Source organism: Lepisosteus oculatus, chromosome 3 (genome assembly GCF_040954835.1).
Source record: "Lepisosteus oculatus isolate fLepOcu1 chromosome 3, fLepOcu1.hap2, whole genome shotgun sequence".
Lineage (NCBI taxonomy): Eukaryota > Metazoa > Chordata > Actinopteri > Semionotiformes > Lepisosteidae > Lepisosteus > Lepisosteus oculatus.
Genome location: NC_090698.1, coordinates 48915966 through 49204323, shown reverse-complemented (window position 1 = coordinate 49204323; position 288358 = coordinate 48915966). Strand labels below are relative to the sequence as shown.

At 36.1% G+C, this 288358-nt stretch overlaps 6 protein-coding genes and 2 long non-coding RNA genes across 10 annotated transcripts in view; 5 read left to right on the top strand and 3 right to left on the bottom strand.

The window, feature by feature from the left end:
* Window positions 1–2206, bottom strand: part of rimoc1 (rab7a interacting mon1-ccz1 complex subunit 1) — a 7559-nt gene extending 5353 nt beyond the window's left edge. Inside the window, exons 1-2 of the mRNA XM_006626824.3 lie at window positions 2084–2206; window positions 36–145 (exon numbers count right to left, since the gene is read on the bottom strand). Of these exons, the coding sequence (XP_006626887.1) occupies window positions 36–145; window positions 2084–2177 (204 nt within the window). The 5' untranslated portion in view covers window positions 2178–2206. The remainder of the gene's footprint in view (window positions 1–35; window positions 146–2083) is intronic.
* A 3567-nt stretch (window positions 2207–5773) lies between these two features.
* Window positions 5774–87918, top strand: oxct1a (3-oxoacid CoA transferase 1a). Its single transcript, XM_006626823.3, has 17 exons — window positions 5774–5962; window positions 10368–10476; window positions 11265–11355; window positions 19499–19634; window positions 19996–20145; window positions 22386–22492; window positions 24176–24236; window positions 50206–50313; window positions 52159–52273; window positions 52661–52755; window positions 53442–53490; window positions 54392–54464; window positions 61739–61814; window positions 75024–75113; window positions 79604–79684; window positions 85124–85225; window positions 87135–87918. The coding sequence occupies exons 1-17, from the start codon at window positions 5858–5860 to the stop codon at window positions 87168–87170; spliced, it is 1584 nt and encodes a 527-aa protein (XP_006626886.1). The 5' UTR covers window positions 5774–5857; the 3' UTR covers window positions 87171–87918.
* A 14074-nt stretch (window positions 87919–101992) lies between these two features.
* On the top strand, window positions 101993–136904 carry plcxd3 (phosphatidylinositol-specific phospholipase C, X domain containing 3). The gene is made up of 3 exons (XM_006626822.3): window positions 101993–102620; window positions 128301–129009; window positions 132279–136904. The coding sequence occupies exons 1-3, from the start codon at window positions 102518–102520 to the stop codon at window positions 132433–132435; spliced, it is 969 nt and encodes a 322-aa protein (XP_006626885.1). The 5' UTR covers window positions 101993–102517; the 3' UTR covers window positions 132436–136904.
* Window positions 136905–148341: 11437 nt separating this feature from the next.
* On the top strand, window positions 148342–159479 carry c7a (complement component 7a). Its single transcript, XM_006626914.3, has 18 exons — window positions 148342–148480; window positions 148798–148856; window positions 149376–149451; window positions 149602–149743; window positions 150250–150391; window positions 151074–151212; window positions 151332–151469; window positions 152187–152430; window positions 152825–152938; window positions 153081–153247; window positions 153925–154153; window positions 155169–155340; window positions 155709–155796; window positions 156802–156934; window positions 157534–157722; window positions 158188–158284; window positions 158528–158712; window positions 159147–159479. The coding sequence occupies exons 1-18, from the start codon at window positions 148475–148477 to the stop codon at window positions 159323–159325; spliced, it is 2499 nt and encodes an 832-aa protein (XP_006626977.2). The 5' UTR covers window positions 148342–148474; the 3' UTR covers window positions 159326–159479.
* A 3090-nt stretch (window positions 159480–162569) lies between these two features.
* c6.2 (complement component 6, duplicate 2) lies at window positions 162570–227592 on the bottom strand. Of its 2 annotated transcripts, XM_069187207.1 has the most exons (23): window positions 226897–227592; window positions 225732–225898; window positions 197667–197797; window positions 196668–196815; window positions 195812–195816; window positions 187286–187307; window positions 186598–186690; window positions 183258–183414; window positions 182676–182820; window positions 180525–180666; window positions 179977–180112; window positions 179301–179504; window positions 178225–178465; window positions 174746–174868; window positions 173054–173220; window positions 171888–172113; window positions 171516–171684; window positions 171096–171207; window positions 169285–169417; window positions 166853–167044; window positions 166126–166216; window positions 165107–165348; window positions 162570–163265 (listed from the first exon to the last, which is right to left on the bottom strand). In XM_069187207.1, the coding sequence occupies exons 1-23, from the start codon at window positions 227044–227046 to the stop codon at window positions 163096–163098; spliced, it is 3366 nt and encodes a 1121-aa protein (XP_069043308.1). In that variant the 5' UTR covers window positions 227047–227592; the 3' UTR covers window positions 162570–163095. The 2 variants fall into 2 exon arrangements, with proteins under 2 accessions (XP_069043308.1, XP_015223664.2); XM_015368178.2 differs by lacking the exons at window positions 187286–187307; window positions 195812–195816; window positions 196668–196815; ... (1 more) ...; window positions 225732–225898; window positions 226897–227592 and adding an exon at window positions 187691–187794 and having other exon boundaries at window positions 186598–186784.
* Window positions 227593–244348: 16756 nt separating this feature from the next.
* LOC138216048 (uncharacterized) lies at window positions 244349–245821 on the top strand. Its single transcript, XR_011189082.1, has 3 exons — window positions 244349–244566; window positions 245133–245280; window positions 245742–245821. It is a non-coding gene; the product is annotated as an uncharacterized lncRNA (long non-coding RNA).
* On the top strand, window positions 245820–248858 carry LOC102692060 (uncharacterized). The gene is made up of 3 exons (XR_011189083.1): window positions 245820–245907; window positions 247839–247986; window positions 248762–248858. It is a non-coding gene; the product is annotated as an uncharacterized lncRNA (long non-coding RNA).
* An 808-nt stretch (window positions 248859–249666) lies between these two features.
* rnf180a (ring finger protein 180a) lies at window positions 249667–287873 on the bottom strand. Of its 2 annotated transcripts, XM_015366279.2 has the most exons (8): window positions 287786–287870; window positions 284666–284768; window positions 283627–283722; window positions 282673–282765; window positions 277976–278950; window positions 261293–261521; window positions 256577–256702; window positions 249667–252551 (listed from the first exon to the last, which is right to left on the bottom strand). In XM_015366279.2, the coding sequence occupies exons 3-8, from the start codon at window positions 283702–283704 to the stop codon at window positions 252349–252351; spliced, it is 1704 nt and encodes a 567-aa protein (XP_015221765.2). In that variant the 5' UTR covers window positions 283705–283722; window positions 284666–284768; window positions 287786–287870; the 3' UTR covers window positions 249667–252348. The 2 variants fall into 2 exon arrangements, with proteins under 2 accessions (XP_015221765.2, XP_006626974.2); XM_006626911.3 differs by lacking the exon at window positions 284666–284768 and having other exon boundaries at window positions 287786–287873.
* Window positions 287874–288358: the final 485 nt, after the last annotated feature.

Below are 288358 nucleotides of genomic sequence, written 5' to 3'. Positions count from 1 at the left end.
CAGCCTTTTCATTTTCATTTGATTAACTGCAATACCTGTGTGTAATCCTGAAGCAGTTTTGGGAGACTGTTACTTTCTCCCCCTTGTCTGTAATAGTTTTTCAACTTGTCTAGTATGGCAGATGCATTCTGTAAATAGTCATCATCTAGGAAAAAATACAGTATATTATTACTTGTTCACGGGAGCATACCTTGTATAAATAAAAGACTATTACGTTCCACTAGTATTACCATCAAAGAACTAAAAACTTAAAAAATGATTACCACATTGAAGTTTACAGTTTCACAGCCCTCTGCATTGACCGCATTTTAGTTAATATAATTACATTTAAAAATCATATGGTAATTGGTCATATTTTACAAGTACCTGAAATCTATTTAAATAAAACCTGTATGGCATCTAAAATATTTGTATCAAATACGGTTTTTAAAAACGTTTGCTGGATGAAATGTATAAAGGTAGTGTGAACAAAACAAGCATGTCAATGAAACTATAACCATGAAAACTGAAACCATGAGGAAGGGACACAATACAGAAAATGTAATGTTATCTGTTATCTTGACACCTGTGTTCAGATTCACAAATACCTAGAGAAACGATACAGAAGGTATTAGGATAACAGTGATTCCATATAATCCGTTTAACTATTACCAGTATTGTCATACATGCTGAGCAGTTTAGTATGACCATTTAAATGAGATTTCATGAAAATTCCCATGACTATTTCTTGATTGAAATTCAAAACAGGTATATGTTTAAAATATAGGATATCTATCATTTGTTCACAATGGGAATTCAGTTAATATAATGAATAATTTACAGTCCAAAACAATTGTTCAGTACACTGGGGTAGGAGGTGAGGTACATTGCATGCAGGTAGGAAAACCATAAAATACCAAAAATAACATGGGAAATCCCAAGTCCCAAGAGGCTCGAAGAAAAACAAAAAAGCTGCTTATGTGGACATCATTTTAATCTCCCAGGTAATATGGAGAAGTAATAAACATGGCAAAGAAAATGCTTGGATGTATGTTTCAAAGGGTGCAATTAAAATTAAGGGATGGTATAATGCAATTGCAATTTGGTTACCACATCGCACCAAACATACTGTTGCTCTAGAATCAGTCTATGGAAGAGCCAGCAGATACACTCTGGGCATCAAAGACATTTCTCACATTCACAGGCTAAAAAAATAATGTTATATACTTTTAAACAGAGAAGACCACGAGAGAATCTGACTCATTCCTCTGTATTCCTCAGAGGGAAGGACTACATTACAATTTGTGCATTAAAGGGACAAATATCCATTGCGTGTCATTAAGAGGAAAATAGTTTTTGTATTTATAATAAAATTCCATTTAATCTGTTAAGAAATACAAGTGCCTTCTCCCAAGAAGAAACACTGTAGAGCATCACAGTAACCGGATAAACGTGCACAGGACAAACGTTATTTCTGCAGTACATGCAGGGTCTTTTGACAATACAAATGAATTTGAAGACACTAAGGAACCTTAGCAACTACGTTTCTCTATTAAAACCCTTGTTTTAAATCCGGACAAGGTTGTCAATTTTCAAAATTCCACCTCGTTCTTTACCGACATACGCCATAGTAATAAGTAACTTTTTCACGCCGAGAGAAAATCAATTTATTGCAAATATTATCACCCACGGCCTTTCCTCGATGAAATACCAAGGTGAAAGTTGCAACCAAATAACACGATAAACGAAACAAAAACGGTGACTGATATTGCAGCTGAAAAGAAAATAATTGCAGGGTTGTTCAGCTGCTGACATAGTTCAAAGAAAACGTCAAGATCAGAATATTTAACTTTTGCGCCAAACGGAAAAACTATCCGAATATATTTATCGCGTAATAAACGCCCATGGGGGAAATCTTAACTTCAGTCGACAAAGCCAAATCGAAGACCTTCACACATGTCGCATTTTACAGATGATGGTTATAATCCTACGCAACGATTTATTTTTTGAAAATAAAGTCCATAACAAAAGCTGAATATCGGCTTGTTAACGACACATCACATCCACACATGCCGTACTTTATCATGTATCAAGTGTACATTACCTTGTTTTTCCAGTCTAAGACTGGAGCACTTGCTGTCCAGCTCAAAAATTCTCCTTTCCAGCTCCAGCCCAGGCCTCCTGCAGCCGTCAGCCATGATGGAAACCAAGTCACGTGAACCAACGGCTGAACACGTGGAACGAATTGGTGTCACGTGACCTTCCGCCGTCCACGCCAGGGTCTGACGTCATTGTAGGAAAAAAAGCAACCTGCCTACTGGAGGCCGAGGTACTACAGTATATACGTGTACAAAATTAGACAATTTTCATTTTCTTTTTTAAGCATTTATAACAACAACGAATACAATACAAACAAGAGTGCATATAACATTTCAAGACAAAAGATTCTTCAGGGGTAAATACTGCAAAAATGTAAAAGTTATGAAAAAAGTTTAAACAAATTATATGAAGTCCGCATCGCTTTCATATTTTTACAATTTGAAATAGTCTTCAGAAACTCCTTTACATCCATTATAAAATGTTCATACACTTTTCATTTTCTGGGTTTCTGTTTTTCCTGTTATACTCAGAACACACTATTGTAGGGATATTTCCTCTATTGCTTGACATATCTGTCAAAGATCTGCAGTAAAAAAATATCGCTTTTTTTAACGAATTGCCCAAAAGCACTTAAAATCTGTAAAGATGTATTTAAATGATGAACAATTTTAATATAGTCATAAAAATACCTTTAAAGTTATTTAAACATCAAGAGACACATGGGGGGCAAAGAATAATGAACATGTAATGTATTTTTAAAACTGAAATTACGTTTTGTTAAGAATTTTTAATAAGGGCAAGGATCAGAAACTACAACAGGAGATATATATTCAGTTTTCTGAAATCCACCAGCAATGATGCTCCACTTCCAAGACATAACACCCTGCAACTCACAACTGGCAACCCACTGAAACCAAGCAGATAAGAGCCTGCTTAGTACCTGGGTGGGAGACCTCCTGGGAAAAACTAAGGTTGCTGCTGGAAGAGGTGTTAGTGGGGCCAGCAGGGGATGCTCACTCTGCGGTCCATGTGGATCCTAATGCCCCAATATAGTGACGGGGACACTATATTGTATACAGGCGCTGTCCTGTGGGTGAGATGTAAAACTGAGGTCCTGACTCTCTGTAGTCATTAAAAATCCCAGGGCAGATTTTTAAAAGAATAGGGGTATAACCGTGGTGTCCTGGCCAAATTTCCCATTTGCCCTTACCAATCATGGCCTCCTAATAATCCCCATCTATGAATTGGCTACATCTCCTCCCCACTGATAGCTAATGTGTGGTGAGCGTTCTAGTGCACCATGGCTGCCGTCGCATCATCCAAGTGGATGCTGCACATTGGTGGTTTACATTACCTGTAAAGCCAGAAAAGCGCTATATAAGTGTAAGCAATTATTATTATATGTGATCACTTGCTCAGGCAATCTCAAACCAATAGCCAATAAATAAAGACAATTGTTTTTATATCACTTTAATGATTGGAATTCAAGTAAACTAAAACTAAAAATAAAAGTGTTTTATTTTTTAGGTTGTTTTTTTCAATAGAGGTTCAGTTATGGATGTGGGAACTTATCCGCCGTGAAATAAATTAAACATTTGTCTCTTGGGGATCATTTTTGGGTAACTCTACATCTCCATTATACTTGGTACAGACTTTCACCAAAACTGGTGAAAGGTTTTTGGAGTAAAGGTTGAACACGATGTATTTCGATGGTGTACTGATTTAATTTTTTACTTAACCTTAAAATCCAAACGCTGTGTCAATACTCTGGCAAGAGCTCTGGAATGAAGTTAAACACGGACTGTTGTATAAACAGTAGAGCTGGGACACTCTGTGGGTTCATGACAGAGTACCTGTCTCTTGCTTTTGTTTGTTTCACAATAAGAAAACATACAGTAGCTTTCAACTGCTATTTTTTGAAGTAGAACACGTTATTTGTTTTGTATGCATATAATTATCATCGACATAAATACGTTATTATTTTTCATTAAATAAAAATCCACGCATCAGTATAATTGTTAATTTATGGTATTTCAGGACAGGTACTGTACCATAACCCTTTACCCTTGTGAGGAGTCAAGCACTGTTCCAGTTGCTTGCTGGAGTATCGGGGCTGCGATGAAGCGCGGTTTCCTCTGCCTGAGGAAAGGCGCCGTGAGCCCACAGCTGCCCGTTGGCGCCTCAGCTGTGAGCGAAACCAGGCAGCGACAGGGCTGTCCTGGTCACGCTAGCGCTTCTAAGACATTAAAATACGTCGCTTATATTGTACCACAGGTGTCCAGTCCTGATGCTAGATATCTGTTGGGTCCACAGATTTTCATTTTGATTTGGCTCCGTAACCACCTAATTCAGCACATGGATTAGTTTAAATGGGTACTGTTACTTAGAAACCTAGAATACATGCAGACAGATTGAGCTCCGATGATTGAGCTCCACATTAAATCCTCTACTGTACGCATGTTCAAAACTTTTAAAACACCCTAAATCAAAGGACCTGTTAGGTGCATTAAGTCCCTCTGTTTCTGACAACCTTAGAGTGCTGCATTCAAACATTAGATTTCAACCTGTTTTCACACCTACTACGTTTTTCATCAAAAAGGAGAAGTTAGTCTCAAAATTATAAAATAGCTAAGCTAAATGAAGACTGAAGAGCACGTAATTAGTCTGGGAATATATATGACGTGTGCAGCAATATTATCCCCCGGGCACCCGGGCAGTTCACGCGCGCTCGGGGCTGTCCGGGGTCAGGTACTCAAAGATTGAAGAAATATTGTGTAAAAAACATAATCTATTCTTTTTCAGTAAAACTATACAACGTTTCTAGCATACAGCGTCCATTATTTCACGGCTTCCTTTATTGCCTGCCTTGTCTTTCATTTGAGATTTTTTACAGTACATTCTCTCTCACACACTGTGTGAACAAGATTGGCGATTGTAGTTTCCAGAACGTTCCTGGAAGACTGTCACTATTAGAAAGTACAAGGACGTATTTTACTTCTTTCGATCTGCAGTTTTTCTTGTTTTTTTAATTAAAAAAAATCTTTCGATCAGACGAGGATATCTCGCATATGCTGAATAGAGAACAAGTCAGCCTATAGGTAAAACTTAGGTGCGCAGAAATGATGTTTGTACGTATACTTGATGTAATAAAAAGACACCCGCTGTGATTCAGATACAGCTGTCTATTCCCATGACTAGCACATGATAAAATATGATACGTCTCTGAGCTCCATTCAACATTATGTCGGATATGTTCACTTAATGCTTGCAAAAGCGGGGATCAGAAAAACAATTAGCTAGTTCAGATTAGCACTTATAAAATTACAATAATTTGGAACCACAACTGAGACAACAGCGTCCAATCGTCATTATTATTATTTACAGTTCAGGACAGTTGTGACTGTAAGAGGAACAAAGACTCCTAATGTTGATTTTCAAGACGACCTTCAAATATTCAGACACATGAAAAATGCAAAATACGTACAGGTAGCAAGCATACAACTAACTGCTTCTTTAGTCCGTTGTTAATTATTATAAATCAATTTAAATATCTTAAAAAAGAGTGAAAAAAATCATTTTTCTCGATTGTTACTCTCTTCTGGGTGCGAGCGTGCAGGCAGTGAAACGGTTAAATTATAATGAGCTTGACGAGCCCCCATCACTCCCTCCTTCGGCCGGCCTTTTCTGTTTTATGTCATCTGCTACTAAGAGCTGATCACGATTCACGCACCAGCTCAACACATCAATAGCAAAATTGAAAATCGGCACACTTGCAAAGATGGCGGCTTTCAAAGCGTTATTTAGAGCGGAAAAAGTATTCTACAAAAATTTGTTAGCAGTCTCCAATACTAACCTTAGGGCAGCCACGAATGCACTGAGCAAGGTCTGTACTGGAATTAAATATCTGCATTTATGCTGTTTGTATTTATTGCTGCTACGACATATCAGAGCTGTTGAGTACATCCTTTTTTGTCAGACGTATAATTGTTCACGTTTTATTTCCTTGCTAGAAAACGTCAGTAGCATATTGCATGTGATTTTCATGTCTGTTTTATTCTGGGGCATTGTGTGATGGACTTGTCTGCTTTTGAAGTTAGCTGTCACTTTGCTAGTGTCCGCCGGTCCGTGTCTTTGTTCTCTGAGGCCGCCGATGACTGTCGTTTCATTTATAATAGATTTAACTTGTGATTAAAAGAAATCCCATTGCCCTATCTATAAATGCAGGTGTATGCTCTGTTCTTGGATGTTGAAAGCAGAGAAAGTGGTAACCATGATACTGAAGACTTAGTGTCAGGTAAACAATGGCTCATGAGCGACCTTGGAAGAAAGGTGGCAAGGATTCTGTCATTATTATTATTATTATTATTATTATTATTATTATTATTATTATTATTATTATTATTTTATTAAACAAGTACATCAGGAAATGACAATAGAAAAAAAAACATAATAATATAATAAGGTAACAACAAGGATGAATGAGTTTTATTTGCAGACTTATTTATTGCATTAAACTATTATGTATTGTACAATGTTCTCTTCCAGTCTGGAAGTATTTCACTTTGCAGACTAAAGAGCTGAAGTGCAGGGTTGTGCAAGAAATCTGTTCTGTATACTTTAACTGCCTCTGTATTTAAGTGTAAAGGATAGAGCATGTGCACATCTTTGCATTATATTTAGTGGCTAATTTAAAGCTAAATGAGACTAAAATATTATCCAGATCTTTATTCTGTTAGAGAATTCCCATTTACCTGCATATGAGCAAGGCAAGATTGTGTCATTTTGTGAAAGTTGTTAGTTTCTTTGCAGAGTATCACAACGCTGCCTGTGGGCAGGGCCTGAGTTTAACCTTGTGCAGAGCCAGTTGGTTGATGTGGCAAGTCACTGGTATTCCCACAAGTGTGACATTGTGGCAGGGCTCCAGGTTTAGAATGGGGATTGACAGATCTCCAGCTACTTTTGTCCTGTCTGATATGCCTTGATTGCATATAATAATAATAAAAAAATAATTTCTTATGCTTATATAGCGCTTTTCTAGACACTCCACTCAAAGTGCTTTACAGTAAATGAGGACTCCCCTTCACCACCACCAATGTGCAACATTCACCTGCATGATGTTACATGGTCATCTTGTTTGGGTGAAATCCATTTTTTGGCAGGAAGAAACTCAGTCTGCCATTTTCAGCAGTCTGATCCCCATTCCACATGCAGTTTCTGGGTGAATGATTTTGACCTAGAAATAAGCCATTGTGTTAGCAATGATTGTGGACACTTTATTTTACAATAAAAGGTTGAAATCAGTCAATTTTCATCATGTCTTTGTCCATACATTGTGCTTTTTGAACAAAGGTGTGGTTGTACTTCTGACCCCAGAGAGGAGCAGTTGAAAATACAGTATTCTGTACAACAAGTGCTTTGCTTTCTTTTTTATTGCTCAGATTTGTGAATCATAAAAGCTGTAATGATGACCTGTGATGCCAGAGGGAACAAAAAAAATCAACATAATCTTATTTCTTTAATAACATTTCTTCTCAAGGGGTCAGCAGTATCTTCTGTCCAAAAGCCAATGTTGAAAAGGAGTGAGAAGTGAGGGTTCAGTTTTTAGAAAAAGGATAGCACTGCAAGTGGGGTATTGTACTGTACTTCAATATCTGTTGAGACATGCTGCAGTCTGATAGTTTTCAGATCTGGATTGAAAATCTGCAAACTATGAACCTGTTCATAGTTCATATTAACATCTTTAGTAATATTGGTAATTTAAGTGGGGATAAATGCATTGTAAATTAAAGATAAAACTTGATTTCAATCCATGCTGACTAATTTACTATCACAACTTGGACAAATTGTTTAATTATATTTTGGTCAACATAGAATTTTCTGTCATATAAATTATTTTCAGTGTATTTATAGCAGTGTACATAAATCTGGTGATATAGGGACTGTCAATGTTAAGGTTTTTCTAAAACAACATTTTAGTCAAGTTTCCCTTTCAAATTCTGATTCAGGTTGTCACCTGCACACAAACACCACGTGTCCAGAGCAAAGTGAAAGCAATTGTTCAGGTACTGGCAGGATCTGGGTGTTCAGACGCTGGAGCGATCTGGATCGGAGAAACCCACACTACGGAAAAGAATTTGGAAGGACTTTTTAACAGACAGATATTTTCCAGAAGGCTTCATTCACATTAGTGCAGAAGATATTATTAGCTGCAGTGGATGAAGTTTAATGGCTGCTTTTCCATGAGCATGAGGAATGTGATCCTGGCAGGTTTCCCAGCCTCTTACAAGCAAGGCCTTCTTTCAGTGAAACACAGGTTCCTTTAGCCGTATAGAGTTAACATGATCCTGTCTGTTTAATTAGAGTGTGGCAAACTTTTCTTCCCTCTTACAGCCATTATTGCATTATTATGATGTTGAAGTGAATGTATGGGGGATCAGAATAACTACATTCTGTTTATATATAGTGTTCAGTTTTGCTTTTTGGAAATTGGCAAAGGTCTGCACGTCTTTGCATGACCTTTTCAAGGCTTCACTTTAATGTCTTCAAAACAATGTTGGAGGATAAACGAATATCATAACATTGATGAACTGATCAAGCGGTGTGTAGAATGAAGAAAGATTATTTGACTTGTAGAGCACATTAGCACCTACCCAGATATGAAGTTGACACTAGATTGTAAATCCCTGTTTTTATGTGCTTTCCATGCACATCTATGCTCATGGTATAAAGATCACTATCAATATTATACTACAATGCATTTTACTGATATGGAGTACTGTGCGCAGAGCTAATTTACACCCCCTACAACAACATTTACAGTAACATCAATCCCTCAATAATAAGAAAATCAAACTGCAAAATTCACTATAATAAGCTAATAAGTTATAGGCCAAATCATGACATAGAATTAACTTCATTTAAAATAAAATAGTCTGACACTGAATGAAAACAATATTTACCCTCCTGAATTTTATTAACCTTACTATAATACAAAGTGCAATAAGAATGAAAACAGTTAAACCTGCACGTCTACAATTACGAAGTGAAAAAAAAATGCTATTGTATGCATTGTGTGGTGTATTGTCATTATTACCAATATGTTTTTATATATGTCATATGTCATCTTTATCCTCTATTATCTCTTCTTCAGCAATAGACCAGTTCGGGAGATGTGCTGTTTAGCTAATCAAAAACTGTGTTATCAGGTTTTGCCACACCTTGGGGTTGCTTTTTGAGGAATGAGATGCCCAGATCAAATCAGTGTCTGAAATGTAGGGTACAATCTTTTCCCTGAGCATTTGCCTAGCTACCTAATCGCCTAAGACATTTAGGAGCATCTATTAAAGTATTTTGAGGTAGGAAATGTAGGCCTGTGGGTTATTGCAAAGTACGATATTCCATAGCTGGAGAGCAGGAGAGCAGTGGTTAGCATTGCTGCTTCACAATGCTGGGGCCCTTGGTTCAACCCTGGACCTGGAGTACTGTCTGTGTGGAGTTTGCATGTTCTCCTGTGGTCACGTGGGTTTTCCTCTAGGTGCCCTGGTTTCCTCCCACAATCCAAAGACATACTGGTAGATTAATTGCTTCTGGGAAAGTTGACCCTAGGTATGAGTACGTATGGTATGTCTGTTTCTGCCCTGCAATGGACTGGCATCCCTGTTAGAGGTGTACCCTGCCTTTGACCCATTGCTTGCTGGGATAGTCTGTGGCTCCCCCGTGACCTTCAGTTGGAAGAAGTGATTAGAAAATACATATCTTATTGCTCATATAAATCTTTAAACATTTCTAATGCATTTTTATTTTTCTTACATAGCTCAATACCTAGCTTTATTGTAGCACTGTGCTCTATAAGATGTTCAACAGTGTCAGCCATTCAGACATTCTCTCCTTATTGTATTCAGTGATAAAACAATGGGCTCCACATGTAGCTGAATGCAGATGAATGACCTCTATTACAGGTAAATATCTGCAGGGAAACTTTGTCAATGCTATGACCTGCTCAGAGACACAATCTATTGAAGTATAGTACCTCCCTGAAGAAAAAGTTAGCTATCCACTATCCTTACATCATTTCAGAGATGGAACTGTATGATTCCTTCTCCTCCTGTTCCTAGATAAGCATGTGTTTAATACGGTCTGGTTATACTTGTGCCATTTTCTCTGTCTGGCTCTGTGATGTCAAGCTTAACCTGTGACTTATTTGATGATTTGCTACTCTGAGCTCAGCCGGTCCCTTTATTGGGGAGAAGCTGTTCAAATAGTAAATATTCTTTTTTTTATTATTCCAGAGCTGTGGCTGCTATTTTTCAACATCCAGCAGTAGGAAAGCAAAATTCTATGAAGATGCAACAGAAGCAATTAAAGATATTCCAAATGGGGCCACAGTGCTTGTTGGAGGTGAGAAAGCAATAAGACTTTTCTAAATAAGGGTATATTCTTTTACCTTAAATCTTTGTACTTTTTGTTGTATTTTTGTGTATTTGTTTTGTTTTTTTAACCAAATCATTATATTAGTATGATTGACATCTTTGAGAGTATACCTTTGATCCTATCTAATTCAATATTTTTTCAGTTATTAATATTAGTGAAACATTCACTGCTGAATCAATTTCATGGCTAGAAGCTGTGCAAAGCTACTTTTTAATTAATTGAACCAGTAGTCTACATTTAAAGACTAATGGCTTAGCTGGTTTTGATATTTGCTGACAGCAGCTCTTTCAGCTTTGCTCCTGGGTGACTGGAAAAAGTCCAATTATGACCCTCTATAACTCACTTCCAGGTTATTTTTCTTTGCAAAACAAAGCACAGATTTGGACAGCCATATTTGGCTAACAAATTGATTTGATCTTTTGATCTTGACAAAATAGAACATTTGTACTAATTTCTTCAGTATTTTATATACATTTTAATATATATATTATTTTCTTTGTAGTGCATCATATTCCACTTTCTCTACGCTGCAACACTGCTTGAGTACAAAGTTAAAATATTTCTGTAATGTGTGTAATGATCCAGATATGTTTCGCTCTTTGTGTTAGTGGAGTAAGATTCTCTATCGTTTATTGGAGTTCAGTTTTGCAAAATATGACTGACTGAGATCTTGAGTTGTGCACCAGATAGATGATTTATTTTTTTAACATAATCTCCCATTTCCTCCTCATTATTTGTTTAATTCTAATTTTCAGGATTTGGTTTGTGTGGCATCCCAGAGAGCTTAATAAAAGGTTTACTGAAGACTGGAGTAAAAGGCCTGACAGCTGTCAGTAACAATGCTGGGTAAGGACCAGAGAGATCATTATTGGCTGTCAGCAAAAAAGAGTAAAATGTTTCAGTTCATTATATCCCTTGATGTGACATTTGCTTATCTTTTGTGTTTAAATGCCAAAGTGTTGGAGGGAGGAATGAAGAGCAATATTCTAAGACATGACCTTTATGCGGGCTATATAACTCCATCTGAGGAAAGAGGTGATATGCTTGTAAAATAACTGTAGCAATCAATAAAAATGTTTGAAGACATGCATACGTATTATAAATAGTAATCTATGAAAGTTAAATTTCCCTGGTATTCTGTCTTCTGCATTAGCTTCTTACAAAGAGCCCAGAACGCGCTATAGGAATGCTTAAATGCAGCACTGTGAATCATCCTTGGGTTTTTACATTGGAAAACAAAATTGCCATAAAGACTAATGATTGGACTGTAGGAAGATATACTGTACATGGAAGGGATCTGGGTGTTAATGTAGTTTCTTCTGTTCTATATATAATATAAGAAGCGAATAGAATGGGTATATAGCAAATAGTGTGGAATTCAGATAAAGGGGAGTTCTTCCTAAGAATTATAATGCTGTTGTTTAGATATCAGTTAAAATACTGTGCTCCAGTTTGGTCACCATAGCTTATTAAACATAATACGTGCTTAGAAAGTGTTCCAAGCCTAGTAAAAACAACTGCAACTTCATATGTTATTAGTTTGTAAAGGGCGAGACTAATTAAATCAATAGTTTTTTTAAAATATACTGAGATGTTACAAACATAAAATATTATTGTTTCTTTTTAGTTGACTTTTCTTTTTCAATTGACTATTTACAGTCTTCATTCTCCTTTTTGCATAATTATTTTTACATACTACAAGTTACGGGTTTTTTGAGTATTTGAAAATGAAAGGGGCATCTATTGTGTGTCCTGGTAAAATGCCTTTATCTTGCAACATCAATAAAGTAAAGTAAATCCACCCACTGTGTACAGCATGTCTTATCCCCAACGTTTTCTGTCTTTGTTCTGGTGCTTTGACCCAGATAGACCACAATAGCTGAGAGGCCACTCTCTCTTAAGACAATACAATTTAGGTTATGCTGTGTTTTTTTACAATAGGATACAACAGGACTTTATTTTCTTTACATTGGTATTGGATAAGGTATTGTGTTGTATCAAAGATCAGATGAATACTGCTGATGGAGGAAGTACTTTTTACATACATTTAAATAAATACAATAAACAAAAGTATATAGTATGTAAATTATAACCCCCAACCCACACATTTTCTCTTTTTTCCTAATTTGTCCTGCTGTGGGATTTCAGGCATTGTTTAGTCATATTTCTAGAGAAATGTAGGTTTAGTGGTGTAAAAATAGGAAAAGGCTGCAGTAAACTCCTACAGGCTTCATGCATTTTTTTCTGAACATTGGACAAATTTCATCTCCCTCTGCTTAGAAAGCAAACTGTCCTGGGTTGTAATTTGACGCTTAGACTTCTTTTTATAGTTCTGTTACGTTGGCAGAGGTCCTGTTTGGCTCTCTTGGCTTCCTAGGAATAGCGATCTTAATTACACTCTGCTGAAATCTGCATGCCCTCATGGTTCAAACAATTAATGTCAATTAAAATGAAGGAGAAAAGGAAATTGTTTTTAAAGGATGCCGTTGAAAAGGGAACAAGAATGCAATATGAGCTCCAGTCGGGTCCAACTTTAGAACAAAGTGAAACTCAAAGCCTGGGAGCAGTTTAAGCCCCATTTCTAATACATAAAGAGAGATATTCACAGTTTGGTATTAGGTTCACATCGAGCCAAAACTGGCCTGAAAGAAATTAAGATGGAATGTCAGAGGCAATATTGTAATTCTGTGCATAGTACGGCCCAAGAATTTAGAACTACTGAATGATATCAGAATGACCTGGGTGTGGATTTAATGGCTTACAGTACATTTCATATGTGGCTTGCCAAATGTTTTGAAATTCCTGAAGTGAGGATTGTTTTTAATAATACACTATGATGAAGAGGTCTGTCCACGTCTACAACAGATGTAGTATGAATCATACATTGGAAATTATATCTCTTTTTAAACTAGATTTAAAATAGAGCAGTTCCTTTCTGTGCATGTCAGACATTGGAAGGCATAAATGGTGTGTTTGGGGTGAAAATTATGCAGTGTCACATGCTTTGGCAGCTGTTGGCAATATTGTTCACCTCAGTGATAAGTTTGTAGCAGCCAATGGCATCTATAATGCTGTGCGGCATTCTATTGTAAACCAGCATGAAGCCAAAGAACACCCCTTCTGTCAGTTACAATTCATGAACTTAGTACACAACAGTGGAGATTCGAGCCTCTGAAAAGCAAAAATCACTGTTTGACTCCTTCAGTTACAATGTTATATTCTTTTTTTACAGAATGTTGAGTTTGTATTTTCTTTTTTTAGTTGTTATGTTTATTGTGCAAAACCTTTGTGTGGAAACTTCAGTTAAAGAGAAATTGTTTCTAGAGCAGTACAAAGTTATAGTTAATGAGTTCAGGTTGTATGAAGATGTTTTGACACTAATGCATCACCATATGGAGGACTAAATTAATCAACTTGGAAAAATAGGTTTCTGTGTAAACAAGAAAGGTGGTTTATCAATAGAGTTCCTAAGTGTTAAAGAGTCTGGTGTCATAGTCCTTGCCAGTTTCTTAAGCCATGTGAAAACCAACTGTCAATGTTGTCGAAATGATATTCCTAAGGTTTTTGATATTCCTAGGGACAATAATTTTACTCATTTAACACTAATTTAGTAGTAATACAAGGTATCAGAACTTACTGTATGTCTATGTCCTCAGCTCCACTGGAGTATAAATCCATGCTTAAAAGTGTTTTAATTTTAAACAGTAGCATATTAGGAAGTGGGGTAAGGGTTAGGGTTTGTCTTAGGCTTCAATGAACGTTACAGTAAGGTTTATATGACATGACATATGTTTTTTTGTGATTTACGTTCAACTTTTATGTCAGGCCAGAGTTGCAGATGGAGTTTGCTTTAGAATTAAGCATTACCAACAGCTACTATTCAAGTCCAATTGATGTAAAACTTTCAAGCTAAGCCTAATTCATACCTCACACCATATTAAGCCCTATGAAATGCGGCTGTTACCCTGAATGAAATCAATGTTTTATTGTGTATCTAACCCTAAAAAAAGAACTATTCTCAACAGTAGACTTTGGTTCTAGGTATTAGTACCAATCCAAATGGCACCTTGCCATAATACTAGAAAAGTAATCACAATTTTAAACAGTCAAACACATATCTACTTCCTCCTGTTCCACCAGATATTAAGTCGACCTGCTTAATAATACAAGCAAGATAAAATATTAGTGATGGTCTCATTTATTTAGAAGAACTATAATTGTGAGGCAGGCTTCAGACGTTGAAAGTTATATCTGTAGACACGCAAACACTGTGAAACCATTATTTGTAAGCAGTCAAAGTTCAATAAAAATGACTTCATCATCACCAAATTTAACATCCAAAGCACACATGACCCCTGGTGCACTAAACACACATTGTGACACACAGCTGCAGACACTACATTTTTCACCTTTACTCTACTATCCTCAATTCTTCAAAAAAAGTTTTCAGTTTTAGTAAAAGCAGAGAAGGATATTTTTATTTGTTCTGTGGTTTTAAGTGATGAATGCAGAATATAAGTAGGTGGGTCATTTCATAACAGACCATGTCTTTCCAAATAAAGTTCTGTCTCGTGGTTTACTTAGGATCAGTGCCTGTAGTGTTTTCTGTTGTTAGCTTAATTACACTGCATCAAAGTTTTAACATTTACCTCCACTTTGCTAAGGCTTGTTTTGGTGTAATTAACCTCAAGGTACTTATTAACATTTCTGTGATTCACAAACTCATAAAATTATAATTCTCAAAAAAATAGTACGTCTGAAAAAAAATCTCAAGAATAAACTCTTCCAAACTCAAGAAGAAAAAGCTTATTTATTTATTTGTGTCACAAATATATTTTATTTTTTATTCAAAATGAATGAAATTATGGTTGCTATGGTAGATTTTTCTAATTAAAACAACTAAAAACAGTTGTAAAGACAGGTGATGTTTCTTTAAAATGTGAGTCTGTGGTAATATGGTTAAATGTAACTGTCGTGACTATGCTGAAAAACCGAGGTAATTCAAGGTAAATCCCTGAAAACAAAAAACAGTTTTTTGGGGGAAACAATGGGTTTGCTTACTGTGATAAAACAAGAAATGTTAAGAACAAATAGAAGAAAGCAGATAGTCATATGCTTTGCGCCAGGGGAAATATTGCTGTATAAGTAGGCTAATTGATGTTAAAATGTGCTGTGGCTTGAAGGACAGATATACAGGACATTTTTTTTCCCACTGATAAGAATTGCAACGTATGTTTTATTTGTTTATTATTGCATGATGATATTTTAACATTTTGCAAGTAAATTGCTGGAAATGAAGTTTAATTCAGCACAATATGAGGCACATTTAACTAGCAGGTTTGAATGACAAAAATTACATAACATGAATTACATCTTTTTGTGTTAAGTTTTGTACAAAGTGGGAAATCTACCACGTTGCTTGTAAAAGAATTCAGAATTTGCTTAAAATCAGCTCATGGCTTTTCACACTGTACTGATTTTCCACCTACCTCTGATGATCTTCCTCTAGTTTTAACAAAGGTGAAAATACTGTAAAGTTAAATTGTAATCTGAGATTGTTTTAAAACATAACCTACATTAGATAATGATTGATAGTAGGAATGATTTCTTACATAGGGCTCAGCATATGTAACCTTGCACTTTTTATGTTGAAGCAAATAAGACACCGATAAGTAGAAAACTAAACCACTTTGTAACAGTGACTACTGAAAACTTATTTTGTCTGGAGAACTCAGTTTTAAACTATAGGCTTTGCAACCCTTTGTCCTTGAGCACCACAATAGACATTTTCTTAATGAGTACCACAACAGATCATCTGATTCATGCGGCCGTTAAAACCACAAGCACAAAAATGCAACCAGTTCCCAGAACTCTTCTCAATGTTTGTTTTTTCTTTATTAAGGTCAATAGATAATGTTTGAAATGTGCCATCCAAACCTGTATATATATTTTAGTTCATTTCTTTCATTGAAATAGTATACTCTCATGACACACAAATAAAAGAAAAAATGCAATGTTCCTTTAAATTTAGCATCTAAATAAAATGTGTTACATTTTTAATTTGCTTATTTAAAATGTGGGACTTCAGTGGAAAAAAATATTGTATATTCCTGAAGGGATAATATATAATTTTTCAAATATGAGAGTTTTGAGTATGGTCATACCTTAGCAACAGCATTGTTTACTCGATATGAAATGAAAATGATGCTGGTTTGTTTCCACTTGAACTTGGTAGACCTGCTTAATGACTTATTTTTAGATCCTTTCACTCAGATGAGCCCGACAACGTCTTGCATTGAAGTGGCATGGTACTCTGTGTGAATTGCTTACTAGGGGCGTCGCTGTGTAGTGTCAGTGCTCTGAGCCCCTTCAGGTATCACAAGTGACCATGTGACTGGCTGATTCTGAATATAGTAGGTGTGGTTTGAAGAGCATCCCACATTAGCCCATACATGCTCATTTCTTTCTAAACTTAAATGTGCGAAAGCAACAGTGCAATGGTAGGATTAATCAATAATGGAGTTGACAAGAAGTGCAAGAGTAATACACGGTGCATAGATTGTAGCAAATAATTGGTTCTGCAAGTGATGGCATGCGTTTTACCAAAACCATAACAAGAGCTCTAAATATAATACAGAGTAAGAGTACCTCTGTCCCCCTGAATGGAACATCATGGCTCAGTAACAACATAAGAACATAAAAGGCCTGTTTTGCTCACTTGATTGTTTACTATCTAAGTGATGCTAAAATTCAGCCTTGATTGTTTACTATCTACAGTAAGTGATGCTAAAATTCAGCCCGGATGCTTCTTAAAGGATCCCAGAGTTTGAGCCTTTCCCACCTGCAGAGGAAGCTTGACCCAAACCCCCCAGCTCTTTGTGTAAAAAAGGTTTACTTATTGTCCATTCTAATTGGATTCTGCCTTGATTTCCAGATCTGACGCAACATGCTCTTTTTTCTCTTTTTCATCTGTTTCCCCTACGATTTTATACATTTGGATCAAATCTCTCAGTCTATGCATGTGACAGTCCCCTGACACCAGGAGACACTTGCTGATTAAACTCATCCTATGGGGACCAAAGCTGAACACAATAGTCTGAATGAGGTCTTACCTACTGAGTTAAATTCCAAATATTTTGCCATTTACCTAAGCATACTGTTTGCTTTACTGCTTCCCCACATTCTCTTTGAAGAGGAGTTTGATGGATTTACATAAAAACTCAAATCTCTTCATGTGTAGATTCACACAACTCAGAACTACCAGAGTGATATTCATGGTGTATGTTTCAGTTTCCTTTTTACACTTGTCACGGGTTACACTTGTAAAGGGTTTAAGACAAATGAGAACAATGAAAGGTAAATTTGCAGAAGTGAAAAGCTGATAGTGTTTTTTTATAACTCTGAAGTGGTATATAGCCTCTTTCACATAGATGTGCTCAAAGTCTGTTCATTTTCTTTCATAGTTTTACAGCTTTGATCAACTCACTGTACTTAAATGTATGGGCAGCATAGTGACACAGTTTTGGGACCCTGGGTTCAATTCCTTACCTGGGGTCCTTTCTACATTTGTATGTTCTCCCCATCTTTGTGTGGGTTTCCTCCAGGTGCTCCAGTTTCCTCCCACTGTCCAAAATTAATACTGACAGATTAATAGGCTTCTGGGAAAACTGGCCCAGATGTACAGTATTTGTGTGTGTCTGTGTTCTGTGTTTGGGTCTGGCTGGCCTGTGACAGACTGGTGTCCTGTTGCTTTCTGGGATAGACTTCGGCTCCCCCATTACCCTGAATTGAACTTGAACTTGAACTTTATTGCCATATGTAACCGGTACTGGTACAATGGAATTCTTACTTACAGAAAGTCTCTCGATTGTATAACAAGTGTAAAAAACAAAACAAAGTGCAAACAGTGCATCAAGACAATATACAAACAGTAGACAATGTACAAGTAAACATGTAGACAGTTTGAATGTAAACAATACAGACGTGTAAACAATGACTGGAGATGTGTAATAGATAAGAAATCATAATGAGGTAGATGGTGATGGTGTAGGTGTGGTCCGAGGGGAATGGCTAAATGTGTTCGCCAATCTCACTGCTTGTGGATAGAAGCTATTGAAGAATCTAGTGGTAAGTGTCCGTATGCTCTTATATCTCTTGCCTGAGGGCAGTGGGGTGAAGAGCTCATGCCCGGGGTGGTGACTGTCCTCTGTGATGGCCAGAATTCTACCACGGCAGCGGTCCTCATAGAGCTGTTTAATCTCGGTGAGACCGCAGCTGATGATCTTCTGGGCCATATTGACCATTCTCTGCAGTGCCTTTCTTTTTTTGCGAAGAGTTGTTGCCATACCACACGGTGATCCCGTTGGTGAGGATGCTCTCGATGGTGCAGCGGTAGAAGTTCACCAACACATGTATTGGCATCCCCCATTGCTTGAGGCACCTCAAGAAATAAAGGCGCTGCTGAGCCTTCTTCATGATAGAGTCAGTGTTCACAGTCCAGGTTAGATCTTTAGAGATCTGAATTCCCAAAAACCTAAAGCTGGTGACTGTTTCCACTTCCGTTCCATCAATACTGAGTGGGCTGTGAGTGTGTGGCCTGTGTCTCCGAAAGTCCACTATTAGCTCTTTCGTTTTCTTTACGTTCAAGAATTGGAAGTATCTGTTAGATAATGAATGGGTGAATGTTTTTGGTTTTGGTATTAAATGTGTTTATTTACACATATTTCCACTCCCAACTTGCATCTTTGCAAAAAGTGAGGATAAGTAATCGTGGGTTTTTCTAATGCAGCACAAAATCCTTTACTGTGACTGTGCTTCCAGTGAATTATTAATATCTCTGGTGCCTTGATAGGATATTACACATGGAGCAGGCTTCTGTACCTGTTCTTGCTGGAGGTGTTGACCTTTCACAGGAGCTGTGAGCATGCCTGAGTCAGCACAAGGACAGCCTTGCACAGCAAACATGTCTTTTCTGATTATTTCCATGCAGGGTTGATAACTTTGGGCTTGGATTGCTCCTTCAGACCAAGCAGATAAAGCGCATGATTTCGTCCTATGTGGGAGAGAACGTAGAATTTGAACGGCAGTACCTGTCTGGAGAATTGGAGGTGGAGCTCACACCTCAGGTAGGACACACTGGCTTTCCTTCCAGTTTTGGAGAGAGTTGAAATGCGCATTTAGTCCTATGAGACAAGAGCTGCTGAAGATACTCCTTGTTTGTTTTGTCCATCGTTTTCTTTTAGTGCTCATGTCTTGATGTTTCCAACAAACTGTCTTAAGTCGAATTCTATCAAGTCCGCTCATTTTGTTTTCTAAAAATTCAGAGAGCCATCATGAAACCTTTATCAAACTTTTATAGCGGCTAATGAATTTTTATATAGTATTTGTTTCTCATGCCTTGTGTGTGAAGACACACCACAAGGAGAAATGGGCTGAGATGCCCACTCCTGTGTCTTTCCTCACTGTGTTTGGCTCACACTGTTGCAGGGCACGCTGGCAGAGCGGATTCGTGCTGGCGGGGCAGGGGTGCCAGCCTTCTTCACTGCCACAGGCTACGGCACCCTCATCCAAGAAGGAGGCTCTCCCATTAAGTATAACAAGGACGGCACCATAGCCATTGCTAGTGAGAAAAGAGAGGTGAGTTTTTTCTTACAACACTACATTACTGTGGCCATTTGCAGTAGGTGGTGTCCCTCACAATTTGTGTGATAGAGAATTCTCTGTACTAGTTTTGTGAAAATTAGTTTAGTACTTTTTTGAGTTATGGACTCTAAGCAAGTTTATTTGCTGTCAGGTAACTGGCAGCATTAAATGCCAGCAAAGTGAAAATGTTACATTATTTTGGCAGGACTCAGTGACTACTAGCACATATATTGGGACCCCAAAAAATATGAAGCCCCTAATTAACATTTTTTGCCATGCACGGATAGTACATTTCCTTATTAACCTCGAAGTTATATTGCGGTATTTTGTACACAGCAAATAAAATTAATTAATTAAAGTGTATCATTATGCACACATCAGCTGTATACATTATGTCCAGGGCTTTATTTTCCAGTATCCTTCTGATGTTGTTAAGCTTGATTTTATTGATTAAGAAATATATAAATAAGTCAAGTAGGTAGCTGCGTCAGTATGCTTAGGCTGCAAAGGAGTAAGTAAAGGCTTATTCCATGCTGAAAAAACCAAGTGACACAACGTTACGACTGCGGAGCCTTCCTTAGGTGCAAAAAAGTCAAAATGCCTTGTTGTAGTTGAATTAGATAATACTATAAAAACTAAAACAGACACATTCTAGTCAAAGGCCCGTATACATTGTTTCTCCACATAAACAAAAGGGCATGTCATAGAGTTCCACACATGAGGTTTGCTTTCCCTAATCTTCTAGTAAGACGGTAATTGTGACAGAACTCATAATTGACAGTGCCGGCTCTTGCTTTGGAAGTTTGGAACTTGTCTTCTGGTGCACTGTGATTGCGCGTCCTACCATGGTGCTCTGGCTGGGGTCAAGGGATGGCAGTCTGGTGCTGGAGCTTCTGCGGAGTTTAGAGTGTGTGAGTGTGTTACAGGGACATCACACCCTTCCTTCGTGGTTTAGAGAGCACCAATCCCCCTTGACACTGGACAGTTCTTCCAGTAGAGCAGGTTTACTGGTTGTTTGGTTTGTGTGTAGTGTGCCAGGTGCCCGTGATTGAAGTTCAAATTCTGTTGCCAGCCATGTACTTCACACGGTCATATTGAAGAAACCTTCCCTACAGATGGTGTGCTAAAGATGAAAACAGTCTCTTGTTTTTTTTTACACCTGCCAGATATTTTCGACCCATCATTAAGCCATCTTTTCTTGACAGGTGTGGCTTCTCCCTCGTTTCTCTGTTTTTTCCTCTCATTTTCTTTTTTCCACCATACAGTAGCACTGCTAAGGACTCACGGGGGTAGAATGAGGAGACAGAATTTAAACTCGCTGTTATATGCTAAGGCTGTCTGTTATATAGCTCCACCTAGTGGCAATTATGTAGAAAGCAACTATGAATCCCACCGAGGCCTTTAAGAAGCTGTTCTGAAGCACTGCACCTGTTTTATGAGCTGGAAACCTGTCTGAAATGGCCCGGTAGTGTCGAGTGACCTACTAGGTTGTAATAATATTTATGAAATTCTAGGCTATATTTTGCACAAATAATTTGTCTTTGCAGCTACAACCCTCGATGAAAAACAGATAATATTGGGTATTATTTGCAAGAAATTACAAAAACGGGCAGAAGTTTGTCTCTGAGATTCCTCAGCAACTGCATCTCTTAAAATTGTTCCATTTTACCAACAGTATTTTAAACTGCGATATACTGCCTTCGGTCCATGGCTCTTGTAATTGCAGCAGGAGGGAGACCGTCTTCAGCAATTACAAGTGAATTGTAGGATGGCAAAAGAAAGGGTGTTGTTATCTAAGCTACCCTCTTTCAATTATCTGGAGACTAAATTAACAGAACAGTGATATTCTTTCAGAACACTACCTGCATGACAGCACACAGGCTGGAGTAGTGTAATAGGTGACACTCAGTACACCAGTCAAGCACGTCATTGTCATGCCCTCTGCAGCTAGAGGGCTCTCTGTCATCTGCTGTACTGTGTATGTCTTGAGAGAGAAACAAATATCTAAGAAATGTACATGTACATACTGTATGGCGATAAACTCCTCTACTCTCTAACTGAATCAGCTTGATATTGGCTGAACTGGACCTCTTCAGTTATTCAGGTCCCACTTCTTTAAAGAAACATTGAACACCTGCACACTGAAAACATTGACACACTGGCCCTCCAGACTCAGGATTGAGGACTTCTGTCCTAATGCCTAATTAATACTGGAAAATCATTTCTGGCTGCAGGTTCGTGAGTTCAATGGAAGGCACTACGTGATGGAGAAGGCAATCACTGGGGATTTTGCACTAGTTAAGGCCTGGAAAGCAGACCGAGCTGGAAACATAGTGTTCAGGTAGGAATCCTGTCTGATGTTCAGGTGACCATCCTGAAATCCATCAGAATTTGTGATTGCTAGATTTGATATTTAGATTGTTCTTATTTTTTCATGCCTTACAATGGGCTGAAAGCTCTGATTGTGTTTGCTACACACATAAAGAATAACTCTTCTGATTTAATAGTTTTCTGCTTTTGGAATGTAAGAGAAAAAAAAGTTGTCTAAAAGTTGTCCTTGTTGATATTTTACTGTCTTGCAGTAAATATTTGTTATCTGTCTGTATTGTAACTTAAAAGACACCACTGTTAAATCAAATAAGGAACAAAAGTTAGGATAAAAAAAAACATGAATTACTTGCTTATTGTAGAAAGTAAGTTGTGCAATAAATAAAATCAACTGCTTTGCATTAATGAGTTTTGAGGAGGGTTAGTCTCCTTAGTATAATGGTAAGAATATAAACTAATATTTTTTAATTAAGGGGTTTAAACCTTTCACTATTGCTCATGGGAATATAATTTAAATAGAATAACTATAGATTCCTTCATCACACACCTCTGAGAAAAAGCTAGGTAAACAAGGACTTTGTATTTTCCCATACAACATAAAGATGCCCTATGATGAACATACAGTATCTAAGCAACCCAGTTGAGTAGACAAGGAGTTAAAAACTGAAGATGTCTATAATTTCCTCCTCTCTCTTGTATAACATTTGGCTGCCACACTTAACCATGATTATAACCCCAGGCAGCAAACAGAATCTTGTTTAAGCACATTTGCATATAAAAAGTGCTGTTAAGACCTTTACAGACTGTAGTTTTTGAGTGCCACTTTGCTTTTTTCAGGTGACAAATTCAACATTTTTATAGCATTCTGAAACACAGGATTATGCAAGCATTTACATTCCAGCTGTACAAAAGGAGGAAAGTAGTGTGATAATAAGTGTGTGTATTCATTTTTTTTCCTGTACAAGATTATAAAATCTCCAGCTACTGTATGTCATCAGAAAGCTGGAAATACAGTACACTTGTGTTTACCATCTACCGCATGTACATCTTCTTTAAGTTAACATAACTCAATTCAGTTCACCACAATGCAATAGCCTACATTGAATATTATACAATGTCTTTGACATTTCTCAGCATTTATAATGGTCTTTCAGAAAATGTTTCAGTTGTAGACCATTGTCACATAGCTGTAGATGTACCTGAGGTAGAAGACAAGTAAATTAATCTTCTAACCAGAATATATGCAGCTTTATTCAAACATCTTGTTATTAAAGTGTCATAGTACCTCTTTAATGTGAGTAGCTTAAAAACTGAAGATATCCCTCTCTACTATCCCATATATGACAGTTTTTGGCAACATTAAGCTAGGATTCCAGGTATATTCCACAGAAACAAACATCATTTTAATATGAGATATTAATAATAATAGTAATAATTATTACTGTTGTTATTATTATATACTTTTTTGTATTTTTTATTTTTGTATTTACATTAATGTTTCAGTTATTGTATTTATTAATGTAATGCTTCAGTTTTGCCACAAGAGTTCAGTATTTATCTCAACTAAAAAAAAAATAACTTCAAGGAAGGAGCATTGATGTAGATTTGCTCCTTGGTTTTTCATTCTTCAAACTCCCATGCTCACCAAATTACTTTTCTGATCTTGTTTGTTTTCCATTTATTTAATTGCATTCAGGAAAACAGCAAGAAACTTTAACCAGCCCATGTGCAAGGCAGCCAAAGTCACAGTCGTAGAGGTATGTCAAGTTCTCTTTGTATCTTTTAGGTTTCTCTTTTACATTTCAGTGAGTACTGTATAGTTGTTTCACTGCTCTGCAATATGTTGTTGGTGGGAATTGTATTTTCTGAATCCCAATCCTTCTCTGTTCCTGCTGCTGAGATACCACGGCTCAGTGATGTTGAATGGAAAATACTAAAATTACAATTGGGTCAACTGTTGTTTAACTGTTGGGTCAGCTGTTGTTTAAGGAATCTTTACTTGAGTCTTTTGTCTGTCTTTGTCATTTTACTTTTCCACTTACAGGCACTGCACTATTTAAGGTTTATTTTTATACTTATATTGTATCGTGAGTCACAACATTTTCTAAAGCCAGAGATTTTCCCTTTAGAATTTCATGTTCTTTTATAGTAGTAGACATTTCATTCCAGCAATTGAGCCACGAATGGCCTATTGAAAGGCATTGTTCCTTATTTTCTTTAGCAGCACTTTCCTGATAAAAAGCAATATTGAGTCAGTATCATTTCTACACTATAATATAAATTGAATAATAGAGACACAAGCATGAGATGTTCACATTACCAACCCCCAAACCCTGAAGTATATATTCTAGTGATTTGAAGACTGATGATTTCTTGTTATCCCGTTTCAGTCATTTAGAGATTATTGTTGTATGTTCCGTATGTAGTAGAAAAGGAAGATACATTGTAGAAATCACCAGCACCATGTCTATTTACTGCCTTCTCAGATATTATTATTTGCTTTCCAGGACAACTTACATTATACATATATACAAGAGTTACTGTGCTTCTGAAGAAGAATCACACTGATACAAAAGGAAAAGATAAAATGAAACAAGAAGGCTGGTACAAACTGGAAAAACAACAAAACTGCCATGCAGTCACAATGAAACAGTAATAGTTACAATAACAGGCGGTGTCCATACAAAGCAGTAATATAAATGCCCAGTTGGTACATATTCCAGGTTCACAGTGAGATAAAAGCGAGTTATTGAACGATTAAGTCGAGGGCTGAGACATCACAGGTGGTGTATAAAAAGATGAACCTTGAGTGGCTCCTGACAGGTATATTTCATGAAAGGTGTCCGAATGACATCTGTTATGCCATAAGGCCTCCAGACGTGGGCTAATTACACAATCTTGACAACACAGGGGATTATTACCACCATAACAGGGCCATTATACTGAAAGAACAGTCTGTTGTCCCCCCTCTTAATCTCCTACAGCAGAATTAATACCACCAATTACTGGATCAGAGATAAATCAGCCCTGTACAACATGTGGTTGGACCCAGGGCTAAAGTCACTGTCTTGGGCACAAGTGACAAGTCTAAGACAGATGCACCAAACGTAATGAAGCCTTGGAAGTAAACAGCAGAAAACCTTGTCTTCAGCTTTTATTTCTTGCTGTTTGCAAAGTGACCTCCTCCATCCTCCTTCCCGAGTTTTGAACATTACAGCTACAGTTTATTAGCAGTGTATAAAACAGGTTTAAATGCTACTCTGACTGCTTATGGTTTCTTTATAATGGTTCATTATGGTGGAATTAACTTTCCCCAAACAATCATTGGACAGGGACAATGATAATTAAATTAGATGCTGATCTCATGAAAAGACAAACTAGGCCCAAACAATCAATGTTGTAATAATCCTATAATGAAATAATGAAATAATCCTACCATTTACAATTATAATTTATCATAACACCTATCAACACTCTCTGAATTCAGCTCACAAATGAGAACAACAGAAGAAGACATTTTATATAAAAATAAAACCTACACTACTGTACCTACTTTTTAATTGTAATGTGAAGATGCATTTTTAAAATGTGGTTTTGTTCTTAATACATGATTTCTATTTAGTCATGACATATGAGAGATCAGAAACCAAGAAAGTTTGAACCTTTAAGTGAATTATTGTTTCCAGGCTTATACACGCTATAAACAAAAATGTGCCCAAGTAAAATTTCCTTGCATAGAAAATAATAGAATAACAAAATCTAGACAAGCAAGCAATGTTTATGGACAACTATACAAAAGAAAGTGCCTATTTGATGTAAGTCTTTGAAGCTTTTTTTTTCAGAATTTCCAAAATGCCTTTGTTTTAAGACTAATGTGCATTTGAATAAAAGCTTTCAAATATTGATTTTTTTTGTTTTAAAACATAGACGAGAAGACAAAAGACACATCTGAAGACATGAAAAGATGTCCCAAACACCTGCATTCTATAAATTAATACATTCTCCAGAAACCATCTGTTTTTTTATAGTTTCTGACTCATTGTATACTGAGAGGCTTCTCACCTTGAAAAGCACTCTGTGTTGGAAGGCATTGGTCACCATTTGGTTCTTCTTATTCATCTAATTGAAATTGTCTTATTTAGGTAGCAATTTGAAAAAGCTGCTTCCTAAAGGATATTGTCCTGTATGGTCACATTATAGAGCATAAGGAAGAGTATATCATGAAAAAGTCTGAATCTTTTTGACCCAACCAGTTTCCTCTGGATGTTTCAGCTCTAGCCTTGGCCTTATTATTTTCAAAACTCCCAAGAGATTACTTTGCTGATAAAGAGTTTCAAATCTTTTCTTTTTTTCAGTCTATCAATTTTATTGCAGGAATTTCAGATTGCTTTCTATTTCTTGTAGCTCTGTGAGGGCTTACTATGTTTTGGAGTGCCGCGATAAAAAAGAAATTATAAGGGTTTGGCATTATTGCTTTTGGTGCTGCCAAATGCAGATTCTCTCCCTCCTTTTCCTGTTTATTTCTTATGTGACACATTTTCAAATGTCTACCATTTATGTGATTTAGAAATAGCAATCTGTGGAGGTACAGCACTGAAAGTCCCTGCCCTCCCAGTTTGTGTGTATTCCTCTACAAAACTGTAATGTCTTTAATTCCTCCTGGTTTTAGTTAAAAATTAATCTGGGGTGTGTTATCTTGTCAGAGGTTCCCTGGAAATTGAGATAATTTTGTGAGATCTGTAGGTTAAATCATATTTTGGCACATGTGGTATAAATTAGACAGCTTTATGCAATGTGTAATGAGGTAACTACAGTATGTAAGAGTTAATTCTAAATCTTCCTAAGGTAGTCAACTGGTACAGGAGTAAGTGACAAATCTGCCACATAGAGATTCTTACATAACACACTCTTGGCTAAATTGCTTGGTTTTTTTGTATTCTATTTTTGAACTAGGTTACCTGCCATCTCTAAATTGCTCCCTATAAGCATGTGTGACTCTATGTGCACCCTGCGATGGACTGGTGTAATTTCCAGGGTGCAATCCTGGCCCGTTCCTGCTGGGTTGGGCTCCAGGTTTATCACTGTCCACTAACAATAAAATGGTTTTAGAAAATGGATGAAATGAATTGAGGGAAGTGGACTTACAGTATTCTTCTTATAGGCCATACAGATTCAATAAATATTTAAAGAATCTTCCAAGGATGCTACATTATGCGACTCCAGTTGTAATGTATAATAAATAAAAAGCATTTCAGGTGGAAGAAGAAAGAAAATACAACGTTTTGTCTCCACAGCTGAAACGTTGTGTTTTCTTTCTTCTCTTTTCAGCATGGAATAAACCCATTACTTGTTCCTAAATAAAAAGTATGTTTTGTTCATTGTGATATTTAGCTAAAAAGCTAATGTTTAGAAAACACCTTTATGGATCAAAATGGCATGTCCTTCTCAGTCTGGTCTGTACTTTAAACTTTAGAGTCATGCTAACGTCGAGCTTTCTCTCTGAAAAGTCTCCAGCTTTTGGCCCTTTTTGAAAATATTTACTTCCAATACAAAACAGACAGTTACAGCAAACCCTTGGTTTAATGGACTTCGCTTTACTGGACTTTGGACTTTATGGACAGAATCTGCTAAAGGGGAATTTTGTCGATGAAATCAGAAATATCAGACTTTCCCCACCGTTACAAGGAAAAGCACATATGACAAAGTTAAAAATAAATTCTGTATTGGTTTAAAAATTCAGGAATATCAATGATGCCCTATAGGGGAAGGCCAGTTGTTACGATGAGTATTTACTTGGGTTGTGTATGCTTTAGCAAGTTTTATACAGTATATTTCCGACTCATGAAATAAAGAGCTTGTATATTTATGATGAAAAAATTACGGGAGCAATTTTTATTGACTCTGTTGTTTGTAATTATGAAATAATAAGTCAGAGATCCAGAAAGCATACTTTATATATAGTGTCAATATTTTTTATATATAGTTCAGGTGGGTAGCTGCGTCAGCATGCATAGGCTGCAAAGGAACAAGTAATAGGTTTATTCCATGCTGAAAAAAAGAAGAAAGAGAACACAACGTTTCGGCCGTGGAGCCTTCTTCAGGTGTGAGAGAGACAGGGGAGTAGGCAAAGGTAAAGTAGCGGGAGAACAAAGGTTGAGAGGGAGGAGGAGTGAGAGGCGGGAGCAGGGGACAGAAAGAGAGGCCAATCAAGAGGTGTGAAGTCAGAATGGGTGCAGAGAGGTGTGAAATGAAACTTCCAATGAATGGAGAAAATTTAAAAGAACAGTAATCTGTCGTTAAGGGAAGGGAGAATGTGTGATCCTAGCTGCAGAATAATTTTAGTTTCGGTGGTCTTTCTGATGTATGAGTTCGGAAAACCGTTTTGGAAAACCTATTACTTGATATTTTATATATATTATATTATGGTGTGTTTTGGGGATAGAAAAATGCCATTCTATTAATGGACATTTGAGAACAAATGGACATGTATTTTCTCCCATTGAACTGAGGGTTTACTGTATTTCATTATTTTAAATCAGACATCAAACACCTATTGTAAAAAAAACGCTTATCATTCTAAAAGTAATAATATACAAATAAATACTGTCAGATTTGAAATATGATTAGGATTTCACGTAGGTATTAAATTACCGGGAAGTTTTAATGTACTGTTCTTAAGGATCAGTTGCTTTTATTTTCTCACAAGTCCTGTGCACAGTGTTTATTCCAATGGTTTCATAGATCAGTTCTGTATTCTTAAAATGTCTTCATTGAAGAGGATGTCAGTCATAATGTTTGATGGAGAAAGAAATTGTAAGGACATAATAGTTACTTGAACTGGTAAAAATGTCTACAATTACCAGTCAGATTTCGTCCTGTTCCCTTTCAGAGGAAAGAGGCCTTTTAGTCATATACTGTTCAAGTGAATGTTGTATGGTAATGCTTTTTGATTTGACAAGCAAGAGCACATAGAATTATTTAAAGTCTAATGCCAGTACTGTACCTTAACAAAGGTCTTTGTTAGTTACTGTATGCTTGTGAAACAGTCTAAATTATGAACATGGGAAAGTGCTTCACAAAAAAAGCCATAATTAGCATTCAAAAAGACAGTTTAGATAACAAAATGTTAAAATTAGTATAGTAGTTGTTGGTGTTCCTAGGCAACAAGACTCTGTACTTACATTTGCGATTCCTGTTATCTCAGATATAATGCTTGCCAGAATGCATTCTGGGACAGAACAGATTGATTTGCAGTTATTTGGATCATTGTTAATACAGAGTGGAGCTGTTCTTTGCTGTATTGTTAAGATGGCATGTAAATGAAATGGTTTCCAGGCATTTTTAATTGAGTATTGATGAAGTCTGTCTTCAAAGGTCTTTTTTTCTGTTCAATTTTAAAACGCAGGTTACTCATCATTGGGTTTGACAGGACATTATGCACACAGATTTCCATAGCAATGCATAGCAGAGACCTTATGATAGTAATTGAAACACAGGGCTGCCACAATGTTTTCACACTGGAATTAAAACAAAAAACTCCACTTAACCGTTTGAGCCCAATGGATTCTTCCTGATGACAGATCAGATTGTTAATTTTCTTTTGCTAACCTTGCTGCTTAAGAATCAAAGAGCTGCAATGAAATGTGATGATCACTGATACATGTCCTCTCTGTTAAAGTTTGTGCATGTGTGTATGTGTTGTCTGTGATATGGATGATATTTTGGGCTAGTCTTTTTCTTGTGGGAAAAATGGGTTTCGTAGGATAGTTATAGCATTTGTGTGATAAAAGAGTGGATAGTGATAATAGAATTTGTCATAACATACTGTATGTCTGACTTTGCTTTCAGCCGTTTTACATTACTGAATGAAATTATTCTCCCTCTTGAGTGGTTTTAGTCGTGCTCTTTGGATTCAAACCTTCCACTTTTCTTTCTCCATTTGTTGTGTTATTTTCTGTTAGTCACCCAGATTGGTTTTGACTTAATTAACTGCTAAGGAGGAACAGTAAATTGGATTGAAAATACCTCGAGGCTGGAAGCTACCTATATTTGCATTACTCAAAGCTAAAAACTAATTTTAAAGCCTGCTGGCAACTCATCACACATCCCAGTGTGTTTCTAAAAATATCCTTGTTTTTGTTTTGCAGGCCAATCCTTATTGACTGTTTTTATAATTTAATGTGATGTAAACTTGTTCAGAGCAACCTTGTTCAAATGACAAGAGACATTAAATTTGTTAAAGACTACAGAATAATTAGGGTTTTGGATGGAGACATTGCACTAATTGTTCAGGAATAATTAGTAAAAATATTCATAATAAATTAAGGATGTATTACAGTATATGTCATCTTTGTCCCTGTCTCTCTGGTTATTGTATCACCTTTTAAGAGCTTCAGTCAGCTTAAAAAACACAGCTTTCTGTGGCAAGTGTGCAACGTATTTTTAGAATATCCAATATTCATCATTCATAAGGGCAACAGTAGTCTAAACTTTGAAATCTTTACCTGTTTTGTGATCAGCAAGCTGTGTATCGTGCATTTGGCTCAAGTACATGAACAACAACAGCCACCAAAATGTTACGTTAAGTTCAATTTTACGTTAACAAAGGGATAAAATTGTGCTGTACCATGAGCAGAAAGTCTTATACTGGATCTCATAACTTCTGCATTACCATCTTACAATATGTTGTGGATGCATGCCTTGACTGAAAAAGAGTGCTTTAAAGCTCGGAAAATGGGAGAATTAAATTAAACAAAACATGTAATTAGGGACTATGTGGAACCAACCGATTAGAAAGCTGACATTTCAGTGCCTCTCATTTTATGAATGTTTGAAAATGTCAGACTATATCAGTGTTCGGAGTGTTTTTTCTGAGGTACACCGTCTAATGGGTCAAGCCTGGGAACCAGAGCCATATAAAAAAAAACTCAGCTGCGATGTAACTAAATAAGGTCTCTTTTCCTTTCTCCTGCGGTGCCAAAGGATTTTTTCTCTTAAGCCTGACTTTTCTGACTTCCATACACATTAACAAGTGAGATGCCTCGTTTACCCAATGTCCTCTACTATAAGGGAGGGTAGTATTATCATACTGTGATGTTCATTTTGGTTTCAAAGGATTGGAAAAATTAAAACAATTAGGAATATATTATTTAAATCTTCTGTTGGCTAAATGAGAAATATACTGCCATAAATATTGACCTTACAATGTGTATTCGTGAAGCTAGTCTCGTAATAGGAGAGGATTCTGAGAAAATAGTTGTTTTAAGCGCTTAATGTACTTTGAGAAAGTTTGAGGTCTGAACTTATATTAGTGTTCTGCCTGTAACGATGAGATACTTACTGTAGTTAAACTCTTTTTTGACCCACATTCACTCAAGTGTATAAGCATATAATTTTGTATATTTAGGTCACCAGCCATCACTTATGAAAGCTTTGCAAATAGTAAGATAGAAATTTCAGAGGAGATGGCCTTGATCTTCTGCTTTAGTTTAAGGCCAACACAACTTTATATTAAAAAAAATGTATATATATTATAATGTTCCTTCTCACCTCAAAGTAAAACACATTTTGTAAAAGGTAATGCGTAATACATTGAACACTATCATGTATTTACCTAGGTAAGATACAGTTTTAACTCCTCTTTAATTAAGAGTGTTTAACAAGTAGAATGAGTTTTGTTTAAGTATTTTAATTAATTCCAGTTTGCATCTGTAAGAAAACATGAAGGTACAAGTGGAATATCACTTTTCCTATGTTTTAAATTAATAATAATACTAATTGCTTACATTTATGTTGCTCTTTTCTTGACACTCAACTCAAAGCACTTTACAGGTAATGGGGACTCCCCTCCACTACTACCAATGTGCAGCCCTACCTATCCCACTAAATACTGTATGGTAGGCCCTAGAACACAGCAAATGTCTGCATTTTGAGGGAAAGCCAATATGAAACCTTGTCACTTAAACTTAAAATGGGGTTCAGTGAATCACATTTTTAGACTGAAACTGTTAAATGCCAGCCTAAAGGTTTATTTTATTTGTGAGTTTGGAACATGATTTTGAAATGATCTTCTGAATCAAAAGCTCTTTCAGGCTGAACTGGGGTTAGGGTTAGAAGAACCAGTAAATGTTGGTTGCACTTATCATTATGTACAGTATATTAAACACCAAAAGTAAGATCGTTTTACAGGTAGCAAGCAAGGTTTTTTACCAAGCATTTCAATTAATTCCAATTTAGTATTCTTTAACCAAGAAACATAATACAATGTATAAATCCTTTTGCATTGGAGAAAAATGTTGAGAGAAATTGCACAATATCACCTTTGCTACATTTCAAATACATTTCAAATACAACGGTAATACAACTGTGCCTTCAACAAATACCTGCAGTTTGTGGGAAAGCTAACCCTAACCCTAGTTCAGCTTTATCCTCTGCCTTTCTTGAATGCAAATATTTAACCTTCTTCTCACTTGAGTTTAAAATGTGGCTCAGAGAAACAACAGAATGCCAATTTAAAAGTACATTGCATTTATCTACTGTAATGATATTGAAAGTTTTAGTTTCATTTATTTGAAACACATTGTAGAAATTATGTATCTAATGAATGAACATATCTTTCAGAATGAGATAAGGTTAGGGTTGAAGAACCAGTTAATTTGAGCTTTACTTACAGTATCTTGTTTTTTTTAATTAAATGCCTCATTGAGTCCTCGTGTTGAAATGGTCCTATGAATCAGCATGCTTTTCAGGCTTACCTAACATTAGAGTTAGAATAATCAGTAAATTTTAGCTTCAGTCATATTTGTGGTGTGGCTTATATATGCTAAGAATATGAGTTGTAGGATTATTTTTTTTCACAAAAAAAATTTTTTTTGCTTTGAGTTCAGTTCAGACTCTCTCATCCTAGCGTTAATCCTGCATCAGAAGGGTCCGATTGTTGGCACGCCCGTCTCCATTTGGTGGTTTGAACCAAATCTTTGAGCTAACGTTGCCATTAAATGCAACCATGAATACTCCAACCGGCGCGTCGGAGGAGAACAAAGTAATGTAGCCAATTCATAGAGGGGGATTATTAGGAGGCATAGGAAATTTGGCCAGGACGCTGGGGTTACACCCCTACTCTTTTCGAGAAATACCCTGGGATTTTTTAATGACGACAGAGAGTCAGGACCTCGGTTTTACGTCTCATCTGAAAGACAGTGCTTGTTTACAGTATAGTGTCCCCGTCACTATACTGGGGCATTAGGACCCACATGGACCACATGGACCACTAACACCTCTTCCAGCAGCAACCTTAGTTTTTCCCAGGAGGTCTCCCATCCAGGTACTGACCAGGCTCACACCTGCTTAGCTTCAGTGGGCTGCCAGCTGTGAGTTGCAGAGTGATATGGCTGCTGGCGAGTTCAGTTCAGACCATAATTACTATAAAAAGTAACACAAAGTAAATAGCCTTATCCATCCAAACAAAAAATTACCTTTCATACATTTAAAACATATCCTAAAACACCACCATGCCATCAACAAATGTCTGTTTTTAGAACAGCTAACCCTAACCATAGGTCACACTTATTGCAAGTGAATCTTAAATTATCCAGTCATTGGAGTTGAAAATGTGTATCAATGAATCAACACATTGATCTTAAACAAATAAATGCCTGCTTAAAATGACATTTGGGGAGCCTAACTAATATTTATCCAGTTTTTAATGTATTCAGCTCAATATATTGGTTTCGTATTCATGAGAATTCACATTTTTGCATTTGTTTTATCAAAATGGAGCTTTACTAAGATATCTGATTTTAATATGAAGAGGTAGCATTAAGTGAAGAAAAAACTCCAGATTAGTTAATTGGAGTTGATGACGGATCTAAGGGCAGGTAAATTGAAATGAGTGTAAACACTGAAAATGAAAAGTGGTAGTCTTTTTAAGTAAGCGTCAGGCAATATCTTTCTGAATTATGAGGACAAGCTTTGGCTTGAATGAAATAATTTTGTCTGGTAGCCCTGTTTCCACAGGGCACTGTCTAAATAGTGCTATTACAATCTTGAACACCCCTTTACCATCTGGACATACAAGGAGAACCGCTATATCTTTTTCATGATAACAGTAGGTTTTTTGCAAGATACAATTAGCTACAGTATGAATCCACAACATACTGTAGCTAATTAGATCTTACAGCTGCAAAGTATGACAGAAAAGACTGAAACTGTGAAACTGCAAGATAAAAAGCTTTTCAGCTGAATTTCAGCTGTTCTTAACAGTGTCTGTCACACCCCTGCAGTTCACTGCACACATTATATTGGAGATTTATGGGTTATCACTTTGAGACGTATAAACATCCATTGGTGGGAATGTCAAAATAAAAATACTGACATGAACTGATTTTAAAAGTGAATGCCATAACTGATTAGTATTCAATGGCCGTACCTTTTAAAGTTCATGACAAAGTACACAGTGACATTAATTTTATTCCCTGAGCACATGGATTTCCTGTCTGCACAGCAATTACTGTAACCTCCAGCATGTTTAATGGAGAAAGGATCTGCATATATTTACTGGCACCCTCAGATGAAAGCATGGTACTAAGCCATGGTAGAGGTAGAGTGCTGTAGACTATAGGTGAATTCATTATTCCGGGTTTTGGATTTCTACACATTGCTTGTGAAGCATTGCAGAAGACCAAAATCCATATTTATGTGTTATAGTTGATATCATAGGGATTATTAAAACTAACTATGAAATAGAAATAATACCTTTCATTCATGTGTGTTTTCATTTACTTACAAATGATGGGAAGATATTCATGTTTCTCTTACGTTTTTCTATAATTCCAGTTTATGGACATATAGATAAGACATGTCTATATCCCTTAATGGTAAAAATAAGTAAAGGCAGGATTGTATATAAAAGTAACAATTGAAAATCAAGATTATTACACATATATATACTGTTTTTTAAGGTAGGAGAGAGTATAACAAAAATTCCATTCTTCCTAGCACTCAATCAGTAAGAACCAATTGATTTCATTGAAGCTGTAACTACCCATATTGATCTAGTCTTGGACTAAATTGGATTGCTCTATACTGAAGGTATAAAGTTAACCCTCCCTATTTTTCACTGCACCAAATTGCATCTGTAGAGAGCAGCACTGAGGGCTCAGATGCAGAAATGTATTTTATTATGTATACACAAAAGAGACTATGGGGTTTTAATAACCTGGCTTAATATCATTACACTGTATTCAGCTTCCTTAGTTCCATAATACTTGTAAAACTTTCACTAAAAACACCCACAGAAGTTGTTTTCCTACAGTAGTGATGAAGGATTTAGATCCAATCTCAAATGTAAAGTGTTTTTTAGGAGATGTATATTATACAAGAAAAAGTAGTCCAAGATTTACTTTTACCAATAGACAGTTAAACCATACTTTTTTACGTATACTGTATTTCAGCTATTTGTCTCACATTCTAATACTTGTGCACTAAAAACTAAAATAAGGAGGGAAGGGAATTGATTGTTTTATTCAATCTACAGTATCATACCCCCAAGCAGATATAATTAGAACCCGTGACAGTGCTTTTAATGTGACTACTTTACAATTCTTTCTGGGTAAATCTTACAATTTACAAATGGGCTTTCAGTAAAGTACATTTTATTTTTTAACATTTTGGCCTCTACAGTCTACAACTCTTTTCATTCCTTTGTGCAAGAAGTAAAAAAACAGAAATGTATTTCAATACACTACAGTGGATACTCAGATGACACACTCCGAACGATTTATACAAGAAACAATGCTTTTCATAATTCTGAAGTCATTTTAATGATGAACCAGATGGTTCTCTTATTTGAAGGCCTTCTTTGTTAAAATGTACAGAGTAGGAGTAGTTATAATTTAGCAGACATGGCCTTAGCAGAACTTTCGACAGGTGCTGTGGTTCACTTTCTATGCATGTACAAGCTCGACTAGCTCTGACCTTTTCAGTTATAAATCAGTTTGAGAATAAAAAATGACATGTGAGAATTTAAGCGTAGGGCAAAATAGATACTAGTTCTTTCTACATTAAATTCCTTGTGGTCATAAAGTCTTGTAGAAATCATTTTGAAAGGCACCAGATCACATTTTAGATGATACATATCCATAAATGTGAGTACTGAGATTTAAACATTATGGGTACTTAGGACACAAAACAATTATCTGTTAGGCTCTCAAATTTAAAAAAAGAAGTCATGTGAATCTCTCCAAGATTAAAAGTAAAATGTATGACTGTCTATGACTATCTTTTAAGATGCCATAGTATGTACAAAAAATAGAAAAAGGTGCTTTTTCTCTTCCTGCTTTGTTTACAATGGGATTTCATAGATGCACTTTCCTATTTGCTGTCAATATTATATATTAATCAGACTCACATTCTGATTAAATTGAAACTCTGAGTCAATTCATACGCTTCCATCCATCTGTTTTCTAACTGCTTCATCCAGTTTAGGGTTGTGGGGGAGATGGAGCCTGTCAGATCACGTAATGAACACAAGGCAGGATACAGCCTGGATGGGATGCCAGTCTATTACAGGGCACACACAGACTCAAACATGCACCTTAATCACACCAGGACCTATTTTGCCAGGAGCTATTTAACCTTTGGACTAGTAAATGGACTGTGAGAGGAAACCATGTGGGGAGAACATACAAACTCCACACAGATAGCACCCCATGTTTAGAATTGGACCCAGAGCCCCAGCTCTCCATGCTAACACAAGAGCCACCATGCTGATACTATTATACACTTTGAAAAGGGCTCAGCATTCCAGGCAAAATATATGTACTGCTACACCCTGACACGATTCTGGCAGGCGATTTCAGGGTGTATTAGGCCCATCCAGGTTCTATCCTGCTTCGGGCCCCTTATTTGCAGGGATAAGTACTGGCTCCCCTGCAAACCTGGATTGGATTTTGGGGTGAATATCTTTTTTAATCCATGTACAATCATTCATGTACAAAAAATCATCAATTTTGAAATTTAGCATGAACATGATCCACACAAATGTCCTGGTAGACATACTGATTTTGAATTGCATATACAGTAACAAACAGTGACAGATGACTCATGGTTCTATGGGTTGTATAACCCCCATACCTTCCCTATCCGAAATGACAATGATGTGCCACTACTGCACTTATTTAGGTCTATTTTAGTATAAGTGTACTGTACAGTTTATTTAAATTAACTACCAAAGCACTATTATTTTCTTTCAACTCATTGTTACACATTTACTGTACATACTGTACACTTAATCACTATATAAAGGCCACTATACATTATCCCTATGAGATAACCAAGGACTAAAGGATGAAAAACAGAGATTAACATTATGAATGCATAATATTGCTGCCCTCTAGTGATTTGCTTGAGATATCATTTGCAAGATCTCTCTACTCATTTTGGAAGCTGCACTGAGAAGACTGATTTTTAAGATTGGGTATATGCCATTAAATAGATGTTTTGGAACATATAATTATTAGACAAATAACCAGATGTGTTATTAACTTTGGTTTGAGTGGTCTGTTTTTTTCCCACTGGATTTTCCATTTAATCTGAGTACTTAAAATGTTCAAATTAGTATTTACTACATCCTGGGGGGATGTACTGTGGGGAAACTTGGACAATATCCCTGAAGGAAATGTTTCTGTAATCATCCTGAAGTATCCTGGTACAGAGCTGTCGAAGGTGATTCCCATCTCTAAACAGAATTTCAGCCATTGGTTAACAGTCAAGCCTGTTCTATGAAATAGAAGCGTAGTAGTGAGAAAATAGGCAGCTAGCAGTTCAGCCTGACACTGGACATCAAGGCACTCAAGCACTGCATGTGACTTGTGCTTTGCCCTTTGCTTTTTTCTATGGTATTGCATAGACCTGTCTGTTTATTAGTTCTGAGGAAAAATGAAATGTTCTAACCTCTGGACATTTACGGATAGTTCACTCAGTGGCAGGGTGGCCATTAGTACTGCTGCCTCACAGCTCAAGGGTCTTGGTTTTTAAGCCAGTCTCCGGCAGAAGTTTGAGCAGGACTCCCATGTTCAGTATGTGTCAGTTTTTGTTGAGCTTTTAGGTTTCCTCTCACCTCCCTAACACAACCTAGCTTAGTTTGATTATGTATTCAAAATCATCTCTTCCACCATGGCTCTGCAATTGTCTGACATCCCATCTAGGGAGAAGCAATTGTGTATTCTCAGTCCTGCCTGTCACCTGGATAGGTTCAGGTTTCTGCAGTGCTCTCGTGAATTAAGTGACTCATTAATGACAGATGGATTATTCTTTACTGTTAACATGTTTACACTAATGAAATGCCACTTTTTGTGTTTGGGTGCTTTTACTTGAAATAGCAATATTTTTGATTACAGCATTTAGCATTCAGCAACAAATTATGCTGTGAATGTAAAGCATGCACTAACATGATTGCCTGTCAGACTTATCTGTCTTTATTTTGCTATGGTTGCTTAACAAAAGAAAGAGGCCAGTGTTATTTCCAGGAATTACAGTATGTGTGTGATGGAACATACTGTGTTTTGTGTTTTGCGCAATTGATATTAAAATATGTATTCTGACATAATTTGAGTCAACTTTAACATTGGTACTGTGACTCCCTCCATCCATTTTCTAACCTCAGCAGTGGGGCTGGAGCCTGTCCTGGCAAGCAGAGGGTTGTAAGGCAGGGTACACCCTGGGCAAGACGCACACACACAAGACGCACTCACACAAGGCCCAGAAGACACTTAACCTAGTAGTAAGTCTTGGGACTGTAGGAGGAAACTAGAGTACTTAGCAAAAATCATACAAGCACCGGAAGAACATACAAACTCCACACAGATAGCCCCCCAGGAATTGAATGGAAGGCCCCAGTGCTGTAAGGCAGCAATGCTAACCACTGCTCCATCACTGAACCTTGGTGCTGCAGCTATGGATATTATTTTTACTGTGCATGATTCAGTACAAAGATCCTAACTCAGTCCTACCTGTTCTAAATCCTAAATATTTTGGATATTGGGGAACATTTTAATACAGTCTTACATATAAGACTTTTCTAAGTGTATAGGAAATACAGTTGATAACAATAAAAAAATATTTAGAAATAATACATGTTAATAATTGTGAAATTAATAATTAGTAAGGGTCACTTACAATGTTATTGGAACCGTATTAATGTTCTGTTCATGTTAAGGGCTGGCAAAGGTTTGTCCATGAAGTTTCTGTACCTTTACTGAAGTGTAGCAGGATTTTTAAACTGTCACTATTGGGAGGAATTGGAGGTTTATTTACAAACTGGAGAACTGTAAATATAATATTGCTTATTAGAAAAGAGAGACAAAACTGAGCCAGGAAACTACTAGTTTTAAGTCTGTTATGGAGACAAACAGCATGGATCTAGAAAAGGGAGATCTTTGTTTAGCATTTTTTTAACAATTCCTTGAAAAAGGAAACAGTTGATGCTGGTAATATATATATCACTATATATTTATATTTCCAGAAAGTCACTCATAACAGTTTAATTCTATAAGTAGAGGCTAAAGAAATCCAAAGTAATACATATACTTTATATGGCTAGCAAAAAGCAAACAGCAAGTCATTATAAGGGGTATAACCTCAATTAGGGCAGATATAAACAGTGATGTACCACACGGATCCATTTTAGGCCCATCTCTCCTCCTAATCTTTTTTAAAAAATTACATGGTGGTAGTTAGCAAACTATTTCAGTTTCATACACATTTAGAGTGAGTGACAACATAAAAACACTTTAAATCACGTTTTAGGCAGATACTTAGCAAATTAGTTTAAAAATTGAACAGAATAAGATCCATGTACAAGTACAAACAGGAAGTAGGAACATAAGCTGAGAACATCACATGAGAGATTCTCAGGTGATGGAAGCCAAGTATGAAAGGGGATCTGTGTTTTTGTGTAGGTTCTTCTGTGTCCTCATAAAGATAGTGTGGGAGAATAAAACATGTAAATGTCTGAAGTAACAGGTAATTATTAATTTCACACTGAAAAATAGAAAGGAACAACACAACATTTTGGCTGTTTGTAGCCTTCTACAAACTTCATGAAGACTCTGTTGTGTTAATGTTATTGCTTTCTATTTTTAGTATGCAATTAATCTTTACTTGTTCCTTTGCAGCCAATGCACACTGAAGCAGCTCTCCACTTGAACATGTATGGCAAAAAGTGTGAAAGCTCCATCAAGGGAAATGATAAATTATTCAATCATCAAGCTTTACAATGTATAAGTAAGACATTGTTTAGCATATAATGTGTTCAGTGATGGTCACCGTACTGCAGACTCTATATTATGGCCTTAGAACAATCACACATGGGAAACAAGAATGATTCCTGCTCTTGGGTGCTTGTGCTATGCCGTAAGGATAAAAGATCCTACATCTCTTCTACCTAAAACTGTGAGACTGCACGGGCTGGATACATCGCTGCAGCAGGTGACAGGTCGAGACCCAAGTGCAGGGCTCTAGGAGATCCAGGGGAGATGAGGAGATGGAGAACAACAAAGGATAAATAAAGTACGAAACAATCAAGGGGACCAGTAAAGATAAGGGTTGTAGCAAGTGCTCTGAAGGTAATTGGAAAGCAGAGAATTCGCCTTGAATAATTCAGATAGTAAATATCTGTTTAGGAGAAAAGAAACACATCAGCAGTAGCTAACATGGTAGCTCTAATGTCGGAACGCCGGCTAAGGACACAGTCCTGCCTTCAATATTCTCCTTGATTGGATGATTGCCCGGTGGATTGGCTGCCTGATTGGAATAATTTGGGCCTAATAGAGAAGTGGGAACTCATGCAAGCTAGTTTGACCTAATTCACGCAAGGTTTGTGACCGGCAGCATCTGTGGGCGAATGTGTCACTAGCAACAGTAGGACGCAAGCTGCTCCCAGCGTAAGGCATGACAAAAACTAAGTAAATTACAGGGAAATAAGTTTGAATTCTAAATAAAATCCTCAGGGCTATAGTTAGAGTCAACCCATAAGAAAACGTTACTGAAACAAGGTCCCTATTGGAATCAAAGAGGGAATGTTTGTAAGATAGAGAAGTGGAAACCCTTCTTTAGAGAAAGAGCTTTGGCTTTCTGGAACAGCCATTCCCACCAGGTGACTGAGGAAGAAATGGGCGGAAGAAATTTTAGGATCGCTCGGTTCCTAAACAACAAAGTAAGCAAGATGGGTCAAATGACCCCTCTCATTTTTCGCTTATATGATATATTTGATATAGCTGCTTGGTGGTTAGGGAGACAGGCATGAAACAACATAAGATCAGAGGGTACAAGTGAGCGGAGCTTATTTGTCTGCTAGAAACTAGGTGATCCAAGGATCTCAAAAGAAGCTTTGATAACATTGCAGAGCAGCTTTCTCCAGATTCCCACAATCCTGTCGAAAAGTGCCTCTTGTTTTCACTTCTAAATCCAGTCTGCAGCTTCACAATCCAAACATTGGCTCAGCCACTAACATAGTGTGTTTTGCTCTGTGCATGTTTGATTAGAAAGGTATCATAGGGAGAAGTAATAAATTAACTGCTGAATGTTTTAAACTGCGATATTCCACTTCTCAAATAAAGAAGTCAGACCTACAGTATGAACTGATAAAAATAGTGAATCATCACTTCTTTATTTTCTTCCTTCCTTTCCTTATCTTACTCATTTTACAATGTTTTTAATTAGATGATTTGTCATGTTAACATACTTTCCAGCTATAACTAGTTTTTGAAGTTATTTCTCAAAGCTAATGAGAGGAAACGATTTAGGATGTACTGTATATAAGTTGATGTCATAGTGTCATGACCTCTGTGCTATGTTCATTAGTCCAGTTTTATAATTAGACTTTCTGCATGTTAGCTTTAGTAGAAACCTTTAGCTTCCAGGGTGGAACTTTAAATTGAATAATTTGATTAAACTTGTGATCCTTCTGCTGTATCCTTTTGCTGTATAATGTCTTGACAGTACACAGGTGCTAAAATATACTAGTACTAACTGGTGCATACTGGTCGGAAAATTAGAAATGCATAATATAAAAAAATATTTAGATCGCTCAACAACAAACTATACAAGGTCATTAATGCATTCATTGAGCTACAGAAGACAGACTCTTCTGCTGGCATGAAATTAAATGGAAAAGAAAATGGAGTCCTTGATAAATTCTGGAAAATGTGGCTTCCAGATGAATGAAGAGAAACGATCAGATTTTAGTACATGTTGAACAATGCCGTTTGGAGTATTGTAATGTATTGTTTGGCATACCAACGCTTTCCACCCACACCAATTCATCTATCCCCTGACTCCTCATTGTTGCATTCGCCCCGTTCAAAATCTTTGTCACAAACACTCCTGCTCCTTCCTGCCTGCTGTCTCTTCTCTTTCTATACCCCCCCTTGCCCCCTCCTGCTTGGGCGGGCTTTCTGTGCGCCTTTTCCATTCTCCTACTTCCACAGTCAGTTCACTCTCCTCCCTCACACCTCTACGCAGGAAGAAACTTCCCGCAGAAACCAAAACCATTTATGGAACAGAATTTTAGTGTATTTACTGTACATGTAATGTAAATTTCAGAATTTCACATTTATTATAAATCACCTTAGATAAGGGCATCTGCTAAGCTACTGATAATAATAATAATAAACTCCAACATAAGTCAGTGTCACATGCCTTTTGTTAATTAGAAGCATTCGAAAGGGGTCTAGTCTAATTAATTTGATGAATTCAGAAAAAAATGAATTCTTATTTAAAACTTTGAATTTTATGAAATTCTTTCTCTGTGAAATGAGCTATGGAAAAAAATAGAATGTGTGAATCTCTGTAGCCTTATTTATTTTGAGATTGAATGGGCTATAGAAAATGAAAGCAAGCTCCATAAATCAGAATGACAAGAAGTAATGCAAATGCCATCTAAAATGCCTAAAGAAGAGCTGAGTACAATAAAATAACACTGGAATCTAATTTCTCAAATGGAATCCGGCATTAGAAGATCTCTGGGATTTGCCAGAGGACCGCGTTTCATACCAAGCTGTCTGATTTACACATATCCAGGAAAAGAGGGAAAAACAGTTTTAACAGAATAAAAAAAAAGTTGGCTGGGTTTGCACTGCAGATGATAAAATCCCAACTCGCCTGGTTTTGTCTAACAAGCCAAACGGATCAGAAAGTGCATCCTGCAAATTTACCTTTGTTTTAAATCTTGTTTTACATTTAAAGAAAATGCCACAGTAGAGCATAAAGAGCACTGAAACACAAGCAGCCTCACCATCCTATATTTCTCCTGCTCCTCCATTCAATGCTTTCGCTTCCCTCACCATGGGCAGTTGACCTATTCCATGTTTCCTGCAAAAGGGCTTGACAACCTATATCAAGTCAGCAACAATAGAAATGATATAACAAGGACCTGACCATGTTTCTACATCCTCCCACTGGCAACAAGGACCTGAGCACTAGAAAACTCCTTGTATGCACAGTATCTCTACAGTACAATCAAGAAAATCAAGCATCCAGCGATGAGGAGGTTCCCAACCAAGTGTCAAATACTCTAAGCCTCAGAAAACCCAGACAGATTCTGTTTCTGCTGGGTGAGTGCAAGGAATATTCTTGTTTGCACTAGAGGTTAGAGAAGAAGAAAGGTAACTGCATCTGGACACTGCCAGCACCTACAGTACAAAAGAATACCATTAGTGCCGTGTTGTAGGTAGCTATGGATACATTTCATACGATAACATCTCCTAGTGAAAAATCTATAATCACATCTTTCAGTGATTAGAATTCTTGGAAGCCAAATGCCAGGAAAGTCCTTTGTCTGTCATATTAAAATCAATATTCCAACTAGAACCATCGGGTAAAGATTTATACAATGCCTATAGAAGAAAAACCTAAACAAGAAAAACCTGATGTTTCTGTTTTGGTCCTCAAGATTCCTCCTAGCAAATTGTACACTGGGTGTGTCAACAATGTTAAAACTCCAGGCAACGTCATAGGCACACATAGCAAAATGATACTTAAGAAACATAAACGAGCCTGGCAAGTCGTACTATGATTGCAAATTCTTGAACAAATGAAGACCATCTTCAGTTAAATATCTCCTGTAATGTGCATTTGTATATAAGCTTACCATGTAGAAATAAGAAAGGAGAATTAGCCGTAAGTAGTCTGTAATTATGGAAAATATGAAAATGGGAATGCCATATCCTTTGGGATTTCATGTATCTTTCTTCTAAATGCCAAGTTGTAATTAAGTACATAATTATAGACCCAATGACAGGAAACATTGTCTACATATAACAATGTACTGTAGTATAGACTGAAATGGAATTTTGAATGCCGCTAACAGAAATGTGGGTAGGCAGATTGATGGAAATCTTAACGGACCAAGCCAACAACACCAGTGAAAGTGGATGCCCTTAATGAGTTTAACTACAAATAGCAAACTTATTGTCTGCAAAAATCACCGCTGAATGATTGTCAGTTATTCGATTATACTTATATTTGTTCAGTTATATCATTGTATATCATCTATAATGATTTCAAACATAATATTTCTACTCAAGCTGATCAAAAGCTGTCTTTGTATACATTGAGAGAACAGCACAGGGGGAAATACTGTTATGTCTATATGTACACATGTAATGTGTTATCAGAAGCAGAATGTCTTTTAATGGAGCTTGTTGGATCATGGTGTAATAATTTGCTCATATGGAGTAAGACCATACATACAGCAAGTGGAATCTTGTCGTCAGACCATATCAGAGACACAGGACAATAGCTTGCACAAAGTGTGTTTTTTCTATGTCTTTTTAGTAATATGGTTATAATGACAGATTAATTTATATTTAAAAATTAGCCCTTCTTGGAGACAGTATAATTTCAAGCAAAATGGGGCACAAATATCAAAGGAAATTGAAGAATTTCCAAAATCATGCTATTATTTTTTCTGCCGTCAGTGCCAGATGATTTACCCTTTTAATGCCCTGCAACATCTCCCTTCATCCAGACACGAATATAAGCACCTCAAATCTCAAGTGCAGTCAACACTTCAGGAGAAAGACAAGGTAATTGGAGAGATTAGAGAAAACTCATACAATTTTCGCTATCATATTGAATGTCCGAACTATAGAATATGGAAGAAAAAAGGTGAAATTTGTAGCTTATCTGCACCACATCTGACAGTAATACCCCTGCGTCTAACAGTCACCTGGAATATATGGAAGTTTTCATTGCTGTGGAGTCCCAAAGCTACAGTAATAAATGACTGGGTTGACTGCCATTGAATTGCCAAGGTCTACATATAAAAAATCTTGCATGACATCTAAGCAGTCAGTTTAATCCTTTTCTAAAGAGATTAATTTTCAGTGCAGCACCCCTAGAATGCAGTATGCCTTGTTCAGCATGTTCTAGAACAGCCAATTTGGTTTCCAATTCAGTAATTTTACGGAGGAAAGATGTGTGCAGTTGTGAGGCAATCATAGTAGAATTATCCTTAAGGAAGCTTTTAACTCCATCACATTGAATGTGGGGGTCGGTGACTGAACTATGATTAAAATCAAGGAAACCCTCCAGTTTAGATTGAAACTGTCTGGAACTATTCATTTTGCTATAATGTGGTATTAAAAAGCCAAAGGGTGGGTATGTGAAGACTTTTCAATTAGTACAAATATACAGAAATTGGAAATATGGTGGTGCCTGTGTGGTATCACTGCAGCATTATTGTATATAGTGGAGAAGAAAGCTTAGTAGGTGATGATAAATTCAATAATTGTGTAAAATGTATGATTAGTAGACAACAAAAAAATAAATTAAAGGATCAGTGGTTGGACACACTCCATATATCTTCCACAGATCAGAAACAAATGATTCAGTATTTTAGATGTCGGGGATGACATTATTTTTCCCCTTTGGCTTGATCTGATCTGTTAGGTTTGGGTGATTCTTGGCTGCATATCTGCACCTATAATCACGTCAAGCAGATCAAACAAATCAGGGGATGAAAGAAGTTCAAACATTGAAGGGTGGTACACTGAAAAGAAAAGTGTTTTTTTTTACATAATTGGAATTGCAGTAATCAGAATAATTGCAGTAACTTAAATTTATAGTAAAATTATCAAATGTAAAGTGTTAGCAGTTGTTGGGCCATGATGTGACTGCATATTTTGCTTGTGCTTTGTGCTTTTTTTATTTTGTACCTTCCAGTGTTTTCCATTGTGAGTTAAGTGAATGAGCTTGACTTCTCCATGGTATCTGTTGTAAAAGCTACTAGCTTTTTATCCACAGGGGCAAGCTGTGCCTGAGGTATCCGGCTTGTTAGAGTTTCACATGATCCCTGCGCTCCAGTTTAAAGATTTCTCTTTCTTCAGTCTCAGGATGCTTGAGATGCAAATTGATTTGACATTGGGAGATTTTGTTGCTTTTATCAGGTTGATCTTTCCTAGACGTAAGTGGTTGTTATCGCATACTTAGAAGGATTTGTTAGCTCTGGAAACACACTCAAACGTAATGCTTAAAAGTGCCAAAACTTTGGAAAAATAACTCCAACAAAAAGTATGCTCTGACCACCTGAAAACTGCTGTTATTGCTGTTTTCAATAAACAAATATAATATCTCCTCTTGGTTTAATTAACCAGTTTAATTAAATAGTTAAGGAAATACTTTATTTTTTAATAAATATTAAATAGCATGCTGCACATATAATAATGCTAATAAAATATATGGATGCACAATAAAAATATTAAAAGGTTTTAGGTTTTATAGGAGTAGTTTCTTGGGCACATACATAATGTTATTACAATTTCAATAGAATATATATTTGTTGATTGTTTGAGAAGAAGTGTTCCTTGGTATAATATACTGAAGCTCAAATATTTGATATTTTAATTAGAATTCGCCAATGTTAGTTCATTACGAATCTGCATAATAGCTTTTCAAAACCACATTATTTTTAATTAACAAAAGAACAGCAACAGATAGTACCATGCCTCTCATGAATGCTGAATATCAACTGTTTGCTACCAGCATGATTGAAAATGGCCTATAAGTGGGAGATGTTGCCAGTGCATGTGATGTTTCTCTTCAACAAACAGAAAACTAGTCTGGAAAAGCCTGGAAAAAGCTCTCTGAAGGACAGGGCAAATCCATCGGTCTGTTTGTGTAATCGTTTTCAGACTACATTGACTAGAGCATGACAAATTCCAAGAAGAAATTACTGGTGGATCAGGAGAAAGACTAGCTTGCCATCTGCCAGAAAATGAAATATACAGGGGTTAACTAGTCAGCTGAGAGCTGACAACTGAGAAGAGTCGAGGAGTGTTTCATCTACAGTACATAGCCTTTTTACTCCACTTTGTATTGGCAATATCCTTGAAATAACTGTTTGTCTATTCTCGCAAGCCATTCTTTTCCAGCCGGGCACTGCAAGACCACATACTGTAGGTCTGGGATTACAATGGCACAACATCAAACGAACAACGTGGAGGTTTTGGAATGGCCAACAGATCTTGACCTGTATATTTTGTTCATAGTTTTATGCTTGATGTTTCACTTAAAATATTTAATTAAATCCATAAAAGCTTAGAGCTGTGCTTCTTTTGTGCATAATAAAAAGAACATATGTGTCAAATTAGCACACTGTAATGATTGTTTCGATTGAATATACATTCTATTCAATACTTAATGTAAGGCAAAAATGGATACAACCCCTTCTTGATTCCTGCTTTAGTGAGAAGCCTAACATTCTTGTGTGGTTTCAAAGCATTCAGGTGACAACTTTTCATGTTTGTTTGGTTAAAAGGTGTAGAAAAGCAGGGAAGAGGCCAATAAATGCTTACATTGCTATTAATACATTCTAGTGACATGAGTTGGCAGTTTTTTAACTTTTAATACACACATTATTATTTTCTATATCTATAAATATATTTTATCATTTACCACACACTGAACAACTTGATGTTTCAAGCTTTTAACTGCTTTGGATGTGCACAGTATGTCTTTTTTATTTTAATTACCTGTTATTCAGACAGAACTATTTGGCATAAAACAGACAACAAATTGGTATGAATTTGTTTTTAACATTAGCATATTCCAGGATGCCTTCATAAAAAGCTATGCATTCTCAATAGAAGTTACTAGAACTTAAATTATGTCTCTATAATTCATTGTTAATTCAGCTATTGTATTTATGTCAGCATGTTGATATGAATGAGACAGAAAAACCTCTACTATCAATACTCTTGAGCTCTCAGGCCAATTGAATTTGAATCATTTCTATTTAAGCTGCTTCACTTGTGACTAGGAAAAAATACTGTAAGTAGTGCGGCTAGAGTTCATGTGTTACAGAAATTAAACTTTGTATTTTGGGGTCAGCTTGGTTTGGTAATATTAAACAGAACTGAAAATGGGCATTACCAGCATTACATTTATATTGTTTAACCTCATGATATAATTTAGTACAGATATTCTCTTTGTTCTTTGTAAATTTGATGCCTGATTATATGAATTTATGAAACTCTTTTCCTTGAATTGAGAAAGGGCTTAAAATAGGGATATGCTGCTTGTGTCCTGCCCTAAGCTGATTGTCTCACTCTCAGTCTACCTTTCCTTCTGCTGCAAAAATTAATATAGGCCTCATTATTGTACCTTATCTCAGGAAGCTAGGGGTTATTTTGTGTCATATTGCCTGGACATTAAGTTTCTTCTACCCTCTGTGTTATCACAGCCTTACTATAAATCTTAGGATTAGAGTGTAAAGTTTGTTTCTATACAAGTTGAATATACACTATTTATCTCTGTGCCGTTAAGGGTTTGACATTGCAAAGAGTGCAAGATTAGTTGTAAGGGGAGACTTTTAGCATTATATTGCCATTGAGCCTAAAATAAATAATTGCAAGCATTAAGGCCCTGGGGTACTCTGCCCACTCTTAGTGTTTTTTATTCACGGTCTCATGTCCTGTCTAATCACATTTCCCTTTAATAATACATTTCTAAAGACCTAATCAACAGCCCCCCTCCTCTTCTTTTCTTCCATGGCTCTGCCAGCTTGTCCTTCAGTGTAATACTGATTTTTCTCACTGCTTCTGCTCAGGTCACCACATGAAAAAAGTACGAGATGCTAGTAGTTTACATCTGTTGCAAAAACATAAGATGACTTGGACTTGGTAGTTCCTTGTTCATCTCCAAGACATCACAAACAAAATTCTGTTTTTTCCTTTCCGGGCTTAGTTTGTTGTTGGTTTCCTTGTACGAAGAACCATAAGTCTAAATTCTAAAGCCTACACAATATGTATTAATGCTTTTAGAATAATGTATGCAATCACATCCCACCATCTTTTCTCCTGTGCTGTGATTTTTGTTTTCAGTTTTCAGTCAGTTTCCCCTTCTGCAAATGAGAAAATAAAAGGATGGACAGGGAGTGCAAATTTGCTCTTCTGTTATGTATTTTATGTACGATTTTTATAAATGTCCCCATTTAGGCTACAGTATACAGTATATCAGTTTTATCTGTGTAGGTCACACCTTTTGTACAAGATACGAAATGAAGTAAAAATGATACCATAACATTTTCATTGAGAAAAAAGAGATGCTCATTTGTGTATGTGATCTTGTGTACATCGTGTCTGCTGTTTTGTCAAAACCATGCACTTGCATTGGGTGCTGAATTCTTGGTAACTGTGTGGTAATTCAGTTCTCTTTGTGTGCTTTCAGGTTGAAGAGATTGTTGATGTTGGAGCTTTTGCAGCGGAGGATGTTCATGTCCCCAGTATTTATGTCAACAGGATTGTAAAGGGAAAAAATTACGAGAAGAGAATAGAAGTAAGTAGAATGATTCTCTCTTTAGTTCTGTTTTGGTGCAGTGGGAGAGGTTGCTGGGAGGGAAAATGATGGCCTGTACTGAGCGTGTGGAAGAGCAGGGGAACATGGCAAAGCAGTATTTACAATCTTAATCTCCTCAGATTTAAGGCTTCTGGTTGGTCTGGATGCTTTTAGGAAGTTTCTTGTGTTTTTTTCCACCCATCCATTTTTGTATCCGATTCTTCCAGATCAGGGTTATGGAAGAGCTGGAATCTATTCATGCAAGCCCTTGTGCTTCAAATGCTTGATATTTTCCAATCTTTTATTTAATGAATTTTAATGTAATTCCAGAGTTGAAATCTGTGGTATGAACCTGCTGCAGAGTGTAAGTGTAAGGACTGTAAGAGAGGCACAAGTGAATAGCCAAGTCAATGTCTTGTGCATTGATTACTGTTATGATGAGTGAAAAGACTGGAAGGGTTTTACTTCTCATCACAAAATCATTTTGTTCCTAAAAAAAATCTTTATAAATATTCTGTTCCATTAGATCATCTGTTTGATCACTTCACTTATTGGCCACAAAGGTGTTCAAAGTACTGTAGCTGTCTAATGAAATCAGTTAAATGCATTGTTTCACACACACAAACTCAAGCTTCTTATTAAATTAAATTAAATTAACTTTTCCTGCAGAAAAACTTAATTTCTGTGAGAAAAGGCTGGATCACTGAGATGAAACTGTGACTAATCAAGTGATGGGACGAAGTTCACAGAACAGTCTCCTTTTTCCTTTTTGAAGAAGGGGTATAATGAATTATTTTAATCATTCTCTCATTTAAATGTAGGGTCTCATACAGTAAATATTGTACACAAACAAAGCAAAGCACTGTCTCAGAAGTATAGGATGCTATTCAGAAAGTATGTTTATGCTATTGAAATTGACCCCATGATGCTTTTTTTATCTCACCGCTCACACTGTTAGTGATGTGAAAACATTAATAAAAAAAGTTTTGACATGCATCTTCTTCACTTTAAAGCAGATACAGTAGCAGTTACTAAGGAACTGCATGTGTTTCTTTCAGCAAGAAGACATCATGTCAGCATTTAGATATACTCTACATTTCTTCATAGACCTGTACCACTGTGGAAAACACAACTATATTTCCTAGCACTATGTACAGTATTTGTATTAATAATACAAAACCAGCCTGTACCAACAAACTACACCTAACCGACTGTTTTGTGAGTTTTTGTTGACTGTAGAAGACAATGTAATATTCACATTTTTTGTTCATTCAGTCCATTCTAAATCAGGATGTAACTTCCACAACCTGTGTTATTACAAAGACATTGATAGTTCTGTTCAGCATTCGCATGGAATTTGCTGTAATTTGAATACGCAGACAGTACATTTGCAAATAATAAAATACATCGAATTTTTAATTTTTTTAAAAAAGAAACATCTTTTACATGGCATTTTATCTTAGAGATATATATAGTGTAGCAAAAACTGAGAACTTGACCTAAAAATTAAAACTTGCCCTTTTTTACCGAGCTGTATAACCCACTTAAATTTGCTAGCTTAGACTACAGTGCTAATTCAAGGATGATTAAGAAATGGGAGGAGCTGGATTCCTGTTTTAGAACCACATTTGACCTGCAAGTATCTTTATTTTTGCCTTTCCACACATCCTTGAGTGCCTCATTAAATGGTACCATGTTGCAAGTTTTAGAGAGGAACAGGCCACCTGGCTCGATATGACTTGAATGTGCAATCATCTTAGAAGGACGCACCTGTTCCTGAATTCTTTGTTTTAATCATGGGTTCAGTCTTGTGTTTAATTGTTTGTTTTTTTTGTCTCTGTGCAGAAACGGACAGTTCGGAAGGAACAAGCAGAAACTCCCAAACCAAAAAAGGAGTCTGACCTTGTGAGGGAAAGGATTATTCGCAGGGCAGCACTGGAGTTTGAAGATGGCATGTATGGTATCCTTCAAAGGGATGAGACTTTTGTAATAGACATACAAGTAAAGCTCCCTTTATGTAAATAGTGTGCTGCAGTTTAGTGATTCAAGGCAGTTTTCATTAAATGATCATCTTTATTCTAAAAATACTCAAGATGCTTGATGTATGGTGAAATGTCTTAATTCTCAGCCAGTTTGAACTGATTCTACAATCGCTTCAATATTGAAAATCAGCTTGGAGAGGATGAAGAGCCTCCTATCATCCATAGAATTTCTTAAGGTCAAAGTAGAAAGGCTTAGAGGACACATTAAATTAGGAGTGAAAGAACACTTGTCTTAACATAATATGTTTTTTTTTATTTATGTACCAAAACACATACACATTGCTGTACTTAACTAGTATGTTCAGCTAATCTGGGAATTGGCATTCCTATGCTGGCCAGTAATTTCATCAAACCTGAGATAACAGTCCACTTGCAGAGTGAGAATGGCATTCTGGGATTGGTAAGTTTGTTTCTTGCAGACGTTGGAAATGGTTGTTTCTTGTTTGACACAGTATCTCGGATTATTACAGGAGAGAACATTTTCTTGTTGCACTGGGGATTTCTGTAAAATTTGGACAGGAGGGAGAAAGTATCAAATAAGATAAACAGTTTGATGGATTAGACATAATGGAATTCATGTGGTTTAGATTATGATATTTGGGATTTAAACTGCTGCAATGCATAGTTGAAAAGATAAAAAATGCAAGAAAAACTGAACATTTAGACAACAAAGCAGTAAATAAAACAGCTCCACAGAGACTTTTGAAAGGATCCAATAAAACGTTGATTAAAGAAGAGACATTTGCTTTTACAATCCTGATTCCTATTTTTTTCTTAAAAGCAAATAATAGTCACATGTATAGTAAATTAATCAAATTCTGTGTTTCACCATTCTGTGTTGAGCCGCTCTGCTCTTGGCATTTGCTGTTTTACTTTACTAAAGTCTAAAATGACTTCACAAAGGATCAGCTACACACTATTGCGAAAAGTATGAAATATATATATGAAAAGTAAATATTTACTACATGGCATTTAATAGATACAGGTGTCAGCAAATAGGTTCTGTTTTATGTTGGTTTAGCAGAACATCTGTTGTAGCTCGGAATAATATTTAGAGCTCTTGTTTGGTTTGTTTTGTCTTCACAGGGTCCCTACCCAACTGAATCAGAGGTAGACGCGGATTTGATCAACGCTGGTAAGTTTTTTCGAGAAAAGAAAACGAACAGAATTGTAAAATAACCCACGTATTTTGTGTATCAAGGTGCTGATATAATAAAATATATGGATATGTTCTCTTTATTAAAAATTTAAGAAAAGGAAAGAACTCAAGAAATATTTCTAATTGTAATTAAATTCTTCAGATAGGAAACTTAAAGAGCTCACAAGCTATTGAAAGAATACATGGAACTCTTGGATACTTTTCAGAAGCCTAACTGACCTGTATAACAGGTCTGTTGAACACTTTGACTAATCCATCACAGTCTGACCTACTGTATGTGAACTACTGTATGGTTTCGGACTTTGACCCAGTCATGTTAGGTTTGGGATCATAGTGTTAGAAATGTCAGCAGTACAAATTTGTCATGAGCTGTGGTCATGTAGGCAAATTAAGATGTTCTGCTTTCTTTTATGTCTTTACGCTGTAGTAGCCCTTGCCATACTGGTGCTGGTGGTGCTGGTAGGGCTAAGATGGATGTCTCAAATCAATAGTTTGACGGTTTAAAAATGATTTTAAAACATTCACTGGATAAAATGAGATGTCTTTATACTATCAGTGATTTCCTGTTTCAAAATGCAGATTGAACACTGCAGTAAACAACTTTGATGAATGGAGGCACAAATACTAGGAAGAGGGCCTAGAGCCCTGTACTCCTGATGGAAAATGCTGCAGATTCCTTATCTCTGAGCAATATAAGATTAGGCAGCATTTGCTTATCTTAACAGCCAGTGTCTGGGCAGCTGCCTCCAGGCAACCATAATAGACCTCTGCCTTTACTATGTCAGCTCCAGGTATCCTTCTTTAACAATATAGCTATTTCTGTGGCATGAGATTGGTTCTGTGCCACAAGTGAGGAAGTGTACCCCTTCCTCTGCAGGTAAAGAAACTGTCACTGTGCTTTCGGGAGCCTCCTACTTCTCCAGTGATGAATCATTTGCCATGATTAGAGGGTAAGTAGTCATCGCTGTTACTCATTTGTGGAGAGACCTGCAGTCATGGATCCCACATTTCCTTCATACTGTATGTAACTGCCTGGATGGGAGCAGTAGTTCCATTTTCTTTAGTTTGTTGTTGTTGTTCCGAATGGCTATAAACCTTTGTGCTAATATCAGAAATGGTGATGAAATTATATCACTACTTTTATACAACAGGGCCTTTCACTATCTGAAATAAATACTTCAACTATACTGGAATCATCATACAAAAATTCTTTGTCCATTTATTTCTAAGCGAAATATTATAAATAAGATAAATATTTAAAAATATCTTTTACAGGGATGTTTTTTTGTTTGTGAATAATTTTACTGCTCAGTGTAGAAATCTTATTACGTTGTGGATTTATTTGTAACACATCTCCTATAGAATTGATCATGATGACATTTCACTTTAATTATTATTTATCTTTTGAAATAATGCTATTGTAATTGTTGGACAAATAATCTACTTCATACAGGTTTGTTAAACCTGTTAGATATCTCTTGTATGAACGGGAATGTTCAGGAAAAGTCCACATTTCGTTAGGGTAATTATAAATCATCAGTCTCCAGTGCAAAGTTTTTCAGGGGATTCAATACTGCAGGTTTTCTCTGTTCTGTAAAACTGGTTAAATGCACCCACTTCATGACTGAATTAACCTTTTCTTCACAAGTTCTTATAATTTCAAGTGGCTTTGAAATCCTGTCATTTAGGGCGTCTTTTAATTCATTTTGCTGATGTAAAGTAAGGTGGCTTGTTGCTTTGATAGGAAAAGACCTAAAGCAAAAAAAATCAATCTGGCTTTAAACAAACTGGCAGTGTGTGTATTCTCATGATGAACTTGAAAGCTTTTTTCTTTTAAGTTTAGAAATGTGCAATCATTTGTTAAATTAAAAGTGATATTTTCCTAATTCAGCAGTATTCCAAACATTGCAGTGATAGCTGAATAAATTACCAGTCATGTTCATCTGTAATGTGTCGAAGTTATTGTAGTTAATCCCAGAACTAAAAAAAGAGTCTGGTGTTGTGGGAGTTATTTATGTGATCAGATCTAATTGATTTAATATGGAAGATAATGTAATTTATGTTTTGAAGATCATTCATCCTGATAATGCCTTGTTTTTATTACCTGTCAAGACAATAATGACCTCTTTAATGGCTGTGGTAGCTTGAGAGATTACCAGATCACCATGGGGCTGAAATTGTCCTTACAGTGACTCAGTTCTTTGTGTCTTTGTGGTGTGACTGCTCAAGACTATGACACTGCTGTGTATTATCAGCAGGGAGGAAGGCTGGATAGTCTTTGCATTTTCACCATAGGATAAATGTATGTATTACTTTTAATAACTAATTCTCTTTGTGAAGCTTCTTAATTGTTAAAAAGCCATTTCATATACTTTAAATCTTTGTTTGCAGATGTGTATGAGGAAAAGCTGGCTTTTGATGCTTCATTGTTAAAATCATTATAGGTACTTAAATCACAGCTCCTATTGTTTCATATAGTATGTGCCAAAATACTAGGAGAGTATAAGCACCTTCAGTTCTATGTTTTCATGTTTATCATATTAGTATTAAGGAACACCTTGAAGATTAACCTCCATCAGAAAAAACTGTACCTGTATAAATGGTATAGGTATACTGAATTTCAGAAAGAGCCATTTCATGATTTCCAGGAAAGTGGTACAGAGAGCATAATGACTACAGTGCAAAAACATGGGATGTGGTCATTAGTTTGATGTAGTGTTAATGTTTCACAGTCTAACCAAATAATTCTAGTAATACCAACAGCAATAGTAATTGTAATAACTGTAGTGAATGCAATGCTGAGCTGCACCACTGTACAAGCTATTCAGCTGTGGAGCTTTTTTAAGGTTGGTAGGGTGGAGACTCCCAGTCTAGCAGAAATGTGAAGACAAGGGAAGACAAAAAACGTTGGATAAGGGGGAGGTGGAGATGAGGAAAGGGGTTGAAGAGATGGAAATCTGGGTGACAGATTCCTGGGAATGTGTGGAAGGCAGTAATCTGTAAATGAATAGAGAGATTAAAACAGAGGTTAGTTGATTGTTGAGAGCTAAGAGAGTATGTGAAGCAGACATAAGGATACATTTGGCTTCTGATGTCTTTCTGGTAATGGAATCCCTTAGATGTCCTGTGAAAAATAAATAAATGGAAGAATCAGTGTAAATATGGTCAGGAGTTGTCAAGTGTTCCCTGAAAGGGTTGAACAGTTGTCTTCCCATTTTGCCTGTGAAAATGGGAGGGCATTATCTGCAAGAGACACAATAAGTAAGATTTGCGGACAAGCAAGGTACAGTACAATCCAGGTGATGTTGAAACGGCCAGAGTGACCATGTACTGACCATGTGCCGGATATGTACAGTACTTGTAGATGTTGCAGCAACTTCTATTAATTAACTAACAAAATAAATTCCTTGCCGTACAGAAACATTTTGCACAATTTTGAATTAAGTACAAGATCGTGAGCTTTGTGAAAGTACTGAATGGTCGTCATGTTGTCACAAACTGCTGGTCCCTCCATGGGCGAGAGCTAGAGCTTGCATTAACTGTCATGTAAAAACAGCCTTTCCTACTCACTGGCATCTGGAAGCAAAGTTGTTTGGTCGCTGTTGAGTATTTGACTTTGCAGAACATTGTAGTCCCACACAAAACAGCATCATATACGCAGAAAGTCAAACTGTTTCCTTTTCCAAAGTATATTCAGCAAGCTCAGAGATAATAAACATGGGCACTGATATTGGTCCCATCGAGAAGTTTCTTGTCAAGATTCAGTGCTAGGTGCAAGTGAATAAGTACAGTTTGTGCAGCAGACATTTCACCATAGAAATGTTCCAATGTGATCTTCATGCAGAGTTAACATATAAGTAGTAGTCGTGGGCAAAACTGCTTCAAAGTTGATATGTTGAATTCAGTTCAATTGTACTTATTCAAAGCAGTCTAAATAAAGTATCTAAAAACATTGCCTTGTATGTGTCCATTTCATAACATTATATACTGTATAAATTAATACAGTAGCAAGATTTGCTTGGTCTAAAGCATGTGCTTTATTGCAACAGAAATAGATTGGTTTTCAAATATTGTCAATTTAGGATAGGACATGTACTAAAATTTTCTCTGCTTTGGAGTTTATACAGTATGATTATGTCAATTCGTAACTTGAAATACAGTGCCTTGCGAAAGTATTCGGCCCCCTTGAACTTTTCAACCTTTTGCCACATTTCAGGCTTCAAACATAAAGATATAAATTTTTTATTTTATGTGAAGAATCACCAACAAGTGGGACACAATTGTGAAGTGGAACGAAATCTATGGGATTTTTGAAACTTTTTTAACTAATAAAAAAATGAAAAGTGGGGCGTGCAAAATTATTCGGCCCCCTTGCGTTAATACTTTGTAGAGCCACCTTTTGCTGCGATTACAGCTGCAAGTCGCTTGGGGTATGTCTCTATCAGTTTTGCACATCGAGAGACTGAAATTCTTGCCCATTCTTCCTTGCAAAACAGCTCGAGCTCAGTGAGGTTGGATGGAGAGCGTTTGTGAACAGCAGTTTTCAGCTCTTTCCACAGATTCTCGATTGGATTCAGGTCTGGACTTTGACTTGGCCATTCAAACACCTGGATACGTTTATTTGTGAACCATTCCTTTGTAGATTTTGCTGTATGTTTGGGATCATTGTCTTGTTGGAAGATAAATCTCCGTCCCAGTTTCAGGTCTTTTGCAGACTCCAACAGGTTTTCATCCAGAATGGTCCTGTATTTGGCTGCATCCATCTTCCCCTCAATTTTAACCATCTTCCCTGTCCCTGCTGAAGAAAAGCAGGCCCAAACCATGATGCTGCCACCACCATGTTTGACAGTGGGGATGGTGTGTTGAGGGTGATGAGCTGTGTTGCTTTTACGCCAAACATATCGTTTTGCATTGTGGCCAAAAAGTTCGATTTTGGTTTCATCTGACCAGAGCACCTTCTTCCACATGTTTGGGGTGTCTCCCAGGTGGCTTGTGGCAAACTTTAGACGAGACTTTTTATGGATATCTTTGAGAAATGGCTTTCTTCTTGCCACTCTTCCATAAAGGCCAGATTTGTGCAGTGTAAGACTGATTGTTGTCCTATGGACAGACTCTCCCACCTCAGCTGTAGTTCTCTGCAGTTCATCCAGAGTGATCATGGGCCTCTTGGCTGCATCTCTGATCAGTCTTCTCCTTGTCTGAGCTGAAAGTTTAGAGGGACGGCCAGGTCTTGGTAGATTTGCAGTGGTCTGATACTCCTTCCATTTCAAGATGATCGCTTGCACAGTGCTCCTTGGGATGTTTGAAGCTTGGGAAATCTTTTTGTATCCAAATCCGGCTTTAAACTTCTCCACAACAGTATTACGGACCTGCCTGGTGTGTTCCTTGGTCTTCATGATGCTCTCTGCGCTTTCAACAGAACCTTGAGACTATCACAGAGCAGGTGCATTTATACAGAGACTTGATTACACACAGGTGGATTCTATTTATCACCATCAGTCATTTAGGACAACATTGGATCATTCAGAGATCCTCGCTGAACTTCTGGAGTGAGTTTGCTGCACTGAAAGTAAAGGGGCCGAATAATTTTGCACGCCCCACTTTTCATTTTTTTATTAGTTAAAAAAGTTTCAAAAATCCAATAGATTTCGTTCCACTTCACAATTGTGTCCCACTTGTTGGTGATTCTTCACATAAAATAAAAAATTTATATCTTTATGTTTGAAGCCTGAAATGTGGCAAAAGGTTGAAAAGTTCAAGGGGGCCGAATACTTTCGCAAGGCACTGTATATTTCCATTTCAGATACTAAGCCAAAACTTGTGCTCAAACCAGGTGACATTCCTACTGTTTTTGCCCATAAAAAGCAGCCCTTGAAAAAAAAAAGTAGTCAAAGGGTGATATCAGTGCTTGTTAGAAAAATCATCTATCTTCATGATTTAAGTTATCTTTTTTTGTCATAATTATGTTTAAGATCGAAGATATGTGTTAAATATGATTTTACGACTTAGAGCAACATTCCTATTGGATTAAAAGAGATGCATTCACAAGCCATGTTGTTTACAGTGTAATAGGGCCGGTTCATGTCACCAGACGTTTTGTTGCCTCATTCTAAATCGCAGACAATAACAGCAATATGGCGCTACGCCTACCTGAAAATTTAATCTATTTTGTGACGTAAATTGGAGGTTTTACAAGTTTACAGTACTTTGTGAACTTCATCATTTCATTGAGGTTTGAAAGGCACTCATCAATGAAGATTATTTTTAAATTTAAAATATAACAGTGCAATTTCCCTTTAGGGCAACCTCTTGTGGACAAAAAAGTTGTGTAGATTATACGGTCAGCAGTATGGGTATACACAAACTGTCCAGCTTAAAAGTCAGTCTGATAAATTCAACAAGATTTGAACCTGTACTTTAAACCTTGTTTGTGGTTGTTGGGTTTGTTAACTTACATTTGTGTGTTGTATTGTGTAATGTGCTTTGTATGTACTATAAAGTGGTATGTAATGATTACTTTTTATGTGCTATATAAAATAAAGTTTTCTTTAATTATAAAGATTTAATTATAAAGATTTCTAATACGACACAGTGTGGGAGTTTCCAGTTCTTCCTCCTATTTGCTGCAGTGTAAAAACTATGTACTGTACAGTACTTTCTGTTAGGAGAGCAGAAAAAGGGACCAGATACATGGTCATGCCCTTAGTTTAAAACAACAAGGTGGAACAAAAGCACTCAAACTAAATATTCCTCTTCATATTCTTTGATTTACTGTTATGATGATCTCATGGCCGTAACACTTGAAATCCATATTATTTTATTTAATTTTTGTTATTTTTCAAGTACTGTAGTTTTAAGTGCTTGACTTTAGCTTCAATGAAGGGAAACAATGCAGAAAACATAATTATGTAAGCAATAGAAATAATAATAAATGGATTATTATTTATCATAGTCAAAAACAGTTTAGTCTAATGCAGGGTTGTGAGGAGTTGCAGTCTGAACCGGTAGACAATGGGCTTCAGTTAGGATACATTATGGCCAGGCTTGATTATTATTGGGTAAGATCATGAGTTGTTAAATTCAAGCTGTAGTCCTAATTCAACATTCCTGTGGCCTCCTAGGCATTCATTTGGTGCAGTTTGAACTCTTATGTGCTCAGAGTTGCTAATAGAATTTTGGAAAAAGTGATAGTCTTTGAATGTGTTAAAGAGAGAAATCAGTGATCAATGTGGGCTTGCAGCTGAGATTTAGGACTTGTCACTGAGGAGTAAATTTGAGAGACATATAGGTTTTAGTAAGAGAATGTTACAAATTCAATTACAGAATGATTAAGTTCTGCATTTATCTTCACTGCTAAATATTTAAGTTCCCTCTCATATGAATTTTAGTGAACGATCTTGATAAGTTATTGCCCCAGTCTCTTATTACTTGATAAATCCTTGTCAGTGGAACAGATGCTCATTTTAAGATTAGCTTCATTTTTTGTCCAGTGTGGTAACAACTGCAGAAATCACTATAGCCTTTATAGGGTATATAGACACCTGTTTTCCTACTTCTTGAAGTGAGATAGCTTGTGGAGGTGGTAAGGTAAAGTGTTAAGCAAACACCTATTTGTTGGCTTTTATGTATGTGTTTGCTTTCTCACTTGTTATTTTTTATCTTGGGTTCTTGAGTGATTCAGCAACTCAGCAAGTGACTCAGCAAGTAAAACACTTCTTTGGAGTACAGGTTGTGAGATCTATACAGTTGCAGATCTGAGCCTGGGGCATGTTGCCTACAGAATGTGACCAAGAATCTCTAAGAGGTGGCACACAATCGCCAGAGCAATAGGTAGGGATTAATTGACCGGGTTCACTTGTCTCTTAGTTTAATAGCATCCTCTGTGACTTGAAATTGGTTTGCAGTGGCAGAGAGAGGCATCACTCCTCCAATCAGGGCTAACCCTCCTGTCAGGGTGTGTGGAACTTGCAATGTGTCTGACGAATCTACCTTGCAAGCGGGCAAGTATGTCAACAGATCATACCCAGTTCTCTCTCAAACGATTGCTGGTGTTGTTTGCCTTTGTGTCAAGTTCTAAAAAAACACATTTGTTGATTCCAAATGAAGTGGGTGTATGTTTAAAAAATGTACATAAAAACATAATATTTCACTGGATATCACTGCTTATTTATATACTAACCAGATCTTGTGGAATCAATATTCAATATTTTCTTTCATGTAACAGGGGCCACATCAACCTGACCATGCTGGGAGCAATGCAAGTTTCTAGGTATGGGGATCTGGCAAACTGGATGATACCTGTAAGTCTGAATTTCTTTTTTTCCCCTCTCACAGCATTGGAACACTAAAGATACCTTAATGTGCCAGTATAAAACTCCAGTATTTTATTTTCTTGCCATGTAGAATGACAGATTAATTAAGTACTTCTTAGAAATAAATAGGCATTAACGTTATGTGTGTTTAAGAGTTCAATTTGTTAAGTTTCCTTTTACATTGAAAAAATAATTTCACCTGCCGTTTTCACCTAGTGACCATTCTTAAACAATTGGACCACTCACTTGATTCTTGTTATCTAACCACTCTTAGATTTTAGTTATCTAAGTTTTTGTTAAGAAGAGTTACATTTCAGTTTGAATATGTACAAAATTAACATGCTGTATAATCATCTCAAAAGTTAATAAGAATTTAGTAGAAAAAGCAGGGATTTTGGAAATTTAACAAGTACTTTAAAAATTCTTTAAGACGGTTGAGATGTATATGTAGCTGCAGTTGGTCTCAGTCCACCACTATTAATACTAATCTTTTGCTTGCATTTTTCAAAGTAATAAACCTGGTAAAAGCAACAGTTAATGTGAATTAACATTAGAATGACTGAATTAACTGACATACTGCATTTTGTCAAAAATTACAATGTGCAATGTTTTTTTCTTGATCACAATCGATTTACAGGGACAATAATGTTTAAGACCAGAAACTCTCAGCAGTTGAATAAGGTATAAGGTATTCTTAAGGATTATTTTGATGCATACAGAAGCAAGGTGGCAAGAATTGATTGCTGCATCAGATGGGCTTTTGAAGGTTATTCTTTTTCTGACAGTTTTTTATGCAGTCTAGATATTATCATACCTTTGGAATACTACAAAATTATTTCAATGGTAAAGGATGCAGAGGTATGGATAACAATCTGAAGGGTTATTTGCAAATATATAGTTTGTTTGCTGTCAGAAAAAAAAAAAACTATTTTTCATTTACAAATAGAAAAACAGCAAAACAAAAACTTGCATCCAACCTTTTTCTTCTTCAACCAGTACAGTTCTGTTGCATTGCTAAAAAAATTTTTTACAACTATGAATGGAATTTGAAGAACTCTAAATTGCCTAGACATGCAACAAATGTGTATTTTTATTTACTGTGCCATAATGCACAGCTTAAAGATATAACCACACTTTAAATCACTGTTGTCCATTACGACAATGCCTTTCCAGCCTTTCTTTCATCTTTCTCTTCTTTTGAATGCTTCAATTAATAGCTTCTGTATAATCTTTCAACTGTAACTGCATTGAGTAAAATCTAATAAAGCTGTCAAGTCTGGCAGTATAATTACAATAATTCCCTAATTGCTGATTGTATGCCAGCATCTCTAGGAAACTGTGACTTTATAGGTACAGTACATTGGTTCTCCATTACAGAACATTTTAGTCATTTTACCAGTTTTAAGTGACAGAGACAAATAAATCACATTTCTTGAAACAGGATGATAAAAGGATGCCACATTTCAGTTTTAGTGTATAAAAAAAATAATTGTAACCTCGGTTTTCCAAGCTATCGTTTCACGTAAATCCATTTTTGAGCCAGAGTACACTGCACAGAGTTCTCATAATCACAACAATTTAAGTTTGCATCATGTTTCTGTGCAGAAAAATTAAAAAGACATTTTAATTTTGCTGTATATAGTATGTTTCATATTGGATAGTCAATTTCCTTGTGTTATCAATTTAAACAAGTGGCCTGTACTCTGAAATGATATACACACAACTATGACCAAACACTAAATACAATATTGTGCAGACACAATACATGTGATGTCATGACCTTTAATCGCTATGTGGCAACTGATGCTAATCATACAGAATATACTGTATATATAATCATAAAGAAGGTTGATACAGTATGTATGCCACAGATGAAAAAGTACTGTCTGAAAAATGGGACTATTCCTCCTGATTTTGTGGAAGTTGATTTTAATATGTATAAAGCTCATCCCCATGAACCTTAAGTATGAGAGACACTTCTTAATTGCAAAATACATAAGCATTTCTCTCTCAGGAAGTTTGACACCTATCTAATTATACCCTAGTTGTCTTTGTAATTGAAATAATTGCACTTAGTGTAGACCCTCATCTATGGTGTTCCACAGGTCTTGTCTGTTCCCCGTCACCCATTAGTTAGACTAGTTGTTCCCATAGTTACATTAAGATGTCTTGTCTCTTCTTTGTTTGACATTTTTCTCTTATCTACAATTAGTAGATAGGGAGCTGGGCAAACTGAGAGGCAGTCCAGAAAGAGGTTCAGTCTGTGACAATACTTTCTCTTCTTCTAAAACAATTATCATTTAGTTGCATAAGTCAGAAACAATCAAATACAGCAAATATTGTTTATTTAAGTAATTAATAAGTGAGAGCTCACCTGGAATGAAAACCAGAGTCACAAAGCTTTGGAAGTTCTTGTCTAGGCCTTGACCTTGAACAGTCTGCTTTTGCAGATACTTTTCTTTATCTTCAAGTCTTTGTTGAACCTGTTGACCTCCTTGACTTGCCTGTAAGTGATCTTGCTTTATTTCTAAGGCTTTTGGACGTTATCACAGATACATTGATTATTGTGTTTTGCATGTCACTGTTTATTGTTTTTTCTCATTGAATGCAGTTAGCTTCTGGACACCAAATTATTCATGGCTGAAGGACTCAAGGTGTCAATTTGAAATAACCATTACACCTAATCCCCGGGTTATATAAGGGTTTCGTTCCAGAAGTCTTTACATACTGTACTGTTACCCAAATTTTCCAGTAGTCCTCCCTAATTTTCCCTATTTGTGTGGCAACTGAGAAAAGAGTGACAGAAGAGCAACATTACAGACTTACCAGGGTGTCCTTTAAAGTTAACAGGTACTGTATGTGAGCTTTAGTGTAGGGACATAGAGAGCAAGAGAGAGAACACAGCAGCATCTAGCAGTCCATGAGTTAGGAACCTTTCTGCTTTACATAGGCGGAACACAATTAAAAATTAAAAATATAAAATATCTGTTTTGCTTTAAAATTATAAATAAATATTTATTATTAGAATATTAGAATATTTAAACTCCAAATATAGAATGCACTTAATTTAAATGCACTAAATTAAACATTGGAGACAGAGAATTACCTTTTTGCAAATGTACAGCATAAACACGGTACTGTAGATTTAGTTTCCTTACACTGTGCTGTTCAGTAAACACGAAATAAAGTAAACAAAATTAAGTAAATAAAGTAGCATTTTAGTAAAAACTAAAAAAAAAAAAAAAACATTTGGGTGCTTCTCTGACATGTTGCAAGATATAATACCCACATTTTTCATTGGAAAAGCCTGAGTTAATAATCTACATACTGTAGGTTGCCGTATGTCCTTCAAAAAAATTGAGACTGAAGCTTGAAAAGTAGCCCTGGTGATGAGTGCATTACCATTCTGTGATATTCATCCGTGGAAGGAACGTACTACACTAGCTGCTGTTTATGTGCTAAATCTAAATGTTTAATAATACGAAAATTGCATTAAGGGACTAGTGTAGGTTTATATGTAAATCAAGTCTTAAATAACACTTTATTATACAGCATTCTGCCTTTCAGAGGTAAGGGGCAGTTGTTTAGACTATATTTGATGCATTATATTCAGCTGTATTTAAAATGTTAAAAATATAATGGTAAATGGTATAATATACAAAACAAAATGCTTCAATTAGTAAAACTGATTAAAATAAAGAATGGGGTTTTGTTGGAGCCTATGCTACCTGCTAAGGAACTTTATGTATCTGGCATTTGTGCATATCCTCCAAATCTGTCAAAACTGTGAATATGCATTAACATAAATATTAAAATATCTCTAGCTAAAAATAAATAGTTCAGAAAGGCACTGCAGGGTACATGAAAGATGACAGCCATTCAGCTTCAAAGCTGCCTTCTTTTAAAAGGTACTCTGGAAGAAAAAAAGGCTGAATAAATGCATTCAGTGTAGTAAGCTGATTATGAGAGGAGCTTGGCGGGCATGATGAGGAGCGAGAGGGGAGATGTTCAGCCGCAGAGAAAGAAGGGCATTAATCAACAAAGAAGTGGCCACTTTCCACTGTACATTTGTGTAAAAAATTCAGGATCCAAAATCAAAGCAAATGATTGTAACTGAATGTTGATCTGTCATCTCTTCTGAATCTCTCATTCTATATATTCCACGGTCTCCTCTATTGTTATTGTTGTATTGTTGTAATTATAATTGTGTCCTGTCTTGTGAAATTTTCTTATTTATTGTTGTAGTTTTCTTATTTATTGTTATTGTCATCCTGTAAAGCGCTTTGAGAAGCCACCTTTAAAGGCGCTATATAAAATAAAGTTTATTATTATTATTATTATATACAATTCTCACACTTCTGAAATATAAGGCAAAGTGATGAGGAATGGTTTTAACAATAGTTAGAAAAATGGACTTGGTTATTAATATAAACCATCAAAACCTCATTGAGTTAAGGTGGATTCAAAATTATAGTATTAATATTCACCCTCTATGATGTTGGTTTGAAACTAGCATGTTAGTTTGTGATATTTTTATAGTTATTTCTGTTAATTATCATTTGCCCACTAAATATATAAGCTAGAGGGTCTCATAACTATTTACTGTATATACAAGTGCCCATTTTAATTTGCAAACACACATCACTTCAAATAAAACATAGACCAAAGTCCATAAAGAAAATGCTGCCTTCAGACAGTCACTTCAAAACATGTGTTGACTCTTGACTTTTTGTAGGTAAACTCTTATGATCTAGTTATAACAGCCCCAGATTACTAGTTAGAAATCTACAACTAACAGCTGCTTCAAGTAGCATTCCACATGACAAGCCACATCATGTGCATTTACGTGAATTATCAATTCCTGTGATTATTAAGAACTAGAATCAGGACCCTGGAAAAGAGATGGACCTTTCGGTGCTGCTTGAACGAACAAATTAAATAGTTGTGTGGCTGTAGATTGTCCTGGTTTAAACATATTCCAATCCTTTTGATGTGAACCAGTCAAAACCTCAGTGTACGTGCATAGGAAGGCCAGTGTAACCAAAGGGAAATGTAGCCAAAGCATTGAACTGAGAAAAGGAACACCTGTTTCCTTGTTTGTTTTCTTAACCTGTATAATGCTTGTTTTTTCACTTGGTTGAGCAGAACGTTTAATGGTTTTCAAAGAATTCATTGAGTCTGTCTAAGCTTTAACTAGACTACCGTACTGTTTCGCTTTTCTGAGTATAATCAGATTTTTTCCCCACATAGTTTCCCCACATAATCCCAAACAGAATGCTCATATAGTTAAAAGGTATTACGAAACCAAGGTCAAAACTTATGTGCTGGAAGTATTCTGAAGTGCTTGACATAAATCCAATTGAGGGCAGAGGAGAATGTACAGTGTTGCATAAAAATAAGAAAAACCCATCAACCTGGTGGAATGTTTTACAAGATATTTGGCGTGCAGTTCTTACAAAACGGTTCTAGTCGTTCACTGGAAATCTGATGAAGCACAGTAAGGCAAGAAAGGCAAAGGCTACAAATACAAAGTAATAAGTCAAATAATGACATTTTATTCTGCGATATGTTCCCAGTTTTGTGAATCCTCCCATCCATTTTCTAAACTCCGGGCAAGCAACAGACATAGTGCGGGATACACCCTTACTCACTTTATTTTTCAGGATGGGAAATTTGCTATGCAGACAGGTAAAGACATAAAACCTTACCCAATACATTTAACAGACATAACACATTACACAGTACATTTAACACAAAATGCATTTAACAGACGTAGGATGAAAAAGAAAATAAATGTTTAAATTGAGCATGTTAATAGCTGTGGAGATAAAATATAACTTAGTTCTATTGCTCCTGAATCTAGGCAGTCCACATTGACGCCCAGATGGGAGGAGGTCAAATATTCTGTGCAAGGGGTGGCCGTGACAGTCAATGGTCATATTGGCCTTCCGCACTATTTGCTTGATGTAGATGTCAAACAGCTGTAGTTGTTGTGCAAGAATAATTATGCTGGCTACCTTCACAAACCTGCTCAGTCTGTTTTTACTGTGGGTATTAAGGTGGCCAGACCAGGCTGCCGCAGTGAATGATAGGACAGATTCCGAGTGAATGTTCTATAGAATAAAGTCATTGTTGTAATATGCACATTTTTTAGATAGATTCTTTATTGTCCGCTGTTGCGTAAATGTGTCTTTGGCTTCTCCCACAGATGTACAAAACACACAAGCAAAACATAAAGAGTCACATAAAATCACAACAACAGTATGTGATATATAAATTGATGATAAATAAATAGGTAAATGGGGTAATACCTAAAAAGGAATTATTAGGAATAATGACTGCTGTTGGTTCTTCATGCAAATGGCATAAGTGTTTTCCTCAAAGGTTAGTTTATATCAACAACAGTGCCAAGATATTTGATACTATTGATAATATCAATTTTTTGCTGGACAGGATTCAGTTTCACCCAAGACAGGATGTCAGTCTGTCAAGGGCACACAGACACAAATACACACACACTAACATTGGGCCCATTTTCCTGGAAGCCAGTTAATCTACCAGAACCCAGGGCCCCAGTGCTGTAACCACAGCACCACTTTGCTGCCCCAGTTTGCTAAATGTGTTAACGTTATTTAATATTAATTGAAAATCAATAGGGATACACTTGTTAATGAAAAATAAAACCAAAACATTTAATTGGAGTAGTTAAACATATTACACATTGTCTGAAGGTACCATAGAAAGAACAGTAACAGGTTTATTATAATTGTAACTGCAATTAACCGTTTTGGTCTTTAAGAGTTTTTAAAGGTGGGGGAAAGGTGTTTGATTGAGGATGCCAAATCCCACTAAACTAAAACTATATCAACTGTAAAATTGTTAATTTTTAGCTCAGTATGTTTCTTCACTTAACATTTGTAAAGGACAGATGTTATTTATGTGCAGTTGGATAGGAAACAAAACAGTGAAAGAGTTAAGTGTGCTTTCAGCATTGTTGGCACAGCAGGTCATTTCCAACAGTGTAAACAGTTTAGCTTTTACCCAGAGAATAGTGCATAGATCAATTAAATCATTTAGCAAACAAGAATGTGCAGGTAAGCCCTAAGTAAATAGTGAATTACCTTAGCTTGTAACAAACACATTTTAAAGTTAGGGAGCCAACTGTGAATTTACTTAAGACTAATTAAATCTTAAATGTCAAATATTGCTCTTTTACAAAACACCCTAAGTTACTAGCAGTATTGTGCATGAATTTATTTTTTCAGATATCTAATGTAAAATGGTAACATATCTGAGAATATTATAGTACTGTATGTTCACCATGAAGAAATTTGACATAAATGAGAAAACATTGTACTCTTGTATATACAAGCCAACCCCTCGAAAGAGCTCATTTTCTGTGTGCAAGTGGCAAATACTGTATATTAGGGTTGGGTTTCAAATCCTGTGCGTAAACTGAAGTCTTCCCTTATTATCAATCACTGCACTCAGTGAATGGGCACTCTCTGATGTCTATTGTCCATGCCTCTTTTCTGTTTTTCTACCTTGACCTCTGCTTTCTACAGATAGTATTAAGCACTATCACCACTAATAGAAAATGAGACTGTGACCCATGAATACCTTACAGGTACTGTTAGCAGGGTCTTGGTGTCCTCCACTGACAGGATCTTCCTGGCTGATTGTTCAAACTCATCTCCAGCTTTCAGTCTGACACATGATAAACGGTCCCTGTCTGTTATACACTTAATCAGTGCAAGGCCAAAGGTTCTAGTTTTTATAGTAATTAAAAATAAGAGAATGAGCATCACCTGGCCTTGTCCCATTTATTTTGGGAAAGCCTTATAAATGTGTATAAATCAGTTCAGGTCATGACTAATTGAAGAAGCAGTGCATTTAAAAGTGCATATTCTGATTCGATGTTACAATATACCTTTTAAAATAACTGGGAGAGTGTTCTGTAGAAGTGAAACCCTGCAGAGCTACATTGTTTTCTCTAGTTTGTGTTACTGACTGCAAATAAGGTTTAAGAAATGTATGAAGGAATTATTTGATTTGTTGTCATGGGAACACTGTAAAGTGAAGCCCTGTAAAGTGGTTGTGCCCTGCTATATGAATCAACCTTCTTTATACTTCCAGGCACTTGACAGTTGAAATAATGTCTATGTGATGAGATCATGCCAAAGCCAGGGTCAGAAGAGACTGAGAAATGGTTTAAGACACATGTTGTAAAGTGGTTGGTAATGACAGCTTTTCAAATTATAATCATAGACGACATTGATGAATATAATGTTGCCAAATGGTTCTAATATTATTGTGAATTCACCGTAATAGCTTCATGTCTTGAATACATGAGCAGAACTTACTTAACAGTTGTGAAAGAGGAGCAAGAAAACTTTCTGTTGAGATTGTTTCTAACTTCCCTGCAACTAAGCTAGTGTTTTATTTTGTTGTAACACTTTCTGGGCCACCTATGTTTAGGAATATTTCGGACATATTCATGTCAAACCACAGTACCATGATGAGCCATGTGTCAGTTCGAGGCATTAAAAGGATCTTGAGGGAGTTGTTTTCACTATTTGTCTCATGTAAAAGTAAATGGCTTCTTTAATATCGTAGACCTAGATGAAATTGCAGTTGTGTGAAGTCACTGTCCATTGATCTTTAGTCCAAGTTCAACTGTTGGACATGTCTCTCCATGTCAATGTTTTTATTCTAAAAAGGCCCCAATCAATTGTTTTCTGCTCCATTATGAAATTGCAAACCACCTCCAAGGTGCTCAATTGATGGTTGTCTATCAGCTTAAGCTGGTAAACATACTGATCATCTGCTTTTGTGCTTCCCCATGTGCTTCATGCCTTGCCTAACATCTGCAAACATCTCTGGTCTTTTGGAATTACCAAGATGTCTATGTGTCACATTTTGACTGACACAATAATTGTTCAAAATTGCCTTTCATCACAATTTCCCAGCATATTACGGAAACTGCCATGCCTTTTCTGAGTTTTATTTTCTTACAAGGTGTTTTATTTACATTTGAATGTGATTACATTTTCTTAAAGTGGCATCCTTTTGTACTCACTGCTTTGCAAGGTAAGCGTTGTTAAGTAAGTAAACTGTGCCAGATGAAGAGGATATCCTAGTTAATTTATCCACTTCTCACGTACTGTATATTATAGAGTTCAAATGCTTTTTAATAGCATATGAAAAGAGAGTACCACTTTAATGAATTTAAATCAAATTTGTACTTTCCTGAGGAAGCTATTTAAATTGAAACAATTATAGTTACTTGATTATATGTTATTGAAGAGCAGCCTTTGAAAATACTTTTGCATAATTTCAAAGGTCTTACTGTAATACAAAAGGAAAGAAAGAGGTTGAACCATAGTAGAATATGCATATACTGTAGCATACTACAGAGAGTTAAGCTTTGGAATGGGGAAAAAACATTGCATTTACATACAGTATATATCATTTTAAAACATTCAGATTGTGTCATTAAATAAAAACATTGAATCTTCTGAAATGAACCATGTTTGTACATAATTTACTGATTAATTTCAAGCAGCCTTGGAACTTTTAAGTACTTTCAAGAGCATAGGCACCTGAGTTATTTTTGTTCAAAGGATAAATCTTTTTACCACAAGATCTTTTCAAATGCTAGCATCTGTATTGAGCCTGAGAAGAAATGTACTGTATCATTTCTAACAAGTGTTGTGGCAATCCTTGGTAAAAAGTAATCCCCTACAGTTACAGATTGTGTGTTTTAGGGATTTTTTTTCAAACTCAACAAGATTTTCAGAGAAATTAATTTAGAAAAGACACTGATCAATGTAGTATGTGTACAGTTATTATGTAAAGTAATACTTTACTTCAATAATAATTAGTAAACAATTTCCCAGAAACTCTCCTAACTTTCCCAACGGTGCTTGTAACAGAAACAATTCACAAAGTTATTTAAGAAAACGGCAGCAATTATTTAACAGACATGTCCTAGGCAATAAGCATGATCTTGCAAGAAGGATAGCAAGTGAGGTCTCAGGACTTATCAATGTTGCACAGTTAGGTTTCCATTAATCACTACATGTGAAGCTTTGTAGCAACTACACACTTCTCCTGGACCTCTTGATCGATTGGTCATTGTGCTGTCGAGTCCACCTGAGGTCCTGCTTCATGTGATTTTCACTTGATAAGCAGTGCATATTGCTTCCTTTCTGTGTTTTCTTTTTTGATTTTCTGTATGCTTGACATTAAACAGGTTATATTACCTTTACCCATCAACTGTCTCACAAGTCAGGTGATTTGGTGTTTATGCAACAATTAGTCACTCATGTGTATCATAGTCAGTTGTGAATGATGAATAAGTCAGAATGCTAAAACTATTAATCAATATATAAAATAGATACTTATTTTTTCTAAAACCACATGTGGTCGGAATTATAAGTTTCTTTTGATGCTCAGTGTATGCCATTTTCAGATGTTTTTTTCTATTTTAAGTTACTTTTTACCACTAGGTCCTAAGAGGTCCAGTAAACAATTTCTAAAGCAATTTGTAGGGAACAGTGTTCACTAATTACTAGTTACTGTCATGCTATTTTCATTGTATGTGGCAAATTATTTTGAAGAATGATGTCCTGACAGACGTTCTCTTGAGTTTTTCTCAAAGTGTCTCCCTGTCAAAAAAGTTTCATAAACACTTGTTGGTTTTAAGGGACAGTCTGGAGGAACTTGCCCTTGCTTTGTGGCTGACAGGGTTCGGTCTGCTACCTACTGAGGCTGATTTAAATGCTTAATGTGTACTCAGGAAAATAAATTTTCTCAAAATTGCCTCGCAGAAGAGAGGGTATTTTTAAGCCCAGTTTATTCTGAGAAAATGACCCCATACATGTCAATTTCGGCCTTATGAATGCTCATCTACTTCAGAGTGCAGAATTTAATTATTAATTTCTACAGATTTCTTATGCTCTTTTTCTTAATCACCTGTGTTTCAGGTGGCATGGTTAGTTACTTTTACTCTGCTTCATTGTTTTAGAGGTTCTTTGATACGTTAAAGGTCATTAATGGATAAAATGCTTGCAGTACTATTTCAGCAGCCTTTAGTTACAGTAGATAGTCTCGATCTTTTTTCTGTACCTAGAATTTCTACCTCAATATTGTGCTGTTTAAAATAAATACTGTTATTTTTACTGATCAATAACTGAAGCAATTCTGATTGGTTTTTGTGTAACAAAAATATTTTTTCTGAAATATGGTACAAAATAAAGCACGCCCTGCAGTGAAATCTTGACCTGAAAAGAAATGCTTTATTGTGAGTCTTCATTCTAAATTTACATATACTTAACCAGTGTTGAGGGCATCAAGTTTTCACAAAAAAAAAAGATTTGGTGTCTCCAAATGAAGAGGTGCTTTGATTTTGTGTTTGATTTATTTGTCTTTATATATTTCTCTGAGGGTTCATTTCCTTTTGCTCAGACAGAACTTCGTTTGTTGAGCATTAAAACCAGCAAGCATTCACTGTGTGGGCTGATGTCACAGTGGCAGGGTAGTCAGGAGCAGGAGAGCCTGCAGCAGAATGGGTTTTGCACTCCTCCTGATGCAGTTGCTGTGGAACAGAGCGACTTGACAGTCATTAGACATTCTCCACACGTACACCAGCCTGTTTCATTGCTCTCTTCCACAGACTGACACTCCCAGTAATTGGACTGTGTCTGTTTTTTGGATTCGTAAGAAAAAAAAACACTGCGTTTTGTGCTTATTTTTAAAATGCCGGTCAATGGCTTGTTAAAAAAGAATGAAATGAGGCATCTAGGCTCATTAAACAAAATGGAGTGCATGTATTTTTTGTGCTTTGTAAATTATTTTACCTGTGCTAGGTTATTTAAATTCTGCTTGTTTGCATTTTCATTTGTTATGAAGATCCTTATTCAGAACTATGAAATTGTATCTAAAAAAACATTCATATTACGGTTTTGAGTAGAAGGAGTTACTGACTTTAAATGGGTGTATTTGGAATGTTGAATTAGGTTCCTTAAAGATGAGTACAATAATTAACATTGTATGGTACAGTATTTGAGAAAGAAATGTCCTGGAAAATTTAGCTGTGCCAGATGAACAATGCAGTATGCATATGAAATCACGCTGGTGAAACAGTGATAGTAAAATACCTAGTGGCCTAATGAAAGTGTCAACTTGGGGTAAATATACCAGGGACATTACTGCAATCTCATGCATTTCTGTATAATCAAGCAATCTCTACTCATATGAAAGCAGGTGCATGGTAAAATCCATAAAATGGTGCTTGTGTGTCAAAATCACTGTGGAAAAGAGTGCATTTTGAAGGAGGCTGTCATACTCAATAGAACTGGCAACCTTCCAGCCACGGGCGGCGCTTCACAGCAGCACTGTGGCTCGTCGTGTAGCGCGCTGGTCTGCGGGCTGTGAGAGTCCGGGTTCAAATCCCCAGGCTAATCTGTGGTCAGTGCTGATCTGGGTTCAAACCCACAAAGAAAGAAACTTTTTTGGGTGGAGTGGTGGCTCTGCTCCTGTGGCTGGAAGGTTGCCAGTTCAAATCCCGCAGCCGGCAGAGGAACCCTACTCCTGCGGGCCCCTGAGCAAGACCCTTAACCCCAACTGCTCCAGGGGTGCTCTACAATGGCTGACCCTGCACTCTGATACCAAGCTTCTCTCCCTGTATGTCTGTCTCATGGAGAGCAAGCTGCGGTATGCGAAAAGACAAATTCCTAATGCAAGAAATTGTACAGGGCTAATAAAGTGATGTTATGTTACAGTATGTGAATGGCTTTTGCTTTCGGGACTGAAAGATTTCAGTGATCTATCGCCGTGAATTGTGTCCATGTAAAGGTCTTGACACAATTAAATATTTTCTTATGTTTTTTACATACTGAGAGGCATTAAAACATAATAAATATTAATGGTTCCAATATTCATTTGTTGCTTTTCTAATGCCTCTCAGTATACAATATGTTACTTGAGCTTTGTTCTTGTTAGAAATATCACAATGTATTATTATATGTCAGAACTGTAATTAGTTCAATCCATATTGTCCGGTAAGCTTCATCATGCAATACAAATAGAGTATCTCTTCAGTTCTGAGGAGTATGTTTAGAAGAACAATGTGCTTATGAGTGCCAGTGGGATGTGCACAGTTTCACAGTTCTGCTCTTGTTCTGTCTTCTTCAGGGTAAGATGGTGAAGGGAATGGGAGGTGCAATGGACTTGGTCGCCAGCGCCGGAACCAAAGTGGTCGTCACTATGGAGCACTCAGCCAAGGTAGAGACTGCTTCTGTGGGTTTCACTTGTGTGTTTTTCTTTCCTGATTCTGGCAGTTGTCTGCGGTTGCCGGTAATTTTTTGCTACCTTGAAAGGCCTTTACTCTCTCTTGCTCCTTTTCCTTTTTGTTCCTTTTTTTGGATTCAGTGCTGCTGAATACAAAAACTCATTTCACCACCAAATGGGAAATGTGTTTTGGCAGATTTTGCAGTCTTGGTTGAGCAATAAAATGGTGAAACATTTTTTTTAATGTAACTTAAAGGAATTAAAGGTCGTTCTAGAAAATTTGCATTTTACACTTATTTGTTAATCAAGTATGAACTGTAAAAAATAAATAAAAACAACAAAATAATTTCAATCAGTATCATTATTGTGATAGGTAAAGACAAAGCAGTTTATCTCTGAAACAGTACAAGAAATCAACTTGAAGTATAAAGTTACTCATTAGTTTTATTTTGCATCCTGTCTAATGATAGTAATTGTCCAGTCAAATTCCCAAGACGGCTTAAATTACACAAAGATTGGAGCCTTACTTGCCTCTGTAGCAAGACAATGTGGGCCCACTGGTAATCTGGCTCATTTACTACAATAATTATGCATACAGATTCTAATTTGAGAATTATTGCAGCTTTTGAAATAAGCAGTGAACCAAATAGGCTATTAATCTCTATCTAGCTGCCTTCTTGAGACTTGCCTTCCAGAATGTGTGGCCTCAGTTTGCATTACTGTGAGCGTTTGAACCTGCTTTAAATTGCTGCAGATATTTTACAGCTGGGATACTGTGACTGGCAGGTGACGTTGAAAGCTAAAAACTGTGCCAGAAGAATTTAAGGGATAAAATAATTTTTAATGGATCTACTTTGAACTAAACACAGTGTTACAAACCCTCTTCTCCTAGTGCTCTTTCATATTGAAATATGTCACCTCAAACATTATCTGGAATTATGCAGTTTACTCACAGCACTACTCCAGTGCCATGTAAATCATACACCATGCTTAATGTTAAGCCAGATATATGTCTCAGGGTCTTTAGCCTCCTGTAAGGATGTGCGCCAGAAGCAGCATGGGTCTGGCTTCAATATTTGAGATAGACTGATAGGTACAGTATACTGCACCTCAGCCCATCCTGGGAGACCACAATAAATGGTTTTTGGGCATTAGCCTCTACATGCACCTGATATAAAGGGCTCTCAAGAACAAAGTGAACTCAAAGAGGTAGGAGAATGAGGAACCTAAGACACCATTTTGAGTCTCCCGTTGAAATGCTAGCCCAACTCAGTCAGAACCTTTTATCATATCTCATAAGCCAAATTAACTGATTGAATATTCTCACGCACATTCATTTATTGAAGAGTTATTGGCATGACAAATGAGTTACAGTATTGACAATGCAAATTGAATTAACACAGCATTTACAATACATAATGTACAGTTGTGATGTGAAACAGAAAGTACACCCTCTTCTATGGTTTTACATATTAATGTTTTACATATTAAGAAGGGTGCTGCTAAACAAGTGCACAGGTGGAAGTGCTTCTACCTGTAAAAAGTCAGATAAACTTTATTACAGAAAGAATTATTGCTGCTCATCAGTCTGGGAAGGGTTATAAAGCCATTTCCAAGCAATATGCTGACTGGACTTTGGTCAGGGCATTACATATATTTGCATAACTCCCAAAATATTGTTGTATGTACAGCAGTATAAGCATGCAAGAATTCTAACATTAACTGGGGCACTTAAGGTTCTGCACAGAAGCCACAACTCCATGCTACAAGCCTGATAGCAACCTCTCAGAACAACACACAATATTTTTAGTGCAGGTCACACACATGTTGCTGCTGCTTCTGCTTCTGGAAATGCTAATTACTCTGTGTGATAGGCCAGCCTTGATTAATGTGCAAATCTGAGACAGGTATTGTAGAAATCAGAAGCATTCTAGCATTCACGGTGTCTTGGGATTCATTTAATGGATAAAGCATCTACCAAGTTTATCCCATTTTTGAGTTACTGTCGATTATTAGCTTTGATGTAAAAGTCAAATTTAAAGTTTTCCGTTTTTAAAAAAGACACAGGTAATACCTGAGGAAGAATCACATACTGTAGCACACAGGGGCTAATGAACCTGTTGGTTCTGTACACTAAAATCAAAGTCTGTATATGAGATACATGTACAGACTCTTTGTGAATCATTGTGAGATCACTCTTTGTGAGATCTTTACATTATGTATTTTCAGAACAAAGCATGTACTGTATGTCTTTAAAATCCACTCTCTTTTGCATCACCCTTTTTTGCTTTCCTGTTAAACAGTAAAATATTTTCTAAAGTTTAGAAACGTTCCCTTGGGGAACAAAATTCATTTTCATTTGTTGTTCACATGGTGAACAACAGAGAATATACTTCCAGTGGAGGGAGGGTGGTGGAACAACTGTAAGTGCTTTGTCAAAAGACTCTTTGAACTTTTCCTGTAAATGGACTGTGCTTTGGTGACTGTATAAATACACTGGCTGTCATTGATTAATTAAGTACTGCTCATTTATATTCTACCCCTGCTTGCCTTATACATACATTAGCATTTTGTCTTTAGCTGTGAGCTGTACTCTATAAATATGGTGTGGCACCGCTCTGCCAGGGGTGCAGGTATCTTTAAATAGGTGAGTCTCAGGAAAACAGACACAGCTCTATGGTAAAATAAATAGTTTACAGTTTAAACTTCAAATACAAGACAAATCTTATTACCTTTATGAGCTCTAATGAAAATCTTTCCTTTTATGCCCTTTCTAGTCACATCAGGACACTAACTATCACTAACTTTCTATCACTAACTGTGGCTGAAAAGCTGATCAACACATTTGTGTTCTTTTGAATTGACTACTGTAATGCTCTCATCGCTGGGGTATCTAAATCTACTCTGAACAAACTGCAGTATAGTATGTCCAAAATTCAGCAGCCAGAATCCTGACCAGGTCTAGTGCAAGTGTTCACATTACTCCTATCCTGGAGTCCTTGCACTGGCTTCTGGTCAAATTCTGTGTGGACTTTAAAATCCTCATGCTAACCTATAAGGCTCTGCATGGCTTGGTACCTGTCTGAACTATTATTGCCCTACTCCCCGCCTCGCAACCTTCGCTCTTCTAATTCTGCTCTCCTTACCATCCCCCAAGCCCGTCTACATTGTATGGGTGACAGGGCCTTCTCCTTTTATGCCCCTAAGCTCTGGAACTCTCTCCCCAAGGATATCAGAGAGTTACTTTCTCTAAACTCCTTCATACCCAGACTCAAAACCCTCTTTTTCAGAAAAGCCTTTACTTAACTGGTTCCATTCTTCACCCCTCTGCTTTTCTTAGTACCACCATCCACAGTCTCCTCTATATATTGTTATTGTGTTTTACCTAGTGTATTCTTCTCATTTATTGTTGTTGTCATCCTGTAAAGTGCTTTGAGAAGCCACCTTTAAAGGCGCTATATAAAATAAAGTTTATTATTATTATTACCAAATCTCAAACACTTCCCATAATTCACACTCTGATATCCACCTTCTCATTGGTCTGTCGGTCTTTTCCTCACTCACTTCATCCCTCTGGCGTGAGTGTAAGAAAGACTCTGCTCTTTTTCTTCACAGCAGAGGTCAACAGCCACTGGAAGCCTCCGCTTCCTGGCTTTTACCTGTCACCTAACCAATCATCTTATTCCTGTTGGTCAGGTGACTGAGGGTCCAACTCCTATAACTTTCTGTTGAATGCAGTTCAGACTAGATCTGGTCTGAATGCTGCAAGAGGGGCACTTGGTCCACTTAGTAGGACAACTGTCAAAGCAATATCTGTGCCCGATTCATACCTTTTTTTCAGAATTATGTGGTTGGGCAAAACTTCTACTTTATCAATGTATTTTTTTTATTGTCATTCTTTCACACTTGCAGTGGATGTTTTAAGATGAACCACCTTATACACATCATGCTGTATAGTTTTCAGTAAGGTGTTTAAAAAGCAAAGGTTAAAAAAAAGATAAAAAGCCAGAGGCAGTGTTTAGTTTAAAAGTGCAGGCTTAAATGTTCAAACATGCTTTCAGCACTTTGTTTCCTACCCTCTTTCAGCTCTCCAGTTTCCCTGTTTATTTATAGGCTTCTTCTGTCTGCAATCTGTATCTTCTCCAAGGAAGATAAAACATAATATCTAGTGCTGTAGTTTCAGTATCTGTATCTACAGTATATATCTCAGTATCCTGTGAGTTTGGAGATGCATTTTGAGTATATAACCGACTGTGTAACTTTACAGGATAGTTTCAAGATGTTCTAACAATGTGCTGTGGAACCAAATAAAATTTCAACATTCATTGGAATTAGGTTTATTTTTAATTTTCCAACAGGCATCCTGATAAGATGCCTGTATTTTTATCTAGCCATTGCTGAAAAACCTTTCTAAAAGCTGCATTCTGTCACATTTATGGAATGCATACCCATAATATTATGTATATATTCTTTTTTATTTTCAGGGTGGTGGACATAAAATCTTGGAGAAGTGCAATTTGCCACTAACTGGAAAACAGTGTGTGGATCGGATCATCACGGAAAAGGTGACAGATATTTTCATTGTTTGCAAATCATGCTGAAAATTGGACAGAAAGATTTTATTCTGCTTAGGCCAGTAGAAGAAACACAAAGTGAGTCACAACAGGAAGGTACTACAGTAAAACTATAGCTACACTTTAAGCTTTATATACTGTGCAGGATCTGTGTAGTTTTGTGAAACAGCATATATCTTAGCTAAATCTGTAGTAATTTATCTCCTTTGAATGCTAAATGAACTTTTCTGACTTTTATTTTGCAATTAGTGCCAATTTCATCCATCTATCTTCAGTCATCGCTTTTTTCCTTAGAGGGTTGTGGTGAGCCAGAACCTAACTTGGCAGGCAAGGGCACAAAGTAGGACAATTACTGCTCATTTTTCAGAAATAAAATACTAAAGACTGTGAGCCTGCATTACAGAATTTCAATACTCCCCTTCAAGGCTCTGTAACAACTGCCACATTTGCAGACCACCCTTGTTTTAATCATACATTTCTGTGTTTCTATCAGCTGCTTATTTAGTATCAAAATGAATAAGCAGCAGAAAAAAAAACATTTCAAGTAATCAATAGGTCAACTTTGTCAAATCCTCTGTGTCCACTGAGACCGTTTTCCTTTTAGAATATCCTCAGTGGTGTAATCATTGCCTAGCTTTGGGATTTCAAGCGAGAGCAAAAGAATAATTATATAAATTTAAGAAAAATACAAAATATTTAATCCTTTAAGAAGCTCAGCAGTAGAATGTAAACAACTGCACAAGCCAGGATAATACAAAGCAAGTGCAACATTTGACTCAATAATAGTTTTCATATATTTTTGTTTTTAATCTCGACCATTTCCTTATTCAAATGTATTTTTTCAGGCTCCCACATTATTGTATTTAGGAAAACTACATTGTATTAGTGGTGGCACAGTGGCGCAGTGGTTCACATTGCTGCCTTGCAGCCTTTCAGGGTTGGGGCTATCTGTGTGGAATTTGTGCTGTATGTTTTCCCTGTCTTCTCATGGATTTTGTAAGGGGTTCCAGTTTCCTCCAACAAGTCCAAAGACATACTGATTGTTTAATTGGTTCCTGGGAAAACTGATCTTCAGTGAGTGAGGGCATTTTTGTGTCTGTGTGTGTCCTCCAAGGGACTGGTGTCCCATCCAGGGTGTATCCTGCCTTGTGTGTACTGCTTTTTGGGACCAGGTCTGGTTCCTCCGTGACCCTGTATTGTACAAGGCGATTAGATAATGAATGCGTGGAAATAGTATTAGTGGCTCTTTTTGTAAGGTACTGTATGTAGCACAAGATGATCACTTGGACCCATTATTATCTTAACTCTATTATTCTTTTCTTCTCTCAATAATCTTAATACCAATTATACCCAGTTTATCTATTGTGTATTTTATCAGACCCCGATTTTTCTTCCTGTGTATCAAACCAAATGATAATTGCAATAGAACATCTCCATGAAAGTGATTGATAAGCACACATTACATCAGCAGATTCACAAAGGAAGTGTGAGATATACTGTACCCCTTCCTTCCCTGATATCGTATGTTGTAGGGCTGGCCTTTTCTCTTTTAAAATACTAAGAGTATCTTAGGTTTCCATTAGAGAAAATAATTATACTTTGCACTGGGAGTTCTGATAAAATGCATTAAAAATTTGGAAGTCAAGGTAGGATAAAGCAGGAAAAATCATAAAGGGGAGAATATTCAAATGAAGATCATGAGGTTGTGATTATAATAAGGTTTCCAGCGCTGCTCCTTTAGCACTACTGATTTAAAGATAAATACAGGTTAGTTCAAAGTTTCTACATGTTAGTTCTGTAATATTTACAGTCTTTTCAGATTATTTCTAGGTAATTTCATAATTTGGTATGAAATCACCCAGCCAGTTATCACCATTACAGAATGAGGTGGGCACAGCAGAAGCACAAAGTAGCACAAATTCGATTTTTCTTTACCTAGGCTTAATTAATTAAATATACATTCTTTGCAGACACAGCTTCATGGTCTTGGAAGTTTTACAGATGGCTGATTGTTGCATTAGCAGTGCTTATGATATGAATTTAAATTGATATTAGCCAATTTAAATGTGGTTATTTTTAACATATTTTATTTGTTGTTTTGTTAATATATTGTAAGTGCAACAAATTTAATGACTGATTCAAACAGGCATATTTCGTTTACAAAATTAAGAAATGGTGTTACAGTACATTAATTACAGACAAATGAAAACAACACAAAATTCAGCAAAATAATATTTACATATCAGCTGGATACATACGATTCTAAGATATGTATTGATGTTTCTTGAATGCAAGTAGCATTACCAAAACCATTTTTATTTTTGAAATGGTTGTCCTTGGTTATTATAAAATTTTGACAAGCTGTAGGGAAAAACATACTGTTGTGCTTGATTGCACCATACCTGCTCAGCAGACAGACAGCGAGATGTGATTTTCACAGAAATTATTCTGTCAACATTTGTAAGTGTTAAATTCCATCCCTCCATCATACTTTCTGAAAAAGTCATAAATCCCTGCAAGCAAACTCCTTTTACTTACATTGAACATAATGGCAATTGGATCTCTCTCTAAAGCAGACCTAAGACTTCAAAACATCTGAGGACTAATGCTTAACCAAGCAATATTCCTTATTTTCTGTTTTATGTAAGAGCATTGACAGATACAAGTAATTAATTTAATCCTGAACATGCCACTGATTAGGAATTCTCAAAAAATAAGTTATTGCATTAAATGTGCTTCAGTGTGGCTCAAATAAATTAAAAAGACTAAATTAATTATTATGTTGTAAATGAAAGAGAAAAGATCGAAGGAGCAAATGCTTTATTTGCCACTTCCAATAACAGCAGTTCAAGTTTCTCTTACCACTGAGATGGTCACTGGATTGAAACTGCTCTTGAGTTTTAAAAGATCATGAATACAGTAACCGATAACAAAGGCAATCTCATAGAATCTGTAAGGACATGCATGTAAAATAGCTGCATTATACATATAATACATACTTTAAATATAATGATCATGTAAAGTGAAATAGTTAACATTTTTGTTGTCATATTCTCTCCTAGTAGCCTTCATGACATAGAATATCATGAGAAATATTTTCCAAAAATTAAACTCAACAGCTGCAGAGGTGATGATCTCTTAATGTTAGATATCTTTCCCTCCCACATTGATGATCAAATTAATTAGGGCAGCATTGTAGGTTGCCATTTAATGTTGCTGTCACACAGCTCTAGGGTCCGATTCCAGTCTTGGGCATGTGTCTTATATGGCCCTGCTTTTTAGGGCAGAAATGCAGATGATTTTTGCATTGATGATGGTTTGATCTCCTAAGTGCAAAACACAAGGAAAAAATGTATAATTAAAGACTTGTAACAACACAGAAAACCACTAATTAATGTTTTTACTTTGTTAGTGTTAAGAAACAGGTTTGACAATAACAAATAAATAATAATAAATAAAGATGTGGAATAATAAATAATTATGAATTTAAAAAACTTATTTACAGTGTAAGTGTTTATACCTAGTAATTGCAGAATGGTGCTCTTAACATACTGTACCACATGCACAGCTGGCAGTATTTTCCATACTTTGTCATTTAGGAGCTAATTTTGAATGAGTGTGACTGTGTTAAAGAAAAAATAATGTTTAAACAAATGCAGTATCTCTTCTATCAACATCTGTTGATCCTAATAGCAAGTATTAAAATAATCACAGTAGTTGTAAATTGTTCTGTATTTTATTTGTGAGGAAGTACCTATTGGGTTCTGTTCATCATAAATTCTGAAAGTAAAAATTATTTTTAAAGTTTCATTTTTAAAGACAATTTATAGCAGGTTTATGTCACGTCCTTATTTTTCAAATGCCAAGCAGTGTGTCAGTGTCTTTAGTCACAGGTTTCAATTTAATTAAAATATGATTCATTTCTGAATAATAACGCTGGAACAAATAAATCCAGTCCCTGTACAACTTGGCTACAGTTGGCATCAATGCTTAATATTTTAATAATGTGATCAAGTCATCTTTGTTTATGTCTTAATTAAAAATGCCAAACATTGCTATTCTGTTTAGTCCTCATAAAAGCAGTATTCAGTTCAGTAGCAGTGGTTTCAGCTATATAAATTCTACTGCCAACTAAAGAACTTCTTTAATTCCTCTTGCCTGCACAAATAAAACCATTCTGAATTTTAAATTACAAACACAGCTGTCAGCTCCTTCATAGCGAATGTAAAGTGAACAAATTATATATTATTTTTATACTAATACTATTGATATACTGTAATAATATATAATAAAATAATATAATAACTGCTTACACTTATATAGCACTTTTCTGGACACTCCACTCAAAGCGCTTTACAGGTAATGGGGACTCCCCTCCACCACCTGCATGATTGGTAAGGGCTGATGGGAAATTTGGCCAGGACAATGGTGTTATACCCCTACTCTTTTCAAGAAACACCCTGGGATTTTTATTGACCATAGAGAGTCAGGACCTCGGTTTTACGTTTCATCTGAAGGACAGCACCTGTTTACAGTATAGTGTCCCCATCACTATATTGGGTCATTAGGACCCATATGGACCACAGGGTAAGCGCCCCATGCTCTTCCAGCAGCAACCTTAGTTTTTCCCAGGAACCAGGGACCAGGCTCACACCTGCTTAGCTTCAGAGGGTTGCCAGTTGTGAGTTGCAGAGTGATATGGCTGCTGGTAGTATTACATACAGTAATATACTGTATACAGTAGATACTAATATGTTTTCAATCCATTGCTGTTGTTTTATTAACTTTTGTCTCTATTAAAATAATTTGCAAAAAGGTTGGGTATGATGCAGTTGTCCCAGGAAGACAATGCCCTGAGAATTTTTTAATCAATATTTTTCAGATCAAACAAGTTTTCTGTCATGACTCTTATGTTACAACGGGAAGGACAAAGATGCATACTGTATGTTAAATGTTCCAAACTGTTGGGCCATAATCCTTTTTTCACTTTTAACCTCACAGTGTGTACAGATGAGTAACAAGAACACTGGTGTCGGTCTCACTGATAGCACTACAAGTTCATAGGCAAGAAAGGATTTTGCAACTAGATTGAACCCATGTGCCATCAACAGTGCTAAGTCATTAGTGAATCCTTGTCACACCAAGATGTGAACTGGTTGATCTGGAAAAAAAGTTTAAAGCTTGCAATTGAACTCGGCTTGATTTTTATTGTACGCCAGAGCAGGAATTAAATGGTATTGAGCCATTTAATCAAAATGGCCATTTCAGTATTCTTTTCAGTATAAAACAAAATATTATGTTCATCTTAAAAATAATATATTTGTAAAAAATAGTATCTTTAAGCATTTTGTTTTTTGTTTAGTTAGGAATTCCCAAATATCAAAGTAACAGAATGGTTATCTGAAGTTCTAACCCTTTGTAACTTCACAGGCTGTCTTCGATGTGGAGAAAGAGAAAGGACTCACCCTCATCGAGATTTGGGAAGGACTGACAGTGGATGACATCAAGAAATGCACAGGCACAGATTTTGCAGTTAGTGACATTTATTTTCGGTTTAAAAAATAGTTTGATTACTATGCACCACATATACGATCACATTTCAACATTATGAAACTGGTGCTGAAGGCTATGTGGATCTTCTTGAATGCTTTGTATGGCCACAAGGTACTTATGATGTACCACAAAATGCCACTGAAAGAAATCACAGAGTTCTGACGTTTTTCATTAGGCAGTACCTAATAATAAATCGTAGACAAAGCAGAATCAGCTTCCTAATCAGGCCTACTGATTGTGTTCTCCCATCACAGCAGGACATGAATGTGTGAGTAGGAGAGAGCCTTATAGATCGTGTACATTTGCAGTCAGTGACACTGAAGTGATTTCTTCCAGGATGTAAGGTGACTCTGAGTCAGAGTTTCTTAACTTGCCATCACTAAAAGGTGATGTGGCACTAACAGTATGGCTCCAATCTGTACACTTGTATTTGCAGATGGGCTGTGGATACGTAGATATTTTTACTTTTTTTCTCTAATGATCATGCACTTGTTGAAGGTGCGGTGTCATTCAATGATGCATTTAGTTTCAGGAAAAACAAGTGAAATGACACATATCATGTTTACATTTATAAATTATTTAACAAAAATGTATTAAAACATCTGTGGATCTTAACAATTAACAGTATTTAATATTATGTCAATGAGTGGAATATTGTATTGATGGGTCTCTACGTAGAGATACATTTGAGACAAAAAATAAGGAACACTTTTTACACAAAGAGTCATATGGGTCTTCAATAAGGAACCCAGCTAAGCAGTTGAAATTGACACTTAGGGATCTGTCAAGAATTGGATGAAAAGATTTTGGGATCGATTAGTAATCAGACATGTAGGATGGGATGAGTAGCCAAGTTTTCTTTCTTCTTTCTGCCTTTGAAGTAGAAGACCACAGACTATTCTGAACTCTGAAAGATCCCACAGGTTTAACCACTTTGGCTTTCAATACTACAGTTCTCATGTAGATTAGACATATATTTAGAAGAGTTCTGCTTCATTTGTGTTTTTATAGACCACTAGTCAAACTGATATGCCATTTGATATGCCTAATGGTTTTTGTGACTGAGTAATGCAGAGCAATCAAATCCTTTATTACCAGCAGGATGCCAAAGACCCAATGGAAGACATAACTTTAATAATGAGAACCTTTTCAGGTTGCATAGTCTAGGGCTGGTATTTTACAGCAGCGTTAAAAGTGACCATAAATGTCAGTCAAATCCGTTGCAACAATTCTGTTATGCTTTACTTGCATAGAGTGCAGAGTGCAGGAGATAAGACATACAGGAAAATGACATAGCGAAAGAGAATTTTTCATTAACATACCAAGTCCATTGTTACAGAGCTGCATGTGCAGAAAGATCTCAGGTCCTTCGTGGTGTCTTCCTGCAGTACTTCTCTCTACCTGGAGGTCCTGAGCTTTTCAGTCTCAGCTGAAACTACATTCTGTTAGGAACCTTTATGAATAAGTACACCTGCAATGTCATTTGCACAAAGGGTTGTAAAGGATGATGCATGTCATACATACATACAAAGTAGTTATGATAGTATTTAATAGTCCCATTAATGTAAAGCAAGATAGAGCTTATGGAACCTTCCAGTTATTAAACTGGTTCTGAAGAGATAACGTTCTAAAGTTCATCATTTTGCACTGTCTGTGGTCACTTGAATCTATTGTAATTTAAAGTACCGGTGACAACACTCAAATTGCAGTGCTTCCACTCGTGCTTCAAAATATGTTTGTTTGTTCAAGCTGATGCCTTTAAAAAAAACATTTTTAACATGATGCGTGTCATGATATTTCTATGATTACACAACTGTTTGTGAAAATCCTTTAATGTTTACTCTGTGCAATGCATTTTAACAAATGTTTTTTTTCTTCTTTTGAACAGGTATCTCCACACCTACAACCAATGCAACAAATTTGAAATTCTGCGATATGCTAGAGAGCATATCATTTGAATGCCATAATCATTCATATATATACAGTATAAAACAACAGCCTCAAACTAAAAGGAATTCAGATGTTTTAGGCTTCAGGTACTGTTAAAGTGATCCACCATTTTGTGAATTTTGGGGGGGGGGGATTTGAAGGAATGTCTTGAAATTTGAAGGGTACTGCTTTTTAAGTGTATAATTTTGAAATTAACATCAGTGTCAAACCATTCAGCTCATTAAGTGTCCTTCTCAAAGAAAGGGCCCCATTCCTTTGATGAAATAAATTTTTCTGCACTATCTTCTATCTGCACTATCTTCAATATCCTTGTCAAAACAGTGTAAGGGCTTGTTTTTAAAATAACCGAACAGAAGGCTAATGTCAATGCAAACATTTTTATATCATCAGTACAAATATTTACGATAATAAGTACGGCCTTGCTCGTTTGTTATTTAATGCTTTTCAGCTCTTATGTTTTTGTACAAAACAATAAAGATAAACCCTGTTGTCAAAAAATATTTGTCTTTTGAATTAAACCCAGGTTTTGAAAAGATGTGGAGTCACATTTTTTTCCATTAATCAAAAAGTAAAATGAAAATTTGCTTCATCCTCTGTCACATGGATTGTACTCTAAATGTATTCATACCATTGGTTCAATGTAACCGAAAGATGGTTTTACCAAATAAAAAGTTGTATAAATTCACAAGTTGTTGCATGAATAAATGTAAAAATGAAACAATTGTAAGACTATCTGTGTTGGATACTGGAAAAAAAAAAAACAAATCTTGTTTTATATCTGTAAAATAAATGTATATTCTTCTGTATACTAACTTTCATACCCTGTAAATTGGTGAAAAATACATGCTAAAAATATATAGTATTCATCTTGGGAAAAGTTTAATCTTTATGGGAAAAATCATAGAATTGAATCCATAAGCTGGATGATAGCCATTAGAAATCACAAAATGTTGAATAACATGCAATAAGCTTTACCAGTATGTGCAGTAGAAAAAGAGTTTCTGGAAGCAAAATCAAGCACAATGGTGAGAAATGGTGAGCTTTAAGAACTGGTCTTCAAAACTGTCATATAATGTTGACTGCATTACTGTGGTTTCCATGGCAAAGCGTCACAGACGTTTTTATTGAACAAAACACAAAGAGATATGACTTTGCCAAGTAATTCCTCACTGATGACTGGAAACGTGCCAGGCTCACACAGGTTTACTGCCCTTCTCTTCTACAGAGCGACGTGAAGGAAGAATAGTTAGAAAGACAGAGAGAGGGATGCAGACAGCTGCCGGACGCACAAGCAGAAAGAGATACTGTCGAATAGATACTTCCCCCCTGTTTTATAGTAGAGGAAGAGGAAAGAGTGAAGGGGAAAGGAGATGATCCACTGCCAGGGGTATGAAATGCTACTCGGCCCCCACCCTCAGAACCCTCACCCCCAAGGGAGGCTTTAAAATTCCGGAGTTGAACTGTCTGCCTACTGAAATCCAGAGAGCAACAAGGATCTGGTCTTGAGGAGGACTTGACATGCAGTGGGCTGCTGGGTTCACAGCGAAGGGAGAGAAAGAGGAAAGAGTGAACCTAGTAAAGGGGAGAAGGCAGAGGTCATGGAACAGTCCAACCCTGGGAGGGTTTTGCAACCCAAAACACACTTCCTGGTCTACTGCCAAATGATTAAGGAACTTAAAATCTCCCTGATTCCCTATTACATTTTCATACTCCAAACCAGTAGAATCGCTGTGGTACAGTATAAACAAAGGAAAGCAGTTTAGCCCCAAGTTGCATGAGAAGTTTGACGAGGCAGAATGGTCACAATGCACTCCTGCACTGTGCTCAAACCCAAAAATTGCTGCACTGTGATATTAAAGCCAAAGCAGGATGCAATTAATACCGAATGTACTTACATTGTTTTGCTAAAACCAACTTTCAGTTACTTACTGTAGTAACAAAGGTGACAATAAATCACATTTAGTGCCAACTGTATCTTGAACCGAAGACCCATAGATATGTTTTGTATTTTTTCTCTGTTGTTCTTTTAATGAGTTGTTGCATGAACAATATGTAACTGCTATTTTTTAACCAAAAAGTGTCACACATTATCATCCAGTTCAAGTGGAAAGTTAGAATAAGTCGAACAAAACACCTACTAAGAGCAATGTATAAAACAGCAGAATATACAGTAACAGTATAATAATATACAATTTGGTCATATTCAGCTCTTTTCATGCGAAGCACACATTTCCAAAAACAGCTATCACTTTTTTGTAGTGATTGTCTTGTAAGTGTTGTTCCCTAAATAATGGTAATTTTTTATAACAAGTATTTAACTGTTTTCTTTTTGATCTTTCAGCAGCCTTTGACACTTTAAGTCATCGTATTACATTTACTGAAATCCCAAGCACTACTGCCTATACTAACCTTAAATCAATATTGGTACTACACACTTATTTTTCTGTTCGGGTCGGTCCATCCCATATTGCTTGGGTGCCTTCTGTTGTACCCCAAGTATCTATCTTAGGCTCCTTATGCATCTTCCTGGGAAGTCACATCAAGGTCGGATCACTGTGAAACTCTCCTCAAAGTCTTCCAAACACCGCTGTTCTGATTTCAAGTTGTTAAAAAACTTGTACCGGAGAATGTGACTTACTGAGGTATCAAATGTCACATAACCCATTTTCTGGGGGGTCAACAGTGGTTGGTCTATTCTAACTTACAGAATAGAATACAAAAACATATTTATTAATTTCAAAGCTATGCATGATGCACCATTATATCTCTCTAAAGCTGTTCAAGGTTTGTGCCAAATGGAGAACATAGGTTTTATCCATGGTGATATGGTTTGTGTACCCCTTGCGGTGCTCATACATTAGTCCCACTGCTAAGCTATGAAATACCATCCCCAAAGACATCAGGAGCAATAAAGAATACATACTCAATCCCAGGAGAATTATTCAGTTCACAGTACATGAGCCCAAAGGGAAAATCTTGCATTGTTAGGGGTTGGGAATCATGGAGCTGTGACAGTGTTGATTTAAGCTGTCCAGGTGTTAGGTGTTCTAACATTATTATGATTTCCCTGATGCTTTGGAATCAAAATTTGATTAAGTAAGGTATTAGTTGGCCACATGATGTATACTTCCACACTTAATTGAATACAGGGATGGGATATTCTAAATATTTTGATTTCCTGTTACTATGTCATATAAAATATTTCAACACTTTGCCATGAGTGTAAAATGTAGAAAAATTGCATCTTTTCAGTCTGTGTTACACTGCATGTGCTACTTTGTCCGGAGGATGTTTTTTCGATAAGCATACTGTATACTGTACAGTATATTGGAGTCACTAGGTGAAGAAAGTTGGTATGCTGCCAGAAATGTATTAAATATAATATATATTGACTGTTAAAGTATGTGATATCTCTTTTAAGATTATTGTGCACTCATTTATTGTAGCACATTGTAACAAAATGATGTGGCAGTGAATTAACTAAATTAAGATATGGAGTGTAAATGCTTTTTGCCTGTATTGAACTTCAGGGCATTAAACAATTAAAATCACAGATCCCGGCTGATTTCAAATGATAGCACTGCCAAACGCTAGAGGCTTTTTCTGGGAGAGCATGGATGGGTTAATGAATACAGAATGTAACTCCAACACACTAAAAGGCAAATGAAAGTGCTTTTTAATATTTTTCTACCAGATTTTCTACCACATTTATTCAGTTGCTTAGAGTAAGAGCAGAATCACTTCCATTTCAGGAGGTTGTCTTCAACTTCTGGCACAGAACTGTTGCACTCTATTGAGTTTTGGAATTAAAGGCTGCCATCTTTTGCCAGTAAGATGCGATTCTTACAGTAAGTACATTAAAAATTATGTTTTTGATAGAAAGCAAATAACCCACATTTGGTGGTATGTATTTGTCATTTTTGCAGAGGAATTTAAACAAACAAACAAACAAACAAACAAACAAACAAACAAACAAAATAAGAGTAGGGTCCAGTGTTTTTTTTGTGTAAGTACTCCATGTGTTTCCTTTCAGCTTTATAGAGATCTTTACAAGGACCTATTGCAATGATTATGAGGGGCAGGTTGTTGGCATTATTGAGCAACATTTTTTCCCATCACATAGACCAGCAAATGGCTCAGTGCAGCAAGTCTGAGTGAACCATCTCTTTCTGCCATTCTGGGACTATGCCATTTTGGACCATTTCTGATATTGCTCAGAAATCATAGAGTTTATGTGAGCATTTTAATTGTTGTTGTAAGCAGTTTGGGAAATGTTAGCTAAAGGGTTCATTCTAATACAGATATGCAATATACTGTACACATACTGTATAAAGAATTATTGTAGCTCACCCCTTGTTGAAAACTAATTTATTGCCATCATCACTGTCATAACTGAATAGCTGTTTTGGATAATTACATGGGCGGCACAGTTTTAACAGGAGCTCTGGAGCTTTAGGCTGAAGTCCTGGAGTGCTATCTGAAGTAGAGTTTGTATGTTCTCCCCATGTTTGCATGGGTATCCTCACACAGACCAAAGGTAAACATTCTAAATCAAGAGAATAACAGCAAGAAGTTTTAAATGCCACAGTAATTGCTAAATACTATACAGATTTTAGAGTTTGCAATGACATCCAGACACCTTATAAAGGTAGATACAGTATGAATATTCTGCAACAAGAAGTCATCAAGCAAAATTTGTTATTTTTCACCAACATAACTAATGTCAGTGCTGACTCAAAAGTGTTTTTAAGGCATGCTGAAAGTAGGACTACTTCAGAAGTAACATATTGTTTTCCGGTGTGTATCTGAGAGCATTATATGAATTCCCCAGTGTAAAACAATGGACAAATGAATCATTCAATATGTAGAGATTATAGAACAAAGCCTTTCTGTAATATTCAACTTGCCAAAAGAAACAGACTTAGTGTAATAAAATTAGAATCAGTACATATTGCTTGCATTCTAAAACATTACCAGGTGGCTTCTGAAGATTTAAATCATGGGCTTGTCATCTCAGCTATTATTTTTCTTTGTGCATCTGTTGTAATGCTGTTTTTAGTCTCTAGTGCATTTAAATTGTCGCTCAGTAGAGATGTCTCACTAGAACAACTGTCATTCATTTTTTTAAGTTTTAAGAGATTAGCTTCTCTATCCATTAATCTTTTTCCATGTACTGTACAAGCTTCTGGAAGCTAAATAATAAAAAAAGATCTTAAAATACTCTGCTGTTTTTGGGTGAATTTCGAAGTCCAAACGATCTGTGACACCTCAGTCCAATTTAAGTGCACTTGCTAGAAATTGATGTTTTCTTCACTTTCCCAAAAAAACAATTGAAATTATCCCTTGGTGTTTTTATGCTTAAACATTCTCACAAAGAGCTGCATGTTGAAACAGACCTGAGAACATACAGTAATTCTCCATATTTTAAGGCAAACTCTTCTCATTGTCAAAAGATTACAAAGTACCCATGGGAAATTGAGATGTTTCAAAAATGAGTTCTTACATGCTTTTTTATGGAGCAGTTTTATGTTACAGTAGATGTTTTATGTTCTCTTATTTGTTGTATGCATCTCTATTAATTTAAAGCTCAGGTTCTATTCTTTTTCCTTACCTATAGGCATTTTACATGCTTAGATTCCAAGAATGGGCCATTAGGCATTGCTGACCTCGACACTGGCACATTCTGTTGCCAAGCAGACATTATTGGTTGCCAACACAATCAGTGTGTGTTTTTGAGCTGATACACAGAGACATGGTGTTTAGTGCTGAAAAATCATTCATCTCTGCCTCAGGCTCCATGTGACAACTAAATAGAATCTATGGATGAAGCAGAGATACCTACATGTTATAATACATAAATTGCCCAACATTTACAAAGAATATTCACATATCCAGAGTAGAGATTCTTTTACACGGAAATGAAAATGAAAGCTACTGTATGAAACATGTTACGCACGATTGAAACAAGTAAACAGAGGTTACATTCCAACGTTCAAAAGAAGTTGTATAATTCACAGTGGCTTTTCTTGTGGATGACAGACTTCTCCCATTTTTGTATACTGTACAATAGTTTAACTGCGCCTTCCATTTCATGTTTGATAAATTCCCCTTGTAAATTTTCTATAGGAAATGGTGTGACCTCGATTTTTCTGTGGTGTCCAATGGTTTCACTATGGTTCACTACACTGGACAACAGAAATCCCATGGTAAACCATAGTGAACATTTCTTAGACACATTTATAATGGTCTTAATAGCCTAGGCAATATAAAACAGCCAAGTAAAGATGAACCTTGGGACATGATGCTTTGTCATGTAAAATATGATCCTTGAATGTCTTTGATGCATTAACCATTGATGACAGATTCAAAAGACTGACCTCATCAGCTAGTACTGTGTTCAATGCAATAAAATACATCCTGCACTTCGCACTCGTCAAGCAAGGTACTTTCCAATAAAAGCTGGTTTTGAAAAAAAACATTGGCTCCCACAAAAACTCCACCTAAACAGTAAGCAATTTCAGAAGCAAGATGTGCTGTATGACAACTATAAACACCTGTTGCTCTTGTTTTTGGATGAGTTATGGAAAGCACTAGGTGTTCATGATATAGTCAGGTATACTGCATATGGTAATAAGACATCCTGTAATCTTGGAGATGTAGAAAGAACTGCCTCATTTTGAACTTCGTTGTTTTGAATCATGAAACCAGTAGTCATCCTGGGAAATACATACAGTCTATTAACTGCTTCCTTTAAAGCCAAATGTGGTGTTAATTCAGCAGTATTATGAGTTCAAAACAACTTTAATTTGCTTTACTGTACTGTATTAGAAAAAGTCAACATGTAGATACCAGAGGAGAATTCAATATGAGGTGATTCAGCTAACCTCTGAATACTGGAGCCCACATACTGTATAACACCTCTGTATTTTTGCAGCTTTGTAATATAAAATGATGGTATTTTTCTGAGGCATCTAGATAGAGAACACTGGCACTGGCTTGAAAATAAAAACTATATATTTGAATATGGTATACTGTCTGCAGAACAATAAAAATGAATCTGTATTTGTTAAATATGAATTGAAGACGACGTGTACAGGCACTGAACAATGAGGTGGTACTGTAAGTATAGACCTCTGTGGCTCTTCATACTTTCCATTACAGGATTTTAGAGCAAAACCATATTAATCTTATTTTACTAATAAGTACTAGTATGTGTGTATGTTAATATATTACAGCAATTAGATCAAGTGATACAAATCTTTACACTTATAAATGAGAACGTATGAGGAACATCTACAGTACATAAAACATTTATAACAGTACAACAGGGTACATTGTTTTTTGAAAACAGAATAGCAACTTATGTTTAAAAATGAATAACACAAATAAACCACGTACTGTACTGTACAGGGACTTTATTAAAATATTTTTACTATACTAGTTTTGTATCAGGACAAACTACCGTATGTTAACTTTTTAAATGAATATACCACCATAACTGCGAGATCATCTCAATGTTACATTGTACTGTAGTTTGCACAATTTTAAACTAATATGAACTACAGGGGTTTTGTTTCACTGCTTTGTAATATGAGTTTTATAATATATTGTAATATAATTTGAAGACAAAAGACAGCATGTGTTACGGTTGCGGACCCTATGCAGAACCCTTAGTTTCCAGAGACGTAAACGTTTAGCCCATCCGCGACAAGAAACCGAGTAGACGAAGAGTACCAAATAGTAACGCCGTTGGGGTAGAGAGAGAGACGTGGTCGCAGGAGAAGCACGAGTCTAAACCAGGAGTATCACTAAAGTACCAAATCAGTAACCGGGAGTCTTAGCCGTAGAGGAGTCGTAGGGCTCAAAGAGAGTACACAGGAACGAGGAGACAGAGTAGTTCGAACAGGTGAAACCCAATACTGAGCGAGGAGTGGTATCCGAAGTAAGCTTAAGTGAGGGAGTGAACATGGGTGTGTTTGATTGACTAATTGGAGACTGCATGAGAAAGTGAATTGCGTGATTGAAGACGATCAAACCTTCTGGAGAGAGACGCAGCTGACGTACTGTAACAACATGTAATGTACGACTGTAAGAGAAACTGATCACAGATAGATGGAAACATAATAATAATACCTTTAATTCTGTTGCTGCAGAACAGATGCTAACTAAGACGTTCTGCTATAGCTGACTATGGACACCTTCAGGCTGAATGCTATTAATGCTTGCAAGGCATAGTATTAAAAGACTAAATAAATTCAATATTGCATTAAGTGGAAAATTTACTTTTATGTGCTGACACAAAATTTAGCTATCCAAGCTGTATCCAGTACCTGACTATTATTGCTGTCTGGATGTGTTTGCAATTAATGAAAATTGTCCAAAGCAACCATTTAGTATTATTGTATAGCACGTCTAATATGCAGTATCAGTCTGTCATTTCACAACTGCTGTCCTGTTACCCTACTGGAGCCTAACAAATTATTTGAAATCTTACAGCCCCTGTGGTTTTCTAATTGATCCTCCTTTATCATTATTTTCTTCTACCTCTTCTGTATTGAAATGTTTATATTTAATTAGTTTTGATAATCATATAAGATTCATAAAAATAGCAGGACTAAAACAGTAGACACAAAACATATACAGTACATGTGTCTGAAATCTACAAGTGATTTGGCTGTTTTGGTTTTGCATATAAGAAGTTCTAAAAAGAAACCCTGAATTGGGAAAATAATGCATGAATCGCATGTCTAATGAAAATAAAAACCTTGAATGTATAATATAAAATGACCCAAAAATTGTAACCTCACTTACTGTGTGTAGGATTTTTTTCTGTTTTCAGCAAGTTTCATTTTGAACAAAATGTACTGTATTTGGACTGTCTAGACAAGCAAATGTGCTTTTATTGTGAATCTGTTGAGAAAACAATAGCAATAGGAAGAGACAGATTGGTCTAAGATCACAGGTGGTGTTTAAACATGAACATTATATTGTGCAGATTATTCCCATAACTATACTTAGCAAGAAATTTGTAAAGCCCCATGATAGTCTGTACATTCTGAGGTCAATTGGCAGTGATACACTATGATGATTAAATTGACATATTTAAAAGTAGAGTGTTAACAATATGTGTCTTTTGTGTGATTTATACCAATTTATACCATTACTCAAATATCCAAATAAAATATTTGTAGAATTGTCTTGACTGATGCAGCTAAACATTGAGGTTTGTCTTCAAGTTGTGTACATCAGGAATTATTTACATGTAAAAGTAGATGTAAAGTTTCCCATAAGTAAGGGAAAAAAGCAACACAGTGACTTGGCTGTTTAGCATCCTAACCACGAATAATAATAAGCAGCAACAGCAAAGGTCTCTAGTCTTTCCTTTTATATCAGGCTCGTATATTTTAAATGTCACTTGTTTACTTCCCCTAGAGACTATAAGCCTAATTCACAACAGGTTTTAAAGTGATAAGAAGTGTATTAGCCAAAGATAAAGGATAGACAATGAAGTATTCACAAACTATGATAAGGATTTTCTGAAAGTAAATAACACACATGAAACACATGAACATACATGAGTGTAAAAATAAGATGATGTTCTCATTTCTTAGTGCTGAATATACTTAATGAGGGCACTACTGAGGGTAATTATACAAACATCCCAAAATCTTCTTAACCTTGAGGTGATACTTAATTCATGTCCAGGTTACCACTGATGGAAAGCAGGTGCTATGCAATGAGATCTGATAAAATAAAATGCTATATAGAATTGTTGTTTTATCTTCGTGTGCAGGCACTCCTTCCAAAAAGAAAAGTGGAAGAAAATACAGAGACTGGAGGACTATGATACCCAGAAACTGCATGACAAGGAAACATCTTACTAGGCTTATAAAAGGAACAGATCTTCACCTGATCCAGACTTAGCACTAGAACAGAACTGATTCTGACATAAATCTTTGATTTTCAGGTTGTTAAACCTACCTTTTACCTGTGAAGACACACCAAGTTCTGCCTTTTAAGAATACTGTTACAGTATTTCAGAATACTATAAAACAGGATTTGTTTAGACAACATTTTGTTAATGGCCTTCAAACTACTGTATATTTTTGTGGTTGTTTATGGTACAGTCCGTGTATTTTTGTAATACTTATATTTTTTTACCTTTTCTCTTAATAACAACTGCTTTCAAATCCGGTCTCTTCTACACTCCCCTCCAACCTCCTTAATATCTGCTCCTTTCATTAAGACAATGGTTCATAATTATAGGATCATTTCTGTAAAAACAACTTTATCTTCAGGTGCACCTTATGATCTTCCTCTCCTTATTGTGAGAGCTGTGCTACCTTTTGGCTGATGTCAGCCATTAGGTAGAGTACACCTGGCTATATTGATAGTATACTAATAAGTTAAGGAGTATTATCTTTTGAAGATAGATTAATGTACAGTATGGCTATTAGATGCATATTGTGAGATGGTGTTTACACACATGCATTTTGTTTTTACACACGTTTTACATGTGCCATTTTTTAAGACATTCCTGTGAAAGAGGCCTTATAAGAACATCATTAGCAATGACAGTGAGCAATTCCCAAATTGAAACACAATTTGTGTGATTTTGTATTTTTAAATAGGAATGATTCAGCTAAACCTAGAATACAGACAACCTACAATTGAACAAGTGTTTAGTTATATGTCCTTTACAGATTCTGTCAAAAATAAGAAGGACACAATCTCCCTAGATTGATTCTATTAATTGTTTCCATATGCCGAAAGCAAGCAGATGAAACTTTTTTAAGCTTTTTGATGTATTATAACCTTAATTTGAAAATGCATGCAGTACTGTAAAATTAAAATGAACAGCTCCGTTACAGAGATAATATGAACAAAACAGAGAAGATACAAATGCATCATATGAACAAAAGTTAGCAAATGAAAGGAGTTGACTCTTTTATTTCTCTATTATTGTTTTTTATAGCTAAGAGTTTTGTGATCACAAATGATAAGTGATTAATGCACAGAAGCATACTGCCTTTGTGTTCTATTGTTTGTGTAAAACACCTTATAAAAGTGGCTGTTTGTAAATGTCTGTAAGATATTTATTCCCAAGTAAAAGTCTGCTCTAAAATAAAATCTGCCTAAAAAGACATACTTTGAACAGTCTCTTTCAAATTTGCAATTACAGAATAGCATTTCGGTAAATGTTCTTATTTACAAGCCTTCACATGCAATTTTTTATACAGTATATTGTAACAGTACATGCAAAGTTTGACTACTAATTTTTGTATCTGTAGCATTTATACCGTTTTACATCAAAAACATCCTTGAAATAGACATTTAAATCAGGTGGACACATAACAGAAGTACAAAAAGCAAAAACAAAAAATGAAGAATGCTCTAGTAACAATGAAAAAATGCAAGGCTATGTAAGGCATTATAATTCTGTCCTCAGGTGTGTCTTTCATACTCCCCACTTTGTCTATGAAAAATGAATTTATGATAACATAATATATAAACTTACATTTTATCCCTGTTTATTGAACATAGTCATTTATCTTTATGACTGTTGTATGTGTTGCAGAAAAGCAGTTCAGTAGCTATCATTGCTGTCCTGGAACCCTAGGTTGATTCCAGACCTAAAGTGCTGTCTAGGATGGTGTTTGTATGTTCTCTTCATGTTTGCGTGGGTTTTCTCCAGGTGCTCCGGTTTCCTCCCACAATAAAGACTAGTAGTTTAATTGGCTTGTGAGAAAACTGGCTCTGTGTAAGTGTTTAGTGTGTGCATGTTTGTGTGTGTGTCCCAGTTATGCCCCACCCATTATCCTGCCTTTTGTTGGCTGGGATAGGCTACAGCTCCCCAGCAACCCTGAATTGGAGGAAGTGATTAGGAAATGAATGGATGGTTGTTGTGTGTAAGTTATGAAAAATACAGCATGAGTGAACATTCCTTGAACCAGTACTTCTGTTATCTCTTGAAAGTTATAGCCCCTATCTAGGTGTATACAATGAATGAAATTGAAACCGAATCTGTGAGTCTATGATGGTCCCATACATTTTTTGTTAATCCAAAGATACAAATGTCTGGTATAATATTCCGCCTGCATGTACTGTAGTTATTGACTGGGTGTATTTCATATTACAAAACTGCTGACCCATCCTGTTTAACACAGCTTACTTGTTCCTGGACTTTTATTTTCCTGGAATGATCTTCTGTCATTGTAATTCTGGGCCTGAATGATGCTGACGGTTTCAAGAGTTGCCCTTTCCCTCTGGCTTTCGAGCAGACAAGGCCATAAATCTGCACAAGAATAAAACAGAAGAGGCAGCAAACTGTCTGCACCAGCACATCAGGGCCTTGATAAGGGACCTGCTTCGGCAACCTCTGAGAAACCTGCCACACAAAGTGGGAGAACAACAGTTTATCAGGGAACCAAATGAAATAACATGATGTATCTTCTTAATAGGTGTGTGGGGGGTATGATCATTTAGAATCTGTTTTTTATGCTTAGCTTACATTTTGTGAAAATCCCAGTGATCAGGATAATTAGTGTCACATATAATAAATATCTTACCTTCAGGCTAAGAAGTAATATCTGACTCAGCTAACAACTGCCTCTCTAGTTCTATGCAAAATTAACTATTTTATTATAAGGCTTTAAGGTGAGTCTATTAATCTCATTCATCTCTACTGTCATATTCAGAAGCTTCCTGAAGTTCTAGTGAAGGCATTTGGATGGTTCCATAAAAAAAGAAAACTTTCATGTGTACTATAAATTATTGCTTGGGATAAATGTAACTGTTCCAGTCATACAAGACATACTGGCAGGTTGATCCTGGTGTGAGTGTGTGTGTGTCTGTGTGCGCTCTGCAATGGACTGGTGTCCCATCCAGGGTGGATCTTGCCTAGTGTCTGTTGTTTTCTGGAAAAGGCTCTGGCACCCCTGCAACTCTGAACTGGATAAAGCTTAGAAAATCAGAAAGTTAGGTCAGCCAGCAGCCATATCACCCTGCAACTCACAACTGGCAGCCCACTGAAGCTCAGCAGGTGTGTGCCTGGCCAGTACCTGGATAGGAGGCCTCCTGGGGAAAACTAAGGTTGGTCCTGGAAGTTTTGTCAGTGGGGACAGCAGGGGGCACTCACCCTGTGGTCTGTGTGGATTCTAATGCCCCAGTATAGTGATGGGGACGCTATATTCTAAAAAGGTGCCATCTTTCAAATGAGATGTAAAACCCAGGTCCTGACTCTCTGTGGTCATTAAAAATCCCAGGGTGTTTCTTGAAAAGAGTAGGGGCATTACCCCGGCATCCTGGCCAAATTTCCCATTGGCCCTTACCAACCATGGCCTCCTAATAATCCCCTCTATAAATTAGCTTTATCACTCTTTTCTCCTTCACACTGATAGCTGATGTATGTTGAGCATTCTGGCACACTATGGCTGCTGTCACATTATCCAGGTGGGGCTGCACATTGGTGGTGGAGGAGGGGAGTCCCCATTACCTGTAAAGTACTTTGAATGGAGTGGGGTGAGTGGAGTGTCCAGAAAAGTGATATACAGTATACTGTAAGTGTAAGCAATTATTATTATTAAAATTAATGGATGGGTAAATGTAACGCATTATTCAAATACTAGTGTACACACTAGTGTATCAAGCTCCCTACATAATATCAAGCTCCCATAATATTCAAGTAAACATTCTGGTATATCAAATTAATATAAAAACTGTGACTGTGACTGTTGCCACAGTGTGAGTTAAAAGTAAATTTGCAGAGCAGGACTAATAGGGGAAGGTATGGAAAAGTGAATTTCACCACTTTTTATCAAAATTGATCTCCATTTCTTTTAAATGCAAAACCGTACAGCTATGGTGAACTGTTGGGAAAAACTAAGCAGTTAAATTCAAAATTAATTCCGTTGTGTTCTTCACAGTACTGGTACAGAAAGCAGGAAAATATGAGAAACACAAAATATCGTATATTAATTATTAGATTTAACCTAGTGGTCTGGCTAAGCCTGTGAATGTTCGTGAATTTATACATAAAAATTGAATACGATTATCAGGTAAACCAGGTAGTCATGATAATAAAAATAATCTATTATTTTCATATCTAAAATAATATTAGAAGAACGTGGGTACGGGAATAATGTTTGCTATGTGCACTCTCATTTTATTTTTCTTCTCAGAATAGTGTTTACTGGGCTAGATGAATGTTTGTGAGATGAATATTTCTCACAAAAACCTACACTATGCTGTGCCCAATGTGTATAAATGTATTCTGGACATATATGTACTGTATTGATAGATTGCATGACTTAATACTAACAGAAATAAAACCGATGAGTGTTGGTATAAAAATAATCATTTTGCGTTTTCAAAATAAAAAAAAAATCTGTCAACGGAAGCGCTTGAAACCCAATCTCACCAGGTGAACAGTACCGGGAATTGAGCGCCCGGATAATCCAGGAATTTGATCATTTGGGAAAGCCACATTTAAAGCGCCTGGAGAATTATTCTCTTTATCAACAGGGGGAGGGTTTAAGGAATACAAAACGTTTTTATGATATACCATAATACTGCACTCTGCCCTGTCAAAAACATATGATGCAAAAATAAACTACAAAGTGTTTGGCAATGCGTTGTCCGTAAAATTCAGCACTACCTCTAAAGGACAGCGCCAGTAACGTGGTAGAGAGACTAGCGCTCATTGTTTGAACCGTGCTCCGATCAAAGCAAATTATTCAACCCGCGTCAGTTCAGATGTTACAATAAAAAATGATTAAAGACTGGTTGCCAACATCAAACCCTACCAGCTTCTAGAACTCCTCCTTTTTTACGAAATGAGTTTTATAGACCATTTTCACTTGAAGTACGTTACGAGTAACCGGCTGTCATATCAATTACTTTTAAGAAAATCGTGTACTGTACAGTATATACTGTACGGTAGCAATGTAAAAGGAGAAGGTTTCGGATTTTTTTTCTCATCTCCCCAAATGAATATGAGCAGTCGTAAATTGAAACCTGTGAATCCATGTGCACATGAATTGTAGAATTAAAACGAAGATTTTAGCTGAAACGGCTCTAACAATCCTTTTTTGAACTATCTTAAGATATACTGTACAGTATCAGACAGAATATTCTAGGGGGCACAACTGTATACAGGGGCATTGCAAGAGCATAAGGATGCTTAATTTGAAATTAGCATGTGCCTGCGCCATCCTGTGGGTGTGGCTCCACTCGTAGTGTGGTGTGAACTCTTTGCAAGAGGAATAAACACAACACACAACACACAACTGGCAGAGTGAGCGAGGTACGGGTAAGAGCGCGATGGCTTCATCTCAAGGGAAAAACGAACTCAGATTCGCAGACTGGATGGCAAGTTTACCGGAGAACATCCACAGCACCCCTTTAACAAACCTTGCAATCCCGGGTGAGTGCTAACACTTCTTGTCTATTCTTAGTGATGCGACTAGTAGATACATTTTTACCTGTTATAATATTACCGTTTAACTTGTAAAAGCATTGAGATTATATACCCGCTTACCGGGTCTTATACCTATTCATATTCGTCCAGTTGCTCTAAAAATTATAAAGAAAAATAAATATCTGCCTTCGAAGATCAATTCAGTTGTACAATTCAGGGATTGTAGTGACAGTGAGATTAAGAAATTGAGTTTTTGGACCTTAATCGGCCTCATGCAGTGCCTTGAGATCGATAAGATATGTGCCTTTAAATAATAATAATGATCATTTGTTTTGCGTTGTACTGCTTTGCTGATAGTGCGTAATGACAGGAGATAATTATTTATAATTAGCGCTGATCAATACGAAAACTAGATTCTGTATTGGTTATTGATGTCAGAGACAGAGGGCTAAGACGAACAAAAGCAAAAGCAGGTGCAAGGGTTATGCTGCTATTGAAGTGGATTTTAAAGTGTCCATCGATCAAGATTGATGCTGCCCGAGGAGATCGGCGGCAAGCAACAGGAGTTCGAGATAATGCCACTGGGTTAGCGTCTATTTTGTGCTCTGTTTCAATGGGAAGAAAGGCTCGGACAACCTCTGTAGGGAGACAAATTAAAATGACAATATACTTGAAACACGAAAATTAACTCTTCACAATGTACAATCAGCTCGAGCGTGTAGTTAGTGGTTTCTTATTTATTCCCGGTTTATTGCATATATTTTACCGGGGACGTGTATTGTAAAAATGCAACTGGGAACTACTAATCTATTCCTGTTATGTAATTTCTGTGATTTAGATTTAATATGCAAGCAGTTCAATTAAATATCTCAATGCTAAACTAATGTGACAAACCAGGATTAGCTATGTTTAGCTTTATTAACACTTCACAGGGCTTCACGGCTATAGTTTTCTGAACTTGACACTTGTCTTGTTTTGAAATGATCTACAGTGTAAAACATAGAACTATAATGGTGTTATACTGATATCTTAATCATACGATTGTGTAAAAAGCCATGAAAATGCATCTGAAGGTTCAACTAATTTTCAACAGTAGTTTCTGTATTGATACTGTACGTTTTTATATGAAAACGAATGCTGCCAACTTAGATTGACATCTGAGAGATTGTTGTCACTCTAAACCCTAAAACAATTCTAGATATTGTAGCAAAAAGTAAATTCAAAGGCATTCTATTTTCTGACTTTGATCATTAAATTGAAAATATGTTTTTGCTACTTTTATGCTCCCAGTTGAACAGTAAAATGATGTAACAATGATTTTAAAAATGTATTTCCTTCTTGTGAATACTATTATGTAAAAAAAACCCACCTTCGTTATGTTGAGATTGGACTGAATTCAAAATATTCATTGTGTAGCAATAATTAGCTAATTTGAATGGAAAACATTACCTTCCCAATCAATGAATCAATCTTTTTTCACCTAACATAAAATGGCTGACTGTGACTCATCACTTCTAAAAAAGATTAATTTGCTGCTCTTTTGAGAATGGAATTCAATAGGTATGTATATTTGATACATTTTAAGTAAAAAAAAAATCTTCTCAAAATTTCAGCATTTTACAATATCATAATTGAAATAAATGATATGTTCATTTCTTTTAAATGAAACATCCTAAAGATACGTATTAAGATCTGTGTAGTCTAGAATGCTTTTTTTTGGCCTCAGATGTAAGCAACATTTGGCCCAATGTTATCAATGATGTAAACAAAATATTAAACAAGTGTTGGAGCAGGAGGCAGTAAAATTGTGCAGCAGAACGGCTCCATTATTCATCCTCTCAGCAGCTGCTTTACGTCAATCATTCATAGTACTCTTTCTACAATCGCTTACATCATTCTCACAGAAGTCTCACAGCAGCATCCCAAATTCCCAGCCTAAAAAGCCATTTATTCCTTCTGCATTCATCCCTGGCATGGCTAAGCTAGGAATGCTTCATTCACATCCACCCTTCTCTTTCCTTCTCTTTATACATGATTACTTACTGTTCAGCACAACAGCAGCTTCTTTTTAACTTAGAAAAAACAGAGAAAGCAACAGATTTGCTTATTTTGGAACATTACCATTTTCCAAACTTTTAACCACATACAGTATGATTAAAAGACACATTCCCAACTGCAGTGCTTTAGGCTTGCCACCATGTACTCAAGGAAAAATTTTGAAGGAATGTTATTCTGTACTGTGAAGTTCTGGATTTTCGTATTTGTATTGGGAGATGTACTGTACTGTATATGCCGCAATATATTCAAGCCAAATACACCTACTGCACATAAGTGATAAGTGGTTTGTCCATTACTTCGAGTCCATTACTGATACCAGTTTGTCTGTTAAAATATTGTACACAATGTTGGTCACCATATGATAGGAAATATATTGCTGCTGTAGAATCAATCCAGAGAAGAGCAATCATGTACTGTTCATGCTGAGACTTAATGTGATGACAGGTTGAAGAAACAGAAACTTTCTAGTCTTTAACAAAGAAGATTATGAGGGGACATGGTACAAGTATTCAAAATCCTCAAAGGCTTTGACAAAGCCTACACAAACCAGAGGACATAAGTGGACACCACATACATGGAGGTGTATTTAAAACAAAGAACAGGAGGTACTTCTTTACCCAAATGGTAGTGCGAGTATGTAACGAGCTACCCATCCATGTGGTTGAAGTTGATATCCCGATTTCTTATCAGAATCACCCGAATGAAATTCTCAGATTAGTTACTATTTACTAATCAGGACAGATGATCTTCTTCTCATTTGTAACCTTTCTTTTGTACAATACTTACATAAATGAGAACACGCAAATACTGTAACAGACAATGCACATGATTCACAGGGATGCTCCCGTACAGCAGCTGTCAGGTCAATGATGTTATTTGACAGAGGCTCACACTGATGTATGTGTTGCATGCTTAAGAAGGTGCTTGACTGGGTGTAGATTTGGTGGTGCAGTGCCCGACGTTAATTCTAGACTGAAGCAGAACAAGCTGAATCACTCTTGCTGTGATGGGAGTAATCATCATTCTGCTATGGTAAAGACATGACCACTTTAGGGGTTTCCTGCTTGCAATACCAGCAGCTCTGACTAACCTTATGGCCTCAATGGTCATTAGGGCTTTTGGTACTGCATCTGTTTGTATTTGCATTTATACAGTAGTTGCTGCTGCATAAAAGGGATTCATTAAGTGGTTCCTCTGAATGTACTAATCCCACTTGTGGTCATTTAATGTACAGCAGTTGACCATCTCTTTGAAAGAGAGACACCTGGAAACCTTTGAATGCAAAGATCATTGTAGTTTTCTCCCAAGGAAAGTTTGAAAGTTTACTAGGCTGACACCTAGTGAATGTAGGTATACCATCCCTGAATGTCCTAGTGATTTCACATATAGCAGAGTTCCTATTAGGGTTTATTTTCTGTTGTCAGTGATCTTTGGCATTGCAACAATGTCATTCATAATGGGAATCTCTGTGCCTTTGCTCTGCAAACAGTGGATATGTGTTCTGAAAACACATAATGTGCAAAAAAATCAGTGCATGTTTCTTGTCCCCTTTTTTGTGATTCAATACTGAAACAAGAAGTCCAATAAATATTGTTTATAGAAGTAAATATTGCTTATAACAATATTGCACCCTCTCATAACATACCTAAACAAGGTAATCGGTTTGAGCTGCATAATTAATAATCAGAGTAAATAATATTATTTTACTTTGGTGAAGTGCTTAAAGGTAGAAAACCTGATGGGAAGCAAATATTTGTTATTGTAGCTGGTTACCTTGGATTACAGTGGATTTCTTTAAACTCGTACCCTTGCTGCTCCACGCTGCTGGTTTGTCCCACAACACCTGGGCTCGAACCTGGGTCTCCGGCATAACATAACAGAGAACCATCCGCATGAGCTAAATGAGACCTCCCTACGTGCAGAAAGGGCGATGTCATCACTGTGTCCAAACTAGCTCTCCTACATACAGTAGGTTTTTATAGAATGGTACATGTATTTTTCAATTTTGGCATTTCCATCCAGTTATTAATATTGGTGATATGAAATGTAGGAAATACTGGAAATGGAACATTGCCTACAGTATTCACTTTCAATCCTGGAGAAATTTAATTGTTAGAATCCTAATTTAGGCATCACATTTCCTTGTTATGTCATGTAAAGTGTATCATGTGTGGCAAAAGTGTCCCCTGTGGTTCAGCTTCTCAGAAGTACAGTAACTCTGAAAAGCTGACTTCCAGCTGAAGTCATTATAATTCATTATCCTTAATCAACCAGAAAATGCTAATTTAGAATTCTTGTAAGTTGCCCCTGAACAGGGAAAGCAAACTTTCACATTTTCCTAGATGTACCTGAAATACAAAAAAGAATCATGGCTCTACATGTTAAAACTCATCCTTGCTCATCAGAACATGATGACCTTATCTGGAATTGAAAATAAAACACAGAAATCCAACATATAGTAGGTATTCAAAATCTGATGATTTAAAATGATTGGGGTATTTTTGTTACTGAAACAAGCAAGGCACAATATCAAATATTTATCCCCTTTGTCATTTGCTAATAGTTTGAAAGCAGACCTGTGAGTGATTATTTCCATTTTTAGTTACAAGGTTATAGAATGACATTGAAATAACACTGACAAAAAGTGGGAAACAACTTTCTCTTTTTGTTCAATTAGAAGCTAAAGTAAGTGGTGTGGTTGTGAAGTTGTGCTCAAAACAAAAATAATAAGAAAGAAATGAAGACCCTTGAGAGAAGAGTAAGCAAAGAAGGTGGGCGATTCAAGAGAAATGAAGATACTGTGATCAGGGTAAAGAAGAAGTTGAACAGGTACTTTTAGGTTGAAGCAGTTTGACTGAATCCATGACCAATTAGCTAGAGATGTGGGGAAAACTGTAAAGGTAAAGATGGGCAAGGACAGATCCATTATTCCTTCGGTGATTAAGTGGAAGAAGAGGGCATAATAGAAATAAGGAATTCTTAGTACCAAGAACACTATATAAATGAAAACCAAATAAATCAAAAGCAGGTCTACTGTAACAATTAATGCTTTATAATTACATATCACATTCTTTAAGGGTTATTTGTTGTTTTAGAGCTGTGTTCAAGAGTTATGTGTGCGGGAATTCTTAAGCGCACGTCTTATTAACATCCTCAGGGATCCAGATTCCAGCTTGTACCCCAGGAGCAGAGATTAGAGACCAGCTTCAGAAAGAGATGAAAGGATAAAAAGAGGTAGGTAGGAGTAAGAGTCAAGAGTTTAGGTAAATGAAGACAGAAAAGGGAGTCCAGTGGGTAGGGGGGAGGGGGAGGAAAAAGGAAATGAGGAATTGATTAGAAAACATAAGGAGAATGACAGGGAGAGGAGAGCCATTCTTGGAGCCGATTTAGTCCAGTTAGCAGCCAACTTCTGTGAGTAGGAGGTGAAGAGATAGACAGAAGGATAAAGAATAGATGGAAGAATCATTTGCAGCATTCAGCAGTTGGCAATGAATTGATGAATGCTGGTTGCCCAAGAGAAAGATGGGGATGGAGAAGGAGGTGAGAAAGTCTAGAGTTCATGAAAAATGAACAATGTCCAGTGAAAAGAAATAAAACAAGGAGAATGTGGCAGGGGAACTGTTGTTCCAAAGGGAGACGTACAGTACAAAACAGACATACTGTCACAAAGGTCGGAAGGGACGAACCATGGAGAGGCAGGAGAGCGGAAAAAGACCCTATGCGTAGTGGCGGAACGGGGGATTAGCCCAGGCTCAGCAGTTCAGGAGTTGTATAGAAACCAATGCCCTCAGGCAGCGGACGTGGGGCGACCTGGATGCTAGGCGGGTCTCAGGACATCCGAACGTCAATGCTGAGCGAAGGTGAATCAGTGACCCGGAAATATATAGCCCCAGAGAGAGAGAGACACCAGAAGGACAGCAAAGCACAGGAAACTAGGGACAGGACAGAGTAGGAGCATCCTCTGGCTGCAGAGGGCATGACTCTGTACTGTACTGTATTTGTACATACAGTACAAATGGAGGCAAAGAAAATTCAACGATATCCTGAAGGTTGGGGTGGGAAATAAGAGATAAGAGATCTTAAAATGGCAATGGTGTGGGAAATTTCAAGGTTGCAGTCACAGCAACAAAGTGAAGTCAGTATTTAAGAAAGTATATTGGAACTTCTAGACAAGTTTACAAACAGAACAGACAGGAAGTTATCCAGGAACAGGAAGACAGATTAAATGAGAGCTGATATAAACGTGAACGTTATCAAGTGTAATAAGAGATGTTGGAAACTGTAGAAGAAGACATACAGCTAGGAGTAAGAGGTCAGCAATAGACTAAAAAAAATCTTTGGACAGTATAGAAGCAATGAGAACCTTTGGACACATTCAATGACCAACTGTCTAATTCCACTAATCCCATGATGTGCTCTCATGTGTTACAGTCAACTGGTTGGGTGACATGTCTCTCACAATCATTGGTACAAGCTTGTAGGCGCCAGAATGGTCCCAGGAGTTACTGCTGTACTTCAAGGCGATGGAAACCATATCCAACTAAAGCCCACCCCCAGCCTTCTGTGTCTTCATTTAGGGAATTAAAAAATAACAGTGGATGTACTTCTTAGCGCAGGCCTAATCAAGCTGCAAGACTCAGCCTGGCTTCCCAGCCTGGCTTCTCTGCTGGCTGAGCAACTTCCTGTAGGAGCCTCTTCTGCACCTTTTCATTTAATTTCCACAAAGTTCAAAGGCTGATGATATCCTAAAGATTTTAAAATATGGTATTTATTATGATAAAATGTGTAGAGTGCTAGCATATGTAAAAAAGATTCTTGTCCTAGTGTTTATAATCAACATATTGTGAAAAAATATTATCTCGGGGAGTAATGGCAGAACTCCATAGAACATATTGCATGGAACAGACCTACACCGTACATGTTCCATTTGTTTCTCCATTCTAGTTGAAGTACATAAATACTCCTTCAAATAGATTTAACTGACAAAATGTGCTTAACATTTACTGAAGCCTCCAGCCTTCTTGAAGTACTCTACCGGTGGAAAATACAATAAACTAATATTACAAAAACAGGTACAGGTTAAGGAATAGATGAATCCTCTTGACTTTATTGTTTTTAATTTATTAGAAGAATATATGTTTACTGGGGCTATTGATAATGAACCTCAAGATACATTCCTGTACTTTAACCCTACGAGTGTGACACTGTATCTGACATACAGTATATCTTGTGTTCCCCCAGTATAAAAAGAAGCAAGTGCATCTTAACACAACAACATATAAGAAAAAAATAATCTTGGGTAGGGAACTTATTTTTTTTTACTTTCAAGTAAAAGTTCTCAAGTTTCTGGATCAGTATCAGAACATGTTTTGCATTCTGAAGAGGTACAAAAGAAATACACACTTCTTTTACTCTCTGTATACTGCATAACTATAATGTCTGTCTGAAACTTTAACACTTTCAGGTTCATTAGAAATGTAGTGCAAGTGGCACTTGACCAAGAACAGGTTGCTGCTATGATCTGGGTCAGCTGGATAGTGTTGCTAGTTGATTGTGACCAGAATTCTCCAGACCTTAAAACTTGTGGCAGTGTACAGTACAATTACCTGAGCGCTGCTAATGGTCGGATTCAGCCAGGGTGAACATTTCTCAGTTCGCAGAAAAATAGCGACCCCTGAGGCGCCCTTGGCAACAGACTTGTATCACCTTCAATAGGCACTGACCATTAAAGAGAAACAGCTTGACTGTGTGCTGCTAAAGGGGTTCGTAGCTGTGAGCTGAGATGTGAAAAACACACACCTGCCAATTGCAAAATGGATGGCTGTAACAAACACAGCTGTTCATTCTATTTTTTTTTAAATGCACCCCAGTTATCCCCACTTGTCTATCTTTCAAGAATTCGCAAGCAAGATTTATTTTGAAATGAGCATAGAGTTGTCCAACACATCTAACAAATCCAGGATGTTTCAGCAATTTAATTTTTACAAAATGACCACAAATTCAGGTTTTGATCTTACTGATTTTAATGTATCCACCAAAGCTAATATTATAGTTCAGAATGGAAAGCTTTTGTTTATGGACTGCTGTTTTTCACAACAGACTTCTTAATTGCTGCAGCTGGTCTGCACAAAGCAGTTGTGCCTCTGTTATTAACAGACTTGAATGCTATCATTATTTTGAGATCAGGATGCTGTAGGTTTTTGTTTTCTGGCCTCCCTCTAAATATCTATATGTAATATAAGCTTCTTGAAAATGTAACGGGGTAGTTAATATCTGCAACAAAGGACAAAGGTATTTATGTACTGTTCAGCTGGTAGGAAGACATCTAAAAATAGTGTTTGGATGTGTATATACTAGATACTGTACATGCACATATATTATAAATTAAGAACATAGTTTTTAAGGTAGATATGATACTCTATTTTAAAACTCCCTATCGACATTTCTTATATTTTTAGTTGTATCATGTTTCAGGAGGTATTTAGTAGTTCTTCATAGTTCGTAGATTCCAAAACTATTAATTTTTAAAGGGCTTTTTATTTTGCACAACACTATACTTGTACGTCAAATTAAATTAAGTACATTAAATGTTACTGTATACTGTATCACTCAATCCTACAACTGAAAAGGGGCTCCTTTTTTACAAAGGATTGATATGAAAAAGTACACAAAAGGTGCAAAATACAGCATTCTTTTTATACAGCAGTGAGTTAGTTAAGGAAAGAATTATTTGTGTGGAATAAGCAATCTTAGGTTCGCATTGCCTGATCAATGGAATAAGACAGTCGGACTCTTTTAGTCAACATCCTAAATATCCTGAATTCTCCCACCTGTCTACCTTGCGGGTCGACCCCAAGAAGACAACTGTGCAAAAACTGTCCTAAATACACCTTTTCAAGACTGAAGGTCAGCCGTGGTGGCAGAGCTACCTGAGGAACCAACATCGATGCTGAACACTCTCCACTCTAGCACTGGGACACTCCCAGGACAGAGCAGACAGCTGCCAGGTCAGACCACGGACCAATTCAGTGTGCTCTGTTCTCTCTACGGGAAGTTTAACTCACCAGGGACATTTGGCCAGCAGATCATTAAGTATATACAATAACGTCTTAATTCACATTATTATTCTCGAGAACTATTATAGTAGTTGAACAATTATTCCAAACACATTTGATGTTTGGTTCATGATATTTACTTGTAACTGAGAATATAAATGTGGTATCATTATTTGAGACTGATAAAAAATAAGAGGTACAGTAGACCATAACTTGTTAGTTATGGTCAATGTATAGTCAATGTATTTTAATTCTGAAGTTATTAACTATTCTCCTTGAAATTGCTAAGTGAATGATAAGCCATTTGTATTACAGCAGATTGTTTTCCAGATATATTCTATCAGGTTTGTTGTCTTTTATGCATATTTTGGTAATAGATCAATAAATTGTAGAACTGCATATTTAGAACGTGAGTGACTGTAAATTATTATGTTTGATTGGTTTATAAAAGCTATCATGTAATCTGACAATTTACCATTACGATTTCTGATTGTTACAGTAAATTAAAATGTTGTAAATTGCCAATGTTACATCAATAGGATAGTGACATCAACGGGAAGTCTAAGAATCAAAGCCATGCAAATTTTTCTTTGGTATAGCAAAATATTACCCATCATTGAGGTCACTGGAGATTAAAAATCCCATTCCAGAAGTAACAACGAGAACTATCATAAGCTACACATGTGTTTGAGGCAGAAATATGTTAGTTTTACAGTTAGGTATCAAGAAAAAAGATGTAAAAGGCAGACTTCAGTATTTGCTAGGCTTCTTAAGGGGAAAAAATCAGAACTTTACCCCCTAAAACAATCCCTACAAGCAATGCTCTGGTGTTCTGTAAGGATACCAGCCTTTACAATGCTGTGAGAACTGAACTTATCCTGTTTAAAGCAATCATTCTCAGTTTGCCTAGAGGGAGGTGATTGTGGAGGAGGGGGAAACTGTTAGATCAGACATAAGGTACACTGCATAAAAATAGACAAGCATCGTCCAATGAAGAGATTTAGAAATTTCTGTTCCATGATAGGTAATACTTGTTTGTAGCAGCATTTTACTGTATATTTGATTGCAAAAAGTGGTTGAGTTCACACAATCTCTGTATGCCGTTCATTGTTTATTTGGTTTGGTTTGGTTTTTGCAGTCCTAAAATCCAGATTAACACTGCCAAAAGAAAACTAAATTAAATCATTTTTTTCTCAACAACTTAAAAACCATACCAATAAAAAATTGAATCATTCAACTGGGACTAGTGCCACATTCTCATGACTGAACAGTTATCCTGTGTTTTTTTTATTTTGTCCATATTTTTAATGTTTGTTTTATATTTACAAATAATTTCACTTCAAATAGAGATTTAAAAATATGAATGCCCTTTTTTGTGAATATTAGTTCAGAAAAAGGAACACCATATTTAAAAGTAATCAAGTTCAAACATATACAGGACAGTATAGATCAATTTCTATTGTGATACTTTATTGCCATTTACCAGTAGTAGCTTTTTGGAACAGCAGAAGATTGTTCAGTAAGAGGCAAGCTGCATTCTGAAGAAATAAATAACAAATGTAATACATAGGAGAAAAAATAGAGCATTTTAGAAACACGTGACCATTGTGTATAGTAAATGTACCAAAATAAATGTCAAATTTTCATTCAGCTTCAGCTAACAAGGAGCCACAGCCACAGAAAACCACAGAGCCACACCCACCAGTCCACACTGCTGCAGACACACAACAAGAGGAGAGGAAACAAGGAAAACAAACACAGGGAAAGTCAATGTGCAAAAAGCTATGTGCCACACTTAATAAGGGTGTTCTAATGTCTTCAGTGTTTCATATCCCTTACAGTATATATATTTTATAAATAAACATTACATTACAATGCACAATAGAAGATATTGTTTCAGAGTAGGAACTAGCACCATTTTAAAGTCACCTTTTAGCCAATTTAAAAAGAACACAGACCTTACATAAGACCTTAATCAATTTCTTTGTAATGAGTCTCCACCTGTCAGGGAGCCTTTGCGCAGCTGGTGTGACTGTCCTTGCTGTTGGGTGTTACTGCAGATGTCTGCCTTGTGAAGTGCCGTCAGCTGATTTCTTCGGAAAGACGTGGTGGCAGGCCAGCCTGCGGCTGATGTTGCTTCACAGTAGTCGGTACTTTTCCAGAGTTTTCTGTTTCATGACAAAAAAATCTTGACTAACAACAAAATAACTAACAATGTCCATGAAACTAGGCTCTGCATCATATTTGATCTGCAAGGTGTGTGGCAAATAATATTCTTATCTATATTAAACAGAACAGACTACAAACTGAAATGCAAATCCAAAGAGCTTGTGAATATTAAACTAAATCGCATTTCACAAATCAGTAGTTTTGAAAGGGACAAAGTTACCTCTTTTTGTAGATGAGGTTATATAGTAATATACTGTACAGTAAAATAATGCAACATGTAAGACTACCTGAGTATTGTTCTTGTAAAATCTAAAACAAATTCAACTAACAGAATGAATTACTGTATGTCTGTGAATGTGTTGTATACAATTCTACACAGCTAAAGACGTTTTATGTGAAATATCCTACTGTAAATCTAATGGTATTTGATTATAAGAACCTTACACAACTTTGTTTCACACAATACAACACAAACTTTCTTCTCAGATTTTGTTGCATGCAGAGAGGTTATAGAAACACAATGACTTATTAATAATATATAATACATCTCTAAACCATTTCATTGGGACAATCAGCACTATACTGTATAAACTCTTGTTATTGCTATTGTGCTCTTTCCATTGTTATAAAAACAGTGCAATAGATGTCACAAATAATGAATACAGAGGTGAGCCAGGTTCTTGGGATAATTAATGCTTGAATGTTGCAGTAGTGACTTGCACGTCAACTTAATGTCAACCCAGCAACTGTCTCTCATCTGTTTGACTGTTAGGATAACTAGTAATGCTAGTCCAAAAAACAGACCCACAGAAGGTTCAGAACACCCCAAGGACAACATTCATATTTGTGCCTGTACTCTTGTAGACATTATTATGACCAGGTCCTTATCAAAACATCAGTGTTAGCTGGAACAAGAAAGTAATGCTATTCCCTGCAGCAACATTGTACAGCTCTCCCATAAGTCTCGGTTGATGCCTAATGGGCTTCAGGCATGCTTCGGGACACAAGGTGGTCACGGTTACTGTGCATTGGTGACCCCTGCACCCTAAGACATGTTACAACACAGCCATCTCGTACTGTACCAGTGTGGATTGTGGTTGCTTCCTCTTCTTGTGGCATTGTTAAAATATTAAAGCAACGCATTTGTTAAAGGGATCTTTATGGAATCATAAAAGGATTTATTACATGGAAGTTCATTTGTATGTAATGCCTCTTGAGCACGAACATGTTTCTTTATATACAAAATACTAATAAAGTACCTCATTATTCCTCATTACATTCTGTACTTCAAACAGTAGTGGATACATCTCGTACACTAGAAGGCTAGTCACCAGGTGAGAAGCTGACAGGCCAACTCAGCATAACTCAGCTGTTCACTCAAAGTGGTAATGTTGAATTGACCTACTTCTGTCATTTGCCCGAATGAAGTTAGCACTTAAATAGTATCCGTTTTGGCCATACTGCTAAAATATGATTGAGCCACAAAACACGTTTTATCTCCAAGTATTCAAAAGTAAGTGTAGTGATTCAAAAGTAAGTGTAGTGTAAAAAGTAATGTATTCGAAAGTAAATTTTGCTCTTTATTTAGTACAAAGTAATTCTGCTTTTGTAAGCTGACTGACTCACAACTGCAACAAATCCTGCAAGCAAGGGTCATGTGGGTTTCCTCTGAGGGGCAAGTTGTTCGTTTCTTCGAGATTAAATCCAGTTCACATGTGAAGTCACTTCTGAAAGGAGAGCACAGTGGATGTGTTTGCAAGCTGACTGACTCACAACTGCAACAAATCCTGCAAGCAAGGGTCATGTGGGTTTCCTCTGAGGGCAAGTTGTTCGTTTCTTCGAGATTAAATCCAGTTCACATGTGAAGTCACTTCTGAAAGGAGAGCACAGTGGATGTGTTTCATGTATGCATTCTTATGACTGAGTATTTATGCACTGATTTGCATGTAGATGTCTTGGAGGGGAAACCCTGTTAAAACTGAGTAACACTGCAAGTCCATTAATTGAGTTGCTCAGACACTTCAGGCACTTTGCAAATAATAGGTTTGAAAAAGGTGAAACACACATTTCTGGCATTTTTTTGACTAAGGAACTAAGTCTACTCCAGCAGCTGATCAAACCTGGTGTACCATCCAGTCATCTGCTCCCAGGCCAGCCTGCACCTGCACCTCAGATAAATCATAACCTTTTATCCTGTTATATGACCCCTAAAGTTCCACATGACAGTTATTGTGTGACTTCAAAATTGTCATTAAATGTCTTAAGAAAACCCAAACCTGAGCTGCGTCGGACACATCTATTGTACACTCTTGTCAAGAAAGTTAAAAAACACTCACAAATCTTTAGCCCTGGTAAACACCTGCTCAGAAATGTCCCCTCGTGTCTTTAATACAGTGAAGTTGCCATATTGTATTTCTTGAAAGGTTGTTGATTTAAATTACGGTAGGGTCTTTCTTCTCTTTTCATCCTGCATTGACATGAATTCCTTTGGTATTATTGTAATATCTACATTTGTTGGCCTCTGATTTTCTTCAGAATTAGATAGAGAGGCAGATTAGTGCTATGCTTTACACTGAGGTACAGTGGAGTTTCAGATGTTGAAAAACACAAGATAAGGACAGCCAACACATAAAGCAAGTTAGTCGTGACAGATTGTGCACTAACAAATACATACACAGTGCAGGCTTCTTGAACAGGCGCCCTGGCATTTTAGACTTGGAATGGCCTGTTGTGAGACAGGAAAAGATCAGACAAAATTGCTGAGGTCTGGTAGAGGGCAAGCATTCTCTGTGCTCTTCCTATTGTTGAACTTCATTGGCTGTCACAGCAGGTCCAATCTTAGATTGCACAGGGCCTGAGGGGGAAAAAAAACTAGCAGATTTTACATGCTGTGGTGCTAGAACTGGCAGCCAAACGACTAAGGCTTTTTGAATTGGAATAGTGCCTGTCAGACCCAGGCAGCGACAATGACACTGAATTTTAGTCAAATTGATTCCTAAGGCTGCAGGACATCAGTAAACTAATGTTCTGTAGTGTAATGACTTATTAGGCTTTGTTGTTTGTCTCAGTGTGCATTTTTCATTTTTATGTTTGTAGTCATTTCTTTTTTTTACAAGGTTAGACTGTTGTGTCCCATTTTTATAGCCATCCTACAGATGTGTTGTGTCTTTTTATCGCTTTACCAGTAGAAGGTTGATGCAGCTAATGTGACATTCCTTAAGGCTCTGCTCCATAAAACCCAGCATGGGTTTTATTAATTTACTGGATTTTTAGCAATCTGCCCTCCTGAGAACCATGGGATACTCATAATAAGATAGCAGACACTTATGTACAGTATGTATCTTACATAAAATACAAATTGAGAAAAGAAAAACTCAACAGTTTTAGAATGAGGCCATAATGATGAAAGGTACTACAAATCGTTTTTCACCACTCAAACATGTAAGCTGTCTTTTAAACTTTCCTTTCATATTTGCTAATTTTATTCATTAGATGTCTAGTGAATATCTATATCTTACATGCTAAGGTTTGATGGTTCTGTGGAGCTGAACCCAACTTTCTTGATGCCCCATAGACTAGGCTCACTAGGACTCTAATCTGTAGTTATCATTAGCGATGCTTACTATTACTTCTTTATTAAGATTAATTTGCTGAATACTTAATGAACTCACTGAAAGTGTCACAACACATTTTTCAAATTGTTTAAAAAAGTATACTGTTATTAGAAAAGTCTAAGTTTAGGTTTTATTTCATAACTTTTTTACTTACCCCTCACGAAATGCAATGCCAGTGACAGCTGTCTTACAGGACACATACTGTACAACTTTTAATCAACTGCTGTGAAAACAATTTTCAGTGAGTGATATTTTCAGACAACTTCCCTTTCCGCATCAAGCAATAAAGTCATAAGCCTGCAGTATGGAACAGTAAGTGGCAAATGCCATTTCTTAATTTAATCAAGGCTGTCCCAAATGTTGCTTGAATTAATTATGCCTTTGCATTGTTTTAACTCTCAGCTTCACCTATAAGGCTGAAATGAGCCAGTCAAGTAGTTCAGAAATTAGGGTCTCTACCATGCTCCAATAGCAGGTTGTGAACTCAAATCCTGAGAAGGACATTGCTGTTGTGTATTTACAGTCTCATTATTTCACTAAAATGCCCAGCTGTGCAAGTGCTTTAGATAAAAGCATCTAGCTAAATAAATAATACTTTCGTGAAGAGCAGATGTTTCTTGAAAGATTGTTATACTAATGTTATCCAGTGTGATCCAGGATTGGAGAAGAAGAGTGAACAGATCATGCTTTAAAGTGAAGAAGATTTCAAGTAAAATTAAAAGAAAACATTTAGCAAAAAGTGAATAACTGTCCTGAAGACATTATACAGTATATTTTATAGATATATAAGATCTTAATAAAACAGAAGCTTAAATCTGTTGTCAACAGTGGTTTCCAATGTTTCTTCCACAAACAGTTAGTGTAAATATATTACCCACAAAGTGCTACTGCAATATTTATTTCTATTGAATGCTAAAAATAGATTAGCCAAGTTACATTTACTGGATGTATATGTAGCCTATTACTCTATGTACTGTAATTCCTGTACTGTGGTCCAAAGCCCATACTGAAACAGCTTTGCGACGAATGCAAAAAAATTATGTGTTTTGACAGTTGTCAAAATTATATTTTGAGCTATGCAATAATAAATTAAATGATTAATTTCTCTTAGTTACCCAAGCACAGGGTTTAAAATAAGAAGAGAAAAGAACCAACAGTCATGAATTTTACACAACAAAACAGCAGACAGATAACTCAAGCAGCCCCAGGGACCAGTGACTCCGGAACAATTTCCAATTGTGAAAAGTAATGAACAACATAGTTTATAGAACTATGCAATAATAAATTTTCAGCCATCTTTGCAACCTTTTTTCAGCAGAAGGTGAATAAATACATTCCCTTCATAGCATTACAGTACCTTCCAAACCAGCTGGTAAAGCACACATAAAAAGTACTCCAGGTTATAGTAACATTTTTATTTGCAAAAGATGTAAAACCACCTTTTATTGTAAGTGAGAAAAAAATCATAACTTTCAAATTTCTTTTTCTTTGAGAAGTGGATGAGATTAAATGAAAGTGAAACATGCACATGTAATTTTTACAGCCACAAACCGTGTCAGTCAGGTTAACTGGAAATGAAGCAGGAATGTTATAAATTGCAATACTGCTTCAAATAACAGTGAAAGCACTAAATCACATAAATCCCAGTCAAGTAATGTTAATACTACATTTTGGAAATGTCATTCAACATGGGCTTCTAATAAAAAATATTGATATTACTGTTGTTCCAAATGTATATTTTAGATTATTTTAAAGTACAAGACAGCAGGACAGATTGTTTTACTGATGGATTCAAGGTCAATCAAATATCTATGGTATCAAATCTGAATCTGGCTTGTTCAGAACCATTTAATGCATTTTTAGTTATGTGCGTGATAAATGTCCTTTTTGGGCTTTGCGTGCTTTGTTTCCTAGAAATCCTTTCTCTATTCACCTTGAAAATGAAATGTTCATTTTTCTTGAATATATAAGACTATGAATGCATTAAAAGGTTGCATGACCTTTGTTGTAGATGATTGCCAATTTGATCAAGGTACAGATAAGGCTCTGAAAAAATCAGACTGCATTATTCTTCCTGACTTATTGCTTAGACACATAATAATATCTAAAAAAATACAAGTATTAGATTAGATTAATACAAAGCAAATTTAGCGTTTTCAAAATAAAACTTCCACAAGATAAGACCATTAATTAGTGTATTGTCAAATAATTGAAATGTTTATTTTGATATTGTCAAATATCAAAATATTTTTTTTCTTTGTGATACTCGAATGCAGAATATGAGCCCTGTAATGTCACAATTAGCTGACAATGGTGTACTCAATGGTTTACTCTGGTGAACCAGCAGTATGGAAATACATTGTTAATATTCTAATAAAGTTAATTGGAGTAATTGGAGTGTTCAAATGTAATTTTAGTCAAGACTGCTCTTTATTTTAGGATTTTGAAGTACTGTACATAGAATGGACACTTTGGATTTTAACTGTTCAATCATGCCAAAATATTTTTGATTTTCTTAAGCCATAAATGAGAAGATTTGACACATGCAGCTTAATGTATATCACATACTGTATGCAGTCTTTTAGAAATACTAGTTTACTAGGATATCAGGCATCTCTTTTTTTTGTATTGCTTCCATTGAATACCATAACTTTAACAAGATATACGTACTGTAAACTATCGTAAGTAGACCAGGTAGAGGCCTGACATACAGAACAGACCTAGAAATGCAACTTTATGTGAGATTTTTGGTCTGTTAAGGATAAACTGACAGATTTAAGTAATCTTAATTAAGTACATCTTTTCTTTTAATGAAGAAAATTAAATAGGATTAACTATACTGTCACTAAGTAAATGTACTCAATTTCCATAACCTACTGATCTTAATTGCTCTGTATTTGTATGAATTTGTGTAAATTATTTATTCTCACAAAAGTTCAACATGTAGTATCCAATGCATTTTTTTAATTTCTTGTATTCTCCTGTTGCATTTTATTACTGTGAGTCTTCTCATTAGAATTATATTATTATATTGAATAAACTATAATATAGCTGACATATATAAAAGAGAGCTAGCCCAATTTACATAGCAATCAGTCTATTCAAAGCACCAGTTTATTAAAAATGTTTTATTCAAAAAGTTAATATAATAAAATAATAAATACAACTTATATTATACACTTACACGAGTGAATATTGACTTGGCAGCGATCAATAAGCAGTAATTGTACTAAGTATGTGAAGAAAAGAAAACTATATGTGTGACAGTCATGAACTGACATTTTTTATTATGTAGAAATCATTCCATTCTCTCAGGAACTGAGTCTGGACAGTTACCAAGCAACATACAGTAGATGTTTATTATGTCTATTTTATAATACAAAATGGTTAATGTAACTTAAGTCATTTGTCTGCTGAAAGGTTTACTCACTCTTGTCTCACATTTTTATAACTATTCATTTGCAGTTTACAGTGTGAATATTGACATTTCAAGTCAAAATAGCACCTTGCTAGATTATAGTTTCAACTCAGTACTTTTGAAAGCCTCTAAAATCCCCTTTAAAGTGGTTTAACAATTTTAATATTTAGTTAATATTAAAGCTCCACTTAACTTGTCCCTGTTTAGACGATTTGAAATTTGGATTCAAATTTGTTATCTGAAAAATGCTTTTGACTTTATTTTTCTTTTAGAATTACAATCCCTATCAGGGTTTAATTTAATTCTTAAATAGAATAATTGAAAAAAGGAATATATTTTTATCCAAAGTCTTTTTCATTCAAAAAATTCAATAAAACAATTTTATAAGTGTAATTTGGTATCTATAAATATAAGACTTGTAAAGGTAACAGAATTGCAAAAGGCAGGCACTAAGTTATGGTAAAATTAGAAGCTGTCCTAATCTACTGTTCCAGTAACTGCTCAAGTGTTTCAAGTACCGATGGGATTGCCAAACCTACAGTAGATGGACTACAGTAGATGCTGATAGCATGCCACCACTATACAGGCAATCTATTTGCTTCAATGCAATGCCTTAAGGAAACTCTGAATTTATAGAGGTCAGGAAAAAATGAAAATCAATACTGCTCCCAGCTATGTTTATAATAAAGGGCTCCCAAATGGCTTAAGCAGTGAAGGTTTTTTTTGAGGTACAGATGTCATGCGTTTGAGCCTGTGTCATGTCACTAGCTGACCAACTAGTATTCCCTTGTCCACAACTGCCTCTCCACAGGGTCTGGGTTTGGACCTTTCTTGGGTGTGTGTGAAAGAGCAACTCCTGTCCCTTCCTAGGTATCTGTATCAGGTGTGAAGAAGGCTCCACAGCCGAAACGTTGTGTTTCCTTCCTTTTCTTTTCAGCATGGAACAATGCATCAGCTATGCATCAGCTGTTTCAAATCATCTACCCCTCCATCTCAAGGCAGGATTCCCCATGGATGGGACAAGTCTTAAACACAGGGCAGAAACACAGACACAAACACTCACTCACTCACTACATAGTGGCTTTACTGTTTTGCTGTTTGAAAACTGCTTTCAATCAGAATTGTTGACACTAGCACCTAGCTTATAATCAAATTGCTGCTGATTTTCAACAGAATATCTGTGCACTTTGGCAGTACTGTGTAGTGCCCTTGTTATTTATGCTCCAGGTCTGAGATGACTTGGTGGCCTAAAGAGTTGATGTACAGTACAGTATGACTGGGCTTTAAAAACCTGCCTGCACTTCCAAGTCCTTCATTGTGGGTTCAGGAGTCATCTATGAATTGGCTACATTACTCTGCTCTCCTCCCCACTGATAGCTGATGTGTGGTGAGCATTCTGGCGCACTATGGCTGCCGTCGCATCATCTAGGTGGATGCTGCACATTGGTGGTGGTGGAGGGGAGTCCCCATTACCTGTAAAGCGCTTTGAGTGGAGTGTCCAGAAAAGCGCTATATAAGTGTAAGCAATTAATTAATTAATTATCCCTGGGAGTTAAGCTGTACAAATTCAACTGGCAATTCAAAATTGAGTATAATGTTACACAGGTCTGTTGGTAACTGAGATTCTAAGGGTAGGTTATACTCTATGGGCTGTGATCAGTACAAGATGGTGCTTTTTATAGACATAAAGGCACTGCCTCAAATAGTAGACGTTTTAGCATTTACAGTACCTTCCATCATTTGACATCACCTTATCGTTTTCTATTGCCCACAGGAAGTTTCATAAATATGGTATACCCATTTGCTCTATTATAAGTGTAGGAATCATCAAGTGTCTCCTTCAACTTTGCTCACACCTGGTCCTCTCTTTATGTTCTCTCTAATTGCCGCTGTCAAAAGGCAGGGAAGCATTGCTAGACATGGTAACATAATTTGTCCTAAGAATAAGTAGTTGAACCGGACTGCAATAAAAACCCATGCAGGACTTGATGGTTCAAACATCAAACAGGAAACACTGATGCAACAACGAACATTTAAACACACAAATGTCACATTTCTTTACTCTAAATGTCACCCAACCACCATGGGTTTGATGGATGACTAGCGCTTATTTGGTAGTTTCTAAGCAAACACATACAAATTGTGACAAAGAAGGATTGAAAAATCAATCTCCCCATAAATTTGATTTCACCCCCTCCTTTCCAGCCTTCAGCTGGTTTCATGACTTTGCCAGGGATTGTCACAAGCATGCTGTGATCTGAATATATAGAGCTGTAGTGAGGGCCAAAGGCCAATGATTCAACATTAACAATGCACTACTTAATAAACATGTACAGTATATACTCGTACTACTCCTCTGGAATGGATTTGCAACATGTATCTAAAGATATGTCTCTCATTAGCACACTGTCCTTTCACCACTGACATTATTTATATTTTCCTAGTCAGCCAGGACTTCAGCTTTGTCAAGAATCACGTATCTTTCATTTGTGACAGAAAATGTCAAAAAATGCATTAAGCAGTATTTAATACTGCACCAGATGTTTTAGAGGGCGGCAAAGCTGTACTCGTGCATCATATGTGACAGTATGTGACAGTAATTGTTTTAATTAGCTGTAGCCAGGTTGGCAAATTAATGAGCTAACAAAGGCCAATCAAAAGTAAGTTGTCTTTATTGGAAATTGTTTCAGAGGTGTTGAGGGTAACTTCGGAAATATACGTTATGTGTTATACCTGTTAGAAGTGCTGCAACAATGATTGCAATGCTATCCTAGTGGGTTGATGAATGAGAGGAAAACCTTGAAAAACTGTGCGTGAAAAAACTTTTTAGCTGTCCGTGACATTGCAGCTGTTGTTGAATGCTGTACAGAGGCTGTTCGATTAATTCTTAAGTTCAATTAATGTTCTTAAGTGACAAGGTTGGCCACAGGTATTTGGCTGTTGCTGTTGTTACACTGTAGTCATGCAGTTGTTTTTTTCAGAAGGTGCACAGAACTTGATGGTTTTTTGTTTTTACAAAAATTTCATGAAGAAAACGTTCTCTTAGACAAACTTTGGCAAAGTGAAGGAAGCAAGGACAAATTGGAAATTACTTTCATGCAATCTCTGACTGTGAGGTTACTACAGTGACCTTCATTTCCTTTATCCTGTTATGAAAATTAAAGGGGTCCATCTTAAAATGAATTTTGGTAAAATGATAAAAAGTTCAAATGTAGTAAGATAAGTTTCTGATTGAATGTGATCCTCTAAAGATACAGAGAAGTCATCTAGAAATCATAAAAGTATGTTTGCACCAGTATGGCAGGAACATTTTAATTTTTAACTATTGCAGTTGGTTTAAATTGTAATATTAACCCCAAAACAAACTGTTTGGAATGGATACAGTGGAATAAAGCTGAGGTAAATATAAAAACACTGAATAAAGTATTATTTACACAGCTTTTATGCACATATTTCTGAGCTGTTTTTGCATCAAACTATAGAGTGATTTTGTATGATTGTACTGCAGTAATGTTAATTACTATGATTGAAATAATGTCAAATCTGTACATTTTCTACGTGACTGTACCTGAACTTTAACGACAAACTGGACCACTTCTTCACAGAACTGTTAAAGATTGCAATGAATCTACCTTTGTCATAATATGATGCATATGGTTAAAACAAACAATGATGAATTGTTGGTTATGCTTGCTCTGGGAACTCGATAATTTTTATTTCTCTTTAAAAATAAATTGTTTTATAAGCTAAAATCTAGAGTAATCTATTCTGACCAAAAATAGAAAAAATAATTCACTGTTTCATCTTCTGAATATGAAATAGAGATTATGTTCATTCATATGATATTTCAGACTTTCTTTGTTTGATCATGAAATTCTATATTAAGTGTGAAAAAAGGCCATCTCTAAGATGGAGACACATTTTCCCAGTTTTGTGTAACGAGAGAAGTATGTTAGCTTGTTGTAATAATAGAAACAGCTATTACTGGCAAAATGATGTCCTGCCATTGTTAATATTTTAGGTTCATAGCCTTTTGAAGAGTATATATAAATAAAACAACAGCAGCAACAATGTACAGCACATCCCTGTATTCATGAATAAACTGTATTATACAGCCACCATAAAAAGATTATACCACCCACAAAATCCCAATACAAAATGTAGCTTTAAGTACTAATTTAAAGCTATCCATGAAGGTAAAAACAGTGATTAGGCCTTTCATGGAATTAAATTCATGCTTTTCAGTCTCAGTATGGAAAATATCACAATTTTCAAGTCAGTGCCACTTCGTCCTTTTCTCATTTCTCTTAAGACACTGTTACAGCTGCATAGCAAATGTTCTTTCGCCAATGCTGATCAGCTGAGCGGAGTGCTCCACCGACTGTTCAACCTGAGCCTGCGCTTGGAGAGAGTCCTGGTGCTCTGGAAGACATCATGCCTGGTCCCGGTACCAAAGAAAGTGCGCCCCTCTGTCCTCAACGACTACAGACCAGTTGCACTGACTTCTCACGTAATGAAGACACTGGAGAGGCTGGTCATATCCCACCTAAGACCCCTGGTCATCTCATCACTGGACACCCTACAGTTCGCCTACCAGCCCAGTGTTGGTGTGGAGGATGCGATCATCTACATGCTGCAAAAGGCCTACTCACACCTGGACAGGGCTGGCAACACTGTAAGGATCATGTTTTTCGACTTCTCCAGTGCGTTCAATACCATCCCTCCCTTACTTCTAAGGAGGAAGCTGGAGGAGATGCAAGTCTATACCTCCATGACCTCGTGGATCACTGACTACCTGAAAGGCAGACCACAGTCTGTGAGACTTCAGAACTGTGTGTCTGAACAGGTAGTGAGTAACACAGGGGCACCTCAAGGGACAGTTCTTTCTCCATTCCTCTTCACCCTCTATACTTCGGACTTTAAGTACAACTCAAAGTCATGCCACCTGCAGAAGTTCTCAGATGACTCTGCAATTGTGGGATGTATCCAGGGTGAGCAGGAGGAGGAGTACAGAGGACTGGTCAGCAGCTTTGTGGAGTGGTGTTGGGTGAACCACTTGGAACTGAATGTAACAAAGACAAAGGAACTGGTGGTAGATTTCAGGAGGAAAAAGGTCAAACCTATCCCTGTCTACATCCATGGGAGTGGCGTGGAGATGGTGGACTCGTACAAGTACCTGGGAGTGCACATCAATGATAGACTGGAATGATCTAAGAACATCGAGGCCATCTATAAGAAGGGACGGAGCCGACTTTACTTCTTGAGGAGGCTCAGGTCCTTCAATGTATGTAGTAAGATGCTACATATGTTCTATCAGTCGGTGGTAGCGATCACCATTGGGGCTCTGTCATTGGGTCTGACCTGGACCCCTTGGAGGTAGTGGCTGAGAAGAGAATGGTGTCCAAACTAGAGGCCATCATGGACAACATCTCCCATCCCCTTTATGACAGGCTTGTAGAAATGAAGAGCACGTTCAGCAAAAGACTGATTCATCCACGGTGCGACAGGGAGCGCTACAGGAGATCATTCTTGCCTTCTGCCATAAGACTGTACAACGCATCCACCTTGCGTCTGGGCAGAGGCAACATTGACAGTGGCCTGTTTCTGGACTGAACGCATCTACACATCTACTGCTACATCTGTTCTCTTTCTTTTCTTTCCCGTTTACAACCATTTTTTGTGCAATATATGCCAGGGACCTGTGCAATACATTTATACAGTATTTATATATATATACATCTATATTTATATTCATATGTGTGATACGATTTTTCTGCGTACTGTTCTGTTCTAGTTTGTTCTTTGTGTGTCCGGACTGTGAGTAACTCTTTTAGTGCACCCCTCACTGTACTGATTGTATTGTATGTATTGTACTATTATTATTATTGTATCATTCGTTACACTGTGGCTGTGTTGTCTGTGTAAAGCTGCTGTTGTACTGTAATTTCCCTCATGGGATCAATAAAGTATCTATCTATCTAATGATTTTGATAACTTTTACTCATATAAATCATACAGTGAAAATAATTCAACTTGTATTTTTTATCCACTTTTAAAGTCTTATGTGTAATATTCTGTTTATGAACCATCATCTTTCTCTGTTTCACAGGTCAAGAAATATTCTTAACTTCTATCTTATCATTATCATAGGAATTAGTTTTTAAACATTTTTAAATGTAGTGTCGAGGACTAATTCTGGTGTGCCACTGGGTGGCGCTATGTATTAGTTAATGGTAACCATTCAATGTCACAGCCAGTGGTTCTGCCTCAATGTGGTGAGAACTCCATTTTGTCTTGTGAGTGTGAGGCACTGTAAATTGTCTCCCTGACAATTTTCAAATAGGAACAAGTAATAGGTTTATTCCATGCTTAAAAAAAAAGAAGAAAGAAAATACAACGTTTTGGCCGTGGAGCCTTCTTCAGGTGTGAGGCTCCACGGCTGAAACATTGTGTTTTCTCTTATTTTTTTCAGCATGGAATAAACCTATTACTTGTTCCTTTGCAGCCTACGCATGCTGACGCAGCTACCCACCTTAATTTTCATATAGTATCTTTTTGTAGCTTCCCTATCCAAGAGTACTGTATCAATAAAAACTTTATTCTGATTATTAAAAAGTAAAAGAATCATGTGTGTGTGGTTGGAACACATGAAGCGCAGTAACACAAGGTTATCCAGTTATTCAGTGTGATGAAACTGTGAACGAAAGTTTGCTCAGGAGTTGAAGTTTCATTATTTTGTGCTGTATGTCAAGAGTTTGTTCAGGACACATGCAATATGCACTGTATTGCAAGCTGATGTAATTTTGTTATAATAATGTGCAATTCTAATAAGGGACTCAATCTCTTCATCTGTTAAAACACCATACAAAAATAAAATAATAATAAAGACACTCCACTCAGACTGCTTTACAGGTAATTAACCACTACCACCCATGTGGAGCCCCCACCTGGAAGATGCAACAACAGCCAAAGTGCACCAGTACACTCACCACACATCAGGGGTGAGAAGAGCACAGTGATAAAGGTGATTCAGAGAAGGAGATTATTAGGAGGTCATGATTAGTAAAGCCGGGGGGAAATTTGGACACAAAGGTTAACATCCCCACTCTTTTCAAGAAAAAGAGAGTCAGTACCTCAGTTTTATGTCTCATTCAAAGGATGGTGCCAGTATTACTGACTAATTGTGCCATACATTCACCTCCTAACTCCCAGTATTTAGTAGTGATCTATATTTGTGTTTTCTTCTGCCCCAAATGTTCCAGAATGTTCTTCACAAAATGATTGATTCATTGCTTCTTTACTGAGTCTTCACATACTAACTTGTTTGTTTCACAAACAGCTGCTGGTAGCTAATAAAATTTTTCTTTTTTAGGATCCCATGACTCTTTCAGCTTCTACATTGATGAAGCCTCCCCAGTTGGGCCAGAACAACCAGAAACTGTCCAGAACTTTGTCTCAGTTTTTGGAACAGTGGCCAAAAAACTGATGAGGAAATGGCTAGCCACCCAGACCATGAATTTCACCAGCCAACTGGAAGCTGGGATTCGGTTCTTTGACTTGCGCATTTCCACAAAACCTCGAGACCCAGACAACGAGCTCTATTTTGCCCACGGGTTGTTCAGCGCAAAAGTAAAAGAAGGCCTGGAGCAGATCAACAGCTTTTTAGCTTCCCACTTGCGTGAGGTAGCGTTCTTGGATTTCAATCACTTTTATGGGATGCAAAATTCCCACCACGAGAAGCTGGTACGGATGCTGCACGAGATTTTTGGGAACAAGCTGTGCCCAGCCATTTTCGCCCAGGAGGTGACCCTCAAATACCTGTGGGAGAAGGAGTACCAAGTTCTGGTATTTTACCATAACCCGGTCGCTCTAGAGGTTCCCTATCTGTGGCCTGGTCAGATGATGCCGTCTCCATGGGCAAATACCACCGATCCTGAAAAGCTCATTCAGTTCCTGCAATCTACTGTCGCCGAGAGGCGCCGCAAGGGCACCTTTTTTGTCTCCCAGGTGGTGCTGACTCCCAAAGCAAGCACGGTGATGAAGGGCGTTGCCAGTGGCCTGAGGGAAACCATTACCGAAAGGCAAGTGAAATATAACTGCACAACACATTGAGAACAACAGTGTCACGGTTTCCCTTCCTGGTGCTTGAGCTCACTATCAGTGTCATTCTAAGAGAGCGCCTTCGCTTTTTCTCATGGATGTGTGCAGCTTTGTTTTGTAAGTTGGAAGGATTGTGCAATACGCACCACGTACACACCATGTTTCCCAACCAATCTATATTTCTAAGAACCAAAAATGATGTATCCTTTAGAAAGTGCAGGTAAAAATTATAATTTGCTCGCTTTACTTATCCTGTTTAAAAATAGTCTTTCCACCTAGAGTGTTTCCTGCTCATGACTGTAAAAATTTAAAAGGGTCTGAAAGATAAGTATGTGAACTAAGCATATATACTGTTTTCACGAATTAGGATAACTATAATAAAAAGTTAAAAAGAGAAAATATTCCCCCTCCCTTCCGCCTTTTAACTTTTCACAATAAATATGAATTAGCCCCACCGTGATCACTGCATCCCCAGCATCCCCAGTCCTCCTCTATTGCAGTCGCCCATTCCTGCACCTTACTTTGTGAGAGTGTAGGTGGGGGAGATGTGTACAGGGCACAATATTTTTCTTGACAGAAAACAATAAATACTCTGTCATATAGATTCTGTGATTACTTGTATGTTCACTCAAATATATTTTTTAAAATTTTATGAATAAAATACCATTTCGTACAGAACTAAAGAGAGTATGCTGTAGGGATGCAAGAAGTCACAGAGCAGTTCAGTGAAGCTTTGAAATGGAGCAAACTGAGGATACAGAAATGCCACTGCTAGGCTCTGAACTCTTATTTTAAAATGCTCTAAGCATTTCAAAGTAATGCTTGCACCTAAGAACATTTTAATGAGTTACAAAAAGTGATAGTATTGTTTTGACCTAGTGTGTCTTCAACCTTCCTGTTATGCTAAAATGTCTCATATTTTCTCTGCATGTCCTCCACACGACAGGTGTCATGCCTATCTCCCTCAGCGTGCACAGAATTTAACCAAATTTAGAATGAACCCTACAACGAATAGGCCAAACTCTATTATTCAATTGAAACTGTTTAATAAAGTAGCATTATAGACGATTAAATAAAGTTGAATAAAAATAAGCTTAAATTAGTAAATTACCTTGAAATGAAATTGGCATCATGTTCTGTTAATTAAATTATCCTTCAAGTTAGCTCTTCAGTTTCTCAGTGCTGCAATGTTGTAGTAAGGCTGCAAGTCATGAGGTTTTAGACTTTTCTAGAAGCTGTTTATTTTTCATTATGTATTATGTATCTCACACCTGGACATATGGCAGTACCAAATTATAAAAGGGGTCTCAGGCTACACGTGGAACTTGGCTCATACTTTTAAATAGCAGAGAAACAGGCTATAATGCAACACTAGAATATGTGTGATTACCGCTGATGCACCATTAGCTGAACAGGTTTGATATAAACCAAGGCTGAATTCATATGTTCAAACTTCTATAACATTTGAAATGTGTGTAAAATATATTTTAGAAGAAACTAATTAGAGAGGTGCATATAATAATAATGGAAAGTGACTTTTTAAAGGAATTCTTTGGCAGATAGAATGTGATAAATGGTGACAACGTGTAATTTTTGCTTAAAGTCTAATATGATGATTATCTTTTAAAAGAAATCAAACACTTCTCCTAGTGGTATCTTTTATATATACAGTACCTGTACACTACTTAATTATTTGACTGAAGAAGTAAGGAAAAAAAAGCTGCTCATGTCAGTAAGAAGGTCCTAATTATTTCAGTAGCATTTGAAAAGCACATTGTCTTGGGGCGTAGATGTAACCTTGACTCACTGCTGCTGTGCTAACAGAATTCGGAGATGTGTGGCTGTCAGACTGGATTCAGGCTATTTGACACTTAAAATTAACAATGGAGAAAATGCCTCAGGAAGTTGTTCGGGAGGTGCTGTTATCCTGCCCTTTAAGAGCGCCTTGATCTTCTCCTCTGTGTCTTTCTGCAGGCTTATACACTTAAATTTTCCTTTTGACATATGCCCCTTCTTCTTTTTAACTCAGATAACACAATTTGTATGAAGAAGCCTGATATCGGCTGTGATTTCTGCCTTAAATAACACAAGAAGCTTAGTTACTGTATATCCTCTTTAATTTAAAATCAGCTTTCCCTCACCATCGAACAGTAGATTTTGCATTTGAAAATAATTTCAAATTAAGAATGTTGATTAATAATCATACTTTTAATTTTAGTATTTTAATTTTAAATAAAATGCATACATATCATGGAAATAGATTCTGTGTATTGTGTATAGTATATGCGTCATTGTGTTACTTTTAAAAGAAAAAAAATAATTGGGGCTTCAGAATTGTGAGTTTTAAATTGCTCATCATAAACCATTATGTCTAAGAATGTGAAAATATTAATACCAGGTGAATAACAATATCTTTGAAGTTCTTCTCAAAGTATTATGCAATCAACTTAGGTTTCAATAATTATGTCCTTAGGACTTGTGTTTGAAGAGATGTATCTGTCAAGAGCAGTGACTAATGGGAGTTGCTGATTGTATTGGCAGCTGAGAAACAAGAAATAGACTTGTACACCCACTCACCTAATCACTAACAAGATTTATAAGCTCTGCATGTCTTTTCAGGGCTGCCATAAAAAGTTGTACCATTCCTCTCCTGTGCTAAATGACCCTGGATAAATTACTATGAGCAAGTATCCAGGGAATCATCATCACGTTTTTGTAATTTGTTAAACATTTTTTCATAGTATTGAACTTGTAAACTCAAAGTAAGAATCAAATTATAGTGTTAAAGGGGCACAGCGGTGGCTAAGGATCTGCACCTGTGGCTGGAAGATTGCCAGTTCAAATCCTGCAGCTGGTAGAAGAATTGTACTCTGTTGGGCCCCTGAACAAGGCCTTTAACCCCAACTGCTCCAGGGGTGCTGTACAATGGCTGTCCCTGCACTTTGACCCCAAACATCTCTCTCCCTGTCTGTGTGCCTTTGTGTTTCATGGAGAGCAAGCTGGGGTATGCAAAAAGACAAATCCCTAATACAAGAAATTGTATATGGCTAATAAAGTGATAAAAAAATAGTGTTTATTTTTTGGAAGAACTTTTGTTTGACTCCTGAGTTTTCAGAAAATGAGAAAACACTGTAATTCAATAGAATTTCACAATTGTGTGAAAAGTGCACATGTTAAAACCTAAGGTTTGGACTGATATACACTGATATACACTTATTGCCTTGCTTGTGGCTTTTTTTGTTTCTCACAGGGCCCTTCCTGGGATGATGCAATGGGTTCGCACCCAGAAACCTGGGGAAAGTGGAATTAATATCATCACAGCAGACTTTGTGGAGCTGGGAGACTTTATAAGCACGGTCATTATGCTGAACTACCTTCTAGATGAAGAGGAGGAAAACGCTACTTGATCAGGTTACTAGGTCACAAAAAAGGAGATTGTTCTTGCATTCTGTGGATTTTTTTGGGGGATTCACAGTTCCTGCAACTTTAGGGCTACTAGTGTTAGAGTGGGTGGGGGAGGGTCATCGTATAATCTGTATTCAGTACATTGCCTAAGCTGTAAAAAGAGAAAACTGCTTTTCTTTTGCTTTTATTTTTGGGATAAAGGGCAAAAGGTGTTACTATGCTCTGCTTTTTCTCATCAGCATTGGTAACTGCTACGACATTGAGCATTATAGTGTAATTGCCAGCTTCTGCATCTGTTTTGAGCCAAGGCACCATGAACGCAGTAAAAGGAAAGCATGTAAATGGAAGAAAGTCTGATTATATAACACAAGGTAGCAACTTTGGTTGAAGTAATGAATATATTTCAGTACAAAATCATGTATAATAAGACCTTAATCAGCAAGGCTTGATCTATCCATATAATAATCATTATTAAAGGTTTTAGTTCATGGCAGTTTATTTTTCATCATGACTATGATTAGTGGATAAACAGATATGTTTTTATGTTGGATCTTAAAATAGGCTGGACATGAATAGAAGTAAATTTCAATCATCCTGTGGTGATTATATATACAGTATATGTAACTAACAAAGCATTTTTCTGTGATTACCATATCAGGGAATTTATTTTATTGTTTTTTTTAATTGATCTTTTAGTTCATAAGCATTCATTTTTGTGCATATTCCAGCCTGGATTCTATGTAAAATGTTTCTGAAAAGGGAATTCAATGCACCAGCAATTGCAGGAAAAATACGCTTTAATTTTAAAAAATGAAAGAAGTGATGGATATAAGCAGGTTATTTTTCCTTCCCTAAAGCATACATTCAGAAATCACAGCTATATTTACTGAAGCTACGTGAAATATTACTCATGCTTTATTGTACAATGTGAACATACTAATTTTGGTAGCTGTGCACAAACTCTTGAATATTTAACAATGAGTTCAAACAAGTTAGTTAGGCAAATCCAGACACTGAGATACATTATATATGAAAATAAATATCATTCTGTGTAATAATATTTTTAATTTAAATGAACTATTGTTCAAAATTGTATTTAAGTGACAGTTGCATTAAAAAATGTTTTTCTTTCTCAGTATTTAACCTCATGTTCATGAATTCTAAATTCAGTACTAAGGAAATGTAAAGAAATTATCATCAGCATTAGCACTTTATGAGCATATTATTAATTACATCAGTTTCAAAAATCAATTCAATAGCAGTATTTGCAATTTCAATACCTGGATTCCTTATGAACACATTTATTTCAAACTGATACTTAAAAAAAATATATGTCCTGAATTTAATCTTCAAAGCACAGCAGTCATTTGCTTGATCCAAACATTGCATTTTCATATTTCAGTATCCTTTTAGTGAAAAAAACGATGTAGTCCAGAATTTCCAGACTGTTGCAAACATTAACAAAACATTATCACCACCTACTGTTCAGATATTTACACTGATTTTGGCAACTCATTAAGAAAACAAATTCAAAATGAGACAATGCAGCCTAACGTTATCTGGTAAAGTGTAGGTGCTTGTTGTAATATAGCATGTGATGTGTGTTAAGTATACAGTAGCATAGTATGAAGTATCAGCAACTTGAAATGGGATTCAATCATCCAAATTCTTAGCAGGACTGCTCTTTCTCCAATCTGAATAACAAATCATTCACCCATTTTCCAGTTGCAAGTCACAAAGCCAACACTTGATGGTAGGTTTCCATTACTGTATATCGAAGCCAGAAGCCAATGGAAAACAAAAGGCTGCCATCAGCTCCAGGGTTTGTCATTTGCTGTTGCCATCTGGATCAAATGACTTATAAATATACACATCAATAGATGCTGTAGGTTACAGAAGAAATATGTACAGTAGCAACATACAGTATGTCCACTGAACAACACCCCCACTAATAAACAGAAAAAACTAGAACTCATGTTCTATACAGTTAGATTAATGTATCTTCTTTATTACACATTCTGAATGGTGTACAGTTCTGTATGCATACGTACCTTCAATTTAGAAGTAATTTGGACTAAAGGGGGACTGAAATTTTGTTTTCAGTTTTGAACTATTATGATAAAAACTAAATACCGAGAATTATTCTTCGACACATTTAATATCATGATCAGGAAAAGAATGTTAGTCATAGCTGGACTACTGTAAGTATTTATTTAAGAGAAGTAATGGAAATAATTATTGAAATAGTAATTGAAAGAAAGTGAGATAGTGAAAAAAGTGAAATAGTAATTTAAAGAATGTGAGAATGCATAAGACAATGGAAAAAAATAATGCAATTAAAGTAGTCCATTTATTTTGTTTCTACGAAGATCCGAATCATGTAAGATTCTCAGAAATCTGAAGTTTAAAATAGAATTTAGAAATCTAATTTTATCTTCAAATTAATATTCCTGCTCAAGAGCTGTTAATATTCTTGAAATAATGGCATTATTTAAGTACAAATTTGAAAAGTACTGTATTTATGAAAAGCCAAAAAATAACTTCCTAACAAACCTGCATTTTATGCTTTTCTTTTAATCAAATATTAAAACTCTCAACAAATCCTCAACAATAAAATACTGATAAAAATACCAATGACTGATATTTTGCACCTATTTCTAAGGAAAATTCTTTACCATTATTTGATCTGTTAAACGTCTATTATAAGTTCTCATTGATAAAGCCTCCAATATAGTATATTTTACCTTTGTTGGTAGCTGTTGTGATAGAGATGGGTGGTATTTTACGAATACAGTATGTCTTTTTTCATGTCATTATCCTTTTTGAACACCAGTGCTACTGCTAAATGCTAGGGATCATGTCCTTTTAGGGTAGGCCACATAAGTTGTAAGATAATAAGTGTACTTGTTAAAAATACATTAGTTCAAAAAATGGTATCTATGAAAGTTGCATTTTCTTGAGTGTGATGTTTTAATGTCTGTGGTATGTGTGTGTATTACCTATCTGTAAATAATAATGATTTGTTCTAAAATTACAATTAAATCAATATGTGAAATAAAACATTGAAAGGTTTGCTTTGCCACTTCCTTTTACAGTGCTTGACGAGAAAATATGTTTTGGGTTTTGAATACATTGACAGAGTTGCTTGATGGGTAATAATTTCAGTTTTAAATTATGACTAGTGTCAGTGTCCCAGAATGTAAGAGTTGCTTTGGGTAGAAAAATATAAATTAATTTCTGAGTTAGAAAGAACAAACAGAGGTAAGTCTGCAAATCATTTTGCAATATGAACTTCAAGACTGTTAAAAGCCTAAGCAAAGACAGTACAGTAGCTACACCTCTCACAGGTATGAAATTTATCTAGAGTAATGTGCTTTAAGGTAATATTTGGCAAAACCTAAAAGCAAACACTTTATATTAGGGGTTACAAATAACATTTCTAAACATTTTATAAAAGGAATGTTTTAATTAGATATTAATACAGTTTATTGTGCTATAGTTCCATCTTATCACCTAATCTCCAGTCCTTACCAAAGCCTGAACTGTGCCAGTAACGCTAAGCCTAGGGTTATTTGCAGAAGTTAGCTTACTCCATATACAGTATAATACTTATAATGTATTACAGACTGATACAGTATATTATCCATTTTCGGTGTATATAAAATGTGATTTTCCAACCCCTAAACTAAAGTATAACCAATAAAAAACAAATGTATTACATTTTTCACATATTCAATGGGTTAGTATTATAAATATATTATTGACTAATGTTTAGGAGACTGTATAATTAGGTATGGATATTTCAGAGGCTCGTTTTACAAATACAACATTGAAACCCACAAAAACGTTAAATGATATAGAAGTATCTTCTTCTGAATAGAAGTAGTGATCTGAACTGTTATCTGAGAACACTAGGTACAGTACAATTTTAAGATTTTTAAATAAATTGTGTGTTGTTAACATTACAAAAACATTATTTTTTAATGTTTTCTGATCTTCAATTTCCTTTATATTAATCTTCCATTAGACATTTAATGGATTTAAGGTCTTCAGGAAAGTTTTGATTTATTTTCTTAAGAAACAATATAAGTTTCTACCCTTTGTAACTACTTTTAACTAACACATTCATTTTAAGAAGGAAAATTTTTTAAATGTTTCTAAAAAATGTAAACACACTTTATCCTTTATTTTGCTGGTTTTATATGGAAAACTATTGTGTGAATAGCCTATTCCACTAATTGCTATTTCACATCAGGCTAAATAAAGCCTAATGGCAGATTTCAGCTACAGATTGTTTGAAAGTCAATGTATTTTTGTTTAATATGTTTTTCTGTTTTGCGTTATTGATGAAAAGTCAGCTACTGTTAATATCTTGTAAGAGTGACTTTGTAGTAAAACTGTAAGTATAAAAAGAGACTTCTAAGTTGTTACACATGAAACAGACAAATCAATTAAAGTTTTAATGCCTGTACTGTATGTCTGTTTGTATTTCTTGAGTGAAATTATTTATCAGGTATAAACCTTAAAACCAAATATAATGTGCAAAAGAATAAGAATATTGTTCAATTACAGTACATGATTAAAAAAACGAGCATTAATGTTTTTCTCCCAGCTAAAGTCTGATGCTTAAGACATAAAATGACAAAATGTGACTCCCAGGTGGTTCACCCAAAATGCAAATGTTAAGCTCTGCAGTATATAGAAATTGTAAGTTCTGAGACTGGTTATGTCTCCAGTCGACTGTGACCAGGATTACCAGGCTGAGTGCTGCCAAAGAAAAGGTTGGGATTAGTTGGGACTACCTGTAATGGGAGCCCAGACCCATAGTTCTGGACCCTAGGCAGACGGTATAATCCTGAAGTAAGTGGAAAAGGATGACGAGGATCAGGAGGGGTTGACAGACGGGGGGGGGGGGGACTTGACAATGGTGAACTGGAGCTCGGGGGGCGTAGCCAAGCTGAACAAGTCCAAGGTGTCCGGTGGGGGGGGAATCCGGGACTAAGTCCAAAAGTCCAAAAACAGGATGATCCAACTGAGACGGGACAAAACAGTTAAAAACCGGAACGGGATCCGGTACAGGGACAGGGAATAAAAAAAGGGATGACGAGGCCGGGTGCTCCGCGCTCCAACTTCAGCTAGGTCAGGACACCGATAGGAGGCTTATGCCCTCAAGCGGCAGACATAGGGCGACTTGGTGGTAGGCGAGCCTGCGGGCCTGCGGGCCTCCGTCTTCCAATGCAGAGCCCAGAGTAGCGAGAGCTCCAGGTTTAAATAAGGAGGGGCAGGATTGGGGGAAGGTGCAAATAATTAGCAAAATATGAAAGAGCCAGAGCGCCCTTAAAAGGATGGATTATGATTGTAACAATACCAAGGCTCTCTTGTCTCACAGAGACCCCTGTGGTTTCCAGTGTGCTACACAGGCCTGTTAGCAACATAATATAATATATAGTATATAATTAATATACCGTAACAGCATTATATTGTATTAATATTAATATAACGACGTAGTATAACAAAGTTATGTAATACATAAGTTACATAACATTAATGAATTAAAATATATATTTAAAAACGTTTTATTTCTGCAGGTATTGCAGTTGTGGGAGATACTACCTGTTTCTCAGTTTATATTTTAAGCAATAAAAAAGGAGGATTGAGATGGACTTTACAAAAAGACTATAATCTATAATAAATACAGCACATTTAATGTCTGTAAAAAGTTACAAAAATACCAGTATGCCAGTAAACAATGCTTTTATCTATTTTTTATTTTCTTAATACCACATACTGGAACTTTTAGTATGTGCATATACTCACTTAATTGAAAAAATGTGTATTAAAATAACTAACTTTTAGAGAATTCTCCATATAATAGTGCCTTATTTAAGCTTGCAATTGATAAGACATACTTTAGCCAATGACTATTTTTCTTACCATAGACATTGTTCTTGTAATTTTCTAAACAGAAGGTACAGTATAAATAGTTAATAAAAATTTCCAACGGGTTTTTCGGCTAAACAAACTCACAAATCACTGATGGCAAATAAGCACCGTTGCAAGCAGTTTCTGGTCCTGTAATAGGAAAGGTAATCTTTTTTCAAGATTAAAGAAATAAAAGCAGATAGTGTTACAGCTAGTGAGTTGGACATTTTTTAGGCACAGAAGGAAATAAAACCTGATTGAACAGTACAGGAGAAATTAAGTTGCTTAAGAATATACTTAAGATTCACATTACCTTCAGGACAGGTAAACAAACTGGACTGATTATTAAACCTGTTATTATTTTAATAAAGTACCACATGCAGGTGTACAATGCAATCAATAAGGTGACTTACAGAACAAGGGGCTGTTTTGAACATGAGAATGACCCAAAACATAAAGTGGCTTAATTGAGAAATATGAACAACCTCTGAAATGTGGACTTTTTAATGCTAAAGAAATGTCATATGAGTTTGGCAAAATGATGAACAAAAAATGAGGAAAAAAAGAAAGAAGACTAATGTTTAAGTGCATTTCATTTAAAAAAACTAATTTTTCTGAAGTACAATGTTTAAAGTTCTTATATTCATTTTCTTTAAAAGAACACAAGCAACAAAATAACCAATTGCAGTGCATCATTATAACCCTTGCCTATTTTTATTTAATAAAATTAGCGCATTTGCTACAGTTACTGTAGCATGTGAACACATTTGCACAACACACAAAAGTTATATTAGTACTTCACCCACAAAGTCACTGATGTTTGTGAAGTTGCATTGAATATTTAATGCTGTAGATTTCTTTTGCAACTGTGCTCTGTGAAAAAAGATCCTTCAAAATAACTTCAATTCGCAGACACCTTTTGTTTAAAAATGTGATTTGTGTTTTATTGCAGAAAACAAAACCACACAAGATAATTTATCTGTGTTGGTGGGTTCATAAATAAGAAAGAATTGAAAGTGGCACCAGCTGAGTGGCTTTCCCCGAAGAGTGCTCATCATTTCAGTTAGGAGCAGAGCAGAAACATATCATTGTCCTCAGTAATTGCAGGAGCTAAAGTTACAAATAAAGGAGCAGAAGTGCACAGCCAGGACATGACTACTCTACCTTGATTAGTTGCAATCTGGGTGAGCCTGCTTTGCCTGTGCATTGCCAAAACATTTTGATGGCTAATCTTCATGGAAAGAAAATGAAAACAGATAATCTTGGGCAATTTCAGTGTATCTCTAATTATTTCTTTTTTTATCTTATGTGTATATAAACTAACTACAAATATAACAAGAATGAATAAATATTTTATGAACACAATAATTGAAAAAACATACTGTTTTTTAAACATACTGTTACAATGTTGATAAAACTAATAGCAAAATGGCAATGGACTAAAAGTACAGTGCATCCAAGCCCTCATCCTTGTGTCACCAGTGCCAGTAAGCTCACATTTACTTCATAAATGCACCAGTATGTGATGCTCTTACCTGTATCACAGTGCTAGAATTTGCAAACCAGTGCTCATCAATAGACCCAGAGGTGCTATTCTTTGCGTAGTCCTAGCTACTTGGTTATTAAAGATGCCATGACATCATCCATAAGAGTTATTAACCTACTGTAGGTGAAACTTTTCTGAATTCTGCCCTCGGTTTGCACAATCTGGCCTGCCTAAATTTTCTAATTGATTCAAAATATGAAGTTACTGTATGTCTTACTTGTCCATATAATGTGCACTGCAGCAGGGCAACCTGCAAATCTTGTCTTTTGTGTGTCACCAAGGTGGGTGCTGCACTTCAGTGGTCAATGGTGGTCTCCTCTGAGGTTTACTGCCGAACACGTTTATTGGAATTTATGTTTTAATGTCTTTGACAGGTCTGAATACTTAAATCAGGTCCCCTCATTGTCTTCTGTATTCAGGACTAAAAAACATTCAGCTCTTTAATCCTGTAAGAGTAGGACATACTGTACTATACCTTTTAATTCAGGAATGCATCCAGTCATACTTCTTTGGACTGATTGATTGCAGAGCAACATTGTCTTTTGTGTGATGTGGTGATAAAAATAGGAACAATATTTTCTTAAAAGAGGTCTAAAATGTGTATTTTAACACATCATCTCTTGAAGTAAATGCTGCACTTCGATAACACTTTTAACTTTTAAATTACTAGTGTAATATATTGATACCAGAGGCTGAAACTCACTTTTGTACAAATTCTGGGCTCCCTAGCTTTCGCCCTTATGTAAATTGGTGATGTTCTGTAAGTTTCACTTTCCTAAGTAATGTACTGTGCAGTTAGGCTGCTGTTGCATAATGTCTGCCACACATCATTCATGTTGCAAATTGGTGGTGGATGAAATGGATAATCATCAATAACATGGAAAAAAACTTTGGGATCCTATGGAAATAAAAGTGGTATATACTGTAGATGCATGAAAGTATTCTTCATCTCACTTCATTTTTAATTGAAATTTTAACTGAACCAATGAAATTAATGGTATTTATTTAACAGAAATTCAGGGAGGTTAAATTCTAATGTCTCACTTCCACTCCCCAATGTATAAATACTCCTTGGCTGCACACAGTCCTTGCTGCCACCAGGAACAAATTGTCACGGTTGACATCCCCTCCTCCGGAGGGTGCTCTAATCTTCTTTAGATAGTCCTTTTAATTATTACTTCCTGGGGTGTCTAGTTAAGTCGGTTATTTAAGTTTTCTTCCCCCCAGCCTTCGGGGCTCATCTTTGGAAAATGGTTGTCTCACGGCCCGCCTACCACCAGGCTTCACAGGGAAGTCTGAGGGCATAGGCCTGTAGTAGTGACACTGACCTTCTGAGCCCCAGGCCTGGGACAAAGCCCCGTATTCCTGGTTTTCATGTGTCTGTTCCTGTTTTGTCTCCGGATGCATCTCTCGATTATGGACATTCTGTATGGACTGTTTCCCGATTCTCCTGTGGACCTCCCTGGATTTGTTGCAGTGGATACCTACAGTACCCTTCACTTCTGCACAGACTTCCCTATCATCACTGTGAGCACCAATACATCTTCTGTGTCTTCCCTCTACTCCGTTCCTTATTCCTTTCCGGATTTGCCACCTCACATAAGGTCTTAAAATACTTTTTCCATGGGAGCCTCACCTGGCAATAGTTACACAAATTACTAAAACATAAAGTATAATGGCAGGGGCACAAAAAATAGCTGGAACTGTTACTTAGAAAAAATTGTTCCCACACAAACTGTATCTTTCGTTAAGTCAGAAATAAAAATACCGTATATATAACATAAGAACAGGTAAAGGTTCATTCCATGCTGTAAGGTAAAGAAAAGAATCACAATGTTTCGACTGTGGAGTCTTTTTCAGATGTACTACAGTATGTATGACCTTGGTTAGTTTGCCCTCTTTAAACATACTACTTCTTCATCAAGGTGGAAAGAGGTTCACAAGAATAAGAACAGAGAGCTTCCTGGAACATGGAAGATTCAACCAAGTGGAAATAATACACATTTTTTGAAAACATATATTTTACTGCTAGCAAAAACAAAAGCAGATCTTAGAAATTCATCAACTCAAATATACTGTAACACAAAATGGAGGTGAAGTAGATAAGTAGATATCTATCACCTCCCATCCCCCTAAAAAAGCCCATACACCCCCCAGCACAGCACTGATGTGCACCAGGGCATGGTTCCGTGACATTCCAGTCTATCCCACCCTACTCCATTTTCTCTCAATTTGCAACACTAATAACATTTTAACTGCATGTTAAGGATGCAAAAAAACACATGACTCTGGTCTATGTGAACTATGGGGCAACTATGTGAACAGCACAGCCACATAAGTGCATCAAGGGGACATTGGGCACTAAGAGGTCCACTTACTAACATCTGCTTAAAGATCTTCCATTACCTGGTGAAGCTGAGAGGTACCCGAGGAAGGGGTTGAAAAATCAAGCCTTTCCCATGTGTGAAGAGGGATTTTGGATGGCATACAAATTTGCTTTACATATTGACCTCTTTTCTATGTACAGACCTGTTATCCGTAGCTCCTTCATTACTTTCTTAATGGTACAGTAGCATATGCAACCATAAACTTTATCTGTCCCTAATAATAAGGTTATAGTTGACAACAGGGATGTGCAGAAGAAGATCAAACACAGTGTGTCTGTACCTCCTTGCAGAAGGGGGAATGTGTGAGTTAAAGAAGATCTTGCAATCAATAAGTAGTCTGGCTTAACGGACACCCGTGGAAAGCTCTTATTCAATTAGAGGTGATCCAGGCCACAGCCTGAGATCTTCTCAATGTGTGCAGGGACAGCCATGTCCTCCCATGCAATTACTTTGAGAATGAGAAAAAAGTCATTATCAGTCATCTCATGTGTTCACCATAGCAACCAGACACAGCTGTCTGGACTGCTTTACTGGCCAGAGCGGTATGTTACAGGTAATTCTCTCAAAAACAGAGCTCAGTTTGAGATGTGATAAAATAAAAGGGATGATTAAAGCAACACATCCTGGTTGCTGCACAGAAAATAATCTGTTCATGACAACTTGCAAATGAGCAGTTCATTGGGTAATCTAAATTCACAATGCAGTCACAACACAAATACACCATTTTATTAATATAGTCTTATATAATCATAAATGTGCTATGTACTGTATGCAGATAAACATAGAATACAATCTGCAAAAACTCAGATGTTCATAAAAAGCCACAGAGGAGACAAGTCCTCCCAAAAGTTTTCACCTTTAATGGAGGCACAAAACCACAGACATCAGTAAAAAGGCAAAACCCTTTGAGTATTCTTCCTGTTACAGTAAACATCAAGCTATCTTAACGATTCTCATGTTCATTATTAAAGCACAAATATATAGAACAAGCCAGAAACAGTATCAACATTAAATAAATGACATCAGAAGCAACCTTGTATCTATTATTATTATTATTATTATTATTAAGAATAATGGGGGTTGATCACTTCTAGTGATAGATAATACAAACCCCAATCTGAACCAAAAACTGATTTGAACCCATAAAGAAGGAAGAATGCTTTTTTTACCAAGTCAAACAAAGTAAAATGTCTAAGCAAAATTGTTACTGGTGCTGCAATAAGGTTTTTTATTTTATTTTTTTAACGTTGCTGTATATTGTCATAGAAACATAGGAAATCAGACAACAACAAAACAAATTTGATATTTTCCATGTCAAAGCTCAGAACATTTTGTTATTTCCATTTAGTTTCACTCAGATAAAGTAGATTGCATAGAATGGATTTGTTTTTTATTTTGCATCCTTTATTTTTATTTTTCCCTTATGGAAATGATTTCTGAATGTTGTCGTGATTATTACTTGCCTACTGTATTCAGCTTACTACACCAGTGTACTGATGATTTCCAAACAGCTTTATGTTTCCCCCTTGTGGATCAGTAAGATAAGTTCCTATAACACAAACAATAAAACAGATACATTTTAGACAGAATTGCTAAGTGGATTATACAATACTAAACTAATAGATAATTTGTATATATTTGTAATAAAATGTAAAAAAAGTCCTGATATATTTTATAAAACCCAATTAATGTACTGTATACAATGCTTTCAGTAAAAAAAAACCTTTAGGATGCAAGAATAAACAAAATGTATGAAGAAAAATGTACTGTAAGATGAACTGCACATTTTGGCTTCATGTCTCAAGAAAGTGTTTCCTTTCAACTGACCTTTTGCAGGAATTTTTGGCTGATGGGAGCAGGTTGAATTTGTTCTTCCCTTCAGTTCCAGGAGGATTAGAAGCAGTTTTTTTTCATGAGAACAAGAAAAAGATTTATGTATTTATGTATTTTACTACGTTGTTCAAGAATATGTTTGAGACATTCAACTTTTAACCTCAAAACATTTTTATTTTCTTTTGGTTTGAGCTGTTGTAAGATCCTTCAGTGCTGGCATGCATATTAACAGCAGCTGGGTTATAGCACTTAAGTATAACTGAGTGTAATGATCTTTCTGCATATTCCTTCTGGACCGAAAGTATTACATGACAAAGTTCAAATGTTGTACTACAGTACATTTTATCCATTACATCAATACATCAATAGTACAGATCATTTCAACATAACAAATTTGAAATACGACATGGAAAAAAAAAACTTGATTTTTTAGCCCAGGGCTAATGCTAAAAAAATAAATAAAGCATTAAATAAACAGCACCTTATGTCATGCACAGTTTTATAATATATCGGTAAGCCTAGCTTCAGTCCTATTGCTAAATGAAACCCTAACCCTAGTTTTACCTCTAGCTTTAACACAAAGACTACAGTATTTCCAAACTTAGACTTAGCTCTAGCCTAACTCTAAGCTTCACTATAGTTCAAAGCCTAAGACATAACCAACCTGAAATTACTAACCATACAGTAGCTTTAATTCTGATCATAGCCCCACAGTATAAACCTAATCATATTTTAAATGCTTAAAATATGACAAGAAAGCCCTAAGTCCACAGTCATTGGCATTGTTGTCATAGACAAATGGCAAATCATATGCACAGGGTGATATAATACACTGACCTGAGTTAAGGACTCATTTGCGGTTTCCTGGAGCTCCTCAGTCAAGATATAGGACTTTATTAGGTATTTACCTTTAGGTATTTAAAGGACAAAGAAGCATGTGACTGAACTGGAGAACCTTTGTAATTGTTGTTACAGTAGGTGGCCTAGTGTTAGGTGTCCATGCTATTGCTGGGCATCAGCCAGAAGTGTTGAGTTGCTCCTGAAGCTATTCTACCCATCGCAGGGTTGAAGAAAAAGGTCTTGATCTCAGACATCTCTTTAGATGTAGTCTGAGACTTGACAAGTGCAGCCGCCTTAGCACTAGTCTCAGCTATCGTGAGAGAACTGAAGGCAGGCACATAGTACCAGGGGATCATGCAAACTTAATAACCATCATTGCTGGGAACAAGCAATGAAGGTGAAAGTGGTGAGTGTGTTTCAAAGTCCAAAATGTTTTACCTGGTTTTTCACAACCCCTGAACCATCCTAAGTGATTTCTAAGTATGCTTTTCTAAGCATAATTCTCCCTGTCAGTCTCCACCATGGAGATCCAGAAGACTGAATCATGTGGAGCACTACACAACCCTGTAGAGCCACCGGTGCTAAAGATCTGTGCCTGTCGCTGGAAGGTTGCCAGTTTGTATCCTGCAGCCGGCAGAGGAATCCTACTCCTTTGGGCTCCTGAGCAAGGCCCTTAATCCCAACTGCTCTAGGGGTGCCGTTTAAATGGCTGACCCTGTGCTTTGACTCCAAGCTTCTTTCCCTGTCTGTGTGTCTCATGCAGAGCAAGTTGTGGTACAGTATGTGACAAATTTCTAGGAAATTGTATTGTATATGTATATACTGTATATAAAGTGATCTAAACGTCCTGCCAGCATGGAACAATGGGAAATCTTTCACTTTTCTTTCTTGTGTTTGCTCGGCGTACATTTAGAAAGTGGAGAAGACAAATAAATATAAGTACAAGGAACAAATATGGAATATAATCAACTGGAATAAATAAATTAAATATCAGTGAAGCTGCCACAAATTGGACAAGTAATGTAAGCGTCACGCCAACACATGAAATAGTATGAATTCAGACAGTGTGGTTACTGAGTACTAATATAAACTAGGTATGTACAGTATATCTTGTTTACAGTCCAATTATAAAAGTACAATAAAGTATTATAAAATATTATAAAAGTACACTGGAAAATATATTATATATTAAAAGATGTTGAGAGCTGGAAAGATCACAGGAGTACAGGAGATCACCAGAGAGTCTTGAGTAAACCCCAATGAGCAGGGACTGGGAAGTTCTGACTACTGTGGGTAGTTCCACAATTGAGGGCAAGGGTGAAGAATAAAGATCTCTAGAAGTGGTAAAATGAAGAGGAATCAGAGGAAGAGGAAGAGGAGTGGGAGTAGAGATATGGGATGTTGGAGAGATAAGAGATCAAGGATAGGCAGGAGCAGAGTGGTGAGAACTAGTGTTTTGAACTGGATGTACTGTATGCAGCTTTGGCTAATTACTTTTAGAATCACTGTGTTTTTCTTCAGATAAATTTAGTAATCAAGCATGTGCATCATGGTTAGACATATGACTTGTCTTGCTCATATGCCAGCTATTTGATTCTCCAAGTGTATTCAGCTACGTTGCCACTACTTATCCCATTCAGTTCAAATTTCAGTTCATATATTCCATTTAAAATGTTATGCCTATGATTTTAGAGGAACGTGATAATAAAAGACATAAAGCCTGAACTCCAAGTAGACTGTTCCTCTTGTTCCTTCTAAATGCAAGAATTTTGTTCATGGCTGGATCCAATCGCACATCAAACTCCACTTGCATCATGCATCTAGATGTACATGTATCAGAAAAGAAAGAACAGACAAGGTAATTCTCAATTATGCATCAATTCAGAGTGACTGAGAGAACAAACAACCAAAGTTTTAGTTCAGTAACCTGAATGCCCAGTGATAATGATTATAATTTAACATACTGTATGAAGGACATACAGTACCAGAACTGTATTAGAATAAATTTAGTTGTGTAAAATGACTCAACATTTTATTGAAAAGTATGCATCAAAGGTACATAACAAGAAGACAAAAGCATACACAACCCCCTGACACCCCTGACATGCTACATCAGTAGCTTGGATCTTTATTACTAAGTCATTTAATTTTCTCAAAGTATCTAAAATCTATATTCCAAGAGAGTAATATACTGTAGGTTGACTGGTGATCCATGATGGCCATTTAAAAAAAAACTAATTTTCTCTTAGCCTAACTTTTAAAATTCGTGGACATATTGTTCTGTAACTGCAAAAAAATACCTTTAGTTTGTCTTTACAGACATTTTATGAGAAACCACTATGTTGTAACAATTCTCTGCCTTAAACATTATTAAGATCTGGCTACATGCAAACAGTCTTTGTTGTCAGCCTTTATGACAAAATAATTAATTGTGGATTCTAGTTACTTCTCTTACCTAACTAGACTCAGCCACATTAAAAATCTTGTATAAGTAATTATATAAAAGCATATTTAAAAAAAAAAATTAAAGTCATGAAGGGGTTGATAAAAGATAACACTTTTTTTTTCCTCGTCAAGAAAGAAAGGTCAAATAACATTGAAATGTTTTTAACCTGTTGTGGATAAGGATGTTTATTTCAGGAACTTAATACAATGGTCAGTCTTTCTGATAAGAGAACGTCAGACCATTTCCCTTCTGAATGCTGATCCTTGTAACTTCTGAAAAACATTTTAACCTTGTAATGTAAGAAAAGAAGTGAATATGATAACACATACAAAACTGAGAACAATATGTAACAATTTGATAATTCATCTGCCTAAAAATACACTTTAGTTGTTTTTGATTTGTGGTTCTAATTGTATGTCACACTTCAGTTTATTCAGTTTAGTGTTAAATCTTATGCCATAATAAATAAATACTATAATTTTGCTGTTTCCTTTTACATACATATTGTAAATACAGTAGCTATTACTATGTATTTACTGTATTTTATTCTCCATTTCTGTATATTCTCTACATACAGCTTGAAACATTAACATTTTTCTACCCATGAACAATCAAGTTAATTAAGTTTTCAGTTGAAATGTCACCTCATTATATTCTATAATTATTAATTTGTAATTCTATAGAATTTTAAATTTTAAATTTTTTATATAAAAATATAGTTACTGTAAAGATTGTCAATTGCGTGGATTTGGTAAATTATAGTCCTTAACTCTATGTTCCATTTAGAACTAAAAAAAGAGTGTATTTGATAAGTAAAGATAGCAGAAAGACAGGAAAGGGAAAATTGGAAGGCTTCAGTAGAATAGTGCTAGCATGATAATCAGCTGTCTTATCAATAGGTTGCAGGGTCCTTAGTTTGCCTATTCAGGAAGTTCCAGAGCTTTAAGCAGAAACACAGAGACTGGGCTAAGTGTGGACAACTGTTTTCCCACTTCACATCAACAAACGTGTTGCTCCTGCTGCAGAGCTTATACTAAATCTTCTTGCTATTTTTTTGTTCTTTAACTATGAAGGTAAGAGAACCATAAATGTTCCTGTCTGGCTGTTTTAGATAAAATATATATCAGTCAGAATCTGAGATGTCTATATCGCAGTCTACAACAAAACGTTTCAGTCTGTTTACTTGGGATGATATATCTGTTCTGAGCTCAAGCAACAGTCTTGAATTATAAGAGTAAGGTACTGTGATAGGTACAGCATGTATTAGGATATGCATATGTGTGCTTTCTTTAGTTCACAGTACTCCTGAAATCCTTTATTTCTAAATCAACAACAAGGACAGACTTCTCTTTTGTTAGAGCTGCCTGATTATTGATCTGACCTCTTACAGGTGTGGATGACATTGATTCTGTCTGGCCTTACAGGCCTTCTTCTTCTGTTAGAAGTTAGGTAAGTACAGTATGAAACGAGCAACCTGCTCTGAGTAAGAGGACAATAACAATAATTGAAATATCATATTTTTAACAATGTACAGCTATCACAACAAAGAGGAGAAATAATTTCCATTATTATTATTATTATTATTATTATTATTATTATTATTATTATTATTATTAGTAGTAGTAGTAGTAGTAGTAGTAATATATTATTATATATTAATAAGTCTGGTGTACTGTGCTCATAAAATAATGTATTTTACTTTTTCACAATATTAACGCCTTATTGAATAGGTGTCTAACATGTTATATTGCAGTTTCAGTTCTTTGTGTATATTCTTACCAGAATTAAAAGTTTTCAGTTGAAAGGTTAGAATTTCCTGAGGTTTTAACAAAAACAATGATCAATGATTATAACCACATCTAGTATGAGATAGAGATAATATACAATATTGGAAATTTAGGGCACATTTCTGCTTTTCTTTTTTGGGATAAAATTGTGTTTCTCATGGATTCCCTTGTCTTTTTACAGCTGCATGAGTCCTGTGAATTGTAAATGGGGCCCATATGGTGACTGGTCAGAGTGTGATGGTTGCAAGAAGACACAGGTAATGTATATTATCGTTGATAATCAGTGATGTTCAATAGTGTCAAACAGTTTCAGCAACCTTTGAATCAATTACTTGCTGCAAAAAGTTCTTAATAATGACTGAACAGTCAAAAGGACGTTAGTTTCTAAATGTTATTAATGTTCTTAGGTTCGGAAGCGCACTGTAGAAACATATGGTCAGTATGGGGGAAGCCCATGCCCGGGTGAATCCACTGAGAGACGGGCATGTTTGCCCACTAGAGGGTGCCCACTGGAAGAAGGATGTGGCAACAGATTCCGCTGTTCTTCAGGTGGGAATGGATACAGTACGCCCTCTTAAAATCTGTAGATATTGGACAAAACCTAGACAAAAGTAATGGTTGGTTAATTTTACAAAATGACGTCAAATTGTTTCAGAATCTTATCTTGATGGAAATCAGCTTTTGTTTGACACTTCTGGCTTTTGGAAGCCTTTCTGTATTTTGCCAATTGTTTCTTTATGTTTTCATGATTAATAACAAATAAAAAGCATGCATGTGCATTATATACAGTAGCATATGCTTTGTACAGTATGTACACTGTATAATACACATTGCATATAGTCTTCATTCATCCATTTTATCCATTCCTATTTGGATAAAACACAATTTACACAATTTACAAATGTGTGGTTTACAGCTTTGCAACAAATACAGAAAATGTTCTAAGGGTCATTACTTTTTCTAAGTCAATACATACTGTAAACTAGCTCCTTAAAGGTTTTTACCTTGTAGTGCTCTGGCATTCCACCAGATAAAAATGTCCTTGGGTTCCTCAGGTCTGTGCATCAGCAAGTCCCTGGTGTGCAATGGAGACCAGGACTGTGAGGAAGATGGTGCCGATGAACAAGGATGTTCAGATCAATCAAGTGTGTGTGACAATGATCAACCCCCACCCAAAGTAGAGCTGACTGGCAAAGGGTTAGGATCTGAATCTTCTTATTCCTTTTTACCTGGCGTTCATAGCAATAAAATCAGTCCCATTTTTGGAAAAACTGATTTCTAAGGTGTAATATGCTTAGGCTTTTCTTTTTTATGTTTGCATTTTTAAATTGCTAATTACATATACAGGTAAGCCTTCTCAAAGTGCACCAGCAATTACAATGTGTTAAATGTGAAGTTGCAAAATTGAATAAGAATGAACAGTAGGAGGTGCGACATGGTGGGACATTAGTTAGCATTGCTGCCTCATAGCACTGGGGCCCTGGGTTCAATTTTAAACCCAGGGTGCATTCTGTACAGAATGTGCATGTGGGGTACGTTCATGTGGGATTCCTTTGTGTGCTTTAGTTTCCTCCCACGGTCCTAAGCATACTGGTAGGAAAAGGCCATAACTGTGAGTGTGTTGTTGTGTCTGTGTGTCTGCCTTGTGATTGTGTTGCTTGCTGGGATAAGTTCCGGCTGCCCTGTGGCCCTACATTGGATAAAGCAGTTTGAAAATGTTTGGATGCAACAGTTGAAAGAACAGGAAAGCAAAGCAACTGTAAGTGAATGCATAAAGCTTTCAACCAAAAAAGAGGTTAGCATCACACGGTTTCAGCCTTTGTCCAATTGGAATGTTTTGCTTAATCTTTTAATGTGGCCATTGTCTACTTGTGGTTAGATTTGATGTTTTAAACGGAAAGCTCAGGGGCAGTGTCATCAACACAAAAAGCTTTGGAGGAGAGTGCAGAAAAGTGTACACTGCAGATCATAAACCTTCCTACAGACTGACTCAGAATCTCGTCAAATATACATTCCAGGTGAGTCTTCATATTAACTGTTTTCCCTCCTATCATGTTCATACTATACAGTTTGCATTACATTTATAAAATACAATGATGCCCAATCAAACCATAACAGTCTTCATTTATCTTACCAGGTTAAAATTAAGAATGACTTCAGTGATGAGTTTTATAACAGCTCCTGGTCCTATAAGAAGCACACAGAGTATAAAATGACTTCTAATTACGATGGACACGATTCTCGTGATTTCACTACAGCCCTGTCAAATGAAAAGGTACAGTCTTATTTTTTTCATTAACCTGAATGTCAATTTTTAAACCAAAAGCATATTTCAGAGTGCTAACTTGATCTTGTTATATCTACTATAGTCCTGATGAAAGCCTTCTTTCTTTAAATAGGCTAGTCACATTTGCACTTTACTATGTACATTAGTCTTAATAGAATATGCTGAGATTTTCCAAAATATTGTTACAGTACTGTACATACACAGACACACAGTCTTAGACTACGCAAAGTTTCTTATGAAATGTGATTGTACAAATTGCCAATGAATGGTAAAGTATCAATTGTTAATACCTGTATTTAAATATCTACAGGTTAAAAAGCTTTTAAAACAAAACTGTATTCAAAGCATGAAATCTGTGGGAGCTGTTTGGTATATTGTTTATTGTTTATATGTTGTTAAAACTGTTATTATTTTCATTGTTTTGATGCACTTCTAGAAAACCTCATCAATACACAGAGGACCTTAAATGATGCAACAAATTGGCAATTTAATTATGAATTTTCACCATTGATTCATTGAGTACCACAATTGTAGATAATTGGGTTTAAACAACAGTATTTTTGAAAGAGAAAAGGTGAAATATAAATTATATTATCTAAACAATACATTCATATAGGAGTAAAATAACTATTTCACTAACAGCAGATGGTTTGCTAATGCATGTAATGTAGTATTAGATTGAAAGTTCTGTTTATTGTGATTTAGAGCCACAGACTTCTGGTAATCAAGAATGAGGTGGAGGTTGCACAGTTTCTGAATGGCGCATCTGAGGACTTGACACTTTCAGAGAATTTCTGGAAGGACTTAACCTTGCTACCAGCTTCATATGAGTATAGTGCTTACCGAGATCTTATTCAAGACTATGGTACTCACTTCATGAAGGAAGGCTATCTTGGAGGCCAGTACCAGGCTCTTCTCTACGTTGATTCTGAAAAGATGAAACAACAAGGTAGCACATGAAGACATTTTATACATATTGTATATCTCCTGCAAAGAAAGAAAAAGACACACATGTTGTACAAGTGAGCACAAAAATGAATTCCTAGTATAGGCTTTTTTATTTGGAGTTTCCAATACTATTTATCACAAAATATTATAGACATAACCTTCACTTTTCATGTTTGTCACATAATGTTTGCATGATTACTTTCTAATTAAAATTCAATTACAGTATCGTGCATGCAATATTGTATAAAGCTTTTTCATTGAAATTCATTAAATTATAATGTGAGGGATTTCTGGTTAAAATATATATATTTTTTTGGTTCTCAAAGGTAATTGATCAACAAAGGTTTTATTTTGCTCCGGGTCTAACATGTTCTCTTTCTTCTTGATCAATGAAGGTATATCTAACCTTGATGCTCAAAAATGTACTTCTTCAAGTTCTGGCTTCCTGTTCATCAGCGTGAAGCGCTCAGAATGCAACAAACTCGTTGAGGCACTCAGGACAGCTGAAGGTAATGGTGTTGTGCTTTTTTCATGCTGGAAAGTTTTTGCTGACCTGTAATTCTGCAGTTAATGGATAAACTGAAATTAAAAAGATGAACAATTTCTCTTAAGATAAACGGATATTTAAAAAAAATCTTTTTCTTTTGCCAGGGTATAAAAGAGACAGGATACGTGCAGAAACACAGATTGTTGGAGGGAGGTCAGGTTTTGCCTCTGGTCTTAATTACCTGGATTTAAACAACCCTACAGCAAACAGTGATCTCTATACCAAGTGGGCTGGCTCTGTGACACAGAACCCCTCCGTTATCAAGCAGAAGGTGACAGACCCACAATACATCAATCTCAGAACCATGACTTGCTGTTGATGGACTGTAATTTACACAAGCCAGTGTTGTAGGTTACCCAGAGACTTGTTCAAAGCGAGCTCAGAAAATGAGTTGATGTACTGTAACATGTACTGTAGCAGGAATTAGGGTAATCAATTTGCCTAATAGAGTAACCCACTCAAAAGCTGTTAGAGTGTGTAAGTGAACCATATTATACAGTAAATCACACAGATGATCACATTATGTCGGTTCTATGCAGTTTTCTGGCCTTCTAATTAAATTCAATTATATTTAATGTGAAAATAACAACAATTACTGTAAGTATTCTCTGAACATTCTGTGAATTATTCTGAGCTGAGAAAAAAAATAGGCTTTAGTAAGAAAATACACAGCCTAGCCCTTTAATTTAGGAAACATTTTTCCTGTTTACCTTTGTAAACAGGAATGTCAACAACAGATTGTCATGTTTATGAAATTGCCTCCATCTAAAACGAAAATAGCTACTGTGCTTTTTAAAAACTTTACTGTGGGTAGCTATGTGTAAACAAGTATAAAATGGCCCACAGTTTTGTCGTGTTTGAATCTTTGCTAGTGTTAACGTGAAACAAAGTCGGATTTTCCTTTGCAGTTTTTATGGTATACCAACTGTCTGTTTTCTAATTCTATAGTTGAGACCATTGTTTGAGCTGGTGAAAGAGGTACCCTGTGCAGCTGTGAAGAGATACAACCTGAAGCGAGCAATCGAGGAATATCTGAATGAGAATCACCCTTGCAATTGTAAACCTTGCCAGAACAATGGTATTCCTGCAGTCAAAGACACACTCTGCACATGTGTCTGTAAACCAGATACCTATGGACCAGCCTGTGAGCTTGGAACTCTTCTGATGGAACAACCAGGTGACCAGCACTAAACGCTTTTGAGAACTAATAATTCCTTTTGCTACATTTCATCCAAATGAAACCAGTAAGTCATTAAAAGAGCAAAACTATATAATGAATGCCATAAGCATTGCTTTCACCCCACTGTAAATGGACTACATTACATGATTCAAGATTCAAGATTCAAGATTTCTTTATTTGCCATATACAACAAGTGTATTGGAATGCTTACTCATTCAGCTGTACCCAAGTAACATTAGAGAAAAGAAAAAAAAGCACAAATGACAACCAGACATGGACAATAAATTCAGACAATAGACATTTTAAAACAACCAAGACTGGACATAGTGCAGACAGTGCTAATATGTGCAGGTACTAATTTGAGCTGTTTAAGATGCAGAGTGCTTGGGTGAAGAAACTGTTTTTGAATCTATTTGTCAGTGTTCTGATACTGCGATACCTCCTACAAGAACCCAGGGGTGAAAACAGATCGTGGCCAGGGTGAATTGGGTCCCGAAGTATAGCTCGAGCCTGGTTGAGTGTGTGAGAAATAACATAAATGGATTTAATGTGACATTCATACAGATCATTCAGATCATTCAGTATAACATTATTGTTAAGGATGATAGCAAGTACAGTACAGTGTATGCTAAAGGAAGATTCAGGCTAATACAGCAATGGGCCGTGGGTTTTCAAACAAACTACATAGTTTTTCAAGCCGATCTGGTAGAAGCTACATATCCAGGATTGATTGAATTCTTGCAGAAAGCAGCTGCTGATTTCCTCTACCTTACTCTAAGTAAAAAACAAAAGCATATATAGAATCTTTTAAGGGTTATCAATTATCTTTGTCTTTCAGCAACAAAAGATAATTTAGCTACACCTTTCCTCATTTTCTCTTTAAATGATTATTTTTTACTGGTTATGTCTAACTACATTGTTACAGGCTAACTAAAATAATCATCATGGTGCTGGAGTCCTGCTATGGCTTGCCTATTTCTTTGTTTTTAAAGGAAGCTTTCCTGTCTTGCAGGGGTGATTGATGGCAGCTGGAGCTGTTGGTCTTCCTGGAGTTCCTGTTCGCAGGATCAGAGGGTAAGAACTCGCACTTGCAATAACCCCTTTCCCAGAATGGGAGGAAAGTTCTGCATTGGGGAGCCCAAAGAGACCCGGCCCTGCGAGGATGAGGAACTTGCCTATTTACGGTAAGGGCAAAATCTACTGAAACGTACTGTAGTGTACAGTACATCACCCAGAATTGTCTCACACAGAAATATGAAAAGGAATATCTAATGTAGTCATTGTCAAATGTTTAGCATACATTTCTAGATTAAAAAGTAATTTATCTTCAGCACCAGATTCCAATTATTTTCTTTTTGTTCTGAGAAATATCAGTATACTGGAATTTATGTTATTGGGTATTATGAAATCAATGTTTAAATTGTGAACCCTTGTTAATTTTCCCTAAGTAAGTCAATACAGCATTATTGAAATCTCTTTTGTTCTGTCTTAAGTAATACAAATGTTTGGATATACTAGGAAAAAAACAGCATTTAACTTATTTGATTCCTAGTGAAATGGAACCCCATTGCTTTGATACTACATTGGAACCAACAAAGTCCTGTAAACCTCCTCCTGTGATTCAAAATGGCTTTGTTGAAGTAAGAATTACACCTCCTATCTTTTTCTTAGACTTGATCTTTAGTAGAAAACACTGTGTATTTTTAATTATAGAACTACTGTATGATTTTTGCAAAACTGCATGTAAAATAGACTTTTCATAAGCCGAAGCTTGTTGTTACTCTATAACTTAATCAAATACCCCCCTCTGTGCAATGGTATAGACATTAGATGTGGATTTCATTTTTATGTTCTTCAAAAGAATTAAAACTTTATGCCCAAACACAAGTGTTGTTGAATTTGAGTTAATATTATTGCAAATGCAAAGCAATGTTTCCATTTTATGCAGAGTAGAATAATAATACAATAACTATAACTTATAGCTCTCAATACAATAGCTGTAACATTGGAGTTCAGTTAATACATACAATACAGTATACAGTACATATATAGTGTACTTAAGAAAAAAATGAAAAGCTCTTGGCACAGGGTAAAAAAATAATCTTACCTGTTTTGAAGATGGGAGTCAAGAATTCTCTTTGTATTAATATGATCCTATAAGAGGACATAAAACACTTTGCATCAGTTGCCACTTACTGTATTGTACACTGCATTTATAATATAATCACATTAATTGTAATGTGGTTATATGATCAGAGAGCAGTGTCTTACTACACAGTACTTATGTGGACAATGTAGCACACAGTAATAGGTGGTTTGTCTGTACAGTATATTAGAAATATAATAAACGTCAACCATTGTTGTTTCATGGCATTTGAAGGTGGCTATTAGATTGTAGGAGCACAAAAGACATGATTTACTGTCATTCTGCCCATCTCAAATATACTTCATTTTGAATACATGTTACAACCAGTAATACATTTCAAGTAATCTGCATATAATAGTTTACAAAAGAAAAACTGAAGACTGCTGAAAATGTGAGATTTGTGTGTTGGTCTTGGCAAAATATGAAATGCAGAAAACAGTAATATAAATAAAGAAACAAGATAGTGTAAAGTCTTAATTTGTGTTTACTTTACTCGTAGGATCCCAAAGACCTCTACCCTATTGGCAGTAAAATTGTGTATTCCTGCAAAGAGAGATATTATATTGTTGGGGATCCCGTAGCTGAGTGTGATGAGGATTTAAAGTGGAAAAGATATCCTGTACAATGCATGCGTAAGTGCTGATATTGGTATTTTAAGGTACACACAGAAGTGCACAATATCAATGGTACATCTTTAAATTATTGTGATATGTTCATAAAAGCATCATCAACTCTTTTTATTACATCAATGAGACTGGTGACAGTTATTACTACACCATATATGTCTTGTATATAGCCTTGTGATCACATTGATCTGCTCAAAGTCAAATATTATTTTTCAGTGTATGAATTTTTTTGACAAAAGTTCAGATCCTAATCTCACCCACTGCCCCTCTCATTCATGTTTACATATACCATATGTCTCCTTCTTCCTTTAACCTTTCAGCTGCACCCTAGCTCATTCCTCTAGAAAGTAAGGTGGGGCACTCAGACTTACGGTTGGGTTGACATTCCCAGGCGAGTAACACCAACCCAACCTCTAATACATTTTGTTTCTATATCGCACTTAATAGGGTGCGAACTACTAAGGTACATGATTTTTTTTTCAATGGCCCAAAATTTAAGGGGTTGGGAGGTGTGTCTCCAAAGGCTTAATCCAAAGTTCTGAACACAAAAATCTTCTTCCTGTAACTGATGTTTTCAAACAGGATTTGCATTTGAATATTTACAGGGACAGTCTGTCAGCCTCCAGACTTCATGGCTGACGTGAAAGGGACACCCTGGAAGCCCAGTTATGAAATAGGGGAGAAGATCGTAATGTCCTGCCCAGCTGGAAAACAGTTAGAAGGGGTTTCAGAAATCAAGTGTGACTCCAGCCTCAACTGGTCCCCACAGGTTTCAAATACAAGATGCAAAGCAGGTACTGTATACAGTAAAACACTAGTAAAGAACTATTGTTTACCTTGTAATAAACGTGATATTTATTTTGTCAGGATAGGCAACACTGCTTGATATTCACCCTAAAGATTTTTCCAAAACCAAACAAAAATCGTTTTGCTTTTGCAAAGAGGTGCAGATATTTTCACAATAACAAATAATAAGCATGGGATTGTGATGCAAGTGGGAAGGGTGTATATATTACTACAATTGTTATTTAGATATTTGTTTTCTATGTACAATACATTTAACAAATACAGAAATCTTTCTAGTAGTTTCATTGTCAGTTAAAAAAAATCTAACAAAAAGGAGACAATCTGCAAAACTGTGGTTCATTAACTCACATGAACCTAATGTAAGTGGTTAAAGAGAGTTAAGGAAACAGGAGATCTTCTATATCAGATTTGGAATAATAGCCCATAAGTCTATGTGAATTGATCTGTTTTAGCACCTGTCAAAACCACAGTTCGACCTACACATCAATGCAAGCCATGGGAAAAAGCTGACAAGTCTCAATGTATCTGTAAAATGCCTTATGAGTGCACGTAAGTATAGGCTTTTCATACTAGAACTGACTTTAATTAGTTAAATTAGTGTTTTTAACGTGATTACTATTGAACACCCATACTCAGAGCACAGAAAAAAGCACAAGCCAAAACACAAATTGTATCTAGCTGAGTACTGACAACATTGTGTCTAATTTTCCATGAGGGAATAAATCTTAATAATTCAAAATACTAAAATCAACCAAAAATATATGGTTCATTATATTTTCCACCTTTTTCTAGGTCATCTTTTGAAGTCTGTGCCACTTACGTGAAAACAGGCCAAGCATACAGACTCAGCATCTGTAAAATCCATGCTCTTGAGTGTCAGGGACGCATTTACAACCTAACTGAGGAAAACAAGTGCACATCCCTCCAATCCCAGAGCAAGGCCTGTCCTGACTGCCAGCTGTGGGAGAAATGTGATGGTATTTATTTCTTAATTTCACAAAATTATTAAGAATTCCTATAACTCATGACTTGTTTGAAGTCTTTCCTAGCAGGAGAATAATTCCTTTCAAAGGCTCCTGAGATACTCAATCAGCTTGAATCCTTAGCTAACAAGGAATCCCCATGTCCTTGTACACAGAGAGTTGGGTCTTGCTGGTAATGAGACCATAAGGATCCTGCTGTTAGATGCCTGAGAGTTTGTGTCAATCAGCTTACTCTATTGTCTGACAAGTCCTCACTGTCCCTGTGTGGTAGAGTGGTTGTAAGTACTGTAGGTGAGTTTAGATACAAAAGTAAATAAATGGCATTCCAAATTTGGTAGGTATGAAGTATAAACTACCTGGGAAATCCAAATAAAAAATACCTACTACATGTCGTACATTCTCAACGACTGATTATTCTTTGATTTCAGTGGGGACTAACATGTGCATATGCCGAGAAAATGAAGAATGCACCAAAAGTGGAGCCCATATCTGTGTACTTGCCGGAGAGAATCCTGCTGCCCAATCAATGACAGAGTGCGAAGCAGGTCGGAGACGATGCCATGGAGAGAATATCTCAGTCGTTAGTATCTGGCCATGTGAAGCATAAAAAGAAATGTGAATAAAACAGCTTCAATGCTGTGTATAACCATTGTACAATGTATCTTGTATTAAATATTAGTAAGTGGTTCTTACGATTTAAGACTAATAAATGTAATCTTTTACTTTCAATCATAATGGTAATAATAAAAAGGTTTAAACTGTTTTGTTTACGTTTTCTGGTAGTGTATCTCACAGACCTTTGCACATGAAAACATTCCACTTTAACGTGGATGTTAAAGGATTCAGGATTTATTCATACTTTTAGAACAAAAAAACCCCGAACAAAACAGAAGTCTTGTTTTTCCTCCAAGCTCTTTGATTTATTTACAAGGTTGGATTTCTTTTTAAATATTTTTTTGTTTTATTTGTTTCGCTAACCAATACCTTATCAATTAGAGGTCACACTAGTGAAAAGACTACAATTCAAGCTAAATCATGAAACTAATTTGTCTTCAACATGTTTGGATAAGGATGTTTCAACAGACAATGTTTGTTTACCTTTTGCTGTTTTCATCTTTTTTTATTTGTTTAAATTCTTCCATCCCTCTCTGGGATAAATACAACAGAGCAGCTAAGTTACTTATTTGCAAACATAACTCTCTGAGACCAAACCTTGCATTTTTATATCCATAACCATGTTGGTAGTTGCTGTCTTCTCTGCTTGCTTATCCCTCAAATGAAGATGCATAACAGATTCTTTCTTGGCAGCAGAGTTTCTTGAAAGTCTCAGCTTCCTGTTTTTAATGTCACCCAACCAACTGACCTCCACCAATTTGTCAGGTAAATCAGTAAGGTAATTAGGTAATTCCCAATTTCCTTCTGGGAATGTCAACCAGACAAGAGTATCTGGTCTCCTCCATTACCATTTTGTTAAGTTGCTAGTACTGTAGTTCACAGGTCTAACAAGCAGATCCTGCTGTTTTTTGAAAGACACAATGACATAATCTTTGACTGTAAAATTGGTAGCTTGTTCCAGATTCTCATAACTTTTTGTGTGCCTTCAGCTCTCAGTTTTGTGTTTCACTACAGATTTTTAAGACGTCTGTAGTCAACTTTGTTAATGGACTCTGGTCCTCACATAGAGAGATATACTGTAGCATGTGCAAGAATCAAATGATTCAACACTTTTATCCCACCAGAACAGGACCCAAAGTATGCCTGGTTGCTCTTCTTTTGGTTGATTCAACAGTGGCAATAATTTATATGCAGCTTGGTGTCCAAAATTCTGCATAATATTCAAAATATGAGTTCATCATACAATTGTAATTATAACATCTATTTGAATTCTACATTTGCTTTAGATTATTTTTTTTAGGGGAGGTGAGGTTTCTGGGTGCAAAAGATGTGTTTGAGAGCAATTAGCTTTAACCACAGTTTTGCTAAACAGGTGTTCTGAAGCTGGTGTTTTCTGTCATCCAAAAAATATGTCTAGCTAGAAGCAAACTACTGTATATTTACTGGTCTGATTCACTAGTCCACCTTACCAACCCAATAGGTAACCCAATACCTGATGGTCAGACAGAAGTATGTAGACCGACATATGAACTGCAAAATAGCTAAATTTGTTATATAATAAGTTAAATAAATTACATATAAACCGTCCTACACAAATTATAGTTTAAGTAATATTATATTTATATTTCTAATATACTCCTCACTCCCAAAAATCAGAATGGCATGCTCTATAGGAGTCACCCATCTTGGCTTAAATACTTGGTAAGGCCCAATACAGTATGCAAGATTTACTGTACCATATTTCCAGAGAGCTAATGGTAACAGAAAACTTGCCTAATGAGTCTTGAGAGTTTACAGTACCACGAGTGATAGACATTCAGAAAGGTAGAATATTTTGGAATGTCACTTCTGATAAGTACTCATTAACCCTAGTAACTAGTAGATGAGCTTTCTACTGAATTAACTCTTTTAATACAAGGTATTGTATGAAGACCTATTTCCACAACTATATAAGCTTCTATAGAGTAGAAAATCAAAATGTGTGAATAATGTGTGTGTTCATGCATCTGCATATTGCACAAGAGGTGCGTGCCTACTTAGGATTTTGAAGTGATTATTTGCACTATCCATTTAAGTATATTTTAAATCGATACGCAATATGGCAACTTTCTATCCCTTACTAATGTATTTTCTATAATGGAAAAATCCCTTGTGCACAATCAAAGAACATATGGACATGACCAAGACCTTGAAGAGACCTTTTCACCCATCTTCAGTAGCTAATCAATTAATTGCTAATCACCAAATGGACTAGAGAGACAAAATTGCCTCTTCATATCTGTATAACTGTTCTTATGTACTGTAGTCTGTTTGGATGCTGTTCGCTAAGGATCTTATCCAGTTGTTTCTTGATAGAAGCAAGAATATCAGATTGAGTAACAAAGCAGGACAGTTTTTTCCAGACTCCTGTGACTGTTTGTGTAATAGAGTTCCTTTTGGTTTTGGTTTTAAAACTTCTCAATAGTTTTGTGTATGGTCATTGTTTTAGTGTTTCTTTGTTGATCCGGAACAAATTAATTAGGTTGAGTCTGTCAATGTCTTGGAGGACTTGGTACTGTATACCTGAATCAGACACCTTTCTAGTCTACACTGCCCAGGACTAAACACATTAATTTCTCTTGTCAGTCTAGGACATTTCGTTGAGCCTGGAAATGTATCTCTTCTGTGGACTGATTCCAGAGACACTTATTTGTTGTAACATGATTAACACAAATGTACATACTGTACAGTATATTGTAAAATGTAGTCATACTAGTACAATATACCATTTCAACATAATATTCTTTGTTTTGAATTATACACATTAAACTACATATCTTAACATTTTGTTTGCCTTTTATTGCCACATTGTCTAGAAAAGTGTTTTCAAATCCCAGTTCAAAGGGACCACCCTGTTTGCTCTTTTCTACTCTAACAGAGCTCTAAATCTACAGTACATTGCTGAATGCTGACTTTAATTGGTTGACTTCTTTGTTTAGATTATTAGTTTACTTCTTTCTAACAACATTCTCAATTTGCTTTCTCTTATTGACACTCTAAGATTGATATGGATTGTTGCAAATAATACATCGCATTCTGCATTTTAAGAACTCAAAGCAAACTTAAAAATATGTCCTAAACAGTACAATGAAGTCAGTTAGCCTTCTGTGATTAAAAGGTCGGGTCCAGAGTAAATTATTAGGTGTTAACATAAACACTTACAGTAAGTTTTCTAAGCAAGACATACCACATTGTGATAAATGTAGTAATTAAAGGTTTATTGGCTTTTACCCAGAGACATTTACTGTACCTAATAAGATCTTTATTTAAAACAAAATGAGTATAGCATTGCAATACCAGTACTACTGTACACAACATTGTATATAAATGATCATTAATACATACTATATAGCAAAGCGTAAACGTAATAGAAAAGCATGCGTATGGACTAATGCTGCTTTTGAAAGAGAACTTTTTAGATAAAAAATGAGAAAGGAAATACTAATGCTATTAACTATGTAGCACTGAGCCAAAATCTGTTTGAGAACACATTGGAAATATTTTTCTTACATGTATAAAAGGTCGATCTTTAGAAATATATATATATATTTTACCATTTAGCTTTCCAATATTTTTCAATGAAGTCTGCTTATTACAAAAAAAACATTTAGAATTTTGACAGAACTTCTGAATGACTACTCAGTGTGTGGATTTTCAGTAGTACTTCAAAATCCAGAAGTCTTTCTCAGAAGAGAAACCAAATTTTATATGAAGCAAAATTATTTAGCATTCCCCATCATGCAGAATGTTCATTTGGATTGCTGCACATTTCATTGCACCAAGGAAGCAAAGATTCGAAGTCCTTTTGGTTTTTGACTTCACGGTTTCCACGCAGAAAAGATGTTTCCCTTCCTTGGGGCATTCATATGGACGCAGGCACTCACATTTTGAGTCTGTGAAGTGGAAAAATATAAGAAGTGCAATTTTAAGTGGATGTAAGACTTTTTTTTATTGTTAATGATATTTCCATATTCAACATTCTATTTTCAATGTACATTACAGTGGTCCTAGAAAGTTTGTGAACCATTTAGAATTTTTTGAATTTCTGCAAAAATTTGACCTAAAATGTGATCAGATCTTCGTCCTAGTCATATAAATAGATAAAGAAATCCCAATGAAAGAAATGCACAAAAGGATATACTTTTTCATTCATTTATTGATCAAAATTATCCAACATTAAATGTCTCTGTCGGAAAAAGTATGTGAACCTCTAGGATTAGCAGCTCAGTTAAGGGGACAATTAGAGTCAGGAGTGTCAATCAATGGGATGACAATCAGGTGTGAGTTTTGGTGGCACTGCCCTATTTAAAAAACATAAACCTGAGTCTTCATTACCAAAGTCTGGTCATCAGGCTGGAAAAGGTTAAATAAAAACCTTTAAACAATGATTTCTAAAGCCTTTGGGCTTCACCAATCCACTGTCAGGCAGATAGTGTACAATTGGGGAAAATTCAACACCACTGTTACTCACCCCAGGTGTGGTCATCTAACAAAAATCACTCCTAGAGCAAGGCGTATAATACTCCTGGAGATCACAAAGAACCCCAGGGTTAAGTCTAGGGATCTGCAGGCCTCTCTTGCACTGGCTAATGTCAGTGTTCATGGGTCCACCATCAGGCAAACACTGAACAAGAATAGTGTGCATGGGAGGATAGCAAGGAGGAAGCCACTACTCTCCAAGAAAAGCATTGCTGTCTATTTAAAGTTTGCTAAAGACCAGAAGACTACTGGAAAAATGTTCTGTGAATGGATGAGTCAAAAATAGAACATTTTGGCTTAAATGAGAAACGTTATGTTTGGCGAAAACCAAACGCCGCATTCCAACATAAAAACCTCATCCTAACTGTGAAACACGGTGGTGGCAGTATCATGGTTTGGGGCTGTTTTGCTGCCATGGGACCAGGACGGGTTGCCATTATTGACGAAACTGTGAATTCTGGATTGTACCAGCAAATTCCACAGGAGAATGTCAGGGTGTCTGTCCGTGAACTGAAGCTCAACAGAAGGTGGGTCTTGCAGCAAGACAACGACCCTAAACACACAAGTTAGTCTACCAAAGAATGGTTGAAGCAGAGGAAATTTCGCGTTTTGGAATGGCTGAGTCAAAGTCCAGACCTTAATCCAATAGAAACATTGAGGCAGGACCTGAAGAGGGGATTTTATGTTAGAAAGCCCACCAACATCACTGAAATGAAGCAGTTCTATAAGGAGGAATGGGCCAAAATTCCTCCAAGCCGATGTGTGGGACTGATCAAGTTACCATAAATGTTTGGTTGAAGTCATTGCTGCTCAAGGGAGTCACACCAGTTACCGAAAACATAGGTTCACATACTTTTTCCACCAAAGACATTTAATGTTGGATAATTTTGATCAATACATGAATGAAAACGTATATCCTTTTGTATGTTATGTGTTTTATTGGGGACTCTTTATCTACAGTATTTGTATGACTTAGATGAAGATCTGATCACATTTTAGGTCAAATTTATGCAGAAATTTAGAAAATTCTAAAGGGTTCACAAACTTTCTAGCACTACTGTAGATAGTTAAGCAAAGCTGCTCTGTGTGCATTAACATAGCTAAGGTTGTATAAATCATGCCTTGCAGTACTATAGGGATCATACTTTCTACATCAATTTCCTTCTTTTATTTTATTCAACCTATAACCTTCTAAGGGGGCTTTTCTTTTTGTCTATCAATTTTTCTGTGAATAATATATATAAAAAAACATTACCGGTGCATGTTTCCCACTCATAGCAGGTGTTATAGCCACAGGACTCTTTTTTCTCACTCCTGTCAGACAAACTGGCTCTGAATTTCGCCCAATTGAGGCTGAGCTCATCGTTATCACAAGCACCAGTCTTCAGGAAATGTAGCTGTTCTCCTTGACATCTCCCAGCATGAAAAGCACAGGATGATTTCATCACAGCACTGTCTGCTTGTACATCTAAGACACAGATGTCTTCTCTATAAGATCTGCAGAACAGAGGGACAAATAACATAGTTAAGGCACTAAGGTGGGAATCAATGTACAGCAGCTTCAGAGCACATATTTTCCTCTATATATTCTTACAATACACAGATATACAACATAACTGTCTAGAGGGTCTTTGGTAACCTAAAACACGTACAGTACTGTACATTGAATATTTAATTTTGTGCTATTGTTCATCCACAGCAATCCAAATGACGATGACCCCTGGTGACAGCTTCAGATTTAAAGTAATAAAAGAAATACACATAAAAGATTACTGCAGTTCACCACTACTTTATTCAAAACAATCTTGGAGAGAGTGTCAAGGGTTTTATGAGAAGCAGTATTTTATAAATCAATATTGTCTCATAGAAAAATCTGTCCTTGATTTTGTCTATAAGATAGTACCCACAGAGGATTTAAAAGACAATTTACAATTCCACATCTGTTACATTAACTGTGAAAAGATCAAAATTACACGTTGAGCACATTTCTTTACAAACATGAATGAATATCAAAATACAGATGCCTATAGTGCATTCACACTATATATATATGGGATGGATCTGTGTGTCACCTTTTGTTAAGAAACATGAGTACCTTGTTTAAAGAATAAAATATTTTTTTCTACTGTGATTAATGTGCAGTTCACATAGGTTGTAATTTTACTGTATTAGTGATTAATACTGAAAGATTGTATTGCCATATCCATACTGTATGTTACTTGATTAAATGTCTCATGAGATCAGTATGAATGTGATAAAAAAAAACATTCTTACTGGCAATCCTTTGTTGGGGACATGCAAACACATGTGGAGCCAGACTGTTTTTCCCCTAATTTGCAGCTCCCATCAGAAACAAAAGGCTTTTCTGTGGGTTGAGAAGAATATCATGTAATAAAGACTGAGTTTCAAAAAAGCAAACAAGAAAAACAAAAGTAATAGGCACTGCTAATTATTCTAAATAAGAAAAAGTAAAGCAAGTGACACATTAGTATTATAATACTGGTCCAAATACTAAGCTCAGGCTGTTTCAGGCAAAGTTAGGGGACTTTTATTTGGAATTGTTTACTTACATCATCAGATCAATTGACAAGAAAGATGAGAGATGAAAGCACTTAGTGGAGTTTTACTCCAGAAGCCTGGAGACAGACATGACAGACACCTGAAGGACAAGCTGAGCAACAGAGCCAAGCTAGAGGCTAAACACTCTGGGGACTGATTGAGTTTCACTGAGTGATAAAAACAGGCATGGAGAATGTCTACCAGGAACCTGTATTTTCAGTTTATTGTCTATATTTCAGCAGTTAAAATGGCTGCTTTGTAAAAGGGATGAAGAAAATAACCTTTACGTTTTGTAACTGAGGAGTAAAAAAAATCACATATTCGCTTTTTAAAACTGAGGAAAGAAAGATTAACCATCTAAGAAGGCTGGTTGTTTTTGGAAAAAAAAATACAACATTTCTGCTGATAATGGAAATGGATGATCTAGACAAATAGCTCTTACCAGTTTCACAGATTATCTGGCTGGGGAAAGAGGGTTCCCAGGAAAGACTTTTTCTACATTCGAAATAACTTGGTCCAGAAGGAGTGAGCCCCAAACCACAGCTGAGAAAAATGCTCTCCCCAATACTGTAATCCTCTTTAAAAGGAGTTATAGAAACTTCACTAGGCACAGCTGGTCTGCTGCAGGTCTTCTCTAAACAGAAGAAAGCATAACCAAAAATACTGTAAAACAAACATTTACTAATATAAGTGAAGAAACATTAAAATAACAGAATTCAGATGTTGGTGAAAGAAGAGCTGTTTATTACGCTTGCAAGAGGGAGAGTAGCTTACCAAAGCCAGTCTCTCCGAAAGATGTTGCTCAGCGCTTTTTATACACAGTAACAGACAAACTTCCTACCTCTAACATAGATTACCTAATCCCTGAAACGAATCATGAGTTTTCAGTCAAGCTTAGATAGCGGAAAACAACTCCTTATTGAGACTTTCGTTATTGCTTACATTTGCAAAACAAGACATTCTACTTTTCACTTTATTTAAGACATGAGCTGTACTTTTCCACTGACCTATAGATGCCCCCTGGTATGGTTCCACTTGCGAGGGTTAGAAGCAGTTAGTTTGATAGTTTTTATAAAATTTATTTAAGTCAGCAATATTCAGCCTTTACTGCTTTTTTAATTTATTAAAATTATGATCTGTTAACGCATAATTTTATGGAGCTCTAGCTGATCTGTCATTTTTTGTGAGAAATGCAGAGTTGCATTTATTTTATAGAAATCCTGTGAGCATACTGTACAATATTTATTTGGAAAATATAATTCACTTTTTAAACTCAAACGCCAGTATAAAAGTTCAACATGATACTTGAGGATGCAATATTTCAAGTACATGGTATCACTTTGTCCTAAACAGGAGTACTAAAAAGAACATTATTGAAATGAATGTGTTCATGGTATTCTGTACATTTCAATCTAAACCATGGTGGGTTCAATGGGCATTTATGCTGCGCATTGGTGGTGGTGGAGGGGATGATGCCATGCTGCCCTCCTCTCTTGACTCGCCCTGATACTGTTTCCTCACCGTAGTGTTCCAGTTGAACTGATCCCAAAGGACTGCCCTTTGTCCCTCTAAGCTTCGTCTTTCTCTTTTACTCCTACTGCAGTTTCCCAACTGTTCTGCTCTTCCACATAGCTATTCCTTTCGCATTTCACCTGCTCTTTTATTGTTGGGCATCCTACCTGCCCCATCGCTGTCTTTTTCAGGCCACTGACATTCATTCAGCTTCAGTCTGCATCAGATCCTGGCTTCTTGTTCAATCATCTGCCTGGGACCTTGCCCATTCTTTGTCACAGTCTGACCGGCATCCAGCTGGGTGTGGTAATCTCTCACATAAACTGTTCCACTCTCAGCCTAGTCTCAGTTGTGAGGGACCATCCATGATTTAAACATTTTTTTTTCCTTCTACGATGCTAAGAGCATTGTACTATACATTGGGGAGCTGCTAAAGCTGAATCAAATGTGCAAAGGTTTTTTGTTTAACAAAACTATTCTTACTGTTTTTGTACTCAAGGATGCGATTAACCATCCATCCTTATCTTTAAAGTTTCTGTCATATTCATATTGATTATTCCATTTTGATGCTTAAAGGGCTGCTAACCATTCTCCGATCACAAGGCTGGTTTTTCATTCATGATTTTCCTTTGTTCTTTCCGATGTTCCTTGCGAAATAAAAGACATCCCCAAGGAACTAACTTTTTCAAATCAACTTTAAAGCATATCCTGCAGCAATTATTGGGTATGAACCCCAGCCAGATACAGAATATACATGTTCCAACAATATATTCCAAATCCAGGAGTATTTTATGGCCACAGTAAAGTGGAAAACACTGTGCCAACCTTACACCTGTTCATTTTCTAAATCTCTAATTTCTTCTGGGGTTTCCACCAGCAGTTCCAGTGTTGTTTTCCTCAGTCAGTTGAAGCTCTCTATACCAATAATGTCTCTTTTCCTTCTTAATTATGCTTTGACCAAACCTACTAGTTTGGAAGTCAAAACCCTTATCTTGCCAATTTGTACTTTCCTGCATAGTGTATAAATATCAAGCTTCTTGCTTACTTGTTTTAATGTTTTTTCACATCTCTCCCCCACCACATCGTTGCCCTTGCAACAGCTTCCTGACTCATCCCTCACTGAAGACAGAAGTGTCATCCTTACAAATGGTCGTCATTGATTTCAAACTGAGAAGTTACCCCATTAAAGCCCACTATTCAAATTGCACTTCTTTCATGTCCTAATTACAGTAGGCTTTGTCCAAACTACTGAAAAGTGTTTATTTTCATGTTTCAAGTGTTGACTACTAAAGTCACTCTCAAACAAATTACAAAACAAAAGACATACCCCACAGAAAAGGCCACATTAATTATCTGACTTACTGATACATTGAACTGATTGCATTTTCCATGTGCCATCAGGTAGGCATGTGGTGTATGGATATCCATCTAATTCAAAACCAGTGACACAGACAAATTCATCATGTTCTCCAAAATCATATCTCTTCTTATTTATCTGCAAGCAAAGAGAAGGAACGTGAGCTCAATTCAAGCTATATATTGTCACATAAAGTGCCAATCGCAAAGAATTAAATTAAATCTTTTGCATGATTTACATTTGATCTTTTAAGTAGTAGTTGTAAACAAGTACAATATCTGTATAAAACAAAAATGGAATTATGATAAAATTATTTTTTCACCAACTGTTAAACTTTGCACTTATAGTGACATGCATATATTAGAATAAAACACTTGAGAAGCAAATACTATCCTTTTAATGCATTTAGAAATGCAGATTACAACAGTGAACAAAAACAAATCGTTCTATTTGAGCTGTAGGTGAAGTACAGTAGGTGATTTTTATTATACTCTAAACAGTTCTAAACTATAGCTTTTTGTAACATACAGCAGCTAATGTTTTGAAAACTTTGTTTCAATAAATATCAATAAATCACAGAACTATACATTTATTTAAAAGAATAGATTCAAAGAAATACTATACTGTACATTCAACCAAAGCTGCAAATGCGAAGTTCAATTGCAAACTTCATATGGTGTAAGAAAAGTCTGTGTAGCAATGGAGATCATTTTCATTTCTTGCACAAAATGAATGATCTTCAGTTTTGGAAATAACTACAAAACCTAAATTATCCGAACAGTTAAAATCTGTTTGTGCAGTTGGACCCAGGGTTTGCTGTATCGTCTCTCAGGTACAGTACTTAAGTGCCTGATTCCTATAGCCCACATGAGTAGCAGACAAGCCCAAAGAACCAAAAGACAACAACATTGGAGATTTTAATGTTCTTAGTCCACCTCCTTTGGAGCAACATCATATTAGCTTTAACAAACACATAACATTTAACTTAATACGTGAGAATCTCTATTATTTTACTCATGAACAAGGATCTTGTTTTTAATATTCTTTGTTAAATGATCAGGTATTACAAGTGCAGTGATCACATTCTATCCAATTTTACAGATGTTATTGTAATTTTATGAAATTCTAGCCTTTTCACAGAAATTCTGTTCACAGAAAGACAAGCTTATCATGTCTTGTTCCTCAGACCCACAAACACAGGTTTTTGTGTGAAGAGAGCCCTGACTTGCTACCATTAAAACTATAAAAACAGTGGGGCTTGGCTTTATAAAATCAATAAATAAATTGTTTAAGAAATGTTGCATATTAATGAAATGTCACTAAAGACTGGGTGGCAAGGTGATTCCTGGGTTTCATTCTGTCCTCTGGTGTCTGTGTGGAATATATAGATTCTTTGATGTTTGCATGGATTTTGTCCAAGTCCTCTACTGTATATCTATATCTATAGTCCTTTATGTCCTCTCATCTTCCAAATATATGCTGACCAGGTTGGATTGGCTCTTCCAGAATTGTACTTGGGATCCAAGGGATGAGCTGTATTGTGGTTTCAGACCCATCTTACACCTTTTTGGTAAGGGATAGCTGATGGTTTGCTTTACTGCTGACATGATTTCAGCATAAAAAGCTCTTTTCATACATCACGCTTTTGAAGTGTATCTACTAATTAAGGAAAAACCCAATGATTGCCTGAATTTCTATTTATTGCAAAGACCACATAATTGTGTGTCATGATTGTCTGAGTCCTTGTGCATCAGACTGGAAAAAATGGTAAAGCTCGCTGAAATGGGTACACAGATGCTTTGATTGATAGACTCACTCTTAGGTAGCTGTTTTCTGGCAGGTTGGGCCGTGAACAACCAGACTTGCCCTTTTCAGGTGGGACATCAGTCTCTTTTTCTCCTTCATTATCATGAATACACTCAGCTTTCCTAGAAGATGACAAGTGCCCATGAATTTTACATTAATTGTGTACAAAAACCCCTAGAGGTACTGTATCTAGAAGAAATTCTGGGAAATAAAATGAAGATTCAGTCATCCAGATCGCATCGCCTGATGATTTTTATATTTCGGGTGTTGCCAAATGGTTTTCTTATCTATAAGAAGTGGCTATTAGATAATTTAATTAAAGCTGAAACCCTTATCATTAAAGCTGTAACGTAATGCCAGCTATCTTTAAAACAAGTGTCAAAAGAACAGGGATTCCTTGTGAAGATGGGAAATAAAGGTACTGTCTTACTGCTGGAAAATGGAGATGAAACATTCTTCCTCTTCCTGACTGTCACCTTCACAGGGCTTACCACCCAGCAGAGGGGAAGGGTTGTTGCACTGCCGTGTCCTCTTCCTCTTCGTAGAGGAATCACAGGTGCTCCATGGTGCCCAACAGCTCCAGTATCCATCCACAGCATCTGTGAAGAACAGCTGTTCACTTAAAAAGAACACAGGCAGAAAGCGAAACAAAGCACTGAAGCCTAATGACCTCGTGAGCAAATACATCCATTCTCCTCTTAAGAGTCGAGAGAATAAACAGTACTGTCAATCACAGAAGCTGAATTCAGACGAAAAACAAACAACTAAAGTTGAAAACGGATCAGGGCTCAAGGAGCAGTACCTGAGGTATAATCAGGTGCCCGTTTCTCACAGTTATCTCCATAGGTTCCGCTCTGACAGATACACAAGCACTCAGTGCCTGACAGAACAGGCTTGGCATTGTTGGGGCAGGGTGCACACTTGCATGAGTCAAAGTCTTCCAGGTATTCAACAAGAGCCTTCTCTAGGTTCCTCCTCTTTGTCAGCGCACAAGGAATGCCTCTCACCAACTTCAGGATGGGGGTCAGCTGCCAATCAGAGGCACAAAGATGTATTTCAGCAGTTATCAATGTGAACCCAACAGAGTAGAACATTAAATTTATATTTTTTTCCAAATTCGAAGACTTTTTATCTTATTCTTTGTTATCCTTATGTGAATAACCATGAAAAATAAATATCTGGTAGTGAAAAGTACATGAAGCTATATTGCTTAATGTACGTTTTACATTTATAATGTGAAAGCATAAATGTAGCTATTACAGGCCATGTTTTTAAAGTCGCAGGCATTCTGAGAAAATGCCTCAGCCTGAAGTAGTGAGAAGTAAATGTGACTCACGCATTGATGTGTCAGAAAATGAAGACAGATCTATATGAGGGTGTCTAAGGTTATTAAAAAAGGCATTACATTCCGCACAGGAATTTTGTTTGTGGCTCATTTAAATAATTAAGCCTTTACAATTTCACACTGTTACAATGAAAAATAATTTTCTCTTTGTCTTCCAGGCTGGATGATAAATTCTAGAGTGAGGTGACTATCATAAAACTTACATAGAACTTACTTAAAGAGAACATGGGGTAGAGGGAGATCTAGGCTGAGGAGCCATCTTTAGGTGTGAAGATCAAGTTCACATGAAGAGGGCTCCACAGCTACAACATTGTATTTTTTCTTCTCATTTTTCATTGTGAAATTAACCTCTGTTTATTCCTTTGCACATGGTACTGTATGTCAATACAATTCCCCACTCACAGACTTATCTGCCAAATCTAAACCACCAGTTAGGCTAGGCTCCAGTTATTTTGCTGCATACCTTTTAAATGTAATGTCCTTTTTGGCTAAAACAATTGAGTTGTGAAATTACTGAGCTTTGTGTTAAAAAACAAAACAAAGACAATGTGCAATAAGGGAGAGGAGCACAATACTCATACAGACATGGGCATAATAAAATTGCTCTATGTGTAGGACAGTACCTCATATTCCACAAACACTGGATTATCCTTGGTTGACTCCATCCAGTTCTTGAATACAGTGTCTTCTGGAAGTACTCCCTTCTTTTCCCAAGCCAAAGCAGCTGCGTACTCTGCCCTCCCACCCACCACCATGGACATGTACTTCTCAGATGCCTTCAGAAAGGAACCTCAGAGCAGAAAAAACTGGTGTCACGTCACTCATCAATCTTAAAGGGGAACTACATACCCAATTTCTCAGACTAGTTATTAAATCTCAGTAACAACATTATTTCATTCATTTAAATTTCTCCCAGCCAAGCAGCTCAATGTCAGTTACACATTTGACAAATTTTGCACAACACTGTTAACTTTTTGAAAGGACTGTAAGTTGCGGTGTTGTCACAAACTCACATTCAAGTGCCCATGAATTCTGACGTGATGTGGCCCTTCCTGCTCACTAATCACTGTAATGTCTAATGTAATGGAACATACTACCGAATACATACAGGTTATGCAGTAGATATTTCACTGCAGAAATGTTTCAATGTGATCTGCATTCAGAGATAACATGTAAGTAGTATGTGTCGGCAAAACCGTCTTGAAATCAACAGCAATATTTCTATTGGATTAAAAGAGATGTTTTCACAAGCCTGCTTGTTTACAATGTAATAAGGCCACAACATGTCACTGGAAGTCTTTTTGCCTCATTCTGAATTGCAGAACATGGTGCTGCACATACAGTACCTGGAAATTCCATCCATTTTGTCATGTAAAGTGGAGATTTTACAAGTTACTATGTGTATTTTACTTTTATTGTGGTTTGAAATGCACTCATCAATCATGCTGATTCTTCCTAACCCTGACATATAAAAATTGTGTTGCAGTTCCCTTTTTACTGTTCTTCACAGAGTGGTATTTTTCTACCAGTAGGTGTCAGGATAAAGTTTCCCTTCTAAGAAATCAGCATGCAGTATGAAGCTGATGTATATTACATGTGCACAGGATAAAGATTATAGCAAATCATAATTCTGCAGACAGCATTCAGGTCTTTACACTTAAAGGTCAGATGACATTTTAAGAGACCATAGGAGTTGTCACAACATTTCATCACTAAATCTTCACATCTTCATTGTTAATTCACTAATACACGATTTCAAAAGCTAGTCATGAAGGTTTACAAGGTTCTTGCCTTAGTAAAAACAAGGACAGAATACTGGCTACTGAATACTTGCATTAAGAGGACATCAGCAGTGGAACTACAACACAAGTTGAAAAGGTGTGTCAAATAATTGTGGCATGCTCTATACTATATGTACAGTACAATAAACAGTATTTGTCAGCACTGAAAACACTTCTTTTAGAAAACACTTCTTTGTCTTTGACTTGCAATGTAATTCTGTACAATGGCAAGAATTCCTCAAAGTCTTCAAAGATATTTGTATACCACGCACAAAGGAAGAGGCATATGGATATCTCCTTTTGAACACGATACTCTAGATTAATAACTATGACTTTTTATTTTTATTTTATATTATCTTGTTTATATATAAAAAAAACAGGCTTATATTTAATAATGTATGTACTGTAAAAAGTTGTCGGCCAAATTTGTAATATGAACATTAATAATGTCACCAGATATATTGAAGAGAAATACTTAATTTGCACTTTTTGTAGTAATAATAATGGAGAACACCAATAAATAATAATACATACCTTCATATCTTTCCGACATCTTATTTGTAATGCATTTTGTTCTGACCGTTGTTCTCTTAAAAAAAAAAATTCTTCTGCTGGTCTCAGATCTGATACAATCGGTGGCCTCGCTATCTGTGAAACCTACAGATTGTAAAGTACAACAATATTGAAATTAGCTCTTGTGTAGCTTAAAAATGGTGAACATTCAAGCCCTTTTACTATGCCCTTATTTGGGGGTCAAGAAGAGCTACTTCTTCGTAGTGACCCCTGGGCAACGTCTCTGACAGCAAAAAGCTCTTCAAATCGAATTTACCATGGAATGCTTACCAGTAATGAATTGTACTCTGCAAGAAGAAAATAACCTAAGGTGCTTTTAAGAACCTACAGGTCCGTGCATCCTGCAAATCAACATGGAAGGCCTAACTAGAGCCAAGAGCACAACGCTCAAGTGATCCTTCTTCAAGAGACTCACACCAGAGACGACAGCAATATCAAGATATACGGCTACCACCTCATAGGTGCCATCCATCATGCGCACCATGGAATGGCTACCCTAGTAAAACTTGACAAAAATGCAAAGCACGTAGCCCAGTCACCGGACGAAGATACTACATAGTGGATTGCTATTGAAATAGAAGGCCTTGCTATTGTCAATATCTACAAACAACCTAGTACCCAGTTCTCCAGTCTTCCAAGCTACCCGCATCCTGTCATCTATGCTGGTGATTTCAATTGTGAACACACCAACTGGAGCTATCGAAAGAGCACACCAGAAGGCGAGGCCCTAGCTGACTGGGCATCCATTCAAGGTTTAACTCTGCTGTTCAATGAGAAACAAGCCAACATGTTCTTCTCTGGTAGGTGGCAAAGTGGAACAAACCTGGACTTGGTGTTATTCAGCCCAACAAACAACCACATGCCTTCACCACAACGCTCAGTGCTAGGCAGATTTCTGAACTCGCAGCACAGACCAGTAGTAATGTTCCACCAAGCACTTGTGACACCAACTCCAAGTCTTCCATCCGTTCGCTAATTGCAAATTGGACCAAATTCATCAAAGAAACCAGCTCCTTTCCGCTTAAACTTCCAGATCCAAATTCAACTGATGTTAACGACTTCGAAAGACCTACATTCCTGGCTGGGATGAAGAATGTAAGAACAGCCTCTGAACTTGAGTCAGCAACCACAACCGAAAGAGCGCAATCCAACGGCTTGACTCTAGTCGAATACCTGGACAACAAAAGGAAACAAGAGTGGAACAACACGGTCTCTGAAATCGACATGAAGCACTCCAGTAGAAGAGCCTGGCAAACCATCAACGGACTGACTGGCCAAAGCCATAAACCACAAATCCAAAACCAGGTCAAAGCCAAAGATATCGCAAAGGTGCTTGTTGACAGTGGCAAACCAACCCACATAGACAAGCGATTTGCCAGGAAATTTAAACAAGAGATTCACGACAGCTGGTGAGCCAGCTCAGGAGATGAAAACAGCTACAGCAGCTTCACCTTTCCTGAACTGATTGCAGCGATTTCCACCCTCAAGGCAGGGAAAGCTCTTGGACCGACCACCTGCATCCTGAACAGCTTACCCACCTCTCTGCACCTGCCTTAGAATGGCTACTAGCATTTTTCAACAACTGCCTATTACTAAAGAAAATGCCTAAGATCTGGAGAACAGCAAAAGTCATCCCTATTCTTAAACCAAACAAACCACTTGAGGACCCATAAAGCTACCGGCCAATCAGCCTCCTCTGCATCACCTTCAAGCTTATGGAAAGGCTAATATACAACAGAATAAGCTCTATTGTAGACCCACAGCTCCCAAATGAACATTTTCCGACCAGGTCTGTTGTATGGTCGTCGATATCGAACAATGCTTCCAAGAAAAAAAGAAAGCAGATGCTGTTCTTGTGGACTTAACAGCAGCTTATGACACGGTCTGGCATAAAGGACTCATACTCAAACTGCTTCGTATCATCCTGAACAAGAAAATGGTCCTCTTTATCCAAGAACTAATCTCTAACAGATCATTTACCTTAACACTGGGCAACGACACCTCCAGGAAATTTTACCTTAAGAGTGGCGTCCCACAAGGCTCGGTGCTGGTGCCAGTGCTATTTAACATCTACACAGCTGACATGTACAACTGCCAAAAAGTACATATACGCAGACGACATTGCTATTATACATTGCTCCACGGACATCAAAGCAATAGAAACTACACTATTGACTGACCTGAACAAGCTGAACTGCTACTTCAAAGACTGGAGGTTTAAACTTAGCATCACCAAGACAGTGAGCAGCATTTTCCACCTCGCCAATCGCCTTACTAACATAACAATCAATGTCAAGTGCTAAGACAAAACAATTCCATTTGAGAAAAGCCCGAAATATCTAGGACTTGTCCTTGAATGCTCACTGACCTTCAAGTGACATCTCGAACAAACAGCAGCAAATATCCAAGCAAGGAAAAACTCCTGCGAAGACTAGCTGGCACTAGCTGGAGTGCAAATTTAACCCTCTTACGCACCTCTATGCTTTCTCTATCCTTTTCGGTACCTGAATACTGCTCTCCTGCCTGGCACAACAGCAGCCACACGAAGAAGGTAGACACAACCCTGAACAACAGCATGCGCATTATCACCAGGTGCATTAGACCTATGCCAACTGAACTGCTACCTACCCAGACAAGCCTGGGTCAAGCAGAACCGACTAAGAACCGGACATGGCCATTTCCATATAACTATGCAACCTCTGCATGTTAAGCTCATACAAATAATAATATGCCCTTATTGTTTATCAGTAGTATCCAACATCACATAAATACTTGTGTGGGTCTTAATTTGGATGATTTGCCTAATTAAGGCAAAGTCAGAATTTTTACAGCAATTGTGATTGCATTTTTTTTTTATATACAGCTCTTATACCAATGCAGTAGAGGCTTTCTTATAATGTACCTTTTTCAGTCGTACGAAAAATAAGAAATACTATTTTTTTACTCAAGGCACTGTATTTCTTATTAAAGGCAAATATATATATATTTATTTTACATCCCCTAAATTGGTGTCACTCATTTCATAGTATATGACTCTGCTTTATAGCTTCAGCAAAACTCCCTTGGCAGAGAGTGAGACACATAGACATGCTCCTCTGACAAGCCCACCTGCAGAGCCATTTGTCATTTTACACACTACAGGCTCTGCAGCATCTCACAGGAGAGTTACTACCAACAGAGAGGCTGTGTGTCTCAGGCTGAAATGACTGCAAACCTGCAGGCACCCTGACACTCACAGGACTCACTGTTTGTTGGACAGCTGAATGACCCATGACTCTCTAATCCCAGCCTTACTCAAGTCTGTGCCAATTATGATCAGTTGACTAGTGATGTAACCAACACCTGAACCAGCAACAGGAGGGCCTATCAGACCATGGCTCTGATAAAAAAAACATCTTTCTAAAAGAGAGTAGAGACTAATCTGGTCAGTTGCTACTTACCAGAATTTTTTAGTTCTTCCCGGTCATACTGGTAAAGGATGTCATATCTGCCCCCCAGTGTTCCAGAGGAAAAATAATGGGTTCCAAAGAGCTGAAATATTTTAATATATAATGCATAGTTGTAGTCCAGGGGAAGACTGTTCAAGGCCCTCAGGAATGGATCAGACAAGTAAAGGTCAGATGACTTCATCCTGAACGAGGACACTCCTACCACATGATGAACACGGAAGAATTTGGAATCCTTTTTGGGAAAAGAATGACATCATAAAATAATGTCAAATGGCTATTTACAGTATAATAATTAACTAAAAGTCTATGCAGATGTATTTTGCTTATTAACATAAAATGTCTATTGTTTAATTATTTCAGGGAAGAAAAGCACTTCATAAATACTCCTGATTAAACGTTCATAAATACAGGAGATAGATCCATAAATTATGGATTTTTACATTCGAATATATTAAAAGATGCAGGCAAAATGCATGAGATACTGTACATGCTAATAAACAATTTATTAATAAATGTAAGCCAAATGTGTTCTATGATGTTATATGATGATATAAAACCGACAAACAATAACATGTACAGTACATTGTTGGACATTTCACAAATGTTTCCTACAAAAAGGGTGGAATTATACACAATTATCTCCAACAAAAAGAATAGAAGCAATTACTGTTTACTGAAGAGTATAAATGCACAAATCAGAACAAACCGCAAACAGAATTTAATTTCAAAAGTTTAACTCATTTCTTCAGGCATGTTTCAAGGAAAAAAAAGCATACTGTATGTTTTTTCAGTTAACATCATTACATCATTTGACAAGCGATAATTTGATAAGCGATACTCGCTTATCCTGTTTACTATTCTTTAGATAAAAAAACATATTTTTTCAAATAAATCAATTAAATCTTAATAAAGCTTGAGCTGAATTTGAATTCACAAAATTAGAATTTTGCTTAAAATAGCAAAAAAGCAACAAAATACTAAGCTCCCCTGAAGTGATTTCAGAATTTTTTTGTACAATTGTTCTGTACTGCATCAAAAACATGCACATCATCCTTTCATTGACTTACTTTCTTTTGGGATGCTTTCACAGCTGTCCTGAAGAATGAGGAGCCCCATGAATTTTGTTTGGTGCGTTTGGAGAATAGTAGCGGAATTCCTCGAAATTCTGATCTTGTTCCAGAAAAACTGGAACTGGTCGATTGTTCTGAGGCCAGATTGACAGGATTGGTATCTGGCTCAGACTCTATTTTATAATCCTCAAGTTTTTCTACCTGGAACAACAAAAAAGTCATGTGGAGGAATATTCCTATTTTCCTTACATGTAATACATAGTATCACTCTGATCATTTTTTTCATCCATCATTCCCAGAAGTCATGATAGTCTGTGTTCTCTTATTCTAGTCTATGAACCTACTGTAAATGAAACTATTATCTTCTAGATTACAGTGGATATCTGTATTATCTTGACATCATAGAACTAATTATGTAAAAGGTACATACAATTTATGGTACAGAGATCCTATTACAGAACCACAACAGTTTATTGACAAGTAACTTGTGCGATTAAATCGTTTTGATCATTTTATAATCAAATATAGTGGGGAAACTCCATGGGTAGCCTTATTTATCAGATATTGATTTTTTGTATTTTCTTTAAATTTGATTGATATTTAAATATTGAAGTCTTTTTGTTGCTTTTGCATCATTTTCTTTCTGCAAAGTATCAGTAACACAGTCACGTACCTTGAAAACAACATTTTCTATATTTGCTGGCAGTCTATAAAATTTCCTGTCTTTGCTTCTGGTCAGGTTGCACTGACCCCCGTAGAACGTGTTGTCAAGAACCTCACCTCGGATCTCTTCAGCCATAATATCAAACCTAAGTGAAAGTCTTTACTGTAGTTAAAGTAATCAAAGGGCTAATCTGGAGTCACCATTGAGCCAGAAAAACCCCCATCTGAGCCCAGTAAAAATTCAGCATACAGTAGTTTACAAGACAGGAAAACCCTAGACTGAGTGGTGACTAGTTTTCAGCACAGTACATGTTCAAGTATTCAAGGAAAGCAACCCAGTAAATTCACAATGAAGTGCTGATGTATTTGTAAAAAGAGTAACTGGCAAACATTTGCCCACAGTATTTTGGGTATTGGAATTAAATTTTATACATACAGTACAAATCGACTGGGCCAGTACAGTACAGTTCACCTGGAATCTCTAAAAAGTCAGAGTGTGTTTTGACTCTTGGTATAAAAGGCTGTGTCTCTTCTACTGTTCTTATGTTTTATACTCACCCACTGCCCATCAGCTGAACATTTGGGATGGTTTCAAATCTTTGATTGCAGACTTTTTTAACACCTGCACAGTACTCCTCATCTGACCTGTCTCCACAGTCATTTTCATCATTGCACTCCAACGTCTGGGGAATGCAGCGACCTCAAGCACACAAATCATTGTACCACAGATTAAACAATAAACAGCTAGCTTCTTTAAGTAGCTTTTAAGTACAGCAGGATTGTAAAGGTAACCACCATAATGATTGGGACACAACAGCTACAGCTGTCAGACATCTACGTTAAACAAACAGAGTGGAGGGCCAATATAATCATTGAGTGTCACGACCACCCCGTGCACGGAGGATTGAGCTCCGAGCATCTGGGCATTGATTTCTGTTTAACGTCTCTTAAACAGCACCACTCAGTGTACAAACCTTTAAAGGGAGAACCTGTAGCGGCGAGGCTTAATAATAAGGCAGAATTAAGTGTTTCTGAGCTTCCCAAATGAGGCCCCATTTCTCTGTTCATCTCTGTGGTGCAGCCACAGAGAAACCATTCATGCAAGATGTTTTCTTTTGATTAGGACAGCTCCCAAAGGGGGATGCACTTAGCTAAGCCTGGCTATCATGATCAATGGTCATCCATTGGCGCCTATCTGTCTAGGGAGTTCCAGTTGGACATCTGGACTGCATTACTAAGTGTCAGGAGTAAGTGACTCATATCTCACCTTGATCAACCAATCAGGGACTGGTAGGGCCGAGTAACCCACGTGGGACTCTGATGCCCATGGAACTTTCAGCCAATCAATGAGCTGAAGTTCCTCCAGGTAAAAACAGGCAACACAGAGAGCCTGTTAGATTCAGATGGAGATTCAGATTCAGATTCAGATTCAACAAGATTCAGTAAGATTCTAAAAGGAATTCAAAGGAGAATCCCAAGGGCAGGACATTCTCGCAGCGCGCCATCCTGAGACTCAGCCCGGACAACCACGGAACGGCCAGTGTGTCCGAGTGCCAGAACTTTCCTTTGTTCTAAGAGTCTAGAGTGGAGGTTGCCAGAGAGTAACCAGCAGCAGGCCTCGTGAACAGGTCGGAACTGTGGACAGCTGAATCACTATTCAGATCTAGCTCCTCATCAGGAACGAACCGGTCCTCTTCCTGACTTGCTGGGACCCACAGTCATCTTTTCTCCTGTGCACAAACTTTGCTAGTTAAAGCCAACACTAACTAGCCGGTCAGTGAGCAACAGCAGCGCACCGTCGCAAGCCGCACAGCACAGCCTGGCACCGAGCCAGAGAGCGCAGATTGGACAGCAACAGCCTGCAACTGTTTCTTTGTGCCCGCAGGAGATCTGAATCCCCAAAGATTGGATGAGTATTCAACTTCAATGCATTACAGCTCGAGAATTCAATTGTTATCCCAACCAGTTGATATCAATTTAATTCCTAAGAGTTATGTACTTGTTGTGAGTATCGAATGTAGAAGTTATAACCAAGTTCATTTACGAAACGGTCTTAATGAATGATATACTGAACGTATGTCCTCTTGATATATGTAACACTTTGTAACTGACTGAATATATACCTTTTGTATTCTGATAACCCTCTCGATAAGATCTGTTAGGTTTATATGCATATTCTATGTATTAATAAATGTATCCTCGTGTATTAGTACCTGTGTGTGCGCGTTGTTTGAGTTATGTCGCATGGTTGGATTCTAAAGCCATCAAAAGAATCAACTTTGTGATTTACTGCTACAATTAATAATTGTCTCAGTAAATGCCCAAACCCTACAGAACTGGTGCCTTCAGAGAGCCACTATGATTACATATTTGGCGTCCCTGAACTGGTTTTCCCTACAAACCAGACCGACCATACAGTTTGCAAATTCAACAGAAGTCTTGAGATTTCATATCCTTTCTCTAAAGTTGTGTAAATGAAATATATAAAATGAGTGGCCTGGCATCTCATCATCACTTTCTAACAGTACTTGTTTCAAGAGGTGAATAAGTTACACAATGAAGATACCCTGTAAATGATAGACATGTATTATGTTAACTGTATGCTGAATTGTCGTTATTACAGTTCTGCTGATTAAATACAGTACATAAAAAGAACAAAACAAAACAGCCTGGGCCTGTTTGATCACTTCTATTACAGATTCTTCATACCATTTTTACAGGAGAACTTTGTGCTGCAGTCCATCTCTTTGATGCTGCAGAGCTCTGTTGGGTAACAATTTCTTTCCTCAGTCAGTATCTCACTGCAGGGCTGGCCCTTAAACTGTGTGGGCCTCAAAAGGTGCCTTGTCCGAAACTGCAGAAAACATGTTAGACTACTGTGTTAAACAATCTATTCCGTCATTTATTCATTTAGTTTTTTTTTTCTCTAAGCTCCCACTTTCTACTCTGAATAAATTAAACCAATGCCCTGGAACAGTTTTAAAAGTTATTTGTGTAAGGACAATAATAACAATATTGTACACTGTGTTACACTTGTGTACTGTTCTGACAGTACTGACAGTATACAATATTCCTTACTTTGCTGCTACAGTGTACACAGTTTGTTTGTGTTGAGACACTGACCTCCTGTGGCTATTCACATTCATGCGACTGCTGGAAGTCATTTTTTAAATAAAAATATAATTTTTTATTAGTATTAATATTATAGTTTTTCGTTTTTACACTTGATAGTATTAAGAATCATGTTATACCACATACTTTTGTGTAAGTAAATCAGCTTTCGTAGTTTACCTTCTTTCTAGCGCAAGGAGAACACTGAGACCAGAGTCCATAATCCCCTAGCAGACAGTTGATGGGACATGCTTCCTGATTGCATGCTCTGGTTTCAGAGAAGGTGCAAAGCTGGGAACAGTAGTTTTTGTGGTAATAATCATTGTAGACCTTTTCCCTAGAGAGAATATGAAACCATAGTTGAAATTAGCCTCTTTAGTTAAATTGACCTGACATGCTTTTTGGGATTCATTATAAATCCTTGCAAGGATATTCACACTACAGAAGAAAGTTTAATATGCCATAGAGTAAACTATGGTAAACAAGTGTAACAGGACAATATCATAGACTGGTGAGGGATCTGTTCTGTAAATTTGTTTGATCAGATTAACACTGACACACTGCTGTTAAACCCTTGAGCTCTTCATTCAGATTGTTCCAATAGGCATGCTGCTGTTCTTATAGCAAATGAGAATTTATTCACATTTCTTGTTTGTTCCCTCTAATTATTTCATCCTTCCATTTTCTAACTACTTTTTTCAATACAGGGTTGCAGGAGAGTTGAAACCTATCTTGGCAAGCAAGTAGCTCAAGGCAGGATACACCCTGGCTGAGGTCATTACTTACATTAAGGATGAAATTTAAATTTCCAAATTTAAAGTAATCCAAAATAACTACAAAAGATTGTAGTCTAAAAATAAAAGTGTGTAATTTACAAGTCCTTGCCAGGGCTCTTTAGCATCAAGAGTTTGATGATCTTTACTGATGCCAATCTGTGTGCTGAGTGTTCACATACTGTAGGTGAATGAAAATTCATGTAAAGTAGCTGGAAAATGCTGAGTCACAGGTAGTAGATGAAGGAAAAAAAGCAAATGGTAAAGGCCTCATGTGTGAAACACAGACTTTCCCTCCAATGTTATAGAACTTAAATACCCTGGCTTTAACAACAGATGCCTAATACTGATATGTTCACATGCTAACATTGTTTTTCCTATAGAAAAACAGATATACTGTATAATGCTTAGGTGATTATTAACACATAAGTTCTGCGATTGACTCTCATTAGAGGATTGTAGAGCTTATTTAGAATTGAAACTGATTACTTTCACAAGGATCATGACTGAAGTGTAAGACACAAGCTCAAAAATTGACTTCTAAAGCAAAACTGTCAAAAAACAGTTTTAATGTTTAATGTGAATAGTTTCATGTAATTTTAAAGAACAAACAAAATACAAAACCCCTCTGAGAGATTAAAATCTGATATAAAACAATAAATTGGATGGCAAAGGTGTAAGAAGCCTCCACTGACAGTGAAGTGAGAATGTTTTGGCAGATTAAAATCCACATTATTATTTAAAAAGCTACAATACCACTGTGTCTGTGTATTGAATGTGTTGATCTGTCTGTACAACTGAACTATAAAAGTGAATAAAACAATTTAGAAGTAAACATGATTAAACTGAATAAGAAGGAGATAATGGTAGCACAGTGGTTAGCATTGCTGTCTTGCAGTATTGGGGTCCTGGGTTCAATTTCAGAACCAGGGTGTTTTCTGCTTGGAGTTTGTACAGTATGTTCTCTCTGTGTTCACATACTGTAGGTTTCCTCCTACAGTCCAAAGATGTACTGGTAGATTAATTGGCTTCTGGAAAAGATTGCGCTAGACATTAATGTGTGTCTGTGTTTTTATCTGCCTGCACTGCAGTGGACTGGTATCTCTTCCATGATGTACTGTATCCTGCCTTGCACCCATTGCTTACTGGAATAGGCTCCAGCTCCTCCACCAGCCATGAATTGGAACAAAAACAGTATACCATAACAACATCTACATAAAACTTTCAGCTGAGTTCCTGGGCGTTCATTGATCCATGAGCATCCTCTTGTGAATTGAAATGTGTCTCTTTCACAGGGTCAAATGCTCAGGCACAAAGAAAAAGCAAGTGCCTTAACGAAAAATGTAATAAGTACACCATCAAGCACAGCAAAGGTTTCATAATGATATGGGTCAGCCAAAATACTTCAGGAACTGGAATCCTCTTAGTATTTGATCTACAGTAGATGCAAATGCATTATGTAATTTACATTACTATTGGCTGGAAACATCTGCTAGTTGTAGAGTCATCAGATGTGCAGTAGGTTGACATTTCAGTATGACACATGACACTGTGCCACAATGTCCTGAAGTAAAGAAACAGAATTTCTATGGAGAAAATAGATCCCAATGTTGGATTGGGAGTCATAATAATTTTAAAATAATAACTTCTTGCACTTATATAGCGCTTTTCTGGACACTCCACTCAAAGCGCTTTACAGGTAATGGGGATTCCCCTCCACCACCACCGATGTTCAGCCGCACCTGGATGACGTGATGGCAGATGTAGTGTGCCAGTACGCTCACCTCACATCAGTTGGAAGGAGAACAGAGTATTTAAGCCAATTAATTGATGGGGATTTTTAGGAGGCCATGACCGATAAAGGCCAATGAGAAATTTGTCCGATGCAAATGATGGACACCTGCTAATCAGTCTGAGATCATTTTTGAAGTCATTTGTGCTGTTAGTTTTTATGCACTGCACATTGTATAATGTATTATGGCATCTGGGGACTTTCTATTTCACTAGAGGGTAAGGGTGGATAATTGCACTTCTTCTTACAGTACCTGCAAATTTTGTTTTGTGTGAGACCAAATTCCTGGGTTTAAATATACCTGGGTTTTTCACTCTAAATTAGTACCGTATGGAATGTGTTCTAAGTTGTCTGCTTGTTGCAACAAGCTGCTGGCTTGCTAGTGCAATTTACTACAGGGGTTCAGTATTGCCCTGGAGAAGAGATCCTGAATTCCCTGTCTTATCTGATCCTGACAGCTGTTTGTGAGGAATCTGCTGATAAGGAGTACAATCTCCCCAGTCACATGGCTCTCCAATCACTGGAAGGTGCCACCACAACAGTTTTACATTATGCAGTGTATTGCTTTGTTGTGTTGCCGTATTTTTTATCAGGGCGGCCTGCTGCTGTGGTGGTTGTTGCTGCTGCCTCACAGCTTCAGGGCTCTGTTTTTATTTTTCATTCTGACCTCATGTGTATTTGGAGTTTGCAAACTGTTCTTGTCTTTGTAAGATTATTTTCTGTTTTCCAAAATCCACTGGCTAGATTTTATTACAACATTTTCCTTTGATATAGTTAACAATAGTGAAAAATGTCTTTGACTGCACACATTTAATGCCTCATTTATTTATGAATAGACTTATAGTCTTTTATTTATCAATTTTATATGACAATTTAAATGGTTTATAAATAATGTGCTGGGTCTAAACTTAATCTAAAACAGGGTAATTATGGTCACCTTAGAGGTTATACTGACCTTTCCCTGGTCTGAGTTCCATAATTGCAGGTTTTGGAACAGCTTGTCCATGCAGTCCATGGGTAGCGATCACATAAGCAGCCTAGACTTCCTCTGATATGCCAGATAAAAGTAAGCAAGATGAAAAGAGGTTGCAGACCATCCATGGCACAGTGGAGGAAATGACAAACGTTCTGATGGGTGGACTCTGTATGAGGTGAAAAATATTAATAAGCAACCACATACAGTACTTTAAATGATTAAAGTTATTTAGACCTTTAAATTATGTTCTGATGAACGTACGTGTTAAACTTGAAAAATCTAGCATAATCACAAGTTTTTTTTTTATTTGATAAAAAGTCACACTCTATTGAATGCCAGTGATTGCATCTGTCATACCTCATGATCAGAAAGCCAGAGTCAAATAAAAAATGATAGTGAGATGGTGATGGGGACAGGGACATCACCAGCAAGTAAAAATGTCCCATAGTTGTTGCTAGTCGAATAAAAAAGACTTTTCCTAGAGAGGTCAGCTATTCAGCAGAACAAGCTGTGTCAGGTTTTGTGGCTAATCTTGCTAGTGTCTATGTCAGTATGTGTGTCAACGAGTGGAGCTATTGTTTTGTGCATTGAGAATCCTTGCTTAGTTACTTATTTTATATAAAAAACATCCTTTCAGTCTGACCAGTTATCAGCATTCTCAGTTCACACTGAAAAGAGCTGTTTAATTTCTCTTTTCCCTAATGTTGTGTGCCTGCTCCCCCCATGCACCAGGCTTAGTTTGACAGAAAGACTGATTTGGGACTTCCAGCTTAAATTAAGCAAAAAGTATTGATCACAAATAAAAACTGCACTTTGAAGCATATGCAGTAAATGCAGTATATTTTTATATTTACTCCATCTAATGATCTAAACATCATCCAAAAAATGTTCATGTCTGTCTTAAAAATGTTTTATCGCGAATATTTGCAGTGCTTCAGAGAAAGGAATAGAATAATACATCATTAGCTTTATTGTTGCTGTTAAAGATTAACTGTAGTCAAATAAAAATGTGACTTGTGTAATGCAGAAAAGCAACTTAAGAGTAAAGTTAAGAGAAAAAGGCTGAACTCACCATCTGACAGGATGACACAAATTGGTCTGTTACAGTACACCTCTACATTTAAGGAGGTTTTCCTCAGAGTTGCTGAAGGGCTGTATTTCAAAATCCCTCCCACTGGTTGTGGGAGTGTTGAAGCACTTTATAAATAAAGATTTTGAATATTAATGCAAAGTGATTAAATGAGATGCAGAAAAGTGCCAATTTGAAGAATCCACTGAAATATGGTTTGTATCACTTAAGGTTGTGTACACAAAATTAATATACTGTAGGAGGTAATAATGATTACTACTGTAGGTGATTATGTTAGTCTTTATGAAACTTATCTGGTATGTTTTTACAACAATGAATAATTTTTATGCATACAGTACCGTGCAGTTTGTCGTCTCAATAAACATTTTGTACAACATATCTGTCTCTTCAGCTGTGTATGTAACTTACTTCATCTAAAGTTCTGCCTTAGTATACACATTCTGTATTTGAGTTTAATTGTTCTGAAAGAATAGTTCCATTAAACTAAATCGAATTTAAATAAGTGTTTTGACATTTAAAAGTCAGTGCACATTTTATAATGTAACCGGTAATCTGATCTTAATCAGTTTACTGTTTTAGTATTTTTTTAGAATTCACAGAGATCTGCTTCATTCTTGGCAGTTAAAAAAAACCTTAACTGAATAATACATTACTTTATACCTAGGTAAAAGAGGCTTTAAATTATTTAAATCAAACTGCTATTCATGTAGAACTTGAATAATAGTTTGTGAACTTCTGGAAAGACTTGACACCAATAAATTAGAACTGCAAGCTACATGTAAGTACAGTACTATGAAAATTCTCATTTTGTAATACTTTCTTGTACTTGAAATTGAATATTTAACCCTACCATTCAACAGAGACATAATAATGTACAGTAAGTGAAATACCCAAAATCTAATGAAAATGATAAAATGTGTCCATGGATAATCACAATGTACAGTATGCAGTTATTATGTAACCTTGAACTTAATATCTATGAGAGCTTTCAAGAAAGAGCTGTATTTTACCATTTAACAGACCAAAATGAAATGAGGAAAAAAAATAAAAGAGAAGGTATGCTGATTCAAAAGTCCCAGGCAAGCCTTTTCCCAAGCAATGCTACTGCAGTATTTACTATTTATCCGAATTCCACATCTTCCATTCCAACGGAAACAGTAAAGGCACATTTTGCGAGGCTGATACTGTACAATGCAGTGCTGCAGGTCACAAACCTTTGCTGCAAGATGAATGATACGGTAACAAACAATCTTGTGAATATTTAAAAAAGAAGAGTAAACAAGATGTGGAAGACATGCCAAGAAATCTTCAGAATGATTGTAATGCAAAATGGAGGTCAGTGGAAATGGAGGTCTATGGAAAACCTCAGATCATTGCCTTTAACAGCAATGAACAAGTACGGGAAAGTGAAAAAGGTGAAAACTCTTGAAAAAAATGAATAGTGATAGACTTCTAAGTTTGCTAAAGGGACCAATCGTGCAGAGTATAGGTCTGTAACCCTGGTCTTCTGTAATCAGAGTCTTCTGGTATTTGTTCAAAATGGGATCGTAATTACTTAATTACTTGCTTCATCTGGAAATGTTAAAATTTCTAAATCTCTGCTTGTTGAATGTTTTGGACTACTGATAAGGAAAGAATGAATAAGGCTCTCTAGGGACAGGGCCATGCTTGCAGACCTCTGCCTTAGAGGATAAGCAGCCGTGATTAAAAATGAACATAGTATTTTAAGGAAGAAAAAAAACTCTGCAGTAGAACATTAAAATTATCATGTCCCCTGTTGTGTGGTGCTTTTGAAAAGGTCAGGAGGTGCTCAGAAACATATATGAAATGCTCAGAAAAACACATTACACATATTTGTCGTTCCATAATATTGTCCAGACAACCCTAAAATAATTAATGTACTGTATACTGTATATTAAATTCAGATGGTTTTAATCAAATTCTTCTAGTTCGGATAGTTATTAAACAAAACCACAGAGCAAGAATAAACATACCAATTAAAGAATCAAGGTGATTCTTACCATGATGAATCCACATGTTTCCACAGTATTTCATCAAATCTTTTTAGGTGCAGAAGGGGATTCATCATAAGTAAACACACCACTCCCAGGAGACAGCAATGTCAATATTATGTCTCGGTTTCCAACATAACCCCTGAATGTCCTCTAGGCTTGCACAATATTTTCATGTAAAGTCAAGCAAGTTAAAGTATTTTTACTGATGTCCAGGGTAGTTCTTCCAATAAATTTTCTTGTTGTAGCAACTGCATTCAGAAAACAATTACACAAGTGGATCTGACAAATGTGACTGTCCTGGACCTTCTAGGATGTGACCCGCCAAAGTGCCAGGTTTCTAGGACATTTCTCTGCTGATTGGTGCTTGGTGAAGCAGAACATCTCATTTTCTGGGCAACATCTCTCACAGACAGGCTGCCATCAATCGTGTTGATAGCAGCCAGGTGATTTTCATTATTCAGGCAGGTCATGGTCATTTACCTCATCAATTATCTTTGATCCCCTGGAGTCCAAATCCAAAGTGGGGCACTGCTCTTGTAGCTTTGAGCAAGGTACTAGGTGACTTCAGTAACATATCCAACTGTACAAATGAAATAGGCTTTAAAAAACCATCAGCCGTATAAATTAGTAATACTATTTAGTGTAACAGTACTGAAGTAATGAATGAACCTATTTGCTTATAATTTAAAATGCAATTACTGTATGGTCAGTATGCACCCGAAGACATACTGGTGTAAAATTAATCATTTTTTATTTTCATTTTGTGTCAGCATATAAATTCATTTGTGATAAATGAGCATTAGACAGTTACAGTAATAAACAACATTCCACCACAACCTAGATACTCAAGACTGCCCAGAATAAGCGTAGAATGTGACTTGTCCTAGATTAAGCTCCTCCAGGCTATTTCTATAAAAACAACAGATAAATCATTTAGAATACGCTGTATATACACATACTGTACTGTAAAATAAACTTGCCTGAAACATTCAGCTTTAGCCTGAAAAGTAATAGTGTGTATAACCAGTAAATCTGCTATTTGTATGAGTAAATTTAACTTTTCCTACATTTTGACTGGAGAAAAGCATTACTTTCTGGGTAGCTCTTTTTTGATGCTAGAATTGAGAATGAGATAGGGTGAGAATGAGTCAAATTCTCCCAATACATAGCTCAAAAATAATAAAACATCTGTTACTAATAAATTTATGGACATGTCTTACTGGAAAGAAGGACAGATGCATTCTTGCATTTCCAAAAACCACACAGCTGGGAGCCATCATGTTGTTACTTAATTCTTGTATTTCAGATATTTTTCTTTGCTCACAAAGTGATTTTTTTTCGCTGGAATATTTTTTGATAGTTGTGATGGAAACATTTCTTTTTGACACAGGAGTCAATGTGTGCTCATCTCAGTTCTGTGTAGTATAGTCTGGGACCTGGGTTCACTACTGGACTTGGGGTGCTATCTGTGTGGAGTTTGTATGTTCTTCCCATGTTCCCATGTCCTCCCACAGCCCCACAACACACTGGTAGGCTAATTTCAGTAGCATCTGGGAAATCTGTCTGTCTTTGCGTCGGCCCTGTGATGGACTGGCTTCCCATCCAGGGTGTACCTTGCCTTGAACCATTTTCTTGCTGGGATAGGAACAGGCTCCCAGGCAATCCTTAAATAAAAGAAGCACTAAGAATGGATAGATGAATGGATGATCTAATGCTGCAAAAATGCTCTCTTGATGTGTGAAATTGCAAGCATTCAATGCACCTTAAAGACTTGTTAACAATTAGACCCATGGTATCAGAATACTGTATCATGGTACCAGTGATCAAATTAGATCAAAGGAACAAGTAATACTGTAGGTCTACTCCATGCTGAACAAAAGAAGAAAGAAAACACAACATTTCCGCTGTGGAGCCTTCTTCAGGTGTGAGAGAGACAGGGCAGTAAGCAAAGGTAAAGTAGAGGGAGAACAAAGGCTGGGAGGGAGGAGGAGGAGTGAGAGGCAGAGTGAGAGCACAGGACAGAAAGAGAGGCCAATCAAGCCTTTGTTCTCCGGCTTCATTACCTTTGCCTACTGCCTTGTCTCTCTCACACCTGAAGAAGGCTCCACGGCCGAAACATTGTGTTTTCTTTCTTCTTTTTTTCAGCATGGAAGAAACCTATTATTTGTTCCTTTGCAGCCTACGCATGCCGACACAGCTACCCACCTGAACTACTGTACTATGAATTAGATCAAGTACAGTAGATTAACATGATTGATACTACAATAATCATACCACTATAGAAGTTATTACAGAAGTTATACACTCATAACTAACTGTTTAAGAACTAAGCGTTAATAATTTTACAAATGTTCCTTGACTTTAATGAAAGCTAGTGTGTATAAATAGAAAAATAAACTTTGTATACCAAGTCGAGTGGAATCTGCCATCTAGTGGCTATTATGTGTTTCAAAACTGAAGTAGAATTAAATGTTCCTTAAAATTTGTTGCACTCTATTCAAGACTGACATTGCTACGACCTCAATAAATCTAGAGTTGTTTTTTTTTTCCAATTGTCATATTTTTCATTCATGTGGGATTTCTCTGTGTACTCCAGCTTCCTTCAAACATTCCAGAAACATGCTGGCTAGGTTAACTGGTGTCTTTAAATTTTAAATGGTCCCTGTGCGCCCTGCAAATGACTGATGCTCCATCTGAGCCATAATCTTGCCCTTTGCACAATGCTTTCTGAAGCAATGCATTTTTACAGCAGTCCTTAGTAGGTACAGTAGCTCCCTGGTAAAGAATTAATGGTCAATTTAGAGATCATTGCAAGAATTTCATTTTTTTTTGCATTTGAAAGTTATATAGAAATAAAAATGTTAACTATTTGAAGGACACACTGTTTTCATGCACACCTACCTGTTAACATTTAAAGATAAGAAAGGTTTACAAAAGGTTGTTCAAAACAGTCTATTCAGCATGCTATTATTTTGTTGTTAGTAACACTGTCATCTCAAAATATATATACAGTACATACTGCTTTTTTGTATTACAAAAACTCAGATTTTAAAAATTAGTATATGAATTTGTATTGTATTTTACATCTGAGTAGAAACCACAAATGACAAAGTTCTTCATTTTAATAAAAAAAAAGTTTATTAACAATGTAAAATGGTGTATATTCTTGTTTGATCTACCTCCAGCATGCCCTAAACATTAAATACTATATTGATAAGCAAGTACCGTGCTTTGCCCTTCCATGGGATATAAAAGATCATTTAGAGTGTTTTGCCACCAGATTTTGTTCAATCATTTGAATTGAAACAGAAAAGTTGTCTTTTAAAATAATAATATAATGATTATGTAATGATTCAGTATATATATACAAGGTTAATAGATTGATTTACATATATGTGCAAAAGTTTATTTCAATATTATATATTCCTTGGAAATGTAAAAGAAAAATTGGGTACAGATTTCCGGTATATGGAAGACTAAATAATGATCAGTATATACTGTAGTTATGGAAAGGAAAAAAAAAGTTTCTCCTGTACATGGCTTCTATATGCAGTGTTTGATTGATGCAATGAGTTAGTTAACACTGCTGCTCAATCTTAGTTGGTTAATTTTCTTCTTTCTCTGTATTGAAATACCATATATACTGTAGTATAGTATATCCTATTAAGGGTACCCTTGGTACTTAGAATGCCCAAAAATTCATCAATGTTTGTGGAAGGGCTGTTTGATTCAAAAGAAGCATTAGATTTAGTCTTAGTTCTTAAATATACAAATAATAATGAGATTAATAACACAAGGATCTTAGTCTGCCTGAACAGAAGTGTAACTACTGGAGCAATGTGGGGGAGGGGGCAAACTAATTCCACATAGTTTCATCTGCTCACATTGCCTTAAAGTGGCCATGCAATAATATCACTCCAATTACAAAAATGGAAAAAATCTTTATAAAGCATCTTAATCAAAATTAGAGTAAAATATATAATTCAAAACTATCCATTCGGCAATTTTTAAGAACTGTTTTTGTATTACAAAATAAAAAATAGAAAATGGACAGCCTTTTTGAACGGAACAGAAGAGTTTAGAAATGGCAGTAATATTTTGTAGGGCAACATACAAGTTGGTTCAATGTTTCTGATTGTTGTTTGCTCTGATATGGATCCTAATTTCGGTTTTTGCAGGATGTTTTAACTTGACACAAGGCAGCAAAGTCCGAAGAATCGCCTCTTTCTTCTTCTGACTAGGGGGTATGGAGTCAGGTTCAGGAGGCTGCTGTCATCTATGACAACAAGAAGAAAGAGAAGGTTGATCACCATTTAAACAAAAAAATCTGGAAACTCTTTTGATGATGAAAATCAGAAATTTACTGGTATTGCAAAAAAACAAATTATTATTGTTAATGATTTAGTTTACAAAATTGGCCCAAAAAACAATATATTATTTACAGGATATTTACAAACCTTTGCAAATACTCAAATTTTAAAAGACACAATATGTTAAATGTATATCAATATTGTTAAATAAAGTAACTATGTGTTTTATGAAGTAAAATGTTACTTTTTCAAGACCATCTTTAACAGTACAAAATCAAATAAAAGATATTTATTAACTTATCTTCTATTTCAACGCAATGAGCACAGCTGATATTATGACCTAGTAGATAAGCCTTCTTCCTATTATGTTAAAAGAGGCCCATTGTATACTGAGTGGTACTAAAACAGAACAAATTATAACTGTCTATATGTACAATATACTCTCAGCGTTTTGTTTTAAAATGCCCCACAATCAAAGGTGCGGTGTTTCTGTATAACTTTATAGTAAACTCAGAAGTGATTAACCATGGCAACGGGCATAAAGGTAAGGTCGAACAGAAGGGAATCTATTATCAGAGGCCTTTGAAAGAAATGGCGCCCTAAAGATTTCTTTTTTACATTAGTAAATTAAGTTTGATTTAAAAGGAGAAAGTCCATGTTGGATTATTAGGAAGGGAAAGATCTGATAAAAACATACAAACAATGAGAAAGGTTACAAATGAGAGGAGGCCCATCTTCCCTGTTTTGGTTATGATTATAAATGTCTCCAGATGTATATGACTAATGAAGACAAAGAGATGGTAGATGATTGTTTCAAGAACCCTTAGAGTTTCATGCAAATGTTTTTCATGTTTTTGTTAAATTTAACAAAACGTTTGGATGAGTGTTAAAAAAGAATGTAATACGCTGGAAACAACAGATATTACTTGATACTTGAGTGAATAAAGGAGATTCTAATGTTACATACCTTGATTTTTTAATGGTAAAGGCATAGTCTCCCTGAGTTTGCTTAGAAGATTTTTCATTTCCCGCATATCTCTGTCAAAGCACAGATATAATTTTATACTTTTTTATATCTGCAGACATGAATTATAGATTGTTAAGTTTGTGTGGTCAATTTCCCATAGATCTTGCAAAGCTACAGAATATACAGTATACTGTATACTAAACATTAGTATGGAATCTCTTCTAACAATAAAAATACATAGTTATTACCAGAGAAAAGACAATCTTTTTTGTCGCAGGAGCATGGGCATTTTATTGAACAAACATAAATTCATTGTGCTGATTAATATTTCTCATCAAAAAAATCTACTCTGAAAGAAGCTGGCTAATATTATATGTGGCCGCTGCTGGAAACCATAAAATCAATACACATCTCTAAAGTATACCGGACCAGGTTTCAGGTACTGTTGTGAGATTCTGACGCAATCCAATCCTAGTGCTGGAAAAAGGCACGAGCTTATTTACTGGTCAGAAACTTAAAAGCCACACATTGTCTTTGCTCATCAAACAAGTGTTCTCTGGGGCTCAATTCCAACATAACTCCGTTCTGTGGCATACAGTACCACATTTTTGTTTTATAAGAATGCTGCCAGGATGATCAGGTTGTGTGGTCCTACTGGAATGTTGTCATGTTGTTATGTGACCTTAGGAAGGTTAGTAAGTGAGGTTCCATGAGTTGACCCATATACTGTAGTATCATGCAGTTAGGTTGCCATCAATCACTTCTAGTAACGTTCTGTAGTGACCAGGCAGTCCTGCCCAGGCCATCACACTTGGACTAATCCATCAAAAGGTCTGTTCCTCAGAACAATTAGAATATTGTTTTGCACATCTTTGCCACACTTTCTGACATCTATGGATGGACAAAACTACTCAAAACTTTGTAGGGGAAGCATACTGTGCTGCTGATTAGTCCACCTAAGGTGACTTAATTGAGCCTCCAGTATACAGAAGGCACAAAAGTGGTCCCTTTCCATGTTTTTCTATCTTGATTTTCATTAGGCCTTCAAAACTTTCAGGAGTTTAAATCACCACATCAAGTGCGCCCAATCAACTATCTCTCTAATGAGATGAATAAACACCTTTTCAAAAACATCAACAGCAGTTCTGTTTCATCCTTTCCAGTTCTAAAGAAAAAAGAAACACATCTGACCAGGTCATGACCTGAAAAGAATACGTGCAGAGCTGCACCACATTGGTCATTCAACCATCATTAGATAATGTCCATTTCTTGGGCTGCAGTCAATAAACCATATATCATATGTACTGTATGATAGATTTAACATTTTGTATTAGAAAGTCACAGAAAAGTCACCTTAATGTATGGTGAACAACATATCTGTACATAGGGAATATAAAAAACACCTAAATTTGATTAGGTATTAAACCAACATGTTCCTGCAGTCTACATTTTGACATGGCAGTTGGGACGTTCCATATGATGGTTGCACCAATGAAATATGTTTATGCTCAATATATTTTGATAGGTTTTGCATATTTTTTAAACTTTCTCATACAGTACACACCTTTGCTAATGTCACATCATCAAATATTAACATGGAAATTTCAAATAATTTTTTTAATTAACTTTTTAAAGTATCTTTAAAATTTAAGTTAAAATTAGAGTACCTTTCAGTGTTTTCAATATCTGTGGAAACCTGCCAGGAATACTGATGATAATCTACTGGTGAGGATGATGTGTCTTCCAATATTGGGATCTCAGAGCTCTCCTCCATTTTACAGTCCAAGATTTTGGGAACAGTACATGTCTCCTTACCTGGAAAGAGAAGTTCGAACAGTGACACACCCCATTATCCTTTACAACTGGTACGGTAATACTTAATCACTTCAGACTCTTAAACTGTTATTATGATAATTTTAGCACTAAACACGTTTCTCACACAAACTTTCTTCTAATCTATTGAATTAGCTTTGTCTTAATCTATTTGATTCATTATGATTTTTGAACACCACACCTGAGGAGCTGCATCAAACCATGACCGTTATGTCAAGATGGGTATGATCAATCTTCTTTCCAGACCACAGACTTTGACTTTATACACCGAGATATCTAAGCATCCAGACTCTAATTAGGAACTATAGAAAGCAACATTAGCCTGAGGTTTAGCTGTGAGAGGTGAAGGCAAGATGGATTCTTATGCTCCAGATGGTTTTAGTTCTGCTGTGGATATTTCTCACTTGTTGCCTTTAGAATTAGTTGCCCACAGAATTGCACTGTGAAAAGACTCCCTGAGTTGGCTATTCAAAATGCAAATGTTAAGATATTAATACTCTGTATATTGTTAACAAAATCACTCCACAAGAACATGATAATGAGCTCATGAGTTGTGCCAAACTATGATGCTAGTGCTAAATTCCTGAATAAAGCATGATTCTAAATTGGCACTTCAGTGTTAATATTGCTGTGTTACCGCAGTATAAAAATGTTCCAATATCAATACAATAATCAGTCGTTAATATATTTGCCCGAGTGTTCGTGGTTTGAAGAGTGATAAAAAATGAGCTCTTTATTTTTTAATCTACAAAAAACATGCTATAGAGTAAGGTTTTCACAAAGCAAAGTGAGATGTTAATAGAAATATGCTTAATATAAAACATCACAAGCACCTTTTCTGTGTAACTGAAGGGATCCTAAAAGACACACAGATTTGAGCATTTCCGTGATATACATTTCTAGACAACACTGCAACTGTATAAAAAGCCGGCAGATTTCTGGATGAATTTCTCCATCTTCTGGCCTGAAAAACACAAAGAAGTACATGTATATGAACATGTTGCTGCTTATTTAATTAATCTACACTTCTACAAGAATACGTTTGCGTCTACTCATCCAGTGGATTGGAAACTCAGTGGGGTATCAAATGGTATCATGGGAAAGAAGATGGTTTAAAATACTAAATCATGGGAAATAAAAAAAACCTTATTCAGATACAGATTTCAGAGACGTTCTTCTAAAAACTGATTGAAGACATTTAAAAGCTCCTTTTGTTTAAACAGAAATGACTAATACAGTAAAAGTGTGTAATAATTCATTATTTCGTGTTTTGCTTTTCATTTCCTTTTACATGGCCTCATTTATGCATGATTGTAAGTTGTGCTGGTTCTTCTAGTGAGGAACAAAACATCATATTCTGTTTTGTTTTTAGAGAAATGATGGCAGGTTGTGTATAACATTTCCTATGCACCCATTAAAGACAGCTACAGTATCTAATACATTTTACTGGATCCTGTCTTCTCATTACTGGTTAATGCAAAAGAAAGACTCAGTTCTAAGACATTACTTTAATTATGAGAGTTTTTTAAATGTATCTTTCCAGCAGCTCTGACCCAACCTTAATCCCCACTCTCCTAACTGCCTAGAAATCTCCACTTTCAGTCTTCACAGAACTGCACTCTTTCTGCACTCTTTTCTCATGAGGATGCTCTGTTCGGTCATGTTACACAAGGTTTTGCACCAGAAGCTCAACGCATCTAATAGACGGAAACTGACCCTCTATAAATTCTGTGGTGGCTGGGTAGAATGTTGCATGGAGCACTTAGTCGAAAAAAAGTCTCAATTAATGTACCTCATAATATGATACAAGACTTTGTACAACCCGTGACATATCATCTGCCTGTAGTATCGCTTTACCACGTCTATTCAGGTCATTAACCAAGACCTGGCTTCCATTTTGTGTGGTTTCAGGAACATCTTTATACCAAACTTGATTTCCGGGACTTTCTATAACCTTTGCAATTTGCCATTTCAAATCCTACTTAATCTGCAGTGTTTGTCCTTTGCCTTCAAATTGGACTTTTATTGTCTTTAGCACAGTTGGTGCTTAAAGACAGCTGTATCCACTCTGTAGGCACTTCTAATTTCCCCAGTATTCTCCCCTACACAGTTTTGCATCAATGTGAGATCATGCATTTACAGTACTGTGTGCCTTTAAAGTCACTTTCCAGAGGACACTTTTAGTTCACTAACATCTCTTTTGTCTCCACTGAAAAAAAAAACACCTATTGTCCAAATAATCTGGAGGATAGAAAGGCTACATGCAGAAAAAAATTAGCAGCTACTATTTTGCTTTGTGATATTTTTTACTTATGCTGCTATTTTTATTTTGATGCTGTTTTTTGCAGGCCTTATTTTCTTTATAATACAGTATATTGTACTGTATATAAATTGTCATGCACCCTGGAAAAGAGCAATTCCTAAGCAAATAATAGTCAAAACAGGAATTAGAAAATGTTGTTGGTACAATTAATATACAGCACAATACAATGATGGCTATACTATGCACCTTCTTAAAAACAGACATATTTAGTATACAGAAAACAATGAAATTGCTTAGTTTTCCCAATTTATTGTCCCTGTTTGAACACATTTTTGCTTTTCACAAAAATTGATTTAGAATTTTTCTGATGTTGACAGAAATCGAGGAGAGCTGCCTTGTCTGTTTTCCTGCCTATTAAAATACATCTACAGTATGCCAGTACAGAGGATAAGAGGATTTTTACTACAAAGTGGTAGAATACTGAAAACCTGGCAAAGACGAGCTTTGCTTGGTGTTCCATCCTATTTATTGCCCTCATTGCCTTGTGGGAAAAAAAAAGAACTTGCCAAGAGAAAATTGGAAGACTGCCACTGCCTCATTCGTAATGAAATCATAAAAGTAAAAAAATAATGCAAATATGTGCAAAGCAGGGTATTAACACTAATAATGTTCCATCATATACACAAATATCCGTGTAGTCCTTACTGCACACATGAATATGGTGACCACTATTGAACAATGCTGCACAGTTCAACACTATTGTACGAGAGAACTGAACTAAACAAACTTCAACTTTGAATTATTGTACAGTTACCTGAGCAAGGTCTGTTATATAAGAAGATATAATGTTTGTGCTGACTGCCACATGTTACGGTGAACATGTTACGGCCGAGTTCACTGCTCTTGGTCTCCTCGGAGATCAGTCACATTTGCAGGAGAAGCGCAGCACTCCTAGCCACCTGCTATGCATTGACGTTAATGAGCACAGTATTTAAGCCCCACAGCATTGTTGCTCGAGGGATGGTTATTGAGCTGTTCTCTGTTACAGTCTGTTTGACCATCTTGCTTTCTGGCGATCCTGTGCAATCCCTCTTAACTGGCTGTCGGTGCAGTCCTGTTCCTCTTTCCTACTCCGGTCCTGCTTTCTGGTTATCCTGGCAGCTACTGTACATTGCTCCATTTGCTCCTTGTACAACTATCTCCCTTTAAATAAACCAACCTGTATGGCACTCATACACACATGGATCCCTCCATTACTCAGGAAGAATGGGATCTTCATAAAGGAAATTGTCATTATATGGAATAATTTAATATCAATAGGTTAATTATGTAAGCTCCATGCTTTTTGAATTAGCAAAAGCCACACACATTTGAGATGAAATCACAATAGTACAGTGCAATGTGGTCATTTAAATGAAAGAATTGACCAAATATTTGAAATATTTAGAAAGAAAGCTATGACTCAAGAAATATGTTGTATTTTCATCTTTGAGTGTGGTGAATTATTTTACAATGGGAGCAGACAGTTGTGTGTTTCTTTAAAAAATATGAAAAGCCGTTAGATGGAGCTATTGTGCCAATGAACATTTTGATCACTGGCCAATCCCAAAACAATGCACAAGAAAATCACATCAGAATTAGGACACCTTTCTCTGATGGCAGTTAAATTTAACATTGTATTTTTAGTGATGCAGCTGATGACAGGTTCACAAGTCTGGTATAAACAAAGTCACCATTAAAAAAAAGAACCTCCGTTAATGACATTCTGGAATGTCTGAACCATGCAGAATTCAAAAGATATTTAGTCAAAGGTAAGCAGCTAGTAGATACTAGTGTGTTGTTATTGCCGTGGCTGCTGCTGTTTTAGAATAATCGTGATAGTTACTGCTGCATGCTCTGTTTAAAAAACATTCCCCAGTCAACTACTGCACACTGGTGGTGGTGGAGGGGAGTCCCCATTACCTGTAAAGCACTTTGAGTGGAGTGTCCAGAAAAGCGCTATACTGTATAAGCGTAAGCAGTTATAATTATTATTACAGTTAATCAGTCTGGAGGATGCATGTTTTGAATGTGGTAAACTTTCCTTCAAATATCTTTAATTTTTTTTTTCATTTATATACTATTAGTTGTTTTTTTTAGTCGTTGCCAAAAAAAAATGTAGTATTGGAGATTTCCCAGGTCTCCTCTCCCCCTGTGTGTGCTCCTCTGTATGTGGGGTTATCTTCAGATTGACATCGAATAGCAAAAACCTAGGTTTTTTAGCTTTTATTGTGAGCACAAATCCATACACTTTAGAAGCTAAAATACTGGTTTGCTTGAAAGGACACCATAAACTATGACACAAGGACATATAGTGCACTGTATGACCACATACTGTAGGAAGAGGCAAGATGTAAATGGTTTATGCGTACATATTATACACAATATACAGTACATATAATTGCTATAGTTTACTGAGTGTGTCAAACAACAGCTCTGACCTAAAGAATGTTTTTCTCCCTCCACAACAGACTTGGGGTCCTCCAGGCATAATAAACAGCTTGTGCACAACACCCTTTATCAGATAGCTCTTCCTTTCATTTAAACTGCAGGCTGTTTTCATTTGATAAAAAAGAAGCCTCCCTTGCTTCTAATAAAATCCCATGTGTAATGCCACAGTGAAGCCTTATTAGAGGGATATCAAGATGATGAAGGCAAATGTGCAACTAAAAAGGTCAGAGTAAATGGGCATTTTGATTATTGGTTAAAGGAGTAGCAGAAAGAACCAGCATCATGTTAACTGTATGATCACAAGGTTTGGTCAAATAGGACACAAGTACAGACTGCAATGAAAATCATTCCCTTACATGTGAAATGCATAAAATAAGGTATATGCTACAACATAATTGTTTGTAATTACATTTCATGCAATTTGGCACCACAATAGTTACAGTATTTGTTTGCCTTTCATTTTTAATTCTTCTGAAAGTTCTCCTATTAAATTGTTCATCATTCTACAATGCTCAAACCCTTGAGTTCTGTGGGTTCAGTTATTGCCTAGTAGAGTCTATGTAATGCTTAGTGTGACCAGGATTCTTCATGTCATGGTAAAAAACTGGCAGTATTACACAGGGCAAAAAAATTGCCTTGTGATTTGCACTATTTTCACTATCTGCACTTTGCACTATGTGTATCCTGTCTACAATATCTACATGGATGTCAGTCTCCTGTCTGTATTTTCACCGTGGACCAGGAGGAACAATATTTCCTTCTACTGTATACTTGTATATGGCTGGAGTGACAAATAAATGTGAACATGAACTTGAACATAGATTATCCAGGGTCATAAGCTATTCAGGGCATACTGTAAGTCTTATACATGGCAAAATAGTGGCTCCTGTGACAAGCTAATTGAAATATCAGTGAGGAATTTGGGTGTCCTCCATCTGGTGCTAAGCCTTCTGTAAGCACTTTACGAGCTGTATATCAAAGGTTGAGGAAAAAGTAGGCTGGTTGGTTGTCATTCTCCTCCTGCTGTCATACCCATGAACCAAATAAAAAAATCAAAACACTTGGTGATCCCAAATTGAGTGGATATATTAAAAAAATGAACACGCACAGTAGGTAACTCAGTTTTAAAAGTAATATACAGTACAGTATCTATTTGTATTCATTTTACAACAAACAGTTTGAAAACTCTTTAAAATATTAATGTGACTGTTAATTGGTATAAATGGGTAAGTAACTTCATATTCAATAAAGGCATTATTTAGATATGGAACACTTCTGACTTCCAGACAGTATTTATGAAAATGTATATCCCAATTGTACTTAGACTGGACTTGTGCTGCTCAAAAGCTGTGAAGGTCCTTGATTGACAGACTACTGTCTTTTTTATGTACTGCAATTCTATTTACAAGTTAACTGTTGTTAACATTTTTAATTACAGTCTCTTGAAGAAGTACTCAGACTCTTACAGTTTTCACATTTTGTTGCTTTGCTTGAAAATATTAACACTCTGAAGTAGCAATTAATATGTGCTATATACAGTACATACTTTTCCACATATTCAAAACAAAAAATAAAAACGAAAAGAGATAAACAGGAAAAAACAACAGAAAAGTCATGACTTCATAAGTATTCAAACCATTTGCTGCAGCAAACCTATATTAAAAATAATGAGGCACCGAAAGCAGGGTCTAAATACTTTTGGGAAGCACTGTAAATTTAACTGATATACAATACCAGTTCTTACCAGTATGGTGTGCTAAAGAGGCACACAGTGGCTCGGAGGCCAGAGTTCCAGTAAACATGGAACATGGCAGAAGCACAGTTTTACTCATCACTATAGAGTGCAATATGGTCAGTGATTGTGTACTGTAGGCTGCGGTTATATCTGCATGCCGATTTACATAGTCTCAACTGAAATACAGGTACTTACAGCTAGCAGCTTAAGGATGTCAGTAGCAGCCCAAGAGATGTCACTGGATTTCAATACTTACTGTACTTTACCATCATCTGAACTCACTATCAAAATGAGGTTTATTATTCTCCAGAAAACACTTTACTGTAGAATGTGTACACTGACTTAATTCACATTAGTGTTTTTGGAATAAATATAAAAATCTACACTTACCATTATTAACCATGCTCACTAACACCCATCCATCATTTTCTTCCATTGCAGGGTTGCAGGGGAGCCTATCCTGTCAAGCAACAGGTGCAAGGTGGGATACATTCTAGACAGGACCCATGTCCACCGTAGGGCACACACAGATGCAGTACAAACATAGACAAGCACACACTCACGGCAGGGCCACTTTTCCCAGAAGCCAATAAACCGACTGTACCAGTATGTCTTTGGACTATGGGAGGAAACCAGAGCACCCAGAGAAAAGGCATATGAACATGGGGAGAACATACAAACTCCACACAGATAAAACCCTAAGACGTGAAGTCAGGGCCCCATTTAGAACTGCACCACCATGCTGTACTCACCAGAATTATACCAGAATTATACTTGCAATAACATATCTTTGACATCCGTCGCTGCTTTGCTTGAAAGTCCGGTTTTGAAAAGAATAATTGTTACATTTGTTTGGCAGTAAACTTGCTAGCTTAGCCCAGTTAGCTTTTTAAGAGCAACAACTCAAGGAGATATCACTAAAGCAGGAGAAGGCCCGTGCCTTTGTCAACTTTTAATCAGTCCAATGAAATGAGTGAGGTCAGGTGACACACTGAAAGCAGTGACACGCTGTGCTTTTTTCCTCACCTATTAATGAGACTATAAGCTTGGAACACACTTGCACAACTGAGCTGAGCAGCTTATGTTCAGTTTCAGTGGTAGAGAAAGGCAAAAAACTTCTCTGCTTCTCATCTGTGCTCTGGGGCAAGTGACTGCATTTTGTATTAATACTACCTAAAAATGTATTTCTGATAGATTTTCACAAGGTAGGCAGCCTCCACCTTGACTGTACTGATCACACATCTCTGACTTGTCTCGCTGACTAACCAGCAGTTAAAACCTTCAAAGAGCTTTTGGAACACTCCTACAGCAGATCTCAGACCACCAGTCATTGCTGCAATATGCAAGCTGTATTGTATGTAAAAAGTGCATTTGATTTCATGTAAGGCATTGAGACTGCAAAAAAATTAAGCTGGATACATGTACAGTATGTGCATTCTAAAAGTGCATAAAGTAATTACAGTAAGGGCTTTCATTTTGACATATTCTACTGGAAATGGAAAAGGGCAAAATACTGAACTGATACTGTGAGCATACAGTAATAGGAACTGTTGAACTGTAATGGGGAACATGCAGTACTGCATACTGTATAGCATGCACGCTGATCTAAGAGAGGAAGCACCACCCGAACACTATGAAAACCAAACAGATGAGATGCAAGTGAAAGGAAACAAAGGGCAGCTAATAAAACTCACTGCAAAATATCAGTTGTACAAGTAAAATATTGTAAATGTAGAGGAAAACATACAATATCATATTTTCATGAATTAGCAGGATGTTGTTCCCAATTGTCTGTGTGCACTAAAACAGTCCTAATTGCAAAGAACTCTAAGAGCCCCTAGATGTTTCTGATATACTGCAGTGGGATAAATTAAAGCATCAAATGTTTTAGACTACGTTACACAGTCAATATTCTAACTACACTGAAGTGATCATTAGATCTAATGTCACATTGTTAAAATATTGATGTATTATAGCGAGCAAAATGCATAAAAATGAGAATACTCTGTGACCTCAATCAGGGGGTCTAAAAGTGAAAGGTATTCTATAAAATGCAGTCTGAAAAATCTAGCCATTACGGGCCACTGAGTTCTTAAAATGAAATAGTGAAATGAATGTTTTGAATTACATTAACTGCAGAGTAAAAATATCTATCCTTTTAAACAGTTTACATTTCCTGATGCATCCTCTAAATTCTTTAAGCCCCTGCTGCAAAGACAGTAATCTCAATATTTGAATAAAATATATTTCCTGGGCCAAACAGCAGTAATTTGTGGTAAAGGTATCTTGTTAATAGTTACAATTATTCAATGCATTTTATGACAGGATTCATTGTTACAGTATCATTTGTCATTCTGCTTAAAATTCATTATTGAAAATATAAAATGAAAAATATTAGTACTGACTGTCCAGGTATCACTTCTGGCTTTCAGGTTTAATAAAGGATTTATTTGAACTGTTACAGTATGTTTCTGTGTGACTGTTTGCCATTTACTCCAATATGCCACTTGCTACCTTTGAAGAGCTTCCTGCACACCATGGTTTCACAGATACTTACATATTTTATTAAATGTCTATATGCATCTTCATCAGACCCAGAACATGGGATACTTTATTGTAACTGATATTCCAGGGACAGGTTGTAAATCCACCCAGTGGTCTTGGAGTTGATGATTTCTTCAATGCTGGACAGTAAGATTTATAGCTATACAGTAGCAATAAAATATTTGCCACTTCACTGACTAGATTTTTCTGTTTCAAGATAAGCATACAGTATCTGCTCCTTGGTTTGAATTTTTTTTTTTTGCACAATTTCTTCAAAGTTGTTACTGTTGCAAGCCTTCTTAAAGGGAATGCAGCAAGAAATTATAATTATTATAATTTCAGGGTAAGCATCTAAAATGCAACACAGCATTTGTACTGTTTACCACCTTTCACAATTTTAATGTGTTTTTTTTACACGTTCGTTGATTTATTTTTTCATGGCACAGTTTGGAACTTTACTTCCAAGAATGTTATATTTTTTTATCTGATTAAAACTTTCTAACCTTTGAAATGTTGTCCTGTCATATTTGACTTTGGACATTTGCATAGAACCTGTAGTTATTTAACCTGTAGTTCAGAAAGTATCTCCAGGGTGATCTCTTTAGACCCTAACCAAGTCTGTGCTGTTTATGCTTTCCAAGATAATTCAAAATATTAAAGAGTACATCCATTCCAGGAGGTCATCAACCTTGACTTCCATTTTGGGGACGAGATGGATAGGGATAAATGGCATTTGTCAGCGATGATTGAAAATGTGGAATGTTTTGCGTATTTCAAATTTATATCAGGGAATATCGGTTTGATAAAAATTCCTTTATTGACATGGCACTAACTGCTTCATGCCGCATTTTGCTTGAAATATTTTGTTCTTTATTGATTCGTTGACAGGAAAATAATCCTTTTTATATTATTCTTCTGAAAATTATGTAGCAACAAGGCTGTGGCCAGGCCTAGAATGCATTCCAACACCCAAACCAGGCGACCATCAGCTGGTCACGTACCCAAGTGACTTCTGTCACAGCTGTCCATGCTCAGCCACTGAGGTGAGAGAACGTATCTGAAAAACCGCAGGGCCAAGAGAGAGACCTACGTGAAACATCATTCTGCCCCAAACTCCCAATATTGAGATGCTTCCGACTCTTTCCAACAATTACTAATTGAAATTATTCATTGCCGCATTTGATCTTATTTCGAAATAACAAGGCATGTTAAGCTTAGCAGCTGCATAGTGTGAAAGTGGGTGAGCTGGTTCCTAAATCCAGAGATTTCAAGAACAGACCTTTGAAAGAAACAACCCTCCAAGCTCTTCCCTTTAACCTGCAACGGCATGATGGCCTTTTGGGACCATACACAGTATATATGAAAAGAAATTTTGGGATTGGAAATTACAAATAACAAAGGCCTTGACTACTTCTAGAGGCAGGGCTTCTGAAACTACTGTCCTAATAACTGCTGGCCTGCCACACTGATCATCATCACTGTCCCAAAGAGAAACCAAAGTACAGTATTCCAATTATATGCTGCATATGCCAGACAGGGGGCTGATCAATCACATGGGAGAGTATCGGACTGTTTGCTGAGCGCAAACTGTCAGAATTCTGCCAGCTGTTCCCCCCCTCTGAACGTTTACATCTCATCAAAAAACAGAAATAAAGTTGCATTAAACTCTCAAAGAGTAGCAGACATTCAATATGCCTATTTTAAGTAAACTATTTAATCTAAACTATTACATTAAACTGTAATCAAACTATTAAACAAACAGGGTGTTTGTTTCACAATGTCGAGTTCAACTCACACCTGAACAGCTGAAACTTTGTGTTTCTCCTTTCCACTAAAGGGTGGAAATATCCTTAAGTTTATCCAGTGTTTAATAATGGCACTGGATGACAGCAACTCTTTTCCTCTGAGTTTATAAATAATGAGGTTTTCAGACTTAATTTTATGGAGCTGACTAACAGTATTTAACCCTTATTTCTTAACTTTTGGAATTCTTGAATGATCGCCTGTTTACATGTATTAGAACAGATTTATTTTTATATAAACTGAGATTGGTTTATTTCCTGGATTTTATTAATGTGTTAATAAAATGGTATCTTGTATCAGCTTATACTGTATGTACATTACTAAATGAAACCTAGTAGCTGTAAGATTGAATACTTTGTGAATTTACTGATCTGATTTTGAATTGCCGAAGAAAATACAATCCATCAAATTACCAAATCTAAATGTTCACTGCAGTTTACTCAAAGCATGAAATTTATTATCCCAGATAAAACTGGAAGTGAAAAGAACAGAGACAATAGGGAAGAGCAATTGTATTGCTTGAAATCAGATCGGAAATTAGATGATGGGATAAAAATGGTAATTGCCTTAAATGGCAAAATGATTCCAATGGAGGATGATACTGCAGGTTCTGTTTTAATTGATTCTGTGAGAACAAGGCAGCAACATTTACAAGAAGTGCTAATTGGAGAAAACCTCCAGCTCAGCACATGAACTGACAAGCCTATAGAAATACCTGTCAAAATTTCAATTCAGGCTAAATAGGGAGATCAGACAGCACAGTTGCCTATTGCTAATGGAGTGTACAATAACTGCTTAAGTGTAACACGACTGGTTTAGGATAAAGAAGGAGCTTGGTAACCCCATGTTACAGCCCTTGCAAGAAAGACATCTTCATAAAAAGAAAAACATCTTACAGAGGGAAAGTGCCAGCAGCCATATCACAGTTGATCTCACAACTGGCAGCCCACTGAAGCTAAAAACACTACACCTTCCTACAATCCAATTCCCTCTTGACCTGTCTCCCGAGAAAGTGGGTGGCAAAGCCAAAGAAAAGTCTTCCGCAAGCCAACTTATTACACTAAACTAAGCTGTGACGGAAAACAAAAAAAAACACAAGGGCCACAACAATCCCAATCCCCACCAGAGCCAAATAAACAAACCCGACAGATCTCGTGTTTACCAAAAACTACAAACCAACATTAGTCTCACAAAAATTCACCCTAGTTTATCCCACACCTCTCTTCTACCTCTCTCTCCAGACGTCCCGTACCAGCATTTTAAAACCGGACCACTCTCTTCAACCAATCCACAGAGAAAGCCAATTTAGGGAAACACCCACCTCCAAAAATGAACCCTCGCACGGGAGGGGAGTAAAAAAAACCTGAACATAATAGCGCCACATGCAGCAGACTGGAGTAGTGGAGGCGAATGCAACAAAGGACACATTTCCCAAACGTAGTCCAGTCAGGGCAGGAAAAGGGCGGACCAATGGGGAAGTTCCAGACAGGCAGGTAAACAGAATGGGACAGGAAACAGAAGACATGCAGGCACACTGGGGACAGGGAAAAAGGCAAGGACACCTAGGACTCCACTGGTTGGTGGTCTGTAAGTGCAGGTCAGGGCATTATTAAATAATCTGGAATCACATAAATCGCAGGTGATGGACAAACTTTGGTCTTTCCATTATCGATATGGCAAACTGAAATCCCTAGGATGAAAATAAATTCAAGGTTAACCTGCAAACTCAAGCTGACCCGTTTATGCCTGACTGAGGAAGAGGGTGTAATCTTTACAATCTCTACATAAAAACCCCAACAACATTTTTTGGTTATATCAGCTCTTTCCAGTGGGGTGTAAACTTGTTGCAAGGAACTCAAATAAACAAGTTTTCAGTTTGTGGGATTAAGAGGCAAAACAATTTTGTGTCTTTTTCAAGTAAATAGAAGTTAAGAGTAGAGAGCTGCATAATTATTCTGCAGAAAAATATTCTAACCTCAGAAGATATAAGAAACACTTCATGAAACATAACACACAAACAGCCTTCAGTGGATGTCATGCAAAATGAAGGGAATGCTACAGTCAACACACAAATATGCAAGAATACAGAATTCTTCCAGGACAGAAAAAAACAAGACCTCACTTCATTCAAATTCATTCAAAAATCACAGCAGGTTTTCATCAAATATGATTAATATTCATAGTTTGAAATATTCTAACTCAACATTATGTATTTAAATCTACTGTACGTGTGCAGTATATTTTTCAAAAGCCATAAAAAACATTGTTCTTAGCCAACAATATCGCTAGAGGTACTGTGCATTTGCCTGGCAGCCCTCCCATTAATGTTAAGATAATGTTTCACAGTTGAAAGGTTTTAGGTAACATCTTCTATGGGAATGGCTGCTACCATATGTGGATTGTTCTTAAAAGACCATCAGCACTATTGGATTGCCCTTTGTGGAGACAGCCCCTTGAGGGTCTATTACAGTTTACTTGATAGTTAAAAACTGGATAATCAATCTGCTTGCTGTGGACAGGGGTATTTGCATTGCCTGAATGCCTAAATAAGTCAGCTTCTTAATTATAATAAATTCACCAGCAAGTGGATTTACTCCAATATATACATGTACTGTATCTCATTTGAATTTTTGCACAGTGATCTTAAGACATTTTTAAGACAGATCCATACTCCTGGCTATATGGTTCCTGGTTCCTGGGAGATCTGTTTTGGAAGCAATTCATAGGCCACCTGGCATAATCATCTCTACATTTGGCACAATCTATTCATTCAGTACTGTATGTGCTGTCTTCTAATAATTTAATTATTGCAATCTTTGAAATGTTACCTGCAGTAATCATGTACTGTATATTGCTAAAACAGTGGACTGTATTAGTAGGCCCTGTTCAATTAAGTTTTAACTATTATTGTAGTTTATTTCTTTCTCTAACCTGTCTTAATAATACTTGGTAATATTTTTGTACAAATGTGATGTGCAGTAACTGTTTCAAACATACTGTATAAAAGCTCTGAGTACATGTCATTCTGTGATGATTCTTAAATAACATCAGATCATGTTGAGACTATGGTTGCACTCAGCCAAAGACTGTGAAATAAATGTATTTTCCTATTGCAACCACAAAACATTCATAGCACAAGGTGATCAGAGGATACAGTTACTGCAGTGGCAAGTGCCTTGCCAGAAAGTGTCACTTTTGCAATTCCTATCTAGATTTTCTTCCACACTTCAGATATGTTTTGTTTTAGGTCATTGTGCCATCTCAGCTGATTGGGACATAGTCAGTGTGTAGCATAGCAAAACCTGTCTTCCACAGGGGGTAAAAAAAAAGCTTTGAATTCATGAAGACATCTTGGACAAGAAAACTTAGGTACCTGCAGGATACAGTTCTCCAAAAGGAGCGCTCGTTCACTTCTAGAGTCTGTGTGCATCAGCCCATTTTCTTCAGAACGATAGCACAATATGCCATATCCTTGATATAACTGAGACAGACCTACCCCTCAGCTTGGGGCTCATGAGGCTTGAGCACATGGAAAAAAACACAATGGAACACAACATTCTGTGCAAGGACACCTTAATCTAAAAAAATTCTACATTCTCCACAAAACAACAACTTGCTACAAATGACCATTGTGAATGTCTTTATTTACCAAACTGAATGTAAATTAAAACTATGTGAAAATGTGACTCTGAGCCTTTTACCATTAATACACTACATGTCAACCTATATACGGTACAAACAACAGACAACCCGTGGGATTTTCAGGCAGGTTAGCTGGAAATACTATCCTAAATAATTGCTGGCCTGCCACAATGATCATCACAGTCTCAAAGAGAAACCAAAGTATTCAAATTCTGTGCTGCATATCCCAAACAGGAGTCTGATCAAATAAGTATTGGATTGTTTGCTGAAAGCACACTGTCAGAATTCTGCCAGCTGTTTCCTGCCTCTGGACTTCTATACCCCATTAGGAGAAAATGGAAGTTGTACTAAATTGTTAAATCCAATGAGAAGCAAACATTCAATATTCCTATTTTAACACTCTATCATTAACCTATTTTTATATGCCACTGTATTCTACTGTAATTACTGTATTTATATCCTTGTATTTGGATGTATTTGTTTCAGGACTCTAGATAGGAGCAAAGTGCATCTTATGTTAAATGAGGATAAACCAGGATAAATTACAATTATTTATTATTATATTTTGTTCCCCTCTAGATATTGTGGAGGACTATATTGTAGCCTGGCACCACAAAAAATCACCCACCCAAGCACAGAGTTACACGTACTCTTTCATTGCAGCTTAGAACTTTACTTTTTGAGGTAATACTGAAAATATGTCTATTTGCAATTTCTGCAATAAAAATAGCTTTATTACTACAGTCATCAAAATTAATCAGCAACATTATTGATAGTAACTCGAAGATTTCCCTTAGTAACAAAATAGCTATTAAATGAAATGTTCTGCTCTGAATATGTATACTCTAAATGTAGTAATATATTTTAAGAGTACAAATGCCCATTGTAAATTGTTTCTAACAAAGTTTGAGCTCAAACTCCTGCTTGGTTGAGAAATCTGCTTTTTGTGGAAAATATTATAGTGAATCAATAAGTGACTGCTTAGTTTTAGAACAATGGGATTAGAGCAATGAGACCCTGTTCATCAATATATTAAAGTTGAACAAAATCAAAATGGAAAATCAGAACAGCTGTACTGAAGAATATCAGGAAACACTTGGAGGAAACTGATTGAACAACGAACAAGGCCTCAATTTACTCATCAAAACTCCAAACAAGAAATCTGACTAAGGCAGGAATATAGTACAGTACATTAGGATAGGGTTATGGATTTTGCCCTCCTAAAAGCTGTACTTTATTTTCAAATTTGTTTTCCTGTCTGAAGGCAGAGTTGTAGGAGAGGTGGTATAGTCAATTGCAATTGCACACTTGCATTGCAATTGTGATCTTCAAGAAATTGTTGTAGTAAAAAAAAAAGGTCTAAATGTGAATGGGTCACATACTGTATTTCTCCAGCACTTGGGCTAAATTGCTTGATCATCAAGGCTGGAATAAAAGACACAGAACAGCTAAAGGCAAAGAGCTGGATTATTTCCCAGAAATACGCTAGCTTTTCCTGTCACAGGTTGAAGAGGAAGCCAGTCAAGATAATATACACCATCTGGAAATGACAATTTTGAACATAACTGCAATATATTTTATCCCATGTGGACACTGGTGGGTGGAAGTAAGTGGTTCATGATGTGCTCGTTGACTGGACAATAAATGCAAAATTACAAGCCAACTGAGGAGGCTCAACAGATAGCACTTTGTAATATGTGATTAAGAGAAAGATCCCACACTTGGGAAACCCTGTCTCCCCTAGAACCAATGCTATCAGTAAAGGGGATAAATTGGGACAGGCTCCCACCATCTACTGTAGGTGTCTAAGTAAATCTAAATAAGTTTCTCCATTCGACAGTTCCTCATTCTGTTCCATAGAGATGTCTGTAACATATACCATGGAATCCAAGCACGTGAAGGAGATTTTGAACTCTCCGTGTATATATGTTTCATTCTCTAAATTGTGATCAATTATTGATTATTTTCACTTTTAAGAGCAAGTAGACTTTGTTTTGAACAAAACTATCACCACAGGAATCTGCAACACTGTTTCTAAAGAGTAGCAGTCTTGTTGGTTTTATTTATGATTTCATCAACTTCAAATTTTTAAACAGACCACACATTTCAGATATTCGAGTCCGTAAAAATATCAATATTGATATTGATCTGAAAAAAATCAATACAATAAACTGTATAGGAAAAATATTAATCATCTAATTGGTTCTCAATAGAGAACCAATGGAAATGGGTCCATGGAAGTAAAAACAGTAATTCTAATCTGAAGTTTATTTTATTAGAACACAATAATGTTTTATATTCCATTGTCATAATTTCTATGTTTACAACTTACAATGGCCTACAGGTATGCACAGCTCTAAAAAACAAATAAAATGTATTTTAAAGTTTGAAAGTCTCCAGAAAATTATGTGTGAGTTTTCCAACAATTACTAGAAACAGAATAGATTTAGCTAAGCATGAAAGCTACAGTATGAGAACTTAACACATTGTAAAACCACTTGAGAAAACTTAATGATACTTAACAAAACATAACTTAACTTAATAAGAAGTACAGCATCTCTCACAAATTTCACAACCAGGAATCAGTGGGTAAAGATAGAACAGTCTATCTAGACTTCAGTGGCCTAAGAAAAAATATGTTCATAAGAGCTATGGAAAATATGCAAATTAAATTGCTATGACACATTTCACAACATTATAAACACTTAAAAGAGAGTGGAGTCTAATTCTAACTGAAGTGAAATAATGCTTCACACCTATTTTGCACAATCAATAAACTTACTGTGCATTATATTACTGTAAGTGTTTTAGCACAATACATTATCATAAAGGTTGTTAAAGAATTTAAAGATACATACTGTACACTGTAGTCATTGGCTTTTCACAAAATATCAATGTTTCAACGAAATCCTGAATTACTCTTTTTATCTAGCATTCATTATCTTTATAAATCTACACCTTCTTAAATTCCCAGAGAAAGTGGTGATGAGATATATTTTCGTTTATGAATTTTGAGCATTTTTTTTCAGTCAGTGAGCATCACATATACTTTTGAAGGGATGTATTTTCTGCGCGCACACACACACACATGAATATTAGATGAAGAAGTAAGTGATATCCTGAGATTTCATTATTCCAAGGTTTCCCTACAGACTGCTAAAATGATTGAATACACTTTCATGGGTTCAGTTCAGCTGTTCACAGTTCTGCAACTTTTAAGCTCCCAGAAAATGAGAAAGATAAATATAGTAAGTTAAGCTGCATTGCCAAGATAAGGACTTACAGCAGCAGGGTTTCACAGACACTTAAACTTTTACACTGTCATACTCTGGCAGGTCAGGTACCTTCTAAATCACATACAAATGTCTATAAAAATGGCAAGGAAGGGCATGATCTCTTTTAGGGACCTACAGTAGCAGGCGATGTGGGAAGGCTGACATCATGTTTTAAAAGTCAAAGTAAGCTTCCCAGCTCCCAATTTATTATTAACCTCATCAGCAACTCCCTTGTTGTGATAGGTGTAAGGACTGGTGCTATCACACCTGGGTTAAAAATAACTGCGCTAATTGACCAAGTATCTTCCCATTTTTAATTTCCTTAAATTGTAAATGGGGTGGAGAAAGCTGAACTACAATCTCATCTTGCATCTTATGAGCTCTTTAAACTTTTTCAGTTATGGTTTAGACACAGTTGTGGTACAGCCCTTGTGAGGTTAACTAACAATTTGATGATGGCTTCTGACTCTGGGTTCATTCATGAACATCTGCTCCGGATTAAAACTAAATCTAAGATGTAACAAATATGATGTTATTTTACTTAGGGTATCGCACAAAGTTCTGTACTGAGACTTTATTATTATTTACTTTTTATTATGAGTTTGCCTGATTATTTCATGGTCAAATTATTTAACTTCAAGGACTTTGTCTTCCGTACCATGCTGAGGACATTGAGATTAATCTATTTGCAGACAAAATCCGACACTTCTGTTGTTGTTTCTACGTTATACAGTAGGTATCTTTCTGGTATTAAAAATGTATGCTACAGAATTTCTTTGAGGTGCACTAAAAAGACAGAAGCTATTTTAGTAGACTCTCAACCTCACCTTCATACTGCTGACTTCAGTGTGTGTGTAAAAGTAAAAATTATTTGGCAAATGTTCTTTACTCTTACTCTTGTACTCTGTAAATGTTTTCTGTCTCCCTGTGAAATGTACTGGATTTTAGGATTCTCCTGCTCTTGAATGAGTAGGGCCTGCAGTTTTTCGTGTCTAATTTTCTAACCTGTATTGCAGTACGTTGGTATCACCAAGAGACCAGCGTAGAATCTTCTGAAGTCACTCATTTAACAATCATTCCAATCTCTTAGTTCTACAACATTGATGAAAACACATGGAGATTAACAGAGATGTTGGGCACAGTGTTTATAGTTGTGCACTTTGGGTTTACAATCATTGTCAAAGCTTGGAATAGAAAGTAATGGGAGGGTTTCCACATCCAAAATACACTCTTATTTTGAGGCAAATATTTTGACTGCCTTAATAAATGTATGAGTGGGTCAAATGAAGTACAAACACAACAAATGATAAATTAGGGAGTAGATACTCCAAGTCAGCCATTGATAGATTCTAGCACATAACGGTAAGAGATTATAAATTGGGATTTACAGCAAATGTAGATTTCTGTGTCTAAGAAAGCATTATTAATAACATAGATAATTTTGTGTGAATCTGTTACAAGATGGGGGATGTAGACAAATGAGAAAAGTATGGCTAAAATTGCAATGATCAGGTCCTGACACCAGCTTGCCTTGCAAGTAAATTGGAATAATTAATAATTATACACCCCCTAATGCCGGTTAATTCCAAGCAGTAACACTTGGCATGTGACACATGCTTTCCCAGCATAATAGAGCATTGGAGTGTGAAAATGAATTATTAATTATTAGACTTTAATTATCATTAATAATTAACAGAAACAATAATTACATGGAGCCAACATTTTTCACAATGAATAAACAGATCTTAACCCTACAGATGAGGTAAATATACTGTGGAGGAATAGAGAAACGTGCTTTCTATCAAATAAAAGACTCTACTCAGGATACAATATTGTACCTTTCTAATTGTGTGCAGACTAAAAAAGAAAATCTCCCTATAGCAAAGAGTGCATCAACATATTTGAGAGATGGCTTACAGAACTCTCAAGAATGGTCTATTCATTTTTAGATGTTTCTAAATCTGCTTGGCCACTTGTCCAAGACACCACATGGTACTGTAGCTGCTTCAAATGATAGCATAAGGGACTCCAATCCAACAGTCCAGATAACGAATTCTGCTAGGCTTACTTAGCCTCTTTATACCCTGTTGAACACAATTCTAAGCTAGGCTAACAAATATGAGTTACAGTATGAGTAACAATTTTTTAAACTAGTATTTCAGTACATTTTACAACAGTTATAATTGCACAAAATGTACAGCATTATATAACCGCAGAAAGAGAGTTGAGAGCTGCCTAAAATTATTACATTATTCCCAGTTTCCCAAAGTGCCAGTTGCACCTCATTCTTGCACCTTGCATAAGAAGAAACATATCTACACATTTATCCAGCAGTTCAGCAGTAGTGAATTCTCTCCAGAAAATTAAACATTTCTAACTCAGATGGTCTGTGCATTAATATGAAGATGTAACATAAAATAGGCCTATTTTAAAATACATTCTCCACTGCTTCCTGTAGGGATATAAGCTCCTAAGTACAGTAGCTCCTAAGCACTTTGAATATAGAGCCCACAATCTGGCGTGATTAATTTGCTTGTCAAAAAAAGTTATTCAGTACTGGTTAATTAAATAGATCGGAAGCCCTTAATTTTCCCAACCAAAATAGAACACCTCTTAAAATGCAAAAAATTCAAGAATGATTACTAATTATCACTTAAAAAGAAATAATTGTGTTATCTGGAAGAACTGACAGCTTATTAACGATTATTATTTCAACAGAGGCCTTATTTAGGGTCTGCCATTTAACTTGTGTTTGATGGATTGAAGGTCATGTACATTACAAGTTTATGTCCTAGATTATACCATACTTAAATTACTGTATGCCCAGGTCAATTTATGTAACATTTTTCATGAGGAAGAGACCTCAGCCAGTAAACGCAGTATGGTCTTCAGAATTTCTGGCATATATAAATAGATGATGGAGGCATGTACAGTTAAGTACTAAGGACAATTAATAACAAACATAAATTACCATCTTACTGTATGCAACAGAGATAACTGTAAAACCACAGGAGTTATTTGTAATATTATAGTGGATATCATTATGTTTTAATGATAAAGGTAAGATCTTAATGCTAATAGTTATCTTGGAAGTGAGCAAAAGACTACACTTATAAAAATTTAAATTTGTGTTTGGCCTTTGCTTGCTAATTTGGTTTGTATGCAGATTTTAGATCTCTGCCTTTTAAACATTGTTCTTCACTAGTGTCCTCAGTGGCACTGTTATATTACAAGAGGTAAAAAAAAACAATAAAATAAAATATAACAGCACACAGTTACTGCTCTGAAATATTAACTCCATGTTGTACAGTATAGAAGGCTGAATGAAATTTACAATAGGACATTGGGGCCAATAAATTTTAACAACTATTATTTTTGAGGTGATCAATCTAGACAAACACAAAATGTAGAATGAGATGAAATGTACAGTAAGCCAGCAGAGTGAATAAACTCAAGAGGTTGCTGTATTTAAGAGCATAAATCAATGTTCAAGACAGCATTGAACAAGTAATGGAGGAAATATAAACAGCTGATATTTTTCTCAATCCAGTGAATAAATTCCTATCTATTCTTCATGTTATTCCTTACTACAGCTGCTAAACGTATCAGGTAAGTTATTCCTTACCATAGCTGCTAAACTGGGTGATGATATTACAGTAATTACACTCACTTTCTGGAAAATGCATTCAGTGTCATGGGTTAACTGAACTTCTATGCATTATTAAGCTCTTCTGAGTCAAAGACATGATGCAAGTGATTAGAAAATAATATCAAATCACCACACTGCTTTGTAGCTCATTATCTTGGTTAACATTTAGACAGGAAAACATGGAATTGTTGTCACTAGGGGGCTCCACTTTTATTTGTGCATATTATAATACTACAGCACTGCAGAATAATTAGTCCTGTCACATGCAAGGTACTTAAAACTGAACAAGTATTCATGCACTAATGTGAGAAATATATTAAGCATGCAAAGAAATATATCACTCTATTTGAGAATAATAATATTTTTTAGAATAATAAAGTATACAGATTTTGGTGTTTTTAAATGTTTTTGTTGTCATTTTGACCATTCATAAGAGGAGGGTAGGTTTGGCCTTCCTTGAGATCAGTACATAAGTTCTGTAAATCAGCATTTTTGTCACTTATTAAAATGCCTAGGGTTTGGGTGTGAGCCACCTGGTGGAAATCAGGCACCCACTACTCTTTGTGTAAACAAATATTTATTTCTGTTCTCATTTCTAAATAAATTGCCTTTTAGTTTTCAGTTCAGTGTCTTGTTTCATGACTGAGTGTGAAAATGTCCCCTGGGCTGCCCTTATCTCTACCTGTCACAGCCTGTGTCTCAGAGCAGTTACAATGTGCTGGCAATGCCGTGCAATGGCAACACAGGCTCAAAGCAGTCCTCGTGGGAATTGATTTTGCATTAATAAACACTCAGCAGCAAATAAAACAATCACATGTTTTTTTTTTGTCTTTTTCATACAAGGCTTATTATATAAAATACATCATGTTATTAATGTCAGCTATTGCAAAAAGACATGTGAATATCAATTTATTATATCTTTACCATATACTATGAGTAATCCCCTATAGTGTTCTTTCCCCGCTTTTACTGCTTCGCATTATTTTGCAATATTCCTTTCTGTCTCTCTTGGTAATAGTCTTTTTTCAGATGTACAGTACCATACGTGCATCGTATTGTGTTCTGGTTAGTCATGGGCCCGTTTACAAAGTCCATACAGTACTCTCTTCCTCCTGATTTCTTAACTCTTCCTTTGAACCATACAGGCTATAGTTTCTTGTGGACTTAACCGTGTTAGGGATGACGAGACATGTTGAGCCTTTAACAACATCTGGAATGTAAGGGAATGGGCCAGAATCCCACAGGAGAACAAATGCCACCTGGTACAAAACACGTGTCACAGATTAACTTGTTTTGCTTCCAGCTGTGGCCACACATGCTACTAGCTGGGGACTTTCACAGTAATCCTTCTATTACTAGAAGGATTCTAGCTTTTATTGAGCAACTCTATTGACACAAGTATTAATCAACAAAATGAATGTACCTACGGCATGTTAGGTCTTCTTAGTCACAGTTTTGTGCACTTGTTACAAAAAACCATCATTTTCCTGAAGTGACTTTTCAGTGATTTGGGGGCTCTACATGCCACACATAATTCCAGGTTACCCCATAAATGTTCAATGGGACTCAAATGCGATCAGTGGAGAATCCACAACATAGCTGTCACATTCTCTCTAGCAAGAAAACAGCAGTTACATAAGAAGTCTGATCATTGGGATAATGTCTCAAAAGGACATGCCCATAGGAAAGGTAACGGCCCATAGGAAAGGTAACGGTTGAATCAGAACTTGATCAATGTAGCAGAATGATGTGATGTTACCATTTATCACTGCAAGTGGAGCTGCAACTATACACTCCAGCCCAGACCATCACAATTGCCCTCGCCACTCCGCCAACCCATCAATTCATCTGTTGAGCAACAAAAGAGCTAATAAATCTACCTGAAGTGACTTAGTCCAGGTTCCAACATAATGTACTGATGACATTAATACATCCTTCTCTATAGATAAGCAAAGGATGTGGACTTCTTTCTGTGTTTTCCTTCTTGACTTTCCATCAAGCTTCAGGCGGTTAAGCAATCTCATCACCTGTGCCCAATCAATTCTTTCATTAATGTGATGATTTACTGCTTACTGGCAAATCACAGTTGAGCAATCACTCGAGTGTATGGCAATCACTCAAGAATTAACAGTAAATCAAAAATACATCTAAAACATTTAACCAATGCCCAAAATAAACACACTTTATTTTTGTAAAATTATTCAGGCATTAGAAGAGTGATCTTCATGATATCTGCATTAACAAACCAGGAAAATTTGTAATAGTAAGTGCATAAATTATGAAGTGAAGCAAACTGAAAAAGAACAATTTAATTTTTGCATGTTATACACGTGAACGCTGGGGCAACTTTTAATTCCTTATCCAAACAGTATTTTATTTTTATTAACTTCAGTAAGAACATTTTCCTTGGCTGCTTTTTCAAATATTCCATCTTAAATGTTACTGGCTATATTTGTTGCTATTAAGTACTTGAAATATACATTTTCAAATTAACTCTAATATTACATAAATGTTTGTAGATTACTAAAAGCAAAGTGAAAAATGAAGAGCAGAGAGAGAAATGAGCAGGACAGATAGAAACCTCCACACAGCATAAAGAGCACACTTTGCCAGATATCACCCAGACAGACTGCAAAACTGAAGCACCCTCATTCTTTAAACTGCCCTCTACACTATCATACACATCCAGACTTCTCTGAAACAAATTATTTTTACTTTACAGGTGTACTGTAGCTAAAAATGAGCTTCCACATTTATCAAAAAATGCCCTTTTTGGAGCTAAAGGGTAAAAAGTCACAATTCCATTTAATCATTCACTCCAGCTCTCTTTTTCTTTTTTCTTTTCCAGGCGACTGTACTTTTTTCCCTCCTGTGAGCTGGAAGTCACTGAAATACATTTGTATCTAATAGTTTGGTTTGTACATCTTGCAGGGCCTGATACAGATACTGTAGTTATGCAAAAGGAGGATATCCATGCCATGGCAACAGATGTACTGTGGGAAGAATGGACAGCTTCACTGTTTATGGGTGTATTATATGTACATAGTATACAGTGTCTTCCAAAAGTATGCTCCCTTTCCAATAACGTCCTATTGAACTACAATATCAATGATGTAAACACTTTTTTACAAAACCTGCAAAGACAAATCAAAAGCACATTGATTGCATACAGTACAGTATGTAAGTATTCACCATTTTATTTGTGAAATATAAATTAGTCCAGGTGCACAAAATTACTTAAATACCTGTAAGTCATAGAAATATATGAGTGGCCTCTTTCTGGTTGTAATAATAGTGTCTCCCCTGAAAGATCAGGACGAGGGTGCATAAAAATCCTAAGGCACTGAAGATCTCAAGCCTGATGAAGTCAAACATGAAAGTGTAAAGTACTATTCTGGCTACCTACAGTAGATAATGTTCTCCCTCCAAACTGAGCACCTGGCCAAAGAGATAACTGGTAAAAGAAGCCAGCATGAGGCCAATGGAAAGCAAAAAAAGCTACAGGATTCCGTAGCTGAGATGAAGAAAATGTCCACGAGTCAACGATATCCGTCACTCCACACAGCTATCCTGACAGAGTGGTACTAATGAAGACATTACTGGAAAAAATCTCAAATCCCATATGGAATTTGCAAGAAAACATTTAACTAATAACGCAAACATTAGGCACAACATTTTTGGTCAGATGAGACACAATTGGAACTTTTTGATTAAATGCAAAACATTATACAGTAGCTGGCACACACCTGGCACAGTGTACTGTATCACCCAATTAACACTATCACCCCTTCAAGCACAGTTCCGGCAGTATTATTTTATTGTGATTCTTCTCATCAGCACGGAGTAGGAAGCCTGTCTGGATTGAGGGATATACGGATGGATATATGGATGGAGCAAAGAACAGGCAAATTTTACAGCAAAACCTGTTTGTCTGCTAGAGATCTCAAGCTGGGACAACAATTTACCTTTTAAGTGTGCAAAAATTATGACACAAAACACAAGGCCAAAGCTACTCAGGAGTAGTTTAAGAAGAAGGAAGTGAATTTCTATGAGTGACCCAGTCATAGTCTTTAATTCAATCCAATAGAAAACCTATAGCAGGACTTGATAATCACTGTTCATCAATGAACTCCAACCTCCTTGACAGAACTTAAGCAAGTCTACAAAGAAGAATGAGTGAATATTGCATCATTCCAGTATGCAAACTTAATTGTCTTTGTTTAACCCCATTGGGCAGTTAGAAATGGAGCAATTGTTAGTTCTATCGTTTCTTCTTAATTGCCATTTCAGCTTACCTCAGAAGGGCTCTGTCAGAGCGAGAGTCTGTAATGTTTGCTAAAATAAAACATTTTAGCACTATTCTTTGTGAATTACCTTCTCACAATCTGTGTTTTTGTAAATATTATTTATGGTTTACTCATATATAGATGAGCCTTCATCACAAAATTAAAGCAATGCTGGCAATACATCATTGTCTAAAATATTTCAATGTATACCGGTATCTGCAGTCAAGAAACAACAGCACCAGTTCTAACCCCAAAATCGTTGCTCTGACGTTTCCAAACTGAAATTCAGATATTTATTTTGACAGTTGTAACACAAAGACTTTCTGTTGTTTTTCTTTTTAGTTTTACACCTTTTACAGAATACTATATCTTTTTGATGATTCTTTTTTTATCTTCCTGTTTTCCTGATTTCAAAACTACTACAGCCAGGTCTTAAGCCTTTGTTTTATTAATGGTTAGAATGTCATAAAATCAGACTGTGTGTCAGTTCCTTTTTACAGTCAGCATAATAATAGAAACATATGTGCAGCAATTTATCTTTTTGGTGAATATTTATTTTATTAAAAAAAAATTTCCTGTGTAATAACATAGGTAAGATTCCATACTACAAGATTCCATTTATATATTAATTTTGTTAGAAATAAAAAAAATCTAAAATTCCATATGATAGTATATTAAATAGATCAAGAAAAGCCTTATGTCATTAGTGTATAAAGACTTTTCCCTTTCTCTGACTTTAAATAAAATGTGTACATGTTTATTTCTAACTACTAATCCTTTTTATGAGTGCTTAGAAGACACCCCATGATGTTAGTTGTTCTGGAATAACCACATTTTAAGGTTTGAATCCCCTATAAACTTGTTCCTTACTATGCCACTGGGCACACAGTTATTCTACCACAACTAACACCCTGTCATGTCTCATTTTTTTCATATATATATACTGTATACATGTGTGTAAGAAATTCAACAAAGTTCACATCAGGGACCAGATACAACATGTATATATATATTAGAAGAGGCTTTTCATTCATACACTCTGTGCAGTTATACAGAAGAAAATGTTTAAATTCCAAAACTTTCCAGATTTTTTAATAGTTGTGTTGCTTTTCCATCAATGGAGGGAGACATTAATGGTATGTTTAGTGTTAAAAAAGCTCCTATATATGTGTTCTGTTGATTTGATAGGTACAGCAATGTAAACATGTAAAACTATGTCCTAGTGTACTGTAGATCTGACTGCACTCTGTCTACCAGATCTGTTCATGATCAGACCATTGAATGGAGGAGGATGATACAGTACCTGCTGGACTTGGAATGATAATGAATGAGCCTGCTGGTACCTGCAGGATGGTACCTACTGAGCCATTCAATCACCTGAGAGTTACAGCCAGTACCTCCTGACCCAATCCAATCGTGCAACCTCACACCAATAACAGCCCATTCAATGGTCTGATCGCAAACACTATATGACTATACAGAAATGTCAGCATTAAGGCTTAGAAAGTTTAAATGACATTGTGTTTCGCTAAGAAACATAATGTTTTGTATTTATGTGAACAATTCTAATATTTTTGCCATGCATGAATTTAATCCAATTCCCCTTTTTTTTTTGTAAATTTGAGATTTTCCATCCATTCATTTTCTAGTCACTATGAGGTCATAGACCCTACCCTGCCAAGCAACGGGTGCACGTCAGGACACCAGCTCATTGCAGGGCACACACAGACTCCCACCTCAGAGCCAGTCTTCCCAGACAACAATTAAACTAAATGTTTTGGATCTGTGGGAGGAAGCCCATGTAAACACAGGAAGAACATACAAACTCCACATAGATAGCACCCGAGAATTTGCCAGCAAAGGTAACCATGCCACCTGAATTTTCTAGGTGCATGAAAATATAAATAGTAAATTTAAATACAAAAATGTGGAAAAAAATAAACCTGTTATGTTTTCAACAGTTTAAAATACTTATTTTTAAAAAGACTTAAAAACCCAGTGTAATCTCTGTGTTGAACTCTTCAGGAGTAACACTACAAAGTGACAGTGGAGCTGGAAGTGCATAGTAAACACTCTGCTTTGCTACAAAACAAAGATTCTCTATATCTTTCTCCTTGGTTTTACATCTTGCATTGCACATATTAAACAAACAAGACGCATACAAATATATTGAAAAATATACATCATTTCTTCAATCACTGTTCCTTCCATTGCTATCAACATTATCCATGAACAACTCAAAAACGAGAATGTAAAATGTATTAGGGAAATCTAATCCAATCATATACAGTATAAAGAATATTCTCTTTTCAGAGTGTCACGGTCTGTATACATTATATACTGTATATACTGTACTGTATATAGTTCTATAGACCTGTGGTCTATTATCTTATTTGTAAGTCATGTTGTACAATAACACAAACACAGTCTAATGATTCTGAAAGTTTCTAGGTCAAAATTATGCACAAGGGAATGGAAAGCACATGACTGGGTGATTTAATACAATCTTCATAATCTGTGCTACCATATTTTTCACTTCCCTCCTTGAAAATGCTTTTGAAAAATTATTTAAAATAGTTCCAATTAAAGTCAGTCTCCAGAGAATCTAAATGAAAAGTGGAAGGTACAATTTAAAAACGTACAGTACAAAGTAGGTTAAAGAACCTCCCGATTAGGACAGTTCAACTGCTTTAAACGGAATCTGGTGCAGTTACGAACAGGGTCAGGTAAAAAAAAGTACATGTATCACAGTTTTATTAGTTGTAAATGCACTTATATATGATCCCAAAATGTCATGGTACAGTACGATACTTCTCCCAACAGATTTATGTCACCAAAGGAGAAATGCGTCAAATGATTGACATCAAAGCCTGTTAGAGGCGTCAACCCGTTCTCATTTCTCTAAGATCAGCATTATTAACACTGGTCCTGAACACTGACCCTTGCTTTCGAAGCGTGTGAATAAAACGCATTTAGACTCGTGTAAATATAGAATGGATTCGAGCGTGAAAATATAATTTAGCAAGGAGCATAAGTGATGAAGCGCCACAGGTAATCAGCACCATAGACAGCTCCTAATCAAAATGAGGAATTCGAGTTTATAATGAAAATTTAAAAAAAATGGTGCATGGATTCTTTCAAAAGCAAAACACTCAAAGGAAAAACGGGTCTAGATTCTTTCCAGTACAGCGTTATTTGTGTTTGTTCTTACCCAGAAATTACTGAAAGATTTTGATGTGCGGTTCGGGCCAGCTCACAGCCTTGGGTTCGTGTCTTATGCATTTCCGCGCGAAGAGAAGGACAGTCGACCGACACATCTCCAATGGAAATGACTAGTTCACGGTACAGGGCCACCAGTGTATTGAACTCCTGGACAATCTGAAAAACACAGTCGTTTTATTCTGATAAGACTGTTGCTCACTTATAATACATTTAAATTATTAGAAGAACAATCTTTATGCTAGAGTAATATCTGTCCTACAGTAAGTATCACCACCTATGTAAATAATATCGTTGAATGACCCGATATCGCAACGTTGACAACATATTCTTTTTTTCTTCAGTAGAACCACATTTTAAGAAAACAGAATGGTTTAATAACATATTAGTTCTTAAAGGTGAAATAATAGAATGTTTTATAAGGAACCGTGATGTTGAAAGGAACGATATGTGTGATACCCCCACATAATATTTACGATAGACCTGGAAATTAAATATCCAATATACTGTATATTACTGTACTGTAGGTTTTAGCAATGGAACAATATTTTTGTTATTACTAGAAAATGATTACATAGTGAGACGTACAGTTAATTTTTAAGCTTTTGTTGGTGTAATGATGCTGTTTCCATCAACAATACTGCTCACTCTTGAAGCACCACATCCACTGGTGCGCTAGACAGATTATATTACCGTTTTAAGAATTTAAAGAAGCCCTATGGTGCGCTCTAACATCTACAGGAAGCCTGCACAAAGGCTTTTCGCATCTAACTTGACAAATTAGCAAGGCATGCCAATGAGTCCTAAGTACATTTTCACATATATAGCACAATTATATATATATATAAAACAATAAAAAACAGTTTAACAATAAAAACACATTTTATACAAATAGCGTGCACCAATTCTCAATATTGCTTATTACGATGAAGTCAATCGCGGATCGGTAGAAATGAGAAATTGTATTTAGTGACTCAATATACTGTACACAACACATTATTGCATTTAATCACTCTCTGCAGTTCAGATGCATAGATTGTACGAAAGGTTCACTGCAGTTTTAAAAATAGTGCAACTGCGCGTGATCTGAATTGAAAAGGTGGGGGAGTCACACCGGAGCAGCGGATACAATTGCAGCACCAATCTAGTGTTCTTACCATCCTGCAGTCCTCCAGGGCTCGTTGCGTTTTTAGGGTACTCTCCGTGCTCTCTCTGCGCTCTGGGTCCCTGTAAGGTGCCTTGCCGCTTTGAAAAATGGATCCAGCGGATCTGGGGCGGTTCTTGCGCCCATTCGGTGCAGAACTCATGCATACACATCCAATAATCAAACCTAAGCTGATAAGAAAGGGTGTGTATTTTTCTTTTTCTTTTTTGGCTTTGGCTTTTGAAGCAGCGAGCCAGTGCCTCAAAATAACTCTATTGTTCAAACAGATCTTTTTGCAGGCAACCTTCAGCTTGCAGGAGTGCCGGATGAGCGCTTGCGACTCTTTTCTGCATCGCTTCGACAGCAAGGCAAGTCACCTTCAGTTCGACAGAAGCCTAATACCAGCTGAAATGTCCACACACATTGTGGCTTACGTTTACTTCAGAGGCGAATACACAGCAGTCCAGATGTAACCATGGGTTAGAGTTAGGAGTTTCCATTTACAATCTAAGAAGTTGAATATAGAATCGACAGCAATTCGAACTATTTAAACACTAACATCACTATTAGTATTCGAAGTGATAGTAGTAGTAATAAAATCGTCTATGAAGCACACGACAAAATATATTAAGGTTGCTATGGATAGTCTCTATCTTGTTTCCAAGGTCTTCTTCTGAGAATATATCTAACCTTGGTAGGAACAGGAGACGCACGGAATGTGGCAGACTGACGTGGTTAGCAACAGAGCACATTCATAGGACAGGAATACTAATGTGATCCATCAAACCAGACCCCCATGAGCTTACACATTTACCCAATGAAATGTTCAATAGCATCAATTATACTACTTCTGAGACACGATTGTTAGAAATCTAGTGCCAATAGAAGATTGTGTTTTATCATTTTACAGCATGTGGGTGGGTACAGGATTGTTTATATTAAGTAAAATGTTTCTGAATTTATCAACAGTAAAAGGTTGCCTGGCTGTAAGAAACGAAGTGTTACATACTGTACAAATCCAAGCATAACAATAAAGAAAATTGAATGTATATATTATACTTTATTTGAACAATACATTCAAATCTGAATAATTTTTGGTTCAAACAATCTTGTTTTTGTTTTTCTCGTATGTTGTGCAGCAAATTAAGTCACTATTTTCCCAGCTGGCACTTACCATACCATTTACTGCCACTTTACCACAGGAAATAATAACTTTTTTCATAAATGATACCCAGTAAATTCACATTATTAACAATAATAATATGAAAAGCTAAAAAAAACTTTTTGTGCAAGCAAGAGAAAAGACAACAATCGTCTCTTCCAGATTCACTTCGTGAAAAGAACATTTATTGTGTGTATTACAAAGTCCTGGTAAACAATATACACACTCTCTATAAAACATAGTGATTGAAAGAAAACAATTTTTGTAAAGCAATAGAAACAATCTTAATGAAGTGCAAATCCCATTGTATAGAATATTAAAATATATTCAAATAAAATATATGGAACCATATTCTTTAATAATGTTACAGGCTGAGGTAGGTGACAATGGAGGTGTCCAAGACTATACTATAGATACGTAAAGACTCTAGATGTATAACACCTGGCAGTGTAAACATTTCTTGTTTCAAAGCAGAGGGGGTGCGGTAGGTCCAGAGGCCATGATCAAAGCAATCATAAAGTTTACCTAGGTTAACCTTAGTTAATTAAGATCTGGGCAAATAATTAAGTGTGAATCAACAGTCCAAAAAGACACAATCTATAAGATCAGATCAAGGCCGAGGAAGAAAAGAAGGGCAGAACATGAGAGAGGACAGCAGGAGACAGATCTTGAAGCTTATGCCAGTCGAAAGTCCCTACTTCCAATCATCAGAAAACAAATCAGATTGGAGCAAAGTATTTAAAACTTACTAAGAGAGCTTGCTATTCTGTAGCTTTTGGGGAACTTGGAGTCCCTGAATGAAGAATCCCTCTGTTTAAAATTGCCTCTCCTACTTATTAGGTTCATTTTTGAATAGGGAAATAGGCTTCCATTCATGTGGTGGCATCCAGGTTAGAGAGAAAGAAGCTTAATTGTAGGTTACATTCTATTTAGTTTAGAACACAGTTTATCTCTTCTTTGGTCTCTGTAGTCATTATTTAAGAGTGAAGTACTGTACAGTACTTGATACCAGTCTAGAGTATTCTGGTTGGTTTGGATGTAGGCCTCTAAAATACCATGTCTTTACATACTGTATACACAGAGAACCTTGTATGTTGTATGCTACATGTGTTGTGTAGTGTAGTGTGCATCACAGTCATACACACTAACAAACTGTACTTGAATTATTTCTCTTTTCACAAAAGCTGAGAGAGCAAAGAGTTCACATGCCTCAAACTGTACCAATCACTCGGGTATATACCGACAGAAATCATTTACAAGTTGGAGGTCATGGTTATTTTATATATTTACTAAATAACCTGATATTATTTAGCAGTTCCTGATATTTTGCATTTTCATAATGCCCATTTGTAACAACAATCTGTAGTCATCTTTTCCACATATCCCTGCTCCAGTTTGATTATGATATTAATCTTGTAGATGGATTTTCTCTCTGTTCTTCTATCACATGTTTGTTCCATCATCTCTATCAGCTTTGCTTTGCTACTGTTCTTTGCACAGACCGATAAATATATACTGTAGATGTCTAATTCAATTTGTACTTCATGATATGAGTACTTCATGTACTTCAGTTCATGTGTGGGTTATGGGCAGCACAGTGGTTAGCATTACTGTCTCAAAGTGCTGGAGTCTTGTGTTCAGTCTCTGGGGTACTTCCTGCTTGGAGTTTGCATATTTTCCCCATGCTCACAAAGGTTCCCCCCAGATGCTCCAGTTTCCTCCCACAGTCCAAAAAATATCAGTATGTTAATTGGCTTCTTGGATAATTGGCCCTAGGTGTCAGTGAGTGCATCTGTGTTTACAGTATGTTTGTGTGTGCCCTGTGATTGACTAGCATCCCGCTCAGGGTTTAGCCTGCCTTGTGTCTGTTGGTTGCTGGGTTAGGCTTCAAGTCTGCAAGCAACCCTGAATTGCAAGAAGTGATTAGACAATGGATGGATGGAGGTGTGGGTTATTTTTTTCTTCTACCCAAAAGACTTTGTGAAATGTTTACATTTACTTGTCATTCTTTGTTAAATTTACTGTACTTTATCCTGACACATCATTGTGGAATATCTGGAAAATTACAACGATTCTGGAGATTCTGTACAAATTGTAGGTTTCATGCCTCTATTACAGGTGTGGTAGCTAGTGTTACCATTTCACAGCTCTTTTATCCTTTGTTCAATTCGGGCCTGGGGTGTCTGCTGTTTGGTGACAGTATGCCCTCGCAGTGTCTGTGTGGGTTTTTCTTGGGTGTCCCAGTTTCTAACACCTTGCAAAGACAATCTGGTGTAATTAATTGATGCCTCTGAATTGCCACCGTATGCTTGTGTGTACTGTATGTCTTGTGATGGACAGGCATGCCTTATGCCCTGTGCTTTTTCCTCTTGGCTTCTTTATATGTTACTGAAACCCTTATCAGGAATAAATGCATTTCTGATCATAATAGAAGGTTTATTATTTATTTAAAGCAATGTTCAAACCCAACTGTTCTTTTGATTTTTAGTTGGTAAAAATAGAAATTATACCCCTGGATGCACACATTCAAGTTTTAAATGGATTAGCTTTTGTGCATTCATTTTAGAAGCCGATAAGATGTTCACATTCAGTAGATTGCTTTCCAGTCAGGACTACCATCCATCTTGTACAGTTTTCTATCCCATATAAAGCTAATTTGGAAGGGATTGACACTGAACTGGGAAAAAGCAGTTAGAAATTGGATGGAGGAATAGATGGATGGATGGCAGAAAGTCACATAGAGAAGAAGGTATACTCCTTGCGGGACCTGTTGATGAGATCAGCCATTGGATTGGAGGACAAAGCTGTGTCCTGTGACCCCCTACAGGTGTGAAATGTGGAGTCATTCATCGAAGTATACAGTATATCGAAGTGGGAAAACCCCAGAAGTGAGCCAAATCTAATCTGTTTCCATCATGGGTGCATTCTGTTTCTCAATTTCCTGTTTCTTTTGATTGTTGTCAACACTACAAAAAGAATACCAGTAAAACTGTATAACATTTTCATTAACAATAAAACAAATTATACCACTTAAATGATAAATTCTATTTTACTTACTGCCATGTAATGTATTTTATATAATACTGGTAATGGGCACCTACTGTATGGCAGATACTGTAGGAACTGACATTCCAGGCCATATCTTTTGTTTTACAATGTCCCGACATGACATTGTCCAATGACATTACAATGTCCTGATGATTACCAGGTAAAATAGCTCTTTGTTCCTCTACACCCCACCTACTGTACAAGATAGATAGGGAGATAAATGAATACAAGGAATTAACTCCCTGAAGCAGACTAATTTTTACCACTTAGAGCTGCCTGAGAACTAAACCATCTAGTCAGATCTGCTTCAGTTTTGTTCAGGACCTGGATCATATTCTTATTACACTTCTGTTGAAAATAAGGGAGAGTTTAATTCTCCAATATGCAGTTGAAGATAAGCTGTCACAGAAATGGATTTCAGAGGTATAAGAATCTATTTTGACCAATTTGTTCCGTATCCAAAGTACTATATCTACCACAGTTATCAAACAGTATACACATTTCAGGAACTGGTATACAGTCAATATCACAGAGAAACAAGAGAATGCCATGAGTAAGTGTAGAGTAGAATATGTTTGAACCCCTGTATGAGAATGAGAGTAATGCTTATATAATATAAGCCTGTGTCAGAGGTTCAAATGAAAAAAAAAATCAACCATTGTGATGAACAACCTTATCAAGTGTAAGCTGTGCTAAAATTACTGACCAAGGTTCAAGATCCTACTGTAGGTTTTGTTACTACTAGAGACACTAATGGTGGTGTTAATATTGTTTACTGGAGTATCTTACTGATATTAGAAGTTTAATGTCTCCAAATATTTAATAATTATAGTACATCACAAAAAGAGGTTTTGATTATGGGTTCAAAACAACAAGTTCAAATGATAAAAACATACATGGATTTTGATTCTGAACTATACTATCACCTTTAAATGCATAACTGAATTGTAATCCTAACAATGTAATAAAGATAAAATTATATCATTACACTCTTTATTTAATATTTAGAAAATAATACATGCCTTTATAACATCTACAGTAGACTGCAATGATACTGCTATTATTTGAACTTCTGGAAAAAAAGCTACTTTATAACAAAATTTGTCTCAAAGGCCTGTTTTGTAAAATATATATTTTTTAAAATCATAAAACCATTCAAAAAGTAGTAGCGTGAATGCACCAATAAATTAAAATAATGTATGTTAAGCTGTGACAATATTTTGTTTACATTTCCCGTAAGCGAATAAGAGCCATCAGGTTTACTGATCACCTTTCCCAACTCATCATTGCGTAATGAACTGCCATAACGGCAAAAGGAAATCTTGAGGAAGTGATCATAATGTGGCAAAAATACAAAGTAAATGCATATCTGTGGATATAAAAATACTGGTATTTAGGCAGGTTAAAACAAGCAAGAAGACATGCAAAGTGGTACAGTATGGCCATTAGGCCACTTAACAGCCACTTGAAATTGAGCACAGAAAAAATCAGTCTGATCCACAGGTGTATTAACTGCAATTGATTAAATTGGAGATGTGTATGAGCTAGTGAAAGACTTTAGCTACTGACGTTTAGGCATGAATTGATCATTCCAAGCAAAATGTATTACTTAATAATCAGAATTCTGTTTCAGCTTATCTTCATGTATATTACCTTTTATGTGTACATTAGCTAAATCTAATGAAAAGTAGCAAAGTATACCTTTTTTGTGACGTACTGTACTAGAAACTTGTTTCTTCAAGTAACACCTTATCTTGCTTGGAGCTTGTGCATAATACAGATGTTAGAATGCAAGAAAAATGCCAACACTACTCCCTTGATGGCATCACTACATTGGCTACATTTGCATTATGGAATTCAATCCATATTGGTATAACCACTTTTTCCCAATAAAGTCCAGTGCAACCTACAGCCCTCCCAAAAGCATAGAAGATGCTGGTGTCCCGAAACTGAAGACCCAAAAGCTGTGAAACCACCATACCACCTCATTATACATTTGATTTCATGAAATCACTTTTATCAGCCATATGAACTCTTTATCCATTTTCTACCCTCAACTGGAATTTTTTAAATATAATTTCAAAGCATATTTGTATATTTTAGCCTTCAGTGAGCTTAACTATTTTAATTTCTTTGGTTTGGCCACATCTGTGCTTGTTTCCTTAGAATAGAGACATGAATAAAAGTCTCTGAGAACTCAGAGAGTACAGAATTATTGATATCTTTGAATGTCTCAACAAAGCTAGGCACTTTTAGCCTAGGAGTAACCTACTGTACCACAGTGTTCAGTATATTCATAGAAGAGCTGTCTTATTTTGTTACAGATACTGCTCTAATATCTAAGGTTTTAAAACTCACTTTTCAGATTGGCCAGAAATCAATTCCTGGTGTTATGTTCTGTTTCCAACTGCAGAATTGTAATTTGGAAATACACTCACTGTGCCTTTTATTCAGATTAGAAGCCAAAGCAATATTATTTAAATTAACAAAGCATTTAATCACAACCTTGTTGTTTTTAGATATGAGCACCAGACCTGGAAAGATGTTTTAAAGCTTGCAATAAACAAGGTTTTTCCTGTAAAAAGAAACAACTAAAAATTCAACTGCACACATCCCAGGATTAAAGACTCCATTTAAAGAATTAAAATTGCACTGCTTGTGTCTTGAGACTGTATGTGACCAATGAGAAAGAAAAGTCACATAAGAACATACTGTATGTTAGTCATAACTAACAATCTTTGCTTTCTCATCATGTGTGACAAAGGGACAGTGTCACGTGTCTATTGTCTCTCATAAACCTTTTTCAATTACTCATCTGTTACCCTTTTCATTCTGGAACAATGCCACTTTCTTTTTAACTTTATATGGCATTTATGAATTATTTTGTATTTGTCTTACCTGTTGCTGATAGTCTTGTCCTTATCTGTTTGTTCCGCCATTTTGTGTTACAGAGCCTGCCTCACCCCCCGTTTAAATGGAGGCTTCCTGTCAATCAATAGGAAGTGTGGGGGGTGGAGTTTGGGGTATTTAACAAGTTAGTTTTTGTCTAGTTTGATCTTAGTATTGTGACTTTGTGTGATCATAGTATAACCTGGTGTTTGCTAGTTTTTTTTGGAACTTCTAGTAGGAACGTTCTTGAAAGACTGCAGTTTCCTGTTTAAGAATGCATTCTTTCCTTTTTGTAAGTACTTTGTTTTCCCAGAATGCTATAATTGTACAATCTTTATAATGTAACTTTACGATTTTTTAGGAAACCCCAGTAATTACTTTCAGATAGTTTTGTCACATACGGAAATGTAATGTTATCTGTCCTCTTCAGTTATTTAGTATTATAAAGATACTGGACTTAAATTATAATTCATATACTGTGTTTCACAGGAATGGAAGGCTACTGAGAAACCAATCTGTCTTTTTGAGAAACTTCCATATCCACACAGTGCAATATACTGTAGCATTACCAGGAAAGAATATCAGGATAAAACCATGATGAGCCAAGTAAGACATAACATAAAACAGACTGAAAAAGCAACTATGTATGATCATCAATGTAGTTAGGTAAAAATGGAAGCTCCACAGTTCAAAGATGGCAAAAGAATTTCTCTATGAGAGCAGAATAATCCAGGAAGTATAGGACTGGATATCCTTGGGGCTGAGATAGTGCATCTACTTTTTTGGCTGCCTGAAGTATAATGTGCCAATTGGTATAGTGGGGACTTTTAAATATGAATTTACAAGACTTGTCCCTACATGCATCAGAGCCATCATAAATCCTATAAGCTCTCATGCTTTAAGCACCGGAGCTAATGACAGCCAACAAGGGTGGCCATTTTGGTAGATTTCCTGATCAAAATGAATAAGATCATCTCTCATTTTACCCTCTGATCAAAAATATGCAAGTTAGATCAGCAGCTTCTTTTGTCCGATTTAAAAAGATGGGATTAAGTAGGAATGTCTCCTTCTCCTAAAGTCTTTGGGAAGAAATCTTTTCAATTGTATAGAATGTTATGTAGACCATTTACCCATATATTATCTTTGTTAAAAGTGTTAACATCAGCAAAGATATTGGTTTTTACAGTGTGTCTAGCAATTCCTCTGTGCTTTTCTTACCCTTTAGCTTTTTGGGGACAGGTAGAGTAAATACAATACATTGCCAATGAGTCGTGCTTCACCTGGGTTTTCCATAATGAGACTGTAATAGACAATCTTCGATGGTAGCACAGCAAGGTAATGAGCATGGGAGATTAAATTGCTAAGGGAACTACCTTCCTTAAATGCAATGTTTAACTTCACTTCAGAAGTAAGTACTGTAGCATTGGAAATGCCTCACCTGGTTGATAATTTCATACTGGCAGGCTAGTATTGCAGCCATTGAGGCTGCCTCTAATTAAGGTAAGTCTTGTCTTTGGTTTTACTGCCCCTCAGCCAGAGTAGTTTTAAATCTTTTAAAATTTCCCCATAGACTCTCACCTTGGTATTATATAATCTCACTGTCCAAGGTGACTTTGAAAGTCTGGTTAGACAACCTTTGGCTTCTGCGTGTACCTGGAGACGCCAGTTCCCTAATTTCCTCATGAGAATGCCAGGAATGCGTTACTGGGACTGTCTCCACACTGCCCTCTGGCGGCTCAACCCCGTTTCTACAGTCATAATACCGGCCGCTGTTACAGAGAGGCCATTACATTATGCATGTTAATACTGACATTTTTTTAAGGAAATATTTTGTGTAGTGTAAACTAACTATACTGCTATTTCAGTTATGAGCCATTGGATTGGTAACAAAGTACCCTAAGCATCATATAATTATGTTTACCTAATTTAGTGTTAAATAATTCATAGAGCATATTTTTTCATGGTGTTTGCACTCCACTTTTTCACCTTTTCTTGTCAATCTCATCTGATAACATTTCAATGTGGTTAAGGTGAGAATATTTTTAAGAAAGGCTCTTCTGTTTCAAAACCAGTTCTTCCTTTATACTGTACAGTATATTTATGGAGGCTGTGGAAAAGCATGGGATTGTGTTGCTGAGATAAATGACAAAAATCATTTTTCCACAAAATGGAAATCTCCCAAGAAGTATTCTTGTTTTATTCAACACAGTAATGCTGTCTACTGTAAATGATCTCTAAATCTATACAGTTTAAGCAGGGCAGATCATCAACAGGCTTGCCAGTAGTCACACTTTAACACTGAGTAGTTGTACAATAGGATGTGTTTTAAGTAACAGTGAGAATGAAGGCGGCATCTAGTATATACAGTATGTCCAGGAAAACGATTGTAATGGAACAGGCAACAATAAAGAAAATGTTGTGTTGCAGAATAATTAAGTATGTATATATAGAATTGCTGAAATCGGTATTATTTAGAAACGTGTCCGATAAAGTTATGACTTTTAATTTGTATCGAAGTTCAATATCGACATAATTTATAATATCAATAATTTACTGTTAATCTTTTGTTTTTCAGTTGTACTGTATGTCCTGCAAGATTATCGGGGGCGTCCAATTTTTGGTTTTAATTCCTGTCTACTGTGTCTGTATGTGTACAAACACAAATAATACAGTATCTCGTTTAAACGGCTAGGTGGTAGAGATCTGGTCACATTGTCGCCTTCTGGTGCTAATTGTCTTTACATCTGATATACAGTAGGAGAGTATTTTTCCCGGTGCAAATTTCTTTTGCTTATCAGGTGTATATAAAATACTGTACAGTATATGACTGTTGTATAAATAATATTAGTTTAGGCGGGTAGCTGCGTAAGCATGCGTAGGCTGCAAAGGAACAAGTAATAGGTTTATTCAATGCTGAAAAGAGAAGAAAGAAAACACAAAGTTTCGGCCGTGGAGCCTTCTTCAGGTGGGAGCTCCACGGCCGAAACGTTGTGTTTTCTTCTCTTTTCAGCATGGAATGAACCTATTGTTCATAAATAATATTAGTAAGGTTAAGAGCAGTGGTAAGTAGTGATTAAAAAGACGATGTACAGTATCGAGATTTGAACTTTCCGCTTATCTTATTATTTGTTCCAAGTGGAAATAAATTAGAGAAACCTCAAAAGAGAAAGAAGGAGAAAAAGGAAAAGTATCAGGATGCATTTGTTGCCGCCTGACCCGTGTAACTAACGTTATAGCTAAAACGTTATAGCGTTATAGGTAAAAGAAACAGTACAATAATTTATTGAAATAAAGTTTCTTTATTCTTAGAAATCATACATTTTCGGGCGAACTTTTCCCAGTATAGTTATTTGAAGAAGCAAATTAATTTTATAAGCAACATTTTCGAATAATATTGTTTAGATAATTTTAATATGTAATATGTAATCATGTAATATGTAATATGTAATTTAACCTCGACTTAGATGATCAATGTGTGTTTTTTAACATGAATAAAGGAAATATATTTCATTTGTCCTATCAATGTCTTCTCCAATCCTGTTTAAAATAGAAATCGAATTTAACGTTAAAATTATTTCAAACATTAAAAATAAGAAAGCTACACTAAACAAACCTGTGACATTTTAAGTTATGTTAAATTATCTCTGTAATTGAGTACCACTGACTTTTCCTATAATGTATGTATACATTCATTCTTTTGGTGTTACTTACTGTTGTATTTTTTTTTATTAATGGTTATAAATAAAGCATTAAGAAAGGCATGGCGTCTCCATGGCGACGATTCCGTGGTAACAAATTCTTCCCCACTCGACCGAAAGATGGCGGAAGGTTCTTTGCTTGAAAAAGAAACGAGTGATGAATCGTCAAAGGTTGTGTTAACAATTCTGCATTTCAACGATGTTTACGAAATAGAGGCAAGAGAAGAAGAACCTGTAGGCGGCGCAGCAAGGTGACGACGGTTTTAGGTTTTACCTGGGATCAATGGATTTAGCGTAGTTCATTGAAATGTAGCACCAGTTTCTCCCTGTTGGGAAAACTGCTAGTATCGTTGCTGATAGTGGCGCCGTTCTATAATAAGAATAAGTTAATAGTAACACTGTTACTAACAGTTTCTGAAGCTGTAACGGTGTACATTTTTGATCTACTAGACACCAAACTACTACAGCCTGCATTTTACACTGCTGCATTACGTTTAATCAATGTCTGGTGCATTTTCCGTATGTACTCTACTGTATACCACTGTCTAGATCAGTGATATTTTCATTAATATTCCCTTAATATTGATGAATAATTATGTTTATACATGGTCTCTTGCAGGAGCATAAGCTATCAAGTGACACACACAGGTAAAGCCAAACCAATCAAAAGTAAAGCTAGCAAGGTGATGGTGACATACTGCAACTTCCTGTTGAGTTGTTGAATATTTCTGTTTGAGTTTTGTGTCGGGGTCTGCAGCCCTTGTTCTGGAAAGCCCCTATTTACTTAGTTAAATCAGTACTTGGCTTAATAAGTCGAGATTGATCTTTGGCCATCACCGAAGTTGCCTTTGAACATGATTGTCTGACCCTTTTTAAGGTCTAGGCCTGGAGAGCAGCTGTTGTTTACTATCACTTAGTGTCCCTCCTCTATTTCTGAAACACCTTATAACTGAATAGATGTTTTAAAAAAGGGCACCTGATTTGATCCAGTGGAAGTGGTGGCACTAAAATGATTATGAAGATGGAGCACAATGATGTGTTGAATTCGATGAGGTTTCATGACTTACAGCATGGCCTCCCAGAATCAGGCCTATCTTTGACAGACTGGGTTTGGATGTACGTAACATCTTGCCAGGAAACTGCTGGCTGTGAACATCCCAGACAGCGAGCAACAGTGTGCTGATGTAGTGCTGCCTACAACATAACAACGGCACTAAGGAGACGTTCCCTTGATGAGAACTATACAACAATCAAGAGGCACTTGGGTGCATCACATCAATCCATTTTGTAACTGCTTCTTCCAAATTGGTTGTCATGAGGAAGCCTTGGCCTATCATAGCAAGCAATGAACAAAAGGTGGAGTACACCCTGGATGGGATGCCAGTCCATTGCTAGGCAGACACAGACACACACAGACACGCACGCACTCACACAAGGACCAATTTTCCCAGAAGCCAATTAATCTTCCACTATGTCTTTGGATTGTGGGAGGAAACTGGTGCACCTGCCGGAAAACCATGCAAACATGGGGAGAACATACAAACTCCACACAGACTGCATCCCAGTAGTTAGACCCAGAGCTGAGAGACAGCAATGCTTACCACTGCTCCACCAGGGCACATCACAGTCAGTCTCAAATAATCAATTAATCAAAGTAACACCAAAACACGGATGAACACAGAAACAATTTTCTTTTGATGTTCACTCTACAGTATATACAAATTCTCTTGAAATACAAATATGCTAGTATTGTTCTCCCTAGCATTACTACTGTAAGTAGGACTGGAAAATGAGAATAACAGAATTTTCTAGGAAAACTGAATGACAAACGTCTAAATTGTTTTGTATTACTAGCCCTCCATTCTGATTGTGTAGCCTAGATTGTGGAAACAAAAAAAACCTTTAAACTCCAGAATATTACAGCATGTAAGAGGTATAGTTTGATGTGTGTGTTATGACAGGTTTCCCTTTTCCTGTAGTTGTTATTAATATTTTACAGTAGCTCTCTGAACTAAATAGTGGATGATTTCACAGGATGTTGAGCAATCTCCATGTAACTGGAAAGTGACAGGGAGAAATATATGAACTGTAGTGTTGAGGAGTAAGACATACTGTATACACTACATATGTAATACAAGCTTTGTCTTATAGCTATTATAATAATAATAATAATAATAATAATAATAATTAATTGCTTACACTTGAATAGCGCTTTTCTGGACACTCCACTCAAAGCGCTTTACAGGTAATGGGGACTCAACTCCACCACAACCAGTGTGAAGCCCCACCTGGATGATGCGACGGAAGTCATAGTGCGCCAGAACTCTCACCACACATCAGCTATAAGTGGGGAGGAGAGCAGAGTGATGTAGCCAGTTTATAGATGGGGATTATTAGGAGGCCATGATTGGTAAGGGCCAATCGGAAATTTGGGCAGGACACTGGGTTTACACCCCCTACTCTTTTCGAGAAATGCCCTGGGGTTTTTAATTACGATAGGGAGTCAGGACCTCGGTTTTACATCTCATCCAAAGGACGGCACCTTTTTACATTAGGGCATTAGGACCCACATGGACCGCAGGGTGAGTGCCCCCTGCTGGCCCCACTAACACCTCTTCCAGCAGCAACCTCAGTTTTTCCCAGGACATCCCATCCGGGTACTGACCAGGCTCACACATCCTTAGCTTCAGTGGGTTGCTAGTTGTGAGTTGAAGGGTGATATGGCTGTGATACAAAACTCCATCTTCCCATGTAACAAACTCGAAATATGTCTTTCAATAAAATATTTATTTTATCAAGTAGCCTAGTATATCCTTTTGTAGACATTTAAAATTTATTTCAAGTTTGTCACCCGCGTTTCCATGTCGTAAAATGAATGTGAGAATTGTTTCACATACCTCATAACTAAAACTCTTAGTACCTCTGGAGTACAATAATTCTCATATTTTGTTTATTTTATACAGTCTCATTTAATATAAGTGAAAGTTAAAATAAATGTAAAAATGCATGTCCTTTAAAGTATTGCTTTTCTCTTCTTCCAGGTTTGCTACAGCTTTGAAACAGTTCCATCCGAAAAACCCACTAATAGTTTTTAGTGGAGATTGTTTAAATCCTTCCCTGTTAAGCACAATTACAAAAGGAAAACATATGGTAGAGATATTTAAGAAACTCGGAGTGCACTGCGCTGTATACGGTATGTATTTGTGTACCAGTATTAATATAATAATGGTTTTAAGATATTCATAAATTATGCTACTGTAAATTGAAGTTTTAATTTTATTAAACATAAAAATGGGGAAATAATTCAGATAAAAATAATGGTTTTAGGGATAATTTATGGATAAAGTAGATCCAAAAGGCGGAGGTCTTACATTTATCTTGATTTATGGATGTATTTTTATCTATCTATAATCTACCCCTTATGGATTACATTTTTATCATAATAATTTTAGTAATATATAAAAACACCACTTTTTGTAAACTGTAACTTTGAGTCACTAAAAATCCATATTATGTCCAAAATATGTCCAATATCCTCTGCTTTATGTTCAGTTCTGTTCCAGAAGTGTATAATTAAGTCTGGCAAAACACTTTGAAATATCATGTGAAGTTTAATGAACTTGCTATTCAGTTGTGTTGCATGTTAGCTGTAAAACTGTCTGCAAAGTGTCTTTGGACAGTTTCAATGAAGTAGTCTTTTTTTTTGCAATAATTACATTTTCATTCTCATGTAGAACGTTCTGTAGGGACACAATTACAACAACACAATAGCTTGTATACAATTACCTGATATACAGAACTTAACTTAAGACATGACTGTTCTGATCCATGGAATGTACAGATAGAATAAAAAGGGTAAATATGATTATTGATTATATAAAGGGAGATTATATAAATTTATAGTGAAATTGTATATAATCCTACAGTATCTACTGTAGGTGATTATTATTATGATTAAACGTATTGAACTGCACATAGTTATTACCTCTACATAAAAAATCAAAATTGTACATGATATTCTAAATGAGGCTTTATTAGGCCAATTTTTAACATAACATCCATTTATTAGAATTCTACAAATTGTAACTAAATATTGTAGCATTTTGTTTGTTTTTTTATTCACTTCCCACATTGTTTATTAAATGTTATACAGTATGTCAACATAAACACCTGATTTAAGTCTTTTTCACAAGTAACCTGTTCTATCTCTGTGGTTCCAATATCTATTCATATTTTACCTTTGTAATACCTACAGTACATGCAATATCCTGTACTTGTCTACATTTAATGTAATCTGCCAGGTGTCTGCCCAGTCATTAATGTGAATTCTGCTTGCTGCTTCTATAGTGTTGGCTAATCTTCCTAATTTGGTGCAAACTTCACTAATTTACTAATTCTGGAAACTAGAACATTAATATAAATTAAGAAGAGCAGTAGACATAGTACAGATCCCTGCAGTACACCCTGAATCAGATCCCTGAAGTATTATTTGCAGTACTTCACTCAAACCTGAGCATGGAGCCCTTATCTGTTCAACTTACTGTATATGAACCCTGGAATATAAGCAACTGTGAGTAAAAGCTTAAGCGAAAAAAACTTATCAATGAAAACTTTATCAAAACTTATTGAGCTCTAACACTAGTTTGCCAGTCCCATCAAGAATATTCACCCTTAATGATTATATTATTTAATTCTTTAAATTACCACAAAATCTATATTACATTAATATTTTTATTTTTAGGTTTTTGTTTAAAAAAAACAAACATTTATGGAATCAAAATTTCTTATTGTAGGTTGTTTACTAACGTCTCAAATGCTTTGGTATGACTAAATCATCTTTACTCAATACTTGCCAATACTTATTGTCCATGCCTCACATACATCCAGGCTGTTTTTTTCTTTGTAATCTGTAAATTGACATTCATTTCTTTTCACACTTTACTATAAAACTACAGTATACTATAAAATAAGTTTACTATAAAACTACAGTATGTAGATGGATTATTTCAAAGACATTTGAATACCTTTCTTTGCGGATTACTGTGAACCTGCACTGTTTGCTTGCATGCCATTTTGTCTCTTGAAAACAATTAAGGGCAGCCTGGACTGTACATTTGGAGCCTTCAGCCTGCCTTTAGCTACATTTTAAGTGAGAAAACCTGGAAATATTATTTTATTATTTTTGTACAAAATGGTGAATAAATAGGTTCAGCTGTGGCTCCATCTGTCTTTTTTATGTTTGGAAACTGTAATTAGGGTTTGTTAATTTGGATTTTTCGCATGCAATAACACAATTCTTGCCTTATCAAAAGCTTAATATTAACATTTTCTTTTATAGAAGGCTGATTATGTCACAGTGACCATTGTCAATAATGCCAACAATATACTGTACTATTAACCGTGACCAGAGACACAAACTACTGAATGTTCTATTATTATTTAAGGGTCTTAACAGTAATTCTAATACATAGTAAAACAGCAAAATATGAAATAGGCACTTTAAATATCCCTTATAGTTCCATTGATTTTCATACTATTGCCAAAAAGCACAAAGTTAGAATTAGCATAGTTTTGTCTAAATCTGTATTATTATGCACTCAGAAAATTGTGTCTTGATGAAGGAAAACAAATTGGCTTTGACTGACTGGCAAACCAGTCTAGATTGTACTCAGTGAGGTATCTGGTGAGAGCAAATAAAAAAAATGTAAAAAGAATTACAATCATCTGCATTTAGTACATGCTGATATTGTTTATAAGGTGTGTAGAATAAAACATCTAATTGCTGAGAACACACGGGAAAACAGTGTACTAATACTTGATACTAACAGAAATGTCTGAATTCTAAGACAAATGGAACAATCCAGTCTAACAATTAATTCAGAACACCTAATGTATTTAATTAAAAAATGGAAGATAATTGTTTATACATAATGTACACACTCCCAATCAGTCTAAGTAGCAATTTATGTAAATTACACAGAAGAGTATGAAAACATTAAGACTTTGGCAGTAATGTTTAGAATCTGACAGTGGATCTATTTTGTGGTATGCTGTAGACATGCACCATGGACTCACCACCTACTGGATAGTAAAGTAAAAATGTTGGTAAATAATAATACTTCATTACATTTATATTGTATATTGCTTTTCATCCCAAAGTACACATACTGTACATTAGGAGTGTTCCCCACTTCTTCTAGCACTGACAGCCATTCTGCACTGTCAACCGAACTAATTTGTCCTTTAAATATGTGTTCATTTTCATTGGAGCTTGTGAATATTACTGTTTTTAAATGTTTTAGGCAACCACGAGTTTGATTTTGGTGTGGATCTCCTTGAGGAAATGGCACCTAAGATGAATTTGCCTTGGTTTCTCAGCAATGTATACGACAGATTTACTTCTCAGCCACTAGGCCATGGAATGGTGAGCTCTGTCTTCAACTGGGATGGGCTAAAAATTGGCATAATGGGTTTAGTTGAAGAGGAATGGCTTGATACTCTGGGCACAGTTAATAAATCAAATATTGACTATGTGGACTATGTCGTCATGGCTGAACGGCTTTCGAAAGAACTGCGGGAAAAGGGAGCTGAGCTGATCGTTGCCATCACACACATGAAATGGTCCAATGACATCCGACTGGCATCCAAAACAAAAGCAGTGGACCTCATCCTCGGAGGCCATGACCATGAATATGGTATTTTAGAGGAGAATGGAATCCTTGTTGTGAAAAGTGGATCCGATTTCAGATATCTGTCAAAAATTGACGTCGTGAGAAACTGTGACTTGACATTTAGTTACGCTGTACAGAAAATAGCAATTGAAAAAAACATTGAGGAGGATCCTGCTATAAAATGCATTGTCATGGAATACAGTATGAATATTCAGGTATGTGTAACTTTCATTGCTTGGAGAAAATATAACTAGAAGCCGTAAGATTGAGTGCATTGTAATTCCTTTCGTGGAAGGCAAAGCGATACAGAAAAAAAACATGTTTTAGTTCTTCCATGAGCTCTGTAAAAAAGTTGAAATACAAAATTAATATTTTACAGGTATTTGGGGATAATCTATTTATAACTTACAGTATACTGTATATCCATTTACTAATAATAAATAAGATGGCATGGTGGCACAGTTTTTAACAGTGCAGCCTCACAGTACTAGGGCCCTGGGATGCTGTCTGTGTGGAGTTTGTATGTTCTCCCTGCGTTCACATGGGTTTCTCCCATAGTTTTAACTCAATTTATTCGCTAGCACATTTCATGGTAATGCTGAAGTTAAAGACACATATGCCAATTCTTGTCTATACTTGTCTAATTATTAAAACTGTAATATCAAATTCCAGAGGTATTATATATTAAACTGTACTTACTATTTTAACACAATCATCTAACACCCAATAAAGCAAACATTTGTATTATTTTTTAAATGATAATTTATTACTTTTTTGACAGTATTTGCTTGAAGAAGTGCTGTGCCAAACTGAAAGAGATTTAGATGGACGCTTTACTACTGTGAGGAAATCAGAGAGCAATCTTGGCAATCTCATCACTAATGCAATGCTTGAAGCTACGCATGCCGATGTGGCACTGTTGAATTCAGGTGTTCACTGAATGAAGTGTTAATTTCTTAGTCATGATAAGAGCATATATGTTTTATTTGCCTTCTCTATTTTGGCAGCCAAGGCATAGTCTTTTTAACTTTATACTTAACTATACTTTAGAGAAACAAAATGGTTAGTCTTCTGGGGTAGAAATAAAACTCATGATTGATAGTAGTGTAAAAAAACATTTTATCAATAAATTATCTTTTTATCTTTGATGAAGAAAGACTGTGAAATAGGGTTTGCATTCCATTCTAGGTAATCCTACTGTATATCAGTAATGATCTACAGCACGTACTGTGACATGTTTTACAACATACAGTAGTTTCACTTTGACATGAAACCCCGGGTAAATGTCCTGGAAAAAGGGCCCATTCTTAGTGTCCTTTTTTCTGAAGCTCCAACTGAGTACCATGTTGTGTTGGGTAGGCTTTGACTGAATAATGAAGTGTTATTTCAGGTACTCTGCGATCAGATCGCATCCATCCAGCAGGCCCTTTTACAATGCATGACCTTATGCAAATACTGCCAATAACAGATCCTGTATTGGTAGTTGAAGCTACAGGACAACAGTTATTGGAGGCCCTTGAAAATGGAGTTAGAAATTACCCAGAATTAGATGGAAGGTACAGTTTTTTAACTTAATTATAATTTAGTTATTATTATTATTTTATAACTTATTATTTTGCCATTATCTTATTTTCATATTTTTACCAAGGGGAGAGGTGGTACAGTACTGTACATAGGATGAGTTTGACAAAAATAGTTCAACTGACGAATGAAATAAATGTGTTTGGTGCCCTCAACATCAAAACCTATTCATACCCATGTCTTAATGCATTATCCCTGGGAATAAAGCTGAAGAGGTGAAGAATTCAATGGCATGGAAAATGTATTAACCCTTGCCTCCATGCCCTAAGTAGATGGTGCTCACCAAGCAGCATGGAGAAATATACGTTTTTTTGTGTCAAACAATTTGTACAGTATCAAATGTACCTATGCTCCTTGTGTTGTGGATGGAACAAGCTTTGTTCATTATACAGTATACTATAGGTCTACTGTATATAAATTGTCATACATAAATATCATACTGTATATTTAATTGTAATGAATGCGAGAAAAAGGCAAATACAGTATGTATTAAATAATTGTCTCACATGGCTATGGACGTAGGCTGCCTAACCCCCCCCTCACTATTGTAAGGGTTGTGCTAGGGAATTTGCTGCAAGGGTGTAGATGAAGGAGTCGGGGGTGCGAGAGAGATTCATAAAAGGAAATCCTGGGTCCGAAACGTATATCAGTAGGCAAGTGGTAGTGTGTGAGGTTAGAATCCAACCATCCTCCTGAATTTCAGTTATAACTGATATTATAATTCCATTTATGGTGCAATGAAAGATACTGTACGTTCTGAAGAAAACCAAACCGATATAGATGAAAAACACAACATATGTTTAAAATACGGTATGTCTTCTCAACTATGTTCCCATGAAAAATGTGGATGTGTATATGATAAAGTAAATGCAAAAATACTAACATAACAAAAAAAAAAACAGACTTTTCCCAAGTTTTGTGCCCTTTAAAATCTTATATACTGTACCTGTAATAACCACAGATGGACAAGATTAATGATATACAGCTGAGGACATCAGCACAAATTAGTGAAATATATGGATGCTTACTGGCCTTATTAAAATACAACGGAAATGTTTTGGTATAATTTTCCTGCAAATTGTCCTCATGACAATATACAATTGTTGGTAATCACATTTACACATACTGTAACACAGCACACACAGTCCCGCTCTATTCTTCAAAGCTAAGTAATATCTGTAGAAAGTTAAACTACTCATTTACTGAACATTGAAATGCTATGGAATGAGTTTTGACAGGATGGTACTTAAGTACCCCCAGTATATATTTTATGTGGGACTTTGTTATCAATAGTAGATGGTTATATACTACTACAATAATCTAAAAGTGCATACAGTATCTGATCACATGATTTAAAAAGTGGGATACTTATAATAGGTAAGTGTAAAGGAGAATTATAGAAAAATATGTCCTCTGCTGGTCTGCATGGTGGTCAGTGTTTCTTTACAGATCCTCGGTCCTGGGTTCTGGGGCACCTCCTGTGTGAAATTTGCATGTTCTTCTTGAAGGTGCCCTGGCTTCCTTCTACTTGTCTTGTATGCTACTGTATGTTGATTGATGGCAATTAAGTAATTGGCTACATTAATTTGTGTCTATTATCTCTCTTTGAGAGCCACATGATGTCCTGCGTTCCTTTTTTAAAATGAATCCTTCATTTCATAGGAATCTGTAGTTGATTCTTTCTGTTTTCTTTTACATAACAAAGCATATACTGTATTTGTACAGTATATGAAGTACTGAAAATCCCCAATACTGTTTAGAGAAGAAATTGTATACATTCTGCCCTGTTTATAAATCTACAATAACAATTAAGTATTTTGGGGGGTTCTAGATAAGAACTAGAATTTTTCTAGTACGCATGAACATATTTTCATAATACTATTTTGAGCACTTGTCGTACCTTCAGGTTTCCTCAAGTTGCAGGAATTGAATTTGGCTTTGATCCAAATGCAGAACCAGGACATAGAATTGTTTTTGAGACTGTAAATGTTCAAGGTCAAAACTTGGAAAAAAGCAAAACATATTTAATTGCTATAAAGGAATACTTGGCAAAGGTAAGTGTCTTTACTTTAGATTCCATAGACCTGGAATGATTCTGCGAGAACAGGTTTCAGTGTACTGTAAGAACAAAAGAAAGGTTGCTAATGAGAGGAAGCTACTCAACCCATCTAGCCCATTTGGAAGTTAATTCCAATAGCTCTGAGATATCATCCAGATGTTTCTTGAAAGAAGCAAGGATATTGGCATTCAACAATGACTGGTTAGCTTGTTTCTGACTTCCATACTAGAATTAATTGTGAATTCAAAATTGTACTTGCATAACCATGGTTATTTGGAATGTTGGAAACTATGAAAACATCTCCACAATCCCTGTTAAGATTATCAGTAAGTTAAAACAGACATAATTCTGCGTCCCAAAGGGAAAGTTACCACATAATGTACTGTATATACAGCCACACATTATCATATTCTCTCCATCTCATATCTGTAGGGTTGGTAACTGTAAGTCATGATAATACTTCTTTTAACCTCATATATTCATATATCCATTATTATAGGCTTTTTTAATTCCTGTGGTTTAAATGTCACGATTGTGAAATTAAGAAAGAGTATGAAAAGAGCATTACTTCTAATCTTTAATCTTCACTTTTAACAAGATGCGTTGGAAAATTATAGTTTTGAATAAAAAGTAAATTTGAAAACCTTTTTTAAAAAAATTAATATATTATAACATGACTAATAATGTTACAATACAACAATAAAATGTTATTTTAAAATATTTAGGATCCATAAACAATTCAAAATACTTTTAAATTGTACTTATTTTAGGGAAAGGATGGTTATGCTGTATTCTTAAATTGCCGCTGGATGTTTGACATTGAAAATGCACAGATTCTGTCTACTATTCTAATAAACCATTTTGAGTCGGCAAAGATTGTTCAAGGCCTCAAAATTTGCAAATCTGGCCACCGCATGGGCTTAATCAGAGCATCGTCTACTCCTTCAGTCACAGGTAAGGGTGAGTCCTGAGAACGTATGGTAGACCACTATGTCATGAAATCTAACAAGGCTCATAAGAACAAAATTATAATATTCTTGTTTTGTTTGTATACACTAAATGTCAAAACCTGTACTCCAGAGGTAAATATCAATAAGTATCAGATAACGAATGCAAATACTGTAATTGTGCTATACAATCCATAACTATTTCATTGATAATAATCTTACCGACCAATTATTTTTCAGCCTTTGAAGAAATCACAAATGAGGAGATGTCAGTAGCATTTGTGCCAGGTGTTGAAGGCAGGATTTATCATGTATCTAACAATTTAGGGAGCACCTCCTGAATCTACGCACTCCGGGGGATAGAACAGTCTTTATAACACTGCAGAACTCTTACATACAAAGGAATTACTCTTTGCATTTAATTTACACAAAGCATTATCAATGTACAGTGTACAGTGCTTTGTAATATCTCTGTATAATCACTTTATAGATTAATGTTAAAATTTCATATCAGAACTATGAAATAATGTCTTACACTTTAGTAATATGACAAACGTGTTTAAGTACATTATGATTCGTGCTGATAAAAAACATGGCTACATGTATACTAACATGTACAATTTGTTTTTTGTAGACAGAAAGACTGTACTAATTTTTTGCAATGTATTGTACTTCTCATCAATATGTACAGTAAATAATATATAAACAAGACAGATTTGAGAAAATAATGCATGGAAGTTCAGTTTTATTGGTCTGGTAAATGTCCTCCAGAGGCTTGGAAAGATTTGATTTATTTGCTAAGAAAAGGGAACATTTCAGCTGCCAGTAGCAGCTCTTCATAATTAATTTTGTTATGCTGTGACCGTAGAAATGCTGATGGAAAAATGGACCCAAACCATGGCCAGCTGTAATTTAATGGCAGAACTCACCATGTGTGACTGTTTTTTGTTTCTTTTTTCGTATACAACTAGAACTTTTTACCAGATCTATATTTTTTGAAGATTTTACAAAAATACAAATCAGAAACATACGTTTAAACAAATATTCTGTATTTAAATACAATTCTACAACTCCTAAAATACAATAATTTTTTTTTTCATTAATGTACTGAATGTTACTGTACATTCAGTCTCCTGATGTGCTTCAGTCTTTGTGTAAAGTAATGTAAACATATTGCAAACAGAACTACTGTACCACAACTCCTAAAATTGAAATATTGCCCAATCTGTGAACACCAATTGCAATGTGTTAAAAATGTGCACCAGGTGAATTAAAATAGTATTTTATATATGTACAAGTTTATATAGTTTAATGGACAAACAATACAGTATGTACATTTTATTTGTAAGATACATTTAATTATTATTGTATCTGTTTTTTAAGACTTATTTCTTTATTGCTTTATAACTTTATTGCTGTGCTGTTTTGAAATCTCCTTGGTCTCAGTTGTTGAATGTTTACTTACAATTCACTGACTGAGGGACCTTAGAGAGACAGGTGTATTTATTGTTAAAATAATTCATTGGAACCATTATTATTGTATTCCGTCATAGGCCACTCAACTAATTTTGTGGCTTATAAGGGTAATTTTGTTGACTTACATTAATTTAAGTTTGCCACAGCAAGTGTTTGAATATGTATGCAATTTATCAATTGTCAATATCAATTACCCTCTGTCTTCTTAGCTTTGAACTGGTGGAGTAGGTTTTGTATGACTACAAGCTTTAAAGCAACAAAATGTGAAAACTGTGCAAGGGTGTGAATACTTTTACAACGCATTATATATTCTGAACTATTCTGAATTATATATTCTGAAATTACTCTGCAAATACTATTTACAAAACTGCAGTGCGCACTTATCCTAAATAAGCCTATATACAGTACACCCAATAGTTTTCAAGCCATGAAAAATAAAAATGCCAACATTTTTTAGAGACTACATGCAATTAATATCCTCTCTGTAACATAATATATGTATGGGTATTTTAAATAATTCAAATAAAGTTAAACTTGATATGGTGGCTAACTCACACCATCTTTAAACAAGATAATTATAAAAGGTCAACAGCTACCAAACACAGAAAATACACTCTTGTTATTTTGTCTTGGTGCTCACTACTTTTTAGATACCGGTCTAAGTTTTGAATACAGCAACACTGTTGTCTTCATATTTGTAAACTTTTCATGAAAAAAGAGGAACTGGGTAAGCGCAATTGCACAGCAGCACTGATCACCTATACTGTACATCTCTTAAAGCTTTCTCTTTTTTGGATGGAGCGGTGGCTCTGTGGCTAAGGATCTGCCCCTGTGGCTAGAAGGTTGCCAGTTCAAATCCCGCAGCTGGCAGAGGAATGTTGGGCTCCTGAGCAAGGCCCTTAACCCCAACTGCTCCAGGGGTGCTGTACAATGGCAGACCCTGCGCTCTGACCCCAGGCTCTCTCCCTGTCTGTGTGTCTCATGGAGAGCAAGCTGGGATATGCAAAAAGATAATTCCTAATGTAAGAAATTGTAAAGGGTTAATAAAGTGATGATATTATTATTATTATTATTATTATTACCTATTATCATCAACCCTGCTGATGTTTGAAATAAACAAGAGCAAATACAGACACTTTAAATTATGTTTTCTTCTTAGATCTGCATAAATTATCAATCTACAGTGTACAGTACAGTATGAGCACTACTCTGTCAATATAGGAGAATTCTCAAAGTTTTTGTTTCAGTAGCTATAAAAACATTTTTATAATATAACAAAAAGTGTGCAAGCCACATAATCAGTTTAACCCCTTTTGTGCTTCATATAAAGGAAAAATCTAAAAACATAACACGGTTTCATCAGAAATGTCTCTTGCCCTCTTTACCCTGAATATTTAGAATTACTTCAAAAAGTAGGGAAAATGGAACAAGTTTCCCAGCTGTGCTGTTGAAGCTCATACCCTGGATTCTTTTTAGAAAGTGGCTAAGATTCTTTGATCAATTAGTTATTAAAAAAAGAGGCTAGATTAGGCTAGGCCGCATTACCTCATCTCATTTGTAACTGTTCTTATAACTATGATTATAACAGCTACAAACCAGAAGAGCTACAGGTTTGAAGCATGAATTTTATCCAGAAATACAAATTTTAACTGCTTTACCATAGACCACAGAAACTAGTTGATTAAGTGTGTTTCTGTATTATCATTTTCATATCGGATAAATGAAAACTTTCTCATAATGCTGATTGTTCTGCTAGGAAATAATAACTCCTGCACTACTGAATACTGCCCAAATGTCTTGCAAAATGATGAATGCAAACAAATGGTGATGATGTATAATCCACCTTAAAAAACCTACATACGTTACCTAAAGACCATTACAGTTTATTCAGTCATATAAAATATGTATTTTTGTATAATCACTGATGTATAGTCTTAAAATGATGGGAAGAAAAAGTAGCAGAGTAAACAGAATATGATGAATCCAATCACCCAGTTGACAGAGTAGATGTAGATGATCACCATGTCCATGTCAAATCTCCACCCCCGAGAGTCATCTTCATAGTCCATAGTGTCCAACCTGTACCCACCATGTGGGAACTGTCTTCTGGCAATGGGACTGGTTTGTCTTCGGAGCCCTGCAAGGAAACCAGGCCTTTAATACAAGCAGAACTGGAAACTACATAACACACTCGGTAAAAGCCATCCCATTAAAAGAATTCAGAGACAGACTGTGTTGTTCCACTGCATTATTATACACAAACTAAAACAGGGGCTTACAGTATAGCATAGGGCAAAGTAAGACTGTATTAAATGCAGATGAAAATAGTAATTTAAATTTGTAAGACACTACATACTGTAAATAAAGCAGTCTTGTGTGAATGAGGTTCCTACCGCTGTGGAACCTCAGTCACTCTGCACACTAATTGGTTAGGTAGGCCAATAGTACCAGATGGGTTGATCTGAACCTTGTTAGTCTTACAGCCCTTTGACTGAGAGCCTGTTTTACTAATTGGAAGGAAGGACTAAGGTATGAGTGTTTTATATATTTTTGCTGTTATTAGCACAAATGTAACAAACTGGATCCCCTTGAAATAATATAAGCAGAGCTTTGGGTCTAGATAACAATAGTTAAACATTTGTAGATTTAACAAAACTGCAAAAACACAATTATTCAATCAATTACTGCACATTGGCTATTTGTGAAACAACTGTTAACAGGGGCTCCCAAATTTCTTAGCCAGGAATAGTGGTTGAGCCCTGTGGTCCAAATGTTACAATTGATGTTGGGTTAAATAAAATTGCTAATTACTGTTGCATTGTCCTCAGTTACAATACAGACAGGGAATGATGATTCAAACAATTTTGAATCAGCGTCAAGAAATAACACTATTACACTGAAAATAGCTTGGATTTGCAAAAAGAATCAGTAATGGTATTCAGTGATGATTCTGTTTGCTAAAGGAAGCACTTTCCAATGTCAGCATCTTGTCTGATGCTGATAAATGCTCGTTTCATTATGTTTTTGTTAGCTGCGAGTCTTCTAAAAAAAACCTCTCTAGATACCACTGTCATCTTTTATTAAAAAAAGTAATAAATACCTCTCATCTGAAAGAAAGCTCTTGATAATGACATATTTACTATTTTAAAAAGAGTTTGGAACTACTACTAATTGTAGCAATAATATGCGTGTCTGTAGCTAAATCATGTCAATTTATGTTGATCTGAACTCACTCAAAACACATGAAATGTTTATAGAGGAAGATTATATGACGAATAAGTCTGTCCTTGGCAGGAATAATGCTGATCCACTATTAAAATGAATGGTACATTCTTAGAAATGTAAATCTAAGAAAAAAAGAAAGGTCTGTATTAGAGAGTCTGATAACATACATAAATAATGAGTGTTTGAGTGTCTGTTGACAGGGTGACAGCCATGTGCAGAATGCTACTGTAGTTATAAAAATAAATCCATTATTAAATAGTTATATATAAGATGCTACACAATCTATACAGTACCTCCTGTACTTCTGAACTAGGGTACCCCACCCAAGCTTTCAAACAAAACGTGTTTGTTCACACTGGACACAGCATGTAACGTATTTATTGAAAGGACCAAAAATTAGTAATGATAACACAGTCATGCACAATGAACTCCCCACAATGACTGCTACAGTATTTCAATAATAAAACTCAAGCAAAGAGCCTTGCAAAAAGTATTCAATCAACAGCTGCACATACTTTAAATCCTAGCGCTGGCTTGCTTTTCACATCACTAAAACAACTTTCAGCTAAGACTGAAAGGGTTAAACCGTTATCACACAGTGGAAATTATGCCAGACAATGGACACATTAGAAAATACACAACCAAGGCAATGTGGAACTAAGACTTAAACTGCACACAACGTAAAGGCAGATTACTGTAAGTAGTCAGATATCTGTGTAAAGTTAATTAAATTTTGAAGAATTATACCTATCAAAGCATATACAGTATAAAGAAAGTACGTTTTTGAAGCCTTTTATAGCATTTGACAATATTAAAATGTTTTTAAGGGGTTCAGAAATAGCTGTGCTTATGTGCATACACTCCTATATACACATACAAACACTGCATTTACTGTAGATATATTACCATTTATGAGAATTAATGCTGATGTAAATGTACCTTTTCAAACACATAATTCAGGCTTGGGTGTATGTATACTGAAGCTCTAATCCAAATGCCAAAATGAAAAATGCTGAAAGGTTTACAGGCTAATGGTATCATGTTAATCGAAAGAGTAAAACCATTAGTGGCTTTGTGCAGATCCATGATAAGAACTGATTTTGATTAGCTTGCCAAGTAGGTATTTCTCCAGTTGAATGATCACCATTGCCCTGGAGGGAAGATTTCTGCAGATTGTTAAAAATACAGTGTAGCCACAGATCCATGAAGAAATGTTTAGACACAAAATCAAATGATAGCCTCTTAATTTCTTGTAATGCTTTCATATTCTAAATGAGTGCAAGGGAAAACACAAAACAAGGGCAAAACATAACGTAAACACACATCGTAAAAGCATTTGTGGAAATGTTGTATTTTGTAACGCAACAAAAGAGCATTACCTGAAAATCACAATACAAAGACAGGATGTTAATTTTTTAATTATATTATGGAGGGAACTTGAATAATTTCACGTTTCTTGTCAATGCTTTAAATAGTACACAAACATAGAAGGGAAAGATAACACAACACAGAGCCTCATACACAAAGAAGAAACAATAGAGCAAGAAAAAAGTTGTTTCTGGAGCTACTCCTAGACCTATTTCTTGAACATACTTATAACCAATAACTACCTGATCTTTTGCATCATCTTTTAAAATGGAGACTGTAAATACAAAATCCTGAAATATAGCATTATCAAAATTTCAATCTGATCACAAATTTGCACTGGCATCAAAACTATGATGAGAAGATCAAGTTCACTTGTATGTATTTATTTGGTTTATTCTGTTAATTCTTGATTTCTTTAACAGGAAGGAATATTAATAAGAGCTACAGTACATGGTCATAGATCATGTAAAAGGAAAAAAATAATGTAAGATACTTTACTTTACAAACAAATCATACTTGACTATAGTAACCACAAAGTGTTTTTCCACGATGAAGCAGAAATACACTTATGCCTTGCTCTATGAAGTAAAAGGGAGCTTGTTCTACTTGTTCAATCCTTTGATCTCCAGGTCTTTTGTTTTTTCAAAGCAAAGGGGAAAAGAATAATTAAGTATAAATTCTTTATGCTTTGACTCCCATGCAACATTCATTATATTTTTTTGTTTTGCCTTAGAACATTTATTCAGAAACATTTTATATATTCAAAAAGTCCATTATAAATTAACTACTGTACAACTAACAAAAATGAACATCTGTTTTCTTTAGGGCAAAAATGACACATTATACTTAAGCAACTTCTTTATTTGGATTTTTAGAAGAATCAGAACATAAGCAGACATTTGGTGGGTACTGCTATCTTTACTTGTATTGTTAAAAAAAACTATTAATGACTAAGAATTAGTAGATTATTTTTTTTCAAAATAATCTGATTAAAGGCTTTGAAGAGATTTAACTCTAAAATAGAAATTCCAAATGTATAAAGAACAAAATATTAATTCTACACTGAAAAGTAGTAGATTTAACCTACCTTTATATAAAAATTCTGGTAATTCATATTTATACATTCTCTATTCTAAAATTGAAAAAAAAGCAAATATACAGTATCATATCATGTTCTTTTTCTCAGGTGTATAATGTTTGTTTTCCATGATTTTCAAACATTACGTTAGTTCTTACAACCTAAAGAAAAACTTCACATAACACAAAATGGTATGATTTTGACTTTTTAAGCTACAAACTACTTGTTGGAAATGTAAATTAAAGTAAGCAATATTTTCTAAAGGAGACAGTAGGTCACTAAAAGTAGGTAGGTCAGTAGGTCACTCTTTTATAACTCTATATTCAGGATCAGTAAACTACTTATTCTGATAAGTCCCAGGATTTATGGTATAAGCATTAAAAATACAAATGTCACTATGTTGCATGGAAAATACTTTGGACAAGATCTATCATTTCAGGACAACACAAATGTGAAAACCATTTGAAGCAATAAGAAAATTGAGTATCTACCTCCAAAGATGTGGAACAATTTTCTGCAGCTGGGAAGAGGCCACTTTGCACAACTTGCTTTCTGGAAGTTCTGTTTCCGGGACAAATATTCTTTGGGGAAGAAGGTCTTTGTAGTGTGGTTCAGTTCTGTAATGAAAAGTAAACATTCTCAACCGCAGTAAGATATTAAAGATGAGAAAAAAGCTAAGCTTAACATATGTAAATAATGTGTGAATTGCTCAGAAATATGTATGATAAAACACCTTATATTCCACTGGATAATGACTGACTGTAACAAACCAGGTTACTGTTTGTGGACAACTGGTGGCACTCTTCTTAACCAAAGCCAGTTTGGAATAGTCAAATTTCAAAATCAATTCCACAGTAGGGTAACTAGGGACACTGTGTTGAAGGAGACCCATTCTGGTTAAATTAATCTGGCTGATCTAGAGTCTTCCATTAATTAAATTTCCTAATGTGATTCTACCTATTTAGAGACCCACATACTTAACTCTTGCTTGGGTATATCTTACTAGGTGAAGAATGGTGCTATGGTTACGTAAAGAACTGAAGATGAAGAAGATTCAGGAAGTGGATCCAGGCTAATGTGGCACAACAAGACGGAAATCAAAGTGAATAAGTTACTATTAGGGGAACAAGTGAAAAGCATTTTTCTGTGATCTACAACAATCTTATGCTAGCGTGATTTCTTGAGGCATAGTGGTAGGGCAGGCTGTTTAAGCAATATGAAACACACAAAATGCTGTGTTTCATTTTTCTTTTACTTTAAATTAAACTTTACTTGTGCCTGAGAAGCCAATATATGCTAATACAACTCCCATTTGAATTTCTTCCAGACAGTGTTAGGGCGACAACATTGAAGATGTTAGCAGACCCTTAAGACCTTTAACATTATACTTACACTAGTTACTATAGCTACATCCAAGTGCACAAGATGAACGGTGCCCCCTAACCTTCAAGCACGTGGTGTCACAAAACCGCTAGTAATTAAAGACTTAAATGTGGAAGACCATCTAAGGAAAGTTGCTCAGAAAAGCTACACGGTAGCAGTGAAAAATACCCTAATCATTTCGAAGACATAATAGGAAGGGTGTGTGTTGCCATGATTTTTTGATGGGCAATAATTCAATGTCAATGTCCATGCAAAACCTGGGTCCTGGGTGCACAGAGAAAATTAGACTGGAAGGAACTACACTTTCGAAAGCTGTTAAAGTATGCCACTTTGGGAAAGGACTATAAAACTGGCTCTCAAGGCTAATATAAAATACAATGGACACTTATATTTCTTTCTGCTGGAAATCAGATAAGACTGTCTTTGCTTTTGGATGTATTTATTTTTAATTAACAATTGCTCATTTTGTTTTGAAAACTGCTGGAAGCGTGATAGCTGTACTGACTTAGAAATGGAAAGAGGAATTTTGACAAATTCTGTTTTTGGACAGAAAACATTGCACCTTTGAGGTCAACATTAAAGACTGTTCTAATTAGCTCCACTCTTTTCTGTTTTTGTACTGTGTCTCCATCTATCTAAAGAACCAAATTCTGCTTTCCTACATTGGAAAATTCCCTCTATCACTATACATAAAATATGTGTATACATACTTACAGTGTGTAAATATACACAGTACTTTTTACAGTAGCATCACATTAATGTGAAATATTAAAATAAATGGTACATTTTTAAATGTCAGCATTTTTGTTTACTGTCCAAAGACAAATTCAGATATAGCTGCAGCATAACCAAGCAGGGCCCTAGTTTTATCATTGGCTGCAAATCTGAGCAATTTTCTAAACCTAGGGCCTTTGACCTTGGAAAAGCTCATGAAAAGCAGTGCATAAGACACTAATCTTGAAACTCCCAATCAAACTATTGTCAACTACACTTAATGGATATGAGTCTCCTTTAGTCTGGAACTCATTTTCTCTGAAACACAGCATCGGGGCCTACTCTAACAAAGATAAAGCAGTAGAGGGACACTTCACCTAATCCTCAGACACTTTGCATTTTAACAGCCTAGTCAATTTTCTTTTCCCCATGAAAGCAAACTTGCATTGAAAGCAATGCTGCATTCATTCTAATATGCCGGATTGCAGTTTATGATTTAATTTATGTTTCTAATATTAACGTTATTTACCAATCTTTTTTCAAAAAAAAACCCAAAGAGTTTATTTGCACATCAGAACTTCTGATTAGACACACTTTTTACATTATATTTTTAATAAATCTGCCAATACTGTAATTCTGAAATAATTCTGAAAGAAAACCGTGAAACATAGTGATTCTCTAGGACCACGTTTACAGACGCCTGAGCTAACACCTACATTTCAACTGTCTGTTAAAACATATATTTAATAAAATTACACTTTAAAATTATTTATATATAATATTAAATGTATTATATAATTCTATAATGTGGACAAACGCATTCACTATGAATCTGTCCTAATTCAGTTACTTGTCTAGTCTAACACTGTTCCTGGAAGGCTGGTGAGTTTGTAGGTTTTCATTCCAGCTCAGCCCTTAAGATAAATCATCTAAATGCTGGATTAATTGGATTGATTTTACAGCTTCTCCCTCCTCTTCAAGGTGATGCTGCTTTAAAGAGACCTAGAACACACACCAGCCCCCCAGGACCAGGACTGGACAGCCCTATATTACAGCATGTAAACGCTTTCTGTAAATTGGCCACCTCCTGTCCTTCTTCCCCATTCCAAGCAGCTTTGAATAAATTCTAATTGGTGAGTTTCCTGGCAGCTACATATTTTTTTTCAGATCCACATGTAACATTTCCCTCGGACTGAGGTCAGTCCAGTACTTTGATCCTTCTTCTCTTTACAAAATTCTTTGGTAATTGTTAATTTGGCTGTGTTTCATACCACTGTCATGATGAATTATGAAGTTACTTCCAGTGTATTGGTGGTTTACTGCCTCTGAAATTGCTTTAATCATATAAGGTTTCCATTCCCTGAAAAGCTAAAGCACATCCACACTATGATAGAACAGCCACCATACTTGATAGCACCGTTGGGATAATGATCTTCCTTTCATCTCTCATATGAACCTTTTTACTTATTTCTGGAAAGAAAATGCTGACTCGCCATACTACCAGACATGGTCAGAAGTAATCTGACTTGTTTTTTATATATTGGACATATTATCAGTTAAGACAGTATATCCACTGATACAATTTTGTCAAGTATCATTCTATTGTTCCATGACCTGATTCTGCCCACTTGTTCTAGGTCTTTGGTAAAGCCTGTGGCTGTTTGCTACAGCAAATAAAATGACAGAAATAACTGAATGGTTGAACAAGGGGTTGACTGATAAAAGTACTTTTTTTATTCCTTTTTTTCCTTTCTCAGTACAATTTTAGGCACAAATGATGTGCTCTTGTTCTACATGTACTGAACAACTGTAGTCTCATACTCACATTAACCTTTATCACCCCTAAAAAGTGTTACTAGAAAAAAATTATATGCTTCTTATAATAAATACATATTGGAAAAAATATGAAGGAACATATCTTTAAATACAAAACCAGAAAGTAGAGCTAACAAAAATTAAAGCACAACTTAAGGTTATCAGCACAATTCCCCCCAAAACATATAAATACAGGATACAAAATAGAAGGTTTAATTATACTGTAAGTGTGGTGCTTTAATGGACCTCAACATTTTTATTCCTATTTTCAAGGAAATTAAACTCTGTTTTAATGAGTTGCATGTACCATTTTCACATACTTCGAAGCAATTGCTACTGATGAAGTGATACTTATGCACAGGAAGTGCATATAGATGAGGGTTTTGATTATTTTCCCCAAACGTTTGTTTAATAAAATCCATAGAACACAGGAGTTTCCTCTGCTCAGGACCTAACTATTCATCTTTGTCCAGAGGTAATCCCTAAAGTACTGAAATGTTAAAGAAGAGGGTTATTTGTGTCAAAGTTTTTCCACACATTTAAAAGATTAAAGCAGCAGGCAATGTACAGTAAATAGTGTTAACATATTTACTCATATGTAATGTCAGCTTCTGAAACTGCAGTATTTTTGTTAAAAAATATTTAGGATGTCACTTTTTAAAGAACAGTTAAATTAATATTGCAACATTGTTTTTTAAAAGTTTATGCAAATGGACATGTTCAACTGCAATTACTGCTACACATTTCACTTAATATCATTCCCTAAACAATAAAATATTTAAAAATGCAACCCTTTTTATAAGCCACTACGTCTCTTCATGGTTGAAAAATATAAAAAATCAGATAATCAAATAAAATATGGAATAAAATATAATATCTATAAATATATATAATATATTCTTATAATATAAGAAAAAATTAAGAAAATTAATGCATATTATTTGTTGGGTACTTTAGCAACTAAGAAGAATTTTCATGATCTTGAACATTTAGGAACTGTTACAATGATTCTGAACTTTACAAGGAGAGTGAACTTTATCTCCTTTCAAGTGTGCACTTTCGGCCAGTTTATTGTTACCATCTCCCTTGGGTTCACTTAAAAAGTAATGCGATGCTAAAAATCACATTAACAGGTTGTGCCTCTGGGGTGGCAGACTTTAAAAAGCAACGTGATTGAAGATCATCCCAATTTTATCTAAGTGACTTTGTCATGCACCATAAATCAGAATACGCTTGCTGTTCAGTACGCATTTCCCCCAAATCTTTTATCTTAAAGACATCCTGTCCCGTCATACCTTTTTGGAAAAAGACGTGTGTGATTACAGTCCTGCAGAGGGGACACGGTGTGTTGCCAGGGTTGTTCTTGGCCAGGGTGCGGAGACAGGGCTCACAGAAGATATGGTGACACGGGTAGCACATATAGGGGCTGAAGTAGACATCCAGGCAGACAGCACAGATGTACCCATCCTTGTCACCGTTGTGACTGTCTTCATCATCGCTGCTGGACAGATTCCAAGTTGAGCTCTGCGAGAGAAACACTCTATGAACTTTAACCACTAATGCTGCATCTGCTCATTCAATGCATACAGAAAATAGGAAATCTAAATTTCTTATTGCTGAAAACTAGTCCCAACATGAGCTACATAAAGCTAGATCAACAGGATATTTTCAGGACAAATATATTTTCAATAATCAGCTATAATCTTAGCGCTCATGTTCAATAACACTAAAAGGTGCTCTTCCTAATGCAGTGATCTGAAGCAAAACAAACACATTAACTATGTGTTTTGCTTATTGTGCTTCTTTTTTATAAAAAGCAGTCTTTTATTGTATTTATATATATGCAATAAATCTCTCCAAACCTATCTTGGAGCACAGGTTGTGAAGCAGAGATTGCTGTATTGTAGTCTGAGTTGCTGTTATGCACCCCCATACAATTAGTACATTAAATTTGGAGAGAGATCCATTTTCATGTTTGAAGCTCAATCAGCCTAGTGTATGGAAAGAGTTCCAAGCTCACTTTGGCCACACCAACCATCTTTTTCAGTTCTGATTCATCTGTTTTCCTTTAAACTACCCTTTACTTCAAAAAACATTACTCAAGCCTGAATGTCTACTGAATGTATGGTAGTATCAAACATGAGAAGTCTGAAATTCATAAGACTGCACTGAAAACAGAAAACTTTCTAAGCCAGAAAGCTGCTTTCACCATTGCCAGATCTTTCTATCTTTGCTCCTGATGACAAAATTCCAAGAAATGGAAACCTAAACATTTAACTTTTATGTTGTCACAGATATACTGAGCTATGCACTGAGAACAGGTGGATCAAAGCACATCTTTTAAAGTAGAACATCATAAAAAGTCACTGCTACAGCATGAAAGTTATTAAAACGTCACAAGCTTTGATCTGAGGCCTTTACTGTAGTTCTGTGGGTGCAAAGGGCATTGACATCTGACCCTAATGGAATATATGAACCATGATGAGACATTGGACAAAACATGGTTCTCTTATTTGTGACAAAATATTTTTGTTTTGAGTAAGTATAAGACAAGGATTTATAGGATATTATGAAATGTAAGTTAAAAAATTCCTCAGACTCCTTATCAAGCTGCACAGGACAGAAAAATAAGTTTTATGTTGTCTTATGCTTTGCATTTTGAAATCAGTTTAAATAATAAAATTTATTTTATATAGCACCTTTAAAGGTGGCTTTTCAAACCTTTAAGATAAGCGCTTAGTTTTAACATGTCGATTGTTGAATATTTCACTATGAAATTGGCTTTTAAATAGGTGTATTGGGTTTTTAATTCCATAAAATACAGTACAAAGTTTTTTTTTTTTATTTTCACATGTTTTAATCCACTTCGGGTTTGTTACACCTGCATACAACCTTGATAATAACAAATTAACCAACTTGGTATAGTTAGTTAAAATTTAAATACCATGGACTAGGCGAAGAGGTAAAGGCATTTAAAACACTACTGTACATTCCAAATTCGTTAAGGTCACAATAAAATTAAATATATTTTTACCCAGATCATTCTAAATTGATATACTGCAGATTTAGAGCTGAGCTCCTTGAAATGATGTCTCCAATGATAAGCAAACAGCCTCAAGCTCATTAAACAACCTTCTACCTAAGAGAAAAAAATAGTTGTTCTCGGTGTACTACAACATCTGTGATGGAGAACAGCTTTTTCTGCGATTCTGTTACAAGACAGAGCTAACTTCTACTGAGGAGACATAAACCATTTACTTTTTTTTACAAAGATGCTATTATATTTTGGTTAGGAGCCATGTGATTTGGGGGTACTTAAAATGATAAAATACTCACTTTTCCCTTTTCACTTTTCATATTGGTGTTTGAAACATTACTAATGGAATAACTGCTGAATAAGACCAACAGGAATTTTTCATATTGAAAAGAAAACATCAAAACATTTTTATACATGTTGTAATGCAGAGTTCTACCAATGCAAAGTGTTGAAGTTTGAACAGTGTGGTTGTGAAATACTTCAAATCTATGTACAGTACTGTATCTACATCTATGTCTAATCTATATCAGACAAAACTGTTATAGCATTATCCATGTTATGTTGCATATTCCTAAATGGAAATATTGTACACATATGAAAAGGTTGAAATGCTGAACATGCACAGAAACCTAGAAGTCCTTCCACAATCAAATGTATGTTTGGAAACATTGGCAACATCAGGGCTAACAGAAGAAATAAGAACAGTTAGGAAAGATACATTTAGGACACTGTGAGATCTGGACTACCTGTCTAAACTAGGTGATAAACCCATTGAAACGTTTCTGAATATAATTCAGCAGATTTCTTAAATAACCAAAGGTTTAGTATGCACAGCCAATTTTGTAGTATCAACTGTAGTAAGTGTTGTGTTTCATATTATATTATAAGACTAAGTTTTCAATCATTGATTTTCTGTATAAACGTATTTGAGGTCAATAAATATGCAGTGATACTGGAAGTACAGTAGTTTAAGAATCTAACTATGATCATTTAACTCCACTAATCATGATTCACCTAATATAGAAAAAACTAAGACAAATAAATCACCTCAAAATTGTTTTTTTTTCCCATCAATTCCATGAATTAAAAAGGTGCATTCTGTAACACACATAAAGAAGACACACACTGTACTGTGCAAGACTGGAGTCAAGAGCTGGACTGTTTCTCAACCACATCAGGAAAATATGAGAAATTTAGAATGCATTCAACCAAGTCTGGGACAGTCAGAGCAATAACGTTGCTGCACATAATGCTTAGAATAAAAAGCCTCCTCTAACATCTAACACTGTGATTTGCAAGATGCTTAGTGCTTCTGTAAGAATCAACACCTTCTTTTAAATAGAACCTCACGTGCTGCACCCATCTACAGTACTGCATGTACACTGGCACCAAGAGCCTTTTCTAAGAAGAAGCAGATGGAAGGTTAGCCATTTAAAATGCCAAAAAAAATACTGTACATTATTATATTATCACAATTATCAGGGATATTAAAACAAGTACTTACAACACAATTCAATTGGCTTCATTAAATATATACTTTCACAAATTAAAAACATGAAATTATTCTGAAGAAAGATTTTGATCACTGTACTACACATACCCCAGATATTTCTACATGCATTGCTGGAGTGAACTTCATTATAAACAAAATGCGACATTCATCAATTTATCACTATGAATATATATTTCACATCATATGGCTCTGTTGCCTGTGTTAAATACTGTACAGTCAAGGTATTTTCTATTACTGATTCAAACGAGCCATTTCTTAATGAAAATGACCTGAAATGCAGATACTGCATGTATTACGTCCTTCTTTCTTTGTTATTCTACATGTAAATTCCCCAAGCAGCCTTATCATAATAAAAAGAGAAAATGTAAATAACCTTTTCACCTTACACAGAAGGATTACAGAACTGCAGTCTTGAAGAGACTGTTAAGCAAAACATTCCTAGGTATTAAAGGGGGTCAGACAGTTTTTTTAAAATGTTGCTTAGCAACTTAAAATGAAAGTCACTTCATTCCAGGGTGTTCACTTTAAGAATGTGTTGCTAGTCAAGGATAAATAAAACATTAAACATATTTGTAGATTTTCAGTAGCTGTGTTCCTGTTCTTTGTCATGGACAATCTCTTCATCTCTGCGACAAGGCTTTTTCCCCAGACAAGAAGGTGAAAATTTAGTTTAAGAAAAGTTAATAGTGTGAATCAAAAAAGCCAGGATAGTACACATCACAAAAAATCTTTTTGAAAGGAAATTGTAGAGAATTTTCTTATTATTACATGACAATGGCATTATTCTTTATGTCAGAATAATGGAAGATCTTAATTGATTTTCAATTACCAGTTGCAGAGAACTTGCATTAATCTCTTGGAGACTTTGAAATTAGTTTTACCGATGAACATCTGACACCAAGCAATAATTAAATTCACTAAGAGTGAGTATAAGATTTCAGACTTTTGAACATTATCCTAAAATGTTTTATTGAAGAAAGGCTTTTTGCTTTCCTCTGGAACGAGGATGCCACACACAAATACAATGCATGCCTGTAAAAGAGCAAATGGTTTGCTGTCATTTTATTACAGATGTTTCTTAACAACATACCAAACAGGATTTGCATACTCCATGGATTCTGTCACAAAACGCCAGTAGTTTATTAGCACAAGCTGCTGTCAGCTCATTTCTGACAGATACTCTGTCAGGCTCTTGCTCTGGGTTCGTGTTAATCTGTATGGCTTGGATTCCCAAAGTGCAGGGCTAAATTTGCCGAATGCTGCCAGCATAGTGTAGGTTATAGCTAGAGTCCTCATGCTTTTCTGCGAGTTGCCAGGTCTCACACTTGGCAGAGGTGTCAGTGAGATACGCCTCTAACTCTCCTCTAAGACACTGCAGCTTGCCCATCAGTCCTCGGTCACCACATGAGGGAATAGGGCTTGTTGCCAAAAGGCCAGGCCTTAAACAATTGCTGACTCAGGACATGGTGAGTACTTTACAATAATTCTTACAAATATGGTAAAATTTGAAAATAATGTATGAAATCTTTGCCCCATATTACTTTTCAACTGGTAAAAAAACAACAAAGTCCAATAGTATTCAGAAGTGTCTAATTAAGTTGGACATTCTACTTATTTTTGCTGTATACTGTATACACCTTTGCCTTCCATCTTGCACAATAATAATTAATTACTTATCTACTTTATTACATATCCAATCTAAGCAATCACATATCAATAGTTCAATATTTCTGCATAGCACTCAAACTAGCAAAGATATTTGGAATAAAAAGCATCAATATATTGGCTGGACTGCTAGGGCAAGCAAGATGACAGCTCTGGCCTGAGCTACATTCCCCAGAAAGCAGGGAATGTCCTACCAACATCAGTCACCTGAATGGTTGCTGAAGGACCGGTGATCAGATGATAATTTAAAACCAGGAAGCTGAAGCTTCTTGAGACATGAGGGGAAAAGACTGAATAGAGATCCTTATGTTGGGAGCTGAAGATTCCTGTGTTGACCTGGGAGAGAACTGGGAGAACTGTGTGATCCGAGACCTTGTGTGAAATGTGGGCCAATAAACTGCGAGTCTGTGAGTTTTATTCTGTGAAACTGGTAAGAAGCAGTATAACTGCCCGGCATTAATAAATGGATCTTGATTTTCTTGAAACTTCACAACTACTGTGATTGATTGATTGAGGAGGAGGGGATGACAATCTGAAAATTGTGACTTCAAATATAAGGGCTAACCAAGATACATGATCATAATCTAGGGGATTATTACAAATGAATGTGTAATGGTCAACAATCACGGACTATTAAATCAGTGTGACACAAGCTCACATTATGTTGTACATTATCACAGTTCATAATCTCAGGCTTATTTGAGCTTTGCAGGAAATTGGAAAATATGCCAGTAGAATGGGTTATTCCATTAATTGTTCATTGATTACCGTGCATGTTTATTGCCCATCATTGCAAAAATGGATTTTCACTTGACTCATTTTTGGTTCCAACATTTTTTATTTACATACTATCCATTGTTACAGAAAATTGAAATGCCCACCTGAACTCATATTACTTAATAGAAAATGGAAATTGAAAATTAAACTGTATTGATAGCCTAACATTCAACAGAAACCAACCTGAGTCTATAAATAGTACAGTAACCTAGATTTAATTTTCCAGTACACAAACAAAATGGTACTTATTTTGTCACTCAACCTACTTTTAGTTGTTTGTTTTGTAAATAAAATAAACTAATTTTATTTAGTAAACTAAATAAAAATTAGCCAAAGTAATGAAGCAAATGTAAACAATTGATTAATTTTAACACATAAATTAAAGATATACAATGGTTGAAAAAAACATTAAATGCTGTATCAATAGTATTACAAAACATTTGCCTTACTAAAGTGAAAAATGACCTATACCGTAAGCATTATGGCTGTCACATTTGTCTGGTTGTTATAACTCCAGATAAACAAATGTAAAGCAATAAAGTAACCATATTGAGGATCAGGTCTTTAATTTCAGGTCTTTTTAATCCGAAAACTATTATAATTTAAACATATAATTTAACTTAATTTCACGTTGTGTCCTTTAGTCCTGTTCTCTGTGATGAATACAAAGGAATTGTAATGATTTGAATTTGTAACATCTTGATAAAATCTGCACCCTCCCTCTGCTCTGCCACTGTGGAGTTTGCAGTCAAATGGTGAAGAGCTCAGTGGATAGGCAGGTAGCAAAAACTGACATGATGTTGTTGACACAAGGGAAAAGTGGACAGAAGTGGGCTGACTATCCGTAAGTATGAAGAAAGTCAAGCAGTTTTTGTGCATTGTGCTAGATGGGGACAAGGAAGTATGTTTCAAGGCCTGTGAAAATGACCCAGGGTTAGAACAGTCACCTGGCAGGTGCCACTTAAAATAGAAAAGTGTAGGAGTTTGCATGCAACTAGCAAAATCAAACTATAAATAAAAAATGGGAAACACTAAGACAGAGGGAGCTATTTGTGAGAAAGTCTTGGGTGCTTATGTTAGACATCATTTATATCTTCTTGTCATTAAATCTTCGTACGGAAGCAAGAAAGCCAAAGAAAATATTCAGATGTGCAGTAAAACCTTGATATTTGAGAGAATAAGGTACCTTGAAGTTTCTGCAAACTGTGAATTTATGAATACTGGATTATTTTATGGAGAAATTAGAGTATAGACCATGACTTGCAAAACAAGCATTTCCACAGTAATGTTTTTGTTATAATTAACTTATTTCAGAAATATTGTTAGTGATTATTTGTAGTAAGTATTTTTAATTAAAATGAGCACAGGAAACTTAAAAAAAGCATAGTTTTTCCCCTATTGTGCATGTAATATGTGAAAAAGCATATAAATTAAATTAAGGAATGCTATGTTAGAACTGTATAATACACAAGTTAAGCTTCTTTAGAATAAGGAGTAAAATTTAGTCACCATGTTATAGTAAAGATATATTGCTACTTTGGAATCAGTCCAGAGAAAATCAACCGGATGCACTCCAAGGCATGAGGCAATGTTCTAATCTAAACAGAAGAGACTGTACCTTTCTAGTCTTCAATACAGATTAAGATTATTTTATTTTTTGAAGAGATGTTTGCATAAATAAGACCTCTTGTTCTCATTGTTATATTTAAGACATCATTTTCTATTAGTTGGTTATGGTGATGTTCCACCTTTTAACTGCATCAATTTGTCTAGTGGCTGTAAGTGTTCCTAATAATTCCAGGGTTGTTCTACAGTGGCTTGACAGATGATCACTTAATGATCCCTTAGATCAGTTACCAGTTATACCGGCCTGCTCAGAGTGTGATTTATGCTCAGAAAGAGGTAATCAAGGTGAATACAAAACCAAAGTAAATGTGAAACAATCTTATTACGGAATGTCGGCTACCATGATCTCAACACAGTTTAACAGGCAATATTGCAGATCGATAACCCCTCAAATCAAGGGAGGAGCAAACTGTTTTTCTACTGTTTGTCATAACTACTTGGCTAATCAAAATCTAACTTTCATTTTCACGGTTTGTTTCACACACTGTTTTGTTTTCCAGACATCTCACATACTGTACAAAAAAGGAAAGAGCTGACAACAACATTTCAAGATGTGAGAAATTATATGGTAAAATTAAGTCAACATTAAATGTTTTTAATGTGTGGGATTTTGACTGCAAATTTAAGGTTTAATATTTATTTACACTTACTGTATGTCTAGCTAGCAGGATCTGTAAAGGCCACTTCAGTGCAAAATACGTGCACAATCCAAATGTACAGGTGGGTCACTTCATGATAAAGTGACTTCCATATAATGCATTCAGAGTTAAACAGACAAAAGTCTTTTAAATACATTTTTGTGCACTCTGAATTTAATTACAGATTAAATCTTAAAATCTAAGTAGTGTTTTAACGTGAAAGTAAAGTTAAAGAGTTAAAATAAATGGAAATTAATTAAATTGGAAACTAAAGTTAATACAATTAATGTAGTCTTTCTCAAGAATGTATGTTATCTTTCACATGACTCATTTAAAAGAACTGTAAGTATAAAAGCAAAACTTATCCCTATTTGGGGATTTTTCAAGCAGCTATTAGCTTGTGGAGCACAATACAACATATCTGAGGACAGCTCCAGGACAATAAACAAACTGTGAGTATAGGTTAGAACTTCAGCACTAAACCTGCATTGCAGAGGTAAATTACCCCTGGGGAAAAAAAGATCTGTTGCTTGAGATTTATAAAAGGGTAATTCCAGGTCATCTAGTTTCTATCCACAGGGTTTTTAACTTGCCTGTGTTTAGTGTAGTGAAAGAAAGAGGTTAAGTATGGAACAAGACCAGATAGATACTGTATATTGTATATGTGTGGCTGGGTAATTTACTGTGTCTTGCAAAGATGTTCAACCCCTTCTAATGATGTCTGATTCTATTCAACTACAAATGATATAATTTAATGATATGATATATATTCAGTTTTAAGTTAATATTTTAAGTACCCCCATTTTCCTTTTTCCCTTTGAAACTTGAAAAGCTGGCTTCCTCTCAAACACTTACAGTATTGAACTATGAATACTTTCCAGAGGTTTTGTTTCCAGCACAATACAATGCTTGCAAGTCATCTTGACACACATTACAAGTGAATAACACACCTCCCAAAGCTTGGTTGGAAAAACTGACAAATCCGTAATATCCATCAAAAATATCTCATAGTACTCTGTTGTTAATAATAATAAGAAGAATAAGAATAATAGTTTTTTGGCCTTTGAGAGTTGGGACCAGGTTACTGTCAACATATCACTTATCAAATACAAAAACACTAGCACACAAAATCACCAATTTAATAACAGATATACGAGAAGATGATGAAACACACAAGCTGATGAGTATTACTGACCTTCATCATGTATTGTAGTCAGAATTCTGTGCAAAACTGAAATACATGTACAGTACCATGCTATTTTATCTAACTCCATAACCAGTGACCTAAAACGGCTATGAAATCCACAAGTCCAGTAATACACTAAAGGTAATTTGTTTATACTAATGTGGGGATCTGTTTTATTGCAATAACTCTTTTGCTTGCAGAAACTAGGGCAATCTGAGCTTCTGCATCTCCCTGAATCACATGGCTGGTCCTGTCACGCAGCTTTGTAAAGACATGAATATGAAAGTGCAGATCTCTGAAGCTGTTAGAAATGTTGAACAGCCAATGTGAAGGCCTCTAACTAAACAGTATTAACCTGTTTACATAAAACCCAAAACCCCCAGGGGGAAATACTATTCTAGGGATTTAATTCAAGTAACGAGTAAATATTTTAAAATATTAGCCTACATCTTGCAATTAACAAGAAACAAGACCATGAAAGACACGTGTAAGAAAGAAATAGCATTTGACTAAAGCATAAACATCCACCCATCAATTTGGACAGTTGTTGAGGTGAGGAACACAAGAAAATGTCAAGTAAAGACAGAAATGCATCTAAATACCTAAAGAAAAAAAGCTGATATACTGTACTGTAATGGGCACAAACGTATACTACAATGGGGAGTCAAAACAATTCACCACATTGCTGTACTTATATCCTACAGCTTTATGATAGTACAGTACAGATCTTCAAAGCAATCAATGAAATGCTCTGTGAAAATGAAAACATGCAGATGAAATGTTGCTGTGGTATGAATCTTTCAGCTGCTCACCTGCTTAGCTTTGTTTCACTAACACATTCACTCAAGTGCTAAGATTTCAACTACACTGCAAATTGTCCATTTGAAATGCTTTATAATCTAGACAAACCATACGCATCATCAAAATGAACAGGTCTCTGATAGAGCACATACTATCTTTAATGCGATTTCCCTTCTCACTGATGATACCACATTAATAATTTAGTTTGTTCCAAAATACCACAATCAATAGAACACTTTTATTCAAGTACAGAAACTAAATGACTTCGCTAAAGGCGATGGCCTTAAGAAGCTATGGGTTTCTGAAGCAGACATAAATAAAATATGGGACGCACTTACCCTTTGAAACAGTGGGCAATCAAAATAAAAAAGGCAATTTAAGACAAGAAAGTCATAGCACTGACTTTCAGGGATCATTTACCTGAACCCCTAGTGATGCAAATTCCATCACTTCTTTGTTGTATTAAATTACAAACCTTTTTACTATGTTGTTTAATTTCTTGCAAGAACACAACCTGGTTTGTACAGACTAACACCTCGGGTATTTTAACTGTTGTACAATATCTTTCTAAAGTCCCTTTTGAACACTACTGTACATAAGAAGTGCACACACTCTGCACATAAGAAGTTGATCAACATTATGGAGACACAAGGAAATCTTACTGAGGTATACCTCACAGAAGAGTAGTCCGCTGAATTATACAAATATTTATTAGTTTAGGTGGGTAGCTGTGTCAGCATGTGTAGGCTGTAATAGGTTTATTCCATGCTGAAAAGAGAACAAAGAAAACACGTTTTGGCTGAACGTAAAATCTTGAAAGACCACCCAACTCACTAGTAATAACTACAAAATCACTAAGGTGTAATAGTCTCTAAGAGCTGTTTGTTCCTGTTGTCACTACAGTATATAACGGAGCAGTGGCTCTGTGGCTAAGGATCTGCGCCTGCGGCCGGAAGCTGGCAGAGGAATCCTACTCCATTGGGCCCCTGAGCAAGGCCCTTAACCCCAACTGCTCCAGGGGCGCTGTACAATGGCTGACCCTGCGCTCTGACCCCAAGCTTCTCTCCCTGTCTGTGTGTGTCTCTGTGTCTCATGGAGAGCAAGCTGGGGTATGCGAAAAGATGAATTCCTAATGCAAGAAATTGTAAAGGGCTAATGGTGTTATGTTATGATTTTAAAGTGAGAGACCCAGGAAGGCTGGTGCTAGATTATCAGCCTGTTCTTTTTCTTTCCGATGTAAGCGATTACAAGTTGTCTCTAGGTGAAATACATATTTCATCCTGCTGAAAAGAATATTTGAAAGAGTGTCTTGTTTGATTTCTGGTGATATTAAACAAGTTTAAGGTTTAGCAAACATCCTAACTGAAAACTGATCAGACAAAACAATTGGTGCCCGTGGTGCTTAGTAAAGAACAGGTCACCCTGTTTTGTCAATAATAGATTGATAGTAGTTTTGTATTTTTAATTAAAAAGACAATCAGCAAAAGGTCAGTTTAAAGGGGTGGTTATGTAACAAAAACTTCTAAAAAGCACTTATCCCTAAAAGTAATATACAGTACATGGGAGTCAAAGCAGCAACTGACTCTATTACAATATCTGTACTGTAATAAAATAAAATAAAAAAGGCAAATAAAAAATGAAATGTTATGTCAAAATACCAAGAACATCAACAACAGATGTACAGTAATTCAGTTGTTTCCCATCTACATTTTAATTTGGGGTTTTTATGTGTGTTTACACATAATCAGTATTACACTGGAAGCATTATTAGTCCTACCAAACACTATAAGGTATCAGGGAAGTGTATCACTGTCAAAGCTTTTAATCAATATTTTTAGAAACGCATTGCTCCAGTCTTCTTTCAAAGACATTTGCTATTTCCTAATCTCAAACAAATCTAACCCAAAACACATGTAAAGCTTTACTATTTCTCTTTAAAAGGTCACTTTTACAACAACAGCAACAACAACAGCAATAATGATAATAAATATATTTAATACAATTTAATTGAAGAAAAAAAAATATTAAAAAACAAACCGTGAAAAGTAATCTGCTATCTACAGAAGATAAAGGTTACATAAATTATGTTGGATAATGATCATTGGTATTTGTGGGAGAAGATGAACAGCATATTTATTTACAAGTGATAATTTAATTTCTTAACATACTGATATTGGTAGAAATGCAGGAATGTAATATATGGTTACAGTTCTTAAAGTATTTTAATCTAATTTGTCTTGTGATGTATCTATTTAAGTAAACAAAAATAAAAAGGTTAAAAGGGAAGTGTGTAAAAATAAAAACAAACTGCTTCTATTGACTCTAACGCACACTGAAGGCTGGAGTGTATTTTTCTGTTCCCCCCACCCCGCCCCCATCTAAAAGACACTGGATGCCCTCTGCTGGAGGACAGATGCAAGCTAAAATACACAGAACACCTTAATTTACAGTTTCCTGCACTCCCTGTGAAATTACCAGGAGCTTTCCAACAATCCTGAAGTGCTGATCACTTTCTCAGAGTTGATTACATGTATTGAAGTGCTATATTTGGAGCATATTTCTAAGTCATACTGCATTACAACAAACCCATATAAAAGTTCCAAATTCTATAAGTTACATAAGCAAGTGGTAGAAAAGAAATGGGACTTTTTTAATCACATTTCACCATCTGTTTACCACTTTAGATATGGGGATGTCAAAGTAAAGAAATAATACTTGTTTTAGGTGACAGTTTTAGAATTTCAGTCAGGGGAAATTATGTAAACTTCGTCTATTGTATAATACTGCTTTTGCATTGCGTTTCATGTCATTCTTAATAAAATACTCATACAGTTCAGTTCAATTTTGTTGCACTAAGCCTTTCAGACAAGACACTTTGAAGTAATCAATAACTGTTTCATATTTACTGTACTTACCCTTGTTTTTTGTTTTACACTTCACATTCTCTAAACATTCCAAGCATCTACATTCTATTAGAGCATTCAGGTTTTGAATAATACAGTATATTAATTTTAACAAGTGTGTATACTGTACATTATTTTGTAATTTCACAAATTGGGACACAGTGCATTCAGAGGATAAAAGGAGCCTGACATGACACACATTTGAGTGACACACATACCTATACTGTAATTTCAACCTGTTGAAAACCCTGTTCAGAAAGAGATCAAAAGCTTCTGAAAAAGTAGTAGTCAAAAAGATAATTTTACTGTATACAGTAGTAGTTAATAAGGTAAGTATACTATATGTGGGTACCACATCACAGTACAGTCAAAAGTGTTTTTGTAATACATTAATTAGAAATGACTAAACTAGTCACTGAGCAAGTCAGTAGTAGAAACAAATGCTTATACAGTATATTATATATCAAATGCTTGATATAATTTTTAGGTCATTCATACAAGGGACTGGATGAGATACTGTACAAAGATAAAGTTTCAAATTACTACCATTTAATTATGCATACTAGCCTATGTGTTAATGTAAGATTAAGTGGTTATGAAAATACTGTTTTACCAAATTGTCCCCACTCTTTAACATCTGAAGGGAGCATTTTAATTGTGTTCAATTGTTGACAACAGCATGCAATAAAACTCTGTGAACTGGAATCAATATACCAGGGACAAAATAGAGCTTCTGTTTTGTAATATCACATTCGAATCAAGCCATGCATAACAATGTCAAGATTCACACAATGATAAAATTCAAAATTAAATTTTTAAAGAAATTAATTCAGCTAAAGTCCTTTTTTTATATCAAAGTATATATACTTATGAAATATAATAAAATCTAGTTTCCATTACAAATCTCTTTCTATGACAAGACATACTGACAATCCTAATACCATAATATAAGCATGCTGCTTATAAAGCATTTAGTTAGATTAACCATGACATTTTAATTGATTGTTATTATTAAAGAAGTCTTTATGAAGTGTTCTGAATGGCATGTAATTCTGAAACACCGAGGCTGGTGTCACAGACAATATTCTAAATGAATTACATTAAATCGTAATAAATTCTCCTAACCGCAAAAGAAAGTCTAATCTGATTAATTTATGCAGCCTCAGGTTTCTTTCTTGGTAGCCACCATCCACAAGCAAGAAGGTACATATTTCATGGAAGCTATTACCAGTGCAATTATTTCACTGTGGCAGCAAGAAACCATTCGAATCGAAAGTTATTTAATTGCAGCCTTTATACAGCGATACTCAAAGTGTGTTGGTAATGTGAGCAGACAAGTTAAATCTAAATTTGGTCCGTTAAAATTCACTGCTAAATGTCCACCAACACTTTTGAGTCTGGGCCATGTAAAGGCAGAGATTAGGATTTTGCATTTTTGCCTGCCATGAGAAATCAATGATTTCTACCACTAGTTAACATTATTGTGCGTGTTGTATTATTAGAATAGGACATTTCCATTTTCATACAGACTTTGTTAGTTATTTTCTGTTACTTTTCACTTGATCAACATTATTTATTCTGGCAGGAGTTTTATGAATGTGGCAAAAAAGCATTACAGTGTTCTAATGGAACAATACTGGGATACCATCTATTTTTGTGAATAACCACCTTAGTTGTAATGTATTTTTTTCATGCTGAGGAAACGTGTTTTATTAATGTGTCTGCTCTGTGTAAAAGTACAGGGGTTGTGAGCCTGAAAAACAGCAGACAGGCAAAAAAAAGGTTTTTGAAATAATGCACAATACACAGATACATCAGCTGGAAAAACACTAGCTGCTTCAGTAGCTTCTCTCCAAAATTTGAAGGATCACCTCTAAGTGATCATTTTGGAATCTGTTTTCATTTGACTTTATTGGTTTTCATACATAAAATTAGAACAGCAATGACACAACAAATCATTATAAAGTATTTGATGAGTTAGAAATTAAACACAGTACTAAAATGCAAATAACATACTGTACCGAAGTGCTTTCTATCTTTCTCTTGGGACCTGGTAACAAACATGCCCCTTGGTCAGATTATTTGCCATCGTGTATTTGGGTTTCACTGCTATACTGATGATACCCAGATCTATTTGCAGACCAAATCAGATATTACACTTTATAGGTGTCTTTATACAGTAGGCGACATTAAGATATGCATGTGTAACAGGGCTCAAGTATGCAACCAGTTACAAAAATCATAAACCTCCAGACTTTCAAATAAAACTGTGCCAATACTGAGACTATGTTCATTGGCTTCCAACACACTTTCATAAAATTGGAAAATCTGGTGTTGTTGGCAGCGGTGAATTCAATTACAAACCTTCTAATAATGTCCCTTTTTAATATCAAATACCTTTGAACCTGTGGTATCATATGCTCTGTTAACACACTAGCTCTGCTTATCTGACACTAAAGTATGGATATATACCTTTATTTATTCAAGACTATACTGCTGTAATGTCTTATTTATGCCCTAAAAAGGGAAATAGAGAAAGATTTCATGTGAATCCTTTTTAAATGGAAACAGGTTCCCTCTTTGCCTCTGAAAGTTTTTTGTGTTTAGATTATTGGGGAAGAATTCCATATTGTTCTCTGTGTGCAGAAAATGAGGATCCAAAAGTCATTTTATTTATATTGCATCACTTAAACAAACTCAGAGTTGAACTTTTTTTCAAGGAGAAGACATTTTGGGACAATTGACTCAATGACCAGGTGTTTTTATTGGGTCATTAACCACTCATAAAAGAGCTGTGGCTATCCTTTCAAACGTCTCACTTTGAATTCAGTGTTGGGAGCCTGGATTCAGTCAAAATCAAAGTCAAAATGAAAACCGAAAAGCTTTCTGTCAAAGAAGGGCAGGTAATTCAATTTTGAAGCTAAGAGAATAACTCATCCACAACCACAGTACCTAAATGAATCATAATTTATAGAAGAAAGAAAATATGTATAATTGCTAAATCCATCAAAATCACATCAACCAGATCAGATAAGTAGATGATGACAGAAAAATTATTGGAGCTGTCAAACAAAAACATTGAGCTACTGTGCTGCCCATCCATGGTCAAAAAAGTAGCAAATATTAAATTTTAATCTCCAGACCTAAATCCACATGAGCACGCACTTTACGTGGGAGAATTTTACATGGAATGTACTGTAAGCAATGATTAACCTACACACAGATCTAGTGATTACTGTCAATATGAAATTATAAACTGGTACAACAATTGTTTAAAGAATCAAAGAGGAAAAATAATAGTTATTTCAGTGAAAACAAAAAAGAGTAACTCATTAATTGTTTTGTTGTCCTTGAATTTTGAAAATGTATTTTGACTGCTGTGTGGCCTCAAAAAGAATACTACATCCAACAGTAAATTGGGAAAGATAAAGATAACTGTGTTTTAGCATTTTACTGAAACTCAGTATCATGCCTTAAAATTTAAATTGTGTCTAAGAATCTAATCATTGGCATTAGCATAGACAGTATCTAGTAGCAGGTTTTCATGATTTCCCAACAAGCACTAAAACAGAAAATACATTACAGGGACACAGTCACTGTGGAAGTGGTGAAGATATATCTTAAATGTACTTTATTGACATTTTTATTGAATAAAATGTGTTACTGTTGTTTAAGGCAAACACAGTGCCCTTTTAAACCCTCCAATCACAAAGTTAAAGTGTCTCTTTTTCATTATACTTTGTTGAAGGCCTATTCATAATTTTCCTAACAATAAGAAAACCACTTGGAAAAAAAAATGATGAAGAAATGAATGGGGTAAAAAGCAACCAACCTGTTTCTGATCCTGCAGTTGACTCTGGATCCAGCGTTCTCTTCTTCTCTGCTTCCTCCTTAGGCTCTTCAATCGGTTCCTCTCTTTTTTGCTTAACCTTCGCTCTGCCACTAGAGATGTCGAAGGTCCAGATAGTAGCAGATTGCCTGCTGACATAGCCTGTTCTTCCTCAACATCCTCTTCCTCTGTGCTGCTCTGAGAAGGCATCCTCCTTCTCACTGAGGAAATGCGGCTGGCATTGTGGTTCCCTGGCAGCAAGGTAGACTCTCTGAGATTGTCACCCCTAGCCGACATGGCTACAGGATCATGTTGAGATGGAACACTTGTTTCACAATCGACATATGAACTCTGCAAATTTTGCAAAACAGGTTCTGGTGTTGTTCCAGTAGCTAGCTGCAAGCCTGCACAGAAGCTGCTAGCCGGCACGACCCCATGCAACCTGCCGGACTGTGCAGGATCACCTGTGTGTGTTTTAAGAAGATTAGAGAAGCTGGTAGAAATGCCCATTCCACATTTGTTGCTATAATCCAAACTGTGAGCTTTCCTATGTGAAGCTTTCAGAATGTGTGGTGTGCTCACTGGACATGGCACAGAAGAAAAGACTTTTGAATGAATGGCTTTGACGTTGCCTTCTTGTGATCTTGCCTCAAGGCAAAGGGCTTCAGCAATTCGTCCAGGCTCATTACTGGCGTTAGCACCACGTGAAAAGCTTGTGCTGCTGGGCTCAGTTTGGCTGGCTTCCATTCCTTGCTGTGCTACTTGGGACCGTAGTGATCCGTGGCCAGGATGAGTCGCTCTTGTTCTTGCTGGTCTTGAAATTGGCAAGGAGTGTTTTGACTCATAATCAACCCGGCTTTTGCAAAGATGAACAGTCACATCCAGACCACAAGGACATTTGGCACTGCCGACAAAGTTAAAGCCCCCTAAACGAGCCCCACAATACAGGCAGTTCAGCTTCCCAATTGTCCACTGCGCCTATAGAAAAGAACAAGACAACAAAGCATTCATTGTCAAAAAATGAGGCGAAACACCCAGATCAAGTCTTTTTTTTCCAATGAACATGGTCAGCTCTTTCAGTTTTTATGTACAAACCTGGTTCATCAGCAAGGTAACTATTTTACCACAGGAAAGAAGACAAAGGAGAAGCCAAATAAAATGATACTGTCAATGTAATACAGTATCTTGTTACTAGATGGTACTATACTGTATATACTCTTCTGAAGTTGAAAAGAACATTAACTTCTTAATAAAAACCTTTTAAACCTCTTGATAGACAGCATTGATAGTTAACAGTAGAAAGAAAGTTAAATTTGGTATGACTACAAATTTTTAAATACAGTATGATTAACAAATCCAATTTAATCACATGCAATATTACCATTATTGATATTACCTCATTATATTAATCTTAATAAAGCAGCTAAAGTTTTCAGTAAAAGCAGAGTTGCTATAATCTCTTCCAGAAAAATATTGACTATACTGTAGCTTTTCTAGTGTCAGAATACTAAACTTGGCAGAGGAGAATTTCCTCAAACCTCATTCCTTTTACTCTACCAACCAAAACCCACCTGATGTTTTTTTTTTCCTAAAGAGGAAGGATTATAACAGCAAAATCTAAAAATATTTTCATTTTCAAAAATAAACTACTGTTATTTTAATCAGATTATTCAATCATATTGTTTTAAATAGCTTCACCTCTCCAGCTTTTCATTTTAACTTGGTTAAAATATGTGGGCTCATATTATACAGTACTGTATGTCAAGGTTGTACTATAGCAAACTGTGATTTATGGTTAGTGCAAGGATAATTACAGGCTGGTAACAGCATAAGCCCGGAACAATTAGAAATGGTTTAGCAGTCTTTACTCTAGCAGGAAGAAAAAGCAGTACCATCTGAACAATGCCTGCCAGGACTTTCTGAAGTTCAAGGCATCCTACAAAGAGTTAACGCTCTTCAAATATTCAGCTCACCTTCCCTCTCAAACACACATACAGTACAACAGAGTTAATTTTGTTCACTGCTGACACAAGCTGACACAAGATCGAGATCATTCCATACACAATCCCAAATCCCAAATACAGACTGTGTCTTATGTGACTAACAAAGACCTTTCAACACACTGAAATTTGTTGCCAATTCCAAGGTTCTGTAAAATATTACATATATATAAAATCAAGCACAATCTTATGAAATTATAAATCCTATGGTTTGGGGTGATGTGCATAAATATAATGAAAGTAGATTCTGTTTTCAAAACAGGAGAAATTTATAGAATTCCACTTGCTTTTGTGAGACTAGGCCATTTGGTTCACACTGAAAAAAGCATTTAATTTCATTCAAAAAAGTAAATAGTCATCAGACATAACACAAATACACTAAATATCAAGAGAGTCTGACATTTGGCAGTTCCTTTCCTAATACTTACTCATTGGCAATCTTATTGTTGGCCAATATATCTTGATTGGGAGGTATAAAATTAAACATAAACTTATGGAACTCCTTAAGGGGTTAAGGCTGAAAAAAAAAACATGTGATGCCATAATTATGAAACAGATACCATTCTTCTTTTTATTTCTGGTTTGATATTGTGATCCTACCAATATTTCTAAAAAAGAGAAGGTCCAAACCAAAAAGTGACATAACAAATTTGTATATAGTTATTTGTGATTTATAAAAGGAAGATATTATATTTCCTTTAAATCCCAGGATCACACCATTACCTATGGATTTCTTCAATGTGCCCGTTTACAGAGCTTTGTTGGTGGTAGAATGGTAGCAATAACTGATGCTTTACGAGCGGCAGTTATGCAGTCAAAATAAAAAAAAGCAAAGACAGCGGAAATTACACATTTTTCAAACCTTAAGATATTCATAGTGTTTAAGAGATCCACCACTTCATATTCTGATAGATCCTTATTGTACTTGGTCTATGAGAAATCCAATTATGTTTGGCAATATCCTGACTGATATCATAAACACATTAAATTATATTTTGGTTTAATATATATTTAAATTATATTATATAAACTTTATAAGAACTCCAAGCAGGATATTATCAAAATTATCACTGAAACTTTTTTCAACATTGCAACTTTTTAGAAAAAACAAATAGGGTGTTCAGTATGTAGTTATGACTTAAAACCACAACACCATGGGCTAAGAGGACAAAAACTTTCATCATCAAAACTTTCATGTACTATAACTGCACTTAAACAGAAACCTCTCAACTCTGAGTCATACCTTCTAGTATAAAATCCTGCATAAAATGAATGTATGATCAAATGTAAAACTAATACACGTTTTGTAGTGGCTCAGCTAAATAACCTGAGATAATCTGAAGGAGACTGTGTATTTACTTTTGATAAAGGGAATATTTTTCTTAATTAAAGTGATATGTTCTAGAGAACTAAACTTAAGTCTGATGGGAACTATGTGTAGAATTTACACATACTGTAACAAACAGATGTAATGGTAGATGGTGGTAGTTAGCACAGCTGCCTTGCAGTGTTGTGACCTTGGGTTCAATTCCTGGGGTATTATCTGCAGTTTGTATGTTCTCCCTGTATACAATAAGTGTGGTTTTCCTCCAAGGGCTCCAGTTCCTTCCAATGCTCAAAGCCATACTTGTAGGTTATCTGGCTTCTGGGAAAACTTGACCGAGGTGTGAGTGCGTGTGTTTGTGTCTGTGTGTTCCCTACAATGGACTGACCTTCTATCCAAGGAGTACTCAGCCTTGAACATGTTGCTTGCTGAGATAGATTCTGGCTCCCCTACAACCCTGAACTGAATGAAGTACAGAGTGCAATAATAATAATAATAATAAAAACTGTAATTTGACCAGTGCTTTGTTCCGTTTATACAGTACAGTAGGTTCAATATAGTGACGCAAGTGAAGTTCCTTACTCAAAGGTATAGCAACAGTGCCCTACATGGGATTTGATTCGACAAACGTTCCAGCTGTTCACAAGTGACCAACATAACAGATCAAAGATTACAAACAGAATACACATACAGTATGACACAAAGAGAGACAAGACACCGGTTCCATATGTTTTGTTCTTCTTCACTGAAATCCTTGTACTACTAAAAATTAGAAAAAAAATAGGAATAGTCATTCATGTTTCATTTTAGTGAAGAAAATATTTCTTAAGTGTTTGTTTGACATCACTATTTTTACTACACACCCACCCACTGTGGAATCGTCAGCTATTTAGGATTGGGCTTCCCGGCAACAACTCCGGTTCCAATATAGGAAGAATGAGGATCTGCAGACATTCCCCACCAAAATGCCCATCAGTCAGTTTCTTGCAATGTTGCAAGCTCAGCAGTGCCTTCCAGGGCAGTCAGCAATAACTACAGGAGCGGCACATCTCTCACTGTCATCACTGCAAGGCTGCCTGTACTCAACAAGTCAAGTTGCAAGAGTCACTGCTTTGCTAAAACACTCGTGTGACAAAGGCAGCACTCAATTAACCACTGCAACTTGAGGAATCCCAGTCACAGTCACAGTACACAGTACCCTGGCTCAAATGAGTGAAGTCTATACAGTCTTAAAATGGGAAAAGGGCAGATAAGGGGAAGATATTTTTATTGTTCCTTTCACATTGCTTGCCAAAAAAAAAGATAATGTTTATAAAATTAACCAAGAATACCTAAGCATTTGAAGTTCATATTCTAGTTACAATGGACATACTTACATCTTCTATGCATCCTTGTATCCAGTCAGGCAGAGCTTCAACATTGACATGCCAAATGTTGCACTGTGTTAGATCGTCATCACTGGCATTGATCTAGTCATAGATAAAATCAAATTACAAACCTTTTAAATTAACCAACAAATGCATCTGACACATCTAACTCTTATTGTTCTCTTGAAAGACATTTACTTTATGCTAGACGTTGTAAGATGACTGGGTTTTTTTTATTTGGTTAATGGAAGTGTTTTTTGCTAGTTTATTATTTATTATTTACTAGAAACCACATGTAAACAGATGCGTGTTCATTCAGTCTGAGACAGAAAGTAAAGACATGCTACATTCGTTTGAAAAATGAAAGTAATGGCTTGCTGCCTCCCCAGAGAAAGGAGCCTAAACTGACAAATGCAGGAAAAAAAAAAGAGAAAGAAAATGCACTGAAGTAATTATACTGTATGTGCAGACACAATTATAGGGCACATGAAAAGTATGGAACGGTCTCATGTCCTGCCTGGTGGATAACTTTCTTTTTTTATTAAAACACCATTAAGCAGTAAAAATCTTACTAGAACTAAAAATGTTCCCTTCAAACTTTTGCAAAACAAACTTCCATCCCTTATCATACAAGTGGTCATTCCTGGTAAGGGACGCAACAGCTTCAGTCTATTCTGGAACCAAGAGACACCAGCCCGTCCAAGGGCACACACATGCATACACATATACATAGGAAGAAATTACAGGCTCCAGTATGGAATTAGCCAGAATGTCTTACTAAGGTGAGAGAAAACTGCCGCAACAAACCTAAGACCCAAAATCTGTGAGCCAGCAGGACTAACTACCATAGCAGCATGCTGGCCCTTTATTGAAATTTTCTTAGTAGTTATAAAATAAATGCATGTGGTTCAAGTCAACACCTCCCTAGGTACTACAAGACATGATGTGCAGAAAAAACAATACCTTCAGAAGAAGGCTGGTTGAACCTAGAATGCATTTTCGACACCTCCTGCATCGCAGCACAGCAGCTCTCCTTTCCATTTAAGGGCAAATCCAAATCTACAGGATGTCAATGATAAACAAAAACGTGATGGTGACTTTTAGTCAGTTTTAGTAAGATTCATATTTTAAGGGGGAGAAACAGAAAATTTTCCGGTCATTGCAAAGTTATGGAGGAATGTGAGAACATGACCAAATGAAACAAGAGTAGCCATGCCTTCTAAAACAGAGGTTTTTGACATTTTCTAAAAGTTATCTCCTTCCTGTCCAAAAGTGTCAGATCAAGTGCTACACTTTCCAGCTGTGCTGTGGACCGTCACAATGAACTGGTACTTAAAACTTCCAGTTTAGGCCAATTTTATAATTGCTCATTTTTCTTTGACAAAATTATTAAAATCTGTGTATACTTTAAGCATTTATCATATTAGCCAACAGCATTTTCCTATTATTTAACTCAAATTTTCTGTAATCAAAGAAGAAAACAGTATTAAAAAAAAACCTTCTCCCCAAATACAGCAAACAAATACTAACTAATATTAGAATACGACTGTGGATTCATTGTTTTAAGATGAACTTTAGGAAAATTAAACACATTTTCAAAGCATAAACCATTTCAGAATCTATGTTGCATGAAAGCAGTATTAACTTATTAGTTCAGGTGGGTAGCTGCGTCAGCATGCGTAGGCTGCAAAGGAACAAGTAATAGGTTTATTCCATGCTGAAAAAAAGAAGAAAGAGAACACAACGTTTCGGCCGTGGAGCCTTCTTCAGGTGTGTCATTAACTTAATATGCTGTTAATATTATAATAATATTATAATATTAAGCTTATTAACTTAATATGCTGGCTGATTATTAAAGCTTATAAATGTCCACTTCAAGAGGAATGATCAAAGAAAGGTTTCCTAAGAAACCCAGAATCAGTTGTCTGAATGACTACTGCCCCGTTGCACTCACATCAGTTATCATGAAGTGCTTTGAGCGGCTGGTCCAAGCATACATTACCTCCTCACTACCTGACACCCTAGACCCACTGCAATTAGCGTCTTGCCAGAACAGGTCAACAGTGAATGCTACTGCCACTGTCCTCCATACTGCCCTCTCACACCTGGATAAGAAAGGAACATATGTGAAAATTATGTTTGCTGATTACAGCTCAGCATTCAATACCATAGTGCCCTCAAAGACAAGCTCCAGGACCTGGGACTGAACACCTCCCTCTGTAACCGGATCCTAGACTTCTTGACGGAACATCCGCAGGTGGTGAGGATGGGCACCAACATATCCTCTACCCTGACTCTAAACACTGGAGCCCTTCAAGGCTGTTTGCTTAGTCCTGTCCTCTACTCCTCATTTACCCATGATTATGTCACCAGGCATAACTCAAACTCCATCATTAAGGGTGCGGATGATACAAAAGTCATTGGCCTGATCACAGATGATGAAGAGTCTGCGTACAGGGAGGAGGATGAAACCCTGGCAGCACGGTGCCAGGAGAACAACCTCTCTCTGAACATCAGTAAGACTAAGGAGATGATTGTGGATTATAGGAAACACCAGGGAATAGATCACATACCTATTTATATCAATGGGACTGCAGTGGAGAGGGTCAGCAGTTTTAAGATCCTGGGAGTTACTGTAACATCACAGAGGACTTAATCTGGACCCACCACACCAACTCCGTGATCAAAACAGCACGGCAGCGCCTGTTCTTTCTCGGTAGGCTAAAGAAGCTTGGGATGCCATCACATATCCAAGCCAGCTCAAAGAGGGGCACTATTGAGAGCATCCTGACTGGTTGCATCACTGCCTGGTATGGGAGCTGCTCCGTCCGGGATCGCAAAGTACTGCAGAGGGTGGTGAAGTCAGCGCAGCTCATTACCGGCTGTGAGCTACCAAACATCCAGGATATCTACTCAGTTAGATGTCTTAAGAAGGCCAGGTCCATTCTCAAGGACGCCAGTCATCCCAGTCATAAAGTGTTCTCTGTCCTACCATCTGGTAAATGGTATCGAAGCATTCGGTCAAAGTTCAACAGAGTACAGAACAGCTTCTACCTCCAGGCAATAAGACTGCTAAATAGCCACCTGCAGCTCCTTTAGCAAATCACCCGTAATGGCTACATGGACACACAGTTTTCATTGTATTCGGCATACTGCACTACTTGGACATAATATATTGCATGCACCCTGGACACATAGCAGCTCTGTTTATATTGAGTTTTGCCTGAGTTTATTTTAATCAATTTCTATTACATTATTATCTATTATTATGTAACCTTATTTTGTCATTTTAATTTAGTGATTTTTATCCCCCCCAGTGAGCTCATTAAAAAAACATTTAATTGCCAGCAACTACTGCTACATGCTGTATTCTTATGCATTTGATTAATAAACCTTGATTGATTGATTGATTGATTGATTGATTGATTGAAAGCTTTGCAATCTTTGTTAACACAATTAGTCATTGGGCTTCTTAAAGCAAACAACACACTTGGACATACAGTAGCTTCATGTTCATAACCCATGCCTGTAAAACAAGCAACGATGTACTTCTAACTTTCTAGGTCCTTCACTTTCCTCTGAGTCCTTCTGTGTTTTCCTCCCCTTTTCTTTTTCAAATGATAATTTATGAATTTTTGGATAATCAGCCTTTAAACATCGCTAAAACATCTTAATGTGAAATGTTGTGAACACAAGATCTTAATGTGAATCACACCAAAATGCCACTTTAGTTTTTCCCACATTTTATGTCAGGTCATGTCACACATCTTCTCATACACCTCCGGGATCCTAGCTCTTCCTGTGTTACAGTATTCCCCGCAAGGGGACATCAGGACAGTCTTTGGTTTAGGTTGTTCTACTAAACTATTTTGGCTTTACAGTTCTATGTCCAGTGTATACAAAATATACTATGTACAAATCAGTTAGCTTAAGTACAATTCATTGAAAATTAGGCTGTGCCAAATCATTTCTTGAATGCATCTAATGCAGTGATACAGTGATTTTATGAGTAAGCTGCTCTTGTAGGTTGCCTGATTTTGCATACATGCCTAAGGAACTGTCTACAAAGCTGTCAGCAAATCCTTGATGCAAATGTTACATTGAAAAGTCTGTCTTTTTATTGTTAGTTTATTACTTGTGTTAGTCAATGAAAATATCCTAGTTAGTAGTCTATGAGTAACCTACATTTTTTTAAGGAGTCCTTGAAAAGACTAACTAGCCCGGGCCAAAAGTTTACATTATTCTTTGACACTTCATCCTTTACTATGCTCGCATTATTTCAACCTGTAGCACCTTATTAATTTCATCTTCATGAACAACTGTGGAAAAGTGCACCTTTACACACCTTTCTTAGCTTTAATTCCAAAATTGCGTACTTATTTTACTTAACATTACTACCTTTGAAATAATCACTTCCCTTCTTCAAATACTGTATTATTTTCACACCACTAGTATTTCACAGTCGTTTATTTGTACATGTGGATTGTACTGTGCCTTTGCATCCTAGTAATGTGTTCTGGAATAAGTTTTAAATGAACCACGAACAAATACACAACGATATAAGTTTTACTATGTTCATTTTGGGTACATTGTATACACGATGTCAAAAGGTTTAACCCTACAAGCAAACTACGCAGCAAGTCGATACTGTACTGTACGTCGCTTCCTTTCGGATGTAGTTTACAAACCGTATGTGACCCAAACAGAACTTAATCAGAGCAGCTGTCTTACAGGAGACTACTTTACACTGTCTTAAGGCTTCGTTGTAATTTCATACATGTGGTTTGAATGTCGTCGACAGTCGTGATAAGAGAACAAAATCACAAAATGAAAACTGCTACAACAACTTTTGCTTCTGAAAGTCTTAAAATTAGCATATATTGAATATGTTGCTATTACTGTACAGCAGTTGCCTATATTAATAGATTGTTACGTGAAATACTTTTACAATTATATTGCATGTCGTTTATTATTATTATTAATAATAATTTATAGAATTGTACTGTTGTTTCTGAACACTAAACCAATATAAACGTCACTGCAAAAAAAATAGCAAGGATTGCAATTAAATGATTAAAAAATGATATTATTCAGATGCAATTAGTATTGTCTCTCACATTACCTTCCAAAAGACTCAGAACGTCATTTGAGTACCACCGAGCCTAGCACCGCTTAGGTTCCTGTTAATTCACAGCAAAACTTGCAGAAATGTAGGTGGGAACAAACTATGGCAAGCGAGAGGTACCAAATCTGTGGCGTGAGTGAGAGGAGTAGAGAGTGGTGCGATTTATTGCTATATCAAAATTAATATATTTTACTAAAAAAATGAAGATTTGGGTTAGGGTGTTTGATATACTGTGAGCAAGAATTTTCTGTACAATATTTACAAGAATTTTCTGTACAAAGAAAAACGTGACGAACAACGCTACTCAGTTCTATCCGAATAGGATTTTTCTCATGCTCACGCAAGTTTTCAGCTGTTATCAAAAGCAAGGATGTCCAATCTTTTTTTAATTAAAAGTACAGGTATGCTGTAAATCAACTTTGCTTTCACTTTTTTTCCATTTAGTAAAGTCTTTAATTGTTTTATTGCACATATTAATCTCACTACATTTCAACTGCAAGACTAACTTGTGAAAAACATGAGAAGCTTTTCTTCTCGTTTTAACTGCTAAAATAATTTTGCGTGCATTCC

Excerpts from the sequence above, each read along its gene's own strand:
- oxct1a (XM_006626823.3), top strand. The coding sequence starts at position 5,858 with ATGGCGGCTTTCAAAGCGTTATTTAGAGCGGAAAAAGTATTCTACAAA. Across the intron at positions 22,493-24,175 it reads GCTGGAAACATAGTGTTCAG|GAAAACAGCAAGAAACTTTA; the intron begins GTAGGAATCCTG and ends AATTGCATTCAG. Across the intron at positions 54,465-61,738 it reads TCATTTGCCATGATTAGAGG|GGGCCACATCAACCTGACCA; the intron begins GTAAGTAGTCAT and ends TTCATGTAACAG.
- plcxd3 (XM_006626822.3), top strand. The coding sequence starts at position 102,518 with ATGGCTTCATCTCAAGGGAAAAACGAACTCAGATTCGCAGACTGGATG. Across the intron at positions 102,621-128,300 it reads AACAAACCTTGCAATCCCGG|GATCCCATGACTCTTTCAGC; the intron begins GTGAGTGCTAAC and ends TTTCTTTTTTAG. Across the intron at positions 129,010-132,278 it reads AGGGAAACCATTACCGAAAG|GGCCCTTCCTGGGATGATGC; the intron begins GCAAGTGAAATA and ends TGTTTCTCACAG.
- c7a (XM_006626914.3), top strand. Across the intron at positions 151,470-152,186 it reads CAGCCCTGTCAAATGAAAAG|AGCCACAGACTTCTGGTAAT; the intron begins GTACAGTCTTAT and ends ATTGTGATTTAG. Across the intron at positions 155,341-155,708 it reads GAGGAACTTGCCTATTTACG|TGAAATGGAACCCCATTGCT; the intron begins GTAAGGGCAAAA and ends TTTGATTCCTAG.
- c6.2 (XM_069187207.1), bottom strand. The coding sequence starts at position 227,046 with ATGAGTTCTGCACCGAATGGGCGCAAGAACCGCCCCAGATCCGCTGGA. Across the intron at positions 174,869-178,224 it reads GGAAGAACTAAAAAATTCTG|GTTTCACAGATAGCGAGGCC; the intron begins GTAAGTAGCAAC and ends TACAATCTGTAG. Across the intron at positions 167,045-169,284 it reads GCAATCAGTTCAATGTATCA|AGAAGACCTGCAGCAGACCA; the intron begins GTAAGTCAGATA and ends TCTTCTGTTTAG.
- rnf180a (XM_006626911.3), bottom strand. The coding sequence starts at position 283,704 with ATGGAAAGGAGAGCTGCTGTGCTGCGATGCAGGAGGTGTCGAAAATGC. Across the intron at positions 261,522-277,975 it reads AACTGCAGGATCAGAAACAG|AGCTCAACTTGGAATCTGTC; the intron begins GTTGGTTGCTTT and ends TTTCTCTCGCAG. Across the intron at positions 256,703-261,292 it reads ACACGTCTTTTTCCAAAAAG|AACTGAACCACACTACAAAG; the intron begins GTATGACGGGAC and ends TTTTCATTACAG.